The sequence below is a fragment of the Lontra canadensis genome, unplaced genomic scaffold (genome assembly GCF_010015895.1).
Source record: "Lontra canadensis isolate GAN:19392208 unplaced genomic scaffold, GSC_riverotter_1.0 scaffold41, whole genome shotgun sequence".
Lineage (NCBI taxonomy): Eukaryota > Metazoa > Chordata > Mammalia > Carnivora > Mustelidae > Lontra > Lontra canadensis.
This window is the reverse complement of record NW_022631035.1, coordinates 5,739,021-5,973,666: the sequence shown is the minus strand read 5'-3', so window position 1 is coordinate 5,973,666 and position 234,646 is coordinate 5,739,021. Positions and strand designations below refer to the sequence as shown.

At 48.5% G+C, this 234,646-nt stretch overlaps 13 protein-coding genes, 2 long non-coding RNA genes and 1 other non-coding gene across 31 annotated transcripts; 9 read left to right on the top strand and 7 right to left on the bottom strand.

Moving 5' to 3' along the window:
- Positions 1-294: 294 nt before the first annotated feature.
- TRNAR-CCU lies at positions 295-367 on the top strand. Its single transcript has one exon. It is a non-coding gene; the product is annotated as a tRNA-Arg (tRNA).
- Positions 368-6,598: 6,231 nt separating this feature from the next.
- Positions 6,599-11,306, bottom strand: ATP5PD (ATP synthase peripheral stalk subunit d). The gene is made up of 6 exons (XM_032870664.1): positions 11,141-11,306; positions 9,532-9,662; positions 8,760-8,856; positions 7,774-7,845; positions 6,947-7,009; positions 6,599-6,800 (listed from the first exon to the last, which is right to left on the bottom strand). Exons 2-6 carry the CDS (start codon positions 9,651-9,653, stop codon positions 6,669-6,671), a joined length of 486 nt encoding a protein of 161 aa, XP_032726555.1. The 5' UTR covers positions 9,654-9,662; positions 11,141-11,306; the 3' UTR covers positions 6,599-6,668.
- Positions 11,307-11,432: 126 nt separating this feature from the next.
- On the top strand, positions 11,433-25,157 carry KCTD2 (potassium channel tetramerization domain containing 2). The gene is made up of 6 exons (XM_032870661.1): positions 11,433-11,804; positions 13,372-13,480; positions 15,905-15,996; positions 20,952-21,047; positions 23,249-23,374; positions 24,105-25,157. The coding sequence occupies exons 1-6, from the start codon at positions 11,466-11,468 to the stop codon at positions 24,132-24,134; spliced, it is 792 nt and encodes a 263-aa protein (XP_032726552.1). The 5' UTR covers positions 11,433-11,465; the 3' UTR covers positions 24,135-25,157.
- A 12,085-nt stretch (positions 25,158-37,242) lies between these two features.
- On the top strand, positions 37,243-42,671 carry LOC116875305 (E3 ubiquitin-protein ligase TRIM47-like). Its single transcript, XM_032870652.1, has 7 exons — positions 37,243-38,103; positions 39,558-39,653; positions 39,863-40,096; positions 40,368-40,430; positions 41,050-41,212; positions 41,423-41,485; positions 42,088-42,671. Exons 1-7 carry the CDS (start codon positions 37,321-37,323, stop codon positions 42,648-42,650), a joined length of 1,965 nt encoding a protein of 654 aa, XP_032726543.1. The 5' UTR covers positions 37,243-37,320; the 3' UTR covers positions 42,651-42,671.
- An 18,474-nt stretch (positions 42,672-61,145) lies between these two features.
- On the top strand, positions 61,146-76,527 carry SLC16A5 (solute carrier family 16 member 5). Of its 6 annotated transcripts, none has more exons than XM_032870655.1 (6): positions 61,146-61,203; positions 62,314-62,498; positions 65,036-65,213; positions 68,609-68,752; positions 72,845-73,654; positions 74,934-76,527. In XM_032870655.1, exons 4-6 carry the CDS (start codon positions 68,659-68,661, stop codon positions 75,182-75,184), a joined length of 1,155 nt encoding a protein of 384 aa, XP_032726546.1. In that variant the 5' UTR covers positions 61,146-61,203; positions 62,314-62,498; positions 65,036-65,213; positions 68,609-68,658; the 3' UTR covers positions 75,185-76,527. The 6 variants fall into 6 exon arrangements, with proteins under 6 accessions (XP_032726546.1, XP_032726548.1, XP_032726547.1 ...); XM_032870656.1 differs by having other exon boundaries at positions 61,182-61,203; positions 62,161-62,498; XM_032870658.1 differs by lacking the exon at positions 61,146-61,203 and adding an exon at positions 61,212-61,559.
- A 1,993-nt stretch (positions 76,528-78,520) lies between these two features.
- ARMC7 (armadillo repeat containing 7) lies at positions 78,521-94,572 on the top strand. Its single transcript, XM_032870649.1, has 3 exons — positions 78,521-78,842; positions 78,939-79,082; positions 93,546-94,572. The coding sequence occupies exons 1-3, from the start codon at positions 78,752-78,754 to the stop codon at positions 93,929-93,931; spliced, it is 621 nt and encodes a 206-aa protein (XP_032726540.1). The 5' UTR covers positions 78,521-78,751; the 3' UTR covers positions 93,932-94,572.
- A 241-nt stretch (positions 94,573-94,813) lies between these two features.
- NT5C (5', 3'-nucleotidase, cytosolic) lies at positions 94,814-96,592 on the bottom strand. Its single transcript, XM_032870648.1, has 5 exons — positions 96,364-96,592; positions 95,752-95,852; positions 95,614-95,674; positions 95,312-95,426; positions 94,814-95,186 (listed from the first exon to the last, which is right to left on the bottom strand). The coding sequence occupies exons 1-5, from the start codon at positions 96,559-96,561 to the stop codon at positions 95,026-95,028; spliced, it is 636 nt and encodes a 211-aa protein (XP_032726539.1). The 5' UTR covers positions 96,562-96,592; the 3' UTR covers positions 94,814-95,025.
- A 145-nt stretch (positions 96,593-96,737) lies between these two features.
- Positions 96,738-104,865, top strand: LOC116875304. The gene is made up of 3 exons (XR_004384173.1): positions 96,738-97,109; positions 98,211-98,320; positions 104,501-104,865. It is a non-coding gene; the product is annotated as an uncharacterized LOC116875304 (long non-coding RNA).
- Positions 99,774-116,356, bottom strand: JPT1 (Jupiter microtubule associated homolog 1). Of its 2 annotated transcripts, XM_032870650.1 has the most exons (5): positions 116,159-116,356; positions 107,726-107,868; positions 107,276-107,373; positions 106,211-106,229; positions 99,774-100,043 (listed from the first exon to the last, which is right to left on the bottom strand). In XM_032870650.1, the coding sequence occupies exons 1-5, from the start codon at positions 116,212-116,214 to the stop codon at positions 99,895-99,897; spliced, it is 465 nt and encodes a 154-aa protein (XP_032726541.1). In that variant the 5' UTR covers positions 116,215-116,356; the 3' UTR covers positions 99,774-99,894. The 2 variants fall into 2 exon arrangements, with proteins under 2 accessions (XP_032726541.1, XP_032726542.1); XM_032870651.1 differs by lacking the exon at positions 106,211-106,229.
- Positions 116,357-127,248: 10,892 nt separating this feature from the next.
- Positions 127,249-139,778, bottom strand: SUMO2 (small ubiquitin like modifier 2). Of its 2 annotated transcripts, none has more exons than XM_032870647.1 (4): positions 139,605-139,778; positions 137,873-138,004; positions 131,351-131,422; positions 127,249-127,352 (listed from the first exon to the last, which is right to left on the bottom strand). In XM_032870647.1, exons 1-4 carry the CDS (start codon positions 139,623-139,625, stop codon positions 127,290-127,292), a joined length of 288 nt encoding a protein of 95 aa, XP_032726538.1. In that variant the 5' UTR covers positions 139,626-139,778; the 3' UTR covers positions 127,249-127,289. The 2 variants fall into 2 exon arrangements, with proteins under 2 accessions (XP_032726538.1, XP_032726537.1); XM_032870646.1 differs by lacking the exon at positions 139,605-139,778 and adding an exon at positions 139,026-139,216.
- A 4,474-nt stretch (positions 139,779-144,252) lies between these two features.
- On the top strand, positions 144,253-180,404 carry NUP85 (nucleoporin 85). Of its 3 annotated transcripts, none has more exons than XM_032870644.1 (19): positions 144,253-144,271; positions 155,491-155,584; positions 158,305-158,467; positions 161,024-161,094; positions 162,071-162,114; positions 164,893-164,962; positions 166,156-166,277; positions 170,145-170,279; positions 170,385-170,507; positions 170,943-171,074; positions 171,438-171,544; positions 176,310-176,393; positions 176,496-176,561; positions 176,765-176,916; positions 177,671-177,788; positions 177,892-177,992; positions 179,201-179,352; positions 179,746-179,847; positions 180,211-180,404. In XM_032870644.1, the coding sequence occupies exons 1-19, from the start codon at positions 144,260-144,262 to the stop codon at positions 180,307-180,309; spliced, it is 1,947 nt and encodes a 648-aa protein (XP_032726535.1). In that variant the 5' UTR covers positions 144,253-144,259; the 3' UTR covers positions 180,310-180,404. The 3 variants fall into 3 exon arrangements, with proteins under 3 accessions (XP_032726535.1, XP_032726534.1, XP_032726536.1); XM_032870643.1 differs by lacking the exon at positions 144,253-144,271 and adding an exon at positions 151,414-151,528; XM_032870645.1 differs by lacking the exon at positions 144,253-144,271 and adding an exon at positions 152,427-152,445.
- Positions 180,405-181,885: 1,481 nt separating this feature from the next.
- GGA3 (golgi associated, gamma adaptin ear containing, ARF binding protein 3) lies at positions 181,886-195,192 on the bottom strand. 2 transcript variants are annotated; one of them, XM_032870632.1, is made up of 17 exons: positions 195,093-195,192; positions 189,329-189,413; positions 189,150-189,225; positions 188,157-188,255; positions 187,331-187,454; positions 186,985-187,088; positions 186,792-186,872; positions 186,306-186,443; positions 185,678-185,759; positions 185,455-185,571; positions 184,922-185,164; positions 184,440-184,510; positions 183,875-184,191; positions 183,425-183,648; positions 182,949-183,118; positions 182,709-182,819; positions 181,886-182,487 (listed from the first exon to the last, which is right to left on the bottom strand). In XM_032870632.1, exons 1-17 carry the CDS (start codon positions 195,130-195,132, stop codon positions 182,377-182,379), a joined length of 2,193 nt encoding a protein of 730 aa, XP_032726523.1. In that variant the 5' UTR covers positions 195,133-195,192; the 3' UTR covers positions 181,886-182,376. The 2 variants fall into 2 exon arrangements, with proteins under 2 accessions (XP_032726523.1, XP_032726524.1); XM_032870633.1 differs by having other exon boundaries at positions 183,875-184,188.
- Positions 185,514-187,835, top strand: LOC116875297. The gene is made up of 3 exons (XR_004384172.1): positions 185,514-185,586; positions 187,239-187,574; positions 187,771-187,835. It is a non-coding gene; the product is annotated as an uncharacterized LOC116875297 (long non-coding RNA).
- A 122-nt stretch (positions 195,193-195,314) lies between the features above and the next one.
- MRPS7 (mitochondrial ribosomal protein S7) lies at positions 195,315-199,106 on the top strand. The gene is made up of 5 exons (XM_032870638.1): positions 195,315-195,533; positions 196,036-196,227; positions 196,345-196,408; positions 197,720-197,887; positions 198,696-199,106. Exons 1-5 carry the CDS (start codon positions 195,451-195,453, stop codon positions 198,915-198,917), a joined length of 729 nt encoding a protein of 242 aa, XP_032726529.1. The 5' UTR covers positions 195,315-195,450; the 3' UTR covers positions 198,918-199,106.
- MIF4GD (MIF4G domain containing) lies at positions 198,731-207,955 on the bottom strand. 3 transcript variants are annotated; one of them, XM_032870639.1, is made up of 8 exons: positions 207,949-207,955; positions 203,587-203,596; positions 201,891-202,022; positions 200,984-201,093; positions 200,639-200,794; positions 200,450-200,542; positions 199,730-199,929; positions 198,804-198,840 (listed from the first exon to the last, which is right to left on the bottom strand). In XM_032870639.1, the coding sequence occupies exons 3-8, from the start codon at positions 201,970-201,972 to the stop codon at positions 198,804-198,806; spliced, it is 678 nt and encodes a 225-aa protein (XP_032726530.1). In that variant the 5' UTR covers positions 201,973-202,022; positions 203,587-203,596; positions 207,949-207,955. The 3 variants fall into 3 exon arrangements, with proteins under 3 accessions (XP_032726531.1, XP_032726530.1, XP_032726532.1); XM_032870640.1 differs by lacking the exons at positions 203,587-203,596; positions 207,949-207,955 and adding an exon at positions 202,912-202,995 and having other exon boundaries at positions 198,731-198,840; XM_032870641.1 differs by lacking the exons at positions 198,804-198,840; positions 203,587-203,596; positions 207,949-207,955 and adding an exon at positions 202,912-202,995 and having other exon boundaries at positions 199,208-199,929.
- On the bottom strand, positions 204,966-220,034 carry SLC25A19 (solute carrier family 25 member 19). Of its 4 annotated transcripts, none has more exons than XM_032870636.1 (8): positions 219,922-220,034; positions 219,361-219,417; positions 216,999-217,168; positions 216,651-216,806; positions 216,134-216,304; positions 208,008-208,191; positions 207,428-207,558; positions 204,966-205,487 (listed from the first exon to the last, which is right to left on the bottom strand). In XM_032870636.1, the coding sequence occupies exons 3-8, from the start codon at positions 217,128-217,130 to the stop codon at positions 205,305-205,307; spliced, it is 957 nt and encodes a 318-aa protein (XP_032726527.1). In that variant the 5' UTR covers positions 217,131-217,168; positions 219,361-219,417; positions 219,922-220,034; the 3' UTR covers positions 204,966-205,304. The 4 variants fall into 4 exon arrangements, with proteins under 4 accessions (XP_032726527.1, XP_032726525.1, XP_032726526.1 ...); XM_032870634.1 differs by having other exon boundaries at positions 219,366-219,417; XM_032870635.1 differs by lacking the exon at positions 219,361-219,417 and having other exon boundaries at positions 219,922-220,000.
- Between the last annotated feature and the right edge of the window lie 14,612 nt (positions 220,035-234,646).

Below are 234,646 nucleotides of genomic sequence, written 5' to 3'. Positions count from 1 at the left end.
TCTGACTTCGGATCAGAAGATTGAGGGTTCGAGTCCCTTCGTGGTCGATACGTTTTAATCGTGAAGAGATGCTATCACAACCTTTACCGCAACTGGATCCGGGGCTCTATCCTTGTTTTAGACACAGTCGGGCCTACGTACCCCTTCCTAACTGCAGCCCCCTCACCTGAGGCTGATTGTCAGGACACCCATCCAATCGACTTTTGCACCTAGGAACTTCCGGGGCTGACGTCATTACGCAGGCACACGGCGTCACAATTCAAGAGGCATGTGATCGAGCGCCATTTGCGTGAAGCCCCAGTGGCCTAATGGATAAGGCACTGGCCTCCTAAGCCAGGGATTGTGGGTTCGAGTCCCATCTGGGGTGAGGTAGTTTACAAGTGAAGATCATTTTCCTTATCAAGGTAAGAACAAATACCCAGGGAGGAAATCTCTTCTTCAAAGCGTGTCTGTGTGTGTGTTCGTGTAAATCTTCTCCAAATCGTGTGTGTGCGTGTTTGTGTGTGTGGTTTTTTTGTTGTCTTTTTTTTTTTTTTAGTGTGTGGATGCGTGGGGGGGGGGATGTTGTGGTTTTGTGGTGGGGTTTTTTTGGTCTCTGTTTTTTTAGTGTGTGGATGCCTCGGTTGCCGGTAATTTGCCTTTTCTTTTTGATCAAACCCGGCTGCACTTTGGAAGATAAACCCATATGAGGACAAACGCGGCCCCACTGCTTGTTGCCCCAGCCCGTGTCCAAACACGCCTCGCTAAAGTGCTGCGAAAGCTACACGTCCACGCACGAGAGAAGCGCGCGTGTTCTCTGTGCGTCCGTCACCGTGAAGTTGAAAGCGGCGCGCGGGCAGCCCCCTGCCCCTCAGCCTCGCGGTGGGCGCCGGTTCTACGGCCCACGGCCCCCGCTAGGACGAGGAGGCGTGCACGGAAGCTCGCGTGTGCACGCGCAGCCGACGGGCACACACCAGGGCCAGCCTCTGGGGTCCGCCCAGGCCCGCAGGAAAAAGGTGGCTCAGGAGTGTTTCTAAAGGGACTGTCGGAGAGGGACGTTTATAATTTTCCTACTTTCCTATGTACATAATCCTTTAGTAAGAGGCTCAGTTCAAAATACATATATTATTTTGGCCAGATATTTTTTTCTTTTTTCTTCTTTTTTCCGCTTTGGAGCACACAGCTCCAGAGAACCTGTGGTGGGCTTTCCAGGTGGAACATCTCACATCGCCGGCACTTCAGGGTATCATGTCTACAGGTGGGCGGGAGTGGGGAGGCTGCACGTTCATCAGATTTCCCTAAGACTACCCAAAAAAAGTTTAAAAACCACTGTGTCCCTACAAACAAAAACCAAACCAGAAGTAGAGAATCCTCCTCTCCCTTCTCCAGCATCACCCAGAATTCTTCCTGCTCCCTCTACTCAAAATTACGTTTTATGGATGTTATTTTAAATCATCTCTGACTCCCACACCCTGGCACAGGCCTGCGGCATCACGGCCCTAGCCCGTATCCCTGGAGTCGGTGCCTCTCCTAAAACCATCCTTCAGGCCCTGACTCCACGGAGGTTACACTCGAGTGAGAGAGAAGACGGTCAACAAGTAAACTGGTGAATATTATGACTTCAAACTAAAGAGGGCCATGGGGAGGTATGAGCTGAGGACCCGGAGAAGGCCTCTCTCTGGTCAACAGCAACAGCATCCTTGGCAACCCTGTCCCCAGCAGGACCTCTTTAATGTCTTGATAGGCTGCCGACCTCATAGGGCTGTTGTGAGTTGTAAATGAAATGATTTTGTCCAGCGAGTATAACAACGCCTCGAACACAGCAGTGCTAAGTCAGGACTGTCATGTTTACTAACAGACCAGTTTGCCCCATCATTCAAGGTTTATATGTGATATTCTAGCTAGAAGTGAATGCCTCAAGGCTCAAATATCCTGACTTTGCCTTTCATTCATTATGAATTCATAAGAGTCTTCTGAATGCCAAACACAGTGCTAAACCCTCGGGAATATAAATGACCAAGGTATAATGCTGGCACTTGACAAAGAATCTTCCAGAACCCTCTAGATCTTTCTAATCCTCTAGGATTGATCATGTTACTTTTATCCTCCAAGCATTCTGTAATTACTTGATTTCTCACTGAAACTCATGAAAATGAGTTTGTTTCCAAGTGCCTGCATTTTTGTATTGTTATTCTAATTTATATGTTGGTTATTAATTTTTTAAAAAGATTTTGTTTATTTGACAGAGATCACAAGTAGATAGAGAGACAGGCAGATAGAGAGGGGGAAGCAGGCTCCCTGTTGAGCAGAGAGCCTGATGCAGGGCTTGATCTCAGGACCCTGGGATCATGACCTGAGCTGAAGGCAGAGGTTTTAACCCACTGAGCTACCCACGCGCCCCTTAATTGTTGTTTTTTAAAGATTTTATTTTTGTCAGAGAGAGAGAGAACACAAGCAGGGGGAGCGGCAGGCAGAGGAAGAAACAGGTTCCCAGCTAAGCAAGGAGCCCAATTCAGAACTCAATTCCAGGACCCTGGGATCATGACCTAAGCCAAAGGCAGACACCCAACTGACTGAGCTACCCAGCCATCCCTTAATTGTTGGTTTTATGTAATATTTGCTCTGGAGTCAGATGTATACTGTAGTTTGTTTTTCTTTTTAATTTGAAGCTTGCTTTATAGTCTAATGTTATCGGTTCCCAGTTATTCTGTTTGTAGGACACAGAATTTAGTATATAAGTTATTAAGTGAGCCTTTTATTATAGTTTGATATAGTCTCATTTTGCAAATGCCAAAAGTAGGTGTTAAAATCTTTACAACTGTTATGTTTCCAGCAGTTTTAAACTTTTTTGGTTTTACATACTTTAACATTTTTTTAGCATGTCAAGGTTCCGATTATTTTTAATCCCTTTATTAAGAATTACATTTGACCCATTTCATGTTTGTCTTAAATTCCACCTTGCTAGATGGTAATATAACTCACATAGTTGCCCATCCTTTAAAAGTGTGCATTGCAAAAATTTTCGAAAATACACAAAAACAGAATAGTGAATGAGCCAACCTAGATTTGATAGTTATTAGGATTTTTTCACATTTGCTCCAATAATCCATTTATCCTTTCATTTTTCTGAAGTATTTTAAAGTAATTCCAGACATCACATCATTTCACCCCAGGAGACATTCACATACTTCAATATTAATCTAATTATCTTTTTAAAAGATTTTATTTATTTATTTCTGAGAGAGAGAGAGAAAGAGAGAACGCACGCACAAGCAGGCAGAGTCAGAGAGAGAAGCAGGCTCCCTGCTGAGTAAAGAGCCCAATTTGGGACTCGATTCCAGGACCCTGGGACCATGACCTGAGCCAAAGGCAGAGGCTTTAACCCACTGAGCCACCCAGGCGTCCCTCTAATTATCTTTTCACAGTTGATGGGCGCAAACCAGTATCCAAGTAAGGTCACATACAGTATTTGGATGTTGGGTCTCTTCAGCTTCTTTTAACCTAAAGCTGTCCCTGCCTTCCGTCTTACATTACCCCACACCACTGACTTGTTGAAAAATAAAGGTCAAATGTCCCATATTTTGGATTTATCTTTACTTTATGGTGCCATTTAACTTGTTCTTCTATCCCGGCTATTTCCTCTAAATTAGAAGTTAGTTTTAATGCCTCCGTTAAAGTCAGGTTCAACTTTTTGGCAACAAAACAAAACAATTCAAATGGTGCTGCGTACTTAATACCGTGTATCAGAAGGTACAGCCGGTAGGCTTGGCATCAGGAGTTGAGAACCTGCTCACTCAAGTTCTTCACTAACCTTTCATATTATGGTTTCATCCTCTGAGAAGCTTGGCCTAAAAAACTATTTCATTAGGAATTACAAAATAGTGACTTCTGATGTTACCCTTTTTTTCACATTTATTGGCTGGAATACTTAGTAAAGAACTTTCATAAATTATGTCTGCTAGTTTATCCTGAAAAACAGTTGTTTAAAAAGGCAGGGTATATGCGCAGTATCTTTTCTTTCAGTGCCAGTTTTTTCACTGAACTGGAACCCTTGAGATATATATATATATATATATATACACACACACACATACACACACAGGTATATTTTATATATATATAATATATATATATATATATATTTTTTTTTTTTTTTTTTTTAAAGGATGGACAGCTTGTGGTTGGATTTTGGGTTGACCCAGTATGAAAATTTGCCTAATAGGGGTCTCCCCTGATTCATCTTTATCCTAAATGTTTGATTCTGGATTCTGTATTTATGCTACTTTGTGGATTTCTATCTTTACCTTTTGCTATATAGGATGTGCTCTTGGGGTGCCTGGGTGGCTCAGTCAGTTAAGTGTCTGCCTTTGGCTCAGATCATGATCCCAGGGTCCTGGGATCCAGCCCCACATTTGGCTCCCATGCTCTTTCTCTCTCAAATAAATCTTAAAAAAATAAATAAATAAAAAGTACTTTTTTCTCCAGTGATTTGAAAAGCCTAATCCCATTTTACTAGTGATTATTTTTTTTAAGATTTTAAGTTATCTCTACATCCAACACAGGGCATGAACTCACAACCCCAAGATCAAGAATCACACACTCCACTACCTGAGCCAGCCAGGCACGAGACTAGTGATCATTCTCAATGTAAAATGAATGCATGCTCAATGCCAAAATTTCCAACAGCCCAGGAGAGTACACAGTTTAAAAGTGCCCCAATCCTACGCAAATGCCTTGGATGGAGAGCATGTCCAGTCGTTCACTAATATCTCTTCCGGTAAGTCTTCCAAAGGGTCTCCCTCCAATGCTAGGGAACCCTGCTACAAAACTTCCTGGGGACCAGTGTTGGGTCCTTCCTTGAACAAGTTCTAACCCCACTCCAAAAGCAAACTGAACGGCTTTTTCTTAGATTCCCCATGTTTTACATTCGGAATCCTTCGATCTTTAGGATGGCTCACTGCCAGTTCAGTGACTCACAGCAGAGAGAGGGAATGTCACTCATTTCTGTTTTGTGCACTGAAGGCCTTCTAGCGCACACACTGCTGTAACTAAAGCAGCTCTAAGAGGAACACACCTTGCCCCTCAACCACACTTTACCTTCAACACAGTACCTGCCCCTATAACCAGGGGTGATGGGGCCCAGGCTCCCCTCTGCTTATGTCCTTTAAGACCACATGGCTTTCTAGGCGCTATCAGCCATTGTCGCTCTCCTCTAGTCCATCTGCCACCTTTGGTAGCAATGTCAAAAGGCTACTGGTCAGTGCATCCTGCCCTTACTCTTGCAAGTTTTTCCTACAGGATCTAAGCCTTATTAGGTCAGATGCCTCTGCCAGAACACTTGCTTACCTAGAACCTTCCCAGGTTATCTCATCATAATCATTCTCATTATAATCCTGAGGTTTGTGAATGAGAAAAGGCAAGTCCTAAGGCAGTGAACAAGTAGTCTAAAACCAGCAATTCAATGCTCAGAGAGAGTAAAGGGGTAGGCAGACCAGGTCCTCTGACTTGAAGGGCAATAGAATGCCTTCTACCGCCTCGCCTTGGTTTTTTTTTTAAGATTTTTACTTATTTGACGGACAGAGATCACAAGTAGGCAGAGCAGCAGGCAGAGAGAGAGGGAAAGCAAGCTCCCCACTGAGCAGAGAGCCTGAGGCGGGGCTCAATCCCAGGACCCCGAGGTCATGACCTGGGCCGAAGGCAGAGGCTTAACCCACTGAGCCACCCAGGCACCCCAATGTTTGTTTTTTTTTTAAGTCATCTCTACACCCAATGTGGGGCTCAAACTTGTGACCCCAAGATACGAAGTCACGTGCCATCTACCCACTGGGTCAGCTGGGTGCCTGCACCTCACCTTACCTTATACCTCCTGTATTTGTTGCCACCGCTCTGGAGTCCTGCTAACTAGGATCAACAGCAGGAATTTCTTAAATGAAATGATGGAATTGAAATAATTTTCCGTGTTCGAATACAAAGCTATAACCATTTTATGCCTGTGACAAAATTTTGTTTTACACATTTATGCTGAGCAACTGAGGCACAGAAAAGGAGATCCCTGCTTGCTACTTGCCTGCTGTCACATCTGCAATTTGGGCCATCTGTCCCTGTGACTGACTTATGGACAAGTACAAGGGAGCACCACTTAGGAACCAGTGGTTTGAAAGCAAAGAGGAAGTTCAAGGGAATCAAATGATTCCTCTTAACATATTCCAGTGAAATGCAGTCATCAGCCCTACTGCGATTTGTTAAGATTTCAGCAGCCCGGGGCGCCTGGGTGGCTCAGTCTTTAAGTGTCTGCCTTCCGCTCAGGTCATGATCCCAGGGTCCTGGCATCATGCCCCACTTCAGGCTCCCTGCTTAGCAGGGAGCCTGCTTCTCCCTCCCCCACTCCTCCTGCTTGTGTTCCCTCTCTTGCTGTGTCTCTCCCTGTCAAATAAATAAAATCTTAAAAAGAAGATTTCAGCAGCCCTGGGGGCTACCTGGCTCCTATACACCCTAACCGTTAGGCAGGTAGACCAGCACACAGCTGCAGGCTCAGCTTTCCATCTTAACAGAAAGTCCACTTGCAGTGGTGGCATCTCCGAGTCGTAACTGTCTCAGATGCAAAGGAGCAGACACACAGCACCGTACCCATTATTTTTAATGTCCAGCGTTTAGAATACGAGGGCCAGAGCTCTCTCCCCACCTCAAGTTTATAAGTTTTCGATTGGCTTGTGAGGCCAGTAGGGATACTTCTTCTTGTCTAATTTGGTTTCTGGGAAGGCTTCATTCAGGTCCTCAATGGTCATCTGATCAAACGGAATTATGTTCCTTAGCTTCTCCAGCTGCAAAGAGGGGGATTGTGTTAAGGTAAACGGGGCCACAGAGATGCAAAAAAGAATCCGAGGTAGGTTACTGCCACTAGGTGACAGATGTGTGGCCATGAGGGAGAGAAAACATCTTACAAGCAAAGGCCAAGGCTGATCCTTACCTGCTTTTCGTATTCCACAATCCTGGCCTTTGAGAGAGACAAAAACTCAGCACAACTTTTCACCTTAAAGAGAAGAGAGACATTCTGTTTTGAAACCAAGTTGTAGTTTTCTGACCCTGAGGCTCCCAAAACAGAAGTCCCAGAGCCCACCTTGCTTTCCCACTCTGTATGGAGAACACGGGGCTGCACTGACGCCTGGGGGGGGTCCTTGCTTTGTGAGGCACACGACAGCTTTTCCTGAATTCACAAAGAGCCCCCTACAGGAGAGCTAGCTAATGATAGCAGGACCAGGGTTCGTCATTCGTCAGCAAGTTACTCATTGAGACAACCTACAAGATGCCTGTTTCACAAGGGCCGGTTAGTGAATGTCAGGACAAGCCGCCTGACCACCTAGCCCGACTTCCCTTTGGTGGAGCCACCTGGCTTCTCACATTCGGCTTTCAGATTTTTAAGCAAATGGTTAGGTGTCTGAATACTACCTTGGATAATGTCCCTACCCAATTCTAACTCCTTGTTTTTAACAGCATTGTTGAAGTGTAAGTGGCCTACAATAAGATACAAATACTGAAAAAATGCTACTGGAGAAGTTCTGATGTATGTATCCACCTGTGAAACCATCACCACCATCAAGACAGTGAACAAATTTATCAACCCCTGCCTCCTATTCCCAGCCAACTACTCAAGCACTGCTGCCATAGATTACTTGCATTTTCTGGAGTTTTATTTTATTACTCCTTTTAATTCCCTCTACCTTAACCTAACTTCTAAGAAATACAGAGCCATTAGGAAATACAGTTTTAGAATAAAGAATAGTCTCAACTACTTACATCTTCTTTTTCTTCAGCGTCCACCTGAACAGTGTATTTATCCTCTGGCACAGGAATCTTCAGGGCACTGAACTACAAACACAGAACAGTTGTTATTTATGTATCTGGGAGTCCAAAGAAAGGGCTCTAAGACCCCCATCCTTACAGATAAAAACACACTCTCTATCCCGAGAGGAAACCAGTATGCATCTGAAGTGTTGCAGTGAAAAGAATATTAGCCTGAGAACAGGAGCTGAACGTTCTTAGTCCTGTCACTAACTGGATAATTCTTTATTACCATGAATTTCAGTTTCTTCATCTGAAAAGGACAGGTGGAACAGAGGACCTAAAAAATGGGCTCCTAGAAACCTGTAGTTCTGAAGAAACTGATTTCTCTTTCAAATGAAACCCTAACGGACTAACTGGCAGAAGTAACGTTTATATAATGGTGACGAAGATAGGTCTCCTTAGAAGACTGCTTGGCCCTATGGCCCCAGCATAGAGCACTAGACCAGGCACAGAGTAGGCCTTCGAAAAGCCATCTGTCCAATGAATAAATAAGTTGTGGATGCTGAGGTTTAACATGTAAACGTCAGAGGAAGCTAGGTGGACGAGAAATTTAGCCAAAAGACAGAGTCAAAAGTGAGAAGAGAAAGGAAGAAAACAGTGAAAGGGTAGAAAAGATGTAAGGGAGACAGGTGAGGGGCTAAAAAAACAATTGAGGAAGTGTTGGAATGGAAACACTTAAATCCACAGCCCTCTGCTTCCCCGATTAAAAACATACTAGACTGTTTCTTTGGATAGGAAACTTGCTAAGTGAAGACGCTGAATTCTCTGTACATATTTACCATATATCTACACCCTCTTTCCCGAACTTCCTTTGGGCTCGGACTGCTAAAAGCACCCTTGTTTCCATGCTGTCATCCTGCATCTCTAACCAGCTACTGTTCTGCTCCGTACTCGCAAGCCACACTATGAGACCAGTGCTTTAGCTGCCTGAGTCTCACCTTCTTCTCAAAGTCATCTACCAAGCCAGCCTTCGCCACATGGGCCTTGTAGTAAGCCCAGTCGATAGCAGGGGGTTTCTCCGGGAGAGTAGCCAACCTGCTCACATGGAAAAGCAGAAGTTAAAATTGGTCTATGAGCAACAGAAAATTCACACAGTACGTTCCTTATTCCTATGGCCTAGAGTTATCATCACAGTTTTCTCTAGGAGAGAGATCATAAGAATGCCAAAAAACTACTTTCATTTGGAAACATGCATGCTTTAAAAAAAAAAAAAAAAAAGATTTATTTATTTATTTTAGAGAGAGCGTCTTCAAGTAGGGAGAGGAGCAGAGGGAGAGAATCTCAAGCAGACTCCCTGCTGAGCACAGACCTGACCTGGAACTCTTGAAATCATGACCTGAGCCAAAACCAAGAGTTGGAAGCTTAACTGACTGAGCCACCCAGGCAACCCTATGTGTGGATTTCCATATAGCAGAAGAACATCAGAAACTGGTATGTAGGGGCGCCTGGGTGGCTCAGTGGGTTAAAGCCTCTGCCTTTGGCTCAGGTCATGATCCCAGAGTCCTGGGATCGAGCCCTGCATTGGGCTCTCTGCTCAGCGGGGAGCCTGCTTCCTCCTCTCTCTCTGCCTACTTGTGATTTCTGTCAAATAAATAAATAAAATCTTAAAAAAAAAAAAAAAAAACAGAAATTGGTATGTAATTCCAAATCACTGTTTTGCTTCCACACTTAGTAGCAAGTTAAGCAGGTCCCTCTTAGAATGGTACTGACTTGGAGGTAAGTGTCTCATTCCAAGATTTCAGGGAGTTAGCAATGGCCTTCTGGTTTCGGGGTATGATCTCCCCAAAAGCTACCCAGTCAATGGTTTTTAGAGCAAGTTTTCGCCCAGCCATCTTGAGATCCTGAAAAATAAAACAGGTCAGATCAAAACAGGGCTTTTACGGAGAATCCTTTAAAAGGCACCTTAGAAACATGCAAACCTTTAAGAAATAGATCAGCATCCTGACAGCTTGAGGAGTACCTTTATCAACTAAAGGAATCAGGATTACTAAAAAAGATAGTTTAGCTTTTCAAACTCAAGGCATGCAACAACCTGGCATATAGCTACATCATTTCCTCCAAGATTGTCCCCCTCTATTCCCCAACTCCTACTCATCCTTAAAAAGCCCAGTTTTCTAGTGTCTGCTCTTCCTGTACCTTTGGAAATATCGCTAAATTAATACACACTGCATAAAAGCAATCATTTAAATACATTTCCATTCCGACTGCATGCATTTTATTCAGATGCTCCAGGGCACAGATCTCAACACATACACACGTTTCAACAGAGCTTAAATAGAGCAGATCCTAGGCCAGAATTTCCTCACCTCGAAAATGGGGATAATACCAGCCCTGCTTACCCTCAGAAGGCTGTTAAAAGACCAGTGAAATTGTGCACATCAATCTGCCGTAGTCTTACCAAGCTGAAGGAGTTCTCTACTCCCTCCCTATCTGACGGGTAATACCTGCACCTTCCCATTCAGATCTGATTATCCCCTGCAGCACTACCACGTACCCTATGCATTCTAGTAATACCCTTAACAGAGGTTTTCAATATATATTTGAATGTGGGAGAACATGTCAAGTGGTTACAGCCATTTTTTTTTTAAACTAAGAATATGGGGAAATAGTTAAACTACATTCAAGACCCGTGCCAGAAATCAGGAGGAAGACTGAAATGCCAAAGGCCTTTCTTTGCAAACTATGGGGTGGATCACAGGGGAGTTGCAAGAAATCCTCCCCAGGATCTTAAAAAGAACTGGTCCAACACCTGCCTCTTGCTTTCCTTCCCTCTCAGCAATAGCTTGTTTCCAGGAGTGGAGGTGATGGGCAGGTGACTTTTACTTTAAGTAATCTCAACACCCAGCGCGGGTTTCAAACTTGCAACCCAGAGATCAAGAGTCCCATGTTCCACCGACTGAGCCAGCCAGGCACCCCTGTAGTTGACTTTTAAAGACACCAAAGAAATAAAGGCCCTTACAGAGATTTTCCCAAGCACCAGTGCAGGGGGGCTTCCTAAATGATGGGATTTTTGTCCTTTGTATGTTGCTGAATCCCCAGCGCTGGGGGCGGACCGAACGAGACGAAGCGGGTGGAAGCACCTCGGTCAGTGGCGGCGGGGGTCACAGCCCGGCGACCTCGCGCGGGGGAGGGGAGAGGAAGGGAGAGCCGAGCAGAGCGGCGGCGGCGGCAGAAGCTACACCCGGGCGCTCTGCCAGCAGGCCAACCACAAGGCCCGGCCTCCTCGACAGGGGTGCGACAAGGGTCGCCACGAGGTCTGGAGGGGGCAAAACAGGGCAGCGCGCCGACATCGGGCCCGACGTCCCCAAACCCCACTCACCTTCACCGACCCCGGCTGCCCAGAGTGCACAGCAGCAGGGAACGGAACTGGATCACCGGAAAGCCTCCCTGAGCCAACCCCAAAGCTGAAGGGGCGGGCCTTGCTTCGCAGGGCAGCCCGTAGAAATGGAGGCTGGTTCCGGAAGTCCCGCCCCTGAAGGCGGGTGCAGCACCTCCCCCTCACGGGTCCCCGGGCGCTGGTTGGGGGCGCTCCCGTCCCTCTCCCCCGGTCCCACCCCCGCCGATGGGCCGGCCCGGCTCTCCCTGCCGAGAGATGGGCCGGCCCGGCGGCGCGCGGGCAGCAGCGGCGGCGGCGGCGGCCCAAGATGGCGGAGCTGCAGCTGGACCCGGCGATGGCGGGGCTGGGAGGGGGTGGCGGGAGCGGGCTGGGCGATGGGGGCGGCCCGGGCCGCGGGCCCCCCAGCCCTCGCCCCGTCGGCCCCACGCCCCGGGGGCATGGCCGCCCGCCTGCCGCTGCCGCGCCGCCGCTGGAGCCGGGTCCCGGACCGCCAGAGCGGGCAGGGGGCGGCGGTGCTGCCCGCTGGGTCCGACTGAACGTGGGCGGCACCTACTTCGTGACCACCAGACAGACACTAGGCCGGGAGCCCAAGTCTTTCCTGTGTCGCCTCTGCTGCCAGGAGGACCCGGAGCTGGACTCGGACAAGGTGCGCCCCGCCCTCGGGCGCGCCCCCGGCCATCGAACCCCCTTCGTGCCTCCTAGCTCGTCCCCAGATTCCTGCGACACGCTCCCCACAGGCGGGCTTTTCGGGCCGGAACCCCCTCCTAAACCCTCCCCCGCCAGGCTGGCCCCGGGGGCTATTCTCCCCCATCCTCAGTCGCACTCCGGCTCTCTCTCTGACCCCGCCCTTCGCTCCCAGCGACTCATTGCCCACACAGTGCCCACCCGCACCCACGAGAACCCACTCCACACCCCTTCTCGTATTCCTCTCTCTGCCACTCTCATAACGAGCCCCTCGGATCTGCATGAGTTTTCCCTTGGCTCCTCGTCAGCCCCTCACTGCCTGTGCCAGATGCGTCCAGAACTGGGTCAGGGTGAGCGGAGGCATCTTTGTAGCTTTCTCAGACTTCCTCTTGGACCCCTCTGCCAAGTTGGGTGAAAGCCTGGGTCTGACAGCTGCAGGAAGTGCTTCTGGTGATAGCACACTTCTTTCCTGTGGTCCTGGGCCCTGAGCTCGCATCTGGTAACAGTCACTGTTCTAGGAGCATGTTAGAGCTCAGATACATGCCTTGGAAAGAGATTACCAGTTGCCAGTGCAAACCCAAGCCGACTGGTTAAGGCCATCGGGAAATGCAAACTGAAGAATGCTGTTGAGCAAGATGCATGGCTCCTAACCAAAAGTTGAGAGGTGACGAGACACTTCCAACCCATTTCCAGTTTGAAGTGTTGTTTATTCGCTTTACACATTGATCATTTAGTAAGGCGTTGACCATAGCTTACCCCACCTTCGATATAGCACTCAGCCAGTTACATTGAAATAGAGTTAGGTTTGGGTAAAGATTGGCTGTTTTATTTATTCACCATCTACCTCTCCTCTAATCTCAGATCGATAGAAACCTGTCCTGCCCTAACTTTAAAGAAATTCCAAAACCTTTGCTTGTAAAGGAATTATTTTTATCTACCCTAAATCTCTCTTTTTGCAATAGAAGCCAGTTTCTTCTTGTTCCTTTTACTGTAAAGATGAGTAGGATTAAAGCTGCTCAGCGCCAAGTCCCGGCAGTGCCAAGCTTCCTCCGGGCACAGAACTGGGGTGTGTGAGTTACAGCTGGCAATGCAGACTCCCACTGATGCTGGCCTTGAGCTCAGGAGTATTGCCAACTATACAGAGGTTTTCTTAGAATTAGGAATGTGATTTGGGGGCAGTAGAGCAGTCAGAATGTCCATCTCAAGCAGAGATTTAATAATCAAACTATGGCATTTTTCTTCTCCTTACTTTATAACAGATATCCCATAGAAGAATGGTGGTAATTGTGTCCCAGTAAAGATTTTAGAAGTTCACGTAAACGCCTGGATGTGGGACTAGGCATCTGTAACACCCCACCTGAAAGGATCTCAGAGTACAAGATACATAGAGCTAGCCTTGCCAGTAGTTTGTGATAAGCAACATCTAGCAACACTCGCCCTCTCACTAAAGAATTGTGACAGAGAGGCTGAAACCCTGCCCGGACTTAGTCTGAAATCTCCAGAGTGATACCTTTGTGTTTGGTTGGCAGGACGAGACAGGGGCCTATCTGATTGACAGAGATCCTACCTACTTTGGTCCTATCCTAAACTACCTCCGCCATGGGAAACTCATCATTACGAAGGAGCTGGCAGAAGAAGGTAAGAACAACGTTTGAACTGGGCATTTTCAAAATTTGGGCTCTATCTTTAAAGCTGTTTCACACTTTGAATTTTTTTTTTTTAAAGATTTTTATTTGACAGAGACAGACAAAGTGAGAGAAGGAACACAAGCAAGGGGAGTGGGAGAGGGAGAAGCAGGCTTTCCTCTGAGCGGGGAACCCGATGCAGGGGCTTGATCCCAGGACCCCGGGATCCTGACCTGAGCTGAAGGCAGACGCTTAATGACTGAGCTACCCAGGCGCTCCCAAATTTGAATTTTTTTTTTTGGAGATTTTCATCGAGCTCATGTACAGGTGTAGTAAAGGTTTATGGAAGTGAGCAGGGAGTCTCTAGTTACCTAGTCTTATCTGAGGAGGTCTTGCTTAAGGGGTCCCCCCACTGGGCTCTGTTCAGCCTCCTTAATGAGAAGGAAAAGAGATAGCTCAGTGTTACAGATAGCTTCGGGAGCATTCTCCAAACCTGCAGAATTGTCAGAATCCCTTTTTACTTTTACTTATGAGCTCGTAAGCAGTGACGGTCCGTAGCCCGGAGCATCACATCTCTGACATTAATTATTTATTTTTTTCAATTTTACTTGCAGCTATAAAACATAATAAAGGCTTGGCCTCATTTCTTTTAAGACTGGTCTCATGCTTCCTTGTAAATTTTTGCAGCTGACCTGATTCGTTCTCTAGTCCACTGTCAGGTGTGTCACCGGCTGCCTCATCTTTTTGGTTCGTAGGCCATCTGGACTCTTAAGTGCGTCTAGAATCTTTCTAAAAGGCTTGCCGTGGTCTCACCAAAGGCATTCAGTAGGAGATTGGGGCCTGTCCCTAAGCCCAGGGCACCCTGACCTAGAAGCTTTAGCTCTGAGTAAGAAAGCTGTAATGGCCATGCTAATTAATGAAGTGGCCGCAAAACACATCGGTTTCAACTGGTAAGAAGAGGACTCGTGTGCTCGCTCTTTCTTTCTTTAACATTTCAGAAGCATGCAGAAATAATGGGAATAGTACCATAAATTCCGTGCACCCACCGTCCAGCTTTAATAATCACTACCTCATGAATAATCTCGTTTCTTGAAAAGAGGAGTCTTCAGCATCTTTTCTGAAGTCTTTAAAAAAATTGTTTTCTAGGGGCGCCTGGGTGGCTCAGTGGGTTAAGCCTCTGCCTTCGGCTCAGGTCATGATCCCAGGGTCCTGGGATCGAGCCCCACATCGGGCTCTCTGCTCGGCAGGGAGCCTGCTTCCCCCTCTCTCTCTGCCTGCCTCACTGTCTACTTGTGATCTCTGTCAGTCAAATAAATGAATAAAATCTTTAAAAAAAAATTGTTTTCTATTGAAATATTTTCAGACTTAGAGGAAAGTGCCAGAACAGCACAGAGAACTCCCAGATTCATCAATTCTTTAGCATTTTTTTGGTCATGCTTGTGTTATCATCCATTCTCTCTCCCCACTCCTGTCCTTCCTCCCTTCCCCACCACAGTTTTTACTTCTGAACTATTTAGATCAAGTCACAGATTCACCCATTAATTCTTCACCTGTATTTCCCAAGAACAAGGGTACAGTATAGTTACCGAGTTCAGGAAATTTAATATTAATAAATATTTCTATCTACAGCTTATACTCTAATTTTATCAGTTGCTCCAATAATGTTTTTTATAGCAGATGTTTTTGTCTGATACCAGATCACACATCCCACTTGGTTGTCCTGTCCAAGGTCTTTGATTTTATTTAGCACGGCATTCTTTCAGTAACTGCCTTTTATGTTCAAATAATAAGCATCCTATTAAATGTGGTCCACATTAATTTATACACACTCACCGCTGGTCATTTTTAGGACAGACTGGGTAAGCATTGCAGGCTCAGGAGTTCTCCATTGTGACCATTTCCAGGAAATAAGTGACATATGGGAAAGGTGTCCTGCAGCTAATGGGCAGGTGCAGGGAGAGGCAAGGAGGGTGCCAAGTGGGAAACTGCAGGGGTGAAACAGAATGAACAGAGCAGCCCCAGAGCTTGACTCACTCACTTTGGGGAGAAGGAAATGGGTACACCCTAAACAGCAAAGAAACGTTTCCCAGCCTGAAGGAGAGAGACCACGCTTCCATTTGAGAAAAGCAGTTCTTGGGGCACCTGAGTGGCTCAGTGGGTTAAGCCTCTGCCTTTGGCTTGGGTCATGGTCTCAGGGTCCTAGGATTGAGCCCCGTATTGGGCTTTCTGCTTAGAGGGGGGCCTGCTTACCCCCCCATCTCTTCCTGCCTCTCTGCCTACTTGGGGTCTCCCCCCTCCCTCTGTCAAATAAATAAATAAATAAATCTTTAAAAAAAAAAAAGAAAAATACAGTTCTTAGCAAGCATGCAAACTTCAGCTCTTGCTGTTTTCTGGGGAATGCACACACATCTCTAACTACAGTTGGTCCTTGGCCTAGGTGTTCTGGAAGAAGCGGAGTTTTACAACATTGCATCTCTTGTGCGGCTGGTTAAGGAACGGATACGGGACAATGAGAACAGAACTTCTCAGGTAATGGGTTTCGAACTTTTTTTTTTCCCAGATTTTATTTATTTATTAATTTGAGAGAGTGAAAGTATGAGGGGGGAAGGTCAGAGGGAGAGGGAGACTCCGGCTCCATCCCCCGACTCCAGGATCATGACCTGAGCCAGAGGCGGTCGCTCAACCAACTGAGCCACCCAGGGACCCTTTTTTTCTTTTTTTTAAATAAGATTTTATTTTTAATCTCTTCACCCAGCATGGGTCTCAAACTCAGAACCCCAAGATCAAGAGTGCCAGGTGCCCCATGGGTTTTGAACTATTAAAGGGAGAAGGTCTCCATGGCTCTTTGTTGCTGTGTCTGGGTGGGATCTGAAAAGGGTCACGTGCTGTCAGGCAAGAGCTACCGCTCCCCTTAAAGCTGGAGGTCCGTGTGGAACACAGTCCGTGCTCCAGACATTCGCCACCGGGCTTGTTCAGAACAAGGAAACAGCAGAAGACGTAACAAAACAAAACAGCCCACTTGTCCCTTTAAGAGAGCGAGAGGTTGTGGCTGCTCATGCCACCGTTTGGCAGCAAGTCCGTGGCACTTGAGGTCCCTAACCTTGTTCTCGAAGGCAGAGTATCTGCTCCCTCCACGTAAGGGCCCAGCAAGCTCTTTCTCCCACCTGTTGGCCACTATTAGGACCAGCCTTTTTAAAAGTGAGATCATGTCCCATTCAGCTCCCGATGGCCACATGAAACCAGTCTCGCACTCTAGACTTTAGGAGCTTCTTGTGAATAATGCTCCTGAGGAAATAATCTCAGGCTTTCCTGTTAATTATGAAGTCTGGGTTTTTATATTAACTCAGTAGACAGAATAACAACAACAAAACCCACACAATTTGCCACCAGTTTGAGAAGACAGTAAGGCACACACCGCTTACTTCACACCATGTCACCCATCACATGTCATAAGTGGCCCTTGAGATTCTCTGGCTCCTAGGAGAGGGTCTGTGCCCTCTAGAAGCTTGAAGTCTAGCGGGGAAAACAGACGTTCCCTTTCCTGTATAGGCTCTATTTTAAGAAGGTACAGCTGTAGTGACAGAGGGCAGCATTGGACTCCACTGTGACCATCTGTCTTGTAGCCCGAGTTGCCTCTTATCCCATCAGCTCCCAGTGATGGATGCTTTCCTGAGATCCAGTCTATTGCAGTGTAAAATTTTCCCGTGATTCAGAAGGCAATGTTTCTTTTCAAAAGTCAGAACAAAACAAAAAGTAAAAAATAGTTCCTCTCTATGTTCTATCTTAGACTTCATATATCCAAATTTTCTGGGTGTTTTTTTGTTTTGTTTTGTTTGGTTTGGTTTGGGTTTTTTTGGCTCTAAATGGAGTTATCTGGTGGGGGAACTGACATCTATGACAAAAAATGACCTTTCTTCACTTTATCTGTAGTAGTTTGCAAAGGTGGAAAGAAGAGCTTACTTGGTTTTCTTCCTTCTAGCCAATGTCTGAAAACCTTTCTAATGTTCAAAAATGAATTTATAATTGGTTTGCAATTTACCATATGAAATATCTAATGGCCTCAATCTCGTTGCCATCTCGGATTATAATGTACGTGGCATCTTTCTCTATTGTAGGTACTTAATAGCTAGACGTTCTGGAAACCTAGCTTTGTCCTCAATTTTCCACATTCCGAAAAAACTTTTGATTGCTTAGTGTAAATTTTGATGGTACCATGAATTATGTAATTTGAAGCCATTCAGCCCTGAATGTTCTGAGTTCTTTGCCATTAGCTAAGTCCTTGAGAGCATTGTAAGATTTGTTTGATGACAGCGATTAAGTTAATTAGTCCTCTAGGTTCTGAAGGCTTGTGGATATAGACCCAGTTGGAAGCTTTTTTGTTCTAGGGATGGCAAGGCCTTTTTGATGCTAATTGATCTTTCCATCTGTCCTTTTTATTTAGTGAAACTCTGAGCAGTGGATTTGATGTTGTTCAAAAACACCCTCTTTTGCATGTATCACAGCTCTAAGGCAAAATTGGCCATGTGTGTATTTTTGTGGCTGTCCCTTCAAACACGTTATCTCCTTTAACTTGCTGATTTTTTTCTTAAGATTTTATTTTTAAGTAATCTGTACACCCAGCATGGGGCTGGAACTAACAACCCCAAGCCACACGCTCCTCCCACTGAGCCAGCCAGGGGCCCCTAACTTGTCTCTATTTCAGGGAGACACACATGACCGGGATTCAGGCAGAGCCCAAGATATGGGTGTCCTACCCCACCTTTTAGTGACTTCTCATTTCTCTATTAGTGGCTGCCACTACTCTGCTACTTTGCTGTCTCTGACATTTTTTGTTACGTCATTAATCTTAGTGCATTTGAGAACACCTGTGGTTTACTTTGGAAGAGAAAAATAAAGAGGTAACATCTTAAATACCTTGGGCTTTGATAGTTGGGGCTAGTATCGTAGATCTTTCGTAATACTCTGAGTTTTAGAACATAAAACACTTGGTTGTTTCCAAAACGTGTGCTCAGAGATCATTGAAATCTTCCCGAGATTTGCTCTACATTTTAGGTGGAGGGAATGTTTTTCTTGGTGCCTCGTGTAACAATAGTTGCGTTCGGTCCAGAAGGGGAGACCATAAAAGAAAGAGCTCAGCATTGTTGGCAGACCAGCCCGGGCGCTGGTGCTGCCTCCATCCCAACAAGCACCGCCTGACTCAGGCAAGACACACCAGTGTCCCGCAGAAGACGGGAGCAGAGGAGGACCCCACTCTGGGCTTGGAGCACTCCCTAATCCGGAGCTGCTTTTGTTGAGCCAGTATTTCCCCAGCAGCGGGTTCTTCCAAACAAATTTTCCAGAGAACTGAAGTCATCCTTTTGAAAAAGCACCAAAGCCAAATTTCCATTATTCTTAAGGAAACCGTCTGTATTTTCTTTCTTTCTTTCTTTTTTAAAGATTTTATTTATTTATTTGACAGAGATCACAAGTAGGCAGAGAGGCAGGTGGGGTAGGGGCCGGGGGGGGGGGGGGGGGGGGGGGGGGAAGCAGGCCCCCTGCTGAGCAGAGAGCCCTATGGTGGGACTCAATCCCAGGACCCTGAGATCATGACCTGAGTGGAAGGCAGAGGCTTAACCCATTGAGCCACGCAGGCGCACCACCCATCCCCCGCCCCGGTCCATATTTTCTTGAAATCCCGAGAACATAACCAATCCCTCCGTGACGGAGCATCATTGTTCTCAGCTTCCGTTGCTGTTTGTGCTCTAACAAATGCGTCATGTCCTTCGGACGGGCAGTGGATGTGCAGCTGTTGGACCCAACACTGAATGGTCCGAAATTGAAAAACGCTGCGTCTTCCTTTGAGCCTCCAGTCGTCCTTATGTGAACAGGAGCTCTCATCTGGGGAGCATGCCTCCCTGCAGCAACCCTTGCCCTCACCTGACTTTGGCTTTTTTTTTTTTTTTTTTTTAAAGATTGATTGATTTGAAAAGAGACACACAGAACAGAGGGAGAGTGAGAGAGAGAAGCAGACTCCCCACTGAGCAGAGAACCCGACATGGGGTTTGATCCCAGGACCTGAGCCAAAGGCAGATGCTTAACTGACCGAGCCACCCAGGCGCCCCCCGACTTTGGCTCCTAAAGTTCACAGCCCAAGTCCTAAGGGAGGGGTTCTCCTGTGGATAAAGCGTTAGGGGCCTTAGTGCCGCAACTTTGGGGCATCTAGCCTTTTCACTTCTGGTTCTATCTTCTGTTCCAGAGTTGAGTGGGCTAACAAGTGACTTCTCTCTGAATCTGACACCAACTGGGTGTCCAGCAGTTCGTCCTCTCCTGAAACTAACTAGTGTGTAGTAACTATTTCTACAGGTTTCAGGGCTCAGCCCCCCGCTTCAGATGCCAGTGCCACATCCCAGGCCCCCATGCTACCTGCACTTCTGTCCATCGCGGCTACACAATGAAGGGTTCCCATGACATCCCCCTTTGGGTTCAGTAATTTACTAGAACAACTAGAACCCAGGAAGATGCTCTACTTATTATTACAGTTTATCTCTAGGAGACAGGACAGCCAGATGGAGAGAGACTGGGGCGGGATCCGAGCACAGGAGCCTTTGTGCCTGTGGAGTTGGGATCTACCACTTGGCCAGCACGTGCTTATGGTTGCCAACTTGGAAGCTCCCTGAACCTCAGTGTTCGAGGGTTTTTAAGGATGTTTCATTACGTACACATGACTAATTAGATTAAATCATTGGTCGTTGGTAATCGAATTCAGTCTTCAGCTCAGCCCCTCTCCCTCCCACCGAGGTCAGAGGTCAGCAAGTAGGACTGGACGTCCTAACCTTCTAATGGTGCTTGGTCTTTCTGGGGACCAGTCATTAGCACAAAAAAGATACTTTCATCCCTCAGGTAATTCCAAGGGTTTTAGGAGCTCTGTGCTAGGAACCAGGAACAAAGACCAAATACCCATTTTTTTAGTATATACTTCCGTAACGGGAGTGCTACCATTTAACTCTGAAACGCTTTCACTCTCAGGTACCATCAGCGGAGGGTCAGTGTTTTAAACATTGGTATATCCTGGGATCCTGTTCAATATCTTATTCCCATAATAAGATTTCACTCTGAATAAACCAAAATGGTCTGCATTTTCAGGATGTATATCAGATATGAACCAATTAAGATGATGAGGTGACTTTCTTGTCTTAAGTGATTTTACTCTATTTTCTACTCCGGGAAATGGCTGAAATCTAAGCACATAACTCATTTCTCTGAACTTCAGAATTATTGGACCCACTGATTCCATAGCCTTGGGCCTTTTTTTTTCTTTCTTTCCTTGGATAAGTTTTTATTGAAAAACGACATTGCTGCTTGTCAGAGGGGTTCGTGTGGGGCTGTCCAGAAAAAATGTCCAAGCAAGCTCCTTTTCAGCGGTCAGTTTTGGGAAGAGCCACACCAGGGCAGCTGCAAACTGTCATGTCCTCGAGATTGTTCTTCAAAGTCTGTTGTTGTCGCAGGGCCCCGTGAAGCACGTGTACAGAGTCCTGCAGTGCCAGGAGGAGGAGCTTACGCAGATGGTCTCCACTATGTCCGATGGGTGGAAATTTGAACAGGTATGTTTCCCAGGAGGCCCCGTGCCTTAAACCGTCGCCAGCCATAGGCAGCTCCTAACCTCAGGGGTCCGTCGGGCCAGGTGGGAACCTGTTCAGAAACGTAGGAAAGAGCCACTGGGTGTGGATGATGTGCTCAGTCACACCGGATGAGTTGGGAGACTTGAGAGTAGTATCGTGTCTCCCAACTTCACATCCAAGTTTCAGTTTGATTGTGCTTGCTTAGGCCTGAAAGTACCTCTCTGGGGTTTTTCTTAAGTGCTCAGTTGACATTTTATAGAATAACTACGAAAAGAAGGCTAGGATTCAGCAATAGCCCTTCCTTTCCTCCCCCCGGGGTGAGAATGCTGTCGTTCCAAACATGTATGTAGTCCATCCTGAAGAGCATGGGCGTGTGTGATGTGAAAGGAGTCAGGCGTGGTGAGAAGTGTGGCTTCGCCGTTCCCCATCAGTCTGTGCATTTCTGTTCTTGAGCTTTGTGTCGTGGAGGAAGTAGCCAGACAAAGCCACACATCAGCGTTGTACTGTTCCCTCCATTAGATGGCAGAATTGTTTAGCTCATCTGTTGCCTTCGCCACAGGGAGGCTGGGTGCGAGCAGAAGGAACATGTTACCATTTTGTGGGGATCAGGCCTGTTTTTACGCAGACTTTTGAAGAGTCAGTTGAAGGGTCACCAGAAACTCACCTTCTCAGCTAACTGCTGCTGGGCTGCTAAGAGCACTGTGTTGTAGATCGAATGCACAGGTGTCTCCGCCTTCAGAGCTAACGCAGGATCCTTCCTCACGCTTGCCCGCACTGCCAAGTCCATTCTGCCTGTGTACGTCGGCCTGATTCTTAGCCAGGTGGGGGCTGCGAGGTGTTGCCATACTTCCACCCCACAAGTATTTTCCCTGCTATGTGTTTTTTCTTTTTCAAGATTCTATTTTTAAGTAATCTCTGTGCCCAACATGGGGCTGGAACTCGGGACCCTGAACTCAAGAGTTGCATGCTTCTCCTGCTGAGTCAACCAGATACCCCCTCCCTGGAATAAGTTTTAAGCAAAGAATGTTTTGGTTTTTTTTAGATTTTTATTTATTTGACTGAGAGAGAGAGGCAGCAAGAGAGGGAATACAAGCAGGGGGAGTGGAGAGGGAAAAGTAGGCGTCCCTCTGAGTGGGGAGCCCAATGCGGGGCTTGATCCCCGGACTCTGGGATCATGACCTGAGCTGTAGGCAGATGCTTAATGACTGAGCCACCCAGGTGCCCCAGCAAAGAATATTATTAAAAAAATAATAATAAAAATAAGTATTCTTTTTTTTTTTTTTTTTTTTAAGTTTATTTGAGAGAGAGCACAAGGGCTGGGTGAGGGCAGAGGGAGAAGCCCCACGGAGCAGGGAGCCTGATTCGGAACTCAGTCCGGGGACCCTGGGATCATGACCTGAGCAGAAAGCAGATGCTTAACCAACTGAGCCACCCTGGTGCCCTTTTAAGTATTTTTATGAAAGCGGTGAATAATTATGAATCTTTTTCTCATCTTGTTAATGTTTGGGGGGCAGACAAGGCATGCTTGTACGAACTCAGTTATATGGATGAGGAAGTTAAAGCCCATTCATAGAGCGAATCAGTCATGTTCTTCTGACATGAGGCCCTACATGCTTGCCCAGATGACCTTACCCTTTGGCTTAATTTTTCCCTGAGCATGTGTATTGTCTATTTAGAATTGAATCCTGAATTCAATTCGCTAAAAAGGTTAAAGGTCCCAGCAGCATATGGCTTATGGTAACTCTTCAGTGATTCACTCAGTGCTTTCCAGAGGCTTCTGAGTACCAGTCTCCGGTCCAGGACTTCTGCCTGAGGATGAGCCAGCTCTGTGTAGGCGTTTGGCTGAAGCAAGTGTCCATTCTCATTCACACAAACATTCTCTTTCACCTCAGTGTTTGCTAGAAGGAGTGTGATCGTGGTAATCCTAGTTGCCGCCTTCCGGCTTGTTTCAAGTGCTTGGGTGGGGAGACAGTGGCAGCGCCCCTACTTTTCTTCTCTAGGGAAGGCTTATTGACGATGCGCTGGTGAGTCACTGAGATCCAGATGTGCCCTTGAGCCTGGATAGTCCCAGAAATGATCGTCCATGAGAGGCAGAACTGCACAGTTGGGTCAGGAGGAGGGCTGGATGCATGTGGCACTTTGGTACCTGAAGGTGACTGTTTGCCATATTCTTGTTCTATCAGCTGATCAGCATCGGCTCTTCCTATAACTACGGAAATGAGGATCAGGCAGAATTCCTCTGTGTCGTCTCCAGAGAACTAAATAATTCTACCAATGGCATTGTCATAGAGCCCAGTGAAAAGGCAAAGGTAAGAAATGCTGTCACCAGAATTTTGTCTCTGACTCGTTTGTTCCCAGCCCCTTAGAGGGCTTTGCCTGAACCAATTGTTGCTTGAGGTTTCTTCCCTTTCCCTCGGAAGCTGGCTTTGCATCTTGCCTTCATTTTGGTTTGTGACTGTTATAATTTAAGTCAGGATTTATGGAGCCGTGGCTGAGGGTTTTAGTCAGGAAGCGCGTACTGAAATAGGGTGGACTCACATACCCTCTGTCCAGTCAGTGAAAAAAATCTTATTGCCACTAATTACAACAACGTGAGAATTCTGAAACTCAAAATTGGAAATTATTTTGTGTTTATTCTTTGAAACTGTTCTCTCCTTTTTGCTGCCTCAAGAGAAGAGGTATTTGGTTACCTCTGTGACCTCCTCACCTTGAGTCACTGGGAAATTGTGCAGTTACCTCACACACTCTCCTAAGTCAGCAGCCCGTGGTGCGTCTGAACCATTTCCTTTAGCATCGACAGCACTCGGGGCCCCACGGTGTTGAGCAAGTCTTTTACTACTGAAGTGCTTCAGGGGGGTCAGGGCTGCAGCCTTGCCTTGCCTCCTGGTTTACCAGGGATTGTCGTGCTGCTCGCAGGGGTCCAGCAGAAAGCAGCTGCAGGTCCCTTTTTCCTCAGTAGTCTGCTTAGCAGCCTCAGCCTCAAAGCAGGTCTGCTCCAGAGTCCAAGCCTCAGCCCTCTCCCCCGTCTTCCACTTGCAGATTCTTCAGGAGAGAGGATCTCGGATGTAAATTCCAGATCCTTAACCATCAGGAGAGCAACCCGGCAGAGCACCTCGTGACGTTTAATCTTGCTCCTGTACAGTAACCAACCGAGCTGCTGCAAAGCAAAGCTGAGCCTGGCCCCCCAGTGGAGAAGTGTTCTGGTCAAAACCAAAGGAACCCCTGCCCCCTCCCACAGGAACCTGAAGACAGACGCGACTCCCGGCTGCAGAATACCTTTTCAGAAACCTGCTTTTGTTTTCTTAGCCAGTGTCGTGACGAGTCTGATAACCGCAGCTGGGCCAGGTTCCCAGTTGGAGCCCTTCTGGGCACCTGGGGGAAGGGAAGAGGAAGGCCTGGCTCCTTGTACATGCCCGTACTTCAGGGAAGCCGCGGCAAATGAAGGAGGATCGTCCCTGAGCTGTGCCATGTTTTCGCCCGAGTGCCGCGTTGGAAGCCGCTTTGAAACACTATCTTTCCCCCCTTCTCTGCACCCCAGACTAATGCAGCAGATGCCAAGGACTGTAGCTTCAGTCTGTCAAGTTGAGTTTAGGTTTTGGATAAAGGACAGCATTGCCAGAATAACACCACCCCCCCCCCGTTCCTGTGAACAAAACCCCTTTGAGGAAGCGGGTGATGGGGTGTCCCTTGGTTATGGGCGGAGGTCGGGGATTGCTGCTCTGGGTTCGGGGCGCTTAGCCGCCACCATGTCCATCCCTGCCTCATTTGCCTCTAGCAGCGCAGACTCTCCAGTAGCTTACTTTCATCCCGAGAAGAGGTCTGAGGCAGGTGGCGTCCCGCACTCTGTTGCACAGACAGATGGGAGCGTCAGGTAGCTGGTCTGTAGCCTTGCTCACCCTCCGTTGGCCCATCTTCCTTCTCTGACTTCTGAAACTGGACCGAAGATAAAAGGGACTTGGGATCCTCTGATGGCTTGGGATGGGGACAGCATTTCTTTGAAAGTTGCCAAATGTGTTACATTGTAGTATCCAAAAGTGTTATTTCTTCTGTGATTGTCTCTTGGAAATGCCTTGACTGAACATTTAGTATTTATTTGTGTCTCTTCTTGATTTCTGACCATGCCTGGCAGGCGTGTCCGTGCCCCCACATCATCCCCGGTAGAGTGTGTGTGTTTGCTGGGCAGGCCAAGGAACCCCCTCCCTGCATCTCCGACCCCACCCGTTAGCATCACTTCTTTCTTCGGAGAGCCAGGTCATGGAGAATCAAATGCTTGTTTGACCAGGGAGGGGAGTAAAGCCCTCCTTCAGGCTGGGACCACAGAGCTCGTAGCTGGATCGTCTCGGTGAACAGTCATTGAATGCAAAGGGCCAGAGAATCCTTCGTTTTTCCCTAGATGACTTTCCTGGTATGGCAGATGGCCCAGAAAAGGGGAAGGTGCCATGGGACACTCCATCTGTAACGGCCACCCCCTGCCAGTCGCTCCTGTCTTCCTCCACAGATGAGGTTCTGTCCCCTCCACAGCTCAGCTACTTCCTAGGTGGGTCTGGCGCTGAGATTTTTGGAAGTGACTTACAGGCTGTGCCAAATATCTTTTGAGCTTGTGACACGTGCCCATGTGCAGATGGCGTAACTGTTCTTCAGGATTCTCGCTTTGACCTTATCTGTGTGTAAAGCAGGATAGAAATGTGTGCCCAGGGGTGTCTGCTGATACGGGAGCGTGCTTGTGGACGTCGGCACCTCAGAACTCTGGCCCGTGCCCACGATTGCTACAGCTAGAAAATGTTACAGGAACTTCTACCTACAGTAAAAGCAGTCACCTTTGAAAAAGGTCACAGATATCCTGTCATCTTTCAGGAAAAAAAATAAAATAAGATTTGAATGTGTCAAGGAAAAGCTGCTCTGACCAGAATAGGACAGAGGACTTTGGAAGAGGCACTCTTTGGCCAATTCAAAAAAGTAAAATTTGACTCAGAGGAGGGAAAGCAGCTTCATTTGGGGCCGGGAGCCCAGTCAGATTTGCTTTCCCAGGGCATTTCCCTGGCGGTCGGCCCATGCTTCCAAGCCTGCTCGAAGGGGTGAAGCCAGGTGGACCAGAAGGCAGAGGAGAGCAAGCCCGTCCAAAACGACCATTTCTCTTCTCAGAGTCCCACAGTGGATCCTGCGGAGAGACTGCTGGGCGCCGTACTCAGCAGAGAAACCAAGAGCAGTGACATTGCCGCTCTCCTGCGGGGCTGGCTTTCGTGAGGATCCCCTCCTCGTGGCAACCTAATGACAGTTGCTCCAGTACTCCTGAAGCTGAGGACGATTCATTTCTTGAGGTTTCTGGAAAAGTATCCCCCCCCCCCGCCCTTTATGAACCGAGTCAGTATTTTTTCCTGAAAGCCTTCTCCCCCCTCCTGGGAGAGTCCGGCTGATGACTTCGGAGAGAGGTCTGGCCATCGGTTTGGGGGTGTCACATGGCCAGTGACCCACATTCTCTCCAGCTGCTCAGGGCTGCCGGGTGGGGAGTGTTTTCCTTCTTCGTTCTGTGCCCAGGCGCAGCTCACGAAGCAGCCTGGCTTCTCCCAGGAGACGCCATCATCGCGCGCTTCTGTCTTTCCCTCAGAACCTGCTTTCTTCTTGGCAGTGCGGCGTGGCCCAACCTCCTCTAGAGCGACTTCGTTTCTGCAGTCTTAACTGGTCTCAGGGGTGTCAGCGAGGCGTAGGGGAGGAAGGGACAGAGATGCTGGGGGGAGGGGGTGGGTCGGGCCGAGAGGACACCCACACCCTCCAGCATGGCCTTTGACCCAAAGGTTAGGGACCATGCCTGTCACTTGTGGGTACCGTTTGGTACTGTTTGTGTATTTGAATAAAGTCTGAAATGCTGTGACCTTTTTTTTTTTTTTGTCAATAAAGACATGAAACAAACTTTGCATCTTCTTGGGTTTCCCATCACTCCCGATGATCCTCAAGCTGTTTTCAGGAGATGAATTTGACTACCAGGGCCTCTTACAAAGTCCTCATTTCTCTTGCCGCTGAGGCCGCCTGAGGGGGTGTTGGGCCTCCTTCCTCCTCAGGACCAGGAGAGAGGGAGAAACAGGAGGTGGGGACAGATGGGCTACCCACCAGCGAGCTGGGAGGGGGAAGAGTCTGAGACCATTTTTAAGGGAAAAGAAGCCTTCCCGGAAGCACAAGTGGCCGGGTGCCCATTTTCTCTGCACAGTAGAGGAGGAGGAATAAATGTGGGGTGAGGCAGGTAACCAGCAGGCTAAGTATCGGTCATTTGAGGCGCCAGGCAGGGTGTGGGACCCTCAGAAGGCATTAGATCGTCCCCTCCCATAGGGTGCTTACAGCTGGGGAGACGTGTAGGCACAAAGGTAGCAGACAGGGTATGTGTTTGTATCGGTCCAGGGTCCGGTGGTAGACAGACCACAGCAGGTGCTAACCCGTGGTAAGACGAGGAAAGGGCCCGAGTGACACTGAGGTGACACAGACCTAGTGACCGCCGGACATGGTTACTGCTCCCAGGGCAGGGGAGCAAAGGGAGGAGCTTGAGACTGTTACGGTGTAGAGGCTTGCCGGAGGGGCTCTCTTCCCGCGGCGGAGATGCTGCCCTCAGGGCGCTCAGGGAGGCTGGTTCTCCGACCACACTACTGGGACCAGCTGTCGCTGCCAGAGCGAAGCTGTGCTGCTGTGGTTTCTCCGGTAACAGGAAAGGGCGCGTCCCTTCTTTTTTGCCTCCGGCCTGGCAGGCTCCCTCCCTCTCACATTTCCCACGGGTGAACCTGTCCTGGAAGAAGCTGGTAAAGGCAAATTGTGCTTGGCAGCGTCCCAGCCCCAGGGGCACGGGGGGAGTCCCGAGGGGCAGTGGGCTGGGAGGTGGAACATCCCAGCCCTGCCGCCTCTGGCAGCTCGGCATCCGTGGACGTGCTTCAACACGTACATGAACCTAAAACAGAACAACTCTGTCTCTACCTAACACGATACAGCCACTCTACGCAAAGGTGACCTTGCCCTCTCCCCAACGCGAAACAGTGTCAACACTCAGTGTTCCCACATCTGAGAGGCCGTGACACCTATTCTGGGCCAGATTAACGACTCAGACTGGCACGGTGGGTTAGACGACAGACACCTATTTCATGATCGGCAGGCCAGGCCACGTGGTCACTGGGTGTCCCATGGTTAGGTACCTGATCTCAAAAGGAGAAGAGTTATCGGCCAAAGAAGCCATGGATATTTTTCCAAAACCCTGGAGTTCTGCATGGTAATTCTCCAGTCAGGGCTCGCAGGACGCTCCATACAGCGTTAGCCTTTGCAATAGATGGTTTGTCTGTTGCTGAACCCTGCTCAGTCATAAAGCCCAGGTGATGGCCCAGAGCTAAATTTGTAATAAGAATCACACCACACGGATTTTCATCAGTAAAGCTTTCCCTTAGAAGAACTTCTACAACTCCATTAAGCCAGTTCAGTTCCTTGATGAGCTTTCTGTACAGTGCAAGATCATTGTTTCTGGGGTGCCTGGGTGGCTCAGTGGGTTAAAGCCTCTGCCTTCGGCTCAGGTCATGATCTCAGGGTCCTGGGATCAAGCCCCGCATCGGGCTCTGTGCTCAGCAGGAAGCCTGCTTCCCTTTCTCTGCCTGCCTCTCTGCCTACTTGTGATCTCTATCTGCCAAATAAATAAAATCTTAAAAAAAAAAAAAAAAAATATATTTATATATATATATATATATATATATATTAAGATCATTGTTTCTGGGGCGCCTGGGTGGCTCAGTGGGTTGGGGCCTCTCCCTTTGGCTTAGGTCATGATCCCAGGGTTCTGGGATCGAGCCCTGCATCAGGCTCTCTGCTCAGTAGGGAGCCTGCTTCCCTCTCTCCCTCTCTGCCTGCCTCTCTGCTTACTTGTGATCTCAGTCTGTCAAATAAATAAATAAAATCTTTTAAAAAAAATCATTGTTGGGGTGCCTGGGTGGCTCAGTGGGTTGGGGCCTCTGCCTTCGGCTCAGGTCATAATCTCAGAGTCCTGAGATCAAGCCCTACGTCGGGCTCTCTACTCACCAGGGAGCCTGCTTCCTCCTCTCTCTCTGCCTACCTGCTGTGATTGCTCTCTCTCTCCCTGTCAAATAAATAAGTAAAATCTTTAAAAATATATTTTTTTAAATCATTGTTTCCCATGAAATGTTACAATGGAAATTTAACTCAATCTAACTAATTCTAGGTCTTGCTTTGCAAGCTGTAGCTTTTGCCCTTGTGGGCTTTCTTTTGTGGCTATTACCTCCTCCAGGTTTATTTTCCCCAAGTCAAACTTGACAGCTCAAAATTTAAGTCTTATATCTAAATGTGTATTTTTAGCTGATGTCATTTTTCTGTTAATGATTTCTAACAAAACACAACATGGAGAGAAGACTGTATTCTTTTTAAGATTTTATTTATTTGGCAGTGAGAGAGAGAGAGCACAAGTAGGGGGAGCAGCAGGCAGAGGGAGAAACAGGCTTCCGGCTGAGCAGGGACCCCGATGTGGGGCTTGATGCAGGGCTCAATCCCAGGACCATGGGATCATGACCTGAGCTGAAGGTAGATGCTTAACGACTGAGCCACCCAGGCACCCCGTGTTTTGTTTTATTTTTAAGATTTTATTTATTTGACATTGAGCAAAAGAGAGAGAGCGAGAACAAGCTGGGATGGGGGTGGGGGAAGCAGAGAGATAAGCAGACTCCCTACTCAGTGTGGAGCCCAACACAGGGCTCAATCCCAAAAGCCTGAGATCATGACCTGAGCAAAAGTCAGTTGTTTAGCCAATTGACCCACCCAGGCGCCCTCCCCCTTTTTAAGGGGAATTATTTTTTTCTTTTTAAGATTTTATTTATTTGACAGAGAGACAGCAAGAGAGGGAACACAAGCAGGGGGAATGAGAGAGGGAGAAGAAGGCTTCCCTGAGCAGGGAGCCCGATGTGAGGCTCGCTCCCCAGACCCTGGGATCACAACCTGAGCCGAAGGCAGACGCCCAACGACTAAGCCACCCAGGCACCCCTAAAAGGCTTTTTAAATTTTTTTTATTTTTTTTTAAATATTTTATTTATTTATTTGACAGACAGAAGTCACAAGTAGGCAGAGAGGCAGGCAGAGAGAGGGAAGCAGGCTCCCTGCTGAGCAGAAAGCCAGATGCGGGGCTCGATTCCAGGACCCTGAGATCATGACCTGAGACAAAGGCAGAGGCTCTAACCCACTGAGCCACCCAGGCACCGCAAGGGCTTTTTTTTTAAAGCAAGCTCTATGCCCATTGTGGGACTTGAACTCATGACCTTGAGATCAGCAGTTGCATGCTCTACTGACTGAGCCAGCCAGGTGCCCCAGACTCTATGTCTTAGCTTTCCTGTAAGGAAATTGTGAGCAAGTTCCCTTAGATTTTCCTTGATCGTTCTTTATGTGCAAGGCTAGACTATTTCTTCTACTCACATTTCATTCCGATCACTTTGCACTTGAGCTATCTACACAGGTGGCAAATCAAAGAGTACAAGATCCTCCAAATATGCCCTACTTTGTTCAGTTGTGATGGCTAGCAGATAAATACATATTTGAAAAAGGGGGACTGGAAGACTTCACAGATCCGTGAACTAGACCCTGAGGTTGGAGAAGGTGCAGGAAGTTGGTTGGCAGGGGATAGTTAGCTGTCCCCTGCAGCTGGTGTTGCTCAGGTCTGTCACCTCTATCACGGGGCTAGAGTAGATAACCACTTATCTGCTGCCATTTGCTTTACAGCCACTGCATGCCCAGAACTGCAGTAGGCACTGATGACGAAAGCTGAGTCACCGAGGCCTGTAGGACACGGAGTGGGAGAGGCAACTGCTGGAGCCAGGCAGGAAATAACCAAGCCATTGCTCTAATGGCTGGGGAGAGTCCTCTGAACATGGGCAGAAGCAGATGGATGAAAATTCCGAGCTGGACTCAAGCTCCATTGAAATATTTAGAAAGCAGAATCACTCCCAAATCCTGGAGTGCCTGGGTGGCTCAGTTGGTTAAGCATTCAACTCAGGTCTCAGGTCTTGATCTCAGCTCAGGTCTTGATCTCAGGGTCGTAAGTTCAAGCTCAGCACTGGGCTCCACGTGGGGTGTGGAGCCTACTTTAAAAAAGTGGTGGAGTGCTGGGGGCTCAGTCAGTTAAGTGTCTGTCTTTGGCTCAGGTCATGATCCCAGGGTTCTGGGATCCAGCCCTGCATCAGGCTCCCTGCTCAGTGGGGATCCTTCTTCTCCCTCCCTCTGCTGCTCCTCCTCCTTGTTCACTCGCTCTCTCTTGCTCTCTCTCAGATAAATAAAATCTTAAAAAAAAAAAAAAAAGAATCACTACAAATCCTAAGTAGGAGAAATAAAAACACACATATTATAATGAAACTGATAAAAGCAAATATGGAGAAAATCTTAAAAGCCACCAGAAGCAGAGAGGAAAGTTAGTTCCAAAAGAGTGACAATAAGACTTACAGCCAACTTTTCAATGGAAAAATATAAACCAGAACAGTGGAATTAAATCTCCTAAGGTTGGGCGCCTGGGTGGCTCAGTGGGGTAAGCCGCTGCCTTCGGCTCAGGTCCTGGGATCGAGTCCCGCATCAGGGTCTCTGCTCAGCAGGGGTCTGCTGAGCAGAGACCCTGCTTCCCTCTCTCTCTGCCTGCCTCTCTGTCTACTTGTGATCTCTCTCTGTCAAATAAATAAATAAAATCTTTTTTAAAAAAATCTCCTAAGGTTAAAGAAAATAGCTACCAATCTAGAATTCTGTACCCAGCAAAGTATACTTCAATATTGAAGATGATATAAAGGCATCTTTGACAACCAAAACATGAGAGTATTTGTCACCTGCAGACCTTGTACTAAAAGAAATATTAAAAGGTGTTCTTCAGGGGCTGACTGGTGGGCCCAGTCAGAAGAGCATGTGATTCTTGATCTCAGCATTGTGAGTTCAAGTCCTACATTGTGTGTAGACCACTACTTTAAGAAAATTAAAAACTTGGGGCACCTGGGTGGCTCAGTTGTTAACTGTCTGCCTTCAGCTCAGGTCATGATCCCAAGATCATGGGATTGAGCCCCGAGTCAGGCTCCCTGCTCAGCAGGAAGCCTGCTTCTCCCTCTCCCACTCCCTCTGCTGTGTTCCCTCTCTTGCTGTGTCTCTCTCTGTCAAATAAATAAATGAAATCTTTTTAAAAAATTAAAAAATAAAAAAGTGTGGGACTTTATCATTCCCGAAACTCAATCTGAAAAAAAGGTGGCTCAGGGGCCCCTGGGTGGTTCAGTCATTAAGCATTTGCCTTTGGCTCAGGTCATGATCCCAGGGTCCTGGGATCGAGCCCCGCATTGGGCTTCCTGCTCTGCAGGGAGTCTGCTCCTCTCTCTCCCGTTCCCCCTGTGTTCCCTCTCTGGCTGTGTCTCTCTGTGTCATATAAATAAATAAAATCTTAAAAAACAAAACAAATTAAAAAACGGTGGCTCAGTTAGTTAAGCATCTGACTTCGGCTCAGGTCATGATCTCAAGGTCCTGGGATCCAGCCCCGAGTCAGGCTCTCTGCCCTCAGTATGGAGTCTGCTTATCCTCCCCCCATACCCCTCCCACTGCTCCTGTTCTCTCTCACTCTCACATAAATAAATAAAATCTTTAAAATAAGTAAATAGATGTACCTGGGTGGCTCAGTCAGTTAAGTTTCTGCCTTCAGCTTGGGTCATGATCCCAGGGTTCTGGGATCAAGCCTCACGTCTGGCTCCCTGCTCAGTGGGGAGAAGCCTGCTTCTCCCTCTTCCTCTGCCACTCCCCCTGCTTTTGCACTCTCTCTCTCATTCTCTCTCTCAGTCAAATGGATAAATAAAATATTTAAAATTAATTAATTAATTAATTAATTAAAATAAGAAGTATTCTAAGGGTCTGCATTATCTAAAAAGAGATAAAAATAATACTTTAGTGTGGCTGGGTGGCTCAGTCAGTTAAGCATCTGCCTTCAGCTCAGGTCATGATCCCAGGGTCCTGGCATCAAGCCCCGCTTCAGGCTTCCTGCTCAGCAGGGAGTCTGCTTCTCCCTCTCCCTCTATCCCTCTCTCCTGCTCATGCTTGCTCAAATAAGTAAATAAAATCTTTTAAAAATAATGCTTTATATTAGACTTCAATAAGCCATAAATGTATGTTACAATTTCTCAGGTAAATACCCAAAAAATAATAATTAAAAAAAATAGGGGTGCCTGAGTGGCTTAGTCGGTTAAGCATCTGCCTTTGGCTCAAGTCATGATCTCAGTGTCCTGTGATCAAGCCCTGCATTAGCCTTCCTGCTTAGCAGGGAGTCTGCTTCTCCCTCTCTCTCTGCCCCTTCCCCAACTTGTGTGCACTTGTGCGTGTGCTCTCTCTCAAATAAATAAGATATATTTTTTTTAAATAACAAATAAATAGGCGTGCCTGGGTGGCTCAATCAACTGGGTGTCTGCCTTTGGCTCGAGTCATGGAACTGGGGTCCTAGGATCAAGCCTCACATTGGGGTCCCTGCTGGGGAACAAGTCTGTTTCTCCCTCTCCCTCTCCCCATTCCCCTGCTTATGCTCTCTCTCTCAAATAAATAATTTTAAAATATATATAACAAACAAATAAGTATAACCACCAGAGAGCACCTGGCTGGCTTAGTCAGTAGACCAGGAGGCTCAGGGTAGTGAGTTCTTGGGGTAGTGAGTTCGAGCCCACATTGGGCATAGAGCTTACCAAAAAAAAAAAAAAAAAAAAAAGGAATAGAGAAAAAAACAGTATAGCCACCAAGATAATAGAGAATAAGGAGAAAACTGAATAATAAAAAATCAGTAGTGGTGAAACTACAATTCACTAGGAAAACAATGATTATAAATTTGTGTACATCTAACGATCTAGCCTCAAAACTAAGAGAAGTAAAAAGGGAAATAGGCAGGGTACCTGAGTGGTTCAGTTGGTTGATTCTTGGTTTCAACTCAGGTCGTGATGCCCAGGTCCTTGGCACCAGTCTGCTTCTCCCTCCCCCCCACCCCCACCGATCCCTACCCTTCTCTCTCTCTCTCTCTCTCTCTCTCTCTCTAATATAAATAAATCTAAAAATAATAATTAAAAAGGGGAAATGTATTAACAAGGAAGAAAGACTAAAAATCGTTATATAAACATCTCAGGAACTTTGAACAGCAAATTCAACCCAAGAAAGCAACAGGAAGGAAATAATATAGAGAAGAGCAGAAATTAATGAAATGGATAACAAACACCCAATACGAATCTCAAAACTAAGAGCTGATTCTTTGAAAAGATTAACAGAATGGGGCGCCTGGGTGGCTCAGTGGGTTGGGGCCTCTGCCTTTGGCTCCGGTCATTATCCCAGGGTCCTGGGATCAAGCCCCGCACCGGGCTCTCTGCTTGACAGGGAGCCTGCTTCCTCCTCTCTTTCTCTTTCTGCCTGCCTCTCTGCCTACTTGTGATCTCTATCTGTCAAATAAATAAAATCTTTAAAAAATAATTTAATTAAAAAAAAATAAACAGAATGGATAAACTCCTAGTGATGAGACTCATCAAGAAAAAAAATACAGGGGTGCCTGGGTGGCTCAGTGGGTTAAAGCCTCTGCCTTCCGCTCAGGTCATGATCCCAGGGTCCTGGGATCGAGCCCTGCATCGGGCTCTCTGTTCAGCAGGACGCCTGCTTCCTCCTCTCTCTCTGCCTGCCTCTCCACCTACTTGTGATCTCTGTCTGTCAAATAAATAAGTAAAATCTTTAAAAAAAAGAAAGAAAGAAAGAAAAAAAATACAAATGATATCTAGAATGAAAAAAGAAGACACAAATACAGATCCTACAGTCTTTATAAGGATTTTAAGTGCTTTATATGAGGTATATACCCAAAGGAATTGAAGGCAGGGCCTCAGATATCTATGCACCCGTGTTCACAGCATTATTCATGATAGCCAAAAGGGAGAAGCAACCCAAGTGTCCATCAACAGATGAACAAACAAAATGTGGTATAGTGGAATATCATCCAGCCATAAACAGGAATTTCGATACATGCTGTAACATGAACCTTGAAAACATTAAATGAAATAAGACCCAAAGGGACAACTATCATATGATTTCACTCATATAAAATAGGCAAATTCATAGAGATAGAAAGATTAGAAGTTATTAGCAGCAGGAGGGAGGGGGCAGTGCTTAAGGGTTACAAAGTTTCTGTTAAAGGTGATGAAGAAGTTTTGGATATAGATCACTGTATGACTATATCACTATAGATCACTACATCATGGTTGTCTAACATTGTGAATATACTTAATACTGCTGAATGGTTAAAATGCAAATTTTGCATTAGGCTAATCATTGTAAATGGATGTTATGAACAACTTCCTACCAAAAGAATTTGAAAATTTAGATAAAACAGACAAATTCCTAGGGAAACACCACTTACCAAAATTGGTAAAAGAACAAATAGACAATAGGAATAATTCTAAGTCCCTGAAGGAAATTGAGTATGTAATTAATAACCCTTCCACAAAAAACACTCAGGGCCTAGGTGACTTTACCACTGAGTACTGCCAAACATTTAAGGAAGAAATAACACCAATCTTACTCTTCCAAATAAGTGGTAAAGAACACTTCTGAACTCATTTTATGAAGCCGACATACCTTAATACCAAAACTTGAAACGGACATTAACATAAAAGGAAAATCCCATGCCAATTTCATTCGTGAACACAGATGTAAAAATCCTAAGACAATATTAACACATTGAATCCAGCATATATAAAAAGCATAACATTATGACCAAGTAGAGTTCATTCCAGAATGCAAAGTTGGTAAATCAGTAAATACAGAATTGCCACATTCGCAGAATAAAAGAGGCAATGCTTATGATCATTTCAAAAGATGCAGAAGAAGAATTAGATAAAAGTCAATATCCATTCCAGACAAAAAACTCTTAGCAAAGCAGGAAGGAAAAGGAGTCTACATAATCTGATACAGATATCTACAATAAACAGATAGCAAACATCGTACTTCATGGAGAAATTTGAACACTTTTCCTCTGAGATGGGGAAATGAGTAAGGGATGCCTTCTGTTTACCATTTCTACACAACAAACACGGCCGCGCTAACATATAGGAAGCAAGACAGTGATATATTGCAAGCTTTTCAGGGCATTTATCCCGTTGAATGGGGGGAGAATGGGAAAGATAAAATAACAAAGAACAATTATATAGGGGCACCTGGGTGGCTCAGTAGGTTAAAGCCTCTGCCTTCGGCTCGGGTCCTGGTCCCAGGGTCGGGTCATGGTCCCAGGGTCCTCGGATCTAGCCCCACATCGGGCTCTCTGCTCAGCGGGGAGCCTGCTTCCTCCTCTCTCTGCCTGCTTGTGACCTCTGTCTGTCAAATAAATAAAATCTTAAAAAAAAAAAAAGAACAATTATATAGCAATGAGAATCTCTCTTCCGCTTTGCTCATCCCTTTTTTTCCTCTGAGGATCAGAACCAGAGTGGAAGCAACAGTCTTTTGGATCACCAATCAGATGCTGCTGATCGTTCAACTTTAGACCAAGAAGGAGCCTTGAAATATCATCCCCTATAACAACCCTGTGGATTCACAAGAAAAGAACGATGGGCCAGAGAGACTGAAGGAGTTGTCTAAGATCCTACTGCCACTTAGAACCCGTTTTCCTCGCTGGTTGGTAATGTGAGTCTCTTAGGTCCAATGTGAGCATCCCCAGGTGCCGCAGCGACTCCACCTCCTGGGGTGAAGGCTCCAGAGGAAAGCGTCACCCACGGAGAGGCAGAGCAAGTCTGGTGGCACACCTTTTGCCCCGCTGACATCACAAGCAGAATGCTGGGGCTGGTCACACTTGAATTGTGATGTCAAGGAACAAAGCTGGCAATTTTCGAGAAGGGGGGCCAACTTGATAGGGAGATCACAAAACAGCAGCCAAAGGGAAAGGTGAGAAGGCAGCCATCGGATCCCAAGAGATGGAGAGGGCTGGGGTGGGGCGCGTGGGACTGATGGGGACCCTCCTGACAGCTAGTGAAGTGAGACCAGGGCAAGACCCCTGCACCTGAATGCCCAGGGGTTCTTTTCTCTCCCGTCACAGGGCCGCCAAGCCTCTAGCCCTCCCTGACATGCAGAAGGTTTCACGTAAGTACTTGTGTCCATTTTCCCTTACATTGATGTGACTTCTTTCTGCCATCCGCTTGCTTGACTAAGATTTGTTGCAGGAGTTAGGGCTGGGACATGGAGAACACAAACCCCATGTTATGCCTCCCATGTTGGCTGACCGATGACACAGTCTCTGTACCCCATGGGGAGACAGCTGCTTCCATGGAAAGGACTGGCCCTCAGAGGCCCTTCAACACCTGCTGTGGCTTCTTCATGGTTCTGCTCTGTCTTCTCAGGGCCAGCCCAGGACCGCAACCCAGCCCTGCAGCCCCCTGCCCAGCCCTCAAGACCTCCCCAAACCCAGCTCCTAATGAGTAACAGCAGTCTCAGCACCTTCGAGGACCAAGTCCTCTGTCCCATTTGCCTGGAGGTGTTCCGCAACCCGGTCACCACCGCCTGCGGGCACAACTTCTGCATGACCTGCCTCCAAGGCTTCTGGGACCACCAGGCCACCGAGGGCGAGACACTCTACTGCCCCCAGTGCCGGGAGAGCTTCCCCTCCAGACCGCGCCTCTGCAAGAACGTCATCCTGGAAGAGATGGTGACCTGCTTCACCCAGGCCAAGGGCCACACCTTGGGATCCTCTCTGATCCTGGCGGGGCCCCGGGACGTGCCCTGCGACTTCTGTGCTCCGCAGAAGCTCAAGTCGGTCAAGTCCTGTCTGCAGTGCATGGCCTCCCTGTGCGAGAAGCACCTGCGCAGCCACTTCGAAGACCAGGCATTCCAGGACCACTCGCTGCTGGAGCCCGTGTGGGACCTCAAGAGCCGCCTGTGCCGCAAGCACCGCCAGCTGCGGCGGCTATACTGCCGCACGGAAGGCTGCTGCGTGTGTGGGGCCTGCCTGCTGGAGGAGCACAAAAACCATGACACCATCCCCCTGGAGGAGGAGCGTGCTCGCAAGGAGGTGAGGCCAGAGGGGAGGAGCCAGGGCCCTGCCGCCCACCCGCCCCCGACACTCACCCAGCATGAGTCTTTTTTTTTTTTTTTTTTTTTTTTTAAGATTTTGGGGCCCCTGTGTGGCTCAGTTGGTTAGGCGACTGCCTTCGACTGGGGTCATGATCCTGGAGTCCTGGGATCAAGTCCCACATCTGGCTCCCTGCTTGGCAGGGAGTCTGCTTCTCCAGCTGACCTCTCTCCTCTCATGCTCTCTCTCTCAAATAAATAAATAAAATCTTAAAAAAAAAAAGATTTTATTTATTTATTGACGGAGAGACACAGAGAGAGAGGGAACACAAGCAGGGGGAGCAGGAGAGGGAGAAGCAGGCTTCCCCCCCTCCCAGCAGGGAGCCTGATTCGAGGCTCGATCCCATGACCCCGGGGATAATGACCTGAGCCAAAGGCAGATGCTTAACGACTGAGCCACCCAGGAGCCCCAGAGTGTGAAAGCCTTTCATAAGCCGGGGGCACACCTGTCCTTGGAGGGTAGTTATGAGACCATCCAAGTGACAGCCATGGGGGCGGGTGCGCGGGGACGTGAGCAAGGGCTGGCAAGTTCGATGAACAAGGGTCCCAAGTTGTATGTACGAGTTCTAGGGTTCATTTTTTTCTTGCACAGCAAAAGGAAAGTTGGAGAGAAAACATATCATGTCGGGTGGAGCAAATCCCCTCCTTTTCTCTACTTTCAACTCTTGTTACATATATTTGCCCCGGTTTTTCGAGGGGAACACATATTTCAGACATTCTACCATGTGTGTTCGGTAAGAGTGCTCTCCCCACATAGCCACCGGGAACGGGAACGAGAACGGCCCATGGCCAGAGGCTCAGGCCAGGGTGGAAACCCATTCACCACCCTGTTGAGCTCAGCTGGCACTTTTTCCATAGCGAGACTTGGTCAGCAGCATGTTGACTTAGAGAGTCTGGCTTGAGCTGCTTATCTGGGGGTGCGCCAGCAACAGCTCACGGACAGGCACTTGGACCCGCACAGTTCTTCATCTGTTGTAAACAAGAATGTGCCCGTTGCTGGAACAGGTGGAGAACAGACGGCTTCTCTGTAGAGGGACATGGGACACAGTGCGCGCTGGGCCAGGCAGCACCAGCCCAGCGAGTTATCTCTGGGGCTCCGTATCCGCTATGTTCCTCCTCGACCCACTGCCACCTCTCAAGCCACTGCACCCTCTACAGCCCCTTTCTGTGACCTGAAACCCCGTGGTCATCACTATTAGGGCAGAGAACCTGGGAGTCAGAGACCACGAGCAGAGGGTAGACCCTGGGCCACCGTCCCTTCAGCGCTGGTCTTTCTCTCTCTCGTGCAGGCATCTTCGGAATGTAAGAGGTATGCCTCCTCTGGGCTTGTGGAAGGGCTTCTCCGAGGCCACTTCCTGGAATCAGGGGCCCTCTCCTCCTCCCTCTTGCTCCCAGGTGGAGGTTCGGAAGGTCCAGGCCAATGTGGAAAACCAGATGCTGATCATCAACTCTGACAGCCAGAAGCACAGGGGGCAGGTGGCCTTTCTCTCGGTAAGCCTGGCCCACCCTCTCCCAGGCCGGGGTTTCCTGGCAGTGCCCTGCATCGGGCTCAAGGGCCCTCTCAGGGCTTGGAGTGGAGGTCGTGGAGCCCAGCTATCAGCAACAGGACGCCGAGGCAGGCTCCAGGCCAGAACACTCGGGGTACCCGGCTCCAGCTCCTAGATACCTCTCGACACTCCGTCCACCCCACCCCCCTGCAGAAACTGATCCAGACAACTCGTGAGGAGGTGAACACCTGCTTCTCAGAGATCATCCAGGAGGTCAAAAATCTGCAAATGAAGGTCTTGGATTTTGTGGAGAAAGAGGAGGCAGCGGCTCTGGGGAAGCTGGGCAGCTCTATCCAGCAGAGCCACAACCGGCTCCTGAAGCTGGAGGGGGACAGCATCTGGCTCCGCACCCTGCTCGCCAACAGGAGCGACCAGCAGTTTCTGCAGGCAAGCCCCCCACCCCTCCCATCTCTGCCCCAGGCCCTGACACAGCCTCCGCTCCCCTCCCCCTCGCCACCTGCAGATGCCCCAGATCTGCCCAGACCTAGGATTAAGTGGTCAGCATTTGGGGCTGCCTCTCTTCGTCTACTCTCCAGCCTCCAGGAGGCTCCCCATCCCAGGCCATCAGTCCCGAGCTTACACCAACCTACCTGGCTTCTTCCTCCACCTGGGGCACTCAGCCTTACCCTAACCTTCCTGCCTTCGTTTTCCTGAACAGAAGGGAGTGGACCCTGGGATTCCGAGTACCTGCCACGGTGTACGTTTCTCCAGACTCCCCCAGGTCAGGGAAGCAAACAAGTCCAGAATAATCCAGATAGCCTGGCATGAAATCCCTTTTCCTTCCCCAGCCCTGGCCTGGTCCCCAGCCCATTGCTGCTACAGGAGGGTAGGAGTCAAGGTCACTAAGCAGAGGTCTGGGTGACAGCAACCTTGTCTATGCCTGTGGCCCAGGGCTCCCCAGACTCCGGACTCAGCACTGACCTCCTTTCTTCAGCTGGGATCACGCGCCTGGGAGCAGATTTCTAATTTCTAGAGCTGTTGCTCACTGCGTCCAGCCACACACAGCAGCGGCCTCCCTCAACACACACACACTCACCAGGAAACATTTGGCAAAGTTTTTCCCTAAGCAATTAAAAGCTCAAGAGAAACCTCTTCCCGTTGTTTTCTAATACACTTTGCTTAATGCACGAGGCCACAGCGGCCATGCTTTTAGCAAAGCCTTCATCTAAGACCTCATGACCAGCAGGGAGGGAGAGAGGTGTCCAGGTTTGAAAATAAGCCATTTCTTCACCTGCCCCATGGTTCCGAGGACCCCGGAGCCCCTAGCATAAGCGGGAGCTCCTGGCATCGGCCGGGGCGCTGGCTCACAGGTGGCACTGGGGGCCGCTCCCTGCCTTCAGGAGTTCCCCAGGCTGAAGCACTTCCCTGCCTGCGTGGAACCCCTGATGGGAACCAACTGTGAGGAGAAGCAGACCTTCCTCCAGTTGCCAGAGACCCTGGAGGAGCTCCGGACCCGGCTGATGGACCTGGGCCTCAGCTTCATCAATCAGCTGCTCCTGAAGGGTCAGTACCGACAGCCCGGGGCTACCGGAGACTCACCCGAGTTCGGGGGGCAGGACCGCCCCACAGGGCAGTGTTTGCAGAGAGCCCTGCCTGCCCCTGTGTGCCTTCCCCCAGGTGACGCAGCCTGCTGGAAGCCCACGCCTCTCTCTGGAAGAACGCTGGGCTGTAAGAGTGTCCTCAGCAAAGCCCCTCCATCCCCCCCCCCACCAGGCATTAAGATGAACTCCTATGAGGTGCTGCCCCCAGCTGTGGACAGGAAAACACTTCTCAAGTGTGAGTCCTCCCCAGTGGCATCCAGAATCGGTGGGAAAGAAAGGAGCAGCCCCACTCCCACCCCGGGGGCCCTCATCTTCCCCTGCCCCACCTGCTTTCAGACCAGGGCTCCAGAGAGATGCCAGCCCTGGTTGCCCTGACCTCCCACGTGCCTCTGGAGACCTCAGAAGGACTCAGCCTGCAACTCGAGGCCCTGATCCGGGGAGGGGAGGACTAACCTGTCTCATCCCATGGCTGGACCAAGGATCTACCTCCTGCCCAGCCACTGGTTCTGCCGCCCTCCCGGGCTGTGGTGTGTCACCACCTCTGCCCTCAGCTCGGTGCCTGCCAGTGTCCCCCGGGGCTTTAGTCTAGCCAGCTTGGATGACACTAACCATTTCGTCCTCAGACAAGCTTCCTTTTCATTTGATGCTTCCGCAGCCCGTCTCCTGGGCCGGGCTGGGAGGCGCAGCTCCGTGACTTCTCTGAGATACAGTGGGTCTCTCTGGTGAATCCCTGAGTCACCTCCTCCAGGAGCCCTTGACCTTCCCTCAATCCCGTCCAGTCTCAGGTCCTCGGCCCGGGGTGCTCATCCCATCTCCCTTCCCCGTCTCCTCCCACAGGTTACTGCAACCTGAACTTTGACCCCACCACGGCCAGCGAGGAGCTGTTCCTGTTCAAGGAGACCCACTCGGTGCTGAACCTGGGCATCCTCCTGGAGCCCTTCGCCACGGGCGGCCCCTTGCCCGGCTTCAAGCAGTGGCCGCAGGTGCTGTGCTCGCGCGGCCTGTCCGACGGCCGCCACTACTGGGAGGCCGACGTGTCCAACTCGTGGGTGTGCCTGGGCCTCACCTACCGCCGCAGCCCCCCGCTCGGCAGCCGCCCGCGCCGCAACATCGTCTACCTGCTGGGCCGCAACCCCTACTCGTGGTGCCTGGAGTGGGACTCGCTCAAGTTCTCCGTGTGGCACAACAACACGCAGACGGTGCTGCACGGCGGCTACCACCGCACGCTCGGCGTGGCGCTCGACTGCGGCGCCGGCTGCCTCTCCTTCTACTGCGTGGCGGGCGGCGTGAGCCTGCTCTACCGCTTCCTCGTCTCCTTCCTGGAGCCGCTCTACCCCGCGGTCATGGTCAGCAGCGGCGCCTCCGTGACGCTCAAGCAGCGCCCGGAGGCGGAGGCGTAGGCGGCGGTCAATAAAGCTGGACTGGAGCGCTGGCTGTGCCCGCGGAGCCCCGCGGGGCGCGGCGGGGGGCGGTGTGCGGTGGCCACGGGAGGTCCCGGCCCCCGGTGGAGGGGTGGGATGGGCAGCCAACCGGCCTCCCGACCCGCCGCCCGGGATGGCCTGGGAATCCCAGGAAACAGGCAGACCCCTCCGTTCCCGCAGCCCCTCTGAGCCAGGCTGGAGTTCCCCCGGGGACTGGGGACAGTCCGGCGGCCTCCGGAGGGTGGATTCCTGACCCGGGTGCACAGTCTCCCCCACCGTGGTGACCACCTTCCTAACCCCCCATCAGAGGCCCCTGGCCTTGGCTCTCCAGGCTGGTCCTGATTACTCAGCATTGGGGACCCAGGGATGTGTTCCCCAAGGCCAGGTGGCCTGAGTGGGCGGGGCTTGGAGCAGATGGCTTCTCTCTGCCCCTCCCCCGCAGGTGACCAGGCTGAGAGGAGCACCTGACATGGAAAGGGGGGGTTCTGTCCCAGCTGCTTAACTGGGGTTTGGGAGGTTAAGGCGAGGAACCCAGGCTGATCTCAGGCCCAAAGACAGGCTGAGGGCCTACTGACCGGAGCAGAGCGCCTCATACAGCTGGTGTTTCATAGTCGGGCCTCCGCTCTCCTCGAGCGTACCACCGCCCAAAAGCAAAGGGGGCTGCTTGCGCACCCAGGCCTCTGGCAACCCACCTGCCCCGCTGCGGGTGCGAAGTCCCCCGCAAGGCTGGATCCCAGCCGGGTTCCTGCCTTGCGACCGCAGGAGCGCGCCCGGGGACTCTGGGGAAGTCCCCCCAGCATTTCCAGCCTCAACCAGCCGCTAGTTCCTCTGGCTTCTCCTGCCGAGGCCCTCGGGTTAATGATTGACTCTGAAGAGGAAACGCTACAAATCCGGGAGAAAATCCCTCTGGCAAAGCGCTACCAAGTCCAGAACCGGCCCCAAGAGCGCCCAGCCCCACGGGTGTGCCTGAATTCCATCCCCGCTGGGCCTGTTGGAAGAGATATTAGGGACCCTAGTTTCCCATCAGGAGAGGTCATTTTGGCGCCAGGGCAGGGCCAGACCGGAATGGGATGCAGGGGGTACGCTCAAGGTCTCCGAGGGTGGGGCGGCCTTTGGCTCCTCTGAGCAAGCTGTGGTTTCTTGCCGACGGTCCTTTCTGGAGTCTTCACTCAGCACCAATTCCAATCACTCTTGCCCCCAAGAGCTATTCCCCATGCTGATAGGCAGGAATGAAATGCAGACTTTTCCCAGTGTTCAGGAGAGGTCTCTCACATCCACAGGCCTCCATCTTGCCACCCCACCCCTCACCCCTGCAATCTTCATTCTTCCTCTGGCTGAGGTCAGGAAGGGCTGAAGGGGCGAAGGGGGGGGTGTGTCTAGCTGCATGGATCTCTGAGTCTTTCCCCGACTCCTTGCAAGGAGGCCGCTGTAATGCCGGAACAGTCCTGACACCTTCCTGCACATGTTGGTGTCAAATCCACACCTGAGCTAAGGGGGGTATTTGCTTTCCTAAAAAGCTCATCTGTAGTTCCTAGGCCACTAGGAATTCACGGTGATAGTCCTGGGTGGGGTGGGGGTCCTCAAATGCTTTTTAGTATTTCACAAAGCCAATTGGGAAAGCAGGCCTGCACATCAGGGAGGCTACGCAGCAAACCAAAATGTCAGCATTTTCTGCTGGGGTCCTCCCAGTGCAAGACCAGCCAGTGCTCTTGGATAATCATGTCTGTCAACCCCACCCCTTCCCTTTCCCCCACTGCAGAGACACCAGGGAAGGGACTGTCCCTGCAACACCACCCACGCTCTTCTTATGACTTCCTGCTCCTGCCTTAGCACTCAAATATTTTTTTGTGTGTGTGAATCTGAACAGGCTGTAAACTAGTCTGTCACCAAGGATTATTTCGCTTTAAAAATGTCCATGTTGTTGTTTACAAAAAAGATTGTGTTCCTGTACTACTTGGGTAATTTTAAAATTAATCTTTTTTGCATTTTCTATAAAAGTGATGTTGCTTTTATTTAACACATGACGTCTACTATATGCCAGCCACTGCTGATGGCAAATGAAATGTTTGTGGCCAATATGAACCTCATAACCTTATAAATAGGTATGAATTATCCCCATTTTATGGATAAGGAAACAGAAGAGGTTAAGTGACGTGTCTAAGGTCATAAAGGTATATAATTGAGCCAGGATTCAACTCTAGGCTGTCTTTTTTTAGCTATTATGCTACACCACCTCTCCTATTCTGCATTTGCTCTAGAAAACTTACCGATACTGTACTTTCAAAATGCAAAAGCTTATGCAAAATGCAAACATGACTTGTTCACTGGCTGTATAACATTACATCTATATTCTACAAATTCTACAACCTATAGCTTTGGTGTGTGTATGTTTGCTTAATATCTGCAACCAACATGGGGCTCAAACTCACAACTCCGGGATTAAGAGTTGTAGGCTTTTCCAACTGAGCCAGCCAGGTGCCCCTCCTATGGCTTTGTTTTGTCTTTAATTCCTTCCTGATTCCCACTGGAGATGGGTGGCGAGTGGCAACCGAGCCAAAGCCACAGATGTTGCTTCCTCCATGTTACTCCCAAGTTTGGCCCAAACTCAGAAGGCTCAAGGTAAGGGCCAAAGGATCTTGGTAGCAGCCATGGTTTCTACCCATCTCATCATGCTGGCGCACAGTTGGGGGGAGAACAGAAGCAGGACCAGGTAGCAGGAACCTAGGGAAGAAGGCTGAATCCTGCCCTTTCCCAAGGGATGGTGTGCTCAAGCTGGGGATAGAAGGGAGAGGATGGTTGTGGGAGCCTGGCATATGGTGGGCAGCCGGCACCTGTCAGGAACATCCCACTTAAGAGAGCATCAGCTCAACTCTGCACTTTACCTGTGAGGAAGTCCTCTGGTGGTACGTGGACCAGATCCCACCAGCAAAGGAGAGGGGGACTGTTTCTAGCCTGCCCTGCTGGCTCAGTCCCACGCCGACTCCACCCCCCAGCTCCTGGCCACAAACATCAAGTCTCCTGTAGCTCTCACGGGCTTCATTACCAGCCCTATACTATCCTATCTTCCAAAGGGTCTTCCTTCCTGGGCTTTGCTCATGTTGTCCCTGCTGTCTAAAACACTCTTCCACCATCACCCACTCAAGTGGGACACTTGTCATGTACTCCCATACAGAGCTTAAGACAGCTAAGATGCTCTGTGTTCCAAGAAGCAAGTCTTGAACCCCGCCTCCCTAAGCCAAGTGGTGTTCCCTCCTCTCTGCTCCCATAACATGCTCTGCATGTGTTCCTCCTGGCATCCACTTGTTTCCTGTGAGAATTGTCCATCGGATAGAGGGGCAGGCTGGATATTTCATGTCTCCAGTGCTAAATGCATGCTTACCAGAGAGCAGGTCCCTACTGAATGTTGACGCAAGGACTGAAGAAAACTTTCTAGAGGTTGGAGGGTGGGGGGGCCACCCAGATCCTTTCCAGGGTCAGGTCAGGTTTGGTGTGAGTGGCCTGGCACAGCTGCCCAACGACTTCCTTCTCCTCCCTTTGCCATCCTTTTGCTAAGTTAAGTCTGCACATGCCCTGCATCCCGGCGGGAGCAAAGGACCTTCCCATTCCTCCATTTGCTTCCACTTTTGACCTCCCCTTTAGCATGAAGATTCTTTGAGGCTGAGGATCCTCCAGCAGGTGTGTGAAGGAAGAAACACCTCCCTCAGCCTCTTTTTCCTGATCAGCAAAATGGCATGGATAGGGATACCATTCATATTTGCTAAAGATTATATGACTCCCTGTGCTTCTCAAACCAGGAAGCTGGGAAACATGCATTTGGTTCAGGACCGGGATGAGGATGAAGCAAATGAGGCATTCATCTCAGACACAGAATTTAAGAAAGGGCCCTAGGGGGCACCTGAGTGGCTCAGTAAGTTAAGCATCTGCCTTTGGCTCAGGTCATGATCCTCTAGTCCTGGGATCGAGTCCTGCATTGGGCCCAGCTTCAGGGTCTCTGCTCCCTGCTTAGTGGGGAGTCTGCTTCTCCCTTTCCCTGTGCTTCTTCCCCTGTTCATGCTCTATCTCAATCTCTCTCTCAAATAAACAAAATATTTTTTAAAAGAAGGGTACTAAATGAGAAAAATATGCAGCCAAGAATACCTTATCCAGCTAGAATGTCATTGGAAATAGAAGAAGTGATTAAAACTTCCCAGAACAAACAGAAACTAAAAGAATTTGTGATCACCAAACCTGCCCTACAACAAATATCGAAAGGGGTCCTCTAAGCAAAGAGAGAGCCCAAAAGTAACATTGGCCAGAAAGGAACAGAGACAATATACAGTAACGGTCACCTTACAGGCAATACAATGGCACAAAATTCATATCTTTCACTAGTTGTCCTAAATATAAACGGGCTAAATGCCCCAATCATAGGTTGCATGGTATCAGATTACATAAAAAAGCAAGACCCGGAGCACCTGGGTGGCTCAGTGGGTTGAAGCCTCTGCCTTCGGCTCAGGTCATGATTCCAGGGTCCTGGGATCGAGCCCCACATCGAGCCCCACATCTGGCTCTCTGCTCAGCGGGGAGCCTGCTTCCTCCTCTCTCTTTGCCTGCTTCTCTGCCTACTTGTGATCTCTGTCTGTCAAATAAATAAAATAAAATCTTAAAAAAAAAAAAGCAAGACCCATCGATATGCTGTCTGCAAGAGACTTATTTTAGACTCAAAGATACCTCCAGATTGAAAGAAGGGAGTGGAAAACCATTTATCATGCTGTGCACATCAAAAGAAACCTGGGGTGGCAATCCCTTTATCAGACAAATTAGATTTTAAACCAAAGACTATAATAAGAGGTGAGGAAGGACACTATATCATACTTAAAGGGTCTATCCAACAAGACTATCTAACAAGTGTAAATATTTATGCCCCTAGTAGGGGAGCAGCCAATTATATAAGCCCATTAATAACAAAATCAAAGAAACACATCAATAATAATAAAATAATAGCAGGGGATTTTAACACACACCCCCTCACTAAAATGGACAGATCATCTAAGCAAATGATCAACAAGGAAGTAAGGGCTTTAAATGAGACACTGGACCAGATGGACTTCACAGATATATTCAGAACATTCCATCCCAAAGCAACAGAACACACATTCTTTTCTAGTGCACAAGGAACATTCTCCAGAATAGATCACATCCTGGGTCACAAATCAGATCTCAACTGGTATCAAAATACTGGGATCATTCCCTGCATATTTTCAGACCACAATGTTTTGAAATGTGAACTCAATCACAAGAGGAAAGTTGGAAAGAATTCAAATATATGGAGGCTAAAGAGCATTCTACTAAAGAATGAATGGATCAATGAGGAAATTAAAGAAGAATTTTAAAAATTCATGGAAACAAATGAAAATGAAAACACAACTGTTCAAAATCTTTGGGATGCAGCAAAAGCAGTCCTAAGAGGGAAGTATATAGCAATACAAGCCTTTCTCAAGAAACAAGAAAGGTCTAAAATACACAACCTACCTTTATATCTAAAGGAGCTGGAGAAAGAACAGCAAATAAAACCTAAACCTTCAGGAGAAGAGAAAGAAGAGCAGAGCAGAAATCAATGAAATAGAAACAAAAAGAACAGGGGCACCTGGGTGGGTCATTCGTTAAGCATCTGCCTTCAATTCAGGTCATGATCCTGGCATGCTAGAATCAAGCCCCACATCAGGCTCCCTGCTCAGTGGGTAGCCTGCTTCTCCCTCTCCAGCTACCCCCTGCTTGTGTTCCCTCTCTCACTGTCTCTCTCTGTAAATAAATAAATAAAATCATGAAACAAGACTAAAAGAAATCCAAAGAACAGTAGAACAGATCAATGAAACTAGGAGCTGTTTCTTTGAAAGAATTAATAAGACTTATCAAAAAGAAAAGAGAAAGGACCCAAATAAATAAAATCATAAATGAATGAGGAGAGATCACAAACAACACCAAAGAAATACAAACAATTATAAGAACATATTAAGAACAACTATATGCCAACAAATTAGGCAATATAGAAGAAATGGATGCATTCCTAGAGACACATAAACTACAAAACTGAACAAGGAAGAAGTAGAAAACCTGAACAGACCCATAGCAAGCAAGAAAATTGAAGCAGTAATCAAAAGTCTGCCAACTAGAGCCCAGGGCCATATGGCTTCCCAGGGGAATTCAACCAAACATTTAAAGAATTAATACCTATTTGTCTGAAGCTGTTTCCAAACATATTCATATATATATATATATATATATATATGATGAAAAACTTCCAAACTCTTTCTTGAGGTCAGCATTACCTTGATCCCAAAGCCAGACAAAGACCCCACCAAAAAGGAGAATGACTGACCAATATCCCTGATGAGCATGGATGCAAAAATTCTCACCAAAATATTAGCCAATAGGATCCAACAGTACATTAAAAGGATTATTCACCACAACCAACTGGGATTTATTCCTGGGCTGCAAGTTTGGTTCAATATCAACAGTATCAATGTGATACACTACATTAGTAAAAGAAAGGACAAGAACCATATTATCCTCTCAATAGATCCAGAAAAAGCATTAGACAAAGTACAATATCCTTTCTTGATTAAAACTCTTCACAGTATAGGGATAGAGGGTACATACCTCAATATCATAAAAGCCATCTATGAAAAATCCACAGTGAAATCATTCTCAATGGGGAAAAACTGAGAGTTTTTCCCCTAAGGTCAGGAACATGGCAGGCATCCACTATCACCACTGCTGTTCAACACAGTACTAGAAGTCCTAGCCTCAGCAATCAGACAACAAAAAGAAATAAAACGCATCTGAATTGGCAAAGAAGAAGTCAAACCCTCACTCTTTGCAGATGATATGATACTTAATGTGGAAAACCCAAAAGACTCCATCTCAAAACTGCTAGAATTCATATAAGAATTCAGAAAAGTGGCAGGATATAAAACCAATGCACAGAAATCAGTTTCATTTCTATACAACAGTGAGACAAAAGAAAGAGAAATTAAGGAGTCAATCCTATTTACAATGGCACCCAAAACCATAAGATACCTAGGAATAAATCTAACCAAAGAGGCAAAGAATCTGTACTCAGAAAACTATAGAATACTCATGAAAGAAATTGAGGAAGACACAAAGAAATGGAAAAACGTTCCATGCTCATGGATTGGAGGAACAAATATTGTTAAAATGTTCATGCTACCTAGAGCGATCTACACATTTAAAATGCAATCCTTATCAAAATACCATCCACTTTTCCCATAGAAATAGAACAAATAATCCTAAACTTTGTATGGTACCAGAAAAGACCCTGAATAGCCAGAGGAATGTTGAAAAAGAAAACCAAAGCTGGTGGCATTACAATTTCGGACTTCAAGCTCTATTACAAACCTGTAATCATCAAGACAGTATGGTACTGGCACAAAACAGACACACTGATTAATGGAACAGAATAGAGAACCCAGAAATGGGCCCTCACCTCTATGGTCAACTAATCTTTGACAAAGTAGGAAAGAATGTCCAGTGGAAAAAAGATAGTCTCTTCAACAAATGGTGTTGGGAAAATTGGACAGCCACATGCAGAAGAATGAAATTGGACCATTTTCTTACACCACACACGAAAATAGACTCAAAATGGATGAAGGACCTCAATGTGAGACAGCGATCCATCAAAATCCTTGAGTAGAACACAAACAGCACCCTCTGTGACCTCAGCCACAGCAACTTCTACCTAGACACATCGCCAAAGGCAAGGGAAGCAAGGGAAAAAATGAACTATTGGAACTTCATCAAGATAAAAAGCTTTCACACAACAAAAGAAACAGTCAACAAAACCAAAAGATAACCAACAGAGTGGGAGAAGGTATTTGCAAATGACATATCAGATAAAGGGCTAGTATCCAAAATCTATAAAGAACTTACAAACTCAACACTCAAGGAAGAAATAATCCAACTAAGAAATAGGCAGAAGACATGAACAGTCATTTCTGCAAAGAAGACATCCAGATGGCCCATAGATACATGAAAAAGTGCTCCACATCACTCGACTTCAGGGAAATACAAATCAAAACCACAAAGAGATACCACCTCACACCAGTCAGAATGACTAAAATTAACATGTTAGGAAATGACAGATGTTGGTGAGGATGCAGAGAAAGGGGAACCTTCCTACACTGTTGGTGTTGTAGGTGTGGTGGAATGCAAGCTGGTGCAGCCACTCTGGAAAACAGTATGGAGATTCCTCAAAAAGTTGAGCTACCCTACGCCCCAGCAATTGCACTATTAGGTATTTCCCCGAAGATACACATGTAGTGATCTGAAGGGGCATGTGTACCCCAATGTTTATAGCAACAATGTCCATGATAGCCAAACTATGGAAAGAGCCCAGATGTCCATTGGCAGATGAATGAATAAAGATGTGGTATATATATATACACAATAAAATATTATGGAGCCATCAAAAATTTAACTCTTGCCATTTGCAATGACATAGATGGAACTAGAGGGTGTTATACTAAGCAAAATAAGTCAATCAGGAAAAACGATTATCATATGATCTCACTGATCTGTGGAATTTGAGACACACAAGGCAGAGGATCATAGAGGAAGAAAGGAAAAAATGAACCAAGATGAAACCAGAGAGGAAGGCAAACCATAACAAACTCTTAATCTCAGGAAACAAACTGAGGGTTGCTGGAGTGGAAGGATGGGGTGGCTGAGGGATGGACATTGGGGAGGGTATGTGTTGCAGTGAGCGCCGTGTATTGTGTAAGACTGACAAAACATAGGGGTGCCTGGGTGGCTCAGTGGGTTAAGCCTCTGCCTTCAGCTCAGGTCATGATCCCAGGTTCCTGGGATCGAGCCCCGCTTCGGGCTCTCTGCTCCGCAGGGAGCCTACCTCCACCTCTCTCTCTGCCTGCCTCTCTGCCTACTTGTGATCTCTGTCTGTCAAATAAATAAATAAAATATTTTAAAAAAAAGACTGACGAATCATAGATCTGTACCCGTGAAACAAATAATACATGATATGTTAATAATTTAAAAAGATTGCAGCATTAAAAAGGGCTCCAAAAGTCTCAGTAATCAAGATAAATGTTCTAATGCAATATTTTACAAAATCAAAACTAATGCAAAAGTCCATGGTGGGCAGAATATCAAAATAGTACATAAAGCGCAAATCTTGACCCAGCACTTGCACTACTTGCTTTGTAACCCCTCAGACTAAGCCTGACCCTGATTCTGCTGACATTTTATTCATGAAACCAGGTGACTCCACTGGCCATAGTTTGTTGATCTGGTTTTCTAGAATTATTGCATTAAATTATTTGCCTTGATTACTGAATTTTCTTGATATCCCGTAAATTTTGTGCTCCTGGCAAGCGCTTCACTCCCCACACCCTAGATGGGCATGTCGTGTATCTGGAATTGAGTAGCTGGACCAGGGGTAGGCATCAGGGATGTCAAACATCCTGCAGGGCTCAGAATAGCCACCCCCAAACACCCCTGTTGTTAGTAGGATACGTATATGCCCAGATACTTCAAATGAAAAGTTAAACAACATTCATTTAGCTGCTCACCCTTGCCAAAATAAATAATAATCAGACTGTCAGAAGCCCAGGGGCACCCTTTAAAAGGCTTTTGGTTCCCTGCCAAGTGTTTCTGGATGCTGACTCTTCCTGGTTTACAACTAGATTCTTCCTGCCTGGAGGATGTGTGCCTTAGTGCTTTTGCATTTCACAGGTAGTTGGGAGAGGACACCAGTGGTTAGATTTCTGCCCAGTTTGCTCCAGTGTTCCACAAATGTCCTCTGAGTGGCTCTGTGGGCTAGGTACAGGGTTCCCCATGTGGGCTGCGGTGGGAATCAAGATAGACTGAGTCCCCACCCCGGTGCAGCTCAGTGAGTGGAGGAGGAGAGACCCTAAGATCAGTCGCAAGGGGTGAACGTGTCTAGCCACATACTCTTCAAGGGAAGAGATGACCAAGGAGCCATCCCACACCAAGTATCAGCAAACTATGGCCTGTGGCCCATTACCCATTGCTGTATAGCTTGCAAGCTAAGAATGGTTCTTACTTTTTTTTTTTCTTTTAAGATTTTCTTTATTTGACAGAGAAAGACACAGCAACAGAGGGAACACAAGCAGGGGGGTGGGAGAGGGAGAAGCAGACCTCCCCCTGAGCAGGGAGCCTGATGTGGGGCTCGATCCCAGGACCCGGGGATCGTGACCTGAGCCAAAGGCAGATGCTTAAAGACTGAGCCACCCAGGCGCCCCAAGGTTCTTACATTTTTTTAAAAAATTGTTTAATCATTTGTCAGAAAGAGAGAGTGAGAGTGCACAAGCACGGGGAGCAGTAGGCAGAAGGAGAGGCAGGCTCCCGGCTGAGCAGGGAGCCCAATGGGGGACTAGATCCCAGGACCCTGGGTTCATGACCTGAGCTGAAGGCAGATGCCCAGCCGACTGAGCCACCTCGGCGTCCCCAGGTTCTTACATTTTTTAGTGGGGAAAAGAAATCAAAAGAAGAATATTTTGTAACACATCAAAGTTACACAATGTTCAGATTTCAGTGTCCATAAATAAAGTTTTATTGGAACACAGCCATGCTCGTTTGTTTACATATTGTGTATAGCTGCTTTTGCTCACAGTGACAGAGTTGCAACAGAGGCTGTCTTGCAAAACCTTAAATATCTACCATTTGGCCCTTGATAGATAAAGTGTGCCAGCTCCTGATTTAAATCAATATATTATATATATATATATATATATATATATATATATATGCACAATAGTGCAAAGGTCAAAGAGGAGAGATAGATGTGCTAGGAGAAATAACCCAGCCTCACCAGGGAAATAAGGGATGTCTTCCTGAAGGAGGTGATGTTTGAGCCATGATGTGAAATAATAGAAGTTTCCAGGTAAAAGGGATCAGGACAGTCCTCCATGCAAGAGGGCCAGGAGAAGTAAAACCCCCGCAGCTGGGCACACATGGCAAGCAGAGAAGGCCATTGTGGCTGGAGGCAGTGAGTGAGGAAGAGAGATTTGGGGCTGAAAGGGCGAGCAAGGGCCGGGCTTTGAGGGTCTTGTGACCATACCAGGAGCTCATCTTCATCCTGCAAGTCCTAGAAAGCCACCGTAGAGTCTTAAGCAGGGTGAGAAATCAGGCAAGATCAGATTTACTTTGTAGAAATATCAGTGCAGCTATAGTGTTGAACAGGAATTTGAGGTCTCAGATGGACAACAACGGTCCAGGGGTGGTGATGGTGGAGATGAGGGCAGGAGGCTAGAAGAGAGAAATACTAGGAAGTAAAGTGAGCAGGACTTGGTTATGGATTAGATATGGGACATGAGAGAGACCAAAGGTCATGGAAGGTCAAGGAAGGTTATGGGATGCTGGTACTGCCATTTACTGAAACAGGTTCCAGAAGAAGGACCCGGTTTGGCTGGGGTGTGGGGGAGGGGCAGTGGAGGACAGCATCCACAGCAAACACTGGTTGATGTTGGGTTTGGGTGCCTTTGAGGCACACAAGAGAGGGTTGCAGGTTTGATATCTGGAACGTGGGTTCATCAGTATACAGGTGGTGGCTGGAGCCACAGGCGTGGCACAGAAGAGGACAGGGTGAAGGTCAGAGTCTGTGGAACTCTGCCATTCAAAGGTCAAGAGTAGGGCGCTTGGTTGGCTCAGTAGGTTAAGGGACCTCAGCTCAGGTCATAATCCTGGAGTCCTGGGATTGAGTCCCACATAGGGACTGAGCTCCCTGCTCAGTGGGGAGTCTGTTTCTCCCTCTGACCCTCCCCCTCTCTTGCTCTCTCTGCCTCTCTGTCTCTCTCAAATAAATAAATAAAAATTTTAAAAACCCCATGAAGGTCAAGGGTAAACAGCAAGAGTGGCAAGAGAAGTGGCAGGAAACCCAGGCGAGAACGATGTCCTGCAAGCCAAGGAAAGAACGAATTTCAAGGAGGGAGGGGTCAGTGGGGTCAGAGGCTTTAGGTGAGGACAAAACATGTCCTTCAGATGTGGTGACCCAGGAATGACCAGAAGGGGTAGAAGTTCAGCTTTTGAGGACAGAGGAAGGAGGGGAGTTCTGGAAGCACACCCAGGGAGAGGGGACACCTCTCATATCCAGTTGGGCTGTAGAGGGGGCTGGAGCAGGCGCTGGAAGGGAGTATGAATGAATGGAGGATAGACTTTTGGTTTTGTTTCATTTTAAGAGAGGCAAGAGCTCGTTTAAACGCCAGTCTTGCACAACAGCCTATATGTGTGATGATTCAGAACTCCTCTGGGTAGATTTACACCCAGCAGGAATTTTAGACAGCGAGAAATGCTAAAACCCCCACGGTTCCCAAGGGAAGGAGACTCAGTGCAGAAGGGGGCAGGCCAGGAGCCCCAGGGAAGATGTCTCAGAGGAGGGGGGCCTGGGGGCTGCGTCCTGAAGATGGGTGACTCCATCAGGCCACAAATGCATCTTGGGCAACTGTACTGGGTTGAATAGTGCCCCCCAAAACTCATGTCCACCTGGAACCTCAAAATGTGACCTGATTTGGAAACAGGGTCTTTGTAGACATAATTAGTTAAGATGAGGTTATATTGGAGTAGGGTGGGCTCTAATCCAATGACCAGTGTCTTTATAAGAAAACAGAGTCACAGAGATATCCAGACACAAAGAGAAGATGGAGGGAGAAATTGGGATGATCCTGCCACAAGCCAAGGAGCGCCAGCAGCCCCCAGAAGCCAGGAGACAGGTGTGCAATGGATTCTCCCTCAGAGCTCCAGAGAGAACCAACCCTGCCCACAACTTGATCTCAGACTTCCAGCCTTTAGAATTGTGAGAGAATATGTTTCTGTTGTCTTAGCCCCCCAGTTTGTGGTCCTTTCCTTTGTGGAAGCCCCAGGAAGCCAACACAGCACCTGTTGAAGGCTATGTGTTGGGTGCTCTGCCAGATGCTGGAGATACCAAAGCTGGTCATCCCCGAGGTGGTCGTGGCTCTGGAAGCTGTGACATGAGGGACCACCATGGATACCTCTCTAGAAGAGGTGGCACGTGGCTTCTGTCCTAATAAACAGTGGGAATTTCCATGGTAGTGGGCTAGCACGGGTGTGAAAACAGGGGCATGATCAAACGTCGGTCAGGACCGGAGCAAAAGAAGGGAAGGGACCAGCAGGGGACTAGGCGGCCGGCAGAAACCTGACCTTAATTCTTCAGTGCCCTGGGCACCATGGAGAGAGGTCCTTCAGGGAATGGCATGATCCAGTTTGCCTGATCGAGGCTGAGTGGGAGGGAGAGAGAAGGTCTTGGAGGTGGAGTGAGGACATGAGCAGAGGAGGTAAGGAGGGCAGGAATGCGTGCAGTGGGGTAGATGAAGAGGTGAGTGCAATGGGTGAGCTATCAGCACGTGGGCTGGAGGGGTTGGGAAATCGGTGTGTGTCCAGAGCCCTGCCCAGGTGTGGGCGGAGTGGTCCAGGAACCCAATGCCAGGGAAGGCTTTTAGGTACAGCCCCTGAAAAGGTGGGTGATTTGGGAAGATGAATTTGGCAGTCCAGGCAGGGAGGCTAAGTGAAGAGGTCCTATTGAGGTTCAGGGTCTGCGCTACATAGGTCTGATGTGGCACCAGCCGGGTAAGACATACCAGCAAGACGGGAAAGACCAGTCCGTGGAATTAATGAGTCGCTGGATGTGACGATGGAGGCAAAGGGGAGGGAGAGAAACTGGGACCACTTCAGAGAACAGAAGTGGGGCCCAGTCTGAAAAGGAAGATGGCAAGGGTGCTGTGGGGACAGGCTGAGTTGGGGTGACAGAAAATCACAAGGAGAGGGGCCTGGAGCTCTGGAGAGGGGGAGCCTAGGCTGGAGGAGAGAGTCTGGTTAAGAGGCAGGAAGGAGGAATCAGGAGAAGGAATTAGGGACACAAGATGAAAGGGTGACCCCAGAGCCAAGGGAGCCCCCTTCCAACACCCCCCTCCCAGGCTAGGAGAGAGCAAAGTGGTTATTTGGAGAGATCGCTGTGTCCAGGCCATAGTTCTAGAAGTGACTGACTGCCTGATTTATGACCATTGCCCCTGAACTCAGGCCAGGACTAAGCATAGGGACAATCCCAAATCAGGGGCTATGAGGTCACCCTGTGGTTTCTCTTGTTCTATTTTCCAGCCCAGCCCCAGCATAAGGCAACATGCTGCTCCTGAGCGGGAGAGAGTAGGACACTTATGCCACCACCACCCCGGGTAGTGGGGGCTGGGGCAGAGGGGAGGGTAGAAGCAGCGGGTGCCCAACATCACTGCCAGCATCTATGGCCAGCTCCAGGACAGGCTGTGCCCATCAGATCTGAATTCACGGGGTCTTTGGGCTAATGGCCAGCTAGATAGACCTCTGCGGCTAGCCGACAAGCTGCCACACGCCCTAGGCAAGCAGGCAGAAGAGTGAAGAAGAGAAAGGATGAAGAAGCAGCCCCAGTGCTGGTGGAAAGGGAAAGGGATTGTAAACAAGAAGGCATTGAGGGGTCCAGCCACCAGTAGCGTCCGGGACAGCCCAGACAGGTTGCCCCCATGGTTTCAGCAGGGACAAAGCCAGTGACAGCACAGGGTCACAGCCAGAGGCCAAGAGCCAGGGAGAGGGGCAGAGAGACCAGGATCCCATCCTCGAACTTTTAAGTACTTAAAATATATATATTTTTATTTATTTATTTATTTGACAGAGAGAGAGAGATCGCAAGTAGGCAGAGAAGCCGGCAGAGAGAGAGAGGGAGAAGGAGGCTCCCCGCTGAGCAGAGAGCCCGATGGGAGGCTCGTTCCTAGGACCCTTGAGAACATGACCCATGAGAACAAGCGGAAGGCAGAGGCTTAATCCACTGAGCCACCCAGGCGCCCCAATAGTTAAAATATTTTTAAAGAATCCCAGGCTGTGGGCTTAGGGTGCTAAGACCCAGGAATGGGGGCTTTACTTGGATGGGCAATAGTTTACCCATTCCTTCATTTCAGCCAGTGAGCCAGGACCTGGACAGCGCTCCATACGCGTCAACCCGTCTCATAGCTATTGTAATCCTGCATTAAACACGGCGAAGTGCTGGGGAAGGACTGATCATCCGGGAAGAAAGCTCCTAAACCTCGAGGAGCTTAGTGGGAGACAATGCAGCACTCAGAGGGATTAATGCCTCAACCTGTAGGGTCTGAGAGGCCTTCTTGGAGGAAGGGGCTACAAAGTAGACACCTGAAGACCAACGAGGGGCCAATCGGATAAAGACAAGACTCCCCGAGGCAGTGTTTCAGGGAAAGGGAACAACCACATGCTCCCAGAGATCTCAGAGGATCCGGCCAACCAGCAACAGAAGGTGGTGCTGGCTGATATCTGTCCTGATGTATGGTGATTGCGCTAGTAAGTACGAATTGCTTACTATGAATTCCTGAACATTTATGTTTTCGCGCAAGTGCCTTCCTCTCTCTTTGCGCAGATACCCCAGTTCCTTTATTTGTAGGATGGTGACCCTTCCAACTCTGTGTCCCTAGCCACTCACCCATAGTGACAGCTGTCCATAGGCCGTCACGAAATGGGACGTGACGCTAGGCTGTGCACTTAGACCAGCACTTAGGGGACAGAGTCAGAGAGGAAGGCTGGGGAAGGCCATAGAGAATGTCTCCGCCAGACCCTGACTCAGAGCTCTGTGGCCTCGGTGACCATGCTCCAGCCTGCTGGGAACTGCACCCTCGAGAAGCACTCACGGTCCAGGAAGGTGGAGGGAGTGTTCCCACAGCTCTATCAATTTTATCTTGATGAAGCAGAGGTCAAAGTTAAACGTGGAGCTCCCCAGAGAACAGTGAGATCCTGGAAAAAAGAGGGTGGGAGCTTCTAGGAAGTCCCCGGGTACTAAGTCCCTGGATCCCGCCAGAGTACCCAAGGATGGAGGGGACGGCTGCGTTCGGTCTTTTCTGAGTACCCAGGAGCAGGGACTGCCACTCACAGGACTGAGCCAGGCTGAAGTGGGGGAGGGGGGTGCTGAGATGGTGCAGACCCTGGAGTAGGATCCCTTCCGGCCCCCCTACACGCCTGAGACCATCCCTAGAGGACCATGGATGCACTTTAATGGATCCCATTCCCTTCTTGCAATGTTTGTATCCATGGAAACTCAGGCTAAGGCGAATGTCCCTTTGTGTAAGGGCCAACCCCAGCACGGAGACTATTGGCAAAAAATGAGACAAGTCACAGAGATGACTTATGTCTAAGATGTACCTTACAACTAATGTAAATATCTCCGACATAATTCACCCAGGACTTAAGCCATCCTACTGGTTGTGAAGTGGTATCTCATTGTGTTGGGTTTTTTTAAAGATTTTATTTATTTATTTGACAGACAGAGATCACAAGTAAGCAGAGAGGCAGTCAGAGAGAGGAGGAAGCAGGCTCCCTGCTGAGCAGAGAGTCTGGTGTGGGGCTCGATCCCAGGACCCTGGGATCATGACCTGAGCCGAAGGCAGAGGCTTCAACCCACTGAGCCACCCAGGCGCCTCTCTCATTGTGGTTTTGATTTGCATTTCCTTGATATCTAATGATGCTGAACATCTTTTTTTTTTTCTTTTTTTTAAGCAGACTCTTTATCCAGGACGGAACACAAAGCAACACTTGAACTCACAACTCTGAGATCAAGACCCCAGCTGATGGGGCACCTGGATGGCTCAGTGGGTTAAAGCCTCTGCCTTTGGCTCAGGTCATGATCCCAGGACCCTGGCATGGAGCCCTGCATCAGGCTCTCTGCTCACCAGGGAGCCTGCTTCCCTCTCTCTCTCTGCCTGCTGCTCTTCCTACTTGTGATCTCTGCCTGACAAATAAATGAATAAAACCTTAAAAAAAAAAAAAAAAAAGACCCCAGCTGAAATCAAGAGTCCAACGCTTGACTGACTGAACCACCCAGGGACCCCGAGCTTCTTTTCATGTGCTTATTGGCCATTTATATGTCTCCTTTGGAGAAATGTCTGCTCAGATCCTTTACCCATTTTCTTTTTTTTTTTTTTTAAGATTTTATGTATTTATTTGACAGAGATCACAAGCAGGCAGAGAGGCAGGCAGAGAGAGAGGAGGAAGCAGGCTCCCAGCTGAGCAGAGAGCCCGATGCAGGGCTTGGTCCCAGGACCCTGGGATCATGACCTGAGCGGAAGGCAGAGGCTTCAACCCACTGAGCCCTCCAGGTGCCCCCCTTTACCCATTTTCAAATGGGCTTATTTGCCTTTCCGTTGTTGAACTGTAGGAGTTCTTTGTATATTCTCAAGTTATCAGATACAAAATTAGCTAATATTTTATCCCTTTCTGAGTATTATCTTTTCACTTTCTTGATGGTGTTTTGGCACATGAAAGTTTTTAATTTCGAGTGTCACTGGTGTTTGGTGTCCTACCTAAGAATCCATTGCCTTGTTCAAGGTCATCAAGATTTCCTCCCATGTTTTCTTCTAAAAGTTTTAATGTTTTAGTTATGACCTTCCCCCCTCTTTGTTATAGTGCGCGGCAAGAGTCCAGGCTCATCCTTTTGCGTGTAGATTTTCCGTTGTTCCAGCACCATTTGCTGAAAAGACCATTCTTTCCACCCTGGATTGTCTCAACACCCTTGTGGAAAATCAGCTGATCAGAAATACAAGGATTTATTCTGAATTATTTTCCATTTGATCTATAAGTTTATCCTTATACCAGTACCACACTGCCCTTTTTAAAGTTTATTTATTTTTAGTAATCTCCACACCCAACCTGGGGCTTGAACCCCCACCCCCAGATCAAAAGTCTCACGCTCTTCCAACTAAGTCAGCAGACACCCCAGTACCACACTGTGTCGATGACCATAACTTTGCAGTAACTGAAAAAGCTTTAAATCATGCATTTTAAGGGCTGGCTAGGTGGAGAAGATGGAAAACGGCCTGCAGGTCTGAGCGGCGCCTGCGAAGGTGGTGGGCGTCCTCTGATCCGCCCCCAGGGTCTGAGGGGTAACCCTCTTGGCGCGCCGGGCCCGCCCCAGATGCCAGAGTTCTTCTGGGTGTGGCCCTCAAGCTCCAGCTTTCAGTGGAAGGACCAGTGGGGGGGCTAAAGCCGACAAAGAACGGGTCCTCTACGGTGGCCTCCCACCCGACTCCGCTGGGAGGTAGAGCCCCTTAATCACACGCTTTCTCCTTCCCCCTCGGGGGAGCCCTTGCACTCGGAGGGAGCAGGAGAAATGATATGCTAATGACATGCAAATGATTCCGCCGAGCCGGCGTCTGCAGCCCGGCGGCCCGCCACTGGGACCACTGGACCCGGCTGAGATGAGGGGTGCAGGCCCTGGGCCCTCCCGCCACGCCCTCCCACCCGGGGGCCAGGACGGCCCTTCCCCACCCGCCGGCGTCGCGGAGGTGGGCCCGCCCCCCGGCGGCCTGAGGCCCGCCCCCGAGGGCGCGGCTCTCCGCGGACCGGCGGCCTCCTGCCGCGTCCATCGCTCGCCCGCGGGGCCGCAGGAAGTCGCGCTCGGCGGGAGTGGAGCCGCGCTCGGCGGGAGTGGAGCCGCCCCACGGCCGGGCGGCGCGAGCCGGTGAGCGGGCTCCCCGGGCCTCCCCACTGTCCGCCAGGCGCCCTCTCGCCGGGGTCCCCGTCAGCGCCGTGGCGGACCCGCCTCTCCGGGGACCTCCGGGGCCCCTTCCCGCCTGTGACGGGCTCCGGGTTGAGGATCCAGGAAAGTCTTGTCCCATTCCTGAGCGGCCCCAGCCTGTGATGGCTGGGGACCCCCACGCCTGAGGGGGCTCTCCCGAGCCACTGCCACCCTCCACCGCCTGGGGAGTGGGGGAGGCACGGGCACCACGCGAGGCCTGGCCTGAAATCTCCACGCGGGTGCCCAGGGCGCCAGGGCGTCCCAGAAGCCCCACCCAGGGAAGATCCGTCTTGGGGAATGTGGGAAAGCGGAATGACCCGGGACGGCAGGGACACGGGGCCAAGCTGGGAACGGGTCCTGAGGTCCCTGTTGCCTATCCCATCCTCCTTTCCAGGCCGAGGTCAGAGGGCCCCTGAGGGAACGTGGGGGCAAGTTTGGAGACAGAGAAAGGAGGAGGGTGACTTGTCCCAGCTTGAGGAGTTCTGGAACACCCTGTTCCTTCCTCAGCCCCTGCCAAGTGTAGGGGTTTGAGGGCTTGTCCGTCCCAACCTCAAGCTGGTTCTGGCAGCTCTCCTGCCACTGCCACCCTCTGTCCTGGCCCCTGCCTGATATGGGGTCTGGGAAGGGGGAGGGGGGCTCAGGTCCTGTGGGCCTGCCCTGGAGCGCATGGTGCCTCCTTTGCCTCTCACCATGCGAGAGGGGCATCCCTTCCACTCAGCACACCAAAACCCTGAGTGAGAGCATTCGCTTCCTTTCCTGACCATGCCTGTAAGCTTAGAGGGGCAGAGAAGGGATTCTGACGCCCTGCTGAGGCTCTGCGGAGGCCCCAAACACAAACCAAGTGATGCGTACAGTGTTTGAAGGACAAGAAATGCTTCTGGTCTGGTGCCCTGCCCACAGCTTCCTGCCACTTGGGCATGAAGGGAGTCACTCAGACTCTGGGCTGAGATCCCTGCGGGCTGAGGTGGGCAGCTCCAGTGGAGAGCTTCCGGTCCCTGGAAGTGCGAGCCAGGTGTCTCCAGCTGCATTTCCTTCCTTGCCACAACATACCAGGCAGCGACCATGATTCGTGGTGCCCAGAGCAAAGGAAAGACCACTTCCCTTCTGGGGCAGCACTGGAGCCAGAGCCCCGAGCCCCATCTCATCTCTGCTCTGCTTGAGTTTTCTGGAATGGACCTGCCTACCAGGAAGCCAGGTCACCCTTGGTCCTGGTCTTGCCTGCCCCCAGGGGAACACAGGTGGGTCCCATTAAATTATCTTTTGTGCTCCCCGAGACCTGGTAGGGGTGTGTGAAGAGGTCCCTGTTCTTAGAGTAGGGGGAGTGTGTTGGGGGGGGAGGGACAACAATGATAAACAACAGAAGGATCCATTCCAATGTGGTGTGAAAAGTACATTGAAAGAAAGAAATAGAGGAAGAGGGCCTGGTCTAGCCTGGGGTCAGGGGAGCTTCCCAGGAATACTGTCAGGGCTGAATCTTGAAGGACCGACAGCATTTGCTCTAGTTAGGATTTTGGAACCTCGGCAGCCTAGTCCATGAGGAACTTGCTGGTGGAAGGGGCTGGAGTGCCTACCAGACAAGAAGGCTGTTTGTGATATAGGAGTCGCTTGGGGTCTGGGAGGGGACACCCCCTGGTGGAAGGCAGAGTCTTCAGGGGAACCCCCAAAGGGAGGCCAGGGGTCCTCCCAGTGTGCAAAGAGAGCGCAGAGGTGCTCCAGGTTTCCTGGGCTCTGACTCTCCTGGGAGGCCTGGAGGAAGGAGAGGCTGGGAAAAGTCAGCTGCACTGAAAGATCCGGGCAGAAGGTGGATGCAGAGTGAAGGTCGGAATCCTGAACAAAGTCCCCAGAAGGCTGCCTGGAGAAGTGGCTGCTGAGAAGGGCACTAAAGATGCTTCTGATGGGGGATGGGGGTGGGAGCAGGTGGTAGAGGCCTCTCTCTAAAGGGGCAGAACAAGCAGGAATGACAAGGGACCAGAGCTGGGGAAGCAGGGTGAGGGGAGCTGGGTCTGTGTCTCCTCTGTCGTCCACCTCCTCCCTGCCACCTCTGGGTCGAGGGACTGTATGCTGCTCTGAAGGGAAAACAGCAGGGTCCCAGGGCTTGGGAAGGGACAGGGGTAGGGCAGCTGTGAAGGGAAGAGCCGGAGGAAGGGAAGGCAGTGGAGGAAGGCTGGCGGCCCTTCTGGGAGGAAGAGGGGAAAGTGGCAGGTCAGGGAAGACTGAGGTCCCAGCTCTGGAGAGGTTGTGGAGGGGACATTTAGGCCAACACAGGATCAGGTTGCACTGGTGACCTTTCCATTTGCTGCGGGAACAGAAATCCTTGAAGGGAACTGTATGGGAGTTCTGCCTGAGCCTGGAACAGGGCCAGGAGGATCAGGGCTGAGGGATCTCTGGGGCCAGTATCACAAGCCAGAGCCAGGATGGCAGGACCTGCCTGCAGAACACACACACACACACACACACACACACACACGCACGCACACACACAGGCGCGCGCCCACGCTCATTGCACTCTGTCCAATGGGCTGCTCACCTTGGCAGGGCTCCTGGGGGTCCTTTGGGGAGAAAGAAGGCTTGGTGCCCAGAGAAGAGATGGGAGCGTCAGAAGGAGGCGGTTTGGGGTGGATCCCTTTTAGGTGCTGCTTTAAAGTTCCTGGGTCTGGTGGAGGGGGCGGGGAAAGTGTGGAGTACAGGGCGTGGCATGAGGATGGGGTTGCATATTTCTGGTAGATCCATGGGTTTCCATGGATCTTCCCAGGACCTGGGGCTAGAAGGAGGGAGGCTGTGGGAACTGTAGCTCAAGGGATCCACTGCCTTCGTTGAGGCAAAGGCTGCCGGAGCCGTAAGCCTTGAGTACGGGTGAGGTCTGAGGGCCACGGGGGACCAGGGAACAGGTGGAGAGCAGGGACAGAGGGGACAGGGTAAGGGCTCCGCTTCTGGGGAAGGGCCTTGGGGCTTTGAGGCCTGGTCGTGGCAGCTTCCGTGACGGGGTGGGGGAACAGCCTGGATGGGGCGAAAGGGACTGAGCCAAAGATGGGAGTGGGTGTATCTGTGTGTGTGACCACGTGCGCATGTGTGTGTCTGTATGTCTGTGTAGTGTGTGTCTGTTTGCATTTGTTTGTCTCTGGGCTTGTCTGCATGTGTCCCCATAGGTGTGTATCCGTGAATGTGTGTGTCTCTGTATATGTCTGGGCAGGCCTACGTGCGTGACTTTGTATGTCTGTGTGTCTCTAGACTTTTCTGTTTATGTGTGTCTGTGTAAGTGTGTGTCTGCCTGTAAGTCTATGTACCTGTGTGGTTCTGTGTGTCTCTGTCTATGCAGTGTGTGTATGTGTGTGTGTGTGTGTGTGTGTGTTTTAGGGGGAGTGTTGCTCAGAGAAGCCCTGACAGGTGGTGGGTCATTACTGAGCATTGCTGTAGAACTTGACTCTGCCACGAGCTCCCTGTGGAAGGAGGAATATCAGAGGGCCTTCAGATGAGACCCGTGCCTTTTTTTTTTTTTTTAAGATTTTATTTATCTATTTGACAGAGAGAGAGAGAGATCACAAGTAGGCTGAGAGGCGGGCAGAGGGGGGAGGGGGAAGCAGGCTCCCTGCTGAGCAGAGAGCCCTACGGGATTCGGGGCTCCATCCCAGGACCCTGTGTGGCACCCTGGAAAGCTATTCTGTGTACACTCCTTGACGATGTCCAGCACCCACTTACTCACCCAGGCCGTCTCAGCAGCACTGAGAGCGAACGCTGCTGTCGAGGCGGCTTTGCAAAAGTCTGTGTTTGTGTGCAGGAAGCCTGTTTATGAATGTTTGAAAATGCATCTGTGCGTACATGCGGGGGAATTGGGACGTCGCGGGCTCTAGAGATCTGTTCCGTTCTACAAGCTGTTATTGAGTGCTTGCTGTATACAGGAGGGGGCCCCAAGGCCGGGCCAGGAAGTGCCGCCTACTGACTGATCACCAGATGTTGTAAGTCTAGAAAGAATTCCTCCCACCTGCCTCATCCCACTGACAGCTCACCTGCCTGCGCCTCCTGTCAGGCTGGCTCTGGGAAGTGGGTGAAAGGAAAGGCCAAGACCAAGGCGTTTGCCTCTGGCCACCTCCCGGGAGGCGGTGCCCTCTGTGCTACGTGGTGCTGGGGCAAAGGAAGGGATGGTTTCAGCCACCCAGGGAAAGTGGCAGGTGAACTGGAGTTGGCAGCTGCATTCTGTCCCCTCCGCAGGTGGCCCAGGAAGTGGTAACGGCAAAGGATGCCCCAGGTTCTGGAGCGTGCAGAGGGCTGCTGGGCCTGGGTGGTGCTGCTGGCCTCCCTGGTGACCCAGGGCCTCACTCTGGGCTTCCCCACATGCACTGGCATCTTCTTCACTGAACTACAGCATGAGTTCCAGGCCAGCAACAGTGAGACCTCATGGTTCCCCTCCATCCTGACAGCCATGCTCCACGCTGGGGGTGAGCAGCCTGGGGAGGGGCCGAGGGAGGGTTGAGAAAGAGCGCAGGGTGAAGGAGGAAGCCACAGTCTCCCTGGCCTCCTGGAGCTCACTTTCGCTGAGGCCACAGGCTTTGTCTCATGGGGTGAATTCCTAAAATGTCACCTGATTTCATCCCCCCCTGGCTGGAATACGGGGCTGGGCTGTGCTGAACTGGGCTGAGCAGGTCTTGGCTGGGCTGGGGATGGGGAGAGGGTATGGAGGCTCCCAAGGCGCACAGCCAGTCCTCGCAGTGGCTGGAGGCCGAGAGAGGATCTGGGCAGATTGTGGGAGCTCAGACTTGAGGAATTGCTGCTTGGGTAATCGCTCTGAACCTCAGTTTCTTCTTCTGCAATATAGAGGTAACACCCAACACCCTACCACCTCCTACCTGGGGTCATAGGGAGAATCCCATGAGTTACCAGCAGCTAGTATTCAGAGAACCTTGGCGGGGGCTTCAGGATGGGAAAGGGGGCTCGAGGAAAACACAAGGGGCAAGATGGGGGCAGGGAAAGAGCCCCATCTCTCCCCAGGAAGCAGAAGGGGTATTGCAAGGGCTGGGGAGGTTCAAGTGAAGGCAGCCTCCCCCCCCATTTCCTGCTTGGCTCCTTCAAGAATGTGACCCTCTCATCCTGACCTCCCCTGACCTCAGTGAAGAGGGATGGCCAGGGCTGCCTGGGAGATTCCCTGCCATAGACTTGGGCTCAGGGCCCTGCCCCTGACTCCTGAGAGCTCTTGAAGGAGACTCCAAAGAGTCTCCAAAGAGGGACCTGCAAGCGGGGATGGGGGATGGGGGATGGGGCAGGAGGCCCTGGTCAGCAGGAGCAAGATCTCCTGGCCCACAGGGCTCTCCCCATGTGCTTTCCTGGCTCGGCTGACTCCACCTCCCTGCGCACCTCCTGCCACTCCCTCCACCCGGCAGGAGCAGCCTGCTTGTTTTTCCAGGTCCTTCCCTCTAACTGGGGGAGAGGTCAGACTGGGAGAGATGGCCTCCCTGAGATGACCCCTGAACCTGGCGGGGCCTGGACTTAGGCCCTGGGAGAGGCCTGGACTAGGCCAGACCCCATGACCTTTTCACCTGCAAGGTTGGGGCAGAAGTGGGAATCTCAGGCAGTTTGTTCCATGCAGCCAGAAAGGAATCCATGCCAGGGCCCAGGAAACAGGCATCCGGTGGGGACCCCAACTCCCAACCAGCTTTAGACTCCCCAGCCCCTAGCAGGCATGCCAACACTTCAGTAGGCCTGGGATTCCCATCTGTATGTCTGTCTGTCTCACATACACACCTTTAGCCCATGCTCATTCAGAGTATCAGAGGAATTTTTTTTTTTAAGATTTTATTTATTTATTGGTCAGAGGGAGAGAGAGCACAAGCAGGGGGAGTGGCAGGCAGAGGGAGAAGCAGACTGCCCACTGAGCAGGGAACCTGATTCGGACTTGATCCCAGGACCCTGGCATCATGACCTGAGCCGAAGGCAGACGCTTAACCAACTGTGCCACCCAGGCGTCCCCAGAGAAATTTTGAACTTGAAATTATCCTCAATCTCAAGCACCCCCGGCCCCCACACATCTTAGAGATGAAGAAAGCAAGCAAGCACAAGTACTAGGCACGTTCAGGGTTGCAGAGTGAGTTAAGGGCAGAAGCAGTGCCCAGTAGAGGAAACACCCTGCCTCCCAGTGCCCCTGGCTGTCTGAGGTAAGCTGGCACAGGTCCCAACCTCTACCCCCAGTGCCATGACTTGGGGCTTTGCCCAGTGTCACTTTTCCAAAGTCAGACCAGAGTTTGGGGTGGGGAAGATGGACAATGTGTGGGGCAGTGGTCATGTTCACTGCAGTCTTGCCTCTCCCTCTATGGCTGCCTGTGCTTGATTATCTCTGAGTGCGGGCTGCCTACTTCCTGTGTCACTCCCAATCTCATACTGGCTCACATGCACACATCCCCTCTCCACCCCAAACATATACACACACTGGGCATGCGCTCTCGATCTCACGCTCGCTCCCTCCCTCCCTCCCTCCCTCCCTCCCTCTTCCTTTGGCAGGTCTCTGGGAGAGTAACTGTAGAAATTCCATTGTGTGTACTTGGGGGGCAGGGCACCTGGTGAATGGGGCCCTGTGAGGTGTGGAGAAGCAGCCAGCCAGGACTGGCTCCTTTCCGCTCTGGGTCTGGGCTGGTGAGAAGGCAGCTCGAGGTGGGGGTGGGGAGGAGGAGAACAGGACCCTCTCCACTGGAAGCCAAAGAATTTGTGTTGGCTGGAAGTGATGAGGGAGGGGAGAAAGCACCCCACCCAGTTCTCTCCCGAGGCCAGGGCAAGGGGGTGTGGAGTGAGTGTTCCCGCACCCCAGGCTGCCCACCCTAGACGGATTGGAGGCTAGTGGCAGGGCTGTGGCCAGTCCTCTTGAGAATGGGAAGCAGGTGGGGGCTGTAGGCACTCACCATCGTTTTGATAACCTGGAACCCTCACCCGCCGAGAAAAACCCCCAACAAGGGGCGTCTACCCAGGTCACAAGCCAGGCCTATTTTACTCGGATGGAATCAGCCTCAGGTCAGTGCAGCGAAGGGCCTCCTCAGTCCAAAGCTCTGGGGATCCTTGTTAGGGGTTAAACCGAGCCCTTGCAGGACCTCCACCTCCGCTTACAGGTGGTCAGGTGTCATCCAGTGTGACCTCCTGTAGGGGAGGTGCAGAGAGGGACTGGGTTTGCCCCAGCCCATAGCCAGCCTGGGGCCGGGTGGCGATCAGAATCGAGACCTATAGGCCCCAGGGCTGTGCCCTTCCAGCCACATGGCTAGTTCTTGCTGGAACCCCTTCCCAAGCCCTCTCTCCCTCCTTCCTGTCCTTCTCATTCAGCTGCCACCTGCTGGCTGCCTCCTCACCCCTGCCCCTCCCTGCTTCCTCCCCACAGGACCCCTGTGCAGCATCCTGGTGGGACGCTTTGGCTGCCGAGTGACGGTGATGCTGGGGGGCGCACTGGCCAGCCTGGGCATGGTAGCAGGCTCCTTCTGCCGAACCCTTAGCCAGCTCTACCTCACAGCAGGATTCATCACAGGTGACTGTCTTCCCATTTTGAGAATTTCTGGGTGCCTGCCAAAAAGTGCCAGGCATAAGTGTAGGCGGCATGTCTAATCTTCTGGGGCTGCTTATCAATCCCATGAGGGAGAGGGACAATGAATATGTAAATGAGAAAGATTGTTTCTGATGGTGACAAACACCTGAGAAGCAAGGGAGGACCGCTGATGGGATGGTGTCCTGGCTGGGGGGTGGGTGGGCCGAGATTAAACAAACAAAGAAGTAAAACATCTAGGACACCCCAGGCAGAAGATAAAGCAAGGTGGGGAAGTTGCTGCTTTCAACAGGGCAGTCGGGGAAGGTCTTGCAGAGGAGGTGACATTTGGGCAGGAAGCTAATGGAGGTGAGGGAGTCTGCTGCCAGGCTCTCAGGGAAAGAGCATTCCAGACAGCAGGAACAGCAAGTGCAAAGCCCAGAAGGGCCCAAGGGGCAATGGAGGGCACGAGCAAAAGTAGGGTGGAGGCTGGATGGGGAGTAGTGCCTGATGGCTGAGTAGTGAGATGGGAAGCCATGGGAGTGATTCAGGTGGTGGGGTGAGTGACGTCATCCAACTGGTGTTTGTAAAGCCCTCCGGCTGCTGTGTTCAACGTATGTGCACTGGGTGGGGACTAAGAGCAGGAGACAGGTATGAGCATCATAACCCAGACGGGAGATGGCCTACCTTTGACCATGGCGGTACGATGGAGGTGGTGAGGGGTGGTCAGATTCAGGACTGCATGGGAGGTCCAGAGAAGAAGAGTCAAGGATGACCCAAGGTTCCAGGAGCCAAGAAGGGTGACGCTAAGGTTTTTGCCCCAAACTCCGGAAGGATGGAGTAGCCTTTAACTACAGTGGGGAACCGAAGGGAGGAGCAGGTTGGTGGGCGGTTGGGAAACTCAGATGTGGAAGCATCCAGTCTGCTGTTCGGGGACAGGCCCTTGGCTGCTCACGACAGGGCTGGCATTCTAGTATTGAGAGGAGGTATCGTTCTGCTGTCACTAGGAGAACAAGAGTGGGGGGCTGAGGGGGCCTAAGGACTGGGCCCTGCGGTGTCCAATCATTGGTGGGAAGGAGGGACACAGGCAGGAGGAGGCCCAGGAGAGGGAGGTTTCTTGAGAAGGTGAGGAGAGAGTGAGGGCTGTATCAGGCTGCTGGTGGGTCAGATGGAAGGGGACCAGCCTCAGTCTTTGGATTTGGCAACATGGAGGTTGCTGACCTTGATAAGAGGGAGTCTGGACCAAAGGTGAGGCGGAAAGTCTGATTGCAGCAGGTCAAGAGCAAAGAGAAAGACAGGAGTTGGAGACAGTGGAGATAAACAGTATTTCCAGGAAATTTCGATGAAGGGGACAGAGAAACAGGCCAATACCCGGAAGAGGCTATGGGATCAAGAGAGGTGTTTTTTTTTTTGTTTTTAGTTGTTTTGGGTTTTTTTGCTTTTTTTAAACTGCCTTATTAGCTTCACAAAATATTATGAGCATCATTCCATGCAATAGGGGAAAACTCCCCGGGTGACAGAATCTTACAGACTGAGTCAAAATACAACATTCAAAGGCACCTGACTGGCTCAGTCAGTAGAGCATGTGACTCCTGATCTCTGGGTCATGAGTTCAAGCCCCATATTAGGTGAAGAGCCAACTTAAAATAAAAACAGGGCACTGGGGTGGCTCAGTGGGTTAAAGCCTCTGCCTTCGGCTCAGGTCATGATCTCAGGGTCCAGAGATCGAGCCCCGCATTGGGCTCTCTGCTCAGCAAGGAGCCTGCTTCCCCCTCTCCCTCTGCCTGCCTCTCTGCCTACTTGTGATCTCTCTCTCTCTCTCTCTGTCAAATAAATAAATAATCTTTAAAAAAATAATAAAATAAAATAAAAACAAACATACAAAACCCCCCACCCACATTCAGTTAAGAGCCAGTAACAGGGGACCCTAAAGAAACATGTAACACCAAAGGATTTATGGGAAAGGTCCCTTAAAACCAAGTTAGAATGTAGGTACGTCTTCCTGTGACCTTGAGGGAGAACATCAGGACTTGAGGCATCAGGCCAAACTCATCCAGTCACGGTGAGGAGAGTTGGTGCTAACTGCCTGAAGACCACGCCAGGACTGCTTTTCCATCTGCTGCCTGACCTCCTCCCTCCCTTGCCCATAGCTTTCCAAGCCTCTGACACACGTCCTACCTGTACTGCAGGATGCAGCTGCCTACGGAGGCACACGACATCCACCAGCTTCCAAACAGAAGGCCAAGGGCTCTCCTTTATTAGCACCTTGCTCCTTTTCATCCTTTCCTGCATTTTCCTGGTTGACATTTTGTACTGCCTGTTCCTCTTCGGACACCATGGCTCCTGGGCCTCTCCTTGTGGGCTCCTCTTCCTCTTCGTAGCAGAGAGAATGAACCCCCAAGACCCTTCAAACTGCACATCTGCTCCCCCTCTGCCTTTTTGGGATCACCCCTGGCCCGCAGACCCTTGGGGCTACCGGGACCAGGTACTGAGAAGGGAGTGGGAGCAAGCTGGGGCTGGGTTTCCGTTTTCTTTTTTTGTTTGCTTTTGTTTTGCTTTTTTATTTATTTTTTATTTTTTAAAAATATTTTATTTATTTACTTGACAGAGATCACAGATAGGCAGAGAGGCAGGCAGAGAGGGAGGAGCAGGCTCCCCACTGAGCAGAGAGCCCGATGCGGGGCTCGATTCCAGGACCCTGAGATCATGATCTGGGCCGAAGGCAGAGGCTTTAACCCACTGAGCCACCCAGGCGCCCTTGTTTTGCTTTTTTAAAAAGATTTTATTTCTTTATTTGAGAGAGAGAACACGAGGTGGGGGGAAGAGGCAGAGGGAGACGGAGACGGACAAGCAGACTCCCCACTGAGCAGGGAGCCCAGCCTCTGGGCTTGATCCCAGGACCCCGAAATCATGACCTGAGCCAAAGTCAGATGATTAACCAACTGAGCCACCCAGGCGCCCTTTGTTTTGTTTTTAATGGGAGGAATAACAACGAAGGAGAATGATGTGGCGAAGAGGAGAAAGTGGGTGGTGCAGGAGAAAGAAATTGCTGGAGGGATATGCCTTAAGTGGACAAGATGAAGGGCATAAGCAGCGGGTTGACCTTGGCTGGCAGCAGGGACAGACAGTCCAATGTCACAAACAGAAGGCAAGTGGTCAGCTAGGGGTACTGGGGGAGGTGCACAGAGGACTGGTGGTCATCCAGGAGGGTGGGAGAGAAAATTGATAGTGACATCACAGGTGGCCCGAGAGCCCACCTGAGAATCATGGTCATGGTGTGGCCGTGAGCTTTCTCTTGCAAATTGTTCAGCTCTTCGGGCAGCACAGAGACGGTCGGGGTGTAGCATCTGAGCTGAGCCAGGAGAGAAAAGTCTAGGGGAAGCATATTTTAGGCAGTGGGAACAGCAACTGCAAATGTCCCGCCGTGGGGGGCAGCTTGGTGTCCAGAGGAAGAGAAAGAAGCTGATGTGGTTCAATCATGGTGAGTGACAGGAGAATGGCCTGAGATGGCACCCAAGAGATGACCAGGGGCCAGACCCTGCAGAGCCTCCCAGGGCACAGCAACTACTGTGGCATTTTTTTCCAGGTGAAGTAGGAAGTCTTTGAAAGGTGACTTACCCCAATTTAGGTTTTTATTTTATTTACTTATTTATTTTAAGATTTTATTTATTTGAGAGAGGGCGAGCCAGCACAAGCAGGGGGAAGGGCAGAGGACAAGGAGAGAGAAAAAAGCAGGCTCCCCACTCAGCAGGGAGCCCGACGTGGGGCTCCGTCCCAGGACCCCAAGATCATGACCCGAGCTGAAAGCGGATGCTTAACTGACTGAGCCACCCAGGCACCCCCCCCCCCTCAATTTAGGTTTTTTTAAAGATCAGCCTGGTGCTATGCAAAGGGCAACAGGTGTGCCCCTGGCAGCCTTGGGAGGGCAGAGCCGATGTTTCTAAGGAGGTGGCAAGGCAGGCTGTTTCCATCCTCAATCCCTGGGGACCTGGAAGTGGGTCTGGGCCAGAACAGAAGGAGGGCAGACCCCACGACCCATCTGGGTGCCGGCGGGAGGCCCAGAATTCCCTCCAGCCGGTCTCCTCCCTCCCACCACAGGCCTGGGCATGTGCTTCAGCTTCCAGTCGAGCATCACCGTGCTGGGCTTCTACTTCCACCACCACCGGGCTCTGGCCAACGCTCTGGCTTCGGTGGGCGTCTCCCTGGGCATCACGCTCTGGCCACTGCTCTCCCGCTACCTCCTGGAGGACCTGGGCTGGAGGGGCACCTTCCTTGTCTTCGGCGGCGTTTTTCTCCACTGCTGCGTCTGTGGGGCCATCCTGAGGCCCGTGGCCACCAGCATGGCCCCTGAGACCACAGAAGCGCCCCCTCCACCTTCCAAGACACCTGCTCCCGGCTGCCTGGCAGCGTGTGGTCGGGCCATCCAGCGCCACCTGGCCTTTGATATCCTGCGGCACAACGCGGGCTACCGAGTGTACACGCTGGGCGTTATGTGGATGATCCTGGGCTTCCCGCTGCCGCACGTCTTCCTGGTGCCGTACGCCATGTGGCACGGGGTGGACGAACACAGGGCGGCCCTCCTGATCTCCATCATTGGCTTTAGCAACATCTTCCTGCGGCCCATGGCCGGGCTGGTGGCGGGCCGGCGGGACTTCGCGGGCCACCGGAAGTACCTGTTCAGCCTGGCAGCCCTGCTCAATGGCCTCACCAACCTGGTGTGCGCCGCGTCGGCCGACTTCCGGGTGTTGGTGGGCTACTGCTTGCTGTACAGCGTGTCCATGAGCGGCATCGGAGCCCTCATCTTCCAGGTCCTCATGGACATCGTCCCCATGGATCGGTTCTCTAGCGCCCTGGGCCTCTTCACCGTCCTGGAGAGCGTCTCCGTCCTCATCTCCCCGCCCCTGGCTGGTGAGGCCCCCCTCGGGCGGATGTGGGTGCGGCCTGGGCGTGCGTGGGCGTGGCCTGGGTGGGCAGGACGTGGAGGTGGGGCAAAGGGGAGCCGTCTGAACAGATCTGGGTGCCATCCAGCATCTCCAGGGCGAGGGACTTGGAATCTGTGATTTTCCAAGCGTCTGATTTTCCAAGCTGCAACCTCTTCCCCAGCTGGCGCCCAGGGCATGAACAGTTAAAAATAAGGATTTTTATTTTATTTTATTTTATTTTTTTTGGGTACCAGACTTGCCTGAGTCCTTCATCTTCCTCTCTGTCCCTCTGTTTTCTTTTCAGCAAAGTGGGGAGGTTAATATGATCTACCCCATAGACTTGTTGTGAGGACCGCAGTTATATAGCAAAGAGCTTAGCAGAGAGCCTGGCACAGAGCAGAAAACCACGTGCATGTTTGCCTGATTAAGATCCTGGCTGTCCCACTTCCTGCCTGTGGGACCCAGGCAAGTCATTTTCCTTCTCTGAGCCACAGTGTCATCTCCAAAAGGCAGACAGGAACACCTGCCTTAACGACTGGTTCGCCTGTGCCAGTCACTGGGGGGGGGGGGGGGGGGGTCCTGGCTGACTGGGGACAGATGCCCATCCCCACCTCTCAGGGCTTCCCTTCTGGTGGGAGAGTCAAACCAGACACAGGTTTGTGCTCAGTGTGGTGATCTGTGCCAGGAGGGAAACAAACAGGTGTGGAAGCAGAGACCCCCATGGGCAGACTTGCCAGGCAGCCAAGAATGTGACATTCAAAGTAACATGGAAGCTGTGTGAAGCCCTTGAGGCTGGAGGGCAGTCAGCAATGGTGGCAGTCAGTACAGTCCTCTGATGACAAGGGGGACTCTTCCCAAGTGTGTCATTGGAAGTCGTGGTTTCCAAGGGAGTTGATGAAAGCAACAAGTGGAGACGGTTACCCAGGAGGAGGTGTGGGAGGGCCCAGGTGTAGCTGAGTAGGTATCTTGGACTACTGGCTCTTGTGTGCTTGGTTCCCTGCCACCAAGGGTAAGGGAGACATGCCATGAGGTGCCCTTCTGGCCCAAGGGTTCTTCTTGCCCCCTGGAGAGCAGGCTAAATGTTCCTGTTCTCCTTTGAGTCAACAAATCTTTATTGAGTGTCTTCTATGTGCCAGTCATAGTGGCTCATCCTGGGGATACAGCAGAGCCTGAAATAAAATCTCTGCTCTCGGAGAGCACACATGGTAGTGGGAGGGAGACCTGGCATCCCCGGACAGCGGCCTAACTTGCTCTCTGTCCCCCAGGGCTCCTCCTGGACACCACCGACAACAACTTTAGCTACGTTTTCTACATGTCAAGCTTCTTCCTTATATCAGCTGCCCTCTTCATGGGTGGCAGCTTCTGTGCCCTGCAGAAGAAGGAGAGGCCAGGCATGCAAGCCGAGGCAGAAGGAGCCATCACGGAGGTGCCCTCAGAGCAGGGCCTCATGGTGGAGGACTCACGTGGTGCCAAGAAGCACCTGTACACCGAGGTCATGTATGTGACCAGCATCTGAGCCCTGAGGTCCATGAGTGACCACTGCTGCAGCCCAGGAATGTGATGTCCAGCTGCCAGGGGCTGGGGTGAGGGGCTGCCCAGGAAGCCCAAAGCCAGAAGCCTTCTAGGCTCTGCACACTGGGACTCAGCCAGGAGCTGGGACCTTGCAGGCTGGCCTCCAACGACTCAGAGCTCCTTCCAACCAGCAGATCCAGGAGCAGGTCCTCCTGATTTTTTCTCTGGGGCACCAGCATACCTGGAGCCTAGGAAAGTGAGTCTAAACCCTGCTTGGGTCTGTCACAGCCGGCTCAGCCCAGTGGGCTGCCCAGTACTATCGCTGCCATTCGACACACTGGACCCTCCAGTCCAGCCTGGATGTCTCCGATGTGATCTCTTTGTCCTTCTTCGGCCTCCAGACAGTTCCAGAGAGTTTACCCCTCCTCCAAGGCTCTCCGCCCCCTTTCTTCCCAAGGGCCCGGGCACAGGTTGTTGGGCCTCATGCTGACTGGAAGCTTGGGAAAAAGAACCCCCTGAAAGAATGAGCTGGGACCGGCAGTGGTGGATAGCCAGGCTGAGGGGTTGGCATGGACACAGGACACGGACAGATTAACAGTTGGGGAGAGGACCCAACCTGGTGTCTGAGCAAAGGGCTGGAGGGGAGCCCTTGGCTTGGGTCCTAGAATCACTGAAGTTTGAGGGGTCCCCTGCACTCAGCAGTGCCTGCTGTAAGGTCTCCCTCCCTCCTGTGCCCCTGCCTTGTATCTTGGTCATAAAGCTGCGTGCTGGCGTGGGGGAAAGCCTGACATTTGAGTGAGCAGGGGCGCAGAAGGATTGCTAGGCAGGGCGGAAGACCTCTGGGAAAATGGAGCTGTTTTGCAACAGAAGCCTTCTCTCCCTCTCCTGCCCTCCTCTCCCTACTGTGTCAGAGGTGTCCACCCTAGGGTAAGTAGCCGGCTGGGCCAGCTGCCAGCCCACCTCCACTCCCCAGAGGGCTTCTGCCTGGGGTGTGGAGGTCAGTGCTCCCCACACACCTACTCTTTTTTGCTGGTAGGGTTCCTGAGGTCATCACTTGGGGGCTGGCTGTCATCAGCCCAAGCTTGTCCCAGCAGGGTACCACCTGAGCCAATGGAAACATAGAGTTTGTTTGAATAACAGACAAAAAACGTTCCGGCAGCAGGTTATAAACCCCCTGAACTAATGAAGCTGGAAAACAGGCCTTGAGTACTCCCTTCCCTCCCCCTTTAGTTCTCCCTGCTCAGCAGGCTCTGCTGTGACCCAAGGCCTTGTTTGTTGATTCAGGCTCAACCAGGCTCCAACAAGAAAGCCTTATCAGGAAAATAAAATTTTATTTGCATGACCTGACTCCAACCTGCCTTCTCCTGTCCAGCTGACATGAGTAAGCATCCTTGAGGAAGTACTGTCTTTTCCAGGACCCTGCCATGAGTGCCCCCTCATGGTCAAAGAAAGTAGTGCCCAGGTGAAGCGAAAGGCTCTGAGCTGGGATAGACCCGACTTCATGTTTTGGCTCTGCCACAATCTGCTGTGTGACTTTGGGCAATTGTTCACCATCTCTGGGCCTTAAAAAAGGAGGAGCCTGGCCTGGATAAATCAGAGTCTCTTGTTTGAAAAGTCTGACCCTGAAGACCCCCAAGGCCTTCCTGCTCCTCACCCAGGCACGTACTTGGCCACCATCCACAGCCTGTGCCCTGAAAGGGGAACGCTTGGACACATTTTACCCGGTCCTGTCTCCTCCTCCATCTCAACTGAGTGGAAAAGGAGAGAGTGAGACTGGTGGATAGGTGGATATCTTTGGCCCTAAGAGCCACCAGGCTTTGAAATGTGCAACCCCTATTAGGCCCACTTCCTGAAAACAGATTTATTTTAAGGAAAAAAGATATGAGTGAACATTCAGCATAGGAAGCTTTGATCTCATCTTCTCCCAGCCAAGACTGGCAATAATCTCTGGGCAGATTCCCTTCAACAAAATTATTGAGTATCTACCACGTCCCAGGGCCTGGGTAAGAGGAGTAAGACCTGGTGATGCCCTCAGCACAAAACCAAGGACTGAGAATTTCTCCCCAAGGAGGAAGGCCCCTGAGCCTTTCAGAGGGGACAAATGAGGGAGAATGGGATGGCCGATCTGATTCCAGATCCCCACTTAGGTGCTCTCCTGGGACTCCTCTAGAGAGGAACTAGAGCTGTCTGACCAGCGCAGGTTAGAGCTCGCTTACCTCCTGTCCCTGAATTCTGAGCCCCTTGTCCCCAGGACTTTGCTGCTCTGTCCAGACAGAGGCAGAGAAGCCCCTGGCCACCTTGGGTTGAGATGTACTTCCCCACGTTTTATCGGCTCTCTACAGAAGCCAAAGGGCCTGATGACAGGTCTAGGGCCACTGTCCTATGTGGAGCTATCAGGGTACCCAGGCACCCAGATTATAGTCATAACTCCTGCCTCAAGGGGTGCACACAGGGCAAGGGCTGACCACAAGGACCTGAGCCCATGGAGGTGTGTGGGGTCTGCTCAGTGATGCTGTGGCAGGCTGGAGTGTGGCAGCCACTTTCCTTCATGCTAGGCCCAGGGCCAAAGATACGTGGTCCTAAGCCTCAAGAAGCTCACAGACCAAACCCCCCTTACCCCAGCATTTTCAAGCACAACGGGAGTGCGGCAGCGCCATTTCCCTGCCTGGTGCTCTATCCCCTGTGCCTGCGAGGCCTAGATCACACATCACCTTCCTGAGAAGCCCTGAGAAAGAACTAGGATGAAGGGCTTCAGCATCCAGGGCTCCACAACCCAGAGCGGCCAAAGCGGTATATTTAGGTGAACGGAGGGTCCTGGGGCTCATCGATGCCCCTAGCACTCCCCATCCATCTGGCTGGCAAAAAGCCTTAGGATATTATTACCCTGTAATTCGTAGCCAGAGGTGACCAGCTCAGGGCTGGGGAGCAGAAGGTGCCAGGCTCACCGGGCTTTTTGGGAAAGATCAGAGGATAGTGTCAAAGGACCCGGACTGGGGTGCAGGGAACTGATGCCCTCATTTCAGATGGGGAGTCCCGGTCGAGGAGGCTGGGTTGCGCCCCCTCGTCAAGTGCAAAGGTGTCTGGAGGTTCTTCTGCCTCGACACTTCCCCACATGGGCGCCCTCCGACTCCTCTGGGTTCCCAAGCCCAACATCAACCCTATAGCACCCTTGCGACCACGGAACCCCTTCAACCATAGTCCTACGGCACGAAGCGCGCCGCGCACGCGCGCCGAGCTCAGCGACAGCTCCGCCTCTAGTTTGCCTCGACCCGCCTCTTCCGCCACCTGGGGCGGGGCTAAGCGTGGCTTCCGCCGGAAACCTAGAATCCAGCCGAAAATCAGGCTCTGAAGTTGCTGGCTGGGTGGTCCTCCTGGCTCTTTCTCGTTTCCCGTTTCCAAGTTTAGGTTTTCACGCCCACCTCTAAGAAGGTCCTGAGACCCCACGCCACCCCCCACATTCCAGTTTCGGCAGCAAATTACTGCAGAACCCGAAGCCAGGGAAGGAACCCGTTTCCGTCCTCACCTCCCTCAGTCTCCTGCCCTTCTCCCCGCCCCCTCTGCCGCCCTGACCATGGCCCAGAAGCCGAAGGTAGACCCCCACGTCGGGCGCCTGGGATACCTGCAGGCACTGGTTACGGAATTCCAGGAGACGGAGAGCCAGGGTAAGAGCGGCGGGGGGGGGGGGGCAAGGGACAGAGCAGGGGTCCGGCCGTGACAGCCGCCCCAGACCTGGCTCCAGAGCCACTTTTCCGCCGCAGACGCCAAGGAGCAAGTACTGGCCAACCTCGCCAACTTCGCCTATGATCCCAGTAACTACCCGTATCTGCGGCAGCTGCAGGTCCTTGATTTATTCCTCGATTCCCTGTCGGAGGAGAATGAAACCCTGGTGGAGTTTGCAATTGGTAAGTATGGGGCAGGTCTCCCAGATACGTGATTTGACTTCGTGAAGTAAGTGAGTTAAAAGCCAGTCACGGGGGGGGGGTGCCTGGGTGGCTCAGTGGGTTAAGCCTCTGCTTTCGGCTCAGGTCATGACCCCAGAGTCCTGGGATCAAGCCCCGCATCGGGCTCTCTGCTTGGCAGGGAGCCTGCTTCCTTTCCTCTCTCTCTGCCTGCCTCTCTACCTCCTTGTGATCTCTGTCTGTAAAATAAATAAATAAAATCTTAAAAAAAAAAAAAGGCCAGTCACTGGGAAAGGAATATTTTAGGGAGTTCCTCTGTTGAGAAGGCGGATCTTCTCGACGTCTGCGCCAGCGATACCTTCGCCACCTCCTGGTTCACACATTGTTCCAGGTCACAGCTAGCTTGAATCGGATCTGGAACCACTGCCCAGGAGTCCCTCTGCATGTCTGCCTTTCCTCCTATTTAGAGATGAGATCATAAACGAGGGAATGGATTGAAGCCACTTGAAGGGAAAAAAAAAGTTTATAGAATCCCATTTTTAGTTTTTAAACTTTTTAAAGATTTTTATTTGAAAGAGAGCAGAGCAGGGGGAGGGGTGCTGAGTGCAGATCCCATCTCAGAGCTGGATCGCAGGACCCTGAGATTATGACCTGAGCAGAAGTCAGACCCTTAACCAACTGAGCCATTCAGGCACCCCTAGAAAGGTGTTTTTAGACATCTTTATTTTAATGTGAAAATATCAAGGAAAGTAGAGGTGACTTGGAATGGCTTATACCTCCTGTAGTTGTTATGGTCTAAGACCTGTTATTCAGTGGACAGATACTTATTTGGCATGTACTGTAAGGTACTGTTCGAAATGCTGGAGAGATGATGAACAAGTGGAGGAAAGGTCTTTGCCCTCAAGGAACTTACATTCTAGTGGGGGGAGACACATGGTGAGCAAACCAGCAAAAAAGCTGAGGCTCTGAAGAAGTAAACAGGGTGATGAGATAGAGCAGAGAGCTGAGTTGGGGGCTGCTTCAATTCTGCCCTCATGGGAAGGCATTCTAGGAAGAGGCACAGCATGGGCAGAGACCTAAAGTGGGAGGAGCCAGAAAGAAAGCTGATGTGGCAGGCTGTGGGGAGTGCAGCAGAGTGGTAAAAAATGAGGTTGGAGAGGTGGGCAGTACCAGAGTTTACTTGACTTAGCTCTAGGCCATGGGAAAAAGCAGTTTATTCTGAGAACAAACAAAAATTCTTTTTTTCAGCATGCGTCTTAAAAAATAATATTTTTCTGGGGTGCGTGGGTAGCTCAACAGGTTAAGCATCTGGTTCTTGATTTCGGCTCAGGTTATGATCTTGGGATTGTGGGATCGCCTTGTGTCAGGCTCCAGAGCTCAACGTAGAGTCTGCTTGAGATGTTCTCTCTCCCTCTACCTTTCCCTCTGCTCTTCCCCCTACTTGCACACATGCTATCTCTCTCTAAATAAATATTTTTTAAAATTAAAAAAAAAAAATAGGGGTGCCTGGGTGGCTCAGTCGTTGGGCATCTGTCTTCGGCTCAGGTCAAGATCCCAGGGTCCTGGGATTGAGCCCCGCATCCGGCTCTCTGCTCGAGGGAGGCCTGCTTCTCTCTCTCCCACTCCCCCTGCTTGTGTTCCCTCTCTCACTGTGTCTCTCTCTATCAAATAAATAAAATATTAAAAAAATATATATATATATTCCCCCCCGCCGGGTGCCTGGGTGGCTCAGTTGGTTAAGCATCTGCCTTCGGCTCAGGTCATGATCTCAAGGTCCTGGGATCAAGCCTGCATCGGGCTCCCTTGCTCAGTGGGAACCTCCTTCTCCTTTTCCCTCTGCCTGGTGCTCCCCCTGCTTGTGCTCTCTCTGTTAAATAAATAAGATCTTTAAAAAGTAAATGTTTTCGGGGCACCTGTGTGGCTCAGTTGGTTAAGCCTCTGCCTTCAGCTCAGGTCATGATCTCAGGGTCCTGGGATCAAGCCCCGAATCTGGCTTTCTGCTCAGCGGGGATCCTGCTTCCTCCTCTCTCTCTGCCTGCCTCTCTGCCTATTTGTGATCTCTGTCAAGTAAATAAATAAAATCTTAAAAAAAAAAGTAAATGTTTTCTACACAGTGAAAGGAACCTTGTTTACATAGAGAAAGAAACCGTTTATAATTATTCCATTATCACCTAACACCTAGTCATGCAAATTTCTCTAATAGTTCCCAAAGGGGCATTTAATCTGGTTTTTATGTTCCTTAGGTCTCCATCTCTCTTTCTGTCTCTTTTTAAATGAACTTTGTATTTTATTTTATTTTTTTTATTTCTTTACTTTTTTTTTTTCTTTAAGCTCTCGCCCAGCATCGGGCTGGAACTCACAACCTTAAGATCAAGGGTTGTCCCGGATGCTCTGGGCACCTGGGACACTCAGTTGAGCGTCCAACTCTTGATTTCTTCTCAGATCATGATCTGAGGGATGTAAGATGGAGCCCCATGTCAGGCTCTGTGCTGGGTGTGGAGCTTGCTTGAGATTCTTGACACCCCCTTCACGCTCTCTCCTGTGCACACGTACACTTGTTCTCTCTCTCTCTCTCTCTCAAAAAAAGAAAAAAAAATTCACATTCTCTACTGACTGAGCCAGCCAGGCACCCCCATGAATTTTCTATTTTAGAACAGTTTCAGAAAAATTGCAAGGGTAATACAGAGAGTCCCCATATATGCCATACCCAGTTTCTCTATTATTAACCACTTACATTAGTGTGGTACATTTGTTAGAATTAATAAGCCCGTTTTTTAAAAGATTTTATTTATTTATTTGACAGCATAAGCAGGGGGAGAGCACAAGCCTCAGGCAGCCCCGCCTGCTCTGAGGGCAGAGGGAGAGGGAGAAGCGGGCTCCTCACTGAGCAGGGAACCCAATATGAGGCCCAATCCCAGGACCCTGGAATCACGACTTGAGCCTGAGGCAGACACTTAACTGCCTGAGCCACCCAGGCAGCGTTTGATACATTGTTACTAACTAAAATCCATGCTTGATTCATTTCCTTAGTTTTTCCCTAATGCCCTTTTACCATTCTAGGATCCCATTCAGGATACCCTATTACTTTTAGTTGTCACATCTTGGGCTCCTCTGGACTTGTACCAGTTTCTTAGATTTACCCATTTTTGGGTGACATTGATGGTTTCCAAGAGTGCTGGTCAGGTATTTTGTAGACTGTCCCTTAACTGAGATTTGTCTGATGCTTTTCTCTTGATTAGACTGGGTTATGCGTTTTAGGGGAGGACAGCCACAGAAGTAAATGCCGTTTTCCCCACATCGTGTCACGGAGCTGTGCTGTCAGCGTGACTTCTCACGGTTGATCATGGCCTTGATCACCGGGCTGAGGTGATCAGCTGGTACTTGTACTGGTCAGGTTTCTCCCCTGTAAAGTTATTCTCTTCCTCCTCTTTGCATATTGTAGTCTTTGGACGGAAGGCGCTATACAAATTATCTCTTTTAATCATTAGTAGACTGTTTTCATGACACTAATTATTGAAGGATCCAGACCAGTTCTGAAGAATTTCCCACCTTCCTCCTTGTTTCCTAATTGTCTGGTTGCCTCTTTATGGTGTCATTTAGCTTGTTCCTCTTTCCCCTTTATTCCTGGAACCTAGAAGTTGGATTGAAGGCCTCGATAGAGCAGGTCCCACTGTGTAATGGTTAGCACTCTGGAGTTTGAAGGCCTTGGTAGAGTCAACTAACACTTTTTTTTTTTTTTTGCACTGAATACATCAGGTAGGTGTGTTGTAAAATTTTGAAAGACTATCCAGGCTGGCCCCTACTGTTCGGGGTGTGTGGGGCTATGGTACAAATGGGGGCCATCCCTCCTCCCCACAGTAGGTCTCACCCATGTGTGTGGACATCTCAGCTGTATTCATACCTGCCCTGTGGCCATTCCTTGGACTTAGAGTCCATCCGTGGGAGTCAGGATCCAAGAAAGAGGCCCGTGCAGCTGGGGGAGCAGGTTCAGGGCCTGGAGCCCCAGGTATGGGGGAAAGGAGGATGGGCTGTGGGTGGGCTCCCTGCACTCTTCAACCTGTGGAGAGGGCCAGACGGATGCCCCTGGAGATCATTATGCTAAATAAATTTCTAAACATTGGTCACTTTAAGATTTTCTTCTGTAGAAGTCCTCCATCCCCTCCCTGTGCTCCACAGCTTCTGCCATATGAATGGTGACAGTGGTCTCTGCGATGCACAGCTTCCACCAAGGAGTGATGGAGCTCCTCCAGCTCAAGCTTTGGACGGGTGCAAACTTGGATAAAAGGAGTAGTCCCCCACAAAAAGTTTTTGCAGGATCAGGAACTTGCCCAGGGCAGGAGTACTCTTAAGACCCTGGGCTGCTGAGTGGGAGACTTGGGCCTGGCCTGGGTTCTTGCTCTCCTGGGCAGCCTCCCAGAGTGGGTGATGCATCTGTCCCTTCTCTGAGATCCGTCTCCTCACCTTGCTTGCCCTGAATTGCAGGACTGTCGTGGGGAGCAGAATGGGCTCTCCGTGAAGGTACTGGCTGGTCACTTTCTTAGTATCTTCATCCCCAGTTTTCCTTTTTCCTGCCGCTTTTCCTCATTTTCTCTTCCTCATTTTCTCTTCCTTTCCTTCAACCGGCACAAAGTTCCTAATCCCCAGAGTAGTTGCTTTCTCAGCGTTGAATCCCTCCATGGGATTGTCTGCAGAGTAAATTTCTCTTGTATTTTTTGTGCATGACTTAGGAGGAGAGGCCCAGTCGTACTTAGATTCATATTTTGTTACTGCTATCATTTCCTTTTCTCTTCATGTCGCCGGCCCTGAATGGGAAACACTGTCAGGTGCCTTTTCGGCTAATAGGCTCTGTGCTGTGCTTTGTAGCTTTGACTCTTTTTTATCTCTGGTAGCAGGGATGAAATTTATCTCCACGAGGGCAGAGCTCAGCTTTGCTTATCTCTGCGGTAGAGGAGAGAAGGGCCTAGAAGGTGTGGAGTATGGGCCCTAACTCAGTGCTGTAGCCCTGAGCAGGACTGATTCTGAAGTGACCACAGAGAGGAGAGCTGGTTTAGATCACCTTGGGCTTGCAGAACCAAACCTAGTGTCTCTTGGTTGGCAAGGAGCACAGTGAGTTTGATAAGAGCTGGGCTTTAGGGTCAGGGAGGTCTGGGTCCAAGTCCTCGCTCTCCCACTTAACTCTGGGCATGTGATTTCCTTTCTCTGGTCATCTGTTAGGTGGGGCATCAGCCTTGCAGAATTGTTGGGAGAATTAAATGAGACAAAGTGTCTGTAGCTTCAGGATCCTCTAGGCCTCCACCCAAGGGCCTGGTGTCCAGGCCCTTTTGAGGATAAACAGTTTTCTCATGTCTCAAAGAGGTGAGGTGGGATGGCTTACTGTAGCCAGTCCCCTAGTTACAGAGCCGGTGCCCTGGGACTTAGAAGGACTTACAGTACTAGTTAGCACTTACAGAGCACCCTCTGTGTGCCCAGTTCTGGCTCCTGTACTTTGTCACCTTTGACCCTGAGACACACTAAAAGTACGTGTGCTCAGAACCTCCATTTTCGGGGTGCCTGGGTGGCTCAGTGGGTCGTGATCTCAGGGTCCTGGGATCGAGCCCCACATAGGGCTCTCTGCTTGGTGGGGAGCCTGCTTCCCACCCCCCTCTCTGCCTGCCTCTCTGCCTACTTGTGATATCTCTCCTCTCTCTCTCTCTCTCTCTGTCAAATAAATAAATAAATAAAATCTTTAAAAAAAAGAACCTCCATTTTCCATACGGAGTCTGAGGCTTAGGAAGGATCAGTTGGTTGGCCAAAGGTTTAAAGATGGCCAACCTGGAACGGAAACCCAAGGCTGTCAGATTCTAGAAGAGAACACAGGAGTTCCCCCATTCCTAGGATTGTGGATTGTGAAAGCTTGCAAGGCACTGCAGACCCTCCATTTCACTGATGAGGAAACTGAGGCATGGACCACCCAGCCTCAGCTGATCAGTGGCAGGTCAGGGTCAGAACTCGGGCTTCCATCCATCCTCACAGCCCAGCAGGATCGCAGGCATCTTTCCAGGTGGTGCTGATGCGTTCAGCTTTGAGATAAGACCTCTCCTATCAGGCGGCCCTGCCGGCTCTGAGGGCTGAAAGCGGCCACAGTCACTCACCGGTGGCAAGCTGGTGTGCCTGACTGTTGACTTTCTGTGGAGGCCACTTCCCGTGACCCCTCAGACACCCTGGGCAGGATAACTGTAGCCTTCAAGATGAATCTGGTTACCAGGATTGCCAGTAACACACAGGGCTTTTTGAGTCTCTGTACCTTCCCCTTTCTTGACCTTTTGTGGATTTGCCCATTTAGAACAATTGTAGAGCTGTTTTACCCTTTTGTTGTCATCCTGCTAGGGCTCTGTATGTGTCACCAACCACAAGGCCTGTAGTACTAAGTCCTTTTTTTTTTTTTTTAACGTGTGAGGAAACAACTCCTCAGTGAGGTTAGGTGTGTTGTCTGAGGCTCCCACTGTTCGTGATGACTGGAGACAGGAATTTACCCATCCTGCCTGGATCCAAATTCTGTCCCCAGGGGTCCCGGCTGACGGAGCCAAGACTCAAACTCCAGAGTGTCCTCTTTCCTTGTTCTTTCTTTCCACCACACCTTGCACTTTCACACTGTCCTCCAGGTGTTTCTGGTGGGAAGTCATCCCTGCTCCTACTGGTGGTGCTCACAGTTCAGGCCACGTTTGATTGGCAACTAAGGGAAACTGCCACTGGGAGGCCATACTGGTTGGCCCCTGCTTGGGGTCGGGGGGATCGGAGTGGGAGAATTATGAAGGACCAGCTGTAAAGCCAGGATCTCAGTAAATACCCAAGTGGGTGAAAGAATTTGGGGCTCTTGCTCCAAATAAAAACTCAGATAGCCTTTGGCATTTATTTGGGAATGTTTGCCCAAAGCACTGTTGGTTGATTCTCAGGTGTTCTGTATGCAGCCTATGCGTCTCTCCTAGATGCTGTATGGAGATAGAATGGAACCAGGAGAGAACTCTCTGCCTCCATGAAAACTGGTTGAATCCTAGGATATCACAGAATACTTGGCAGTTTTGTTACTAAAACAGGGTTCAAGTAGGTGGCCTCCCAGAATTCATGTTAAATTGTTTTCCTGTGTTCTATTTCCTGCAATACATGTAGTTGCCACCAGGTGGTGGTGGTGCTCAGAAAAAGACTGGTAAGGGCACCTGGATGGCTCAGTCGTTAAGCCACTGCCTTCTGCTCAGGTCAGGATCCCAGGGTCTTGGGATGGAGCCCCGCATCAGGCTCCCTGCTCAGCGGGAAGTTTGCTTCTCCCTCTCCCACTCCTCCTGCTTGTGTTCCCTCTCTCACTGTCTCTGTCAAATAAGTAAAATCTTTAAAAAAAAAAAGCCTCTGTATGTCCCTTCCTGATCCAGTTCTTTACTATCAGAGGTGAACACCTTCCTGACTCATAATAATTTAATAATCTCTGGGGTGCCTGCCTGACTCAGCCATTAGAGCTTGCATCTCTTGATCTAGGGGTCATGAGTTCAAGCCCCACGTTGGGCATGGAGTTTACCTTTAAAAAAAGAAGAAAAAAGAAAAAATTCCTCAGCTACCCATCTGTGGCAGGATTCCCTTTATAGAAAGGAGGTGATGTCTGTGTTCTCACCCCACTGCTCCCTTCCACGCTTAGCTGGAGCAGGGCAGCCAGCCTCTGCCATTCCTCCCAGATTGCAGAGACCAGCTCCCCTTCCTCTGAGTTCTGTGCATGGACACACGACACACCTTGTCTGTGTGTGTGTGTGTGTGTGTGTGTGTGTGTGTGTTAATTTATGTGACTACATGATTGAGTCACATGGTACAGAATTCAGAAAGGTATATAGTGAATGGTAACTCTCTCTGTAGCTTTTTCTGGAAGTAACCATTGTTACTAGTTTCTTTTTTATCCTCCCAGAGATATTTTCAGGATTTACAGACAAATCTGTACATATTTGCATGTATACCTTTTTGCCAGTTCTACATGTCTGGTAGTATATGTATATTCTGTTTTTTTATTTTTTTAATTTAGCATCATGTTTTAGTGCACCTGCAGTATCAGCCCACAAAGTTGCCTCATTCTTTGCAAATGTTGCATGCCATTCCCTGGCACCCAGGGACTGGGTTTAGCTACCTCTTAGGGGTGGACATTCAGGTGGTTTCCATTTGCTCTCCCAAGCAGTACTGCCGTGGATAACCTTATTTGTATGCCATTCCTCCCCTGTAAAGGTATACTGGTGGCATAAATTTCCAGAAGTGAAATATAGGTCAGAAGTATGAAATGCCATGTTTTCTCTGCTTTTGATATAATTTAATTTGATGTTTGTTATGATGGGAAGCATTCATGAGTTTAAGTCAAAACTATACAAGGTATTTTGAGAGAAGTGTCACTTCTTTCCCTATCACTTTCACCCTGTTCCCCTCTTTTTTATACATAGGGGTAACTTTATACACTGTTCTATCCCTCAACATTTAAGTTTCAGAACTGTTTTCAAAATGCTAAAATAAGGGGCACCTGAGTGGCTCAGCGATTAAGTATCTGCCTTGGCCCACATCGGGCTCCCTGCTCAGCAGGGAGCCTGCTTCTCCCTCTCCCCGTACTTATGTTCCCTCTCTCTCACTGTCTCTCTCTCTCTCTCTCTCTGTCAAATAAATAAACAAAATCTTAAAAAAAAAAAAAAAAGATACTGAAGTAAAACCCAAGAACAAATAGTCTCGAATGAAGATTTTTATTTGGGATGGGGAGCAGCCAGCCCAGCGCCCTGGGGTGGCTGAGTCATGAGATGGAGTAAAGTCTTGGGTCACTCTCCTAGGGCTTGCCCAGCCCCCAGCCGCTGGCTAAGCACTTACGGGCATGAGCTCATGTAATCCCCAGAACAATCCTTAGACCCTCCTGTCTCAGCAGCAGTGCCCTACTTGCTGTGTGACCTGAGGTCACCTACCTGACCTCTCTGAGCCTCCAGCTTTCTCATCCTCACTTGTCCTTGGGGTTTTCTCTTTCACCTCTCCTGGGGATTTCTGTGGTTCCCTGTGCCTAGGAGGGCCCTGCTTTTGCCCCCTGTTCTCTTTGTGTCTTGTGTGGTTTGCCCAAAGTGTGTTCCTCAGCCAGTCAGAACTTGTTCTTTCTGTTCCATAAGCGTGGTTTAAGATGCTGTGCCGTCCGCATACGGTGAAGCGCACATATCTTGTGTCCGTTTGACAGGTTTTTTTCTTGATCTTTCTTTTTTTTCTTTTTAAGTTTTTATTTAAATTGCAGTTAGTTCACATACAGTGTAATAATAGTAGTTTAAGGTGATACAGTGATTCAGCACTTCCGTACAACACCCAGTGCAGTTTGATGGGTTTTTAATTTCATTAAGGTATATGTGCATCTGTGTAACCAGCACTAAAATCAAGATAGAGAATGTTTCCGTCTCCCCCAGAAAGGTCCCTCACACCCTCTCCCAGTTAGTGTCTTCTACCCGCAGGTAACCACTGTTCTAACCCATGGGTTTTGCCTAGTTTGTTGTTGTTTTAAGGCTTTATTTTGGTGAGTGATGGAGCATGGAGTCTGCTTGGGATTCTCTCTCCCTCTGTGCCCTTGCCCCATGCTCTTGCACATGCAAGTGCACGCCTCTCTCTAAAAAAAAAAAGATTTTATCTTTTTTAAGATTTTATTTTACAGAAAGAGAGCATAAGGAGGGGCAGAGCAGCAGGCAAAGGGAGAGAGAGAAGCAGGCTCCCCGCCAAGCGGGACTCAGTGCTAGGACCCTGGGATCATGACCTGAGCCGAAGGCAGCCGCTTAACCGACTGAGCCACGCAGGCGCCCCAAAAAAGATTTTAGTTTTGCGCAAGCCCCACACCCAATGTGGGGCTTGAACTCGCAACCCCGGGATCAGGATTTGCTTGCTCCACCGGCTGAGCCAGCCGGGCGCCCCTGTTTTGCCTGTTCTTGAGCTTCATCTTAGTGGAATCACGCAGGATGTACTCCTGGGTCTGCTTTCTGTCACTCAGCGTTTCTGAGGTTTGCCCAGATTGCCACCATGTCTTTGGCTCACGTCGTGGTGCGCTACGCCGCTGTCCGTTCGCCCAGTTCGGCTGCCGACGGAGGCTGGCTTCTGGTGTGGAGCCTTCGTGCACAAGCGCTCGTCAGGGCTGGCACGCGAGTGTTCGCGTGCCCACAGGTACTCCGTTCTCTCAGGTCCAAGTACAAGTGAGTTGCTGAGTCACAGGGGAGGTACACGCTTAACTTCGGCGGGAGCCGCCACGTATTTTCCATCCCCGTGATGGCGTGTGAGGCGCCCAGCCGCCAGCCTATGAGGAGTCCCCAGCCCCACCTCCCACCAGCCCTTAGTCTTGTCAGTGTGCTCTGCTTTAGCCATGACAGTAGGCGGGGGAGGCCCCTGGCATGGTGTGAATTTTCATTTCTCCGAGAGGTAGTGACGAGCACACTGTCACACATCACTGTCCTTATCCAGGCCTCTTCTCGTTTTTACAGCATGTTTATCTTTTCTTGATAGGCAGTAATATATACTCTTGTGTATCCGGGAAGAAGTCTTCTTTCAGATACAGAGTTTATTAATATTTTCTCCTTTTGTCTTTTCACTTTTTTTAGTGATGTCATTTGGTGAGTTTTACTTTCTAAATGAAATTTACCTTTAGGGACGCCTGGGTGGCTTGGTCAGTTAAGCATCTGCCTTCGGCTCTGGTCATGATCTTGGCGTCTTGGGCTCCCCAGCTGGGAAGCCTGCTTCTCCCTCTGCTGCTCCCCCTGTGTGTACACACACACACACACACACACACACACACTCTCACTCTGTCTCTCTCTCTGCCAAATAAATAAATAAATAATCTTAAATGTAGCTTTAAAAAAAAATCCTTTTCCGGGGCACCGAGGTGGCTCAGTTAAGCGGCTGGCTCTTGGTTTTAGCTCAGGTCATGATCTCAGGGTCCTGGGATCGAGCCCTGGGTCTGGCTCCGTGCTCAGCGGGGTCTGCTTGAGGTGGTTTCTCTTCCTCTTCTGCCCTTTCTTCTGCTCGTGCACATGCGCTCTCTCTTGCTCTTTCTAAAATAAGTGAGTCTTTTAAAAACTCCTTTTCCTGCATATAAAAATAACATTTTCTACCTTGTTTCCTCTCCACAGAAAACAAAACAAAACAAAAAAAGGAAACAAAGTATTTTTGTGGAAGTAGACTTAGAAAATAAAGGTGAAATGACTCCTGATCTGTTGCACAGATAAGCCTTGTTAACCTTCGGCTGTGTTTCCAGCTTGTCTTTAGTTAATGCGTCTGTCCGTTTATTGAGCATCTGCTATATGCCAGGCTGAGGTGACCATTTGAGACAAGACAAATTCCCCCTCTGGTGGAAGTTGGGATATAGTGGGGACCTTCAGTAAACCTGACAGATAACTTCGGCATGAAGAGGAGACCCAAAGGAGGTGGGGGGAGGGTGCTGGGGAGACGGGCCGTGAGGGGGGTCGTGGAAGGCTTTCAGAAGAGGTGACACCTTGCTGTACTTAACTCGTTCCATCGCAGTTTTATCGTATATACAATTTGATGACGTTTTTCCCTCCTTAAGCTTATGTTGCAAGCATTTTCCTCTAGTACTCTTTGAAAACATGATTTTTAAGAATTATAGAATTTCCCATCATACGGACAGACGGAACTGGATCCAACCAGCCTACTCTTGCTGGGCATTATTTATGAAGTTTCCAGTTTTGTGTTCTTCTTTTCCTGTAGCCCTCCTTCGTTCTTCAGGGCAGGCTCACAGAGGTAGACTCGAGAGGGCGAGCTCACTTCGCTGTGGCCTTGGCTTCTCCTGGGTCCCCTGGCTCCATTTTTGGTGCTTCCGTTCAGACTCCTTGCCCCCTGAAGCCCTTCTCTTTCCAAGCACTCACTCTTGTTTTCTACTCTGAGGATCGCTGCCCGCAAAGTGGAGAGGCTTCAGGAATGCCCTGGGGTTGGGTCCAGGCAGTGGCAAGCTCTGGCAGGCACAAGATCCATCCTTGGAGACTTCCTAGGTCTACAAACAGGGAGCAGATGGGGCCAGCTGTCCAGAGGCTGCCTGGCTTCGCCCTCCAGCAGATGCCATCTGATTATCCCCCAACCCCAGGTGGCAGTGTCCTGCCCAGGCTCATCTCTCTGTGATGATGACTCAGTGGCCAAGGGTGACTCAGACTTCATCTTATCATACTTTACAGCAGAGATAAATCCCATCGCCTACCCCCAGTCAGTTAATCTACAGTGGGTAGGAGATTGGTTCACTGCTGGCGGTTCAGAAGAGATGGTGTAGCTGTGTCCAGGAAGCCAGAAGCCCACCAGACCGTGACATAGGGCTTCCCATCTTCTGGGACTTCGGGCAACTTAACAGCCTCAGCTTCCACTAAAATCAGGGTGGTGGTACCACTTCCTGGGGTTCAGTCGTGTTCCCAGCACGTGTCCAGTGAGCGTCCAGTCACAGGTGCCTAGGATACTGCAGTAAACCAGATACCCAGGCCTTGCCTTGTGGTGTCGTGACAGGGACGGCACAAGTACGGAAGGCAGTCCACGGGATGCCCCAGGATGTGCTGAGGTAGTATCAGCAGGCCAGGTCTCTGCGTGTCCCATGGGGAGGCACCTCTCTGTCAGAGTGCCTTGTCTCCCTTGCCTCGTGATTGCGGGAGTGACCCTCAGCTGCTTCCTTCCCTCAGAGGTGCTCTGAGCCACAGTTGGGTCCCCGAACTGCGGAAGTCCATGGTAGGCGACATCTCGGAGCCAGCTGCCCAGCCCCCAGCCCTCTGCAGTACAGCCCCTCTCCCCAGCTCAGTGCTCTAAGCTCTTCCAACAGTACTCGTGGAGTGCTTCTTGACCAGGCACCAAGGACCTGTGGGAATAAGATGGCCATGGTCTTGACCTTAAGGCACCTGCCTTCTAGTGGGGCTTGGCAGCTAGTGAGCAAGAAAACAAACCTGCCAGGGTGGTTTCTCAGGGTGCTAGGCATATGAAGAAAATGGCAGAGATGCGGGGACTGCCCTGGATGTGGTCAGAGTGGGGTATTCTGGGGGACCCTTACTGGTGAGGGTGCAGTGACGTGTTGGTTACCAGCCCAAGTGAGGCAGCATGTGAAAATCTGGGCCCGGAAGGTCCCAGGAAGGGCTGAGGCTGTGGGTACCAGAGAAGGACAAGACCAGATGGTGCAGGGCTGTGAAGACGTCAAAGGGGAATTTGGATTTTATTCTGAACGCAGGGAGAAGTCCCTAGAGGCTGAATGGATAAAACTTCTAAAGATATTTTCCTGTAGCAGGACTCAAACTGACCCAGGTACCGTGAGGGAGGGTGGCAGTGCCAGACCTGGGCAGACTTCTGCCTCTGGAAGAGGCATGTCCCTGCCAGACCCCACCTGTCCCCCGCTTCCTGTAGCATTTAAGTAAATTACACTGCATCCGTAAGTAGTACACTGCACAGCCATTAAATGACACAGTGGTTGTAGATCTTTTGGCATGGAAAGATGTTCTGAGTCCATTGCTGAATGAAAAAAGCTGACTTACAAACAGGAAACTATCACATTTTTATTAAATGTTTATGTGTATCCACATTTTTTTTAAGATTTTATTTATTCATTTGGCAGAGAAACAGCGAGAGAGGGAACAGAAGCAGGGGGGTGGGAGAGGGAGAAACAGGCTTCCCACTGAGCAGGGAACCCGATGTGGGGCTGGATCCCAGGACTCTGAGATCATGACCTGAGCCAAAGGCAGAGGCTTAACCCACTGAATCACCTAGGCACCCCTGTATTCACGTATTTTGAAGTTGAGGAAAGGAAAAGCAAATGTTAGATGGATGGTAGGATTAAATTGGTTTATAATTTGGCTTCTAGTACTTTTAACAGCTTTATTGAGATAACTGATATATAATAAGCTGTACATCTTTAAAGGATAGTTTGATAAGTATTGGCGTATATACATGTGTGAATCAGCACCTGACCTATGTTTTTTAATTTTTTTTTTAAAGATTTTACTTATTCATTTGATAGAGAAAGACAGGAGAGCGGGAACACAAGCAGAGGGAATGGAAAAGGGAGAATCAGGCTTCCTGCTGAGCAGGGAGCCCGATGTGGGCCTCAATCCCAGGACCCTGGGTTCATGACCTAAGCTGAAGGCAGATGCTTAACCAACTGAGCCACCCAGGCGCCCCCGTTTAATTCTGTAAACTGATATGGGCTTTATTTTTTGGTTGGGGTTGGTCTTTTTGGTTTTGTTTATTTTTGCTTAAAAAAAAAACATATTAACCATTTAACTGGCTGAACCAAGGAGGAAAGGGATTGGTACTCGCTTCCTGAAGGCTAGGCTCTGGCAGGCAGGCGGGCCTTCGGGAGCCTTGAAGGGGTGGATACCAGAATGGACTTTGGATCCCTTGTCCCTGGGACAAAGTGGGCAGAGGCGCTGGGAGGGGAGGTGGGAGGATGCACAGGCCTGAGGCATCGTGTCTCCTCTTGTTCTTCCCCAGGAGGCCTCTGCAACCTGTGCCCAGACAGGGCGAACAAGGAGCACATCCTGCAGACAGGGGGCGTCCCACTCATCATCAACTGCCTGTCCAGTCCCAATGAGGAGACCGTGCTATCTGCTGTAACCACGATCATGTACCTGAGCTCCCCGGGCTCCAGCTCCCCCCCTGAGCTGACCGCCATGCCTGTGGTGCAGTGCATGCTGCGCTTCTCTCTCTCAGCCAACACGAGGCTCCGCAACCTGGCTCAGATCTTCCTGGAAGACTTCTGTTCCCCAAGCCAGGTGGCGGAGGCCCGCACCTGGCAGGCCCACTCTGCCCTGGGGATCCCACTGCCAAGGACTGAGGCCCCACAGCAGCCCAGATCCAGGGAGACCTCGCAGCCATGACGCCCTGACTGCTAGAGATGAGGCCACAATCCTGGTGGGGGCTCGGGGAGCAGGAGCTGCCTGGCTCCCGCTGAGCATTTTTCCCCAGAGGTGCCCTTTCGGCTATTTTAAAGGTGAGTTTTCTCAGCGTGACAGGTATTTACACTGTGGTGAGGGGCACTGAGAGAGGAGGCCAGGCTTTGGGATACGAGGAAGAGCGCAAAGGCAGTGCCATTTCCATAGGTTGGCACTGTCAACCCGCTGGAGGTCAAGCTCCTGCCTCGCCCCCTCCCCGCAGTGCCTCACTGCCAGGGCATCAACATCACGTGAGAAGCAGTTGGGACCCTAGATTCAGAGGCTTTAAAGGAAGGAGCTTTTCATGAAGAACAGCTGGGCCTGGGATTAGACTTGCTTGTGCTTGAGGAAACAGGAATTTTCCTTTAACAGAAGTATCTGAAATAATCTTGAAGAATGGAAATGAGAAGCCAGCTTGGGGCTCCGAGAAGGTGTCGTGCCCACTCCAGGGCTACAGAGGCTGGGTACCTGCACCGCAAGCTCCCCTGGCTGGATACTGGGTATGGTTGATGCCGGCCTGGAGAATTCTGTGGCCTGGGATCAACATTTTATCCACAGCAGTCTATCTGATGGGACCCTCATGGAAAGTTCAGGAGCAGTGGGGAGCTTCTTGGCCTCCCTTTTGCACTCCCTCAAGGTTGACCTCTAACATAGCCAAGGAAAAGCAGATGCAAGAGAGGTGGTGTCTGGTTGTGAAGGTGGGGCAGGTTCTGGAGCCACTGGACTATGGACAGGAGGAGGGAGGAGAAAGCCTCCTGTCAGCCTGTATTCCACCTGCCCTTCCCAGGGCTCCTGTCCCTTTACCTTCCCAAATAAAGGGCCTTTAAAGAATGCTGAGCCAAAGTGTTTTATTAAAAAGGTTCCTGAGTGATTTTCCCACCATGTTTCCTTGCCAGCCATCTTGTTGGGTTCCAGGTGGCTGGCTTGCGAGAATGGAGGTTACTGTGTCTCCCTGTTCTGCAGTGCTGGGGGCCACCACCACGACACTGCCCTGTCGTTCAGCTCTGCTAAGGTTCTCTGCTGGCCTGCCTTTCCTTCCTTCAGCTGCTATCCACTGTTCTGGCCCCCCGCTTGCTTTCTATGATCTCCCTCCAGTTGTCACTCCAGGAGAGCAGCCGTCTCCTTGTTGGGGGTAGGGCTAGGTGCTGGTTGTGGCAGCAGGTGAACAAGATGTGCTCCCAGCTTGGGGTCTCCTCTTGGCCTGGGACAGGACATGGGAGAAAGGCAGTGAGACGTAGTCTGTAATCTGGTTATTTTACTCCCTCTCCCTAATCCCAGCAGGCCAGATGCCTGGTAGGTTGCCAGAAAAACAGGTCTAAAACTAACCTTGAATGCTGTCCTTGTCATCAATGAGCAGGTCCCCCAAGACCACCGTCTTGTCCCTCGTCAGGATGATGCGCTCCACAAACTGGGGCCCCAGGTATTTCGCTACCCAGCGGTACTGTGGTGAGGACACAGGTCTGTCAGTAGGGCCAGTGAGTAAATACGTGCGAGTGGAGTCTCCAGCCTTTGAGAGATGCTGCTCCCCGCCCACCACCACCACACTTCCTGTGTTTCAGTTCTGCTGGTTTATTTTAAACATCAGAACTTAGGAATCTGTTTGCTAGAAAGGGTTGTGGTAACCGCACCTTCTCACCCACACAGTGTTCATACTTCAGCAGAGGGCTGGAGCAGATGAAGACCTCCGTGCTGCACGGAAGGGGCACGGGTTAGTTGGGGTGGTGCCCGCCCTTCCTCCACCGCCCTCCCTCTCTGCCCTTCCTCACTCCTGCATGTTGTTCATCTCCAGCATGGCTTCCAAGGCTCCAGGGATAGGCTCCAAGTCTAGGAAAAAGCCTGGGGCTTCATACACACTGGCCACTTTGTCCTGAAAGATACCGTGTTCTTGTCCCAGCCCCAGGGATGACTCTCACAGTAAGACTCCTGGGGGACCCGTCGGCAAACCAGAGCCACAGGGAGAGGATTTTGCATCCGGGGAAGCATTCTTTCAGATTTTCTTGTCCAGGGCGAACAATGGATTCTGAAGCGAGGGTTTTGCTAAACAAAAAGGGGGTGACTCTGGAAATGGAGCAGAGGCAGTCTTGCCCAAGGGGAGGGCTCCCATTCCTAGGTGCCCTGTGGGCTCGGGCTCCCTGCTTTCGGGGACACTGTGGGGTCGGGGCTCTTGCTCCTGGCGACAATGTGGGGTCGGGGTTCCCGCTCCCGGGGACATTTTGTGGTCGGGGTACCCGGTTCCCCGGCTCCCTGTGGGTGGGGACGCCTGGCTCCTGGGCGCCCTGTGGGGTCGGGGCTTCCGCTCCCGGGGTCACCATGGGGTCTGGGCTCCCCTCCCGCCCACGACCCCTCCCCCGCTGCGCTCCCGCCCTCTCCCTACCTACCCCCAGGTCTGGCCGCAGGGCTCGGTACTGTTCGCGGGCGAGGAAGCCTCGGCGCTCTTCCAGCGCCACGTGCGGTTCCCCGGGGAAGAGGCGGCGGAAGCCCCGCAGAAGGCCCCCCTCGAAGTCGGCCAGCACGCCGTCCATGTCCACCAGCACCCGCACGGGCCGCGCGCGCCGCGCCGCCATCGCCACCGCCATCACTGCGGGCGCCCGGCAAGGGAAGGACGGGGGAGGGGGGGAGGGGGAGCGGGCGCCCGGCCCGCAACTTCCGGAGGCGCGGGGTGGGCGGGCGCACCGGGGCTCATTTGCATGGGGCGCCCCGGGGACCAGCCCCGAGGGAGCGCGCGGCCTTCCCCCGGCTGCGGCGGCGCGGGGCGGCCTGAGCGCGCGCCCGCGTGCCCGTCTGCCGCCCCCGACTCCGCAGTGGACGACCCCAGACCCTGCGAAGGCCTCAGGGCTCCTTAAACCTGTGGGGCTGGCGCGAGCCCCAGAATCCCGACTTCGACGCCCCGGGCCGCCGCCCTCCCTGCTTGTGGCGCCGGGCGCAGGAGCACGCGGGACGCGGGGCCGGAGCCTGCAGGGCCCGCAGCCTTCAGGGCCCGCCGCACGGGGGCGCCCAGCGCCTCTGAAGGGAAAGGACTGCTGAAGGGGGCGGGGCTCCCGGGACACGGACTCCGGCCGGAGTCGGGAGCGGCCGCTGTGAACGTCCAGTTCCACCCCGAGCGGACCACAGGCACCCAGCTCAGGTAATCGGGAGTGTCCTTTCTGCGGGAGGGACCTCTGCTCCGGAGTGGGGCGTTACAGCCCCATCTGGAGAACGCGGAGCGCTGCCAAGTTTTGTTGATGCTGCTTTGTAGGCTTCACGCCGTTTTCTGACTGTGTCCAAATAGATTTACCTGCGACTGTAAACTCGGGTTGGGTTAGGTGAGCGTCTCCCCGCAGTCTCCCACTGAGCGCCCCAGTGCTTCCAAACCAGTGTTAACAGAAGCACTGCAGCCTAGTGTCGTGTTCTAGAGCGATCTGATGAAAATGGCTTAGGACGCAGAATCGGCATAAGCAATAGGGAGTCCGCCACTGTTTTCCCCTCCTTCCCACTCACGTCCCACAACCTGAGTCCCAAAAGTCCAGACTGTCCACGAGATACTGCTTGTTCTGCCCTCGTCATTTTATGATTATTCGACTCCACTTTCAAGACCCTAAGTAGAAAATGTAACACCCTTAGTAAACATGTTTACATAGAACTTCCTGAAATCTGTTCTGATATCAGAATGACTGGGAGAACTTCCCTCCTTCACAATACTTGACTTTTGATGAGGCACTTATCTTAAAAACAAAACAAAACAAAAAACACTGAAGTTACGAATTGTGACACAAATCAGAGATGTCTCTTTTCCAGGATCCCCACCATTAGAAGGGTACAGGTAGGGTTCCTACCTCCCTCCTGTCCTAATAGAAACTGTAACTCAGGCTAGTGTTTGTAGGGCTAAACTGTTTTAGTGAAATTGGACAGATCCTGTAATAAAGCTGTTGACTTCTCCATTTTGCAAATGCTTTGCATCATAAGGGAGAAAAACTTAACACCCCCAGAACCTATAAACACCTTTATTTTCCCAAAGAAATATCCAGGAGTTCCAGTGAACCAGTGGTTATGCTTATCATCTCAAAAATCTCACTTTTTCAGAAAGGAAATTGGTCCCTAAATTACAAGACAAAAACCACAATTTAGTAGTGTAGCTAGACCTAAAAGCCAAGTCTTAATGCCCAATTAGGACATTTAATATAGTATGTTGACCTAGAACTTTCTGCCTAGAACCCAAGAGTTTTTTCCTTATCTTCTGTCTCCTCAGATCCTCATCCCTCTTTCTTTGGAGTCCTCTTCTGTAACCTCACACCACTGGGAGGCACCCTGCAAGATGAGAGGACTTAAAATCTTACATGTTACTGCCCGGCACAAAGGGTAGGTGGAGAATGTAAAATATAGTGGCTAATAATTGTTTTATCATTTATCCATACTACTCATGGATTTTATTACCATAGATACCATTTTGGTGCTTTGAACTCCTGCTGTGACTTTAAATCTGTTTTTTTATTTTTTATTTTTTTAAGATTTTATTTTTTTGACAGAGAGATCACAAGTAGAGAAGGAGGCAGAGAGAGAGGAGGAAGCAGGCTCCCCGCTGAGCAGAGAGCCCGATGCGGGGCTCGATCCCAGGACCCTGGGATGATAACCCGAGCGGAAAGCAGAGGCTTTAACCCACTGAGCCACCCAGGCTCCCTAAATCTGTTTTTCTTTTTAAGATTTTATATATTTCTTTGACGGAGACAGCGAGAGAGGGAACACAAGCAGGGGGAGTGGGAGAGGGAGAAGCCCGCTTCCCACCAAGCAGGGAGCCCAGTGTGGGGCTCAACCCCAGGATCCTGCGATCATGACCTGAGCTGAAGGCAGACGCTTAACGACTGACCCATCCAGGAGCCCCTAAACCTATTTTCTTTAGAGAGAAGCCCACTTCTCTGGGTTTTCATTAGTTTGTCTTGACTTGAATGACTCATCATCAATCCTTGGGCAACAGGATTTAGAGTAACAGAGAAAAAAGTAACTAAACAGGGAGAACATTGAAACAGTCTCAAAAAGATGACACAGGACACAATGTTTCAAAATTTGTACATTGTTTACTTTAAGCAACAGTCCAGGATTGTGAAGTACAACACACATTTCAAGGATACTTCAGTTCACGGTCAAGCACCAGCATCATGCACACAGCTTCAAGTTCCCAAAGAAGAGCGCTGCCCCCCTGGGGTCTGTTCACCACAAAGACCCACTTCTGTGTGGTCACCGCCCTTGCTTTGCTTACCACTTGGAATTTGTCAGCTTGAGCGTACATGGAAGCCTTCCTCTGCGTGAGAGCAGCGGGCTTAGCTCGTCAGTTGAGTTAGTATCTGGCTTATCTCTTAAGGTTCAAAAATGAAGAAGGCAGTTTTTTGCTTGGCAGGCAGCAAGGCATGAGGCGCAGGCCTCTACTTTCCATATGGCACAGGGAGATGCTTTTAGCAAAGGCCACTGACAAGGTAGGCCAACAATGAGTAGGTTTGGCATAAAGACAACCCTGTGTTTGGGGGCCTGAAGGAACGGTGCCTGTGGACTGTTTACTGGTCTGTCCAGTCAAGGCTTGGTCAACCCAAGTAAAGCTGACAAGAAAAGGGTTTTAAAAACCTCAGTACAAAAGATCCTCTAACACATTTGGAACCAAATTGTTCTTAAAAACACTGTACTAAGTGTCACAAAACTTTCCCTCCAATCTACTACTAGAAAACACTCATGCCATGGCCTACAGACCCAGAGGAATCAGGACAGAGAGAGAGAAACCTGTTCTTTGGGGGAGGAGAGGGGAGAAAAAAAAGACAGCAGTACATAAAGTGCTTCTTTTTTAATGAAACAAATCCAAAGGATGTACAGTCAGGCTCAAGTTGTGCAGTTCACAAGCATGGAGGAAACAAAAACAAACAAAACGACAGAGTTCAAGAGAATCTGAGCTAACCCAGGACGAGGCTGGACTTGCCACCGGGGGGATTTCTTCGGGACGGCACTGGGGCCGGAGCCACTGGGCTGGGCACAGGGGCAGCGGGCACAGGCTTCTCCTCACTCTGTCCCAGGCTGGCCTGCAAGTCTGTGTCCACGTTTTCTAGGAAAACAGAAGAAACAGGGCTAATTATTATTTCTAGGTAGAATGAAGAATCTTAAGATTTTCTTGAAGGATGGTTCAGATCATACCTAGAGATAACAAAACAAATCATACCTAAAGAAGGCAATAATCGTTCAACTATGTCCCCACAACCCAAAACCAACCACTGTCAGTCTTTTTGTCATATTTGTACCCAGGCGCTTTTCTATGTGTTTCTTTTCCAAAGTATACACAAATAGGAAGATGTATTTTGTTTTTTTTGTGGGTTTTTTTTTTTTTAAGGTTTATTTATTTGAGAGAGAGAGAGAGTGCAGGGGAAGGGGCAGAGGGAGAGGAAGAGAGAATCCTCAAGCAGGCTCCCTGCTTTGGCGCAGAGCCCGACATGAGGCTCGATCCCAGGACCCCAAGATCCTGACCTGAGCTGAAATCAAGAGTCAGATGCTTAACTGACTGAGCCACCCAGGAGCACCAGTTATTTGTAATGTTCTAATTTAAAATATTTACATCTTCAGGATGCTTGGGTAGCCTCACCTGGGGCTCCGTGCTCAGCAGGGAGACTGAGATCCTCTCCCTCTGGCCCTCCCCACTGCACTTTCTCTAAAATAAAAGAACATTACAGATAAGCCATAGGCCCCTCACCCCCAATCCACCTCCACGTGGGTCTCCTCTCCCTCCTCCCGGAGGGCCTACTACTAGTTGTATCTAGTCCCTTTGTTTAATGCGTATTTATATTTTATTCCCAACAGAGAATACATATTACTGTTTTTGTTGTTGTATTTGATATAAATGATATAAACTTACTTTTTTTACACTCTTAGACATTCACCCATATTTATACACCTGGTCATAATTCACCTTACTTAATTGCTTTATAGTATTTTATCCCATGAGTCAATATATTTGATATAATATAGTACTGTATTTGCTCTACTGATAGCAAAAAATGAACTGAAACAGATGCCCATGGGGATATGAGGGCTCCCATCTTCACATCTTCCCAAAAGGCTATGCCGTGCTCTACCCCAACCTTTGCACACCAACCATTTAGTAATCACCTCACTTTAAAATTTGCCAAACTGATGGGTGAAATGTTATTTCATTCCTGTTTGGTGTTACATTTCCATGATTACTAGGTGAGCTTAATTTTTTCTTTTCAAGTAGGCTCCACGCCCAGGGTGGAGCCCAATGCAGAGCTTGAACTCTTGACTCTGAGATCAAGACCTGAGCTGAGATCTAGAGTCGCCTGTGTGCGCTCTAACAAAAAACAAAAACAAAATGAGTTGGACGCTTAACTGACTGAGCCACCCAGGTGCCCCTCTGATTTCTTTTTCTAACCATAAAGATAATCCATTTTATTGACATCATTTATCAAAGAGTCTACCTTTCCCCTACTGACTTATAAATCTCCATTAATCAGGTCATTCCCATTTATATTAACTGGGTACTTTCCATGTCAAAGTCTTGAGAATTAGTGTATTATTACCCAACATCCTAGACATTGCTTGATCTACTAATCTGTGAAATTCCCAACAAACCTGTATTCTTATTGAGGCAGTTTCCAAACTTGGAAAAGTTTGTTTGTTTTCTTTCTCTTTTCTTTTTTTTTTTTTTTTTGGAAAAGTTTTTGTTCCAAGTCAAAAGTGACTGCACGGGTGCCTGGGTAGCTCAGTGGGTTAAAGCCTCTGCCTTTGGCTCGGGTCATGATCTCAGGGTCCTGGGATCGAGCCCTGCATCGGGCTCTGCTCAGGAGGGGGCCTGCTCCCTACCCCCTCTCTGCCTACTCTCTGTCAAATAAATAAATAAGATCTTAAAAATAATAAATTAATTAAAAAATTAAAAAGTGCAAAATGCTAGGCCTCATTTCGGTATTAAACCATCAAATTCAATTCAGGTGCATATTCTTTTTTTTAATTTATTTGACAGAGAGAGAGAGAGAGATCATAAGCCACCCAGGTGCCCCAAGAAATGTACTTTAAGTCCCTCAAAGACTAACCATTAAAAGTTCATGTTCCTAAAACCCCTTGTACCAAGTTTTGATTTAGCCAACTTTGATACCAATAAGTCCAAGGAGGAAGAGGTCTAAGATTGGAAACTCAACAAAAAAAAAAACTCTCAAAAATAGGGGCTCCTGGGTGGCTTAGCGGGTTAAGTGTCTGTCTTCAGTTCAGGTCTGTTCAGCGGGGAGACTGTGTCTCCCTCTCCCCCACCCCCCTGCTCGTACTTTCTTTCTCTCAAATAAATAAATAAAATCTTAAAAAAAAAAAGAAAAAAACCTCAGAAATATGCTACTGCTGCTCTTGACATTACCTTTTATGAACATTTGGAACTTTCTATAGAGGTAACATAACACATACAATGTTCTATACTATTATCAACCAGCAGTAAAAATCAGTCTGAAGCTTTCCAAATTGACAGCCCTTAAAACAACAATGGAGCAAGAAAGGGTCACCCCACCCCCCTCCGTTTCCCGTTGCCACACTTTGTTGCACAAGAAGCAGGATCAAAGGCATCAACATTAAGGACACAAGTCCTCTGATAAGTATCTCTTAAATATGTCCCATTTACTGTAAATACAAACAAAACCCAAAAACCGACATTCTGAAACAACCCAAGATGGATGATTACAGAGCATGAACTCCACTTGAGCCAGCCTATGGATTCAAGCAATTTTCTTGGTGCTGCTAGGACTTGGCCTCACCAGTACCCATGCTCTAACAGCTCCCCGTTGTCTGTCTGCATCAGGCAGTTAGGAGTACTTCCAAAGGAAACAGCTCATTACCTTGCAGCCCTACCGTGGTCATTTATTTTCATAAAATGATTTTTATTTTTACTTTTTTTTTAAAAGGTTTTATTTATTTATTTATTTATTTATTTGACATAGAGAGAGAAATCACAAGTGGGCAGAGAGGCAGGCAGAGGTAGAGGGGAGCAGGCTCCCCACTGAGCAGAGAGCACAATGCGGGGCTTGATCCTAGGACCCTGAGATCATGACCTGAGCCGAAGGCAGAGGCTTTAACCCACTGAGCCACCCAGGTACCCCTTTAAGACTCTTTTTAAAGTGATCTCCACACCCAACGTGGGGCTTGAACTCACAACCCCAAGATCAAGAGTTCTATGCTTCACGGACTGAACCAGCCAGGCGCCCCTCCATTAAACGATTTATTTTATTTTATTTATTTATTTATTTATTTTTAAATTTTAGGTAGGTTCCATGCCCAATGTGGGGCTCGAACTCATGACCCCGAAATCAGGAGTCTCATGCTCCACTGACAGAGCCAGTCAGGAGCCCCTCCATAAAATGATTTTTAGATAAATCAAGCTCACACCCACCAATCTTATGTCTGTCTTTCATTATTAAGGGAACAGTTTTGTCTTTCATGACTAGATAATATGCCAAGAAAGAAAAAAGAAAAAAAAAAAAAAAAGCACATATGAAGAATAAACAATTCTTAATTTAATTTAAATGCTCCTTTGTCTACTCAGAACTACTCCAGCCAGAAAAAATAAGGCTAGTCTGTTACTCCATCCCTTTAGTCTATAATGAGACAAGTACAGGAACTGAGAATAAGGCTTTAGAAACTTACACAGAGGGGCGCCTGGGTGGCTCAGTGGGTTGAGCCTCTGCCTTTGGCTCAGGTCATGATCTCAGGGTCCTGGGATCGAGCCCCGCATCGGGTTCTCTGCTCAGCGGGGAGCCTGCTTCTCCTTCTCCCTCTGCCTGCCTCTCTGCCTACTTGTGATCTCTATCTCTCTGCCAAATAAATACATAAAATCTTTAAAAAAAGAAAAGAAACTTACACAGGACCTGACAGAGAAAGCTTCTGTCTGTTGAATCTAATAACTGAAAAATGGGACTTTAAACACAAACACATCTACTAGAATAGCTAACTTATATACTCCTGACTTCTCTTTCTTCCTCGGCACATCAATGAGCTCACTGAACGGACACATCAGAGTAAATGATAAAGTGGTTTATTATAAGGATGAAAGAATTAGAGCGTCGAGAAGTGCAGCAGACTGTCTAACTTGCCTGAAGGCGGGAAAGACTTCGACCTAAATCCCATGGACCTTCTCCCTCCGCTACAGATTTCCCACGTGCTCCCTTTAGCCATTGCTGTATTTCATTTCCCAAAAGAGGGAGGCAATTTTCCTTATACCCAAACAAAATCTGTCTTATTTAAACTGAGTAGGAACAAAGAAAAAAATAAACTGAGTAGAGTAGCTTGACTTTGAAGTAAACCTGGCAACAGGACTGGGGTTGACCTCTCTGCCACCAGGCGGATCTTGAATCGTTATGCCCCTTGTCATTTCATGACAAACGAACTAAAAGTAAAGACTTGTCATACTACACAACTTAGGGTGCTGTTTACCTGAAGAATCTCTAATAAACTGAACGGGGGTGAGAGGGGAGTCATTATTAGCAGGAATAATGACACATTTTTTCCTAACTTCATCAGGGGCTCTCACATATTTCTTCAGGCTCCGCAGATGACTAACTCCATCTCCTGTCCAAAAGTGGGGACTAAAGATGAGCTGATTCTTGCTAAGTCAGGTCTGATGTGGAAGTACTTCAGAACATGGAAAGCAGCAAAACTGAAAAGCCCTGAAGATTTCTTTACCTCCAGAAGAATCTCTGCGAACGGAACACACTGGACACGAACAATAACATCTTCAGTCCAGTGAGAAAGTGACTCGTGCACTGAGGAGAAACCCTGGTAACGCTCACAAAGGTTCAGGAGATCCTTCTCCCACCACTCCCACCAAGAAACACTGTCTGAGGGGCGCCTGGGGGGCTCAGTCCATGAAGCGTCTGCCTTCAGATCAGGTCCATGATCCCAGAGTCCTGGGATCGAGCCCTGCATCGGGCTCCCTGCCCAGCAGGGAGTCTGCTTCTCCCCACTCCCTCTGTTGCTCCCCCCGCCCCCGCTCATGTTCTGTCTCTCTAAAATAAATAAATAAGGGGCGCTTGGGTGGCTCAATGGGTTAAGCCTCTGCCTTCAGCTCAGGTCATGATCTCAGGGTCCTGGGATCGAGCCCCAAATTGGGCTCTCTGCCTGCTTGTGATCTCTCTCTGTGTCAAATAAATAGATAAAATCTTCTTTAAAAAATTTAAAAATAATAAATAAATAAATAAAATCTTTAAGAAAAGAAGAGAAGAGAAAAGAAAAAGAAGGGGAGGGAAGGGAAGACAGAGAGGGCCGGAGAGGAATCTGGTTCTTAAACCTGTTCTATGGAACAGCTGCCTCACAGAGTGTAATGGTAGGAAGAGGTCCTGAGGAAGCAGCCTCTTCCTTCTGGACCAGACAAGGCCTTCCGGCGGCTGCATTTCACTGAGTCAACTTTCACCTGATTCCTACTGCCTGACACACACGAGCCTTTCATTGCGCGCAGAAGTAATTCTCTGGCACTTGTTAAGGAAGATTCAATAAATACTTCAAAGATTGACTATCATTAAATAAATGATTATAGCTCATTTCCACATATAATTGGTAACATGGATGCTGAGAATTCACATCTGCCCCCTAAATCATCATCTGTAAGATCACAGAGGTACCCGTGTCTTGCTAAATAAGCACCTGAGCATAAAAATCAAACAAACTTGGTCATTAAATGCTGTGGGCCAAGCTTGAAATGCCAGCACTTATTACTAAAAAGCTCTTATTAAGAGTAACAGACACTGGGGCGCCTGGGTGGCTCAGTGGGTTAAGCTTCTGCCTTCAGCTCAGGTCATGATCCCAGAGTCCTGGGATCGAGCCCCACATCAGGCTCTCTGCTCAGCAGAAACCTGCTTCCTCCTCTCTCTCTGCCTGCCTCTCTGCCTACTTGTGATCTCCATCTATCAAATAAATAAAATCTTAAAAAAAAAAAAAAAAAAGAGTAACAGACAACAGCCTGACTACTGGACACATATTCGTGAAAGACTCTCCGTTTCCCCTCCCTGCTGCATTTCTGACATGGCGCTCACCGCAGCAGATATACATGCAGCCGTGTTCACTAACTTCCCGGTTTCATTTTTCTTTCCTGCGAACCCAGAGCATGCAGGCACTTGGGGCAAAGCCAGGTTTCACTCCCCAGTCTCTTTCCCCAAGACACGATTTCAATTTCAAATTACAATCTATGCTAAAACCATTTACAGAACCAGAAACTGGGGCTTCAGGAGGACTCACCATGAATGTCGCCTTCTCCCTGGAAAAGAAAAGAAATTTAAAGTTTAGTTCAGTTTTTATTTTTATTTAATTTTTTTTAATTTATTTTTTTAGTAATCTCTAGCCAACATGGGGCTCAAACTCAGGACCCTGAGATCCAGAGTCACATGCTCTTCTGACTGAGCCAGCCAGATGCCCCTAAAAATTTACTCCAGATTTTAATTTTATAACAAGCAAATAAAGCAGTCACGGTTCTGATAGGCTACTATCTGTTTGAAACCAAATGCGAAATTTCATTTTGATGCAGTCAAGTTCAGGGTCAGGCCGCAACACGGTAACATTACAACCTTTAGTTACTTTTGGACAATGCTGAACAAAAATGCTACATGACAGGTTGCCCCAGTGCCAGCAATATCCAACACACCAAAAAACGTTAACATTTACGCCAATGACCTAATATCAATTAGGATTTCAGAGGATCCTTTAATCAGAATGGGAAACTGGTAAATTTATCCTTCCATTCTCTCTCTCCTTTCTCTTTATCTAGCTGTTGAAGGGCCTCTATAAATTCCAAAGTCCCACACAGGTCTCTCCACACTTGCACCGCTGATGCCTCTGTGTGCTCTGAGGTCCCTGCTTACAGGCTTCCAGACACATCCCTGGGGGCACTGGGACCATGGTCCTCTGCAGACAACTGAGGGTAAAGCCCCCGCTGGAGTCTCCTGGAGTTCAGCTCAGAACAACTGGGCAATGTTTGCCAACAACAGGAACAATCTCTGAATTCACAAATGCTACTACATATGAGTTACGTAGGAACTAAGCGTGCTCCATTAGTTCCCAAAATCAATAGTGAAGGAGAGAGACTAATCCTACTGGTAGAAGAGACATCTGAACAGACCCAGATCATGTCACTTCACTTTTCCGACTTTATTCTTTATCGATCTTCCATTCCCAATATGGCCTCCGTCCCTCTCCTAATTATGTCAGACTCCAGTGGCAAAACTGAAGCTCTTAGTACAACAGGAGAGAAGTGAATTTCTAAACTGTATTAACCTCAAAGCCCTTGTCCCATGTTGTCACACTGACCTTCAGATCTAAGAAGTCTCCAGCGTTCGCTTCAGAAGAGTTCCTTCTCTGGGGTCCAGATGACTCAGAATCCTGTCGGCCACCACTAGACTTGGCACCTGAATTAAACCAGACTTTCTTGAGGAATGGACAGAACTTAAGCGAAAACACTGCTTTCATGAGTGATGTTCGTGTTAGTCTCATATACAAAACGAGCTAACACCGTTAGGAGGGTTAACTGAGAGCTTAAAAATTCTACCAACTAACCCAATTTGACCCCAGTCCCCATTCCGACCCCTCAAGACTCAGTAGTTGCCACTTTTTGGTCCCAGTCTTTCCTCCACTGATAAGCTTTAACTGTTGTTGATCTCATTATGGTTGAGCTGGATTTTGCTCATCACAGAAAACCAATTGTAGTTATTCATGCTGGGTCCGTCCCTTTTGACCAGTGACCACAGATATAAGCAGTACCTGCCGACTTGGCCCATGAAGGAGGATTTTCCTCAGGTGTCCCAAAGATGCTAGATGCCATTTTGTTCCTCCTCACAGGCTGTTCTGTTGGTTCATCAAAGCCTAATGAAAAATTGGATCCACCGCCTGGAGGCCGCAAAACCCTTGGAATAATGGCAAAACATCCATTTCAGGTCATACCAAAACACTTCTCGGCATAAATGTCTTCAAACCCCTTTCATTTCATTTCCCTCACCCATTTGTTCCTCCCACCCACCCCCCAACAAGGGAGAGGAATTGATTCATCATGGTATAAATTCGGTACTGGATCACACCAGTCAGAATGGCCAGTAGTAGACAGACAAGAAACAACAGTGTTGACAAGGATGTGGAGAGAAAGGAACCCTCACGCATGGTGTTGGTGGGAATGTAAACTGATGCAGCCACTGTGGAAAACAATATGGAGGGTCCTGAAAAAACTGATAATAGAAATACCATATGACCCAGTAATTCCACTCTGGATATCTACCGGAACAAAACAAAAACACTCATTTGGAAAATATATGCACCCCTAAGTTTACTGCAGCATTATTTACAACAGCCAAGGTATGGAAGCAACCCAAGTGTCCACTGATAGATGGATAAAGCAGATCTGGTACAGACAGATGCACAGTGGGGTATTACGCAGCCATAAACAAGAATGAAACCTCGCCACTGGAGACAATGTGAAAGGATGCAGAGGATATGATGCTAAATGAACTAAGTCAGACAGAAACAAATACTACGTGATTTCACTTTATGCGGAACCTAAAAAACCAAACCAAATGAACAAACAAAAAAAACCCAGAAACAAACTCACAAACACAGAGAACAAACTGGCCAGAGGGGAAAGGGTGGGGGGATGGATAAACAAGGTGAAGGGGATTAAGAGGTACCAATTTCCAGTTATGAAATAAATAAGTCACAGGATAAAAAGTACAGCAAAGGGAATATACTCAATGTTGTAACAGATTTGTGTGGGGACCCACGGTGACACCAGTCACCATGGTGGGCATCTCATAGTGTATAGAATTGTCGAATGCTGTATGGTACACACCTGAGACTAATATAATACTGTATTGTCAACTATTCTCAATAAAAAGACTTAATATTTGCAGTAAGGTTGTCTGACACCCAGGGCAGCTGAAACAGCCTGGTTCATGTCCCCTTTTAACAAACACCTAACAGACCTCGCCTAATAGGCGTGGCTGGATATATTGGCAAAGAAGTTTGGAAGCACATCTTGTGAGTTATGTATTCATAACGCACTTCCACTTTTATTTTCAACAAAACTAAAACGCAAGAGTACACATGTAAAAGTTGATCATTTTAGAAACCCAAGGAAAGCTGATGATAGTCTCCTCCTGTCTTGGCGTCACCAGCGAGCACCATTTACATACCTGTAAGGCACGCAGTGTTCTCACTAGTAAAGACAAGGGACCGGCCACAGGAGGAAGTCCAAACGAGACACAGGCATAAGACTCCCAGCATCTTCGATTACCAGGCACCACTGGACACCCTCTACAGCTTTCAGTTCAGCAAGGAAACCCAGCACTTGGACATTTCCAGAGCTTCCTGTCTTGGATTGATCAATGTTCCCCCTCCCTGGAAGAACTCAATTTAACTTGTCCCGTCACTACTCAGAAAGAGAAATGGACGTGGTCTTATGGGATGATTTTCTAACTACTGATCCTATTCCGTTATTGGGGACAGGAGTAGTCTGGTCTCCTACTTCTTCTTAAGTCAGTTTGAGAACTATTTTTACAGGAGGATGTCCAAGTCATCCAAGTTTCCAAATAAATAACAGTTTTCATTTGCATACAGCTCCTTACATTAGAAAACGAAGGAAAAATTAAACACTTACGGGGTAAATTCCCTTCTAAGTACCCCTCTAAGGGCATTCCAAGTCTTGATTTTTTAAAAACTACTGTTGCATGCTAAATGTTTTCTCACTTCCATTATTTTTTCCTTCAGCGCATACATCATTGAAGAGTACATTTATATGTTTCCAAACATAGGGGTCTTTCTGGTTTATTAATTTCTAGCTTTTAACTATAACACAGACAACTGCCTGTATGACATGAGTCCTTTGAAATTTGAGGAAAGGTGCTTTTAAAGCCTAATATGTGGTCAACTTAAGAAATCTATATATGCTTGAAAAGAACGTGTATTTGCCAATGTTCTATAGGTCTACTAGGATAAAGCCTGCTAATTGTGAGTTGTTCTAATCTACTGATTTTTAAGTATGTTTTATCACTTAAGGAGAGAATCTATTAACAATTCCTACTACAATGAAGAGTGTGTCAGTTTCTCCTCAGAATTTTGTCAGGAGTTTTCTCCCAAAAAGACTGCCACTGGGGACCCCTGGGCAGCTCAGATGGTTAAGTGTCCGACTCACTTTCAGCTCAGGCCATGAGCTGAGGGTCGCCGGGTAGAGCCCCTGAGCCCACGCTCAGCAGAGGTCTGCTTGAGGATTCTCACCCTCTCCCTCTGTCCCTCCCCCCACTCACGCGTGCACTTCTTCTGTCTCTAAAATAAACAAATCTTTAAAGCAGAAAAAGGTGCCTGTTTAGCTCAGTCAGTAGTAGATCATGTGATTGTCGATCTTGGGGTTGTGAGTTCAAGACCCATGTTGGGTGTAGAGATTAATTAAAAATTAAAAAAGTAGAGGGGCGCCTGGGTGGCTCAGTGGGTTAAGCCTCTGCCTTTGGCTTGGGTCATGATCTCAGGGTTCTGGGATCGAGCCCTGCATCGGGCTCTCTGCTCAGTGGGGAGCCTGCTTCCTCCTCTCTCTGCCTGCCTCTCTGCCTACTTGTGATCTCTATCTGTCAAATAAATAAATAAAATCTTAAAAAAAAAAAAAGTAGAGGAATCACAAGAGGAAAATGGGACAAAAGGTACTAACAGGCAATTTAAAAATGTGGGTAGCCTCTAAACATTAAAAATGCAATCCCACTAGTAAATAAATGAAATTTTAAAAAAGGATAGGGGTGCCTAGGTGGCTCAGTGGGTTAAACTTCTGCCTCGGCTCAGGTCATGATCTCAGGGTCCTGGGATCAAGCCCTGCATAGGGATTTCTGCTCAGCGGGGAGCCTGCTTCCCCCCCACCCTCACTCTCTGCCTGCCTCTCTGCCTACTTGTGATCTCTCTCTCTGTCAAATAAATAAAATCTTTAAAATTTTTTAAAAATAAAAATAACAATAAATAAAACAAAGGGATATGTATTTTGCTTATTAGACTGATAAATATGAAAAAATGCCAATTTCCAGCATTAATTAAAGTATGAGAGTATAAATCTCTACAAACTTTCTTTTAAAAAAATACTTTTTTTATTAATTTGAGAGATACAGACAGCAAGAAGCACAAGCAGGGGGGAAGGCAGAGGGAGAAGGATAAACAGACTCACTGCTGAGCCGGGAGCCCAACGCAGGGTTCGATCCCAGGACCCTGAGATCATGACCTGAGCCGAAGGCTGACGCTTTACCATCTGAGCCACCCAGATGCCCCAAATTTGTACAAGCTTTCTAAAGGATATTTTGATAGCATATGTCAACTGTTTGCTTTTTATATGAACTGGCATTTCTACTTCCAGAAATTATCCTTATGGGATAACCAGAAATATGTACAAGGACACTCCTATAAAAATGTTAATCTATAAATAAAATTGGTAATACCCTAACTGGCCCTTAGTAGGGGTTTAGTTATCCAAGCATGTCCATACAACAGAAAGCTGTATACATCAGGGTCAGATTTACCTTCACTGGTAGATGTCAGAAGTTATTCAAAACAGAGTGAATGAAAAACGTTGGAAAACAGAAGGGCAATCATGTGTTCCATAGAACAATGTATATACAGAGAGATACACTTATCTAGCTGTGTGACCTTGGGAAAACTGCTTACCCTCTCTCTATGCTTTGGTTTTCTCTGCAAAAAGAAGAGGTTCACGGTAGCTGACTTGTAAGGCTATTCTAAGGATAGCCTGTAGACTGTGCCTAGAACAGAACCTGGAACACAGATGGCTACGAGGTACTGTCATCAGAACTAGACATAAAGGCCTGAAAGCACAAACACCACAATGTTATCCAGGGTTTGTGCTTTCGGATGGAATTTCAGGTGAATTTCAGTGTCCTGTTTTATACTTCATATTCTTCTGGATTGCTATTAATCTAAAATTCTTTTTAAGATTTTATTTATCTGATAGAGAGCACAAGCAGGGGGAGTGGCAGGCAAAGTGAGAAGCAGGCTCACTGCTGAGCAAGGAGCCCCACGTGGGGTTCGATCCCAGGATCCTGAAATCATGACCCGAGTCACAGGGAGACGTTTAACCCACTGAGCCACCTAGGGGCCCCATTTTATTTATTTTTTTTTTTTTTTAAGATTTTTTTTTTTTAAGTAATCTCTATATTCAATGTGGAGCTTGAACTCACAAACCCAAGATCAGGAGTCCCATGTTCCACCAACTGAGCAGGAGCTCCAGTCTAAATTTCTTTTAATGGCAGCTTCTGGGTCCCGGAATTCCCAGACACTCCTTCTATCAACAGTCCTAGCTTTCCCACTGGCCACAGCGTGTGCTTGTCTGTGCAGACCCCTGTGCCCTCGCATCTTACAACTGAAACCCTGGCTCCTCTGCTCCCTCGGGTGCAGCGGACCCTGGTCTGCGCTCCCTAACGCCGCACCCCTTCCTACCTTGTTCCTCTTCCCCGCAAACTAGCAGGAGCAAGCCTTGGTTAAGCCCAGGCAGGACTGAGGAGATGTGACCAACAGCAGGGCTCTCCGTCTTATCTAGATCTTACCTTCTTCACCAATCCAGCCGAGCCCCTTTCCTCACCTTTCCCTGAATAGTTGGTTAATCTCCACTTTGAGGTATTTACTCCCATTTTTACTCCGGCCTAGAGCACTCTCTACCCTTTCTTCAAGGGCTCTTCAAAACCTAGCCCATCTCTTAAACCTCCACGTCCTCCATAAAGTCGATCAATAGAACCCTCCATAGGCTCAAAGAGTATCAGGTCGTACATGGAGGAAAGGAAGGCAGATCCTCTCCTAATGGTGTTAAGTGCCCGAGAAAGTAAATGTCTTTGGCCTGTGGGTCATGCAGTCTTTTTTCTACCCCCCAAGAATTTGTTTATTTGACAGAGAGAGAGAAAGAATACAACCAGGGGGAGTGGGAGAGGGAGAAGCAGCTCCCCACTGAGCAGGAGCCCGATGTGGGGCTCGATCCCAGGACCCTGGTATCATGACCTGAGCCAAAGGCAGAGGTTTAATGACTGAGCCACCCAGGCACCCATGGGTCATGTGGTCTTTGGAACTATTCAGTCTGTCATGTAGCACAAAGGCAGCCACAGACAATCTGAAAATGAATGAGCACAGCTCTGTTCAAATCAAATTTTATTTACAAACATTGCATTTGATTTTCATGTAATTTCCACAAGTCAAGAAATGAATCTTTTTTTTTTTTTACAACCATTTATGAATATAAAAAATCAGGCACCCGCTACATTTGGCCCTTGGGTGATAGTTTGCTGGGCTCTGTTCTATCTAATTCAACAGCCTCACTTTTAATGGCTCAGTTGGTTAAGCGTCTGACTGTTTCAGCTCAGGTCACGGTCTCATGGGTTGTGGGACTGAGCCCCATATCTGGCTCCGTACCCAGCAGGGAATCTGCTTGAAATTCTCTCTTTCCCTCTCTATCTACCCCTCTGCCCACTCGCTCTCACTCTCTCTCAAATAAATAAATCTTAAAAAAAAAAAAAAGGCAAGTGTATCCAGGCATACATTTTATAAAGATGATAATTGTAGGTTTATTTAATTAAGCCGCTTAAATCATAATTAAAGGTGTGTTATAAATTCTTAATAGGCTTTCTCTCATGTTAAAGTTTGAAGCAACCAGCTTTTTATCCCTTGTTCCCCAAATCAACAAAGACACCTGAAATAAAATCAAAATTATCTTGCTTCAATATCATCCCCTTCACTCCCTAGAGAGTAGAATGATTTTTTTCCTTTCCATAATTAAACCCTCATGAATTATTTTACCAAGATGAAAATCTCCAGAACCCTAACAGGCTGGGAAGTATTTTGGGGTGTTAAAAAAAAAAGGGAAAAAAAAAAAAAGAATACTAGCACCCGAACACCAGCTTAAAAAGAAAGTCAAAGCCCTGAGCACCCAACTTTTTAAAGGTCTCTGTTCCTCCCACAATAGCAGGTAATACCTACTCCGATGACGTCATTGTTGTAGAGCCCATTTGTAACAGTGAGATATCCCCAAACAAAGGATTTGGATCATAAGACAGAAATTATTTCAGTTTAATTTGTTAAGATCCTCCTATTCTTTCTGAACTAAACCAGGATTACATATTTGAGACTCAACAAAAATGTGCCCATGAACTATGGATAGCAATTTTTTAAAAATTACTTTCTCTTTCTTCTTTCTTTAAACCCCAGAGTTCGCACGTGATCTTTGCAGATCATTCCCCTACTAGCCTAAATTTATAATGTGCTTATAGAGCCAGGAAAATGTTACTGCAGAAACAAGTGGAGAATTCGGTGAGATTACAGAGGAAGGAAAGGTAAGAAGTAAACACAAGGACAAAGCTCTAGTCCTGATATCACAATATTGGAGGGAAACTGATGACAAAAGGTGAATGAAAACATTTATTCTGCAAAACGAAAAAATCACTCCTGTCTCACATTTCCAATATACATATCAAAAAACTAGCATGAGGATTCATTTGACCTGGTTACTGAAATTCTTTATGAAGCACTAAACAGAACTTAACCCCAAAAGATAATACCTGATTTTTTTACATGATGTGTCGATTTTCACATTCCAATCACTACAGTCTGACCAGCACAAAGTTGACCACATGGCACAAAAGAAAAACCAAGGTTCAGTGTGTTCCATTGCCCTCTGAAAAAAATGATCTCATTGCAAGGATGACAACAGAAGAGGGAGTGACCAGTATTTTCATAGGTCTGTCCTAATCAAGGTCCCCAACCTGCCAGGACCAACCAATTTATAGTTTTTTAAATCTTTCCCACTCTTTTCTACATTGTATAAGGGAAAGGAATGAGTTGAAAAGGGATGTCAACCTCCCGCCCAAGACTCACTGCTGAGCCCAGTTTTTTGTCCCCAAGTTCTCCAACCCCAGTGAAGCACTATTTCACAGCCGTCTTCTTAGCCCCACAAAATGGCTCCCTTTGTGCCACTTGCCCAGGACCCCAAGGCTGATCGCACACGACAGCAGGTCGTGATCAATGAACAGATGCCCAGAAAAAGTGGAACCTAAGCTTCCTACAAGCCTTGAGCAGGATCCCAGAAATGTCTGTATCCACCTTAAAAGAACAGTGTGCAATTAGCCGAGACAATGTGGACACCTTCCACCGATTACAGACTCTTTCACCAAGTCAGGCAAGGGTTTGGAAAAGGGTTCCCGTCCAAACACCCAGTGTCCTCTTCCCCAAATGCGGTAGCAAGACTGGCCAGAAAGGCCCTGGCTTCCCAGGTGGAGACAGTACGGAAGAGACAATGGATGTCTCCGGCCCCGCCCAAGAACAGGAAACCTCCTCCAGCTCGGGAACCCGGGCCAGCGACGAACTCATTTGGCAAACGTCAAAGGGGTTAGGGAAAGAGGTGGGATGCAAAGACCGAGGTCCGAAGGTTTGAGCGCAGAAAACCCACTCGGACTGGCTCACCACCCACCCGCGTCTTTCGCGTTCGGAGGTGGGCGCGGGAGGGGAAGGAGCAGGGTCTTTCCTTTGTTAGCGGAGGGGAAGCACTTCGCAGAGGACTGACGGCTGGGTCCCGGACGGGCGTGGGGGTCGCAATGACCAGCCCCGCCCGACCACAAATGCCACCTGCCGGGCGGGCCCCAGCGGGCAGGAGCCCGCAAGACTCGATCGCTGCGGCCGCAAGAGGTGACAGCCGCACGGGGCGCGGGGCCGCCACCTGCCCCGGGCCAGAGGCATGAGCGCGTGGCCAGGGGTGGGACAATGGGGCCTGACCGGGGCGCCCCGGGGGCTGCCCAAGCACCTGGGGGCCAAGACCACCGCCCTGAAGCCGGGCCAGCCGCGCCGCAAAGGGAAGGAAGCGAACCGTCTCCGCGTGGCCTGACTACCAAAATCCCGCAGCACTGCGAGGGCGAGCGGCCCCGGCCCTCCTCCGCCGACCCCTCGCTCGGGGGCCAGGAATGAATGGGAGAGGAGCGGGAATCGGGCGGGGCTGGCGCGCCGGGCTTGCGGGACGGCACAAAGACGGAGCCGACGGCCGAGCACCGCCGCCCGCCCCGGCACGAGCACGGCGCCCGAGGCACGTTACCGCCAACGACCGGCCCCCCGGCCTCAGTGGCCCCACCGGGCAGCGGCCCTCCCGCCCCTGCTCCCCGACCTCCTCGTGGGGCGGGTGCGGCCCCGCAGCCTCACCGGGAGCTATTCCTGCTGTTGGGATCGACTCCCTTGAAGGTGGTGGTGGTGGTCATGGTGCCGAGGAGCGAGGTAGGCTAGAGCCGGAGCAGAGCGCTGAAAGGGTCGGGTCCGAGGGGCGCAGAATTGCTCCCCACCCCACCGCCAGCGACCGCTGCAGGAGCCTCCGCCACCGCCTGCCTCGCCGGCCGCAGCCTTTATAAGGCTCTAAAAAGCCCGCCCCCACCCCGCCGGTATTGGCCAATTCAAATAGCCTTTTTCGTTCCTATTGGCTCCCTGGAGTGCCAAGCATCGTGCGGCACCTCGACGGGCTGCCGTGGCCCCAGGTCAGCCTAAACCCGCCCCCTTCCTGGTCAGGGTGTCTTTAGAAGTTCCCCCTCCCCCACCCCCAAATCTCGGTGATGATTGGACAAAAGGACGAACCTGCCCCGCGCTGGGCACAAGTTGTGCTCGCTGTCACTTAAGGAAGTTACCTGACCAAGGAAAAACTCGCCCTGGGCGAGTTGGAACCCACAAGCCGAGGACAGATTTGTCTTTACCATTACTTAACTTGCCTTACTCACGGAGAGACAGTAAGGCACGCTCCTTAAGGGATGAAAATTACTGCCACAAACTGACATTCATTGAATACCTACTGTGTGTCCCGTTTGGCAAGATGACAGTCTCAAAACAGCAGCACTATGAGTCAGCAACAGAAAGCAAGCCAAGATGATCCCTTTTCAAACGACTGGAAATTCTTCACATTTTAATATTATTTAGCTGTCATGGGTGGTGCATGTACTGGACCAAAATTACAGTCGCTCCGGTTTGAGGGCCTGTTCTAAGGCTGGGTAATGGTTGAGGTGGTTGGGAATCACATCCCTTGCTACCAAGACTACGGAGCAGCCCTGGCCTCTGCAGCTGTTTATAACCCTTAAGTCATGACTCTTCCACCTGTCTGCGTAAATCTATCCCTGCAACAAATGCAGACACCACTTGGAGGGCTCAAGAATGGCTGTTTACAAGATCTTAATAGGACAGTCTTGAACAAACGAGAATGGAGGCCTCCCCATGTCAGGCATGCTTCCTCAAGGCAGACCCTTTTCAGTATCTCCATAAAAATTAAGCCACATTCCTTTTTGTGTAGCCTCCTTTCCCGGCAGTTGGAAGCTTGTATTCTTGGTTGACCACTCTCCTGGGTTTTCATGAAAATCCAGAGATAAGTTCTCTTCTAGAAGGCATGGATCACATCTCTATGTGCTGACCACTTGTTTGGATTAAAATCTGCCCATTCTTAAAGGCTGGGCCTAGATTTCCAAAACTTTTATTTTTGATCATTTATTTTTTCCCAAAACTTAAAAAACAAAAAGCCCTTCAGACCAAGCTAGACAGTGAGCAGGCGTGCCTTCCTTGTAAGTCAGACAGTTATCAAGTAGGAGGTAAAGCAGTCTAGGTTGGTCGCTATCTCAGGTTCCCATTGGAGAGATCAGAGCTTGAATCTGGATTTTTTTCTGAGAGCTAGTTTCCCATTTGTAAAATAAGGACAAAATAGTATTTCAGTTGCAGAGTTGTGAGGGCTGAATGAGGTAATGTATGGGAAGTGGTTGGTTCAAAATGTAAGAGGTCATCAAAGTGATAGCCATGCTGATGGCCAGACACACTTGGAAAGTAATCACAAACTTCTTAATAATCTGAATTTGTCTCTTATGGGTTAAATGAGAGGTTTGGACAAATCTTCCAGTGGGTCTTTGTTTTTAAGCAAGCTCCACACCCAACATGGGTTGGGTTTAACTCATGACCCTGATCAAGTCTCTTGCTCTACTGACTGAGCCAGCCAGGCACCCCAAGGTGGGTCCCCCTTTTGGTCTAAACTTTTGAGTTCCTGCTTGACTTTCCCGATTTCCTCCCTCCCCTGTAGTATAAAAGGCAGGTTGGTGTGGCAATGCAGCACTGGATTGGAAACCAAAAAGCGTAGGTTCTGGTTCTCCTCCCTTAAAGAGACACTTTTTTTTTTTTTTTTTTTTTTTAAGATTTTGTTTGACAGCATGCACAAGCAGGGGAAGCAGGAGAGAGAGAGAGAAAGAAAGAGAGAGAGAGAGAGAAGCTGGCTCCCTGTTGAGCAGGGAGCCTGATGCGGGGCTCCATCGCAGGACTCTGGGATCATGACCTGAGCCAAAGGCAGATGGTCAACCAACTGAGCCACCCAGACGTGCCTAAAAAGACACTTCTCCCATAAGAGACACGTCTGGACCACTTAGGTTTTTTTGGTTTTTTTTTTTAATTTATACTCTTGAACCCAGTTTCCTCAACTGTAAATGGGGTTAACCTATTTAAGTTGTTGTAAAGGTTGAAACAAGATAATTTTAAGAATGTTGTACTTGGTAGGGACGTCAGGCTGGCTCAGAAAGTACAGCATGGGACCCTTGATCTTCAGGGTTGAGTTTGAGCCCCACATTAAGTGTGGAGATTACTTAAAAAAATAAAATCTTTGGGGCACCTGAGTGGCTCAGTGGGTTAAGCCTCTGCCTTCAGCTCAGGTCATGGTGTCAGGGTCCTGGGTTCGAGCCCCGCATCAGGCTTTCTGCTCAGCAGGGAGCCTGCTTCCCTTCCTTTCTCTCTGCCTGCCTCTCTGCCTACTTGTGATCTCTCTGTCAAATAAACAAACAAAATATTTTAAAAATAAATAAATAAATAAAATCTTTAATAAAAAGATTATGGGGTGCCAGGGTGGCTTAGTCTTTAAGTATCTGCCTTTGGCTCAGGTCATGATCCCAGCGTCCTGGGATGAAGCCCACATTGGGCTCCCTGCTCAGCGGGGAGCCTCATTCTCCCTCTCCAGCTCGCTGTGCTTATGTTCCCTCTCTGTCATAAAGAAATAAAATCTTAAAAAAAAAAAAAAAAAGTTGTACTTGGTAAACTACAGCTTTCTACTAGAGCTGCCCCATCCTGGCTGCACATCAGAATAACCTAGAACCTTTTAAGGAATACAAATGAATGCCAGCCCTATCTGAGATATACTGAATTGGAATTTCAGTTGGGGGAGGCAGGGCGGGTAGAGTCTAACCATGGATATCTTTAAGAACCTAAACAGGTCACATGTGGCTTGGGCTGAGAACCTTTGCTTCAAAGGTAAGAGATCAGTCCCAAGGAACCCTTTTAATCTAATGATTTGTAAAGAAGAATAAATTATGTAAAGCATATCTGATTAAGGCCATAGGAAAGGCCTGTTTGGCGCATTGTATTTTAAAGTAAAATTGCCAGGGGTATCTGGCTGGCTCAGTTGGTGGGCATGTGACTCTGGATCTCTGGGTCGGGAGTTCAAGCCCCACATACAGCTTACTTAAAAATAAAATAGGGGTGCCTCTGTGGCTCAGGTCATAACCCCCGGGTCCTGGGATGGAACCCTGCATCGGGCTCCCTGCTTAGTGGGGAATCTGCTTGTCCCTCTTCCTCTGTTCCTCCCCCTGCTCATGTTCTCTCTCAAATAAATAAAAGCTTTAAAAAAAAAAAACAAGAAAGAATCCTGCCTTAAGTAAAATTGCCAGAAATTTCCAGAATAACAAGCCTTTCCATTGACTTATTCATGTCCATAATAATTTTGACTAAAATCACTGTACTCCACTTTTTTCTCCAAGTCAAGAGATTTGGGATACAGGACATACAGGTTTGCTATAATGACCTTCGCACCAGATGACCAACTCCATTGAAAACGGGACATTAATACAATTACAGTCTGTTTGGGGCACCTGGGTGGCTCAGTGCATTAAAGCCTGTGCCTTCGGCTTGGGTCATGATCCCAGTGTCCTAGGATGGAGCCCTGCATCGGGCTCTCTGCTCAGCAGAGAGCCTGCTTCCCTTCCTCTCTCTCTGCCTGCCTCTCTGCCTACTTGTAATCTCTGTCAAATAAATAAAAGCCTTAAAAAAAATTACAGTTTGTTCAAAAGATCAACACAGATCAGATCAGTATCAAAAGATTCAAAAGGATGGCTGTTCTCAAAATCATGAAGGCCCATCGTTGATTTGTAAAATTCATATTGAGGACTCAAAGTCAATACAAAATTTGTTCTGAACCCTTAAGTTGACCTAAAAACCTAATGAAATATTAGATGAATTCTTATGACAAGGAATGGTCCATCAGTTATTTCATGACTATAAGCAATGTTTTTCAAACACTTATGAAGCAGGATCCAAATATATAAAATAGATGAACAGACCAGCTGTGATTGAAACTGAGCAGAGGGGCCGAAATCCTGGCCCCTTCCACTTCTCTATCCCTGGCTGGCCTTCTCTCCACTGTCCTGTGTTTTTTTTTGTTTTTTTTTTTAAGATTTTTATTTATTTATTTGACAGACAGAGATCACAAGTAGGCAGAGAGGCAGGCAGAGAGAGAGAGAGAGGAGGAAGCAGGCTCCTCACCGAGCAGAGAGCCTGATGCGGGGCTCGATCCCAGGACCTTGGGATCACGACCTGAGCCGAAGGCAGAGGCTTTAACCCACTGAGCCACCCAGGCACCCCTCCACTGTCCTCTTTTGCACAACCCCATGGTTCCATGCAATTTCAAAACCACGGCCCTCTATGTATGTTCCGTTTTCACCTGCTTTTTTTTTTTTTTTAAGATTTTATTTATTTATTTGACAGATCACAAGCAGGCAGAGAGGCAGGCAGAGAAAGGAGGAAGCAGGCTCCCCGCTGAGCAGAGAGCCCCATGCGGGGCTTGATCCCAGGACTGAGATCATGACCTGAGCCGAAGGCAGCGGCTTTAACCCATTGAGCCACCCAGGCGCCCCTTCACCTGCTTTTTAAACACAGTGAAGGGGGGCATGAGCAGTTAGCCATACTCTGCACAATTTCTCATATCTTTAAGCAGTCAGTTCCCCCTGATTTCACTTAGTCCCATGCTGCCACTTCCCTACTATCTTCCAAGTACTAGGCTTTCATTTGTATTTCAATTCAGAAAACCTAGTGATCAGCGTTCCCAAAAGGTTTTGGTAAACCCAGTATTCTCAGAATTTCCTCAGAACACAGTCTATTGTTCTGAAGCAGGTGGCAAGAAATTACTATTTAAAAGATGTCAAATAATGTTTAAAGCCCTAATAATTTTCCTTTAACATGGACATAAATCCTGTTGGTTTTTAAATTTGTTACTGGGTATGTGGAGAGTTTTATTCAAGAATGCAATGTACAACTTACTCAGAATAATCTGGAAGTCATTCTTCACCACTTGAAGCCTACTAAGGTAATAACTAAATTTAAATGAAACACAAAAAGATGTATTAACATAGCATCTCTTAGCTCTCAAGCATGTTTTTTTGCCTTGAACTTTACCAACTTTGTTCTCAATCCATTTCAACCTGCCCCAATTTATTCCAGAATGCCAATGGAAATGGGCAATCTCCAGCACCTCATTATTGGGATTTACTCTACCGAGATTATGCAATCAAGTTTGAACCAATTTCTTAGATTAGTGTCTCACACTCTGATCCAAAACACACATACTGGGCTGAACCCATATGAAATTGCAGACATTGGACTATTTCTGACCTACAAGAACAGTAATTGTTTCTGCTCAACCATACTTTAATGCATTTTCTTTGTTTTCTTAAATACTCTCTATGCCCAACGTGGGGCTTGAACTCATGACCCTGAGATCAAGAGTTGCATGCTCCACGGACTGAGCCAGCGAGGTGCCCCAACACATTTTCTTCCCATTTTCTATTCCTCCTATTGTTAAAAAGAATTTGCTGCTCTTGTGCCTTTGAACTTCATGAAGTAACTGAATTAATGACTCATTGACAAGTATTTCTAACCAGCTTTTCAACCCCAGGATTCCAGGGTGCCTCCATGTTACTTCTGTGTGACTTAGCCATACATATTTACACATACATTCTGTATCCATCACTCCTAAAGCCAAATTTAGTATGCATCTGTCCATTCTTTTCTTAGCTGTATCCCCCCCACACACAAAGGCAGATTAATGTCACAGAGAGACAACTGAAGGCGTTTATTTTCTCTTGAAACTCATTTGCCATAAAACAAACCAACTACCTGAGATATGGAAAATGGTGGTCATGTTTTACCTTCTCTTTGTCAAAGGTAAACAAAATGACACATACTCCCTACTAGATCTGACATGCCACTCTCAGATCCTTTTTAATCACTGGATTGTGGAGGGACAGCATGATTCCTATCTTCTCATCCTTTCCCCTTCTCTCAGACTGACCTGAATAAAATGATGTGGATTTAAGTTTATTCGCCTTCCCCAATCCCAAGCTAATATTTCTTCATTTAATAAACAAGCAAAAAACTCCCCTAAACCATCTGTCCTGCTCTCCTAGAGATGAATTTGGCCTCCTTTGCAAAAATAATTGCTAAAATTACAAACATCAAATAATTTTAAACAGCATGCCCTGAAAAATGTGAGAAGATTCTTAATATTCCAAATTCTGTAACTTGTGGCAAAGTTAGCCATATAATATGCCTTAAAATACGAACTGCAAGAAAGCAAACATTACACAACAATTCTGAGACTTTAAACGGTTTCATAAAGGCCCCAGGGGTATAGGAAATCCTAAAATGATCTCATAGTCACATGTCACTGCTTACAGGGAAATAACACTCCACATTCCAAATAGATTAAATTCCTAACCTGTTTATATGCTCTATTCTAATTATGTTCCACTCTACGGGACTCTTTTCATTAGCTAACTAACCACTTTACAGACTAAAGTCTCAAAAAAGCACCTGTGTATGCTGCTATATGGAGGGCCAGCTCTCAGATCACCACCTACATAATGAGAATGCCAAAGCATGTTGTGGCTAGGTCTTTTGGTTTTCAGAATATTAGAAAATCATTAAAATCCTCAGGACTGTTTTTCCTTAAAGACTCCTTAGGGCACAATTTAGCATTAAGCATTTATTTAAAAGCCTAACAAGATGAAGACTACATTGTTTCAGAAGTGAATAGAAAATTCTTGGCCTTTATATGTTAAGTACAGGCATGGGCACAGATCACAGAATTCTGTTGAAGCCTCAGCATCCTATGGCAGAGCCTTTACTGCACACCGAAAATAATAACTTTTAAAGAGTTCGTGGGAGGCATCGTGCTAGGTGGCTGAAACATTCATTATCTCATGTCATCTTCACCATCCATTAGGTGCTTATTAATATTTTTTAAGATTTTATCTATTTATTTGACAGACAGAGATCACAAGTAGGCAGAAAAGCAGGCAGGTGGGGGTGAGGGGAGCCCACAGAGCACAGAGCCTGATGCGGGGCTCGATTCCAGGACCCTGAGATCATGACCCGAGCTGAAGGCAGAGGCTTAACCCACTGAGTCACCCAGGCGCCCCTGCTTATTAACTCTATTTTTAAGATTTTATTTATTTATTTGACAGAGAGATCACAAGTAGACAGAGAGGCAGGCAGAGAGAGATGGGGAAGCAGGCTCCCCGCTGAGCAGAGAGCTGGACGTGGGGCTCGGATCCCAGGACCCTGACAGCACGACCTGGGCCGAAGGCAGAGGCTTAACCCAGAGTCACCCAGGCGCCCCTGATTATTAACTCTTAAGAGTTGTGATGATGCCTCCCAGAATTGCTTCTCATTCCACTGCTGTGAAAATATATGTCTAGGGGTAGGACTCAGGCATTGGTATGATTTTAACAGCTCACCAGGGGATTCTAATGAAAAACCACAATCCAGAATCACTGCAGCAATATCTGAACTCAAAAATAACCCGAACCAGCACAGCTGGCCCTCTCCAATACACCCTAATGCCTACAAGGGCCCCAAAAGGCTTCCCTCCTGTCCGGGGATTCCACTTCCCACCGAGCTCCTGCTGGCACAATCTCCCTATAGCCCTACACACTCTGACCCAAGTCTACCATTTCTCCTCTATGCTGCTACTCACCACCTTCCCTTCCATATCATCCCCTTTCGGGAGAATATAAACGAGGTGTTAGAAAGCAACTAATGAATCATTGAACACTACATCAAAAACTAATGATATACTGTATGTTGGCTAATCGAATTTAAATAAGAAAATAAACTGATCATCAGGTTACAGTAATTTCCACAAAAACATGAACAAGCAAAAAAAAAAAAAATGAACCAACTTGACACTCCTATTTCTGAAAAGTTGCTAATACCTTTTGTTTTGGCCTCAAGCAGTGTGAATAGGAGGGGTGCTTCGGAAGAAAAATTCTCTCATTTCCCTGTACAGAACTATGTTCATTTAGACACTATTTCCTACTTTCAGGATATAAATATGGGGATATTAATGTGAGAGCAGCCAGAAAGAGTTCAGTTCAATTGTTGCAACAATTAATCAAAATGGGAGTATAACTCCCATCATTTGAACCTCCCCACCAAAGGTAAAAAAATTAAAATGCAAAGATTACTTCCAGCATTTTCAACAATTCACTTATTTTCAAAGTGTTCTTTAAAAAGCACTCCTCAGGGGCTCCTGGGTGGCTCAGTGGATTAAGCCTCTGCCTTCAGCTCATGATCTCAGGGTCCTGGGATCGAGCCCCGCATCGGGCTTTCTGCTCAGCAAGGAACCTGCTTCCCCCTCTCTCTCTGCCTGCCTCTCTGCCTACTTGTGATCTGTCAAATAAATAAATAAAATCCTTAAAAAAAAAAAAAAAAAAAGAGCGCTCCTCAGGGAGCTGAGGAGCTGGCTGGCTCAGTTGGAAGAGTGGGCAATTTTTTTTTTATAGATTTTATTCATTTATTTGATAGACAGAGATCACAAATAGGCAAAGAGGCACACACGGAGAGAGAGGAAGGGAAGCAGGCTCCCTGCCCAGCAGAGAGTCCGATGTGGGGCTCAATCCCAGGACCCTGGGATCATGACCTGAGCTGAAGGCAGAGGCTTAACCAACTGAGCCACCCAGGCGCCCTGAGAGTGGGCAATTCTTGATCTTGGGGCCATGAGTTCAGGCCCCACACTGGGTAGAGATTACTAAAAAACAAAACAAAACAAAACACCCTTTAAAAAAAAAAAAAAAAAGCTCCTTAAGTTCTTGCATAGAAAATCTGTCTTTATGGTAACAAGGTAAGTGAAACGGGAACAATGAAGAATACTTAACAACAGTGGTAGTTATACACTGACCCAACTATTAATAAGCTACAACACACATTACCAAACAGTGCCTTTTCCATGCTTTCTCCTCTGGCTTTTAAAATTCTAACAGGTTTTCCTACTATAAAGTTTATATTCCCCCCCAATATGGCAAAAGCTCAGACATTAATCAGTAAACTCCTAATTAAACAAGAACACAATTCAAGACCCTGTATATAATAAAGTTCCCTGGCTTGAATTTCAATCCTAATTTTTAAATTTTTAGGGCACCACCAAAGTCCACCATTCAACAGTACCTAGTACAACATCTCAAGAGACATGCACTTACCTGATCTAAGATTTCTTGGGTGGTAGCCTTCCCACACAGGTGCACAATACAAATTGTAAACGGAGGTTGGTAACACTATACATACAGGAAAATAAAAGTTGTTGGTTCAAGATTAACTCATATATACAGAGCGAAAGAACTATGGAATAGGGGAGCCTGGTTGGCTGTCAGAAAAGCATGCAATGCTTGATCCTGAGGTCATGAGTTCAAGCCCCACACAGGGTGTAGAGATTACTTCAATAAAGAAAACTTTAAAAACCTACAGAACACCTGCTGTCTAGGGAAGCTCGCTCACCATAAAAGTGGATGTAAAACAAACAAACAAAACAAACACATACTGCAACAGTGGTAGAGTGAACTAAGTGAATGACAAGGCATGATAGGACATGGGGACTCAATCCCAAAAGGCCACATTGGTGAATAGCAGGGGTGGAAATTCAGTTTCTTGAGAACCAATACAGAAGAACCTAATTAACAGGCACGAGACCTGTTCTCTAGTCCTAGTTTCACAATCATCTAGCTGTGTGATAAGTAACAACCCTCAGGGCCTCAGCTTCCTTATCTCTAAAACAGGGGTTAGAGTTAGGTAATCTGTCTTTCCAACTCTAAGATTCTATTTACTGGTTCTATAGCTGTTACCCTTCCTCATACATTTGGGTTTAAAAACTGTGGTGCCCTGCATATTTAAGGCTCTAAGAGTGGATATATGTGCATAAATATTTACTGGCCTTCAACATCCTCAAGGAACAAAGACTCTATTTTGGGTCAGGGAATATTTATTCACCAAAAGAGGCTAGCATGTTTAAGTGATTTATCAGCAGTTAGCAAATTCAGAACTTTCTCTTAGCTGCATGTACTAACCCATTCTGCCAGGTAGTGGTTACAGAAAAGAATATTTGGGAATAAATCCACATTATGACCCAATTTTTTTTTTGCTAGTAAAGTTGCATATTTGGAACTGCCTAAGCTTTTTAAACACAGAGGCTGAAACATTAGTTGCTAGTCACTTATAAACTTTGTTATTCTTTGTTTTGTATCAGTCTGTCAGGAATGCAATGTAGCTTTGTCTTCCTTGAAATGTTACTTCTAGTAGGCCTACTCATTTCATGGTTTTTTTCTAAGCTTCTCAATATTCTTCAGAATAAAGAAAACAGCTCATTTTAAACAAGAAGTTTATTTAAACAACAAGACGCTTGACTTGAAGGGAAAACTATCTAGGATTCATTTCTTTTAGAGTAATTTATCCCTACTTAAAGACAGATTGCCCTACATGTAACAGCTACGTACAAAAAAGTTATAAAATTGTCCTTGGTTTTACAATGATAAATGAAAAACATTAAAATTCTCCAATCGAACAAGGTATGCAAGGATTTTTATGTTGTTCTTTTTTTTTGTTAAACAGTGAGAGCAAAATAACTTACTGGAATATAAAGATAAGAGCTGACTGAGCATGCCACTAATGGAGAGAGGGGGTATTTTCACAGAAGCAGTATTTTCCCCCAACCCATCTCCATTTGATGTCGATCAAAACATACCATTGGCCATTTAGTTAAAAAAAATGCAATATGCTTGTGCACATACACAGTTACTTTATGTACAATAAAGGAATGGGGAAGGGGAAAATGAAAGAATAGAGAAAACTATACTGTAGTAGTCAGGATGTGGTGGAACCAAATTGCGGCTAAGTGAGAATGTCTTCTTGGTCTGGAGGAAGAGGGTTCCGGAGTAAAGTAGCAGGCTCCCTTTTAGTAGACACCTCCTGTCTGCTGCTGGAACACATCAATTGTATCTTCATCCTCCATTTCCAACTGGCATATGAGAGAAGAAAAACAAATGGAAGGCCACTGATTATCAGCTCTTAAGATTTTTAGCTCTAGGACTTAAGTACCCCCAAAACGCCACAAGTTCCACCCAAATCCAGTGTTCATTACTGTAGACATCCTACAGCTTAATGTAGCATCAGTCTTCGGTTTAATTTTTCACTTGGTCTTCCTTATATGAAGATTATGGAAAGCTTAAGGGGTTTTTTGTTTTGTTTTGTTTTGTTTTTTTGAAAGGAGGGGTGGGAGTTGTTGCCTTTTTTTTTTTAAGATTTTATTTATTTATTGGACAGGCAGATATCACAAGTAGGCAGAGAGGCAGGCAGAGAGAGAGAGGAAGGGAAGCAGGCTCCCTGCTAAGCAGAGAGCCCGATGTAGGGCTCGATCCCAGGACCCTGAGATCATGACCTGAGCCGAAGGCAGAGGCTTAACCCACTGAAGGTGCCCCGAAAGCTTAGTTTTTAAGTGAAAAAGCTTGGGAGTGCCTGGGTGGCTTAGTCGCTTAAGCATCTGCCTTTGGCTCAGGTCATGATCCCAGGGTCCTGGGATGGAGCCCCACATCAGGCTCCTGCTCACCAGAGTCTGCTTCTCCCTCTTCTTCTGCCCCTCCTCCCTGCTTGTGTGTGCTCTAATAAATAAATAAAATCTTAAAAAAACAAGAATTTTAAGTGAAAAAGCTGAATATGTCCATGAGTTAAATCGCCTCACTCTTACTTATTGAAAATAAAAACGTTATAGGGGCGCCTGGGTGGCTCAGTGGGTTAAAGCCTCTGCCTTTGGTTCAGGTCATGATCTCAGGGTCCTGGAATCTCTGCTCAGCAGGGAGCCTGCTTCCCCCGCCACCCCACCCCCACTCTCTGCCTGCCTCTCTGCCTACTTGTGATCTCTGGCTGTCAAGTAAATAAATAAAATCTTTAAAAAAAAAAAAAAGTTATAAAAATGGTAAAATAGGGGTACCTGGGTGGCTCAGCGGGTTAAAGCGTCTGCCTTTGGCTCAGGTCATGATCCCAGGGTCCTGGGATCCAGCCCCACAACCCATCCCATCTGGCTCTCTGCTTAGCAGGGAACCTGCTTCCCCTCCTCTCTCTCTGCCTGCCTCTCTGCCTACTTGTGATCTCTATCTGTCAAATAAATAAAATCTTAAAAAAAAATAAAAGGTAAAATAATTCATCATGATAAAAGTAAATACTATAAAAACAAAATAAATGAAAATAAAAATGATACGTGTAAAGGACCTCACTGCAATGTTGTTCAGATGAGCAAAACCCTGGAAATAACCTAAATATAAAAAACTCAAAGAAATGTGATACACTCTTAACATAAAACACCACACAAATTTACATGTGTAGAAATGGAACTATCCCTAAGATACAATATTAGGCTAAAAACAAATTTGAAAACTAGGTAGCAGAGTGCCTGGGTGGCTCAGTCAGCTGGGCACCTGACACTTGATTTCAACTTGGGTCATGATCTCAGGGTTGTGAGATCCAACCTTAAGCTGGGCTCTGGGCTCAGTGCAGGGTCTGCCTGGGATCCCCTCTCCCCCTCTTCCTTTTCCCCTTCCCTCTGCTCATGCTCAATCAAATCTTAAAACAAAACAAAACAAACAAAAAAAAAAAAACACAAAAAAACGAGACAGAAAAATTGGTTACAGTATGACTATATTTGTATTTCTATAAGTTTTGTGTGTGTGTGTGTGTATGCGCACACACACAGCACGGCAGTTAGCTCTGTGCAGTAAGGGAGGGGATACATGTAAGGACAGACTTACTAAGAAAGTACTTTAAATTTTAAACTGCTACTCACAAACCAAGTTTGCAAGACTCACTACCCATACATAAAACCATCCTTTCTACCACAATAGCAAAATCTTGGTACATATGGCAGCGCTGTAAAATAAATAACCTTTGTAACAGTTTATTATGCTGATAATTACCCTCAAAAAAATATGTTCTAAAAACTGGTAATTTGGGAAGAAAAAAACAAAATACAAAACAAGAACCCTGGGTACCTAAAGACAAGAAACAGAATCATTTCCAACAAACTTCAAAAACACTAAAGTAGGACCATAGCATTAAAATGTTAATGACTTGGGCGCCTGGGTGGCTCCATGGGTTAAGCCTCTGCCTCCGGCTCAGGTCATGATCCCAGGGTCCTGGGATCCAGCCCCACATCACGCTCCCTGTTCATCAGAAAGACTGCTTCTCCCTCTCCCACTCCCCCCACCTGTGTTCCCTCTCTCACTGTGTCTCTGTCAAATAAATAAATAAATAAAATCTTTAAAATAAAATGTTACTAAGTCTCAATTCCCTCTTTGTAAAATGAAATAGCATTCAGTTATGAGAATTAAATGAGTCGAAGAGAGTATTTAACAGAATGTGGACACATAATTACATTACTATTAAAACTGGTCATTAAGATATTCTATTTTTTTTTAAAGATTCTATTTATTTATTTGACACAGAGAGAGATCACAAGTAGGCAGAGGTAGGCAGAGAGAGATGGGGAAGCAGGCCCCCCTGCTGAGCAGAGAGCCCAACGCCCATGCTCCATCCCAGGACCCTGAGACCATGACCCGAGCTGAAGGCAGACACTTAACCCACTGAGCCACCCAGCCACCCCAAGATATTCTATTTTATATAATTCTACTATTTAATAAACATTGGGAGAGTAATTCTAAAATGAATCAGTTTCATTCTACAGCAAATTCAATTCCCAATACTCAAAGGAGTTCGAGTCCACTTTCAACGTAAAATTTCATAATGCAGTTCCAAACAAATCCTTCTCACAGTTTAATATTCGCAGCCAGCAATGTAGAGACCAGAACTTGTTTTTGGTGGCAGATGAGAAAATCAAAAGACAGCAAATGCATTCTAAACATCCGAGTTTAGTGTAAATAGGTTTTTATTCTTTTTAAACCATCAAAACAGGTCTTCAGCCTATCTACTGATATAAAACCCCAGGGATGTTACATTTTACAGTGAAACTTGAAATGCCTCAAAGGATAGAAGCGTCTTTCCTGTCTCTCACTCACCAAGAGAACGCAGCTCCTCCTTGTGGCTATCTACTATAACTGCTTCTTAGAGACTCACCAGGGGAAATTACTTCAAAACATTCTCTCCTCAATTACAACCCAGACATTTCAAATTTTTAAAACACAACTAGAATAGGCTGCTTCACTCATACCATATTTATTACTTTCTGGTTTTTATGGACTGATAAAACATTTGAAAGTAGACAGGCTTCAATTTAAACTTCTATCAAAATATTTTTCCCCCAAACTAAGTCTTGAGTGGAATCTCAGAGAGTAAAAAGAAACAAATATGAAGAGCTTTTGCCACAAAAGACCACCCAGCTGATCCCTTGCAAAGTGACTCGTAAAGAGATTAAGGGAGGGGCACCTAGGTGCCTCAGTCGTTAAGCGACTGCCTTTGGCTCATTAAATAAAATCTTTTAAAAAAATTAAAAAATAGATTAAGGGATCAGACAGCATCACCTTTTGCAGAAGGCTTTGGAAAGTCACCTAGTATCAAAAACCCTACTGATCAAGCTAAACCATCAAGAGACTTCCAGTTAGAGCCCCCAAGGTCCCTTTAGTTCACAAGGGCTGGTGAAAGAGAAATCAGCATGAGAAGTGAAAATGCTCAGGGTCTACAGCCAACCAATCACCTGCTGGGAACCTGGAGCATGATCAAGAGCTGTGGCGACAAAAACAGCATTCTGAAGTATTGTCTCCACATAGTGCTGGCAATGGGAAATATTAGACTAAATTAACTAAATGACCTGTCAGCTTTACAAAATGGTAACTGGATATTTAAAAACCACTAACATTTCCTGAAGAAATACTAATATTCATGATATTTTAGAGTTTTGCACTCTGGTGAAAAACTCTACTCCAATGTCTAAAAGTCTACAAATAAAAACAAGGCTGCTGGGCAAATCACAAAACACACTGACTTTTCTAGTTAACACAAAGAGATTTTTACCTGTGCAGGTGTGTCTGTTTCATTGATTGGCTGCCCATCAAATCGGAATCTGATCTGCCTCATTGACAAACCCTGCAAGAGAGTTTAAAAACAGTTAAGAATGCAAGGAAACACTAAGAAATTATATGCATACTTAGCCATAAATATATTAAAAGAGAAACCTAAATAAATGATCATCAACATGTTCACATTTCTATGTGGTTTGGCATGACTTTCACATTCTCTGAACTATGTTCGAACTTCTTAGGAAGAATGATTTTTTAAGATTTTATTTATTTAATTGAGAGAGGGAACAAGCTGGGGGAGGAGCAGAGGGAGAGAGAGCAGCAGACTCCCCGCTGAGCCAGGAGGCTGAATCTCTGGCGTTCTCCCAGATTCCAGGATCATGACCTAAGCCAAAGGCAGACGCATAAACAACTAAATCACCTGGGCGCCCGAAAAATGATCAAAAGGTCTTTTTTAGGGGTGCCCAGATGGCTCAGATGGTTAAGCAGCCAAATTTTGATTTTGACTCAGGTCATGACCTACTTGAGATTCTCTCTCCCTCTCCTTTTACCTGTCCCCAACTTACTCTTTCACTCTCTCAAATAAATCTTTTTTTTTTAATTTTAAAAAGGGTCGTTTTAAAAAATGTGTATTACTTTGAGACCACAGCTACTCCAAGTTTGAACAGATCATAGCTTGAGTCAAACTGCATTTAAATGAGTTAGAAAAATACTGAAATTTTTTTTTAAAGATTTTATTTATTTGACAAAGATCACAAGTAGGCAGAGAGGCAGGCAGAGAGAGAGGAGGAAGCAGGCTCCCTGCTGAGCAGAGAGCCCGATGTGGGGCTCGATCCCAGGACCCTGAGATCATGACCTGAGCTGAAGGCAGAGGCTTTAACCCACTGAGCCACCCAGGCGCCCCAACATACTGAAATTTAAAGTAACATATATGCACAGCAACATTCTCCATTGCAGAAAGAGCTCTCAAAAAGGGAAAAAAAACCCACCCTTAATAATGAAAACTGGAAGTCACCTAAACGTAACAATTAAAATTTTGCCTTAGAGCTACTTAAACTTCGGATGCCTGGGTGGCTCAGGTCATGATCCTGGAGGCCCAGGATCAAGTCCCACATCAGTCTCCCTGCTCAGCAGGGAGTCTGCTTCTCCCTCTGACCCTGCCCCTTCTCATGATCTCTTTCTCAAATAAATAAAATCTTAAAAAAGAAAAGCTACTTAACCTTCATTTCTATCCAAACAATTCCTATCACCAAGCAAGAGTAACCAAGCACAATGTTAGGCACACCACAAGAATTCAACCCTTGGCTAAACATTTCCACCATTACTGTCCTAAAACCATCCATAAGCATGTAAGCTTAAAAATGTGGATACCTCAAAAGAACCACCTGCTTTTTAAATTCCTTCTTAGTACTTACCCAGACCAGCAATGATTATTTGTCAACCTCTCACTGAAAAGCAAGCTCCAGGAGGGACAAGAACCGCTGACTGTCTTGGTTACATACTGCATTCCTTGCACACAGTAGGTGCTAATGGATAGGTTACTGATGGAATAAAACGGATGAAAAGGAGTACCTACCTTACCATGCTTCGTTTTATTTAAAATAAATCTAAAGCCTACTAAGTTGAGGAGCTTTATTACAAAAAGGAAATTTTAAAATTACAAGTTCAGCTTCAAGAAATTTTTGTATGTATTTGAGGAGATAAATGAGCCTAAGCATGCCCCTTCTGCAAAACAGATTCCAGTGTTTTACTAATCATTACCTACCTGACATAGGGGTGGGGAAAAGGGGAAAGGAGCAAAGCTGGCAACTGCAACCAACTAAAGATAAGATGGGAAAATAAAGTCTCTCTGGACATAAGCTATAAATATATTGACTGGAAAAAGAGCTTTTTAGGAAGCACCCTACCAAAAAAAAAAAAAGAAAGAAAAAAAAGAAGAAAAAATCACTCCTGTATTGTCCTCATACCACAAACTGTTACTATGTTTGTGTAACTATTGTTACACAAATCCCTGCTTCAACTAAACTGAGTTCCTAGGACTAGAATATTGAAACAAAGTGCTCAATACTTACTTGACTCCTGTATTCCTTTATTAAACATGGATTCATTAAGTCTTTAAAACTACCCCTAACATCAAGATCGTATTACCTACCTTGAACACTCTAGCCTGTGACACATACCACTTTCAGACTAGCCTTTGTCTTAAAGAATGCGATTCCCGGACCAGATAGGGGACACAACCTTAATTCATTCCTCATGACATCCAAATTTAATTTGTGATTATGCAAAGCAACCATGAATTAAATGCCAAGCCATTAACTACTAATTACACATTTGCAAACATTCCATTGAAGACCCATTGCTTTAACAAAATACAAAGCCATATGCTGGTTTCTTCCTCTATGTCCACAAGTAAGGTCCTAACATCAATGGCATGGCCGTTCAAAACATGAAGGGAAAAAACCATAAGGCCAGAACAGGCATCATATTCCTTTATTACTACCTGTTTGCATGCTTTTCCTCATCAATAAAATGTTTCATTTTGCTACAGACCAAACGTCCAAATTCAGGAGACCTGCCTTTCAGATTCCATAAACCTTGTAAATTCAATGAATTTGGAAACCAGTATTTGGGTTCCACTTCTGAGTAAATCTTATCTCTGAGCTTCAGCTTCAAGAGTTGTGCCACAGAAGAGCTGTGTGAGGGTATCTCTTTGGATCCCTACTTCTTCATTTCACAAAACCGAACAGGACTAAACCAATGAATCAGTCTGGGCTCTCTAAAGCCACTTAACATTCCACGAAATCATTAGTTATAGTAAATGCACACTAGAATGGAACGGTATGCCCTCAGCCAAAGAGGGCAAACTCAATTCTACATGTGAACAGAAAATTTATTTACAACCCAGCTTCTGGAGGCAGCTTGAATGTTCGCTATCACTTTATAAGCATTTACCGAACACACTCATATATACGTCAGGTACTAGTTTCAGTTCTAGAGAAATAGTGAACAAAAAGGCCCTACACTCGTGTAGCTTACATTTTAACGGAGAGGCAAATACAGTGATCAGTGCAGAAAACAAAAACAGTGAGAGGACCGAGTGATGGGAACAGAAGCACTGTGAATTAATCAGAAAAGTCTCCAAAGATAGTAATCAACCAGGAGTGGAATAAAATGGCTAAGGGCTCAGCACTATCCAAAAGAAATCTTATTATGTGAGCTACACATCATTTTAATTTTTCTAAATGCCACATTAAAATCAGGTAAAATTTTAATGTTTTAAATCAATATGTTAAAAATCCTTTTAACATGTAACTGACATTTGAAAAATTTAGATATTTTACTTTTCCCACTATGAGTTTTCAAAATCGGGCACATATTGTACACTTTGCAGCACATATTAATTTGGACTAGCCATGTTTCAGGAGATGAGCAGTCACACATGGCTTGTTATCTACTGTTCTGAACAGCACAGGTTTAAATAGAGAACAGAATTTGTTGATGGATTTTATAGGAGTTATAAAGCGTCATCCAGGATGATCCAAGGTTTTGACCTCCCAACTAGATATAACATAGTGCTATTTACTGAGTGGGGATACCGGAGAAAAAGATTTCTAGGAGCGCAATCAAGAGTCTTTCAATAAATAAATAAAATCTTTTTTAAAAGGGGGGGGCACACCTGGGTGGCTCAGTGGGTTAAAGCCTCTGCCTTCGGCTCAGGTCATGATCCCAGGGTCCTGGGATGGAGCCCTGCATTGGGCTCTCTGCTCAGCAGGGAGCCTGCTTCCCTTCCTCCCTTTCTGCCTACTTGTGATCTGTCAAATAAATAAAATCTTAAAAAAAAAAAAAAGTCTTTTGCACATGCACTTTTGAGATGCCTATCATACAGCTACTGGAACTCCTCCAAAGATCCAACTGAGTTCATTAGAAAATAAATATGAGCATTCAATTAATCTTGATAGGAAATCCTTAGTCAAGAATCCTCAACTGTCCAAAACAAACAAAACAACCCTTTAGCTATGCAAATTAAATTAAGTAAATATTCTAGACTTTTGAGAGGCTATACCCACACCTAAAAAGAAAATGGGGGGGGGGCACCTGGGTGGCTCAGTGGGTTGATCCTCTGCCTTCAGCTCAGGTCATGATCTCAGGGTCCTGGGATCGAGTCCCGCATCGGGCTCTCTGCTACGGAGGGAGCCTGCTTCCCTCTCTCTGCCTGCTGTTCTGCCTACTTGTGATCTCTCTCTCTCTCTCTTTGTGTCAAATAAATAAATAAATAAATAATCTTTAAAAGAAAAAGGGAACTAATCTTTCCAAATCTTCCTGAATCTTATCTTCAAATTATATTTGCATTCCAAGTGATATGCAGTGGAATTATATTTTTAATGGATTACCAATGCTTTTCCCCTAGTGCAAATTAAGAGTGGCCCCAAGTTTAGTCAACTTAAACCTAACTGAGAAAATTCAAGAAAAACTTTATTTACATGAGTAATATACTAAATTTTAACATACCAGGAAAACTGCCTAATTCTTGACTGACCCACTAACTCAATCCTACAGAACAATTTCTTCTATTTTTAAAAATTTTTTAAATAAAGATTTTATTTGACAGAGAGACACAGCTAGAGAGGGAACACAAGCAAGGGAAGGGGGAGAAGAGAAGCAGGCTTCTGGAGGAGCAGAAAGTCTGATACGGGGCTCAATCCCAGGACCCTGGGATCATGACCTGAGCCAAAGGCAGATGCTCAACCAACTGAGCCACCCAGGTGCTTATAAAGACAATCTCCATATGGGATGTACTATATGTCTTCATTTTTCTGGTGCACAGTATGATGCCCCATCACATGGTAGGCATCTGATAAGTATCAGATAAGTAAAAAGATCCTTTGGGGCCCCTACAGGAAATAAAGGAAAACTTAAATATGAACTTTTAGGATTAATAGAGGTTATCAATAGATATGTCTAGTAAAATGCTAATGGTTAAACTAGGTGGTAAGCATACGGGTATTCAATGTAAAGTTTTTTCAACTTTGCTCTACATTTGAGTTTCCATAATAAGTTTTGAAAAATAGGACCCTTTAAAAAATGTGTGACGATTTAAAATCTAGAATTTAGTAAAAAGATATGCTGAGAACTTTGTTGAAAACCACTAAACCTAAGCATGAGTTTCTACTTTGTAAGAAGTGTGCTATGTGAAAGTTCTACAAGATGATTACCTTTTAAAATTCCCCTGTAACCTGAAGGGGCACTAGTGTTCAAATATGGAAGATGCTAGAGCAAAAAATTCTTTGGCACAAGTAGGAAGTACATATTTATTAGTTGTTCCAAGGAATTTTACCAAAATTCTTCAAATAAGATACACTGAAAATCATTATCTTTTAAGGAATTATAGGATTAGTTTACATACAAAACTAAAAGAATCCTATAAGCACAGTGTTCTATTACAAATAAATTATGCATAAAATAAAGCTTCAATCTCAAAATGAAGTTTATCTTCAGTTTCCTCCAAATGGCCTTAGAGCTCATGCAAGAAGTCCAACAAGTATCAGCTCAAACTCAATCTCCCAACTTCCACAGTTGTTTTTTTTTTTCCAACTTCTACAGGTTTAAGTCTTACTCTATTTTGAGCCTATTTTTAAGGCAATTTGCATTGCAGACAACTTGTTTTAGTCTAAAAAAATGACTTTCCCAACTTTAATGGTATGCATTCAGAGTTGAAAAAAAGTTGAAAAAAAAACAAAAAAGAACAAACAAACAAAAAAAACCCTTCTACCAGGTTATTATTAACTGATAAACGTATCAGAGTTTTTGTTAGACTTGCAAAAGTCATCTTTAAAGTTACCTCTTTATTGTTACAGATTCAACCTCACAAAAGGAAGCTTCTTTGTCTTAAACCCTGCATTCACCTCCCAGCATCTATTCATCTCTACTTCCTCTTCTTGCTGTCCATTTACTAATTTCTGAGTAAAACCCAAGTGTCCCTATAACATAGGAATGTTTTTGCCTGACTCAGGAGGTTAAGTTTCTTGACCTCTACCATTAGTTAAGAAAATACTACCAATTTTACATGCTTCAGGAAAATTGCAATGTTGTTAAACTCACAATTTAATTTTATTTCCAAATTGGTTTAAATGCTCAAAACAAACTGTTCTGACAGGACACAAATTCTAAATGGATTAAAAAAATTAAAAAAGAGCCTGAGATGAAATTTTATCAAGTTCATGCTTATACTCTTATCAAAGTAGAATCAAGTCCCCTGGGGAACAAATTGCATGTTGTGACTATAATTTGATGAATTCTGGCATAGGACTAGAATCATACAGAATATTAACCAAACCATCCTAAGGGTTTTATGAAGCATCAACATACCAAGCGTAGGACAGAAGTGATATGTGAAGTATATAAATGCATTCATTCAACCAAAGATAATTATATTATGCCAGTCTAGTTTCTATTCTCAAGAAAATTAAGTTTTTCTTAATAAGTTTTATTGGAAGTGCATATGTCAGTTCCTCACCTGTCGTTCACAATAGGCTTTCATTAGTTTACTAAGTGGTGTATGCCTCTTAATCTTAAACTGCACCACAGAACCATCCTGCCCCGCCACCTTCAAATTAATATGATCGTTGTTCTCAGTCTTGACTCCTTCCTGTTGAAAGAAAAATAAAAGTATAATTTGGAAAATGTGAAAAACAAACACCTTTTAAAGTAGCAGCAGCCCAACTTGCTTCAGAAATCAACAGGTTTCTCATTCTCTATGATAAAAGAGCATACAGCTGTTTTCAGCGGCTGAAATCAATCTGAAAGATGGAAAATCCTGGAGCAACGATACTAAATAGCTGTCACAGAAACAGAAAAGCAGACTACATGCAATACCGTCAGCGATCACCATCGATTTTTAAAGATGGGTCCCACTCAATGCACTGAAAGGTACCCCTGTATCTGAATTTTCTAAAATGACATATTTTATCCCCCCAAAATATGTCATTTCCCTTAAAAAGATTAAAATACCATCTTTTCTCTTTATCAAATACAGAACGCACGGATAAAAATCTAGACCTTGCATTTGAAAACTCATTACAACGGTCTTGTTAAAAAGTTACTAAACTCAGTTTAATAACATATCTCAACTACATTTAAAAAAAAACCTCACTGAGGAATATCCCCCGATTCTCTCTGAAGCAGCGGTAATAACTCAGAACCACTATTCCTGTTCGCCTCTATTAGCAGCCTCACTTTTGTTTATTTTCAGTTAAGGGCTCGTATTCTCCCCTCCCCTTTGTTGTCATGGGTCAAATGCCGTTTTCTTCCAAGTCTTCCTCGTAGATTTCCACCCAACCTGAAGTTCGCCAAAATCAAGGGCTGATGGGATTCTGTAGCCCCCAAGTCACTTCAGAAAGGAAGGGGCGGGGGATGTCACAGAACAAACCCTACCAAAGTGCCGTGTGCCAGGAAGACGTGTGAGCCTCAGTCCTCACGGGAAGAGCCTCCCGCTGCCTCAAAACCCGCGTTAAAAAGTTCAGCCCGACCAAGTCTTTCTGCTCTCCCCTCTGCCTGCAACTTCTCGAAACCGCATGGTCTCGCCAGGATAGGGGTGATCTGGCACCAACGGAAAAACCCCTGCCCAGCCCCCTGGGGACCCCGAAGCCGGGAAAGTGGGAAATACTCCCCGGGAATCCCGGAACCCCCGACCCTTCACGACGGCCCGATGGGGAACCCATCGGCAGCCCATTGATTCTCCTCGAGCCCTCGCCAGGCCAGCGCGGCGCGGGGCAGGGGTCCCCAGATGCCCGCAGCCCCCCATCTCTGCAGGGAAAGCCCGGAGCGGAGGGAACTCCCCGCCACCGCGGAGGCGGCAACACCCGCCACGGCTCCGCGCGGGGTCCGCGGAGGGTGGGGACACCGCGCGCCCTAACGCCCCTCCGCACGCGCGCCCGGCTGGCCGGGCCCGAGGAGCTCCGCTCGCGGCCGGTGGGGCCGCGGGCGTCCGCGATCCGCCCGCCCTACTCGCGCCCGGCGCGCACTCCGAGGCGGCCGGGGGCGGGGGAGGGCGGCGGGGCCTCCTCCCGCGCGGGAGGGAGGAAGAGGGGAGGGAGGAAAATGGCGCGGAGCGCCCGGGCCTGAGCCGCGGCCGGCCCCGTGGGGGGCCCAGGAAGGCGCGGGGAGCCCGCGGCGGGCTCAGGCCGGACCCCGGCCCGCGCCGTGACCCCGACCGCGCGGGGAGCCGAGGGAGCCGGCGCCGAGCTCACCTTGGGCTTTTCGTCGGCCATGGCGAGCGCCGGAGTCTCCTCAGCTGCCGCTTCACAAAAGAGGTACCAGGTCCGCACCGAACGAGCACACAAGCAGCACCAGGAGCGGCAGAAGAAGGAGGCGGCAGCGGTGGAGGAGGGAGAGGGCGCGCGCACGTCGTGCGCTCCCTCCCCCCACCCTGCGTGCGCGAGCACGAGCCGCCGAGGCTTCCCATTGGTTGCCGCCTCGCGGGAGCGCGCAACGCTTACATAACCACCCCCACCCCCCGCCTCGCACCGCCCCGGCCTGGGCCCGGCGCCCGCCAGGCCGGCGGGAAGAGGCGCGGACACGCGCACCCGGCCCGCCGCGGGGGCGCGCCTGGCTCTGGGCGGGGCTGTATTGTCCTCCTTCTGTGGTGGAGCTTAATCAAAATGGCTTCCAGCTGGTCCTCGGTGGGGACGAGGAGGCTTGAGGCCTAGACCTGAGACTCAGGCTGGGGAAGGCAGGCTGACTAGAGCAGGAAGGGGGAGCCTAAGTCAAAGCCTTAGCATGAGGTTCTGGGGAAAAAACCCTCTTGTTGGTGGCCCAAATGCAGCTTTCTACATGGTTGGAGGAACATCACACTCACTCAGCATCTCATCCTCTGAATTTCAAAGCTTCAGCCTCAACGCGCTTCCCACCGGGCTCTTGCTTCAGTGCGGTGCCTACTCCTTTCTTGCTGGTAAATCCGTACTTTGCTAGCTGAGGAAAAAATGTTCATCCTACAAACTCCTTACTCATGGCCTGGGTCCCAGCCTCCAAGAGGAAACAGGATCCCTGACAGTGAACCACCCAATATGGAGCTTCCAGACCAATCAGTCAGGTTAGAAAATAGAAGTAGGTCCTTCCTGTCTTAGGAGCAATCCTGACTTCAAGGCAGTGGATTCCTCCCTCTACTCTAGGTAGGTTTTATTATTCCCTTCGTCTTTATGCTTTCTTCCACTCCTCCCTTAGCATAGAAAAAGCCTCTCTCCATTCTGTTTCCTTCTTAAGTTACCAACATATCTCGCTCCATTCTTGGCCAAACATCTTGAAAAACTGTCCATGCCAGCTGCCTCCACTCCCTCACCTCCCACTCACTCCTCAATCCACTGCAGCCTGGTGCTGTCCCCGGAGCTCCCCTAGAAATGCTCTCTGCAAGGTCACCACAGACCTCTGTGCGGAATCCAGTGTGCTTCCCCAATCCTCACTGCTCGGAATCCCCTGCTTGTGACTTTGGGCTGTTGATTCCGGCCTGTCCTTGATCCCTTTGCAATTCTTTTCCTACTCAGGCCTTCCCTTAAATGTTCCATGCGTTGTGTTTTAGATCCTTTTCTCTTATCATTCTATTCCCTCTCCTGGGATGATTTCACCCACCTTCTATCACCACCTATTAGCTAAGGATTCTCAAATATGTGTTTCTAAACTAGGTCTTGCTCTGAGCATCCAACCCACAAATCCAACCAACCTGTGAAAATCCCCACTTGGATGTCCCAGAGGCACATCAAACTCAGCAAATCTCAACTAAAATTCCTCACTTCACCTTCTGGGAACCCACTGCCTTTCTCCTTTGAGTTCTTGGTTCACTGAATGGCACACCATTACAACTGTTGCTCCTCTAGGCCGGAGAGCCAGGGGGCTTCCTTGACTTCTTTTTCTTCTTCACCCTCACCCCCTCACCTCCCCATGCAATGGATCTCCGAGTCCAGTCTATTCCACCTTCTAAATACCTACCAAATCTAGCTGCTTCTCTTCAGGCTCTGTCTGGTCTCCGAGCCCATCTGCATTTGCTGGACTTCCAGCTGATCCTTCATGGGGAAGAGGAGGCTTAAGGCCCTACATGAAAGACAGGCTAATCAGGGTGGGCAGGGGAAGCCTAAATTCAAGTCAGCTTACCCCGAGACTACTGCAATAGCCTCCTGTTTTGTTATTGTTTTTGTAAGGTAAGTTCCTCTTGTGCCTGTATATTTGAGTGGCTCAGAAGCATCTAAGGTACCATTTTTTGTTTGTTTGTTTTTGTTTTGTTTTGTTTTAAGCAAGCTCTACTCCCAGCATGGGACTTGAACTCACCTCCCAGAGATAAAAAAAGTTGCATGCTCTACCAACTGAGGCAGATGGGTGACCCTAGAGTACCAGTTTAAATGCATATTTGTAAGAAAATAAATGCATATTCTTGGGCAGTGTGGCTCTGGAATCCCCCATTTTTTGGAAAGATTTTATTTATTTATTTATTCATGAAAGACACAGAGAGAGGAAGAGGGATGTGGAACTCAATCCCAGGACCCTGGGATCATAACCTGAGCTGAAGGCCAGCATTTAAACAACTGAACCACCCAGGTACTCTAGAATCCCCCCTTTTTAACAAGCTTCCCTGATGATTCTCCCCCCCCCCCCCCCGCCACCCAGATGATTCTTAACACACACTGGTCTGAGAACCACAAACCATTCTAAAGTAAAAACAAAAAAAAAAAAAATTTTGCCACTCCTTGGTTCAGTGGCAGTCCTCTGCCTTGAAGGGTAAAGTCCAAAATTCCTATAAGGCCTACAGAGCCCTTTGAGAGTTAATCCAGGCTAACCAGTCTAGCTCTTTCTCATCATTTCCTCCTGGAAGTCTCTGCTTCAGTCATATTCAATTACTTGGGGTTCCTGAATGCGCCAGCTCTCTATCAACTCCAAGCTTTCATCCATTGTAGGTACTCAAAGATTCACTGAGTGAGTAAATAAATTGAAGCTATCACTATGTGTGAGGTCACATGCTAGGCATTGGGCAAAGTCCCTGATTCAAGTAACTTATAATCAGGTCAGGGGTGGGTACGAAATACACAAGAAGTGAAAGGGGAAGAGAACCAACTTCGGGCGTCAGGCACTGAGTGGGGCTTTACTAATATTAGCTCATTTTCTCCTTACACAAACCCTTCTAAGTAAGTGTAGTATTTATTGGCTACTGAGGGTCAAAGGAGTTAAATAACTTGCCCAATATCACACAGCTGGCAAGTAGTGTTGATTGAGGTTCTACTGTATGCCAGGGAATGAACAAGCTGGGTGCTATGCCAGGTACTACAGAGAAAGAAAGAGAGAAGCTATCCTTGCTCTCCTGTACCTAGGTCTTCTGTTGCCATCACATACCTTCCCAGCCTGATAAGACTGGAGAACCATAAAAGGAATATGTCCTATTAAACTTACCCTGGTTAATATCTGTGAGCCTCCAATAATCAAATGGTTGTTTAGTCATTAGCTTTTAGGCGACAGGTGTGTCTTACAGTATCCTTCCTCTCCAAAGTTATGCTAAATTACAAAATCACCTTCAGGCAAAGGAGGAACTCCTATAAAAAGTAGTTAACATATTCAAATGTGTGAGCAATATATATTCCAATGGCAGGGGCACTTGGGTGGCTCAGCTGTTAAGCCTCTGCCTTCAGCTCAGGTCATGATCCCAGGGTCCTGGGATCGAGCCCTACATCAGGGTCCCTGCTCAGCAGAGAGCCTGCTTCTCCCTCTCCTACTCCCACTGCCTGTGTGCTCTCTTTTTACCTCCCTCTCAAATAAATAAAATATTAAAAAAAAAATATAGTACATCCCAATGGCAGACTGGAATTCTATGAGCTGAACCTAGGGGATCTGCTAAAATTGTATACGAGAGTCTCTTTACAATTTCCAAAGGGAAAAAAATATGAAAAGGTAGAAATTTCCCAACATTAAGCTTGTCCCTCCATCATTTAAAAAAAATATATTTTAGTTATTTATTTGACAGAGAGAGGAGAGACAGCGAGACAGAGGGAACACAAGCAGGGGAAGTGGGAGAGGGAGACGCAGGCTTCCCGCTGAGCAGGGAGCCTGATGTGGGGCTCGATTCCAGGACTCTGGGATCATACCCTGAACCGCAGACATTTAAGGAGTGAGCCACCCAGGCGCGCCCCCCCCATCATTTTTATGGGGGAGGGAAAATGGGTGGCTGTGCACTGGAAGAGGATGCTTTAGAGTAAAAAGTAGAAGGGGTAGCAGATACAGAAAAGAACAATGGCAGATTTTCTCTTTTTTCCCCAAAGATTGATTGATTCATTCATTCATTTGACAGACAGAGATCACAAGTAGGCAGAGAGACAGACAGAGAGAGAGGAGGGGAAGCAGGCTCCCTGCCGAGCAGAGAGCCTGACACAGGGCTTGATCCCAGGACCCAGAGATCATGACCTGGGCCGAAGGCAGAGGCCTAACCCACTGAGCCACCCAGGTACCCCCAATGGCAGATTTTCATCGAGTGATTATTATCTGGGGATTCTGTGCTAACCCCTTGATCCTAACTAAACCTCTATTATTGTCCCCATTTTACAGAAGAAGAAAATAAGACATAGAGAGGTTGGCCAACTTGATCACCCAGCTTGAAGTGGCAGAGCCAGAATCCTATGGAACTCGGGCTTTCCAACTCAGAGCCCAGTGCTTAGTTCCTGTGGAACCACATATAGATCTCTATGCAAGGAAGAGAAAAAAACAGGCAAGAAAAAAATCCTAGAATAGTCCAGGAGCACCAGTTGAGTTGTTTTGACTTAAATTTTTGTTTGGTACTCTCTTGGCAGAATGAAACTTCCATGAAAGCAGAGACCTGTCTGTCTTGTTTGCAGTTTTATCCCCAACACCTTGCATAGTTCTTGGATCCTGAAGGATGAGAGAAGTGGTAAGTGAGGAGGAGAGCTGTGTGGTGAGTGTTTTCACCATTAGGGGTTGAGTAGGAACTTGGGCAAAGAAAGGCCTCATTCCTCTAGAAATCTAATTAAATATCAATAATTGGTGTAAGAAGGTAAGTAAGGGTAGGGTAAACCTGCCAGAAGGTACTTCTCATGGCCAGCTGCCAAAGAAAAAACAATATTCCTACAAGTAGTAGGAAAACAAGAATCACAGTCTTATTTAGAGCTTTAAGTCTTTGCCAAAAACCCCAAGAAACACATAACTGAATTTATAACACAGACAACTAAAGCGTGTAGTTTATAACATCAAATTTCCTTCCCATTCTAACAAAGGTTAGTTGAGTCCTTGAGCTATGTGTGTGAACACTGTAAGAACACTGAATACTGAATGCCTAAATACTGCAGGAAATCTGGAGGCAGAACAGTGATATTATAGAAAACTTCCAGCTTTCTATCTTTGCGTCATGGCAAAGATGGGTCTCAAGATAGTGCCAACAGCCAAAGCCAAGAACCTGCTATATTGCACTTTAAATGTGTCAGCTGGGGTATAACTGTAGGGAAATATTGTCCCACATCACAATACCATACATCACTATGTAGTAATATACATATTGCACACACATGACTTAGAGGATGGCTCTGTAAGGACCCTTTTGAAGGCAGGTATCATTGCTATTCATATCTTCGTAGTCTCAGCAGGTAACAAAGTCCTGAGATCCAGTGATCGATAAATATTTACTGACAGAGCAATACTTACATAGTACTTGTCATGAGAATACCAAAAGTGCCTGCAGTGGGTTTTCTGAATGCAGCTTCTACACTGGAATGACAATTTCTTCTAACCCATTAATGCTCTAGTCCTTCTCTGTCCATTTCTGGACTCTAGCAGGGCCCAGTGACTCGAAGCTGTTTGCTCCATAAAATGAACAGAAATTGGTGTGCCTGGGTGGGTCAGTGGGTTAAAGCCTCTGCCTTCGGCTCAGGACATGATCCCAGGGTCCTGGGATTGAGCCCCACATCGGGCTCCTTGCTCTTCGGGAAGCCTGCTTATCCTTCTCCCACTCCCCATGCTTGTATTCCCTCTCTCGCTATATCTCTCTCTCTCTCTCGAGTAAATAAATAAAATGTTTAAAAAGTTTATATATCTATACTCTTCAAGCTCCTGTTTGTGAGTGATTCCACTCACCCTGCGGTGGAGAAGATAGCTGGGAGAATGGTTCTCGAACAGTGGTCCCTTGGGCAGCAACATCACCTCTACTTGTGAATTGGGTAGAAGTGCAAATCCCTGGGTGGTACCCTAGACCTTCCGAATAAGAAGCTCTATTGATAGAGTCCATGAGTCAGTGGTTTAACAAGCACTCTAGATAATTCTGAAGCTTTCTGAAATTTGAGAGCCACAGGACTAGAACAGCTTTTACTCCTCCAGTAGTGACTTTGTCACATTTATAATTTTATTTCTCAACTTGAAGTCTTACATGGGGCTGTAAAGCAAGTTCTCACAAATAAGGCCTTATTTGTGTATGTGCACATATGTATGTATCAATATACATATATATGTATGTGTTTAAAACAGCTATCAGGGACGCCTGGGTGGCTCAGTTGATTGAGTAGCTGCCTTCGGCCCAGGTCATGATCCCAGCGTCCTGGGATCGAGTCCCACATCAGGCTCCTTGCTCGACAGGGAGCCTGCTTCTCCCTCTGCCTCTGCCTGTCTCTCTGTCTGCCTGTGCTCGCTCTCTCTCCCTCTCTCTCTCTGACAAATAAATAAATTTATTTTATTTATTTATATTATTTATCCTGGGATCATGACCCAAGCGAGCCGAAGGCCTACACTTAACGGACTGCGCTACAGAGGCGCCTCTGTTTTTTTAAGTAGGGTCCACGCCTAGTGCGGAGCCCAATGTGGGGCTTGAACTCATAACCCTGAGATTAAGACCTGGTCTGAAATCAAGAGTCTGATGCCCAAATGACAGTCACTCAGGTGTTCCAGGGAATTATTTTTATTTTTTTTATTTTTATTTTTTGTTAAAGATTTTATTTATTTATTTGACAGAGAGACACAGTGACAGGGAACACAAGCAGAAGGAGTGGGAGAGGCAGGCTTCCCGCTGACCAGGGAGCCCGATGTGGGGCTGGATCCCAGGACCCTGGGATCATGACTGGAGGCAAAGGCGGACACTTAACAAATGAGCCACCCAGGCGCTCCTTTACTTTTATTTTTAAAGATTTTATTTATTTGTTGAGGGGGTGGTGAACACAGGACCAGGGGGTGGCGGGCGCAGGGAGAAGCAAGCTCCCTGCTGAGCAAGAAGCCTGATGTGGGACTTGATCCCAGGACCCTGGGTTCATGACCTGAGTCAAAGGCAGATGTGTAACCCACTGAGCCACCTAGGCATCCTGGGAATTATTTTTTAAAGGAATAAAAATTTGGGGGACGCCTGGCTGGCTCAGTTGGTAGAGCATGCAACTCATGATCTTGGGGGTGTGAATTCAAGCCTCACAATGGGTGTGGAGACTACTTATAAATAAGTAAATAAAATAAGGGATAAAAGATTTTAATTCCTTCACATTCCCATAATACCACACTTATCTCTCAGTTTTGTCCACTTATTTTTCAATGTTATTTATTTATTTTTAAAGCTTTTATTTACTTGAAAGAGTGTGCATGCACATGCACACTGTGAGCAAGGGTGCAGGGGTGGGGGGATGGGGGAGGGGCAGAAGGGGAGGGAAAGGGAGACTCTGAAGCTCACTCTTTGCTCAGCGTGGAGTCCTATTTGGGGCCTTATCTCAGAACCCTAAGATCATGACCTGAGCTGAAATCAAGAGTGTGACACTTAACCAACTTGCCACGCAGGTGCTCCTTATCTCTCAATTTTAATTTGGTCTTTATCCACATGTAAATGTCTTTATATAATTGTAGAAATGTTAATTGTAATTAACTGTAGAAAAATTTTTTGTTTACTTTTGAATTTAAAATTATCTGGTAAACATGCTAAAAGAGGACTTTTTATTTTATTTATTTATTTTTTAAGATTTTATTTATTTGACAGACAGAGATCACAAGTAGGCAGAGAGGCAGGCAGAGAGAGAGGAGGAAGCAGGCTCCCGGCTGAGTAGAGAGCCCCGATGCGGGGCTGGATCCCAGGACCCTGAGATCATGACCTGAGTTGAAGGCAGAGGCTTTAACCCACTGAGCCACCCAGGTGCCCCGGGAGATTTGATTTTATTAGGATGGATGAAATGTATCCACTTAGCACTTTTATATAGGCCACATCTAGAGCTACTGCACTAGAGCACAATTCTTCTGGCTTGATCTGAGAATGATTCTTAGTTTGACTTTGGAGTGACTGAAAGTGATTTCTGGTTTGACTTTTGGGCAATAAATATGTTTTGTTTTAGGAGATTTTCATTTGATTCCAAACATATTTTATTCTTTCTGTCTTCCTCGGGTTCTGATATACCACAGGTTGAAATTTCTCTTGCATAATTGAAGAGTCTTCAATATAGATACAGGAATTCAGGAGTTAAACCAACTGATATAAGGAGAGGAGGAGTCTGGGGAGGACAAAGAAGACAAAAAGATTTGTATACTGATCATCTGTTTTTTCCAGAAGTATTCCTTTATGATTATATGAAAGAAAAAGAGGATTTTTTTATATGATTTTATTTATTTGATAGAAGACAGAGCAAGAGAGGGAACACAAGCAGGGGGAGTGGGAGAGAGAGAAGCAGGCTTCCCGCTGAGCAGGGAGACTGTTGGGGGGCTCAGTCTCAGAACCCTGGGATTATGACCTGAGCCAAAGGCAGACGCTTAATGACTGAGCCACCCAGGTGCCCCAAGAGAAAGAGGATTTATAAACTATGTAATTGAGGGACGCCTGGGTGGCTCAGTTGGTTAAGCGGCTGCCTTCGGCTCAGGTCATAATCCCAGCGTCCTGGGATCGAGTCCCACATCAGGCTCCTTGCTCGGCAGGGAGCCTGCTTCTCCCTCTGCCTCTGCCTGCCTCTCTGTCTGCCTGTGCTCACTCACTCTCTCTCCCTCTGTCTCTGACAAATAAATAAATAAAATCTTAAAAAAAAAAAAAACTATGTAATTGAAACATCATTCTTGGGGCGCCTGGGTGGCTCAGTTGGTTAAGCATTTGCCTTCAACTCAGGTCATGATCCCAAGGTCCTAGAATGGAGCCTGGCATCTTCCTTTAAAAAAAAAAAAATATTTATTCATTTGAGAGAGAGTGGGAACACACTTGTGAGCAGGGGGGAGGGGCAAAGGAAGAGGGAGAAGCAGAATCCCTGCTGAGCAGGGAGCAGGACACAGGGCTCAATTCCAGGACCCCGAGATCATGATGAGTCGAAGGCAGATGCCAACCAACCAAGCCACCCAAGCGCCGCCAAAATATGTTTCCAATACTTTTTCCCAGTATTATCCAGCCCTAAGTCAGACAATTTCAATGCTTCTCTTATTTTTAAATGAGAGTCTTTTCAGGAATTTTTTTTAATCTTTAAGTAATCACTACACCCAACGTGGGGCTTGAACGCACAACCCCAGGCTCAAGAGTCACATGCTCTACTGACTGAGCCAGCCAGATACCTTACAAATGACAGGTTTTTTTTCTTTAAGATTTTATTTATTTCACACACACACACACACACACACACACACAGAATCACAAGTAGGCAGAGAGACAGGCAGAGGGAGGGGGGAAAGCAGGCTCCCTGTTGAGCAGAGAGCTTGATGTGGGTCTCCATCCCAGGACCCTGAGACCATGACCTGACGCAAAGGCAGAGGCCCAACCCACTAAGCCACCCAAGACACCCCAAAGACAGTTTTAAAATATCAAGAAGCTATACTACTAAAAATTTCTAAGGTCTTTTGTCATGCAAAGTTTTTTTTTCTCAGGTCTCCCTTTGAGAAAGGTGGTTTTTCTTTTTGGTCTTTCATCCTGTTATTATTCTTTTTTAAGATTACATTTATTTGAGAGAGTGAGGCAGAGAGAGCATGAACAGTGGTGGTGGGGGGGGAAGGACAGAGCAAGAGGGAGAAGCTGGCTCCCCATTGAGCAAGGAGCCTGATGCAGGACCAGATCCCAGGACCCTGGTATGACCCAAGCCGAAGGCAGATACTTAACTGACTAAGCCACCCAGGTGCCCCTTTATTTTTTTTTTTTTATTAATTTTATTTTTTGAGAGAGAGTGAGAGAGTAGGGGAGAGGTGAAAGGAGAAGGAGAGAGAGAATCTTAAGCAGGCTCCATGCTAAAGGCAGAGCCCCATTCCGGGCTTGATCTCACCACCCAGATTATGATCTTAACTAAAATCAAGAGTCTGATGTTTAAACCATTGCTACACACGCACCCCAAGATTTTTTTTTTAAAGATTTTATTTATTTATTTGACAGATCACAAGTAGGCAGAGAGGCAGGCAGAGAGAGAGAGAGAGAGGAGGAAGCAGGCTCCCTGCTAAACAGAGAGCCCAATGTGGGGCTCCATCCCAGGATGCTGGGATCGTGACCTGAGCGGAAGGCAGAGGTCTTTAACCCACTGAGCCACCCAGGCACCCCAAGATTTTATTTTATTTTATTTTTTTAAAGATTTTATTTATTTATTTGACAGACAGAGATTACAAGTAGGCAGAGAAACAGTCAGAGAGAGGAGGAAGCAGGCTCCCTGCTGAGCAGAGAGCCTGATGTGGGGCTCGATCCCAGGACCCTGGGATCATGACCTGAGCCGAAAGCAGAGGCTTTAACCCACTGAGCCACCCAGGCGCCACCCCCAAGATTTTATTTTTAAGTAATCTCTATACTCGATATGATCAAGAGTCACATGCTCCCCCCCCCAAAAAAAAAGAAAAAGAAAAGAAAAGTTGCGTGCTTTACTGACGGAGCCAGCCAGGCATCCCCTCAATGTTCGTTTTACTTTCAGAAAGTATTAGGTTTCTTTTTACTCCCTGGAAAATGGGCATGAATACTTTCCTCATACTTCATAGCTGCACCACTGCTGTTCGAAATATTCAGATCAGTGAAACTGAAACATTTGGAAAATGCATTAAGACATAGATGGTAGAACAGTGCGGAATTTTGTGCAAAACTGCGTTAAAGCTCATCCTATGGATGGAAGTCTTCAGAGACAAGAAGGATTTTTCTTCCCTTGCTTCACGATCTGTACTTCGAAAGAACGAACTATTGGGGTGACAGGATTTTCCTGATCACTCCAAGTCATCTTTTTCTACCCATTGAAATACGCTGTTCAGAAGAACCTCAGGGAAGGGAGCGTTTTGAAATTTTGTTTTCAAATTTCTCTAAATAAAAGCAGCTGCTACATTTTCAGACAGTATTTCCTAAGACTTGTTATCTTCAATTCGTTAAAAAACTTATTTGCTAACTTAGAAAGTCCTGTTCTCTTCCCTGTGTATTTGCAAATATGGCATTTACGAAATAAATCACTCCTTTAAGTTATTGGAGCACTTCTGAGCTTTCCATAACAAGGTCTTGGATTCCCTGATTTAAGTCCTCTTTTCTGCTTTGCTTTGGTGAGACAACAAACTAGTATTTGTATTTAATTAAGCAAGCCCAGCTGTCTCGATTTCACAGTTGTTTCAGCCGCTTTAATTTTGTCTGCGTGCCTTACAGGCGTTTTGGGGGTGGGAGTGGGCGGCAACCGCCTTTCGTACCCAAGCCCAGTGCACCGACGGGGACTGGGCAAGGTCTGGATACCGTTCAGAGAAGCAGCTGCGACGACCTTAACTTGCAGACCCAACAGAGGCGAGTACAGCCAGAGTAGACAGACACCACGGGCTCGCTCACCGCGGTTCCAGTACCTGCGCTCGCCCCAGAAGAGCCGCCCCAGTCCGCGCACGCGCAGCCGCACTGCCGCGGCTCCCGCCCTCTCCGGGGGCCTTTTCCCGGCCCGGCGCGGGGCTGTCCGCAGCGGCGCCTGAGCTGGCTGAAGGGTTACTGGGTGGACCGGTTGCCCTGGCTCTGTTCTCCCTGTCCCGTTGTCGCCGGCCAGGAAGGAGGGACATGTGTAGAGTGTCGCGGAGGGAAGATCGTGGCCGAGAGGAGAGGCCCCTGCGGCGTTGGGTGCTTGGACCTGCAGGCAGTGCACGAGGCGCTCGCCAGGGGGGGGGGTCCTCTCTCGCAGGTGGCTGTGAGCGGGAGGCCTGAGCCGGGAGCGTCCGCGGCCGCGCAAGTTCCAGGGGGCTGAGGCGAGGCGCTATGGAGGAGCTCGACGGCGAGCCGACCGTCACTGTAAGGGCGCCCGCAACAGTCTTGCCTTTGCGGTCCGAGGATTGTGTCTGCTTTGTCACTGTAGGCTTGTCTACCTCCCGCGAGGCTCCTGGCCTCCTCCCTCAGCTCAGTAGCCACAGTTGGGAGGTCCCATTAGCTAGGTGCTCGTGTTCGGGTTGCAGTGGTCGCTAGGTTTTTACTCTTTCTTTGTATACTCAGAAATGCCTGGCTTGGAGGCCTCACTCCTCACTCCATCCCTCACCCTCTCTTGCCTTCCCGACTTTCCCGTCCCACTTCCGTTCCTTCTCCCGTTGGACTAGTGCTCTCGTGAGCGGGCTCCGACCGTGCGGAGGTTGAAGGGGCTTTTATTTTCCGCGGAACTAAGCTTCACATGGCAACACCATGGGCTTGGCTTCTGCTTTTTGTGCCGCGCTGGCCCAGGATTTATTAGAAGTATTTGTTCTCGGAGACTTCTTGTACTTACGGCCCTGCTTGTTTTCAGTTCTGTCTGGACTTTCAAGAGCGTGCCAAATGGGAACGATCTGTGATGTTCGAAAATAGATTCCTGGCGTTTAGATAGGAGATACCTACCGATCCTCCGCTTGGAACACTCTCTTTTTCTCTTTATCTCCTCGCTTTTCAAATGCAAGAACCAGCACCCTCTCCCTCAGGAAAGCCTTCCCTTACCTCTCTGGCTAGGGCAAATATTTCTGTCCATTATTGGCTTGGTCTGCACCTCTTTGCTCTTGGTAAGTGGTAAGCTTAGCTGAACTGCAGGTTGCCTGATCTTGGATTTATTGCTTTTGAGAAGGTTGAGATGCCTGCAGTTTTCTGCTAAAGCCAACAGATGGAAAAGCAGTGCCTGACAAAACCAAAGATGGGGTCATTTCAAAGCTAACTGGACAACAGGAGGCATAAGATCGTAAAGAGCAGTTAATGTGGGTTGTTACTCTATAAAACTTACTGTTGTAGTGTGTTAAAATTTTAAGACCCATATAAATTACTTTAAATGTTACATATCAAGGCTGTGTCAGTGTCAGTGGGAAGAAAAATTAGAATATCAGAATCACTGGAACTTTTTCAAACATCATCTTGCCTTTCCCTCCTCCTCTTATATCAGAGTCTTTTGATGGGGTCCCCTTTCCAGTAACCTGCACAACCCTGGGGAGTCACTACTTTGATACTGAGCCTTGATAATTAGCCTTGCTTTTAGAAACTGAATGAAGATGAGCCGAGCATATTTTTAACACCAGCAGTGGTGATGGACTTGTGATAGCTCAGCTCCACGCTGGTGTTGGGGAGACCAGGAAGGAAATTGATTGACCTTGTTGACACAGCCTTACAGAGAGGCATTTTCTTTCTTTCTTTTTTTTTTAAAGATTTTATTTTTTTATTTGACAGAAAGAGACACAGTGATAGAAGGAACACAAGCAGGGGGTGTGGGAGACGGAGAAGCAGGCTTCCCACAAAGCAGGGAGCCTGATGGGGGGCTCGATCCCAGGACCCTGGGATAATGAACTGAGCTGAAGGCAGATGCTTAACAACTGAGCCACCCAGGTGCCCCTAGCATTTTCCCACGTTTCTTACTGCCTGTTTGTTTAAGATTTTATTTATCTCTTTGACAGGGAGAGAGCACAAGTAGGCAGAGAGGCAGGCAGAGAGAGAGGAGGAAGCAGGCTCCGTGCCAAGCAGAGAGCCGGATGCAGGACTCCATCCCAGGACCCTGAGATCATGACCCGAGCCAAAGGCAGAGGCTTAACCCACTGAGCCACCCAGGCGCCCACTGCCTGTTGGTTTTTTTTTTTTCTTTTTTTTAATTGGACTTCCTCAGTAGACTGCTAGCTTTTGGAGGGTAGTAACTGTATTATACAGTGTTGTATTTCTAGAGCACAGTACAGATAAAGGCTTACTAGACATTGCTTAGTTGTTAAATGACTGCGTTAGCCCTTCCTCAGAACTAACTGCACTTGTCCTTTTTTTTCTTTTTTTTTAAGATTTTATTCATTTATTTGACAGAGAGAGAGAGAGATCACAAGTAGGCAGAGAGGCAGGTAGAGAGAGGGGAGGGAGGGGAGCAGGCTCCCTGCTGAGCAGAGAGCCTGATGCCGGGCTCGATCCCAGGACCCTGAAATCGTGACCTGAGCCAAAGGCAGAGGCTTAACTAACCCACTGAGCCACCCAGGCGCCCCTGCACTTGTCTTTAGACCAGATTATTGCCAGCTAAATTTCTTCTCTGCCAAAAATATTCATGGAGTGCCATCTTTGTGCCAGGGTCTCTTCTGAGCAGTGAATGAGAATCCCGGAATCTCCTGCCCTTGTGAGCTTTTTTAATCTTTAAAATTTTATTTATTTATTTATTTATTTATTTATTTATTTATCAGAGAAGGGGGGAGAGAGAGAGAGAGAAAGAGAAAGAGAAAGAGCAGCAGGTAGAGGGAGAAGCAGACTCCCCGCTGAGCAGGGAGCCAGATGCAGGACTCGGACTCCCATCCCAGGACTCCGATTAACCACCCAAGCTGAAAGCAAGTGCTTAACCAACTGAGCCACCCAGGTGTCCCGTCCTTGTGAGCTTTTATCCGTTTATAGGGCAAGGTAATAACCATGTAGGATAGTCATTTCAGGCCCTGAGAAATGTTGTTGCAGTCATTTGAGAGTTGATGGTGGCTTTGGTTAGACTGGTTGACATGGTAAGTGGTTGGATTCAGGCTTATTTAAGAGTAGGACAGGATTTACTGATTGGACAAAGGTGGTAAGGGAAAGTGAAGAGTCAAAGATTACTCATAACATTTGAGGAAGGCTTTGTCCCAGTGGGGGAAGGGAATGAGACTTGGAGGTGAGCATCAAGAGTTTTTTTTTGGTTCTGATGTTATGAATATAGCTCTAGAGGTTAGGTAACCTGTGAAGGTGTGAATTAGGTAGTTGAATGTATGAGGCTGAGGCTCAAAGGGGTTGATCTGAGTTGGAGAGAAGAATTGAGTCTTTATCAAAGGGATGGCACAGGGGCGCCTGGGTGGCTCAGTGGGTTGAAACCTCTGACTTCGGCTCGGGTCATGATCCTGGGGTCCTGGGATCGAGTCCCGCATCCGGCTCTCTGCCCAGTGGGGAGCCTGCTTCCCCCTCTTTCTGCCTGCCTCTCTGCCTACTTGTGATCTGTCTCTGTCAAATAAATAAAATCTTTAAAAAAGAGAGAGAGATGTCACAGAAGCCATGGTATTGGAGGGCTCCTTTTAGTAAGTAACAAACAGTTCAATTTCTTTTTTTTTTTTAATATATTATTTATTTATTCATGAGAGAGAGGCAGAGGAAGAGGGAGAAGCAGGCTCCTGTTTCTGAGCCTGATGCAGGACTCAGTCCAGGACCCCGGGATTACAACCTGAGCTGAAGGCAGAGGCTTAACCAACTGAGCCAACCAGGCGCCCCAAACAGTTCAATTTCTTTTCTTTTTTTTTTTTTTTTTAAGATTTTATTTTATTTATTTGACAGAGAGAGATCACAAGTAGAGAGACAGGCAGAGAGAGAGAGGAGAACAGGCCCCCTGCTGAGCAGAGAGCCCAATGCGGGACTCGATCCCAGGACCCCGAGATCATGACCCGAGCCGAAGGCAGCGGCTTAACCCACTGAGCCACCCAGGTGCCCCCAAACAGTTCAATTTCTTTTCTAGTTTAAAAAAAATTCCCTTTTTCTGAACTGTAGATCATTAAATTACAATGTAGCAGTTGATTAAGGATAGCTCTCCTTTTTATCAACACTTGCAAAGTGGCAGGCTGGGTTGAGGTGCTCAAGAAAGCTCACTTGCTTATTCAGGGTCTTAACAGACTGGGCTGATCTCAACCACACTTAGCTGTATACATAGATTAGCGCTTAACTTTCATGATCACTTATTTCTAGGTGATCTGCTTGCAAGCATTTGAAAACAAAGCCTTTAGTAAAAGTAACAGTGTCTGTGCCTTTTTTTTTTTTTTTTTTTTTTTTTTAAAAACTAGTTGATTCCAGGAGTGAATTCAAAGAAGAAGCAAATGTGTTTTGATTGGGGTCCAGGGGAGATGCTGGTGTGTGAAACCTCCTTCAACAAAAAAGGTAGGTTTTTGTTTTTTTCTTCTAGGTTATCCATCTTGGCACATGTGTTTTTTTTTGTTTGTTTGTTTGTTTGTTTTTAAGATTTTATTTATTTGACAGAGATCACAAGTAGGCAGAGAGGCAGGCAGAGAGAGAGAGAGAGAGAGAGAGGGAGGGAAGCAGGCTCCCTGCCGAGCAGAGAGCCCGATGTGGGACTCCATCCCAGGACCCTGGAATCATGACCTGAGCCAAAGGCAGAAGCTTTAACCCACTGAGCCACCCAGGCGCCCCTTGTTTTTTTCCTTTATTCTCAGATTTAGCTAACTGAAGCAAGAAACAGTTGAACTTAACTTTGTACCATTTTCATTTTTAAACTGTTTCCTGTTTAAGATTTTCATTAATGTATGGGATCTGGAAGATGTTGAGTACAGGAAAAAAAATTAGTAATGTTTGTGGTATTCCTTTATATTTAAAAATTTCAAGTTTTTTCCCCTTGTCCAGAATGACTAAATTCCCTTCACAGCAGCCCTCTTTCCATGAAACTGTGGAACAGTTTCTGCATAGTCCTTATAGTCCTTGCTTTTGTAGTATTGTAAACTTGATGAATTCTGTTAGCTGTTGATATAAAGCACAAAAGATCTGGAGAGTGAAATGACTCTTCCTTTTTCTCTAAGCTCCTTCAGATTTTGGACATGGATCTTTTCTTTCTGTTACAGACTCTTCTACTAGCAAGAGAAAACTAAATTTTCACATTTGATTTTGCTTTCTCCATTTCAAGAGAGGTCTCTGGAAATGTAGTAAGAGATTTTCTTGCAAATATTCGACAGGTTCTTTTTCCAAATGTGGAGGCTTTCCTCTTCTATAAGGAGGGAATTGATCTAATGGAAGTCTTACAATTTTGGCAAATCATGTGGTGTGCAGTTCCTGCATTTTGAAGTGATGTAGTTAAAAAAAATATTTTTCAGTATAGTTTTTCTTAATTCTATCAATAACAGTTCTCCATGATGTTGCCAAATGTTTATGGCATATTTTAGTATTAAAGATCTCAAGCTTGGCAAAGCTCTAGAAGCTGCCAAAGGGACAGTTGCTCAGGAGAGAACCTTCTTTGAATATGTCTAGCCTCTTTTCATACTTAATGGGAAAGCTTATCAGCATTTTTAGTTTGTCCTCCATTGTTGGAAACATGAGGCTTTCTTTTTGTTTATGTCTATTGAAGTCTGGATAGAGACAAGCCATTGAACATCATCACAGCTTTTTCAAGAAGCTGTTATATAAGAAATGTCTACAAGTTGGTGGTTTATAATTTCTCATTATAGATCCTTTTTATCACTGCCACAGAATAATTTAGTCAACTCTTGATTCTTTGTTTTAGGGGTAATGGCAGTACAAAGAAATATAGAAATAATATTTATTTGAATTTGAGGTTATATAAAATTTCAGCTCTAGGTATCTTTTCCTTTTTTTAGATTATTTATTTATTTGTGAGAGAGCAAGAGTGTATATGCATGAGCAGGGATCAGGGGCCAAGGGAGAGGGAGAAGCAGACTCTGTTGAGGAGGGAGTCCAACACAGGGCTCTATTCCAGGACTCCGATCATGGTCTGAGCTGAAGGCAGACGCCTAACTGACTGAGCCACCCAGGTGCCCCTCGATGTAAGTTTATCTTATTTATTGAGTTATCCATAAGCTAATATTAAGTGACCTTAATTTTTTTAGAGATTTTATTTATTAGAGAGAGTTCACGAGCAGGGGGGAAGGGTAGAGAAAGAAGCAGAATTCTTGTTGAGCAGGGAGCCCGATGTAGGACTTGATCCCAGGAGTGAGAGAGGAGCACAAGTGGGGGAGGGCATTGAAGGGCAGAGGGAGAAGCAGACTCCCTATTGAGCAGACAGCCTGATGCGGGGCTCCATCCCAGCATACTGGGATCATAGCCTGAGCCAAAGGCAGACGCCCAACCAACTGAGCCACCCAGACACCCCCAGTTCATACTTTTTAACATGAAATCAGTAGCAAAGAAGCTGAAGCTTTTGTAATTAGATAACTCAATTAAAAATTTAAAGTGTGGGGCACCTGGGTGGCTCAGTGGGTTAAGCCTCTGCCTTCAGCTCAGGTCAGGATCTCAGGGTCCTGGAATCAAGCCCCACATCGGGCTCTCTGCTCAGCAGGGAGCCTGTTTCCCCTTCTCTCTCTGCCTGCCTCTCTGCCTACTTGTGATCTATGTCTGTCTGTCAAATAAATAAATAAAATCTTTCAAAAAATAAAATAAAAATTTAAATAAAATTTAAATAAAAATTTAAAGTGAGAGGTTCAGTCAGTTAAGCATCTGCCTTTGGCTCAGGTCATGATCTCAGAGTCCTGGGATTGAGCCTCACATCAGGCTCCCTGTTTAGCAGGGAGCCTGCTTCTCCCTCTCCCTCTGCCTGCCACTCCCCCTCCTTGTGTACATGCATTCTCTCTCTTTCTGTCAAGTAAATAAATAAAATCTTAAAAAAAATTTAGTGCGTCTGGACGGCCCCGTCTGTTAAGTGTCTGCCTTTGGCTCAGGTCATGATCCCAGGATACTGCGATCAAGTCCCGAATTGGGCTTCTACCTCAGCTGGGAGTCTGCTTCTCTTTCTATCCTTGCCTGTACTCGTGACCTCTCTCTGTCTCTCAAATAAATAAATAAAATATTTTAAAAAATTTTGAAGTGAGTTCTTGTATGAGGGTAATGGTGATTGATGTTAATTTTTTCTGTTTTAGAAGAATCAGAGACTGAGCCAGGCTGCCCCTTTATCTATATCATCCGAAAGGATATAGATGTTTACTCTCAGATCCTGAGAAAACTCTTCAACGAATCCCATGGAATCTTTGTGGGCCTCCAGAGAATTGAAGAAGAATTGACTGGAAAATCCAGAAAAGCTCAGTAAGTTGGCTGCTGATAGGTGCTGAAGTTCACAACTAAATTATGAAAGCCAAATGAAATGCATTGTTTTCCTTTTTTCTTTTCCTTAAGATTTTATTTATTTGAGAGAGGGAGAGAGAGAGGGAGCAAGCACAGGAGTGGTGGGGGAGGGCAGAGGGAGAAGGAGAAGCAGATTCCCAGGTGAACAGGGAGCCCAACACGATGGGGCACAGGGCTCCGTTTCGGTACTCTAGAATCCTGACCTGAGCTGAAGGCAGCAGCTTAGCTTACTGTGCTACCCAGGCCCCCTTAGAACTGTTTTTCTTGCTAAAGATTGCATCTTTTTTTTTTTTTTAAGATTTTATTTATTTATTTATTTGACAGACAGAGATCACAAGTAGGCAGAGAGGCAGGCAGAAAGAGAGGAGGAAGCAGGCTCCCTGCTGAGCAGAGAGCCCGATGCGGGGCTCGATCCCAGGACCCTGGGATCATGACCCGAGCCGAAGGCAGCGGCTTTAACCCACTGAGCCACCCAGGTGCCCCTAAAGATTGCATCTTAATAACTAAACCAGTTGCTTTCTTGTGGATGTTTGTTTAGTTTTGTCATTTCCTTTCTAATTAATTAGTTAATTATTTATTTATTTTAAAGGTTTTATTTATTTGACAGATATCACAAGTAGGCAGAGGCAGGTGGTGGGGCGGGGTGCAGGCTCCCTGCTGAGCAGAGAGCCCCATGTGGGGCTTGATCCCAGGACCCTGAAATCATGACCTTAGCCGAAGGCAGAGGCTTAATCCACTGAGCCACCCAGGCGCCCCGTTTCCTTTTTTAAAGACTTTATTTTGAACTAATTTTGGACTTACAGAAAAAGTACAAAAATTAAAGATTCCTGTGCATCCCTCACTTAGTTTTGTTACGTTAATATCTACATAATCATGTTATTGTTACTTAAACCAGGAAACTTAAAACATCAATGCGTTATGATTCAAGGCCTCATTTGAATTTACCAGTTTTTCCAGTAAGGTCCTTTTTTATCCGCTGCAACTCAGGTTGTATTTAGTTTTTTTTCCTTAGTCTCTCTCTTTTTTTTTTTTTTTAAGATTTTGTTTATTTATTTGACAGGTAGAGATCACAAGTAGGCAGAGAGGCAGGCAGAGAGAGAGGAGGAAGCAGGCTTCGTGCTGAGCAGAGAGCCCGACGTGGGGCTTGATCCCAGGACCCTGGGATCATGACCCAAGCCGAAGTCAGAGGCTTTAACCCACTGATCCACCCAAGCGCCCCAAGATTTTATTTATTTGACAGAGGTCACAAGTCGGCAGAGAGGTGGGGTGGGGGAGGGGAGAAGCAGGCTCCCCGCTGAGCAGAGAGCCTGACAAGGGGCTCTATCCCAGGATCCTGAGATCATGACCTCAGATCATGACCTGAGCTGAAGGCAGAGCCTTAACCCACTGAGCCACCCAGGCCCTCCCTTTTCTTAGTCTCTTTAATGACCTTGACACTTTTGAAAAATACTGACCAATTGTGGTGACAGTCCCTCCATTTCGGTTTCTCCGATGTTTTCTCATGAATAGAGAAAGATAATGCATTTTTTTTTTTAAGGTTATTCATTTTTAGTAAGAATACCACAGAACTGGTATGATGTGTCCTTAGTTGTCATGTCATAGGGTTCATGATATTGATGTTTTATTCTGGTTTTGTTGACCTTTGATCACTTGCTGGATGTGGTTTCTACTGGGTTTCTTTTCTTTTTTTTTTTTTTTTAAAGATTTTATTTATTTATTTGACAGAGAGAGATCACAAGTAGACAGAGAGGCAGGCAGAGAGAGAGGGGGAAGCAGGCTCCTCGCCGAGCAGAGAGCCCGATGCGGAACTCGATCCCAGGACCCTGAGATCATGACCTGAGCCGAAGGCAGCGGCTTAACCCACTGAGCCACCCAGGCGCCCCTCTACTGGGTTTCTTGACTATAAAGTTACCATCTTTCCCTTTGTAGCAGAAACTTTTTTTTTAAATTTAATTTTATTTTTTCAGTGTTCCAAGAGTCATTGTTAGTAGCAGAGACTTTGAGATTATGCAAATCCTATTTCTCCTTAAATTTTCTTTCTTTTTTTTTTTTAAAGATTTTATTTATTTATTTGACAGACAGAGATCACAAGTAGGCAGGGAGGCAGAGAGAGAGAGAGAGGAAGAGAAGCAGGCCTCCTGCTGAGCCGAGAGCCCGATGCGGGGCTCCATCCCAGGACCCTGGGATCATGACCTGAGCCGAAAGCAGAGGCTTTAACCCACTGAGCCACCCAGGCGCCCCATCTCCTTAAATTTTCAACTGCTAGTTTTAGTGTCCATCAGTGGATCTCATCTGCAGCAATTAATGTCAGTATGGATTCGTGGATATTTATTTCAGCCCACTGATTGTCTCATATATTACCTACTTTGTTGCTCGAGTTCCAGCTTTCGCTGTAGGAGCTCTTTCAGGTTGGTTCCTGTCTTTGAGCAAGCTCCTACTTTCTATTGAGAACTTCCTTGCTTTTTGTCACCACAAGATGCACCAGGCTCATCTTGTATGTCATTTCATTTTTTGTAGGTTGGTCCGAGTGAGTAAGAACTACCGATCAGTCATAAGGGCATGTATGGAGGAAATGCACCAGGTTGCAAGTAAGGATTCTATGTGTGTATATGTGATAATAATTGAAATGTTTATCTAGCTGTAAATACTGCAAGGTAGAATCTATTTGACTCTCCAGTTTAAAATTCTTACTTTCCTGTCTTCCATAATTCTTAATTTTTTGGCAGTTGTCTTGAGTATATTTTTCAAGTTAGAGCATACTGAGCCAACAGGTGTGAGACTAGGGCCAGATTAACAACCTTTGAAAATCACATTCCTGGTTCTTTAACCTTGGTGACTTCTTTGTTTCTTTCTCCTTCCTCCCTCCTTTCCTCCCTTCCTTCCTTTCTAAAAGACTTATTTTGAGAGAGCATGTGTGAACGTTGAGGGAGGGGCAGAGGGAGAGAGAGTCTTAGACTCTGTGCCAATCGCAGAGTGCAACTTGGGGCCTGGTCTCAAGACCCTGAGATCATGACCTGAGCTGACTTGTTCTCTTAACCAACTGTGCCACCCAGGCATCTCTAACCTTGGTGATTTAAAGTCACCATAACCATGAGAGCCACATGACTCCTGGATGCTGAGTAGAGTCTTTTATAACCTGATGGTCTCTGTAGTTTATAGTTGAAAGTGTCACTTACAGCTCGAGGGCATTGGGTGTGCAAATCATTGATCTGCAACAAAGAGATACGAAGCATTTTTAAAAAAATCTATAGTGAAGTGGTGCCTGGTTGGCCCAGTCAGTTAGGCGTCCGACTCTTGGTTTTGGCTCAGGTCATGGTCTCAGGGTTGTGAGATCAAGCCTTACTTCGGGCTCATGCTCAGTGTGGAACCTGCTTAAGTTTCTCTCTTTCTCTTCTCCCAACCCCCTTCCCCCACCAGTACATGCTCGTAAAAAATAAAAATCTGTAGTAAAAATGGGTGGGCATTAAAGGAAACAAAGGCCAAGCCAAAGAACCTGGTATATGAAGCTATAACTATGAGACTAAAAGTTTAATTGCTCACTTAAAATGTTTTGTGTTTTGTTAGTTGCTGCTAAAGATCCAGCCAGTGGTCGCCAGTTCAGCAGCCAGGTAAGGTGGGGGGCACTTTGTTGTCCTGCTGGGGCCATTGTGTCCTCTTGCATCCTCAGCCTGGTGTGGGGCTTGATTCCAGGACTCTGGGATCATGACCTGAGCCAAAGGCAGATGGTTTTTTGTTTTTGTTTTGTTTTTTAAGATTTTGTTTATTTATTTGACAGACAGGTGACAAGTAGACAGAGAGGCAGGCAGAGGGGGAGGGAGAAGCAGGCTCCCGGCTGAGCAGAGAGCCCTATGCGGGCCTTGATCCCAGGACCCTGGGATCATGACCTGGCTGAAGGCAGAGGCTTAACCCACTGAGCCACCCAGGCGCCCTGAGTTTCCGGTTCTTATGGGAAATGTCAGTCTTAATCACGCTGTGTCACCTGAGATAGTGAGCTGAGCTTTTGGAATCACCAGTTATTTAATACACTGTACTCAGCTCATGAACCCAGTATTTTTACTCAGTTGTTTAGTTGGAGCTAGAAGATGACTGAAACAATTCTTTCTTTTGTAGAAACTTGATGGTGTTCAAACTCAGTAGTGAATAGGGACTAGTGGATTGTCTCTGGTGCAGTCTAGTGCACAGTCAGCAAAGCATTTGTTTTTCTTTGTGAACTAGGTAGTCTGCGTTTGTGTATGAAAGGATGGTGGGGAAGAGGAGACTGCATGTTCCTAAGGGCAGGGTGCAGATGAGTTTTATTTTTGGGTCTTATATGAGTGCCTTTTAATAGACTTTCTTAAACTTAGTCCCTTGAGTACCAACTTCACAATTTTTGCTGTATCTGTAGAATTTAATTTTCTTTTTATTAACATACAATGTTTTATTTGTTTCAGGAGTACAGATCTGTGAATCCTTAGTCTTACACACTTCACAGCACTCACCATAGCACCTACCCTCCCCAGTGTCCATGACCCAACCACCCCATCCCTCCCACCCTGCTCCTCTCCAGCAAACCTGTTTGTTTCCGGAGATTGAGTCTCTTATGGTTTGTCTCCCTTCCCAGTCTCATCTTGTTTCATTTTTCCCTCCCTCCCCTCCACGATCCCCTGCCCTCTCTCTCAAATTCCTCATATCAGAGATTATATGATAATTGTCTTTCTCTGACTTATTTCACTTAGCATAATACCCTCTAGTTCTATCCATGTGGTTGCAAATGGTAAGATTTCAGGGTTTTTGTTTTTTTTTTAAGATTTTATTTATTTATTTGAGAGAGATCACAGGTAGGCAGAGAGGCAGGCGGGGGCGGGGTGGGGAAGCAGCTGAGCAGAGAGCCGGATGTGGGGCTCCATCCCAGGACCCTGAGATCATGACCTGAGCCGAAAGTAGAGGCTTAACCCACTGAGCCACCCAGGTGCCCCGATTTTGTTTTTTGTTTTTGTTTTTTGTTTTTGATGGCTGCATACTATTCCATTGTATGTATATATCACATCTTCTTTGTCCATTCATCTTTAATGGACATCTAGGTTCTTTCCATAGTTTGGCTATTGTGGACATAGCTGAAATAAACATTCGGGTGCACGTGCCCCTTTGGATCACTGCATTTGTATCTTTAGGATAAATACTCAGTAGTGCGATTGCTGGGTTGTAGGGTAGCTCTATTTTCAACTTTTTGAGGAACCTCTATACTGTTTTCCACAGTGGCTGCACCAGCTTTCATTCCCACCAACAATGCAGGAGGATTTCCCCTTTCCCCACATCCTTGCCAACACCTGTCCTTTCCTGACTGGTTAATTTTAGCCATTCTGACTGGTGTGAGGTGGTATCTCACTGTGGTTTTGATTTGTATTAGAATTTTAAATACTATTTACTGAAGGGACATCTGGGTGGCTCAGTTGGTTAAGCTACTGCCTTTGGCTCAGGTCACAATCCTGAGCTCCGAAATGAAGTCCCAAATTCGGCTCCCAGCTCAGCAGGGAGTCTGCTTTTCCCTCTGGCCCTCTCATGCTCTCTCTCACTCTCTCTGTCTCTCAAATAAAGTCTTAAAAAGTATATATTATTGGGGCACCTGGGTGGCTCAGCGGGTCAAGCCTCTGCTTTCAACTCAGGTCATGATCTCAGGGTCCTGGGATCAAGCTCCGCATCAGGCTTTCTGCTTAGTAGGGAACCTGATTACCCCTCTTTCCGTCTGCCTCTCTGCCTACTTATGCGCTCGCTCGCTCTCTCTCTCTCTCCCTCCCCAAAAAAATAAGTGTGTGTGTGTGTGTCTATAATTTACTGAATATTTTTCTACGAATCATCTCCCATTTACTTAGAGCTTCTTTCTTTTTTTTTTTTTCTTTTTTTTTTTTTTTAAAGATTTTATTTATTTATTTGTCAGAGAGAGTGAGCACAGGCAGAGAGAGAGGCAGGCAGAGGCAGAGGGAGAAGCAGGCTCTCTGCTGAGCAAGGAGCCCGATGTGGGACTCGATCCCAGGACCCTGGGATCATGACCTGAGCCGGAGGCAGCCGCTTAACCAGCTGAGCCACCCAGGCGTCCCTTAGAGCTTCTTTCTAAATCAAAATGTTCATAAAGACTTTGGGTGTGATGAGCTAATTATATTCTTCTATAATATACATTAAACTAAATCAAGAACCATTAAAACAAAAAAAAATTGTTAATCTGCCTACCAACCCCTAAAATTCACTCACTGGCTTCCCTGTGGGAAAGAAACCCTGCTATAGAAATATTCAGTAATTGTTGAGTTAATAATGAATGACCTCATATGATTCAAGCCCTGCTTCATTCCTTTGCTCTAAGAGAAATGTCAGGAATGTTTTCAGTTAAAACTTTGTCTCCATTTCTTCTTTAGGTCTCCATTTTGTCAGCAATGGAGCTCATTTGGAACCTTTGTGAGATTCTGTTTATTGAAGTAGCTCCAGGTGAGCAAGAAATCATCCCTTTACAATACCAAAGGTGTCCTCCTGCCCTTTCCTCTTTGTCTTTCCTTTGTGTCGTGATGAGCATTTTATTGCCAAGAATGCTCTTTTCCTCACCCTTCATCAACATAACCAGCAGAAAGCTATATATAACACCCTAAAACCCTGCTGTTTTATCAGATACTACCAAAAAAACTCAGAGATTATGCCTTCTAAAAACCCAAGATGTTGGGCAGGTGACCCCTAAAAAACACCAGGAAAGCACAGTGGACTAGTGTGTGGCAGGGGCGGTCAGGATTCATACGGTGGACTGGTCAAGCTGAAGAAAGTTTTAGGATCAGGGAAGAGGCATGGAGTGGGTCTCCCTCCCAGCCTCAGAAAGAACCAACTCTGTCCACTCCTTGATCGCAGACTTCTGGCCTCCAGAAATGTGAAACAATAAATGTCGGTTGTTTAAAATTAAAAATTAAAAGAAAGGAACAAAGTTTTAGGGCTGTGAGGAGGGATTAGATGGTGAGAAGCAAAGTCACTTGGAGACTTCTGTCCCCAGAGATTGAGGGAAGGGGCAGCCCTACCTGTGAACTGTGCACTCTGAATTATTCCATGTTCTTGAACTAAGTTGTGGTTGGTATGGTATCCTGGCCTGAGTGGGCTCTCTGTGGAGGTGCTGCAGGGGTTTTTTGCATTCTCTTGATGACTTACGTTTGCTTTTATCCATAAATGAATGTTAATAATCTGTGCAGTCATAGCTTTTTACTCCTACTCCTGCTAAAGCCCTGAGCAATGTGAACATAAAATTAGTTGATTCTGTGTTTATCTCCTTCCGTATATTTTGAGGGCTGTTGCTGTGGTTTTCGTCATACCTCGCACCTAGTCAGTAGCAATCCCTACGTGGCCATTCCTTAGGTAGCCACCGAGTACTGCATAGTCATGAAGAATTAGAGGTTGAAGGTGAGATTCAGCCCTTTAAAAAATTCATGAAATGTGGAACTGCCCGGATCAGAGGAACTATTCGTAAGTCCATTTGCTAGTCCAGCCCTTTATTCAGGACCATATGGGTACCCACCGAAGTGGGATAAAGTACTTCCTACCTAGTCATCTTGTCTGCCTACATTTTCTGTCTGTACAATGGGAAAGTGGAATTTGCTGCAGATGAAGCTGAGGTTTTTGTGTGTAACAAGAGTTTTTTCTCCCAGCTGGCCCTCTTCTCCTTCACCTCCTTGACTGGGTCCGACTACACGTGTGTGAAGTGGACAGTTTGTTGGCAGATGTTCTGGGCAGTGAGAATCCAAGCAAACATGACAGCTTCTGGAAGTTGGTAAGCATCTCCTGCAGGCTGGGCCTTCCTGACTTCCATCTCATGATCTGTTTTTCCCAGTGCTTCAGGCAGGCCCAAGGATTGCCTGCGGAGCCTGCTCAGAATCTGACTGGCTCTTTGGGTCTGTGATTATGGGGATGCTCTTAGATCTTTTCTTCCCTGCTCCACAGGAGAGTTTAGAACTAAGTTGTCGTGTAAGAAAAGTAATGCTTTGTAGACTTCCCATTGAGCAGGGACATTTAATTTCTTTGTGAGTCTAAGGAAGAGAAGATGTGATAAAACTGTTCGATAGGAGCTGGAGGGGGTTGGAGGTTAAATGAGCAGGAGGAGTTTTGATGTGATAGAAATATTCTAAAACTGGATTGTAGTGATGCTGCACAACTCTGTAAACTTAGAACTTAAATAGGTGAGTGTTTATAGTGTAGCTCCAAAATTGTAGCTCCAAATAGCTATTGAAAACAAAAAGATGGATGATCCTGGAGTTATTTTGGGTTATCAGTGTGGAAGTCAGTGTGTGTATTGGGGTTGTGAGTGTGTGTGTGGGTGGGTATGTATATACTCTGTGCCTACTGACCTGTGACCCAATTGGGTTAGGGTTGCTAGTTGACCTGAATAATGGAAAGTTGATTCAACTTAGAAAATCTGGAATTCCGATAAATGTTGCCTTTGATGCTATTTCTGGGCCTTTTGTTGCTGGGAGATCTGTGCAAGTGTGGGGAGAGCCTTTGTTCAGGAAGTATTAGACTCAGATTTTGTGTCTCTGATTCATTCACTGAGTATTTATTGAGTGCTCCTGTTTGCAAGGCACTGAGGAAACAGTCATGAACAAAGTGGGCGAAGATTTCTTTCCTTAGGAAGCTTTACATCCTGGGTGGGGAGACAGGAAACAAGTACAGAAACAAGTAAAACATGTAGCATGCCTAACAGGGGAGCTCTGTGATGTGGAGGGCAGTAAAGCCAAGGTGGGGCATGGGCAGTGCTGGAGCCGAGGAATCAGGGAAGGCCTCCCTCATGAGGTGATGGTGGGGGGAGGGGCGCTGGGCCAAAGGACGGGGAAGAGTGTTGCAGATAGTGAGACCTGCACATGCTCTCGCCTGGAGGCGCGTGAGATGAGGAGCAGTGTGAGCAAGGGCAGGGAGTCACGGGGTTAGATCAGAGGGTTCCTTAGACTGTCATAGGGACTTAGAGAGAGGCAGTAGAGCAGTGTGGTAAGAACATGGTCTGTGGTGCCAGACTGTCCGAGTTAGGTTGCCAGCTCTGCCTCTTGCTAGCTGTGGGGTATTACATGTGTTACTTAATATCCTTTAGTTTCTTCTGTACAGTGCAGATAGTAAGGTTATGTTTTTTTGTTTGTTTGTTTTTAAAGATTTTATTTATTTATTTGACAGACAGAGTTCACAAGTAGGCAGAGAGGCAGGCAGAGAGAGAAGAGGAAGCTCTGCTTCTCGCCGAGCAGAGAGCCCAATGCGGGGCTCTATCCCAGGGCCCTGGGATCATGACCTGAGCTGAAGGCAGAGGCTTTAACCCACTGAGCCACCCAGGCGCCTCTAAGGTTATGTTTAAGGTTATGTTACGATTAGGGCTCCTAGGTGGCTCAGTCAGTTAAGCATCTGACTTCAGCTCAGGTCATGATCTCAGGGTCCTGGAATCAAGTCTTATATTGGGTTTCCCTGCTCAGTGGGGATCCTATTTCTCCCTCTCCTTCTGCCCCTCCCTCCCGCTCATGCTCTCTTCTCAAATAGAGATTATATTTTGATTAAAAGATATATATGTGTGTAAGCTAGTTGATGGACACGGCCCCTGAGTCAGATGGGGTGGGCGGGCGCATAGGAGAGCTGAGCATTCACTCTGTGATTGGATGTAGGTTTCCAAGGCTCTCTGGCTGCCCTACCAAGGATGGAGCAAGGGCAGAAGCAGAGACCGGTCTAGAGGCTCTGGTACTAAACTATGAAAAGATGGTGGTGACTTGGACAAGGATGGGAGCTGAACAGAGGAGGTGGTGAGGAATGATTACATTCTGGATGCAGTTTGCAGATACTGTTGATGGGATTGGCTAATAGATAAGATGTGCATGTGTAAGAAATGAGAGAATGTGGGAGGATCAGGTTGGTCAGTTGGAGGCAGCCAGGTGTTTACTTTTAGAGATGCTACATTTAAGATGCCCATGAGGTCTAAGTGGAGATACTATCTCGGGCAGTACTGTGTACAAGTCTGGAATCCAGAGAAGGAAGTACAGGCTAGAGAGAAATTGGGGATTTGTCAGCATATATATCTTTGGCACTTAAAAAAAAAAAAAAGAAGATTTCATTTATTTATTTGAGAGAGAGAGAGAGGGAACAGAAGCAGGGGTAGTGGGAGAGGGAGGAGCAAGGCTTCCTGTTGAGCAGGGAGTCCAGTTTAGGGCTCGATCCCAGGAATCCCAGAACGCTGGGATCATGACCTGAGCCGAAGGCGGATGCTTAACAACTGAGCTACTCAGGCACCCCTATCTTTGGCTTTTTTGAGCATGACTTAGTATGGGAAAATGTTACTTTGTATGTTTTACATATTTGTTAGTGTGTATGTACTGTTGGTTGTCATTATGCATGACAGTTAAAGTCTATAAAGTTGCCCGAACGTTGTCTTGCTGATTATTGTAATACAGGATTCTTCCAGCCTCTGATCCCATTTTTGTGAGCTAATCAATGTATAACCTTGTTTTATGTATGGTTTTGCTTAAAGACATCTCATTTATTTATTTTTTTATTTTTTAAAAGATTTTATTTATTTATTTGACAGACAGAGATCACAAGGAGGCAGAGAGACAGGCAGAGAGAGGAGGAAGCAGGGTCCCTGCTGAGCAGAGAGCCCGATGCGGGGCTCGATCCCAGAACCTGGGATCATGACCTGAGTCAAAGGCAGTTGAAACCCACTGAGCCACCCAGGCGCCCCAGGACACCTCATTTAATATATACCGTTGACTCATCACGGTGAATAATACAGTAGTGCGTGCCTGAGCGAGGCTAATCTAACACATTTTCTCCCTGTGGGCCGCCATCCCTCCTTAGCACTTAAGCACTTCAGCACTCTGCTCAGCAAAAAAGCACAACAATACAAAAAAAGTGGCCCTAGGTAGAACCTGAAAAAGACCCTTGTTTGGTGTGAGAGTTGATACAAGAAGGTAGAGTTCTGCCTTGTTCATCCTCAGCTGGGAATGTGCACATCAGTTAGTTCATTTTTGCCACTCTGCACACATCCACAAGTAATGGTGACACTACCTCACATACTGACTTCGGGGTTACAGATAGATGTTAACAAGTTGGGGAAATTCACAGATGCAGAATCTGAGTAATGAGGACTGACTTGATGTTGAGCGTACGTGTGCGTCTGTGTGTTTATTTGAACTGAACCTTTTATGAACTCATCTTTACCTGATGTACTATGCCGTTTTCTATTTTTTTAAAAAATGTTTTATTTATTTATTTGACAGACAGGGAACACAGGCAGGAAGAGTGGGTTCCCATGGAGTAGGGAGCTCAGCCATTTTCTGTTTTCTGTTTCATTCATTCACCATTTATTAAGTAAATTCTACATCCAGTGTGGGGCTTGAACTCATGACTGTGAGATCAAGAGTTGTGTGCTCTACTGAATGATCTAGCCAGGTGTCCCCATTTCATTTATTTTTAAAAAGTTGGTTGCAATCTGTAATGTGTTAAAACATGCAGTTTGAAAAGCATGGTCCCGTTTAAAACCCTTAGACTAGGTAAGCTAGATGAGTGCTGGAGGGAAGGAGCCAGCGCGCTTCCGTAAGGCTAGGAAGCCCAAGTGCAGCCTGAGGAGACCGGCTCCGGGGCGTGCGCGAATGTTGTGCTCTTGTGTGTCCTCCAGGTGACCATCTTGGTGCTACAAGGCCGGCTGGACGAGGCTCGGCAGATGCTCTCCAAAGAAGCTGACGCTAGTCCCTCCTCGGCAGGCATGTGCCGAATCCTAGGGGACCTGATGAGGACGATGCCCGTTCTCAGTGTATGTGGGAGCGGCCCTGTTCTGCTGGGTCACAAGAGAGGGGTTCATTTATTAAGCACAAAGCGTTTCTGTGGCGATGGCATCTCATCGTGTCTCTCCCCTTAGCCTGGTAACACCCAGACGCTGACAGAGCTGGAGCTGAAGTGGCAGCACTGGCACGAGGAGTGCGAGCGTCACCTCCAGGACAGCACGTTTGCTGCCAATGCCCACCTGGAGTCTCTCTGCAAGGTCTGTGGGAGGGAAGTCCAGGTTGGGGTCGAAGTTGGGGCTGTGACATCCAACACAGCAATGCCGGGAACGTGATCCTCTCCGGACAAGGCTGTCCATCAGCTCTGCCAGACAGAAGAGGGCTCTCACACCTGATGCTCTAGTTGAGATTAGCAGAGGTTTTTTGTTTTTGTTTGTTTGTTAAGGTTTTATTTATTTATTTGAGAGCGAGAGCGAGCCTGTGCTCGAGAAAGCACGAGCAGGTGGGGAGGGAGGGAGAGAAGCAGGCCCCCCGCTGAGCAGAGAGCCTGCCGCAGGGCTCCATCCCAGGACCCCGGGATCACGACCTGAACAGAAGGCAGAGGCTTCACCCACTGAGCCACCCAGGAGCCCCGAGACCAGGAGAGTTAACAGAGACGTTGGTCTGGCACTGAAGGAAAATCTCTCTTTCCTTAGATCATGCTGGGAGATGAAGCTGCTCTGTTGGAGCAGAAGGAGCTGCTGAACAACTGGTACCACTTCCTAGTCACGCGGCTCCTGTACTCTCATCCCACAGTGAAACCCATTGACCTGCACCTCTATGCCCAGGTGAGCCTGAACTCCGAGGGATGGCGGTGGGGAGTGCGAATCCTGTGGGCTAGGTTATGGCCAGTATGTGGCCTTTTTGAGTTGAACCTCCCCGGAGAACAGGAGGGTCTTTCATTTGCCCCTCCCTCCTCCTTTTAAGTTTATTTTTTTAGTAATCTCTGCCCCCAGCATGGGGCTCAGACTCATGACTCTAGAGATCCAGAGTCGCACGTTCTTGCAGCTGCGCCCGCCAGGTGCCCTTCCTTTGGCCCTTTTTGAAGGACCCCGTCACCCTTCTCCAGGGTTCCCTACACAGCAGCCCTGCCTGTCCCCTTGAGTCTCTGCTTCCATCTGGGAATTGAGTGGGTCCCCAACTTTCCACAGTCCAGCTTTGACCTGTTTTTGGGAGGGGAGAGCAGCCCGGAACCCCTGGACAGCATCTTGTTGGCGGCCTTTGAGTTTGACGTGCACCAGGTGATCAAGGAGTGCAGGTAGGCCCTGCCGCACCGCCGCCCGCGCCGTCCCTGCTCGCGGCTCAGTGAAGCCAGGCGAAGTCCGAGCGTTGTGCAGCCGGCGCCGCCGTCTTCTCTTAGAATGTCTTGTTGCTTCTCACTGGTGTCTTAACTTGCTTCCCACACACATTCTCCCCTCCTGAGCCACATGGGGGTAGATAATGGCTTCTTTCTGGACAACCTTGGGGACCTTCCTGAGGTACTATGTTTACTGTATTCATAACGATTTTTAGGGATGTTGACTTGAACAACATTGCAGTAAATGACTTTGATACTTAAAATCCAGAAAAAGCCAGCAAGCCTATTTCTTGGAACCTGATGGATATGCAAACTGCCTTAAGGGAGAGCACTTCTCAGTAGCCTCACTGTCTAGTGAGCCATGAGCTGCCTCACCAGCAGGCTCCTGGCTGAGTCTGTGTAGAGCAAGGATGCTACACTACCCCCTCCTCAAAAGGGTGTCTTGTCAGTGCATTGAATCTTCAGCAAGGTGAGAAAGGGAGTGTCAGACATAATCAAATGTACAGCTTGTTGGGAATTTTCATATATAGTAAGTCAGACGTCATTTTGTGTCCCTTCTTGTGCAGCCTGGACACGTGGGTCTTGCACTGAAGACCCCCAGCAGATTACTGTTGGGAACTACAGCAGACGGCCTTGCTCAGTATCAAATTCACTGACCTCTACCAGATCTTTTTCAGTAGATCTGGGTAATGGGAAGGGATTCCCCTTCTGCTATGCTCCTCCTGTTTGAGCTAGAAGACAGCTGGAGCTTGAAGAAAATGGTGGAGGAAGAAAACTAGGTTTTGTGTACATATTCTTTTCACAGATGTGGAGCTGGAGCTGGAAGATGACTTTCAGAATCCAGCTGTGGGGGGGCTATCTGCACGGAGTGGTTAGTGAGAATAACTTACAGAGGTGCACACACACGTCATTATTTGGCTTTGTCATTGTCTCTGCCTATAATTTGAAGTAGTGGGCATTTCTAAATGTATTGGCTCTTACAGGAGTGGGTTATTTTCACCAGGGCTTCCTTCATAATCCACATCTCAATTTTTGGGAACAAATCAGATTTGAGCACAACCAGGAGGAAGGACAATGAAAAGGGAAAGCACCCTGTTCTCTGCAGTGACAATAGAAAAAAAGAGAGGGGTGCCAGTGGAGTGGCTTTCATGAATGCCACAGAAAATGGCCTCACCCTCCTGCCAGTCACACATAAAGAAGGATCAGGCTCCCAGTCCGTTAGTCTGAACATCTATCTGTCCTGGCAAATAGGAAAGGGTCTAAAGTATTTCTGTTTCTTACAAATTTTGGATTTAGGGTTTTCTTTTCTTTTTCTTTTTTTTAAATTTATTTATTTGATAGAGATCACAAGCAGGCAGAGAGACAGGCAGAGAGAGAGGGGAGGAAGCAGGCTCCCTGCTGAGCAGAGAGCCCGACGCGGGGCTCGATCCCCGGACCCTGGGATCATGACCCGAGCCAGAGACAGAGGCCTCAACCCATTGAGCCACCCAGGCGCCCTTGTTTTGTTTTTTTAAAGATTTTATTTATTTGACAGAGCACAGGTAGAGGGTAAGCTAGGAGCCCGATGTGGGACTCGATCCCAGGACCCTGGGATCATGACCTGAGCTGAAGGCAGACGCTTAACCGACTGAGCCACCTAAGTGCCCCCAAAAGAATCTTTTTAAAGCTATGTTGAATATAATATATCCATTTTCTCATTTTTTTTTCCCTTAGAACAGTCCAGGTAGACAAACGATAAAATTACTTTTTCTAGGGGCACCTGGGTGGCTCAGTGGATTAAAGCCTCTGCCTTTAGCTCAGGTCATGGTCCCAGGGTCTTGGGATCGAGCCCCACATCAGGCTCTCTGCTCTGCGGTGAGCCTGCTTCCTCCTCTCTCTCTCTCTCTGCCTGCCTCTCTGCCTACTTGTGATCTCTGTCAAATAAATAAAGTCTAAAAAAAAAAAAAAACCTAGTACACTCCTTTAAAAAAATAATAAAAAATTTTTAAAAATTACTTTTTCTAGATGAAGGGGACAGAGAGGTAGGGACTGACTGAAACTGTGGTCTCGAGTACCGTTTATGGTACTTTTTTTGTTAAAACACTATCTAGTTAAGACCCTGCGATGGGTCCTAACATGGGGCTCCCTGCTCAGCGGGAAGCCTGCTTCTCCCTCTCCCTCTGTCCCTGCTTGTATTCTCTCTCTCTCTGTCAAATAAATAAAGAAAATCTTAAAAAAAAAACCCAAAACTTGAGCATGATAGGACTTTGGGTAGCTCATAATGAATTTATAGACCTCTTAGTATTTGAGGATGATTGTAGAAATACGGGTGTTTTTGAAAATTGGCAAAGATAATTTTTTAAAAAAATTTTTAAAAAATTATCGTTTTAAAAAATTATCGAGAGTGAGCAAGAGAGAGAACACAAGCAGGGAGAGTGGCAGATTCCCCACTGAGCAGGGAGCCCATCATGGGGCTCGATCTCCTCATCCTGAGATCACAACTTGAGCTAAAACCAAGAGTCAGCCACCTGACTAAGCCACCCAGGCACCCCAGTTTTCTTTTACATAATCTCTGTGCCTAATGTGGGGCTTGAACTCATGACCCCGAGATCGAGAGTCACATGCTCTGCCAACTGAGCTAGCCAGGTACCCCAGCATACATAAATTTTTTGAATGTCATAGATACGGTTATTAATAAAGTTTGAAAAAGCTATTCTTCAAAGAGAATGTTAGGAAGACCAACAGGGACATTCTGTAATGGTAGAATCCTGAAACAGATGGAGTATCTAAGGATCTGTAGCCCTAAGAACAAGGCAGAAGTTTTACACATTTGTCCAGTAATTCAGTATAAACCAATCCCTGTTCTTTTTTATTATGAAAGCAGAATATTTTTTTACCTTAGTGCACAAGTACACCTCAAGACTGTTTGCCTCGATAGTCTGCTTCCACTTGTGCTTGATTTTGTTACAGAAAGCAGTCATTAAATGTTTCCTTACCTGGGGTGCCTGGGTGGCTCAGTGGGTTAAAGCCTCTGCCTTCAGCTCAGGTCATGGTCTCAGGGTCCTGGGATCGAGCCCCACATCGGGTTCTCTGCTCAGCAGGGAGCCTGCTTCCCCCTCTATTTCTGCCTGCCTCTCTGCCTACTTGTGATCTCTGTCAAATAAACATATAAAATCTTAAGAAAAAAAAATTTCCCTCACCCAAGATTTTAAAAAATAGTCAAATATTATGGCACTTGGGTGGTACAGTAGGTTAGGTGTCCTACTCTTGGTTTCAGCTCTCGGGGTCTTGAGATCAGGCTCCGCAGAGGGTTCTGTGCTCAGCAGGGAGCCTGCTTGAGAGTCTCTCCCTGCCCCCCCCATCTTCTCACGCTTTCGCTCTCTCTAAAGTAAATAAATCTTTAAAAAAAATAGTCAAGGATTGGGATGCTGGGGAGCCCCATTGGTTAAGTGTCTGCCTCCATCTCAGGTCATGATCTCAGGGTCCTGGGATTGGCTCCTGCATCAGGCTCCTTGCTCAGTGGGGAGCCTGCTTCTCCCTTTGCCTCTTCCTGCCACTCCCCCTGTTTGTGCTCTTTCTGACAAAATCTTTAAAAAAAAAAAAAGTGTTCTACGTATATAGTCCTATTCATAAAGTAAGTATACGAATTAAAAGGTATATAAGAAACATTAACAGCGATGCCAGATGCAAGTAAAGATATTCTTCTGAATTCCATGTTTTGTTTTGTTTAAAGATTTTTATTTATTTGTTGAGAGAGCAGAAGTATGGAGAGCTGCAGGCAGAGCAGGTAGCAGGAGAAGCAGGCTCCCCGCTAAGCAAGGAGACCGATGTAGGACTTGATCCCAGGACCCTGGGACCACAACCCGAGCCAAAGACAGATGCCTAACTAACTGAGCCACCCAGGTGTCTCTCTTTTCTTTTTTTAAGATCTCATTTATTTTTGAGAGAATGACAGAGATAGCGAGAGAGAGCACAAGCAGGGAGGAGAGGGAGAAACAGGCTCCCTGCCAGTGCGGGGCTCGATCCCAGGACCCCGGGATCACGACCTGAGCCAGGGGCAGGTGCTTAACTGTGTGAGCCACCCAGGTGGCCCTGAATTGCATGTGTCATCAAGCACCGGACAAGCATCAAGCACTAGACAAATGTTTAAAAACACTTTTAGTGTTTTTCTTTTTTTAATTGCTGTATCATTGACATGTTAGGTTTAGGGTTACAACAATTGACAGTTCTGTGGATTGCAGAATGCTCACTGCCAGAAGTGCTGTGACCACATAAAGTTATATTATTCTCTGCGGTCCTTAGGCTATACTTCTCATCTGCATGACTTGCTCATTTTGTAACTGGAAGTTTGTTCGTCTTCACCTCATGCTCCCATCCCCCCACCTCCCTCCCTTTGGCAACCACCAGTTTGTTCTCTGTGTTTAGGTCTGTTCCTTTTTAGTCTTCTCTTACACATTATTCTGTATTCATATTCTCTGCATCTGATTGGATCCCTGGATTTTATTTTCACCGTGACAGTCTCCAGACATCTAGGTTGGTGGCGGCCGCTTAGGGTTGACCATCCTAGGTGTCCACTGTCAGTCCCCAAATAGCACCGAGAAGTTTCTCACTATGTGCTTCCAGACAGATTTCCACTTGTCACTGCCCCTCCCATCTTTTTATGGAAAGGATGTGTGGGGTCCCTGCTCACCTGTGCCACACTCTGTCACCCTGACTCTCCTCCTTGCCCTGGCATTTGAACCCGCAGCATCGCACTAAGCAACTGGTGGTTTGTGGCCCATCTGACAGACCTGCTGGATCACTGCAAACTCCTCCAGTCGCACAACCTCTAGTAAGTGCGTGGCAGCCGCTCCAGCCCTCAGGGATGGCGCTGCGGGAGGGCCCTGAATGGAGCAGGCCAGGGGTTTTGGTCTCCTGTTATGTTTTATTCCAGCTTTGGATCTAACATGAGAGAGTTCCTCCTGCTGGAATATGCTTCGGGACTGTTTGCTCATCACAGGTAGGAAGGCCCAAGGGTGTGAGGCGGCAGCACGGTGTCTCTCAGCATGCACGTACCCCTGGATCTTGGACCGAGTTCTTGCCCATCTTATTCCCTGAAGGTTACAGGGGTTCAGGGGAGGAGCCATCTTGGAACCAGTCCCCAAGCTGTGGGGCAGCACTTGGGCTCACCAGGCTCTCATGTCTGTCCTTGGACCGTTGCAGCCTGTGGCAGCTGGGAGTGGATTACTTTGACTACTGCCCTGAGCTCGGCCGTGTTTCCTTGGAGCTGCACATTGAACGCATCCCCCTGAGCACTGAGCAGAAAGCCCTTAAGGTGCTGCGGATATGTGAGCAGCGGCAGATGACCGAGCAAGGTGAGCCCGCCCTGCCCCTAGCATGCTTTCTGCTCATGCTGCGCCAGCCAGACTGGAGAGGGGCCGGGCATTGGGGTCAATAAATAAGCCAGAACAGGAAAATTATTGAGGAAGGACAAACAACTAGGGATCCATCAGGACTTGTAAGCAATGGAACACACTGCCTTTTAAAAAGATCCTGACCCACTTCCTCTCTCCTGCTTACTCTAAGAAGGTCAGGACTGGGTCAGCTTGTAATTCACTTCTCCTAGGTGGCTTGCTGTGCTAGCCAAGGCTGGCTCAGTGGGAAAGCAGGACCAGAGGCAGCTCAGGAAGAGCACAGAAAGAAAGCAGTGATATTTGCTTGAGTTGAGTCGAGTGGTTAAAAACCCAGTTGTTCTTTCCAGAGGCATTTGCTTGCTTATGACCATCTCTGAAAGCATACAGCCATTCAAGACCCAAAGAATGTTTTTGGCACCTGGACAGATAACGAAGGAGCTGATCTGTGGGGAGCCATAAAAATCTTTTTGCCATCCCTGAAGTCAAGCCCACTCATAAAGCCAATCCTGCCAGGGTGGGTCATGGTGTTAATAAAGCCAGGAGACAGTTTATAAATCCCAGAATCCCCAGTGTTGCCAACCAAGTTGTATTAGGAGCCTGTGGAGAGGCTGCAGAGAACTCAGAGGAGGTGGGAAGCCTGCTCCTACCTGGCAGAGTTCAGGAATGGCCTGATTGGCGGGGTGAAAAGTTTATCTTTTCTCTTTTCCCTGCAAAGTTCGCAGCATTTGTAAGATCTTAGCCATGAGCGCCGTCCGCAACAACCGTCTGGGCTCTGCCCTGTCTTGGAGCATCCGAGCCAGAGACGCTGCCTTTGCCACGCTGGTGTCAGACAGGTGGGTTCGACCGCTCCTGGCTTTCTAGGGACTGTCCAGGAAGTTGGGAGGCTGAGGAAGGGGCCCTGGGACAGCTGCTTAGACCTCTGGGCCTGGCTTGCAGGTTCCTCAAGGATTACTGTGAGCGAGGCTCCTTTTCTGACCTGGATCTCATTGACAACCTAGGGCCAGCCATGATGCTCAGTGATCGACTGACCTTCTTGGGTGAGTCTCTGGTCTCTGTGCCTGGGACCTTTGGCATAGTGGTGGGTTGTGCAGATGGGAGGGACTGATTTAGGCATCTCCAGTGTTCGTTCCTGTTGAGCCCAAACTCCTAGGACCACGTATGCCGGACTCTGCAAAGCATATTTTCTAACATTTCCCAGGAATGTCAGACTTAAAAGTCTGAAAGTAGTATAAGGACTAAGGAACTCCCATGTATACTTTCTCCAAATGCACCATTTTTATTTATTTATTTTTTAAATTTTTTTCTTTCTTTCTTTTTTTTTTTTTTGGATTTTATGTATTAGAGACAGAGAGCATGAGCGAGAGAAGAGTGAGCAGTAATGGGGGGCAGGAAGGGCAGCGGCAGCAGGAGAGGGAGAAGCAGGTTTCCCGCTGAGCTGGGAGCCCCATGCGGAGCTCCATGCGTGGCTAAAGCCCAGGACCCTGGGAACACTAACTGAGCCGAAGGCAGACGCTTAACCGACTGAGCCACCCACGTGCCCCATTCACTCAGGTTCTTGGGGAACAATCTGAAAGTAAGTTGGAGACTTTGTTCCCCTAAGAACAAGAACATCCTCTTTAGAGAACCGGCTGTCTGCACTGCTTTTATCAGATCTGCGGTCCCAGCGGTGTCTTTTTTTGTTGTTGTTAAAGATTTTATTTATTTGACGGAGAGACCGATCACAAGCAGCCAGAGAGGCAGGCAGAGAGAAAGGGGGGGAAGTAGGGAGCCAATGTGGGGCTCCATCCCAGGGCCCTGAGATCATGACCTGAGCCAAAGGCAGAGGCTTAACCACTGATCCCTGCCCCCAGGCGCCCCCCAGCGGTGTCTTTTATTCATTCACGAGTTCAGTTTTCCTCTCTAGTGTTTCCGCCTCTCTTGGTCCTTCTTTTCCTTGACATTTTTGAAGAGTCTGTTCTGCTCTCTTGTGGAATGGCCTCAGTTTGGATTTATCTCGTGTTTCCTCATGGTCAGATTGAGACTTGCGGGTTCTTTGCTCTGTTGTAGTCTCTTGTTTGGTTTGATGGTTACATTCTCCCAGGTTTGGCTCTTTGGAGTCCCTCCAAAATGTGTTTTTTTCAGTCCCATTGGTCTCACTGGTCCAGGAGTTTGGAGGCAGTTCTGGAAGGATCTCCCTGCTCTGGAGTCTGGGATCTTTTTGTCTTGTTTGGACCAGAGGTGAACTAGTGCTCTGTTTTCTCACTAGGAAAGTACCGCGAGTTCCACCGATTTTACGGGGAGAAGCGTCTTACTGATGCGGCTTCTCTTCTCCTGTCACTGATGACTTCCCAGATTGCCCCACGGTCTTTCTGGGTAATACTGCTAATAGATGCCTTGCCCCTTTTGGAAGAGAAAGAGGTACAGTTTGAATGATTTTCCTCGGTGTCTCCTAGTCCCTGACTGTGCTTCCTTCCTTAGCTGTTGCAGATGCACATCTGTATGTCCTCTTCCAGGTGGGGCCCTGCACGTGTGCGCGGATCCCCCATAATGCCCACTCTGGAAACCCAGTATCTACACAAGAAAAGCTACTTAATTGGAAAGGAGGCAACTGTCTACTGACAGTATTCAGCTTAGGGCCAGGACAAGAAGGGCTGGGAGTGAGCGTAGGGGCTGTCTGTCCTCCCAAGGCTGCATGTCCACTCCCAGAGGGCACGCACAGGAGGCCATCTCTGAACCTGGGCACATGCCCAAACCAGTGGAAACCAGCCAAGGGGAGCAGCTAAGCAAAGCAGCCTCTCTCCTCTCTCCTAGGTGGTTTTTTCAGCAGAGCAAACATACGAGTTGATGAGATGTCTAGAGGACTTCGCCTCAAGAAGGCCAGTGTGGAGAGAGCCTGGTGTTCAGCGAATCCAGGTTATTATAGCTTTCAGATTGTTGATTCCATAATGGCAATGAGAAAAGGCTTCTTCTATTTTGGACTCCCCTGCTTCCTTCCAGAAACGCTGGCCCCTTACAAACTTGTACTTCTTGAGTTACCTCTTAACCTGTAACTAACACACCCAACTTCTTTTAGGAGGAAGTGGGGTTTCTAGGTGTTCTCATCTCTACTTTTCTGGTACTCAGTCACAGTGGGCCTTTGCCTGCAGTTCTTCTGTCAACAACTTGCTGGAAGCTCCTACTAAATATTAAATGCCCTTGGTCTGCCTTTGGGTCAGACAGAGCCTTAAAGAAGGAACACTTCCTGCCGTGCCTCACGCTGGCTACCTTTGCTTTTAGGAGGACGTCGAGAACACCAAGTTGGAAATGCTGAGACTTGCTCTTGCACGCAATCTCGGCCGTGCCATTATAAAGGAAGGCTCTTTGGAAGGCTCCTGAGACCACCTGAGAGCGGCTTCAACGTGGCATCTTTGTATGGCAGTGTATATACATTTTTGAACGAATAAATTTCTGCCCCCAAATAGAAGGGAAGTTCTTAAGAGTCCAGCTGGGGAGTTTTTCCCTGCCTCTACTGTGAACCTGAGGTGGTAGAAACTGAGAAAGTGCTGCTTCCTGGATGGAACTGATTTCTGTCTCCCAAGAGAAAAAACCGCTCCTAGCAGTTAGGGTGGGGAATCCAGTGCCCTCCTCCTAGCAGCTCAAGCAAGGTGGTGAGTGGTTTATTTATGCTTTAGAAATCCAGCCTTTAGAATCAACTGTAACATTTATTCTTTCTTTCCTTTAGAAAAGGTCCAGGAACCTGTACTTTCATCAACTAAAGTGTCCGGTGATGCCAGCGTATTTGTCTATATTTGGAATTCCTAAGTGGCACTTCGCCCACAGTGGTGAGGATGGGGTCTGTATTAGGATTCCAGGTAGGGCAGAAATGATTTTATTTAACATGCAGCAGAGCAAGGGCAGCAGATCGGTATATGTATACAGCCATTTGTCACAAAGCAGTGACCTCAGTAGTAACACTCAGATAATTTTGATGTCTAAAGCTTATTATAAAGGTCTATTTCCATATCGTAATTCCACAAACCTTCCAAGGGCTGCAAGCAGCTGGTCTCTGGGAAGCTCTTGGGTTTCTTCCTTAAGTAGTGAAACTGATTCACTTTTGACCTGTGCTAATGAAGCCGTGACACCTGCTTGCTCAGGGTGGAGGGAGGGACATAGTGGGGACACCTGGCACAGTGCAGGGAGGGATAAGGGAGTGTGGTCTGTGCCACTTTTCCCCAGAGATGGCTCTGTGCCCTCCAGCTGAGCTCAGGCGAGCTGTGTGCTCTTTGCAGCTGGTGATCCTCACTGGCCTGTTGCCCCGTGAGGCCTCAAGGCCCTGGCCCGGTTGTACCTGGTGTATGGAGCAAGTGGGACAAGCTTTTTGGAGCCGAGCACTGTTGAAATAGGGTCTGGTGACTCGATTCAAGCATGGTCCCTAACCTTACCACCTGCAGAGCGCATATCTCGCTGGGGATGGCCACGGCTCCGGGGCAGCAGGGACGGAGAGAAGTCAAGTGCAAACTGCCTAAGCCTGAGGCCTCCAGTTCCCAAACATGTGCCACACCACAGGCCATCTGGTGGGAAGAGGGGGGCGCCCAAGCAGGAGGACACAGGGTGATGGGAGTTGTTCTCCCCTTCAGAGACTCGAAGGGCAGAAGAGCAGTTTATTTCATGCCAAGCAAGAGGTAGTGAGTAGGATGGCCTGTTCCCATGGCAGGAGGCACACTTTCCCCAGAAAGCTCTGGGTACCTGCTTCCAGAGAAGGGGAAATACTGGTTCTCTTCCATTTTTCTTTTGTATCCCTAGTTTTGACTGTCACAAGACCAAGTTCTGACAGGCTAATTCCCCATTTTACTGAGATGTCCATAGGACACAGCCTGCCATCACCAGAGACAAGCACACAACTCCTCACCCAGTGGCTGTTCCAGGATGCTGCTGCCCACGGAGGGCAGCACTGTGCCAACTTACCCGGTGCCCAGGGCTGTTGAGGGCCACGGGGCTTTGTCTACCTCCCTGGAGGTGGGAGCAAGAGTCTGCCAGCAGGGGAAGCACAGAGTAGTGACATGGGGCTGAGGCCTCTAAGGGTGTGAGGATGTGGTCCTTGAGGGAGAGCCCCGAGTCTCTTAGGGACCTCCCCCTCTTATGGCATCAGGATGCCAGCATGAGGGGGAAAGCCTGCTCCCACCAGGGCCATAGTGCGGAGTCTGGGGCCACTCCCCACCCCTGACAGTACATGGCCACTTCAAGTCACACAGGTAGACAAAAATCAGGTCCTTTTAGGGGGCCAAGGGAGAGAGCATCACAGCAGCAGCCCCGCTCCCAGCAGCGATGCCCAGGGCCCCTGCTCCATATCCAAGCTCCAAACGCTGTATCCAGGATGTGGAGGGTGACTGGACCAGGGAGCCCTCCCTCCCGTCTTGCAGCAGCCTGCCTGGCTTCAGTGTGATGACAGAAAGTCCTCTGGGGTCATAGGTTACCCCACTGCTCCACGGGAGGGAACTGGTCCACCTCGCCCACCTCTGTGCTCAGCTGCTCTCCCAGGGCGAAAGTCAGCCTATACCGAAGCCTCGCCTTCTCCTGTGAGGGACAGAGGACGTTAAGACAGGACCTCAGGGCCCTTTCCCAGCCACTCCTCCCACTTTGTCCTCATTCAGCCATTCAACCCCGGGCAGGGGAGGGACAGGGCGAGCGCCACAGTATCAAAAGCAGGGGCTGAGGGCCTGATTGGGGCCGGGTGGGGAGGGGGTGGAGGGTGGGGGGTAGCCAGGGCTTCAGGCCGGAGCTGGGTTCTAGCTCACCTTCAGTGGATTGGCCAGCAGCATGACCTGGGTGATGGCTGCAGGGGGCTGGATGGGGCTAAATGGAGACAGCTCTGTCCCAGAGGGTGGCTGTAACTTCACCTTCATCGACTGGAGAGAAACAGAAGCTCTTCTGAAGAGCATGGCAGGTGCCCCTGAGCCGGAGCCCACTAGAATCCCAGACACATGCTGCTGCCCATGGGCCTCGGGGTCCCTACCACAGTGGGGTGCCAGGGGTACCTTTGGCACAGCGGCCTGTAGCACGATGCTCTTGATAGGCAAGGGAGCGGTATTCAGCATGGACACCACCACCACGAGCACGTCAGGCCGTCCAGGCGGACACTCCTTGGCAAAGTGGAAGAGGATGCGGAAGCCATTTTTATCATAGGCTGTCACGGGAAGGGCGCTGCCTGTAAGCAGAGATCAGGTGGGTGTGGAAGGAGAAACCCCACAGTGCCTTGAGGGGAGGGTGTGTGGTTGGGCCTGGGCTCCACCTGTGGCCAGCAAGCTCCCTGAAAGAATCAGCCAGAATCCCCCGAGAGAGCACAGTGGCAACAAGCACAGGCTGAGACAGCAGGAAAACCTGTCACACTGGGCTCTAAGAGACTGGGGTGGGGATGGGGCGGGCAAGGAGAGCCTGGGCCCACCCCTCTCCCCGGATCACTGCAAGCGGTGGGTGCCGCCTCCCCCTCCCACCCCAAGCTTCCCACACCTACTTGGCTTGATAGATTCCAGGGGGACGTGGACACTGGCCAGGGAGAGCTCTGGCCCCTTCATGGGGCTGCCCTGGGACTGGAAGGCAGGCGGCTGGAAGAGAGGGCTGCCAGGCCCTGGGGAGAAGGGGAGGAGAGGCCTAGCAGTGGTGCTGGCAGGGATCAGAGGGGAGGTGGTAGCCCCAGGAAAGAAGATGGAAGAGACAGGTTTCACCAGGCCTGAGGTCCTGAGAGGCAGGAAGGAGGACAAGGCAAGTCAGAGGCCAGGGGCAGCTGCTGGGCCAACCCTCACACGTCCTCCAGGGCACACGGCTGGTTCTTACCACCCCTGCCCATTTCCAGAGTCCAGCCAGTAGACCCAAAAGGAACATCCCCGGACCCTCCGGAGTTGCTTTCTGGTTCTGTCAAGTCCAGGCCCAGCCCCCCCTGGCCCCCACATATCCCACTCATTACGCTCTGGTCTCTTCAAGAAGATGGTCAAGGGCATCGAGCTGCTGCAGGCTGCTATCCCCCAAAGCGGAGCCATGGTACCCGAGGGCTGTGGACTCAGCCTTCGGGGCCGGGGCCAGTCCAGTCGGGAACAAGAAGGAGCCTGCTTTGGGGGCAGGAACACTGGCTGGGACCACAGGAGCTGGGAAGGGAGGAGGCAGTGGGGCCTGGGAGCTGCCTGCAGAGGGTGCTGAGGCCGGGACAAGAGGCCCGTCTGAGGGGCTGCAGGAAGCACTCCCAGGCTTGGGGCTGCAGAAGTCCAGGTCCGGCTGCTCGTTCTGCTCGGAGAAAAAGTGTGCGTGAGCTAAGGGCAGGGAGGGCTCTTGCAGTTGGTGGGCTTAGGGTCCCCAGCTGGAGGCCCTACTAGGACTGCACTGGACTAGCAGCCCTCTGCAGGGCTCGGGCCCGCCCTTATGGGATCAGTGTTCTCCGGTGCAGCTGGGGCAGCGCCGCAGCCAACCCCCTCGGAGGATGAGCTGGGAAAGAGGACGCCTGTGGAGCTGGCTGAGCGTTTTGGTGCTGTCCCTACCTGGAACAGGGACCACGGGCTGTTTGCAGCCGACTCTCTGGGAGGAGCAGTGGGGGCTGGGTCAGCAAGGCCTGGAAACGAAAGAAGACAAAGGTGAAGGGGCTCCGGCCCTGGGATAGCTCCGTTCACCCCTGAAGGGTCCCATGACAAAAGTCGCTGACAAAAGGGTGACGGGTGGGGACAGGGTATTTTTCCAGGTAGCCTCCAGAGGGAGAGGGATGCTCTCCAGTCCTTTCGCAGTGGGGGAGGCCTCCAGGGGAGAGGGGACAAAGCAAGACCGTGCACCGTGTCCATCCTGGAGCTTGTGCGCACACCGTCCTGCAGGCCTGAGCACACTGAACTTGCCCCTCCTCACACCTGAAGTCCCCTTCCCTGCCCCTGCTAAGTCCATGAGGCATTCCCGATTCTTCCCAAGTCCGCACGCCCTTGGCTCTGCTGAGCCCATCCCGAGAAGCCCTTCACGGCCTCCCTCCGAGACGCACCCAAGCAGAGCAGCTCCTCGTCCAGCAGGCAGAGGGCGCTGCTTGTGCTGTTGGGTCCCGCGGTGGCTTCAGCCTGGCCGGATGAGTGGCTGCGCCCAGGACCCGAGGTCTGCGGGGGTGGAGGGAGGATAGGGATGCCAGAGGCCAGTGGGGCAGGGGCTGGGGCCGACGTGGAGGATGAACTGCTGGGTGTGTCCAACTCAGCCAGGTCGATGAGAGTGCCCTGGTTCCCAGAGTGGTTTCCTGGAGGGGTGGAAGGAAGGGGACACGAATGATCGGGGGCCACTCTAGTGGCTGCACAGCAGGAAGCAGAACCCTGACTAGAGCCTCCAGCCTAACTAATACTGAAGGAAAGCAAGCAAAGAAAACCCTATCCACAGCTCCTGGCCCCTGGGGAGCTGGAGGAGCACCTGGAAGGGCTTAGAATCCCCTTGGGCCACGTGGGATGACATGCAGGTCACGCACTCATGGCTGGCTGGTGGGGCCTGGGGCTGGTCTGGATGGGTCCAAAATGTGGAACTAGAACATTTTACCTTCCGCGTCTGGCATGGCTGAGTTGGCTATCTCACCATTGATAACCTGCCCTTCAACAACTGTTTTGTAAGAGTTGATGACCCGGGAGAGGTTGTCACTGGCCTGGAGGATGTCCCCTAGAGCAGAAAGAGGTACTTCTCACTCTTGGCCATGACACTCCCCCCACCCCCCTGGCCAAATCCAAATTCCTAGGTCATCCTTGTCAACTATTCTTTGACTCACCCAAACTATTGTCATTGTCCTCTGTCTCACTGGCTAGTTTGAATAACGTCCGCCTCTTATTCTCACACCGATCAAACAGCTCCTGAAAGAATCCCAGACCTTAAAGTGAGCTACAGGGTCCCCTGGCAATGACCTAATTCAGTGTCCATGTCCAGAAGTCAAGGGCTCCCCTACTGCCACAGTCAGTCACGGGTGGCACGGGGCTCTGAGGACACCTTTTCCTGCTGCCAGCTTCCACTGCACTGTGTCACCTAGGGTATCTGCTTAGAACCAGGGGAAATAGGTCCCTTCCTGTCCCTGAGGCCGGCATATGGCTCAGAATTCAGAGCACGGAGCCAAGGACTAAGGTGCGGCATCAGGCGCATGTGGTGGGTGTCTCTGCCCAAATGTTGCTGAGGCAGAAGGCGCAGCAGAGAGAAGTGAGCCCCAGGGGCGGGTCCGCAGAATCCCCCAGACTCGGGTGCACCCACCGCTCTTCTGTCCTGAGTAGGTTAGCCACAGCAGGTGTCAAGGCGGGGTACCACCCCCAAACCTGGTTGCTATGCTGATTAACAAGGAACAGCAGGGCGGGTACCGGGCACAGGCCGGCTCGCTTTCCCGGAGTGTGGCTCTCCTGGGATGCACCTACCTTCATGAGCTCTTTGTCGGCCTCCGAAGAGTCCTCTTTGCTGTAATGAAGCAGCATCTCACTGAGCAGCTTTACGTTGTTATTAACCTCCTCTAAAGTGTGCAGACGCTTGGTCACCTTCTGGATCCGCGCCTCATCCTACAGCAAAGATGATCAAGGAGAAAAAGCTTAACCAGACTCCTCCCACCGCCCCTGGCGTCCCACAGCAAGGATCGCACCAGAGAACGTGAGCAAAAGCTAGTCCCAGTGGAAGCTCCTTTTAATGCATGGTTCTTGGGAACCATAAGGCCTCAGTCTCAACCTAGTTTGTCTTTTAAAAGAACGGCCCGCTCCCAGCCCTCAACTGCCCCCGTCCATGCGTGCTCCTCTAACCCATTCTACCCCCCAAGCTCCAGGGTGCCTCCCGCTCTCTGGCCTCAAGCTGGGGGAAGGGACTCTTGCTCTGTGGTCATGGGTTCCTCCACCCCAAGGCCCTGGGCCACTTACTTCCTTCACCATGGACTTGATGAGCTTGTTGGCCTCTTGTAGGTCATCTGGGTTTTTGCTTTTCAACAACTTGGCTAAAAGCTGGAAGAGGAGGTACCAAAGGGAAAGGGAAAGGTAGCACCCCACCTGGAGAGACCACGGAGGAACCCCTCCCTCCCCATCCAAGGACGCTATTGGCTGGGGTGTGCTTTACCTTGGATTTCTCCTCATCATCAAAAACAGGATTCTTGGGACGAGGTGGTGGAGACGGGATCAGCGTCCTGTCCACAGGGATCAGTGGGTCAGACTGCACGATGCCTGACAGGAACACAAGGGGGGCAGAGTGCTGGCTCACACTGGGGTCATTCTGATGCCTTTTCTCACACAGTAAGGCAAGGCCCATCCCTGGGATGACGGCCTGCCAGGGCTTGGCCCATCAAACTGCAGCTGAGCCCTTCTTGTCCTCAGGAGGAAGAAAGGGACGGCAGACACCCCTCATTCTTCCTGGCCTTAGCCAGCCTTTGGGGATGCTTTAAGGCGGAGGGAAGGTAAGCACATACCCTGTCTCTTCAACATGTGGTAAGCATCCTTGATCTTGGTTTCTTCCGGCAGGGCCAACGTCCAGCTGTAAAGCAGCTCGATAACCTTGGTCTTCACTTTCTCAGACACCCGGTCCCCTAGGTACTAAGAGGCAAAAGGAAATGGGAAAACCTCGTAACTACCGTCCGGAGGCAGGAGCCGTGGGAATGAAAGGCTGCTAGTCCGCTCCAGTCTTCAGGCCTACCCCAAACCAGCAGGTGTTAGGTATGTGTGACACAGTGTGGGGACGGGAGGAAACCACCCGTGACAAAGCTGTCTCAGGGATACAGTCTGCTCAGGCAGGGAGCCGGGAGCCCGCCACTGCGTTTCCATGCACAATCTCCCAGAAACAACAGCATTTTATCTCAAAGGAATTAATGAGAATGTTTTAACTATGGAAAACTGCTCCCTGTGCTTTAAGTGGTGCCCAGAGCAAAAGCCACACCAGCGTGCCACAGAAGCTGAGAAGCTGAGCCTAACTCCGTAAGACCACCGTCCCCAGGAGCCCTAACTCCGTCCGTAAGACGGACCCAAGTGACCACCGCCCCCAGGAGCCCTCCCCACCCGCATGCACCCGCACCTGCTGCCACATCACTTCTCACCATCAGGCCCGGAGTCCATGAGAGGGCTGCCCGCCCCGTGGCCTCCTGGACCCTGTGCTGCCCTCAGGACCTAGTCCCTAAGGCCCGGACATGGGCAGCTCTCTAAAGACAGCTCTGTGGCGAGGGGGTTGCACCGTGAAGCCAGTAAGATGGGGGGCGGGGGGACGCCAAAGAGTTCCCGAATGAGGACGCTGCCCCGACTGACCTTTGGAGAGACGACTTTGATTAACTCATTCAAAAACCGGAACTTCCCCACTTCGTTATGAAACCTCCTCCCGCAGTTCTTCATGCACGCCTCCAGCACCTGCAGCCACAGGACGGGGCGCTGAGCGCGGGCGGCCCGCGGCGCAGCTGGCCCTCAGCCAGGCCCTGCGCCGAGGCGCGCTCCACCGTGTTCCCTTCCTTGGCTGCCGACTCTGTCGAGCTGGGTTTTCCAGCCACGCCACTGCTGACGTGCTGGGCCGGTCATTCTTTGCGTGGAAGCTTGTCGTGTGCATTAGATGTCTAGACACATCCTCTAGATGCTAGTAGCACCCCATGAGGTGACAACCCAGTGTCTCCAGGCACTGCCAAATGTCCCCTGGGGAACAAAAGCGCCCCCGGCTGAGAACCACAGCTGTAAGGCCTTCGCTCTACAGCGCAAACAGGCGCGCGTGTGCGCCGTCCAGAAGCTCAGGGTCCTTTCCTTCTCAGCGTCTTTTCCCACGCCCCGAATGAAGTCAGGGGAGACCCCGGGGGTCCTGTGAGCGCGGCTATGCTCTGAATCCTCTAAGACCTGCCGCTCGGTGTGATACCTTGAGCAGGAACAAGCATTACTGCAGCTATAGAAGTTACACTCGCCAGACTCTTCCTTAGTTGGCCAACTCTAACCAGCAAGACAGCTCTGTCAGCATCTCTGCAAGACGCCGCCGTTGAGCTCCACCCTGGCCTCTGGCCCCCGCCCTCAGTCACTCGGCCTCTCCCACTGGACCAGCAGCCCAGCCGGCAGCGACCGCACCCCGGGCCTCTCTGCAGCCTCGGTGCCTCACACAAGGGCACACACATCTGTGGCGCAGTTTATGGAACACGTTCCGGACATTAGTACCAAGAACCTTCAGCTGCCATAGGACGTGAGCCCTGAAAACCTCTGAGAGCCCAGTGGGTGCTCGAGGAAAGGCCTGGGCTCGTTAAAACCCACCGTCAGAGCGAAAGGACCTACCGTCAGCGCCTGGACCGCCTCCCATTCCTGCGGAGACTGGATCTTATGGGCCAGCAGTCGGACAGCGATCTGCGGCCTGCAAGGAAGCAGACCAGGCTCTCAGGCACTGAGCCCGGGGCTGCGCGGCCCGTCGGGATCCAGCAACACCCCCGCCTGCCCCCGACTCCCGGCCCACTCACCCTTCAAGCTCTTTGTTGATCTGATCACAGAAGCCGATTATGTATTCCCAGTCCTCCTGGCGGTTGGAAGGATTGGTCGCTTTGTCTTGGGACAGAGCAAAGTGGAGAACAATTGTTATTGTTATAAAGAGCAAGGAGGACATAATGGAGGGTATTTTAGGCACTGATATGCAGCTGAGTTTGTTTCCAGGGGCGCCTGGGTGGCTCAGTCGTTAAGCGTCTGCTTTCAGTTCAGGTCAGTACCCCAGCATACTGGGATCAAGCCCTGTGTTGGGCTCCCTACTCAGCAGGAAGCCTGCTTCTCCCTCTCCCACTGCCCCTGGTTGTGTTCCCTCCCTCCCGGTCTCTGTCAAATAAATAAAATCTTCCAAAAAAACGAAAATAAAAACAAACAAACAAAAATACCCCACAAACGTTTTCAAGACCTAACTTTTCTTAATGCTTTAAATGTTATTTATTTTCTTAGAAGGGTGGGGAGAGAAGGGGAAGAGGGGAGAGGGACTGAGAGAATCCCAAGGACGCTCCACGCCCAGTGTGGGAGCCCAATGCAGGCTCAACTGCAAAACCCAGAGACCATGACCTGAGCCATAAACAAGAGTAGGTCGCTTAACTGACTGAGCCACCAAGGCACCGTTCCATGTCTTTTTAAAACTGCATTTAAAAAAAATATATATTTATTTATTTGAGAGAGAGAGAGAATGAGAGCATGAGAAGGGAGAGATCAGAGGCAGAAGCAATCTTCCTGCCAAGCAGGGAGCCCGATGTGGGACTTGATCCCAGGACTCCAGAATCATGACCTGAGCCAAAGGCAGTTGCTTAACCAAATGAGCCACCCAGGTGCCCTAAACTGCACATTTTAAACTGAGCTAATATTTACCGTGCCTCTATCAAGCACCAACCATTGTGCTATCTATCCATGGGATTGCAGAAACAGAAACTGAACTTAAGTATTCAGCACCCTCAAGTCTGAATGGTCTCCTATGATTAAGGAAAAAGGCAAGTGTTGGAGAGTTCTCAGAGGATCGTGGAGGGTTTAAAAGCCAGGAGCTCAGTGTCAAGTCTCTTAGCATCTGGTGTGGGTCCTCCCTCCCCTGTACCTTCAGAACCTGTGCTAAGGAGCACACGCCCGCCCCCCATCACCGAGGGTGGGTAACCGTGTTCCCATCTCTGATTCACATCTTGGGAGTCTGCCTCTTCCAGAAAGCACCCTCAAGCTGTTTGCTAAATTTAGGGCTACAGGTTCAGAAGACAAATGGGAGGCTGAAGGCGTATATCCTTTTTAAATACCCACGCTCCTGCAGCTGTCCCGCAGCGCCAAAAGCAGAGCCACGGAACCCTGGAAAAGCCCCTCCACACAAATGGCATCGTCAGAAGTTCCTGAATTCTGATTTCTCGTGACTGTTTTCTTAACTTCCTTTTTCCTGACATCAAAAATCACTAGCTCCCTGACCAGATCCTAACAAGGGCTCCCAGCGTCCTCCCCTCCCCTCCCCCACCCCCATGGGGCTCTGAAGCACGACAAGGCAGCAGACGCCACCCTGCAGCAGAGGGAAGGCCTGCAGTGTTTCCGCTCCCACTTCGAGAAGATTCGGACTGTTTGGTTCCTATTTGGAGGAAAAGGAAAGTATCTGTCCTCAATCTTGAAAAGAGAATTAAGAGGCCCTTTAAAATGTCAAGCTAGGAGGGAAGCAAGGTTAATTCTATCAAGAGTGGCTCTTTGGGCGCCTGGGTGGCTCAGTGGCTTGAGCCTCTACCTTTGGCTCAGGTCACGATCTCAGGGTCCTAGGATCAAGTCCCGCATCGGGCTCTCTGCTCAGCAGGGAGACTGTTTCTTCCTCTCTCTCTGCCTGCTTGTGATCTCTGTCTGTCAAATAAATAAATCTTTTTTTTTTAAGACTTTATTCATTCATTTGACAGACAGAGGTCACAAGTAGGCAGAGAGGCAGGCAGAGAGAGAGGAGGAAGCAGGCTCTCCACCGAGTGAAGAGCCCGATGAGGGGCCCGACCCTAGGACCCTGGGATCATGACCTGACCTGAAGGCAGAGGCTTTAACTCACTGAGCCACCCAGGCGCCCCCAAATAAATAAATCTTGGGGAAAAAAAAAAAAAAAAGAGTGGCTCTTTATTGCCACAGTGACCTACAAGCTGTCACCTTCCAGAGGCCCCATGTTTCTCCCATTGGTTGACGGATACCTTCTCAGGTGTTGGCAAGGATTTGTTACTAATCCCTACCTTGCTTAAAGTTCTCATGTGACATCAAGAAGCTAAAGACTACAAAAATTAAGATGGTCTGAGAGGCCCCACCTTTCCCGTTGCTACTCTTACTATTTTGAGAAGAGTCACATACCCCAGGCTGTAAGAAAAAAATCACACACTCTCACCTGCACTGTTCTCAACCCAAAAGCAAGGTACAGAGGACAGCATGGATGTGGCTGCCCCCACACCCACCTGAGCAATGGGTGCTCACCCAACGCGCACCCCAGGCCTAAGTCTGGAATATGCCCACGTCTTTCCCACTTGTGCTCAACTTCTCTAGTGCCCCACTTCCTTTCACCTTGATAGACTTTCCTACTGCAACTCTGTGGGGAGCTCTCTGCCTACACGTGGGCACAAAGAGCCCTGGTTTCAGCAATGGCCAGTCCGAGTTCTGAGTATCTCCTCCAACTCTCCAGCTCACAAGCACCCTTAGGAAGGGGAGGAAAGTCCTAGGGATAATTCCGGGTAACTCGATCCCTCCGATTGCCCATTGCCTCCCTCCTGCAGATGCACACAACTTCCCACCCACTCAACATGCTCCATCACCTGGCAGAGAGGGGATACCATCGCCTCCCCTGTAAGCTCCACCTTTCTAGAACTGGCTCTAGGCTCTACTGACTCAAGGTTTCTATTTTCAGGTCTCTCCTAAAAGCCTTGTTTTCTTGTGTGTCCGTGCCTCTAGATTCCTGGCTCTCATTTTCAGCTTAGTTCCATCAGTAGCCTTGACTGTAGTAGGGCCTCAAAAGGTCAAGCAGGGTTGGTTCCAGGAGGGCCAGCAACAGCTACCTAATCCCAACGCAATTCAGACATTTCGCAGATGACAGAGTCTATGTATCACATGACTTAGAGAGGAGCGGAGGCAGCAACACAGGATGCAGAGGAAATCAAGAGGCAGCCTTTGGTGCTACGGTCTTGAATTAAGAGAGACTTCGTCACCAAGTCTTTGTTGAGCACCTACAGAAAATTAACTACACAGGTCAACTACCCTGTACAATACTATTCAATCAGTCAATAATGGAACTAAAAGAAAACGAGTACACAGCACACAAGGCCATGGTAGGCCATGGGACTACATAAAGAGTCCAAGACTCAGAGCCTACCTTTGGGGCACTTATGCTCTTCTGGGGCCACTTGTGTGACGTAAACAGAGCAAAAGCTTAAGAGTGTAATTATATAATTTGGATCAAAAAGAGTTTAAAAACAAACTCAATACTTCTCTTTCCTGACTTCCCCATTTCTATAAATGGTGCTATCATTCAAAAGCTCGCTCTGCCCCCATGCCCAGGCATCCGGATTTGAACCCCCCATTGCTGACTCCTTCCTTCTCACCCACTTCCAGAAGCCCAGGGTCCTTTCCTTCTCAACGTCTTTTTAAATCTCTCCCTTTCTTACCCCTGCCTTCATGCCTCCTTACTTCTTCACCTGCTTCCAGAACTTCTGCTCCTTGGCATCCTATACAAAACCCCTATATTGATCCTCCTAAAAACATGGATTTCACCAGGTACAGTAAGAATGAAGACCTGGTAATTGTCAAATTTAAACTTCTTGGGCTGGAATTCAAGCTTTTCCAGAATTTGGTTCTAACTTCCCAGCTTTCTCTCCCACCACACTCCTACAGGAGCTCCCTGAGTCATCAAGAGACCGTCTGTGGCAAGGAGAATCTGGGATGGGTCTTAAAGCATTTAGTTGAGCAAAGGGGAACAGGGCTTCTGGGGAACGAGAACAGAGTGTACTGGGGGGACAAGAACACCTGACTTACCACAGCAAGGAGACTCTCGGGAAGCCACAAAGAGGCGGCAGTAGGTGTGCAGCCATGGAAGACCGGATTATACAGAAGTGCTCTTCTGGGAGCAGAATGCAGAATGGACGGAGGGGAGGTAGGGAGACGCTTGAGGCACTGAGCCAGCTAAGGCTTCTATAATAATTCTGGCAAACCATGGAGTGACAAGGACCCAGACTAAGAGAGTGCTAAACCAAACACTGGTTCATTCAACCGATAAAGTTCACGCCAGTAAGTCATAAGAACTCTGAAGGTGAACAACGGGTAAGAATGGAATCTTAAAAAGAGAAAAGAATGGAAGGAATCTTACCACCACCCCTAATGTCAATTTAAGTAATAGGAAAAGGCCAGTCTCAGCTCCAGGGTCTACAGATCCCATCCCACTCTCTGACTCACCACTTCCACCCTCCCTCAAAACCAAGCCTGTCCTTCTCCTATTTCAAAATATAACTCTAAACCTAGCCTACTCAACTCAGCTTAGGTCAAATTACTCCAACGTCCCCCATTATTATCTATGAATCAAATCGATTCCAGCGTAGTTATATCTGGTTGGATGGCACTGGGCAAGTGGTTTGATTACAGTCAGGGTGTCCTCTTTTTGCGAAATTGTGACTGTAGTACCTACTGCCCGAGGATACCTGATGAATGAATTAAATGAATGTCTTTGGAGCACTCTGAGCCCCTTGAAGAACAGTTCCCTATACACGGAGGACTTTATGACCTGCCTGCAACTGCAGATTTTGCAAACATAACCTAGATTCAACCACCTGAAGGGGGTGGTTTCTTATTAAGAAAGGTCAGAAAAGAAAAAAAAGAAAAAAAAAAAGAAAGAAAGGAAGAAAGGTCAGGCCATTGGAGGAAAGAGCCATCGCCTGCAACAGCTCTGGACCTTGCACAAGGCCTTCTCCAGGCATCCTGTCTTAACACTCCGTCTAATTTGTCTTCACTTAAAGAGGCCTCCAGGGGCCTCTTCTAAGCCCATAAGAAAGTTAATTTATTAACCCTTCAGCAGAGTACTGTGTGCTAACAAGGTCAACACGTATTTCCTTAACAGCAGTATGAATTAGCAATTAAAGCTACAGGCCGCTGTGACTACGGCACTAGGCTGTGCTCCTCAGCTTTGCCCGGAACGTTACCTACAAATGACTAGCGAAGATGTTCAAGTGTGTGTGTCCCCAACACGGACATCACCAAACCTTGGACACTGCAGGAAAAGGGTAGAGCTGTTCTTTATCCCTTTTTGGATTCTTCTACTTCAAACATCCTGCCTGCGCGAGGCGGCCACTTGTCAAATACAAGGTCGCAATTCTGAAGCTGTATTTGCTCAGCGGCACCCACACCGCTCCCGGAGTTTCGGCCCAAATCCCGAGGCACTGGCGCCCCGGAGTCACGGCAGCGCGCGGCCCCACCACAATGTCCCCAAATCGTCGATGCCGTGTCAGCCGGAAGCACTTGGCCGCCGCTTCCCCGGAGCCCGCGGAGGCCCGGACCGGACCCGAGCTCACGCCGCCGCGCGCAGAAGTGGGAGGCGGCGCCGGGCGGGGGCCGGGACGCCCTGCTGGGGAAGGGGCGTGATCACGGAATGCTCGCGGCGAGGGCGAACCCAGGCGCGGGCTGCTAGGCGACGCCGCCGCGGGCCCCTGAGCGCGGAGGGGGGCGGAGTGGGGCGGAGTGGAGTGGGGCGGGGAGGGGGCTCGAGGGCGGACAGAAGCGGCCGCGGCTACTCACTCAGCCAGGACTCCAGGCTCTCCCCTTCCGCCTCCGCCATATTGCAGCCGCCCGGGCCGGCCCAGCGGCCTCAAACCTCGCGAGAACCTGTGAGAGACGAGCCGGGGCGGGGCCTGCATGGGGGCCTGAGAGGAGAGAGCCGGCCGGCGTAGGGTCGCGTCGGACTGCGGCGGATGATGAGACGCCGAATGTTGCTTTTTGGGCTCTTGCCTTTCGACCTCGGAGTGAGAGACTCTTAACGCCCGGATGAATGCAGTGACGCACAGATTTAGGATCCTGCGTAGCCTTTCCCCCGTCTCCTGTCACTCGCTCAGGCACGCAGAAGGCAGCCTTCGTGGGGTCCTCGTGGCCAGCCAAGATGGCTGCCCCCGCGGGGAAGGTTGCGCGAGGGTGGTCGGTCCTGGCGCTGGGCCTGCGGAGTGCTGTCCCGCGGCTTCCAGGGTGAGAGGGCAGTAGGAAGCTGGGGTGCCCCTTGGGACTTCACGGAGAGACCTGTAGGGAAGGAAAGGGCCACAGTCAGACCGGGCGGGAACCTGGAGAGAGCCTGCGGGCCAGGATACCTCGGCCCAAAGCTCTGAATTGGCTGCGTGACTTCGAGCCAGTGTGCAGGCGTAGTGATTCTGAGTCGAAGCTGAAAGCGCGCCCTTAACAAATCAGAGCTGAGATTTTCAGGGGGCGAGACGCGGAGATGCTTAGGCAGGGCGCCTCTCCTCGGGTTCAGGAACCTCTCCTTACCGTTGGCACTTGACGAGAGGGAGACTTTCCTGGCCTGTTGGGGGAGGTCCTCCCACCTCTTAGGACAAGAGCCAGAATTACTGCGTTCAGGTTTGTCCAGCGGTCTCCGTGCCTCTCACTCGTCCGCGGGTTGGCCAACATGCCCATTATTAAGTCAAGCCTTTTCACTTGTGGAGTCAGCTTTTGCCGGCTTCTTTCCCCCTCTCAGACTAACCCAGGTGAGGTGGAGCCGCTATAGTCCTGAATACAGGGATCCACAGACGGACAAGGAGTATTACCGCAAGCCCTTGGCGGAGCTGACTGAGGAGGAGAAGTGTGAACAGGAACTCAGGAAGACTCAGCTTATCAAAGCTGCCCCAGCAGCGAAAACAAGCTCTGTGTTTGAAGACCCCGTGATCAGGTTAGATAGAAGCAAATACTTTTGTTCCAGGGACTGGGACTGTACCAGGGAGGGTCTACAGTAAGGATTGGGATACAGCCTGGGAAATCGCTAAGCATTTTGTTTTTCTACTTGAAGTAAATTCATCAACATGATGATGAAAGGAGGAAACAAAGTACTGGCCAGATCCCTCATGACACAGGTAACTAGCACGTCTCTCCTGTCTGCTTGCTTATACCTTTGTCTGTGGCTCTTTCAGTTTAGTATAAAAAAGAACAGGTTCATATACTTGCCATTAGAATTACCTTCCCTGTTTGGGGTACCTGGGTGGTTAAGTGTCCAACTTTATTTTCTTTTTTAAAAATTTTATTTATTTATTTGACCGAGATCACAAGTAGGCAGAGAAGCAGGCAGAGAGGTGGGGGAAGCAGGCTCCCCACTGAGCAGAGACCCCGATGTGGGGCTCCATCCCAGGACCCTGAGATCATGACCTGAGCCAAAGGCAGAGACTTAACCTACTGAGCCACCCAGGCACCCCTAAGCGTCCAGGTCTTGATCTCAGCGGAGATCTTGGTTTCAGGGTCGTGAATTTGAGCATCATGTCAGGCCCCATGCTGGGCGTGGAGCCTACTTTAAAAAAAAAAAAAAGGAAAGAAACAGAAAAAAAATTACCTTCCCTGGGATACCTGGGTGGCTCAGTCAGTCAGGTATTTGCATTAGGCTCAGGTCATGATCCCAGGGTTCTGAGATGGAGCCCCACTCTGGGCTCCCTGTTCAGCAGGGAGTCTGGTTCTCCCTCTCCCTCTGTCCCTCCATTCATGCTCATGCTCATTCTCCCAAAATTTTTTTGGGGAAAAAATGATCCTCGTGTATATGTGTGGAAGTGGTAGCTATAATGAAGGCCGGTAGGCGTCAGAACCACCATTCACTCCCCCAGTCACCAATCTCTGTGGTCGTCCTCCAGGAAAGAGGAGGCCTTTAAGAACTTTGCCTTAGGGGCACCTGGGTGGCTCAGTCGTTAAGCATCTGTCTTCTACTCAGGTGGTCCTGGGATGGACCCCTGCACTGGGCTCCCTGCTCAGCGGGAGGCCTACTTCTCCCCCTTCCCACTCCCCCGATTGTATTCCCTCTCTCACCTGTCTCTCTGTCAAATAAATAAAATCTTAAAAAAAAAGAAAAAAAGATGGGGCACCTGGGTGGCTCAGTGGGTTAAATCCTCCTCTGCCTTTGGCTCAGGTCATGATCTCAGGGTCCTGGGATCGAGCCCCGCATCGGGCTCTCTGCTCAGCAGGAAGCCTGCCTCTCTGCGCCTACGTGTGATCTCTGTCAAATAAATAAGTAAAATCTTAAAAAAAAAAAAAAAAAAAAAAGAACTTTGCCTTAGAAGTGCTGAGAGAGGGTCCGCACTGTCATAGAGAAACAGGGTGACAGGAGTAAAGGGCAAAGTACTAGTTCAGCTGGATAAACCCTCCAGGGGCCCGGGGCAGCATCTTCCAGTTCTATCCCTTTGCAGACTCTGGAAGCTGTGAAAAGGAAGCAGTTTGAGAAGTACCATGCTGCTTCTGCTGAGGAACAGGCAACCATCGAACGCAACCCCTACACCATCTTCCACCAAGCTCTGAAAAACTGTGAGCCTGTGATAGGGCTGGTGCCCATCCTCAGGGGGGGCCATTTCTACCAGGTGAGCGGTTGGGGCCGGAAAGCAGGGCTCCCTACCCACAGAACAAGCTGGTAGTGGTTGGGTGGGGAGCACTTGGGAGTGGGAAGGTCCAGAGTTGGGCTAAGATTGGTCGTTTTATAGGGACCAGGTTCTGTCAGGATCCGCCAGCACGCCCCCCATGCCCGCACCCCTGCTTCTGTTCCGTCCACGATGCTGTGTTGTAAGCTGTCAGCTTCTCGTGGTGAAGGATGTGTAGAACTCATCTTTGTATACCAGCATCTAGAGTAGCACTTGACCCGTAACTGGTGTTTTGTTGCCATTTCTTGAACTGAACAAGGCTCTCTCCTGGCATTTAATTTTGTGTCACTGTCATAAGCCAGTGTTCTCGGCTTCTGCTTTTTTAATGTAAACTTCATAAGGGTGGAGACTCATTAATGTCTGGGTCCCTAGCGGTGCCTGGCATATAATGGCGGTCTAACAAATGATTCTGGACAAGAGGGGCTTGGTTTTGGGCACCCCTGATCTGCGCTGGCTGTGTCACCCCGGCTTGATGGGGTTTCTCCCAGCTGATGCTCGTAGCAGCTGGGCTGAGCTTCCATTTAGAGGTGAGAGAGGTCAGTGCCTCATGAGCGTGTGCTCAGTGAATGCCTCTGCTAATGGGTGAGGGCCCCCAGGGCTGCGGGGGACTCAAGGAGAAGCCAGGCCCCTCAGGAGTGTCGTCAGAGCTGGCCCAGAGGGATCCTGTGGCTCTTCCTTAGAGCTCAGGGCAGAAGGAGGCTGCCGCCCCGACACGGTCTTGGACTGACTTGCCGTGTCTTCTCCTGTCCAGGTCCCTGTGCCACTTCCCGCCCGGCGTCGTCGCTTCTTGGCCATGAAGTGGATGATCACTGAGTGCAGGGAGAAGAAGCACCGGCGGACGCTGATGCCGGAGAAGTTGTCACATGAACTGCTGGAGGCTTTTCACAACCAGGGCCCTGTGATCAAGAAGAAGCATGACATGCACAAGATGGCCGAGGCCAACCGTGCCCTGGCTCACTACCGCTGGTGGTAGGGGGAGGGGGCGGCGCTCTGCTGCAAGAAACAGTGGGAGCCACTGTCACTGTCAGCGAAAACCCCTTGTGGGTGAAGTAGTTCCTTTTTAAGGGCGTGCAGGCCTTGTAAGGGGGGAGCAACGTATTTATGCCCATTAGTCCTTTCTTTGGGCGCTAGAACTTGCTTTTCTGTCCCAGCTCCTCATAAACCAGGAACCTATCAATTTGGATTTCCCCCAGGAACTTTTTGCCCATCCAGCTTCTCTTCCTCTATTCAGGGTAGAACTTTGGAAGTTATGAAAGGAAGCAGTTTTAATGTTAGAAAAGGTTTATTAGAAAATTCTCGCCCTGAACTGGTGTTGCATGTGTGGTGGTACCTGCCGTTTACTAAAATCGACTGGAAATTTGTTTCCAAAGTGGTCCTTGTACAAAATGTATAAAAAGCAGTTTTCTGGTGTGACTTGTGCTCTGCTCCTCAGTATCCCAAAGTATACCACCAGTAGCTATGGGTACCCCTTTTACAGATGGGGAAACTGAGGCACCAAGATGGCTGTTGCACCAGTGGTTACACAGTGCGGTGGGTGTCGGAAGCTGCCTTTCTCTGCCTGGCCCAGGCTGGAGGTGATGGGGGGAGAGGCTGATGGGACATTAGGGGCAGGTCTGTTTGGGGTCTTCCCTGGTCCCTGAACCCGGGAGGGAATGTGCTCAGGCAGGACCGCCGCGTGAGTGGGAAACCCCTATGAGCTGTTCAAGGTCTGGCAGGCACAGGCCGGTGCTGCTGGTGAGGCAGCCTGAGCCGGAAACCTAGTCGGAGACCTCGCTGTAGTAATACTTGTGCGCAGCCGGGGTCGTCTTCCAGCCGGCTGCCCGAAATTCGATGATCTCCAGCAGCAGCAGCTGGGCCAGGGAGCTGAGGCCGCTTGGGAGCAGGAAGCCGTCTCGGATCAGGACAAAGAGCTCATCCATGCGCTGGCGGTTCATCTTCTCCAGCTGCTCCCCCACGCGGTGCAGCTGCAGCACCAGGCAGTCCACCTGCAGGGGGCGTGGGAGGTGACCCCGGGGCGCACGCGCCGCCTTTCCGGAGCTGCACGGCTGCAGCTGTGCCTGCCGCCTCCCGTCCTGCTCCCGGCACCTGGTGGGCGTTGGCCACATCTTACGTGAAAGGAGACCAGTTCGGAACTTGCCTAAGGTCTCTCGGGCCAGGCTGGATGCGGGGTTTGCCTCCAAGCTGCCGCTTAACCCAGACCTCCCCCCTCCCCTACCCCACCCGGCTCTGCGTTTCTGGGCCTTCTGTATCCACAGCTGGATTCCTACCACAGGTTGGCTTTACTATTGGGAAGAAAGCCTCTGAGCCTGTAGGTTTTGGCTGCTCTGTTCTGGATAAATTCCAAGCCTGGCAGCTTGTTCTGGAACTGAGACAGGCCTTGAAGAGCCCCACCAGGCTCCCGCCCTGGGAAGTGACGCTTGGACGCCTCCAGGGACAGTGGGCCGGTATTCTGAGCTGAGCCAGGGACGGCCCACCTCCACAGCTGTCTGAACCTGGGTCACCCACCTCCTCCTCCTTGCTCAGACTGTCAGGCTGGGCCAGCCGGAAGAGGCAGTCATAGACGGGGTTCACCAGCGCCATCATGGGCATGTTGTTCACCTGTCCGGGGAGACCGGGGAGGGGCCAGAGCACTTAGCGGCTGAAGGAGACCAGCTCGGCTGTCTAGGCCTCCCAGGGTGGTTACTGGGGCCTCACCCTCAGGTAGTCAAAGACGTTGCAGATAAAGGTGACGTAGCAGACCCAGCCCTGCAGAGACCGGGCTCGCAGCTGCTCCCGAGCCTGGTACTCCTGCTGCAACCGGTTGAGGAGTCCCCGTCGGAAGACACTCTGGCCTGCTTGCTTGCTCTCAGCCTGTGAGCCAGGGAAAGGGCAGTGAGCTGGGGGGGGGGGGTGTGATGCCGTGGCGACCCCCACTCAAGCTTCAGCAGCTGAGGGCTGTCGGATCTGACTCTCCACCTCTGCCCTGCTGGCCAGGCCTCCTGCCCTCCGCTGCGGCCTTTCCCAAAGCGTCTCCCTGCTTCTCTACCAGTCCCAGCCCACCTGAATGATGGCATAGCACATGCGTCCTGCTTCTTTGCTGAACACACAGTCGTGCAGAGAATGGTCCACAATCACATTGGCCACCTTTTCCAAGTCCACGGCACCTGGATCTAGGGTAGAGATAGGTGGGGAGTCTAGAGCTGCTGAATTACCACATCCGCCTCCCCTTGCTTCTAAGAAGGATCTGAGATGTGTTTACAAAAGGGCACTCCCGTGATACACTCACATTTAAAGAGACCAGACTTCCCAGCTCCACTGGGAGACTGATGGCCAGGATACATGGCTGTTAGAGACTAATCAGCAAACGCTAGTTTTTAGGGCACGTATTTCCTGGCCCTGGGTTGCGGAAGGAGCACTAAATAACAATGTATTTGACAGCAATTTCAGGGAAGAAAGTGTTCTTAGAACACACAGGAACCCCTGACAAGGGCAGGCTAGGCAGGGGCCCCCCCAACAGGCTTAGCTTGGCATGTGATGGGCTTTACTAATTGTTAGCTGAGTCAAACTTCTGTTCTGAGGGCTGCAGAAGGCACCGATCCAGGACGATGACTGCATCTCCTCTGCCAAGCAGAGTGCTTCATCCTGTCCCAAGTCAGCCAGCTCTGCACATTCAAGACGGCCTGCTGGGTGACGCAGAAGCCAGGTCCAACGCAAGGGCTCAGGAGATGAGAACTCTGCTTTCTGTGGGGGACTTAAACTTTAAAAATGGCTTTACTGGCCGAAAGGTGACTCTATGATTCATACTTTCAATTACTGGCCTGAATGTAGCTTGTCCTCCAGCTTGTCCTGACTTCTATTCTCAGAAAGCAAAGGGACAGGGTTGGTTGGGCATTCACCAGGCTAAGGCTCAGGCCTCCAGGCCTGTCCCCTTGGCCCCTTCTCCGCAGCTCAGGGCTCTCACGCTCACCTTTGAGTGCGGTCTTCAGCAGGTGCTGAGTCTCTGCATCAAAAGACTGGATTTTATACTCCTCTCTACCAGGATCCCCCATGACCGTTCAGCCCCAGCAGCTCTTTATTGAGGTGGGACTAACGACAGCACCTGGGGAGGAGGAGAGGGAAAGGGAGAGGCCTCAGGTGTGCAGCGTGGGGTCAGGGTTTCTAGTTCTGCAGGCCCCGGGGCAGGGCTGGCCAGTGCTTGGGACAGGTGCTCCCAGCCAGTCTACTGCCTTCGTTAGTTGGCTGAGGGCCCAGCAAGCTTGGCCTCTCGTGGAGACTGGACACCAGCCAGGCACCTGCTGCTAAGTTTAGGAACCCCTGTAGCTTCTGGGATTACACGAGCCTAGAGCGGTGAAGGTGAAAGTGCCAACCGTCCAGTCTCCACAGGAGGCAGGGATATTCTCCGGTGATACTAAGGTTGGGGTGCGATGAGCTGCGCTGGAGTGTGGACAGGGGCATATCAGACACTCCCCTTGCCTATGGAAAGCAGCCTGGAAACTGCGGCCCCACCTTCCAGGGGACATGTCTGTCCCAGCAAGGTTCCAATCCCCTGGCCGCGACCCTTCCTTCTGCTTTGGTCAGAGTCCTTCTCAGTCCCCAAACCCGCCCCTCCAGCCTTCGGCCTGGCCAGTGTGGGCGGGTGCGGGGCCCCGAACTGCTCCTGTCCTGGCCAACTTCTCCCCGAGACGGACTGGTTAAACTGGCCTCCCGGGCGGCGGAAACCCTGCCTTGCCCACTCAGGACTCCTAATTCCTGAGCTCTATTCCTTCCTCTTAAAGAAGAGGGTAGCGGGATGACGGGAGAGACTGTCCCTGTTGGAGTCCCCTCTCCGGGCGCGACGCCTCCTCCCTGGTCGAAGGACGACCTCGGGGATCTCCAGAACCCGGCGGCTTCCCCGAGTTTGCAACGCCCTTCCGGGCGGGGCAGGACCGCCGTCCGGGGTCCCGCGGGCGGGAGAGGCGGAGCCGTGCGAAAGGAGCTCCGGGACCCACCTGCCGGGCCGGCACCGCGCCCGCGTGCCCGGAGGACGCTCGGCGGGCATGGCGCGCGCGCCACCCGTCCGCCGCGCCGCAGAGCTGGAACGACCCGCCGGGCCTCGCCGCCGCTTAGGTCATTTCCGAGCGCGGCGCCGGGGCGGGGCCAACGTGGAGGGGCGGGTCCTTTCCGCCAGCGCCACCTGCCGGAGTCCCGGTGACGTTCTCTTCGCCGCGCGTGTTCCGGAGGTCCGTGGCGGGGCCGAGGGGAAGGCCCTCGACGTCGCCCCCACCCTGTCCTTACTCGACTCGTCCGCGCCAGGCTAGACCTTCCTCGGCCCAGAGGAAGCCCTCAGTCGCCAGCGGTGGCGCCCCCTCCCCCCAGCCCACTCTCACGCCCGGGGCTCCGGTTAAAACGGGATCCAAAAAGGAAACTAGGCGGGGCCGCGCGGCAGTTGGGGGGCCTGCGACAGGGCAAGGATGGCTGGAGGGGCAGGAACTCATAGGCGGCGGCCACCTGCCCTCCACTTCTACCCCCCACGCTAGACAAGGCGGGGGGCTGTAAGGGCTGGATCAACCCCCCTACACACCCCCTCTCCTACTCCAAATACAAACGGTACTGGTAAAATAGTTGAAAATTAACGAGCCAGCTCTAGAATAAGGACACCCTCCCCACGACCCCCGTTAGCTTGCCGCCTCCGCCCTGACTCGGTCGTGGCTGTGGCTGGGGAAGAGGCGCGGGCCGGGCAGCTGAGGGCCATCCCCGACGCCGGCCCAGCGCTGCAGAAGGGCAGCCAGAAGGGGCTCGAAGCCTCTTCCCGTCGCGCAGACAAGCGGGCACGGTGGTTTCCTGTTAAAAGGGCTAGCCGAAGCGGTCACCAGGAAATGGATGAGAAAGGGCAGCTGCAGCCAATTAATGAGTAGGAGAGATGAAGAGAATAAAGTTTACTTTATTCCACTACAGTGTAATTTCTTAAAAAAATACATTCAGGCAGCTGCTTTCCTACAGCCTCAAGCCCAGGCCTCCAGGGCCCTAGACCCTGTGGGTGTTGGAGCTCCCCCTACCCCCAGCCTGGGACTCCATCAGCAGCAGCCGGAAGCAGGGAAGCTTCACGATTCAGGGTCTCAGACGTGTCACAAAGCTCCAGGCCAGAGCCAGTTCTGATGACAGAAGGGGTCCAAGGGCTAGGACACCCACACAGGTCTGCTTCTGCCCCTGCTTTCCTCCTAAGTCCACGCAGAGGCTGGCACAGAGGCTGGAGCTGGAGCCCAGACTGAGGGCAGGGTGAAGTCCTGCGGTGCCTGGGGCTTCCCCGTCCTGACTCCCCCCTGCAGAGGGACCCCGCAGGCCAGGCTCCCTGGGGTGGGGGGTGCAGAACTGGGTGGAAAGGATGGTGGTTGTGTTCTGTAGATTTCCTGGGCTCACCCCCTAACTGCAGTTTCTCCTCTGTGCCTACATCAGTAGCTGTGTGACAACCCCCCACCCCCAGACACCGCGCCCTCAGCAGGCGGGCTGCTCAGGCCTTTCCTTCTACCACCCCCTTCATGAGGCTGCTCCAGAGCTGTGGCCCTTCTGGGAGGACAGAGGACACACAGAGCACCACAGTGAGCCCAGGAGGGAGACACTGAGCAGGTAGCTGCTGCCAGCTGGCCCAGCTGTAAGGCTCCCGCCCTGACCCCATGGAAGTGACCCCAGGTAGGCTGGGGGAAAAGGCCACGGCCTTCGCCCACAGCTCCTCCCCATCAGCACAGCCCCCCCTTCTTGTGGGCCACTGAGATCGGTCTTCCCCAGAGACCCTCAGCCATGCTCCGTCCCACCCAGCGGGACGTCAGGAGGACCGGGGCCTGGGGGGTGTGGCTATAAAGTGACTAATTCTCCCCAGAACCAGAAGCAAAGCTGTATGAGGGATGCAAGTACTGAGAAAAATAGATTCTGAGGAAGGCCAGGGTTCCTCCCCTCATGCTTTGTGAGCAGGGATGTGATATGGAAAGGAAGATGGAGTGAAATAAGGAATTTGCTTTCAGCTTCAATGTGTATTACATCAACTGGTGGGAGGAGGAGCGCGAGCGAGAGGACCAGGCCCCCACAAAGGGCCCAATCCCAGCCCTCAGGCTCTAGCCATGGCCTCCCACCCCCAGAGCGTGGAGAGGTCTCTGGGCAGAAGGTGCTGGAAGTGCAGGGTGGCCACTGCTGCCTTTCCTGCAGGCTGGACCACAGAAGGAAAACCACCTTCTGACCGCTTGGCTGCATCCCCACAGGCCAAGCCCTGCCTTCTCCCCGTGAAAGCGCTTGCCCTTCGAGTGACGGCCGAGCTGGCTGGCAGGCAGGCGCGGGCAGCAGCTCTCAGTGCAACAAGAGATGGTAGAGGCGTCCGCCTTCCTTCGGGGGGCCGCCCTTCCTCCCCTCGGGGCTAGCTGTCCACCTTCTTCATGTGGTGGAAGAGGTTACAGAAGAGCTCATACCAGAAGAACACGAAGCCGGTGGAGAGAGCAGCCTTCAGCAGGCTGGGGGACAGGCCCTTGAAGAGGCCCATAGGGCCTTCCTCTCGTAGCACCTGCTGGGCACAATCCAGGAGGCCCCTATAGCTGCGAACCTGGGCAGAAGAGGAGGACAGAGGAAGCAATTAACACACGGATGTTGACTCTGTCCTTCTGTCAGTCCAGCACCTGGCACCTCACAGCTCCTAGTCAACACTTGCTGGACAAAGCAATGAAGACAAAAAGGACAGAGCAGTTAACCTTTGCTTTCTCTTCTAAGCAGACCGGTAATTCGGACTTAACAGAGGCAGCGCCTGGAAATCAGCACTGGACAGAACTCTTAAGGACCCTTTCCCCCATCCCACCAGGCCCCCTTGGGCAGTGGATATGAACCTGGCCCTCGTGAGCTCTGGCTTCCGGTCTGGCCTTCTCAGTTGGCCACACACCGCGGCCAGACTCACGTCCCCAGGACTCAACTCCCCTCAAGCACCTCTCTCGCCACATTTCCACTAACTCCCCATTGTGATGACAATGACATTGTAAAGAATCAAGGGGCACCTGGCTGGCTCAGTTGGTAGAATGTGGGACTCTTGATCTTGGGTCATGAGTTCAAGCCCCACACTGGGCATAGAGCTTACTTAAAAAAAAAAAAAAAAAAAAAAAAAGAGGGAAGAAAAAAGAATCAAATTCAAGCTCCACAGCCTGGTGTTCAAGGGGTTGCTCCATTTGGCCTCAACTTCCCTCCCTGATCTTCCGTCATCCCCCAGAGGTCCTCCCACCAAACAGGCTACAAAGTCTGTGAGGAGCACGGCTCTCTCCTCTGTCCTGGGCTCCCACCAACTGTCCCTGCGCAAACCTAAACCATTCCTTCCAGACAAGTTCCTAAGTGGACAAAGGAGATTATAAAACCTTGTATTGCACCTGGTGTTAAAACGTACATGTGTGTGTTTATGCAAAGAAACGAAACAACAGCCAGAGCTTCCGTGTCATTATCTCTGGGTGGGTGGTACTGGGAGCTCCATTATCGGTTTTTATCTTTCTGTCTCGGGTTCGACACAGATGTATTGCAACTAACTCAATACTTCCCCTTCCCCCAAGGAAGGAGTGCTCCCTCCCTCCTGACTCCCATTCCAGTGCACTCCTCTTTTCTGACCTCTGTTAGGCGTGTTCCCTCCTGCATGGGAGGGAACATGCCTGTTTCTCCCCCTTGCCTCACCCCCAGCCCACCACTGCATGGTGCCCCAAAGTGGCCGTGAAAATCCGGTTGAGACTAAGGAATGACTATTAAGAGTACAACATCACCCACGATGGGGGCTTCTGCAAATGACAAAGCCTTCTAGTGCCTTTAAAATATAATTTAGTGGATCAGGTTCCATTCGCCCCTCTCCAGGAACCCCTACGGCATACACGAAACGACCCCATGCACCGGTGGGAGTCTCCTCCGTGTTCTTTAGTATTCTGGGGACCTAGCTCATCGTAAGGTTTTACTCATTTGAGAGAGAGAGAGAGAGAGAACGCGCTTGAGCTCAAGGGCAGGGGAGGAGCAGAGGGAGAGGGACAGGCAGACTCCTCCAAGCACACAGCCCAACGTGGGGTTTGACCCACGACCCCGGTATCACAGGCTGAGCGGAAACCAGGAGTCAGACGCTCCAGCAACTGTGCCAACCAGGCGCCCCGCGGACCCTTCTCATGTGATGATATTCTTTGACCCAAACTGAACTGAACACTTTATTTTTTCTCTTTTTCACTTGAAGTGGGCTCCCACTGGGCGTTCAACACACGCCTGAACTCACGACCCCAAGATCAAGACCAGAGCTGAGCTCAAGAGTCAGACACTTGACCTACGGAGCCCCCAGGCGCCCTGAACTGAACACTTTTTAAGAGCGAACCCTGACCCCCCCTCTCGTGGATCACCCCACGGCGCCCCACATGCACAGGGCCGTGCGTGGATTCTCCCGTGTGTTTGGGGATCCCCAGGGACAGGCTGCAGGGGCCAATGCGAGCAGTGGGCAGGTGAGGGGCGAGGCGCAGAGCCCCCTGCAGGGGGGCGGCTCACCTGGCCGAAGGTGGCTCGCGCCTGCTCAAAGCCTCCGACCTGCAGCCGTTTCTTGAAGAGGTCCAGGGGGTACGTGAGGGTCTTGCTGAGGACGCCAGCTCCGCTGCCACACAGCAGGTTTTTGAGGTTCTCTGAGCCAAAGTGGGGTGGAGGGGGGAACATGACGGAAGTGTAATCGGGGAAAGACACGTTCAAGGTCAAGAGCTCTAAGCCTCCACCACGAAACTAAGAGCCACCAGCCTCCTGAGTCTGTGAGGAGAACCACCCCTGGCCACGCTGGGCCCGGATGGCAGTAAGGCGGGAACGGAAGTGGGAGCCTGCAGGCTGTGCGGTGTGACTCGGTTCAAGGCTTGGGAGGAAATAAATGTCCTCGGTACCGCTGCTGGGGGGGCACGAGCTGAAAGGGTCTGCCAGCGGCTGGTTCGGTTGGTTTGGTCAACAGCGCGACAGAGCAGGGTTCAGAGGACGGGAACATCCTAGCCTCTGCCAGGAAAGCCTTAGCCCCTCCAGGGATCAGAAGGAGGTGCTCTGGCTTGGGGGAGGGGGACACCCGGATTCTCTTGCGTGAGGGCTGTCTCACCATTCTTCCTTCCCTCGGTGGGCAAGACCCACTCGTGCACGTGCTTCAAGGCGCTGTAAAAGGAGAACTGGAACCCGGCGTAGGGGAAGATGGCAATCAAGGTGGGGTTCAAGCCTTTGTAGAAAACCAAGGGGCCCTCGGTCCGGTACATGGTCACCACGGCGTCTCGCAGGGTCTTATACACCTGGACGGCACACAGGCAGCTCGAGTGAGGGCACACGGGCGATCTGGCCCTAGAACACAGCCCGTCACGTGCACCTCCCCTCGGCTAAAATCCCAGCCGCCGGGAGCATGACTTTTCTGGGGGCACAAAGAAAATCTGAACAAAAGTCCCAAGGTAAGGGCTTCCAGCAACCCCCCTTCTAGCTATTTACAAGGCCAGCACGTTCGCACCGGTGCGCAACAGCGCGAGTCCGAGCACCGCTGCCACCGCATCCCGCAGAACAGCAGGGACACAAGGTCTGCCCCTGAGTGACTGGTCACAAGCACGCCGACACACCCATTCCGAAGGACACAGAGCAGCCACTGAAACAGGATCACGCCGTCTACACAACAGATGGGCATAATCCCCCAAACGTATAGCTGAACGGGCACAGCGAGAGGCTGAAGGGCGGGCTTAGTGCTCGTGGAAGAAAAAAGTAGGCAGGGATCACCCCCAGGGATACATGAGAAGTGGGGAAGGGCGAGCATGACCTCCACAGAGGGAGAGGCGGGGCAGGGAAGAGGGAGATCAACTCTCACCATTTTACGCTACAGGGATTTTCTGCCGTGTGCGTGTATTTAACCTTTTGTAACCTGTCAACAGGCAATCTCCATGCGGGAGACCACAGGGCACTGATTTTTCTCAGCACCTTCCATCCCGCACTTTGTTTGCAGGGGACCAGAGGGGCTCTGGGCGCGGCGATGAGGGCGGTTCTCTGCACCGAGAAGGGAGGACCCTGGCTGCTTCCTCACCTCCTGGCTCCCAGACACTGGCAGCCACACTGAAGGATTTCACTCCGGAGACCTCCAAGAAAGGGCCCGGACTCAGAGGAAGGCCACGGGGCAACGAGCCCGCCCTGTACCCACAGCCCCACTCTGCTTCTCTGTGCCCCCTTTAATACCAGGCTGGCAGCCAAGAGTCACCAGATATCTGAGGAAAGGCTTCATAAAAAAAGGAGACCGGGGCGCCTGCCTGGCTTGGCTGGTAGAGCACACCACTCCTGATCTCAGGGTCATCAGTTTGAGCTCCGCGGTGGTTACAAAAGACCAAAAACCAAAAAATCCCCAGAGACCAAAATGATCACAGGGGGAGAGAGGGGCACAGGGATCGTGTGGAAGGAAGAGACAGTGTAGACAGAAGAAGGAAACTAAAGGAAACAGAGGCCAACCACAAAATTGGAATTAATATTCTCAGGCCACAAAGAAGGCATCACCTCCGTGATAAAAGGAAAGGGTCTATTTAAAAATAAGGTAAGAGGGCACCTGTGTGGCTCAGTCGGTTGGGCGACTGCCTTTAGCTCAGGTCATGGTCCCGGAGTTCCTGGAAAGAGTCTTGAATAGGGTTTCTAGCTCCATGGGGAGTCTGTTTCTCTCTCTGACCTTCTCCCCTCTCATGCTCTCCCTCACTCTCTCTCTCTCAAAGAAATAAAATCTTTAAAAATAAATAAATTTAAAAAAATTAAAAAGAGGTAAGATTCAGAGAACAAGAGAAACTCCTGAGGGAAAAAAATCTTTGTGAGTTTGAATTAGGCAGATTTCTTTTTTTTCTTTTTAAGATTTTATTTATTTATTTGAAAGACAGAGAGAGTGAGAAAGAGTGGGAGGGAGAGGGAGAGAGAATCTGAAGCTGACCCACGCTGAGCACAGAGCCCCATGTGGGGTTCAATCCCATGACTGCGAGATCATGACCTGACGTGACACCAACAGTTGCACACTTAACCCACTGAGCCACCCAGGAACAGAGATTTCTTAGATAAAAAACCCGAAAACAAAATGCATAAAAGGACAAATTGATAGGTTAAGACTTTATTGGGGCTCCTGGCTGGCTCAGTCAGTTAAATGTCTGCCTTCAGCTCAGGTCATGATCCCAGGGTCCTGGGACCGAGCCCTGCATCGGGCTCCCTGCTCAGTGCAGAGTCTGCTTCTCCCTCCCCCTCTGCCTGCGGTTCCCCCTGCTTGTGCGCACGCTCTCTGACAAAGAAATAAATAAAATCTTTTAAAAATTAAAAACATCTGCTCTTCAAAAAACAGGCTATAAGGACGTGAAGGCAGCCACAGCCAGGGACACAGAAAAAAATATGTAAAACAACAAACCACCAAAATGGGAAAACAATTTGAACAGATTGTTTTGGCCAAGAAGGTGCTCAGAGGGCAAATAAACACATAAAAAGACATTCAACATCTCCGTGGTAAAACCACAATGAGATACCACTATTCACATCTAGCAGAGTGGCTAAGATTTAAAAGAATAAAAATAGGAGTGCCTGGCTGGCTGAGTCGGTTAAGCACCCAACTCTTGGTTTTGGCTCAGGTCATGACTTTAGGGTCGTGAGAGTGAGCCCCGAGTCAGGCTCCTTGCTAGCGGAGAGTTTGCTCGCGACTCCTTCCCTCTGCCCCTCACCCTGCTCACAGGCATACTGGTTGTCTGCCTCAAGTAAATAAGTAAATCTTTAAAAAAGAATAAAATTCTGGATGGAACTAGAGGTATCATGCTAAGTGAAATAAGTCCATCAGAGAAAGAAAATTATCATATGATCTCATTGATAGGTGAAACTTAAGAAACAAGGCAGAGGATCATAGGGGAAGAGAGGAAAAAAAAATGAAACAAGACGAAACCAGAGAGGGAGACAAACCATAAGAGACTCAATCCTAGGAAACAAACTGAGGGCTGCTGGAGGGAAGGGGGGTGGAGGGATGGGGTAACTGGGTGACAGGACATTGGGAGGGTATGTTGTAATGAGCACTGGGTATTATATAAGACTGATGAAACACAGACCTGTACCCCTAAGACAAATAATACACTACATGTTATTTAATTGAATTTAAACTTTAAAAAATAGGGGCGCCTGGGTGGCTCAGTGGGTTAAAGCCTCTGCCTTCGGCTCGGGTCATGATCCCAGGGTCCTGGGATCGAGCCCCGCATCAGGCTCTCTGCTCAATGGGAAGCCGGCTTCCTCCTCTCTCTCTGTCTACTTGTAATCTCTGTCTGTCAAATAAATAAATACAATCTAAAAAAAAAAAAAAAAAAAATTTCTTAAAAAAAAAAAAAACTTTAAAAAATAAAATTTTAAAAATTTTAAAAAGAATAAAATAAAAATAAAAACAAAAACCAGGTAACAGTAAGCACTGGTGAGGATTAGGAACAGCTGGAACTGTTGGTGGGAATGCGAAATGGCACAGCCAGTAGGAAGCAGGCTGACTTTTCCTCATAAAATCAAACATTTTCACCATATAACTCAGCAACCCCACACCCGGGTTTTCACCCAAGAGAAACAAAACGTTCACAAAATAATCTGTTATGGGTTTTTGCTTGTTTGTTTTGTTTTAAAGATTTTATTTATTCATTTGAAAGGGAGAGGGACAGAGCATACGCATGGGGAGAGGCAGAGACAGAGGGACAAGCAGACTCCCCACTGAGCTGGGAGCCTGACGTGAGGCTCGATCCCAGGACCTGGAGATCAGGACCTGAGCCGAAGACAAATGTTTAACCCTTTGAGCCACCCAGGTGCCGTGTGTGTGTGTGTGTGTGTGTGTGTGTGTGTGTGTGTTTAAGATTTCATTTATTTATCTGACAGAGAGAGAGAGACAGCGAGAGAGGGAACACAAGCAGGGGAGTGGGAGAAGGAGAAGCAGGCTTCCTGCTGAGCAGGGAGCCCGATGTGAGGCTCCTGGGATCACGACCTGAGCCAAAGGCAGACGTCTAACGATGAAGCCACCTGGGCGCCCCTTACACAATAATCTGTATGTGAATGTTCATGGTGGTTTTACTCAGAATCACCAAAAAACTGGAGAATATGCCTGACATCTTCCCACTAACAAACCATGGTAGGGCCTCGTGACAGAATACTATGCAGCAAGGAACAGGAACGGACCACTCACACACGTGGCACGCATGAATCTCAAGGCCAGATGCCAAGTGAAGGGCAAGGGCGCCTACTCAAACAACTACGTGAGAGTAATTCCCTGTGTGACATTCTGAAAAAGGCGAAACTTTAGACAGAAGACAGACCAGTGGTTTACACAGGCAGGCAACGGAGAGGGACTGACTAAAAAGGGGGACAGGAAGACATTTTGGGGGTGATGGAACTTTTGTTTTGTATCTTGATTCTAGTAGTGGTTATGTGACTGTATGCACTCATCGAAAGTCACAGAGGGGTGCCTGGGGGGCTCAGTTGGTTAAGCGTCTGACTTGGGCTTGGGTCATGATCTTGGGGCCCTGGGATGGAGCCCCGCGTTGGGCTCCACCCTCAGGACGGCCTGCTTGTCCCTCTAACCCTTCCCCCACCCCCACTTGTGCTTTCTCTCTCAAATAAATAAAATCTTAAAAAAAAAAAAAAAGTCAGACAGCTCTATACTAAAGAGTGAATTTTACTGTGTATGTAAGGTATGCTTCAATAAACTGGACTAAATCAAACCAAAGAGCTCTTGGGAACTAACATGCACCAGCAAACATTTTCTAAATTCAGTAGAGGCCCCAAACAATAGAGGCAAGGAAACCTCCCAGAAAGTAGGACAGAAAAACAGAGAGTTACACAATAGTAGGGAAAAGATAAGTCAACCAGAGAATAGACCCAGGACGTCCAATACCCAATTGACATGAATTACTGAAGAAAGAAAAGGGAGAAACAACAACAACAGAAAGTAGCAATTGTGAATAACGATTCATGACCATTTTATGGGCAGGAGTAACAGGAGTGTCCAGACTAAAGGGTCGAGAAGTGTCCATCACAATGAATGAAAGAGACAAGACCGGTGCCCACAATTGGTAAATCTCTAGAATGACAAAAATCAAGAAGGGATCCTGAAAGTTCCCAAGACAGGAAGGGTGATAGTTTCATATAAAAGATCATTAATCAGAGTGATTCTGGACTTCTTTACAGCAACACTGAGGGCTACCGAGAATCCTATGCCCAAATCATGAGTCAAATAAAGGCATTTTCTACTAAGGCTTCTCTAAAGAAGCTCTATCTCCAATATATCTCCACCAAAATGGGGGATTAATCAAGAAAGAGAAGACATGGGACCCAACAAGAGAATTCCTAACAAAACAGCTGCTAATAGACCTGAAGCAAAGAGTCCATACTGAAGCCAGAGAGTGAAGACTGCCAGAGTTGGGGGCTCCAGGAGAGGCTCCCTGATAACGTAGGACTGATGACCACAGGCTGACCCTATCAAGATTGTTTGAGGGTGCCTGGGTGGCTCAGTGGGTTAAGCCTCTGCCTTCGGCTCAGGTCATGATCTCAGGGTCCTAGAATGAAGCCCGGCATCTGGCTCTCTACTCAACAGGGAGCCTGCTTCCTCCTCTCTTTCTGCCTGCCTCTCTGCCTACTTGTGATCTCTCTCTCTGTCAAATAAGTAAATAAATTCTTTAAAAATAAATAAATAAATAGATAGATAAATAAATAAATAAAATACAGGGCAACCACTAACTTCAGGCAAGACAAAGGTATTTAAGAAAATGTGATCATGTATTTCAAGGCTCAGCAGTAACATTTACATAATCATAACAGCACAGACACTCGGTACTAATTTAGCCAAAATCTATAAATCAGTTCTACTGAAATTAAAGGAGGTGCAAGCACACGAGGGTGGTGGTACAAGAGATAAACTCTTATCTCCCACAGTAGCCATCAAAAGCTAATGCCTATAATTTAAAAATTAGGAAGAAATAGAAAGAGAGAACACTAGTAGTAAAAGAGTATTACTAAGAATTAGGAAGTTAAATAATGAGAAAAGAACCACAAGTATGAAAAGTGGTTGCAGGGGCACCTGGGTGGTCAGTGGGTTAAGCCTCTGCCTCTGGCTCAGGTCATGATCTCAGGGTCCTGGGATCAACCCCCATGTCAGGCTCTCTGCTCAGCAGGGAGCCCGCTTCCCCTCACCCCTGCCTGTCTCTCTGCCTACTTGTGATCTCTATCTGTCAAATAAATAAATAAAATCTTTAAAAAATAAAAACAAAAAGTATATATATAAAAATAAAATAAATAAAATAAAAATAAAAGTTGTTGCCTCTGGGGACTGGAATCAGGGGGTGGCTGGTAGTGTTTGTTATAATTCATGCAGAACCACCTGTCTTTTTAACCTCTATACACCATATAGATCACTGATTTAAAAACGTTTTAAAGATTTTGCTTATTTATTTATTTAGAGAGAGCGTGCACACAAGCAGGGGGAGGGGCAGAGGGAAAGGGAGAGAGGATCCCAAGCAACCTCCATGCTGAGCAAGGAACCCCTGATGCAGGACTCGTTGTCACAACCCTGAGATCATGACCTGAGCCTAAAGCAAGAGTCGGATGGATGCTCAACCAACTGAGCCACCAGGCACCCCTGATTAAGAAACATTTTAAAGATTTTACTTATTTATTTGAGAGACAGAGATTGCAACAGAGATAGTGAGAGAGAGAGAGGGAGCGAGCATGAGTGGAGAGGAGAGGGAAAAGCAGGCTCCTCGCTGAGCAGGGAGCATGACACAGGGATCCATCCCAGGACTCTGGGACCATGACCTCAGCCGAAGGCAGAAGCTTAGCTAGCTGAGCCACCCAGGTACTGCTAAGAAACATTTTAAAGGTGAGGACTGACACCACGGCTGCTACTGTTCTACAGAAGTTGGAGGTTCCACAGCATTTAAACAGATCTCTTCCACTCACTTTTGCACACAACTTGCTAATCATTCCAGAATCTAGAATCCCCATCTCAATTATATCAGCCAGAAGGCTAATGAGTTTATTCTCTTTTCTCAAACCTTTTCCTTCTTACAGACCTCTTTTCATTTGACAGACAGAGATCACAAGTAGGCAGAGAGGCAGGCAGAGAGAGAGGAGGAAGCAGGCTCCCTGCTGAGCAGAGAGCCCAACGCGGAGCTCGATCCCAGGACCCCGGGATCATGACCTGAGCCGAAGGCAGAGGCTTTAACCCGCTGAGCCACCCAGGTGCCCCCATAGATTTATTTTCTTAACTAAAGGCTGGGAAGTCATGGAAGAGGACGCCGGCATCCCAGAGCAGAGAAGCCAGTGGAGTACCACCACTCATTTTTTTCATCCCAGCAGCCACCACTTTGCTGGTGGCTGTCTGTCTTCTCCAACTACAAACTCGCTTCTCCTCCAGCTCTCTGCTCAGTGGCTAGGGCCCCTCATGGCATTTCCCCACCAGGAGAAAGCTCTATTTCCCACTAACGGGCCATTCAGAAGGACCTAGCTCTTGTGCCCCATTCGTTTGCTGGCACACTGTTCCCAAGACGCTTTGCCCTTCTAAACCAAAAAAGCCATTCGGGTGGCTCCTAAACAAAAGGGCTCCACCAGCCCAGGATCTCCACCCTGGGCAACGGAACTGAACCAAAACCACAGTCATTCTAAAGCACATCAAATTCTTAAGCAGTGCCATTTCCCACCCAAATATCCTGAAGCAGAAGGGAGGTGGAAAAATCACTCTTCCTTGGTTGAGTATACACGAGTGTGCTCACACACACACACACACACGCGCGCGCCCGCGCTGCTATTCTTATGTGTGCCCAGGAAACAAAGATTATGGTGGAGAGGTCTATTTCAGGATTTAATCCCTCCCTTCCACTCAGTAAGTTCTTCCTGGAATCTGACTCAATCATCCCATTTTCTCTATCCATGCTTTGTGCGAACCAAAACCACTCTCACAATAATCCAGAAATAGGATCTCAAGTCTCAGTCTCCCGGACGCCTCTCTGTCCAGCCTACTGCTCCTGACTTGCTCTGTTTCCCACCTGTAGGCTCTGTCCCCGGCGGGAGGCTGCGAGCGCCCGGCACGGTGCTCAGCAGTCATGGGTCTTACAGACAGACCAACGCAGGGGCTGCACACCCCAGCAAGCCTGGAGGTTCTGTTCCCTCTAAGGAAAAGAGCTGCGAGTCCTGGAACGCCTGTTACACGGGCACCCCCGCTCCGGCCCAGCCACTCACCTTCGGCTCACCCTGAGCGGCAAAGCGAGTGCGCAGCACGTCCACGGGCTGCACGGCCAGGGTGGCGGCGCTGGCAGACAGGCCGCCACACACAAAGTGCACGGAGAAGTCGCGGGCATCGTATGTGGTGGCTCTGTGCACCAGCTCGGTCAGCAGCTCGAACGACAGAAACTACAAGAGCACGTGACAAAGTCATTGACAAACGGTCCCCCAAGCCCACTGGGGGCCTGTCAGGACAGTCTCCTGGGGCAACGCCTAATTAATATTCAGTTTGGGCTAAGTCCCCGCGGTGGGGGGAACGTATGGAAGGGAATGCCCATATGGTACAGCTTGGTCTGACACTGTCTTCAATTTCAGACTTCAAACTTCACGTAGTGTCCCCGTTAAGACAAGCAGAAGTGTGGGGACCACCTCCTGCTGCCCCAGCCAGGCAACGTCCCTGCAGGCCCCACCTTCCTAGTGCTCCTCTGTTGAGCAACATGACCCCAGGGCCCTGGCCCATTCCCCTGCCACCTACTTGGACAGCTCCGTAGCCTATAGAGAGAAGCTGCGCTGGGACGTGTCCTTTCCAGAATGCTGTGGGGCCTTCCTCCTGCAAAATCTGTCTCCCAGCCTGTAGGATCCCATGGTATTTTGCACCGGGGTCACTGCGAGACAGGCGCTCAATCTGGAGCTGGGAATCAGAATCGAAAAGGTCAGGATGACAAGGCAGTGTGGGGTGAGAAGGAGAAATTTTGGAAAATGTAACAAAGGCAGCGAAGCTCTTCTCCTTGACGAAATTCCAAACTCTGGAAACTGCTTTGACGAGAAAGAGAGAACTGGTCCTCCAGCCCATTACATGGGGAAAAAAAGGAGGAAAGGATACCTGGAAACGGATCTTGATGACATCCAAGGGGCTGATCATCACCCGAGTGACAAGTCCAGACACAGACCCGGCCACTGCCACCTCAAAACTGGAGATATTCCTGCCATCAGCTTTGGGGTCATAGCCAACCATCCCTGCCTCTGGCCCATACAACGTCCATCAGTTCCAATCTAAAAGCAAGAGACACGGAGTAAACACCAGAGCAAGTTCTTAGGGTCTCTGCTCACAAGCCACTTCCTCAGAGCAGCCCTCCCTGACCATCCCATCTTGCCCTGCTTTATTCTTCTGCATAGCATTAATATACTGGACATTTATTCTGGACATCTGTTTCTTGCCACCTTCCCCCACTAGAATGCAAACCTATGAAAACATGGCCTTGCTCTCATTTGCCCATCTCTGTATTTCCAATGCTTGGAACACAGCCCAGCACGGTGAGTGCTCCTCTCTGTTGACTGAATGAACGGACAGGGGTGGTAGGAAATCATTCACTTTCAGAGATCAGCTCGCTTTCCAAGACACCTGGCTTTATGGCTGGAGGGAAAGTCCCAGCCTGAGCCAGGGGGCAGAGCCCAATGCAGCTGAGCACCGAGGCAGACATCTGATATGCAGGCCCAGGAGAACCGTGAGGGATTCCCCAATAAGCCCACGTGATCCAGAGAAACCCAGCAACTCCTGAGACCTCCTGCATACCGCCCCGCCCCCGCCCCACCACTGTCTGCACACCGCAGGCCAGCTGCAGCAATGCAGCCATGCTTGGCTTTGAAATGATGTTCCTTGGCCCACTTGATCCCCGTTGACCTCTTCAACCTCCCCCTGGACCTCTCTTCAGCCACTTCAATAGGGTGGGCTCTGCTCCTGACCAGTTTCTAGAAAGCACTGCTTGGGTTCCTATCTGCCAACCTTGCCTCTGCACCTACTGTTCCCCATGTCTGAAACACAGCAGCTCTCCCTGTCCCCCTGCCCCATATATCTCCCCTCACTCTTCCCCAGATGAGCCCCTCCCATGCACCACAGCTCAGCTAAGGAGCATTGCCCCTCCAATCCAGGGGTTGTCCTCATGTCCTCTCTAGTATTCACAGCACTTGCTCCTGGTTGAGAAACGCTGTTCTAAATTCATCTTTTTTTTTTTAAATTTTATTTATTTATTGGGCAGAGAGAGATCACAAGCAGGCAGAGAGGCAGGCAGAGAGAGAGGGGGAAGCAGGCTGCTCGCTGAGCAGAGATCCTGGTGCGGGGCTCGATCCCAGGACCCTGAGATCGCCACCCAACAGAGGCTTCAACCCACTGAGCCACCCAGGCACCCAGAGAACCGCTGTTCTAGAGAAACACTCCCATGGGTGTGTAAAATGTCATGAATTACGTCACTGTTTGTAAAACTGAGTATCACACAAATGCTTATCAACAGAGGGATGGGATAAATAGTAAGTCACATTCACGCAATCCTCTGCAGCCATGAAGAACGAGCTAGAGAGATACACACACTTGAAAAGATGACCACAATACACTGAAACATGGGAAAAATGTTTCAGAACAGTATGTCTAGTATAACCCCATTTTTGCAAAAGAAAAACAGCAAGACCTATATACACCCTGTACAGTAGTAGAAAGCACAGGGGAAAACTCTGTATCAACACACACACGGACAGGTTGGTAAGATCACCTCTGGGGGAAGGGTTGGCAAAGGAAGAGAGAAAACACATCTCTCCCCTTCCTTATACAATTCTATATCCTGTGAATCTGTTATGCCCCACCCCACCCCACCCCAAGACAATTAAAACTAAATATAAAATGAATTTAGAAGGGGCTGCAGAGCTAACCTAGTTCTTGAATACCAACAGTAACAGGAAAGTCAGTGTCCACACAGGGCCGAGCGGATTCTTTTTTGCCTCGGAAACTCTGTCTGCTCTACTCCCTCAGCCCCAAATTTGCTTTCGTGTATGAAAGTAGTGCTCCAAGCCATCCTTAACATTAACATGGCATTTCTACGAGGCACTCGCAGCAAAGCATTCCAAGATAATATATTTTTTTAAAAGTCTAACGGTGAGGTGCCTGGGTGGCTGACCAGGCGACTCTTGATTTCAGCTCAGGTCGTGATCTCAGGGTCGTGAGGTCGATCCCCACAACCAGCTCTAGGCTACTCTCTTTCCCGAGTCCTCCAGGCTATAGCTAAATTCCCCCAGTACCCGGGGACGCTTATTTAACCTGGGTTCTCCTCTCTCTCTTCTGGATAATGGGAATGATGTCTGCCCTACCTAGCCCAGACTGCTGGGACGATCATGCAAGACACCATATGTGGTAAGCCTTGTAAGAAAGATAAAAGTCTAAAGCAAGCGAAAGGGCTGTTAAATATAGTTGCAGTTACTTTACTTTTCCCACTTGCTCGAATTTCCTTCTTGTACCAGTAAGCCTTGATATTTACCTAAAGAGACAAAATAAAAATGAAATACGACTGTATATGCGTGATATACAGAATAGAGCACGTAGAGACGGGGTCCCTGGAGTGAGTGGCGGGGGGGCGGGGGGCGGGACGGAGAGCGCCTCCGCCATGCCCCTTCCCTTACTGCGGAAGCCCCGGGCGCTGGGCTATGAGCGGTGAGCTCCCGTGCCCGTGTGTCCCTATGTTCAGCGAGGGGTCCCCAGAGACGTCCCCGCGTGTGGACACACATGTCCAGCTGTGCCTTGGGGCGTTTTCGCCCCAAGTCCGAGAAGACGCCCGCGAAGCACGCACCCACGTGTATGGATGTCCCCTATGGGTGTCCAGCATGTGTGCGAGCTTTTGGCCCCTGCGTCCCTGAAGATGCTTCTCAGGTCAGGTATGACACGTGCGCGTACAGGCCCTGCCTCCACGTGAGTGCCGGCGCCTGTGTGCGACACCCCAGTCCCCGAGAGCACGTCGAGGAAGGAGAAGGTAGAGGTTACTCACCCGGCACGAAGGGCGCGGCAAAACTCCGCGCGCGCTTCTCTTCCTACCTCCTCACGCAGTCTCACAGCAAAACTAATTGAGCCTGGCAGTAACTGGCGGGCTTCCGGACCAATCACCAGGCAGCGGCCGACAGGGGCTGGACCAATAGTTATACAGTAACAGATGGGCACCACCTCTTGCAACGTATCACTGGGTAATGTAGTTCATCGCTAACGAGGCTGTCCCCGTTTTGGGGGCAGAGCCTTCTGGGAGGTGTAGTCTCACTACGCGCGCGTGCGCGAATGTTATTCACGCGTGGGAAGGTGGCGCTTCTCGAAGTACGGATGTGCCCTCCAGAGGTCGCAGCGCTAAGTGGCGCGTGGCTGCTGTCGTCTTTCGAGTGGGGGGCAAGGTTGGGTGCTCTGAATTTGACCCGCTTTCTTCAAAACCCTCGTAGTCCCTGAACCCCGATAATCTAAACTTGGGAAAGAGATGGTGGGAAGTTTAACTAAAACCTGGAGGACTTGGGAAAGAGAGTAGATGAGTTTTTGAAACCAGGAAGAGGACGGCAAAAATGTAGAATTTTGTTTCTCCCTAGGGTTTATTATGTATAATTTCTCATAAAAATAAAATACATTACAGACGCTACAGAAAATGTAGAAACGCAGGGGGAAATGGCGCATCCTACCGCTTTCACGCCAAGTAGCATCAGTGTTTTGCAGGACAGTATTTCTTCCTGATTTTTTAATTGCATTTTCCCCGTTAGTGCAATCACTTTGACACACAATTTTAAAACATCATTCCCCCCACATTATTTTGAAATAAATACCAGACATCATATGATTTCACCAGTTAACATTTCAGAATGTATCTTTAAAAAGACAAGAATTTCCCTTTTAAACACTTTTTTTTTTTTAAAGATTTTATCTATTTATTTGACAGAGATCACAAGTAGGCAGAGAGGCAGGAGGAAGCAGGCTCCCCACTGAGCAGAGACACCCCCCCCTTCCCCAATGCTGGGCTCAATCCCAGGACCCTGAGATCATGACCTGAGCTGAAGGCAGAGGCTTAACCCACTGAGCCACTCAGGCGCCTCTATTCATTTCTTTTTTAAGAAAGTAGGTGGTTTGTCCTGTTGAGTTTTCTGCAAGCTGGATCTTGCTGGTGGCATCTGCATGGAATTGTCTTAAGATCTTCCTCTGCCTCCTGTGTTCTCTGGATATTGGTAGTGAGATCTAAGCGGTCTGATCAAATCACGTTTGATTTTTTTTTTTTAACAAGATTACTTATGTGGAATTGTGTACCTCCATAAGGAGAATTAAAATGAGTTCTTGTCTCTCATTCTGTGGTGTTTGCAGCCATTAATATCATTGCATTGATTAGGGGCTGTAAACAGTGACATCACTTTAGCATTTAAGCTGGAATACCTGGAAGAGGAACATTCCTTCATTGGTTAATTAATTACATGAGGTCCACTTCATAGAAGAAAGGAAGGATAAACTCATGACTCTTTATTTTTAGCAGTTTTCAAAGTAATTAATTGGTTCCCTAGTATATTCCAAAGGTTACTGATCAACGAGATTTTTTATTGTTATTATCGTTATGACCATAAAACATTTTATTTTGTTTTAATTAATTTATTTTTAATTAATTATTTTATTTTATTTTTTTTTTTTTTGAGTAGTAGACACAAGTAGGCAGAGAGGCAGGCAGAGAGAGAGGGGGAAGCAGGCTCCCCACTGAGCCAGATGCGGGGCTTGATCCCAGGACCCTGGGATCATGACCTGAGCTGAAGGCAGAGGCTTAACCCACTGAGCCACCCAGGCACCCCTTTATTTTTAATTTTTTTAAAAATAAGCTCTATGCCCAACATGAGACTCGAACTCACGAACCTGACACCAGGAGTTGCATGCTCTGTGGACTGAGCCAGCCAGGTGCCAACATAAAACATATTTTATATCTATCTTTATGAACACATGGATTTAAACATATTCTCGGGGCACGTGGCTGTCTCAGTTGGTAGAACATGTGACTCTTGATCTCGGGGTTGTGAGTTCAAGCCCCATGTTGGATGTAGAGTTCACTTAAAAACAATAAAATAGGGGCACCTGGGTGGCTCAGTGGTTAAGCCTCTGCCTTCAGCTCGGGTCGTGATCTCAGGGTCCTGGGATCCAGCCTCGCATCGGGCTCTCTGCTCAGCAGGGAGCCTGCTTCCCTTCCTCTCTCTCTGCCTGCCTCTCTGCCTACTTGTGATCTCTCTCTGTCAAATAAATAAATAAAATCTTTAAAAAAAAATAAATTAAAAAAAAAACAATAAAATAGGAGTGCCTGGGTGGCTCAGTAGGTTAAGTGTCTGCCTTTGGCTCAGGTAATAATCGTGGGGTCCTGGGATCAAGCCCTGTTTTGGAGTCCTGGGATGGAGCCCCATGTTGGGCTCCTTGCTCAGTGGGAAGTCTGCTTCTCCCTCTCTCTCTCTCCCTCACCCTGCACATGTTCACTCTCTCTCTCTCTCAAATAAATAAGATCTTTTAAAAAATAAAGGGCACCTGGGTGGCTCAGTTGATTAAACATCTGTCTATAGCTCAGGTCATGATCCCAGGGTCTTGGGATCTAGCCCCAAGTTGGGCTTGCTGCTCACTGGGGGCCACTTCTCCCTCTCCCTTTGCCTGCAGCTCCCCCTACTTGTGCTCAGATAAATAAATAAAATATTTTAAAAAATAAAATAATTTAACATATTTGTTCTTTTTCAATTCATTCTAGTTAGTATCCTAATTGACACATTTCCCCTTCTTTGGCTAGGTGCCTATTCAAGTTGGCACCTGAATCCTTTTGACAAAATGACTAGTTTTCTCACTTGCGGATGTAACAAGATGTTCTAGGCTCATCACAATTTTTTTTTTAAGATTTTATTTATTTATTTGACAGAGATCATAAGTAGGCAGAGAAGCAGGCAAAGAGAGGAGAAAGCAGGCTTCCTGCTGAGCAGAGAGCCCGATGCGGGGCTTGATCCCAGGACCCTGGGATCATGATCCGAGCCGAAAGCAGAGGCTTTAACCCACTGAGCCACCCAGGCGCCCCTCATCACAATTTTTAAATAGTTTTATTGAGGTATAATACAGATGTAATTGACTACATGTATTCCAAGTGAACAATTTTATGGTTTTTTTTAAGATTTTATTTATTTATTTGACAGAGAAAGATCACAAGTAAGCAGAGAGGCAGGCAGAGAGAGAGAGAGAAGCAGGCTTCCCACTGAGCAAAGAACCCAATGTGGGGCTCAATCCCAGGACCCTGAGATCATGACCCAAGCTGAAGGCAGTGGCTTAACCCACTGAGCCACCCAGGCGCCCCCAATTTTATGTTTTGATGTGTGTGTACATTGCCACACAATAGTGAACATATGTCTGTGACTCCAAAAGATTCCTCACTCTCCTTTACTATCCTACCTTCTTCTTCCCTCTTCCCCAGGCAATCACTGATCTGCTTTCTGTCATGTAGTTTAGTCAGCCTTTTATAGAATTTTATATAAATGGAATTACACATGATGTTCTTTTTGTCTGGTTCCTTTCCCTCAGCACAATTACCCTGAGATTTATCCACATCGTGTGTATTGTGTATTATGAGTTGATTCCTTTTCCTTGCTGAGTAATATTCCCCTGTATGGCTGGGCAACAATTTATTTATTTGGGTTGTTTCCAGTTCAGGGCTGGAAACAAATAAATTACAAATAAAGCTGCTGTAAATATTCATTCATAAGTCTTTGTATGAACATCTGCATTAATTTCTCTGGGGTATAGACTTTGGTGTGAAATGACTGGATCATAGGGTCAGTATATGTTTAACTCTTCGAGATACTGCCCAATTTTTACAAAGTGATTGTACTATTTCACGTCCCTGCGTGCAGGATGACATTTCTAGCTCTTCCACATCCTTGGTGAGGTCATTCTTTATAAACCTATGTATTTTAACAGATAAGTAGTAAAATCTCACTGTGGTTTTAATTTGCATTTCCCTAGTGACTAAGGTTGAGTGCCTTTTTGTGTACTTACTTGCTATCCTTATATCTTCTTGGTGAAGAATTTGCTCCAATCTTTTGCCCATTTTTAATTGGATTGCTTTGTTTCTTATTGTTGAATTTTGGGAGTTTATATCCGCTTTCTGGATGTAAGCCACTTATCATTACATATATAGCTTACTATTCTATATGCGGCTTGAAAAACTCATGTCTTTCAAAGAGCAGAAGTTCTTAATTTTAATGAAGTCCAGTTTATTGATCTTTTTTTCCCTTTACTGGATCATGCTTTTGATATCATACCTAAGAGTTCCTAGCCTAGCCAAAGGCCATAAGGATTTTTCTCCTACGTTTTCTAATAGAAATTTTGTAGTTTTACGTTTTACATGTATGTCTCTGATTCATTTAGGGTTCTTTTTTTTTTTTTTTAAGGCAAGCTCTAGGCCCAACATGGGGCTTGAACTTGTGACCTCAGGATCAAGAGTCACATGCAAAATGCCTGGCTGACTCAACTGGAGAATGTGTGACTCTTGATTTCAGGGTCATGGGTTTGAGCCCCACATTGGGTGTAGAGATTACTAGAAAATAAATAAATAAACTTAAAAAAAAAGAGAGAGAGAGAGAGAGTTGCAAGCTCTCCCAGCTGAGCCAGCCAGGCACCCGTGGGTTCACTTACGTGTATGTGTGAGATATGGATTGAAGTATTTCAAGTATTTTTTTGGTCTTTGGGTTTTGTTTTTGTTTTTTGTTTTGTTTTTGCATTTGGATATTTCATTGTTTCAGCACCTAGAAGTCACTGTTTTTGTTGAAAAGTCTATTTTTTTCCCCCTGAATTGCCTTTTGCACCTTTGTTGAAATCAGTTGTTCACATGTGCACATTTTGACTTCTGCTTCTCTTCATTCACTGTTAAGTGCTGATAAGCATTGTCCCCACGGGAAAAGGGTAGTTAAAAATGTTAAAGTGGGGGCGCCTGGGTGGCTCAGTCGGTTATATTGTCTGCCTTTGGCTCAGGTCATGATCCCCGGGTCCTGGGATCAAGTTCCGCATCCTGCTTCCTGCTCATTGGGAAGCCTGCTTCTCCCTCTCCTCCCTGCATGTAGTTTCTCTCTTTCTCTCAAATGAATGAATAAAAATCTTAAGGAAAAAAAAAAGAAAAAAAAGTGGGGCATCTGGGTGGCTCAGTCGGTTAAGCGTCTGCCTTTGGCTCGGGTCATGATCCCAGAGTCCGGGGATCGAGCCCCACGTTGGGCTCCCTGCTCAGCAAGAAGCCTGATTCTCCCTCTCCCTCTGCCTGCTGCTCCCCCTGCTTATGCACTTTCTCTCTCTGTTAAATAAATAAATAAATAAATAAATAAATAAATAAAATCTTCTAAAATAAGAAAAAAAGAAAAAAAATGTTAAGGTGGCCCACAGTGGGCAGAACCAGGTACAGAAATTTGACTTTCTGTCCTTCTTGAAAATGCGCCCCACTTTGTCCTCCCTTATCTCCTCTAGCTCTTTGCTTGGTCATTGCCTTATATCCCCACGAAAGCCCAGCCTCTGTGTTATATCTCTGTTTTCATCAGTTTTGTGGACTGACAGCTACCTCTCCCCACACAATCTCCTCAGCTCGAGAGATCTTTGGTTCTATTTTGTTCTGGACTAGAACGAGCCCCCATTTCAGAAAGACTTCCCGATGGCCACCCCACACCTAAGCCAGCAGGACTTTAGCTACTGGCTAATTGCAGAGTGAGTTAGACTCAGGGAACTACAGATCATGAGAACTGGAAAGACTCATGGAAATCACTTAGTCCTGCCGGGTCGGATGGCAAATTTCTGGCCCAGCTGAAACGAGATCCGTAGCAGGTGCCAGCTTTCCTGGGCTTACACCTTGGCTCCAGTTTTTGTATATTTAAAATCTGGTCATTTCATTTCAGGTTAAATATGTTAAGTAAGTAAGTCCTATCACGTGAAAAGAGAAACAGGAGAAAAACGTTTCCCGTCAGCATGGGGAAGTGAATCCTTCTGTGACCTCATCAAAATTTACCCTAAAGAGACCTATTAAAAGCTTCCTTGGACTTCCCCTGCCTCCTCAGAGGAAGTAAGTACCCCCTTGGCCTTGACCAAATAGTGTCGGTATTTATCAACTGCCTCACTGATGATCGTTTCAATTACAGGGGAAAGAATCTCTTATTGCCCCAGTGGGCTGGTCAGCCATGCCACCCAGAAGACCCCCAAGAGCCAGGAGGTCACTCGCTCTGTCTCTGTGGCAAGGCGCTCCTTTCCCTGGGTTGTAGCTTCCCCACCTATGAAAACGGAGGCGTTGGATTACAGGCTGTACAGGCTGTCCGAGCTTTGCTGCTTCTATACCTCTAAAGGTCTAAAAATATCTGCATTTGCAGTGGGCATTCAAGGGTTCTCAACTTCAGCTCATGATCTGGATGCTTATTTTAAAATGCAGATACCCCTCCGTAGGGACACTCATCCTGATCAAGCAGGTCTAGCTTGTGGGCCCGGGAATAAGGATTTTAGCTGGTGGTCCATATTTGGATGGACATCGAATTAGGGGTACACATCTTAGCCGATCATCTAAGGCTCCCCTTGTTTCTTTCCTCTTTCTTACGATTCAGGAGGAGATGAAGGGCCTCTGTGCCCCATCACTTTTTTCCATCAAATATTGATTGAGGGTCTGCATGGCCGGACACTGTGTTAGATGCTGGGGATCTAGCAATGAACAAATCAGACTTTCTTCTTTTTTGGAGCTTTCTTTCACTTAGAAATATGTATCTAAGTTTCCTCCATATCTCTCTGCGGCATGGTAGCTCACTTCTTTTTTGTGCTAAGTAATTGTCCGCTATCTGAACGTATCACTCATTCTCCTACTGAAGGGCATCTTGGTTGCTTCCACATTTCAGTGATTATGAATAAAGCTTCTGGAAATAGGGCGCCTGGGTGGCTCAGTTGCTAAACGTCTGCCTTCGGCTCAGGTCATGATCTCAGGGTCCTGGGATCGAGCCCTGCATCGGGCTCCCTGCTCAGCAGGAGGTCTGTTTTTCCCTCTCCCACTCCCCCTGCTTGTGTTCCCTCTCTCTATGTGTCTCTCTCTATCAAATAAATAAATAAAATCTTTAAAAAAAATATTTGGAAATATCTGTATGTGGGTTTTTGTGTGCACGTAAGTTTCCTCCATTTTTACTTGCTTATTTTTTAAGGTTTGGGCTGTAAGTTTGAGAAAATCATGAAAAAGCAACAACTGATGGAGGGCTCTGGAGGAAGCTCTGATGGGCCACATGAGGCCAAAGATAGAGGCATGGCTGGTCAAGTTCCCTTTTCTGTCCTTTCAGATTTACTCAGCAAATGAGTCAAAGACCAGTAAATTAACCAAAGGGCAAGGGGGGAAAGCACAAGAAAGAAAGAGGATTCACTGTCCAGTAACTTTAAAGAGCTGATTCCTTATGCATTTTAACTTTCTTCTGCTGTTCTTCTCAGTAGAGCCAAACATCAAGGGGATATCAGGAATGTCAATGTCAGCCCAAAGAGAAAAAAGCTTCCCAAGTTTGCTGGAGGGGTGTCTGGCTTCCAGCTTTCTGGTTTTCAGCGTTTGGTTCTTTCTGATAAGATCGTCCATCTTCGTGGGTGACAGCACCTTACCCGCTACCCATCTCTGAGCTCCCCCAAGGTGTTTCCTGGGGTGTCCATGCGAAGACGGTCTTCACTCACCACCCGGTGCTCAGAGGGAGAGTGGGTGCAGCTCTACCATGAAGGAAGGGCTGGTGTGTGCCAAGTCAACTGCAGATCACCTCTTCTTCCTCCACGACTTCTAATCTCACCAGACTCAAGGACCACTGCTTCTGGGACGGTCAAACGTGCATGCAGAGTTGATGATAAAAAGGTGAACCACCCAATAAACAAATCAGGCAAGAGAGTTGCGCAGACATTTCACAAAGAGAGAAACAAATGGGTAATAAACAAGCAGAAAAGCACTCAACATCATTAGCTGAAAGGAAGCGCAAATTATATCCGTAATGAAATACCACCACACATCTGCCAGAAGGGCTAAAATTTAAGAGATCCATGACATCAAATGTTAGCGTATCTGTGGAGCAACTGGAACTCCTGCACATAGCCGGTGCGGTTAAGAAATGGTACAAACATGAGAAGAGGTCATGCAGTTTCTTATTAAATTAAATATCTACACACCTGTGACCCAACAATTCCACTTCAAGGTTTATCCAAGGGAAATGGAAACATGTTTACAAAAAGATTGTGTAAGGACGTTCAGTGCAACCCAGACTGGAAAGATCTGAGATGTCCATGGACAGAATGTATAGGAAGTGATACACCCAGGCCACGGACTGCCAGTCAGTGATAAAGGGGAAAGAATGACGGATAACCACCACAAGACGCATGTCTCAAATACATCCATGTCTTCTGTTACATTCTGCTCTATTTATCCAACTCTTCTGAGAGCAGAATTAGATCGTCCAGAACTTGGAGTGGAGAAAGAGAAAGCGGTAGGATAGAAATCACCACGGAAACCCAAACAGTCCTGATTCTATAAGAGAAAATCACATGCTCCTGTCCCCTGGCCTCCAGCCTCAGCAGTAACCATTCCCTTGCAATGCCCTACGCTTGATCTGGTGGGCAAGTTTGATTCTTCTAGAATTCAACATCCTTTGTGTACACGTGTGTGTGTATGTGTACGTGTATAATTTGCTATTTAAGATAAAAAATTAAAAAGATTTTATTTTTAAGTAATCTTTATACCCAGCGTGGTGCTTGAACTCACGACCCTGAGATCAAGACTCATGCTCTATGAGTAAGCCAGACAGGCTCCCCATTTTCAACAACTTTTTTAAAAAAGACTTTATTTATGTTTTTGAGAGACAGAGAGAGAAAGCATGAGCAGGGGGAAGGGGAGGAGAGGGAGAAGCAGACTCCCAGCTGAGCGTGCAGACTTTTGAGGGGCTTGACCTCACCGCCTCATAACCTGAACTGAAATCAAGCATCAGAGGCTTAACTGACTGAGACACCCAGGTGCCCCTGTAAGGTAGATGAACCTTGAAAACATTCAAAGTGTTTTGAATGTAAAAGTGTGAAAGAAGTGAAAGAAACCAGACACAAAAGGACTCTTGTATGGTTCTACTTATATGAAGTATCTAGAATAGGTAAATCCATAGACATGGAAAGTAGGGTAGGGGTTCCCAAGGGCCAGCAGGAGGAGTGGGATGGGGAATTATTGTGAAATGGATACAAAGTTTCTGTTTGGAGTGATGAAAAACATTTTAGAAATACTGATGGTTGGAAAAAAAAAAAGAAATAGTGATGGTTGTACAACATTGCAAATGGAGTGAATGCCACTGAATTCTATACTTAAAAATGGTTGAAAATTGGGGTGTCTGGGTGACTCAGTTGGTTAAGCATCTTTTAAAAAGAAGGATTTATTTATTTGAGTGAGAGAGAGTGAGCAGGGTGGGGCGCAGAAGGAGAGGGAGAGGGAGAGAAGCAGACTCCCCACTGGGGACAGAGCTGACACAGGGCTCAATCTCAGGACCCCAAGACCACGACCCAAGCCAAAATCAACAGTCAGATGCCCAACCAACTGAACCAACCAGGTGCTCAATAAATACATCTTAAAAAAATCTTAATTATCTTAACTATAGTATGAATCAGAACTTGATTTTTTTATATGGCTGAATAATATTCAATTTCCATACATTGAAAAGGTTCTTGCATTCACCTTTTGTTTTAAATTTATTTGACATAGAGAGGTCGCAAGTAGACAGAGAGAGAGGGGGAAGCAGGCTCCCTGCTGAGCAGAGAGCCCAACATGGGACTCGATTCCAGGACCCTGAGATCATGACCTGAGCCAAAGGCAGAGGTTTAACCCACTGAGCCACCCAGGCGCCCCTGCATTCATCTTCTGATGGACATTTGAATTGTTTCCTTTTTTTTTTAAGATTCTATTTATTTATTTGTCAGAGGGAGAGATACAGAGAGAGCACAAGCACGGGGAGATGCAGGCAGAGAGAGAGGGAAAAGCAGACTCCCCGCTGAGCAGAGAGCCTGATGCGGGGCTCTATCCCAGGACACTGAGATCATGGCCTGAGCCAAAGGCAGATATTTAATGACTGAGGTACCCAGGTGCCCCATTAAAAAAATATATTAATTTGAGAGAGAGAAGGAGAGAATGCAAGTGGGGAGAGGGGCAGAACGAGAGGGAGAGAGAATCCTCAAGCAGATGCCCTGCTGAGTGGAGCCTGATGCAGGGCTCCATCCCAGAACCTCGAGATCACGACCTGAGCTCAAATCAAGAGTCAAACACTGAACCAACTGAGCCACCCAGGCGCCCCAGATGTCATGTGCTTCTGCATATACAATTTTCTCTTCTTTCCCTCAGCGTCGCTCTGAAGCCTGTGTTCCCCCTGCCCTCCCCCTGCTCCCACCCCTGTCCTGAGATAGGTCATTGGTCAGCTTCCTCCACGTTTTGAGCTCCCTGAAGGTTGGCCTTTGGTGACCTTCCCATTCTCTCTGTCTCCAGTACCTGGCTGATCCAGTACCAGATCCACGTTCATCTGCTCTGTAGCTGGGGCGCCTGGCTGGCTCAGTCAGTAGAATGTGTGACCCTTGATCTCGGGGTCATCAGAGTTCGCGGCCCATGTTGGGTGTAGAGATTACTAAAGACAAAAAAAAACCAAAAAAACTTTGAAAAGAAAACCAAACGCTCAGTGGTTGATACTGTGGAGTGTAGGGATGGAAGAAACCGTACCCCACTCTGGCTTCAAATGAGATGATTTCCCTCTTCCACATCTGCCTCCAGCCCTCAGAAAGTATTTATAGACTGGGGAATGAGGGTGGGGAGGAGGGTTATACACGTCGGAGAGCTGAATGGGGAGAGACTGCGAGGCATCTGTGGATGTCTCTCTCTCTCTTTTTTTTTTTTTTTGGCTCACCTTGGGTGTGTCCCCCTGCCCACTCCTTGAACTCTGGAGAAAAAGAGCAGTCAGGGAATGTGGGGAATGAGCCCTTGGTAGGCACGCAGGAACAGCAGGGTATCAGGGTTAGAATCAGCCAAAAGGAGAGGGACAGAGCCCTACAGGAGCAGCGGTTAAATTCATCAAAGTCCAGGGTAGGCTGTCCAGGGCTGGTCTGGCAGCTGTCCTCACAAACGTCCCAGGGGCACAGAGTCCTAGTTCACCACGCCAACACCCTAGGTGTGGCCCTCACTGTCTGAACCAAGGTAGCAGCTGGGATTCCAGCAACAGAAAGGAAGAAGGACTGAAGGAGAAGGGAATTCTGGGAGGTTACGTGGAGTTGCCACGTGAGACTTTCACTTGAATCCTACTGGCAAGAACTTAGTCACAGGGCCACACCTAAAAGCTAGAGTGGCTGAGTCAAATGGTCTTTATTCTGGCTAGTAATAAAGGAACAAGGTACAAATTGAGCATCTGCTGCTCTGGAGGAAGAGAAGAGGATAAAATGGCGGGTAGCCAGCCTCCAACGCACATAGAGAGAAAGATATAGTGAGCAAATACCATATTTCCTGTACGTGCTCAATGTGGTATATATTACTCACTTCTCCCCAAACCCTAGGAGGCAGACACCATATTCCATCATACTGATGAGGAAACAAAGTCAGAAGCGTTGGGTAACTCACCCAAGGTTACACAACTGTCCAGAGCGAGGACTACAAACTTTGCCATCGACTGAATGTGGGTGTCCCCCGCTGAACCCTGCCAAACCCGGATGTTGAAGCCCTAACCCCCAGTGTGATGGTCTGAGGAGGTGGGGCCTCTGGGAGAGAATTAGATCTAGATGGGGTGATGGGACTGGGGTCTTCATGGTGGATTAATGGCTTTATAGCCAGAGCTCCCTCTTTCCCACCTTGTGAGGAGGCAGAAGGGGTGTCTGGAAGAGAGCCTTCTCCAAAATCCAAATCTGCCAGCTTTGTGACCTTGGCTTTGCCAGTCTCTGCTTTTTTGTTATAGCAGCCCCAAGCTGACTGACACAGACTTCAAGGCTCTTCCCACCACATCCAGCTACCTTGGGAGTCACAGAGGGTGGGAGGTGGGGACACAAGTCCAGTCATTTTTTTTTCTGAAGTTCAGACCAGCTTGCCAGGCCAGGAAAGGCAGCAAGGGCTTGGGGGGTGGGGGAAGTCCTATTTTTTAAAAGTATTTTCTCCTTGTTTTCACCTCTTAGGGTAAGAGATGCAGCTGGAGAGCAGGAGGACAATGTTGTCACTGGTCTGGTCCTCACGGCACTGAAAACAAGACGACTGTGCAAGGTAGAAGTAGAGCTCTGAACCCTTGGACAAACCCCTCAATACTGCCTCGCTCATCCTGTGAAAGGAGGATGGTGGGCTAGAGCAGGGCTCATCCTGCGATAGAATCGTTGGGGAGCTTTGCAAATAATTTTTTTTCTTACATGTGTATTTCCTACTTTCCCTTTTCTGTGAGGTTCCAGAACCAGCTATTTATAGCCAATAATTTTTTTTTAATTTTTAATTTTTTTTTAATTAAGTAGGCTCCACTCCCAACATGGGGCTTGAACTCATGACCCTGAGATCTAGAGTCACATGCTCTACTGACTGAGCCAGGCAGGCGCCCCATTTCTTTCTTTCTTTCTTTCTTTTTTTTTTTTTAATTTTACTGTGCTAAGCACACTTAGCATGAGATCGACCCTTTTAAACTTCCATGTGTACAATACGTTAGTGTTGACTGTAGTCCCATGCTGCACAGTGGGTCTCTGGAACTTCTTCGTCTTGCTTAACTGAGACCTAATGCCTGCTGATTAACCACCCTTTTAGTCTTTGAGTCTGTGAACTTGACTACTTTGGACTCACGTCAGGGGAATCGGGCAGTCTCCGTCCTCTTATGACTGGCTCGTTTCACTGAGCATAATGTCCTCCATGTTCATCCATGTTGTCCCCGTATTGCAGAGTTCCCTTCCTTTTTAAAGGATGAGAGTATTCCAGTGTGTGTGTGTGTGTGTGTGTGTGTGTGAGAGAGAGAGAGAGAGAGAGAGAGAGAGACACTTCCTTTATCCATTCATCTCCTGATGGATGTTTACGTTGTTTCTATATCTTGGCTACTGGGACTAGTGCTGCAGTGAACATGGGGCTGCTAATGTCTCTTCGAGATGCCAATTTCAATTACTTTGGATAAATACCCGGACGTAGGATTGCTGGATCAAAAGGTAGTTCTATTTTTTTTATAATTTTTTTAAAGATTTTTATTTATTTATTTGACAGACAGAGATCACAAGTAGGCAGAGAGGCAGGCAGAGAGAGAGGAGGAAGCAGGCTCCCTGCTGAGCAGAGAGCCCAATGCGGGGCTGGATCCCAGGACCCTGAGATCATGACCTGAGCCAAAGGCAGAGGCTTTAACCCACTGAGCCACCCAGGCGCCCTATTTTTTTTTTTTAAGATTTTATTTATTTATTTGACAGGCAGAGATCACAAGTAGGCAGAGAGGCAGGCAGAGAGAGAGGGGGAAGCAGGCTCCCTGCTAAGCAGAGAGCCCGATGCGGGTCTCCATCCCAGGACTCTGGGATCATGACTTGAGCTGAAGGCAGAGGCTTTAACCCACTGAACACAGGTGCCCCAGTTTTATTTTTTATTTAAAGTATGCTACACCCATCATGAACCCATGACCCTCAGATCAAGACCTGAGTTGAGATCAAGAGTTGGACTCCTTTTTTTTTTTTCTTTTTTAAGACTTTTATTTATTTATTTGAGAGAGAGAGTGAGAGAGAGAGAGAAAGCACAAGAGGGGGAAGGGTCAGAGGGAGAAGCAGACTCCCCGCCAAGCAGTGAGCCCGATGCGGGACTCGATCCAGGATCATGACCCAAGCCAAAGATAGACGCTTAACTGAATGAGCCAGCCAGGCACCCAAGAGTGGGACTCTTAGCCAGCTGAGCCAGTCAGGGGCCACCCACGTTGTATTCCCACCAACAGTAAATGAGGGTTCTGATTTCTCCACATTCTCACAATACTTGGTGCTTTTGCCTTTTTTTTTTTTTTTTCTTGATAATAGTCATCCTGACAGATCTGACATTTTTTTCTGGAAAAAGCAACTTTTCCTCACAGGTTACTTTTCTCAGGCTATAAAAGTGTTTGTAAGTTTATGGTCAAAAAGCATTTGTAAAAGAACTTGTATCCTTTGCTCAGAACAAAATGTTTTGAGCTAAAAAAAAAAATGTTTAGAATTTTGTGCAAATCAGATTTTTGGCACAGAGAGAGCCAGATTTCATGACCGGAGTCATCGAGCATCTCATTTAGCCCTTCATCTCGTAGACTCAGTCGTTTGCTTATTAAATTAATTCTGTGGGGTGCACCTGGTGGCTCAGTCAGTTAAGTTATCTGACTCTTGATTTCGGCTCTGGTCATGATCTCAGGGTCATGAGAATGAGCCCCGTGTAGGGTTCCATGCTAGGTGTGGAGACTGCTTAAGATTTTCTCTCTCCTGGGGCACCTGGGTGGTTCAGTCATTAAGCGTCTGCCTTTGGCTCAGGTCCTGATCCCAGGGTCCTGCGATGGAGCCCTGCATCGGGCACCCTGCTCAGTGGGAAGCCTGCCTCTCCCTCTCCCTCTGCCCTGCTTGTGTTCTCTCTCTCACTTTCTCTTTCTTTCAAATAAATAAATAAAATCTTAAAAAAAAAAAGATTCTCTCTCTCCCTCTGCCCCTACCTTCATACTCCCCCATGCACTCCCTCTCTGATACAAAAATAAAATAAAATAATTCTGTGGGGC

Coding starts and splice junctions, on each gene's coding strand:
- SLC25A19 (XM_032870636.1), bottom strand. CDS start 217,130: ATGGTTGGCTATGACCCCAAAGCTGATGGCAGGAATATCTCCAGTTTT. Junction 216,305..216,650: donor TAGGCTACGGAGCTGTCCAA/GTAGGTGGCAGG, acceptor GTGCTCTTGTAG/TTTCTGTCGTTCGAGCTGCT. Junction 208,192..216,133: donor CCGCTCAGGGTGAGCCGAAG/GTGAGTGGCTGG, acceptor TGTGCCGTCCAG/GTGTATAAGACCCTGCGAGA.
- SUMO2 (XM_032870646.1), bottom strand. CDS start 139,076: ATGGGTTCCCCATCGGGCCGTCGTGAAGGGTCGGGGGTTCCGGGATTC. Junction 138,005..139,025: donor CGGGGGTTCCGGGATTCCCG/GGGAGTATTTCC, acceptor TTCTTTCAACAG/GAAGGAGTCAAGACTGAGAA. Junction 127,353..131,350: donor AAACAGACACACCTGCACAG/GTAAAAATCTCT, acceptor CTCATATGCCAG/TTGGAAATGGAGGATGAAGA.
- SLC16A5 (XM_032870659.1), top strand. CDS start 65,495: ATGCCCCAGGTTCTGGAGCGTGCAGAGGGCTGCTGGGCCTGGGTGGTG. Junction 65,694..68,608: donor AGCCATGCTCCACGCTGGGG/GTGAGCAGCCTG, acceptor TCCTCCCCACAG/GACCCCTGTGCAGCATCCTG. Junction 68,753..72,844: donor CACAGCAGGATTCATCACAG/GTGACTGTCTTC, acceptor CTCCCACCACAG/GCCTGGGCATGTGCTTCAGC.
- LOC116875305 (XM_032870652.1), top strand. CDS start 37,321: ATGACACAGTCTCTGTACCCCATGGGGAGACAGCTGCTTCCATGGAAA. Junction 40,097..40,367: donor GCGACCAGCAGTTTCTGCAG/GCAAGCCCCCCA, acceptor TTTCCTGAACAG/AAGGGAGTGGACCCTGGGAT. Junction 41,486..42,087: donor CAGGAAAACACTTCTCAAGT/GTGAGTCCTCCC, acceptor CTCCTCCCACAG/GTTACTGCAACCTGAACTTT.
- NUP85 (XM_032870643.1), top strand. CDS start 151,496: ATGGAGGAGCTCGACGGCGAGCCGACCGTCACT. Junction 155,585..158,304: donor AACCTCCTTCAACAAAAAAG/GTAGGTTTTTGT, acceptor TTTCTGTTTTAG/AAGAATCAGAGACTGAGCCA. Junction 176,562..176,764: donor GGACTGTTTGCTCATCACAG/GTAGGAAGGCCC, acceptor GGACCGTTGCAG/CCTGTGGCAGCTGGGAGTGG.
- ARMC7 (XM_032870649.1), top strand. CDS start 78,752: ATGGCCCAGAAGCCGAAGGTAGACCCCCACGTCGGGCGCCTGGGATAC. Junction 78,843..78,938: donor CCAGGAGACGGAGAGCCAGG/GTAAGAGCGGCG, acceptor TTTCCGCCGCAG/ACGCCAAGGAGCAAGTACTG. Junction 79,083..93,545: donor CCTGGTGGAGTTTGCAATTG/GTAAGTATGGGG, acceptor GTTCTTCCCCAG/GAGGCCTCTGCAACCTGTGC.
- MIF4GD (XM_032870639.1), bottom strand. CDS start 201,972: ATGGGGGATCCTGGTAGAGAGGAGTATAAAATCCAGTCTTTTGATGCA. Junction 200,795..200,983: donor TGTGCTATGCCATCATTCAG/GTGGGCTGGGAC, acceptor CCTGGCTCACAG/GCTGAGAGCAAGCAAGCAGG. Junction 199,930..200,449: donor GTCTGAGCAAGGAGGAGGAG/GTGGGTGACCCA, acceptor CGCCCCCTGCAG/GTGGACTGCCTGGTGCTGCA.
- MRPS7 (XM_032870638.1), top strand. CDS start 195,451: ATGGCTGCCCCCGCGGGGAAGGTTGCGCGAGGGTGGTCGGTCCTGGCG. Junction 195,534..196,035: donor GCTGTCCCGCGGCTTCCAGG/GTGAGAGGGCAG, acceptor TCCCCCTCTCAG/ACTAACCCAGGTGAGGTGGA. Junction 196,409..197,719: donor CCAGATCCCTCATGACACAG/GTAACTAGCACG, acceptor ATCCCTTTGCAG/ACTCTGGAAGCTGTGAAAAG.
- GGA3 (XM_032870632.1), bottom strand. CDS start 195,132: ATGGCGGAGGCGGAAGGGGAGAGCCTGGAGTCCTGGCTGA. Junction 187,089..187,330: donor CCACATGTTGAAGAGACAGG/GTATGTGCTTAC, acceptor TGTTCCTGTCAG/GCATCGTGCAGTCTGACCCA. Junction 185,572..185,677: donor GGACAATGACAATAGTTTGG/GTGAGTCAAAGA, acceptor TTTCTGCTCTAG/GGGACATCCTCCAGGCCAGT.
- NT5C (XM_032870648.1), bottom strand. CDS start 96,561: ATGGCGGTGGCGATGGCGGCGCGGCGCGCGCGGCCCGTGCGGGTGCTG. Junction 95,675..95,751: donor GAGATGAACAACATGCAGGA/GTGAGGAAGGGC, acceptor CCTTCCGTGCAG/CACGGAGGTCTTCATCTGCT. Junction 95,427..95,613: donor AACACTGTGTGGGTGAGAAG/GTGCGGTTACCA, acceptor TCCTCACCACAG/TACCGCTGGGTAGCGAAATA.
- JPT1 (XM_032870651.1), bottom strand. CDS start 116,214: ATGACCACCACCACCACCTTCAAGGGAGTCGATCCCAACAGCAGGAAT. Junction 107,374..107,725: donor TTCATGGGCCAAGTCGGCAG/GTACTGCTTATA, acceptor GGTTTAATTCAG/GTGCCAAGTCTAGTGGTGGC. Junction 100,044..107,275: donor GAGACTTCTTAGATCTGAAG/GTCAGTGTGACA, acceptor CTGTTTTCCTAG/AAAACGTGGACACAGACTTG.
- KCTD2 (XM_032870661.1), top strand. CDS start 11,466: ATGGCGGAGCTGCAGCTGGACCCGGCGATGGCGGGGCTGGGAGGGGGT. Junction 21,048..23,248: donor ATGGGTGGAAATTTGAACAG/GTATGTTTCCCA, acceptor TTGTTCTATCAG/CTGATCAGCATCGGCTCTTC. Junction 23,375..24,104: donor AGCCCAGTGAAAAGGCAAAG/GTAAGAAATGCT, acceptor TTCCACTTGCAG/ATTCTTCAGGAGAGAGGATC.
- ATP5PD (XM_032870664.1), bottom strand. CDS start 9,653: ATGGCTGGGCGAAAACTTGCTCTAAAAACCATTGACTGGGTAGCTTTT. Junction 8,857..9,531: donor AATGAGACACTTACCTCCAA/GTCAGTACCATT, acceptor CCATGTGAGCAG/GTTGGCTACTCTCCCGGAGA. Junction 7,010..7,773: donor ACGCTGAAGAAAAAGAAGAT/GTAAGTAGTTGA, acceptor CTTCTCTTTAAG/GTGAAAAGTTGTGCTGAGTT.